Source organism: Schistocerca americana, chromosome 7 (genome assembly GCF_021461395.2).
Source record: "Schistocerca americana isolate TAMUIC-IGC-003095 chromosome 7, iqSchAmer2.1, whole genome shotgun sequence".
In the NCBI taxonomy this organism is placed as follows: Eukaryota; Metazoa; Arthropoda; class Insecta; order Orthoptera; family Acrididae; genus Schistocerca; species Schistocerca americana.
The window spans coordinates 636,541,211-636,829,568 of NC_060125.1; positions in this window are offsets into that span (position 1 = coordinate 636,541,211).

The following is a 288,358-nucleotide window of genomic DNA, read 5'->3' on the forward strand; positions in this document are numbered from 1 at the left end:
CCATAGAAACGTTACTCGATTTAGAAGGAGAAGTCATAGAAACCATAGTATTTCATAGCGACGCAATTTCCGTGTGAATTCGTCAATGAGTGGGAGTGAGGGATGCAGTAAAGAAGGATTAGTGGATCGGAAATGTGATTGTCGTATCCCTAAAGAAAATCCTGTCGTTTCCATAGAAACGTTACTCGATTTAGAAGGAAATGTCATAGAACCCATAGTATTTCATAGCGACGCAATTTCCGTGTGAATTCGTCAATGAGTGGGAGTGAGGGATGCAGTAAAGAAGGATTAGTGGATCGGAAATGAGATTGTCGTATCCCAAAAGAAAATCCTGTCGTTTCCATAGAAACGTTACTCGATTTAGAAGGAAATGTCTTAGAACACATAGTATCTCATATCGACGCAATTTCCGTGTGAATTCGTCAATGTGTGGGAGTGAGGGATGCAGTAAAGAAGGATTAGTGGATCGGAAATGAGATTGTCGTATCCCAGAAGAAAATCCTGTCGTTTCCATAGAAACGTTACTCGATTTACAAGGAGAAGTCATAGAACCCATAGTATTTCATAGCGACGCAATTTCCGTGTGAATTCGTCAATGAGTGGGAGCGAGGGATGCAGTAAAGAAGGATTAGTGGATCGGAAATGTGATTGTCGTATCCCAAAAGAAAATCCTGTCGTTTCCATAGAAACGTTACTCGATTTAGAAGGAGAAGTCATAGAACCCATAGCATTTCATAGCGACGCAATTTCCGTGTGAATTCGTCAATGAGTGGGAGTGAGGGATACAGTAAAAAAGGATTAGTGGATCGGAAATGAGATTGTCGTATCCCAAAAGAAAATCCTGTCGTTTCCATAGAAACGTTACTCGAATTAGAAGGAAATGTCTTAGAACACATAGTATTTCATAGCGACGCAATTTCCGTGTGAATTCGTCAATGTGTGGGAGTGAGGGATGCAGTAAAGAAGGATTAGTGGATCGGAAATGAGATTGTCATATCGAAGAAGAAAATCCTGTCGTTTCCATAGAAACGTTACTCGATTTAGAAGGAGAAGTCATAGAACCCATAGTATTTCATAGCGACGCAATTTCCGTGTGAATTCGTCAATGAGTGGGAGTGAGGGATGCAGTAAATAAGGATTAGTGGATCGGAAATGTGATTGTCGTATCCCAAAAGAAAATCCTGTCGTTTCCATAGAAACGTTACTCGATTTAGAAGGAAATGTCTTAGAACACATAGTATTTCATAGCGACGCAATTTCCGTGTGAAATCGTCAATGAGTGGGAGTGAGGGATGCAGTAGAGAAGGATTAGTGGATCGGAAATGAGATTGTCGTATCCCAAAAGAAAATCCTGTCGTTTCCATAGAAACGTTACTCGATTTAGAAGGAAATGTCTTAGAACACATAGTATTTCATAGCGACGCAATTTCCGTGTGAATTCGTCAATGTGTGGGAGTGAGGGATGCAGTAAATAAGGATTAGTGGATCGGAAATGTGATTGTCGTATCCCAAAAGAAAATCCTGTCGTTTCCATAGAAACGTTACTCGATTTAGAAGGAAATGTCTTAGAACACATAGTATCTCATAGCGACGCAATTTCCGTGTGAATTCGTCAATGAGTGGGAGTGAGAGATGCAGTCACGAAGGATTAGTGGATCGGAAATGAGATTGTCGTATCCCAGAAGAAAATCCTGTCGTTTCCATAGAAACGTTACTCGATTTAGAAGGAGAAGTCATAGAACCCAAAATATTTCATAGCGACGCAATTTCCGTGTGAATTCGTCAATGAGTGGGAGTGAGGGATGCAGTAAAGAAGGATTAGTGGATCGGAAATGAGATTGTCGTATCCCAAAAGAAAATCTTGTCGTTTCCGTAGAAACGTTACTCGATTTAGAAGGAAATGTCTTAGAACACATAGTATTTCATAGCGACGCAATTTCCGTGTGAATTCGTCAATGTGTGGGAGTGAGGGATGAAGTAAAGAAGGATTAGTGGATCGGAAATGAGATTGTCGTATCCCAGAAGAAAATCCTGTCGTTTCCATAGAAACGTTACTCGATTTACAAGGAGAAGTCATAGAACCCATAGTATTTCATAGCGACGCAATTTCCGTGTGAATTCGTCAATGAGTGGGAGTGAGGGATGCAGTAAAGAAGGATTAGTGGATCGGAAATGTGATTGTCGTATCCCAAAAGAAAATCCTGTCGTTTCCATAGAAACGTTACTCGATTTAGAAGGAGAAGTCATAGATCCCATAGCATTTCATAGCGACGCAATTTCCGTGTGAATTCGTCAATGAGTGGGAGTGAGGGATACAGTAAAGAAGGATTAGTGGATCGGAAATGAGATTGTCGTATCCCAATAGAAAATCCTGTCGTTTCCATAGAAAGGGTACTCGAATTAGAAGGAAATGTCTTAGAACACATAGTATTTCATAGCGACGCAATTTCCGTGTGAATTCGTCAATGTGTGGGAGTGAGGGATGCAGTAAAGAAGGATTAGTGGATCGGAAATGAGATTGTCATATCGAAAAAGAAAATCCTGTCGTTTCCATAGAAACGTTACTCGATTTAGAAGGAGAAGTCATAGAACCCATAGTATTTCATAGCGACGCAATTTCCGTGTGAATTCGTCAATGAGTGGGAGTGAGGGATGCAGTAAAGAAGGATTAGTGGATCGGAAATGAGATTGTCGTATCCCAAAAGAAAATCCTGTCGTTTCCATAGAAACGTTACTCGATTTAGAAGGAAATGTCTTAGAACACATAGTATTTCATAGCGACGCAATTTCCGTGTGAATTCGTCAATGTGTGGGAGTGAGGGATGCAGTAAATAAGGATTAGTGGATCGGAAATGTGATTGTCATATCGCAAAAGAAAATCCTGTCGTTTCCATAGAAACGTTACTCGATTTAGAAGGAAATGTCTTAGAACACATAGTATCTCATAGCGACGCAATTTCCGTGTGAATTCGTCAATGAGTGGGAGTGAGAGATGCAGTCACGAAGGATTAGTGGATCGGAAATGAGATTGTCGTATCCCAGAAGAAAATCCTGTCGTTTCCATAGAAACGTTACTCGATTTAGAAGGAGAAGTCATAGAACCCATAGTATTTAATAGCGACGCAATTTCCGTGTGAATTCGTCAATGAGTGGGAGTGAGGGATGCAGTAAAGAAGGATTAGTGGATCGGAAATGAGATTGTCGTATCCCAAAAGAAAATCCTGTCGTTTCCATAGAAACGTTACTCGATTTAGAAGGAAATGTCTTAGAACACATAGTATTTCATAGCGACGCAATTTCCGTGTGAATTCGTCAATGTGTGGGAGTGAGGGATGCAGTAAAGAAGGATTAGTGGATCGGAAATGAGATTGTCGTATCCCAGAAGAAAATCCTGTCGTTTCCATAGAAACGTTACTCGATTTACAAGGAGAAGTCATAGAACCCATAGTATTTCATAGCGACGCAATTTCCGTGTGAATTCGTCAATGCGTGGGAGTGAGGGATGCAGTAAAGAAGGATTAGTGGATCGGAAATGTGATTGTCGTATCCCAAAAGAAAATCCTGTCGTTTCCATAGAAACGTTACTCGATTTAGAAGGAGAAGTCATAGAACCCATAGCATTTCATAGCGACGCAATTTCCGTGTGAATTCGTCAATGAGTGGGAGTGAGGGATACAGTAAAGAAGGATTAGTGGATCGGAAATGAGATTGTCGTATCCCAAAAGAAAATCCTGTCGTTTCCATAGAAACGTTACTCGAATTAGAAGGAAATGTCTTAGAACACATAGTATTTCATAGCGACGCAATTTCCGTGTGAATTCGTCAATGTGTGGGAGTGAGGGATGCAGTAAAGAGGGATTAGTGGATCGGAAATGAGATTGTCATATCGAAAAAGAAAATCCTGTCGTTTCCATAGAAACGTTACTCGATTTAGAACGAGAAGTCATAGAACCCATAGTATTTCATAGCGACGCAATTTCCGTGTGAATTCGTCAATGAGTGGGAGTGAGGGATGCAGTAAATAAGGATTAGTGGATCGGGAATGTGATTGTCGTATCCCAAAAGAAAATCCTGTCGTTTCCATAGTAACGTTACTCGATTTAGAAGGAAATGTCTTAGAAAACATAGTATTTCATAGCTACGCAATTTCCGTGTGAATTCGACAATGTGTGGGAGTGAGGGCTGCAGTAAAGAAGGATTAGTGGATCGGAAATGTGATTGTCGTATCCCAAAAGAAAATCCTGTCGTTTCCATAGAAACGTTACTCGATTTAGAAGGAAATGTCGTAGAACACATAGTATTTCATAGCGACGCAATTTCCGTGTGAATTCGTCAATGAGTGGGAGTGAGGGATGAGGTAAAGAAAGATTAGTGGATCGGAAATGTGATTGTCGTATCCCAAAAAAAAATCCTGTCGTTTCCGTAGAAACGTTACTCGATTTAGAAGGAAATGTCTTAGAACACAAAGTATTTCATTGCGACGCAATTTCCGTGTGAATTCGTCATAGAGTGGGAGTGAGGGATGAGGTAAAGAAAGATTAGTGGATCGGAAATGTGATTGTCGTATCCCAAAAAAAAATCCTGTCGTTTCCGTAGAAACGTTACTCGATTTAGAAGGAAATGTCTTAGAACACAAAGTATTTCATTGCGACGCAATTTCCGTGTGAATTCGTCAATGCGTGGGAGTGAGGGATGCTGTAAAGAAGGATTAGTGGATCGGAAATGTGATTGTCGTATCCCAAAAGAAAATCCTGTCGTTTCCATAGAAACGTTACTCGATTTAGAACGAGAAGTCATAGAACCCAAAGTATTTCATAGCGACGCAATTTCCGTGTGAATTCGTCAATGAGTGGGAGTGAGTGATGCAGTAAAGAAGGATTAGAGGATCGGAAATGTGATTGTCGTATCCCAAAAAAAATCCTGTCGTTTCCATAGAAACGTTACTCGATTTAGAATGGAAATGTCTTAGAACACATAGTATTTCATAGCGACGCAATTTCCGTGTGAATTCGTCAATGTGTGGGAGTGAGGGATGCAGTAAAGAAGGATTAGTGGATCGGAAATGTGATTGTCGTATCCCAAAGAAAATCCTGTCGTTTCCATAGAAACGTTGCTCGATTTAGAACGAAATGTCTCAGAACAAATAGTATTTCATAGCGACGCAATTTCCGTCTGAATTCGTCAATGAGTGGGAGTGAGGGATGCAGTAAAGAAGGATTAGTGGATCGGAAATGTGATTGTCGTATCCCAAAGAAAATCCTGTCGTTTCCATAGAAACATTACTCGATTTAGAACGAAATGTCTCAGAACACATAGTATTTCATAGCGACGCAATTTCCGTGTGAATTCGTCAATGAGTGGGAGTGAGGGATGAGGTAAAGAAAGATTAGCGGATCGGAAATGTGATTGTCGTATCCCAAAAGAAAATCCTGTCGTTTCCATAGAAACGTTTCTTGATTTAGAAGGAGAAGTCATAGAACCCATAGTATTTCATAGCGACGCAATTTCCGTGTGAATTCGTCAATGAGTGGGAGTGAGGGATGCAGTAAAGAAGGATTAGTGGATCGGAAATGTGATTGTCGTATCCCAAAAAAAATCCTGTCGTTTCCATAGAAACGTTTCTCGATTTAGAAGGAAATGTCTTAGAACACATAGTATTTCATAGCGACGCAATTTCCGTGTGAATTCGTCAATGTGTGGGAGTGAGGGATGCAGTAAAGAAGGATTAGTGCATCAGAAATGTAATTGTCGTATCCCAAAGAAAATCCTGTCGTTTTTTATAGAAACGTTACTCGATTTAGAACGAAATGCCACAGAACACATAGTATTTCATAGCGACGCAATTTCCGTCTGAATTCGTCAATGAGTGGGAGTGAGAGATGCAGTAAAGAAGGTTTAGTGGATCGGAAATGAGATTGTCGTATCCCAAAAGAAAATCCAGTCGTCTCCATAGAAACGTTACTCGATTTAGAAGGAGAAGTCATAGAACCCATAGTATTTCATAGCGACGCAATTTCCGTTTGAATTCGTCAATGAGTGGGAGTGAGGGATGCAGTAAAGAAGGATTAGTGGATCGGAAATGAGATTGTCGTATCCCAAAAGAAAATCCTGTCGTTTCCATAGAAACGTTACTCGATTTAGAAGAAAATGTCTTAGAACACATAGTAGTTCTTTGCGACACAATTACCGTGTGAATTCGTCAATGTGTGGGAGTCAGGGATGCAGTAATGAAGGATTAGTGGATCGGAAATGTGATTGTCGTATCCCAAAAGAAAATCCTGTCGTTTCCATAGAAACATTACTTGATTTAGAAGGAAATGTCTTAGAACACATAGTATTTCATAGCGACGCAATTTCCGTGTGAATTCGTCAATGTGTGGGAGTGAGGGATGCAGTAAAGAAGGATTAGTGGATCGGAAATGAGATTGTCGTATCCCAGAAGAAAATCCTGTCGTTTCCATAGAAACGTTACTCGATTTAGAAGGAGAAGTGATAGAACGCATAGTATTTCATAGCGACGCAATTTCCGTGTGAATTCGTCAATGAGTGGGAGTGAGGGATGCAGTAAAGAGGGATTAGTGGATCGGAAATGTGATCGTCGTATCGCAAAAGAAAATTCCTGTCGCTTCCATAGAAACAGTACTCGATTTAGAAGGAAATGTCATAGAACCCATAGTATTTCATAGCGACGCAATTTCCGTGTGAATTCGTCAATGAGTGGGAGTGAGGGATGCAGTAAAGAAGGATTAGTGGATCGGAAATGAGATTGTCGTATCCCAAAAGAAAATCCTGTCGTTTCCATAGAACCGTTACTCGATTTAGAAGGAAATGTCTTAGAACACATAGTATTTCATAGCGACGCAATTTCCGTGTGAATTCGTCAATGAGTTGGAGTGAGGGATGCAGTAAAGAAGGATTAGTGGATCGGAAATGAGATTGTCGTATCCCAAAAGAAAATCCTGCCGTTTCCATAGAAACGTTACTCGATTTAGAAGGAAATGTCTTAGAACACATAGTATTTCATAGCGACGCAATTTCCGTGTGAATTCGTCAATGTGTGGGAGTGAGGGATGCAGTAAAGAAGGATTAGTGGATCGGAAATGAGATTGTCGTATCCCAGAAGAAAATCCTGTCGTTTCCATAGAAACGTTACTCGATTTACAAGGAGAAGTCATAGAACCCATAGTATTTCATAGCGACGCAATTTCCGTGTGAATTCGTCAATGAGTGGGAGTGAGGGATGCAGTAAAGAAGGATTAGTGGATCGGAAATGTGATTGTCGTATCCCAAAAGAAAATCCTGTCGTTTCCATAGAAACGTTTCTCGATTTAGAAGGAGAAGTCATAGAACCCATAGCATTTCATAGCGACGCAATTTCCGTGTGAATTCGTCAATGAGTGGGAGTGAGGGATACAGTAAAGAAGGATTAGTGGATCGGAAATGAGATTGTCGTATCCCAAAAGAGAATCCTGTCGTTTCCATAGAAGCGTTACTCGAATTAGAAAGATATGTCTTAGAACACATAGTATTTCATAGCGACGCAATTTCCGTGTGAATTCGTCAATGTGTGGGAGTGAGGGATGCAGTAAAGAGGGATTAGTGGATCGGAAATGAGATTGTCATATCGAAAAAGAAAATCCTGTCGTTTCCATAGAAACGTTACTCGATTTAGAAGGAAATGTCGTAGAACACAAAGTATTTCATAGCGACGCAATTTCCGTGTGAATTCGTCAATGAGTGGGAGTGAGGGATGAGGTAAAGAAAGATTAGTGGATCGGAAATGTGATTGTCGTATCCCAAAAAAAAATCCTGTCATTTCCGTAGAAACGTTACTCGATTTAGAAGGAAATGTCTTAGAACACAAAGTATTTCATTGCGACGCAATTTCCGTGTGAATTCGTCAATGTGTGGGAGTGAGGGATGCAGTAAAGAAGGATTAGTGGATCGGAAATGTGATTGTCGTATCCCAAAGAAAATCCTGTCGTTTCCATAGAAACGTTACTCGATTTAGAACGAAATGTCTCAGAACACATAGTATTTCATAGCGACGCAATTTCCGTCTGAATTCGTCAATGAGTGGGAGTGAGGGATGCAGTAAAGAAGGATTAGTGGATCGGAAATGTGATTGTCGTATCCCAAAGAAAATCCTGTCGTTTCCATAGAAACATTACTCGATTTAGAACGAAATGTCTCAGAACACATAGTATTTCATAGCGACGCAATTTCCGTGTGAATTCGTCAATGAGTGGGAGTGAGGGATGAGGTAAAGAAAGATTAGCGGATCGGAAATGTGATTGTCGTATCCCAAAAGAAAATCCTGTCGTTTCCATAGAAACGTTTCTTGATTTAGAAGGAGAAGTCATAGAACCCATAGTATTTCATAGCGACGCAATTTCCGTGTGAATTCGTCAATGAGTGGGAGTGAGGGATGCAGTAAAGAAGGATTAGTGGATCGGAAATGTGATTGTCGTATCCCAAAAAAAATCCTGTCGTTTCCATAGAAACGTTTCTTGATTTAGAAGGAAATGTCTTAGAACACATAGTATTTCATAGCGACGCAATTTCCGTGTGAATTCGTCAATGTGTGGGAGTGAGGGATGCAGTAAAGAAGGATTAGTGGATCAGAAATGTAATTGTCGTATCCCAAAGAAAATCCTGTCGTTTTTTATAGAAACGTTACTCGATTTAGAACGAAATGTCTCAGAACACATAGTATTTCATAGCGACGCAATTTCCGTCTGAATTCGTCAATGAGTGGGAGTGGAGGGATGCAGTAAAGAAGGATTAGTGGATCGGAAATGAGATTGTCGTATCCCAAAAGAAAATCCTGTCGTTACCATTGAAACGTTACTCGATTTAGAAGGAGAAGTCATAGAACACATAGTATTTCATAGCGACGCATTTGCTGTGTTAATTCGTCAATGTGTGGGAGTGAGGGATGCAGTAAATAAGGATTAGTGGATCGGAAATGTGATTGTCGTATCCCAAAAGAAAATCCTGTCGTTTCCATAGAAACGTTACTCGATTTAGAAGGAAATGTCTTAGAACACATAGTATCTCATAGTGACGCAATTTCCGTGTGAATTCCTCAATGAGTGGGAGTGAGAGATGCAGTAAAGAAGGTTTAGTGGATCGGAAATGAGATTGTCGTATCCAAAAAGAAAATCCTGTCGTTTCCATGGAAACGTTACTTGATTTAGAAGGAGAAGTCATAGAACACATAGTATTTCATAGCGACGCAATTTTCGTGTGAACTCGTCAATGTGTGGGAGTGAGGGATTCAGTAAAGAAGGATTAGTGGATCGGAAATGTGAACGTCGTATCCCAAAAGAAAATCCTGTCGCTTCCATAGAAACAGTACTCGATTTAGAAGGAAATGTCATAGAACCCATAGTATTTCATAGCGACGCAATTTCCGTGTGAATTCGTCAATGTGTGGGAGTGAGGGATGCAGTAAAGAGGGATTAGTGGATCGGAAATGAGATTGTCATATCGAAAAAGAAAATCCTGTCGTTTCCATAGAAACGTTACTCGATTTAGAAGGAGAAGTCATAGAACCCATAGTATTTCACAGCGACGCAATTTCCGTGTGAATTCGTCAATGAGTGGGAGTGAGGGATGCAGTAAATAAGGATTAGTGGATCGGAAATGTGATTGTCGTATCCCAAAAGAAAATCCTGTCGTTTCCATAGTAACGTTACTCGATTTAGAAGGAAATGTCTTAGAAAACATAGTATTTCATAGCTACGCAATTTCCGTGTGAATTCGACAATGTGTGGGAGTGAGGGATGCAGTAAATAAGGATTAGTGGATCGGAAATGTGATTGTCGTATCCAAAAAGAAAATCCTGTCGTTTCCATAGAAACGTTACTCGATTTAGGAGGAAATGTCGTAGAACACATAGTATTTCATAGCGACGCAATTTGCGTGTGAATTCGTCAATGAGTGGGAGTGAGGGATGAGGTAAAGAAAGATTAGTGGATCGGAAATGTGATTGTCGTATCCCAAAAAAAAATCCTGTCATTTCCGTAGAAACGTTACTCGATTTAGAAGGAGAAGTCATAGAACCCATAGTATTTCATTGCAACGCAATTTCCGTGTGAATTCGTCAATGAGTGGGAGTGAGTGATGCAGCAAAGAAGGATTAGTGGATCGGAAATGTGATTGTCGTATCCCAAAAAAAATCCTGTCGTTTCCATAGAAACGTTACTCGATTTAGAATGGAAATGTCTTAGAACACATAGTATTTCATAGCGACGCAATTTCCGTGTGAATTCGTCAATGTGTGGGAGTGAGGGATGCAGTAAAGAAGGATTAGTGGATCGGAAATGTGATTGTCGTATCCCAAAGAAAATCCTGTCGTTTCCATAGAAACGTTACTCGATTTAGAACGAAATGTCTCAGAACACATAGTATTTCATAGCGACGCAATTTCCGTCTGAATTCGTCAATGAGTGGGAGTGAGGGATGCAGTAAAGAAGGATTAGTGGATCGGAAATGTGATTGTCGTATCCCAAAGAAAATCCTGTCGTTTCCATAGAAACATTACTCGATTTAGAACGAAATGTCTCAGAACACATAGTATTTCATAGCGACGCAATTTCCGTGTGAATTCGTCAATGAGTGGGAGTGAGGGATGAGGTAAAGAAAGATTAGCGGATCGGAAATGTGATTGTCGTATCCCAAAAGAAAATCCTGTCGTTTCCATAGAAACGTTTCTTGATTTAGAAGGAGAAGTCATAGAACCCATAGTATTTCATAGCGACGCAATTTCCGTGTGAATTCGTCAATGAGTGGGAGTGAGGGATGCAGTAAAGAAGGATTAGTGGATCGGAAATGTGATTGTCGTATCCCAAAAAAAATCCTGTCGTTTCCATAGAAACGTTTCTCGATTTAGAAGGAAATGTCTTAGAACACATAGTATTTCATAGCGACGCAATTTCCGTGTGAATTCGTCAATGTGTGGGAGTGAGGGATGCAGTAAAGAAGGATTAGTGGATCAGAAATGTAATTGTCGTATCCCAAAGAAAATCCTGTCGTTTTTTATAGAAACGTTACTCGATTTAGAACGAAATGTCTCAGAACACATAGTATTTCATAGCGACGCAATTTCCGTCTGAATTCGTCAATAAGTGGGAGTGGAGGGATGCAGTAAAGAAGGATTAGTGGATCGGAAATGAAATTGTCGTATCCCAAAAGAAAATCCTGTCGTTACCATTGAAACGTTACTCGATTTAGAAGGAGAAGTCATAGAACACATAGTATTTCATAGCGACGCATTTGCTGTGTTAATTCGTCAATGTGTGGGAGTGAGGGATGCAGTAAATAAGGATTAGTGGATCGGAAATGTGATTGTCGTATCCCAAAAGAAAATCCTGTCGTTTCCATAGAAACGTTACTCGATTTAGAAGGAAATGTCGTAGAACACATAGTATTTCATAGCGACGCAATTTCCGTGTGAATTCGTCAATGAGTGGGAGTGAGGGATGAGGTAAAGAAAGATTAGTGGATCGGAAATGTGATTGTCGTATCCCAAAAAAAAATCCTGTCATTTCCGTAGAAACGTTACTCGATTTAGAAGGAAATGTCTTAGAACACAAAGTATTTCATTGCGACGCAATTTCCGTGTGAATTCGTCAATGTGTGGGAGTGAGGGATGCAGTAAAGAAGGATTAGTGGATCGGAAATGTAATTGTCGTATCCAAAAAAAAATCCTGTCGTTTCCATAGAAACGTTGCTCGATTTAGAACGAAATGTCTAAGAACACATAGTATTTCATAGCGACGCAATTTCCGTTTGAATTCGTCAATGAGTGGGAGTGAGGGATGCGGTAAAGAAGGCTTAGTAAATGGGAAATGAGATTGTCGTATCCCAAAAGAAAATCCTGTCGTTACCGTAGAAACGTTACTCGATTTACAAGGAGAAATCATAGAACACATAGTATTTCATAGCGTCGCAATTTCCGTGTGAACTCGTCAATGTGTGGGAGTGAGGGATGCTGTAAAGAAGGATTAGTGGATCGGAAATGTGATTGTCGTATCCCAAAAGAAAATCCTGTCGCTTCCATAGAAACGTTACTCGATTTAGAAGGAGAAGTCATAGAACCCATAGTATTTCATAGCGACGCAATTTCCGTGTGAATTCGTCAATGAGTGGGAGTTAGTGATGCAGTAAAGAAGGATTAGTGGATCGGAAATGTGATTGTCGTATCCCAAAAAAAATCCTGTCGTTTCCATAGAAACGTTACTCGATTTAGAATGGAAATGTCTTAGAACACATAGAATTTCATAGCGACGCAATTTCTGTGTGAATTCGTCAATGTGTGGGAGTGAGGGATGCAGTAAAGAAGGATTAGTGGATCGGAAATGTGATTGTCGTATCCCAAAGAAAATCCTGTCGTTTCCATAGAAACGTTACTCGATTTAGAACGAAATGTCTCAGAACACATAGTATTTCATAGCGACGCAATTTCCGTCTGAATTCGTTAATGAGTGGGAGTGAGGGATGCAGTAAAGAAGGATTAGTGGATCGGAAATGTGATTGTCGTATCCCAAAGAAAATCCTGTCGTTTCCATAGAAACATTACTCGATTTAGAACGAAATGTCTCAGAACACATAGTATTTCATAGCGACGCAACTTCCGTGTGAATACGTCAATGAGTGGGAGTGAGGGATGAGGTAAAGAAAGATTAGCGGATCGGAAATGTGATTGTCGTATCCCAAAAGAAAATCCTGTTGTTTCCATAGAAACGTTTCTTGATTTAGAAGGAGAAGTCATAGAACCCATAGTATTTCATAGCGACGCAATTTCCGTGTGAATTCGTCAATGAGTGGGAGTGAGGGATGCAGTAAAGAAGGATTAGTGGATCGGAAATGTGATTGTCGTATCCCAAAAAAAATCCTGTCGTTTCCATAGAAACGTTTCTCGATTTAGAAGGAAATGTCTTAGAACACATAGTATTTCATAGCGACGCAATTTCCGTGTGAATTCGTCAATGTGTGGGAGTGAGGGATGCAGTAAAGAAGGATTAGTGGATCAGAAATGTAATTGTCGTATCCCAAAGAAAATCCTGTCGTTTTTTATAGAAACGTTACTCGATTTAGAACGAAATGTCTCAGAACACATAGTATTTCATAGCGACGCAATTTCCGTCTGAATTCGTCAATGAGTGGGAGTGGAGGGATGCAGTAAAGAAGGATTAGTGGATCGGAAATGAGATTGTCGTATCCCAAAAGAAAATCCTGTCGTTACCATTGAAACGTTACTCGATTTAGAAGGAGAAGTCATAGAACACATAGTATTTCATAGCGACGCATTTGCTGTGTTAATTCGTCAATGTGTGGGAGTGAGGGATGCAGTAAAGAAGGATTAGTGGATCGGAAATGTGATTGTCGTATCCCAAAAGAAAATCCTGTCGTTTCCATAGAAACGTTACTCGATTTAGAAGGAAATGTCTTAGAACACATAGTATCTCATAGTGACGCAATTTCCGTGTGAATTCCTCAATGAGTGGGAGTGAGAGATGCAGTAAAGAAGGTTTAGTGGATCGGAAATGAGATTGTCGTATCCAAAAAGAAAATCCTGTCGTTTCCATGGAAACGTTACTTGATTTAGAAGGAGAAGTCATAGAACACATAGTATTTCATAGCGACGCAATTTCCGTGTGAATTCGTCAATGAGTGTGAGTGAGTGATGCAGTAAAGAAGGATTAGTGGATCGGAAATGTGATTGTCGTATCCCAAAAAAAATCCTGTCGTTTCCATAGAAACGTTACTCGATTTAGAATGGAAATGTCTTAGAACACATAGAATTTCATAGCGACGCAATTTCCGTGTGAATTCGTCAATGTGTGGGAGTGAGGGATGCAGTAAAGAAGGATTAGTGGATCGGAAATGTGATTGTCGTATCCCAAAGAAAATCCTGTCGTTTCCATAGAAACGTTACTCGATTTAGAACGAAATGTCTCAGAACACATAGTATTTCATAGCGACGCAATTTCCGTCTGAATTCGTTAATGAGTGGGAGTGAGGGATGCAGTAAAGAAGGATTAGTGGATCGGAAATGTGATTGGCGTATCCCAAAGAAAATCCTGTCTTTTCCATAGAAACATTACTCGATTTAGAACGAAATGTCTCAGAACACATAGTATTTCATAGCGACGCAATTTCCGTGTGAATTCGTCAATGAGTGGGAGTGAGGGATGAGGTAAAGAAAGATTAGCGGATCGGAAATGTGATTGTCGTATCCCAAAAGAAAATCCTGTCGTTTCCATAGAAACGTTTCTTGATTTAGAAGGAGAAGTCATAGAACCCATAGTATTTCATAGCGACGCAATTTCCGTGTGAATTCGTCAATGAGTGGGAGTGAGGGATGCAGTAAAGAAGGATTAGTGGATCGGAAATGTGATTGTCGTATCCCAAAAAAAATCCTGTCGTTTCCATAGAAACGTTTCTCGATTTAGAAGGAAATGTCTTAGAACACATAGTATTTCATAGCGACGCAATTTCCGTGTGAATTCGTCAATGTGTGGGAGTGAGGGATGCAGTAAAGAAGGATTAGTGGATCAGAAATGTAATTGTCGTATCCCAAAGAAAATCCTGTCGTTTTTTATAGAAACGTTACTCGATTTAGAACGAAATGTCTCAGAACACATAGTATTTCATAGCGACGCAATTTCCGTCTGAATTCGTCAATGAGTGGGAGTGGAGGGATGCAGTAAAGAAGGATTAGTGGATCGGAAATGAGATTGTCGTATCCCAAAAGAAAATCCTGTCGTTACCATTGAAACGTTACTCGATTTAGAGGGAGAAGTCATAGAACACATAGTATTTCATAGCGACGCATTTGCTGTGTTAATTCGTCAATGTGTGGGAGTGAGGGATGCAGTAAAGAAGGATTAGTGGATCGGAAATGTGATTGTCGTATCCCAAAAGAAAATCCTGTCGTTTCCATAGAAACGTTACTCGATTTAGAAGGAAATGTCTTAGAACACATAGTATCTCATAGTGACGCAATTTCCGTGTGAATTCCTCAATGAGTGGGAGTGAGAGATGCAGTAAAGAAGGTTTAGTGGATCGGAAATGAGATTGTCGTATCCAAAAAGAAAATCCTGTCGTTTCCATGGAAACGTTACTTGATTTAGAAGGAGAAGTCATAGAACACATAGTATTTCATAGCGACGCAATTTTCGTGTGAACTCGTCAATGTGTGGGAGTGAGGGATGCAGTAAAGAAGGATTAGTGGATCGGAAATGTGATCGTCGTATCCCAAAAGAGAATCCTGTCGCTTCCATAGAAACAGTACTCGATTTAGAAGGAAATGTCATAGAACCCATAGTATTTCATAGCGACGCAATTTCCGTGTGAATTCGTCAATGAGTGGGAGTGAGGGATGCAGTAAAGAAGGATTAGTGGATCGGAAATGAGATTGTCGTATCCCAAAAGAAAATCCTGTCGTTTCCATAGAAACGTTACTCGATTTAGAAGGAAATGTCTTAGAACCCATAGTATTTCATTGCGACGCAATTGCTGTGTTAATTCGTCAATGTGTGGGAGTGAGGGATGCAGTAAAGAAGGATTAGTGGATCGGAAATGTGATTGTCGTATCCAAAAAGAAAATCCTGTCGTTTCCATGGAAACGTTACTTGATTTAGAAGGAGAAGTCATAGAACACATAGTATTTCATAGCGACGCAATTTTCGTGTGAACTCGTCAATGTGTGGGAGTGAGGGATGCTGTAAAGAAGGATTAGTGGATCGGAAATGTGATTGTCGTATCCCAAAAGAAAAACCTGTCGTTTCCATAGAAACGTTACTCGATTTACAAGGAGAAGTCATAAAACCCATAGTATTTCATAGCGACGCAATTTCCGTGTGAATTCGTCAATGAGTGGGAGTGAGTGATGCAGTAAAGAAGGATTAGTGGATCGGAAATGTGATTGTCGTATCCCAAAAAAAATCCTGTCGTTTCCATAGAAACGTTACTCGATTTAGAATGGAAATGTCTTAGAACACATAGTATTTCATAGCGACGCAATTTCCGTGTGAATTCGTCAATGTGTGGGAGTGAGGGATGCAGTAAAGAAGGATTAGTGGATCGGAAATGTAATTGTCGTATCCAAAAAAAAATCCTGTCGTTTCCATAGAAACGTTGCTCGATTTAGAACGAAATGTCTAAGAACACATAGTATTTCATAGCGACGCAATTTCCGTTTGAATTCGTCAATGAGTGGGAGTGAGGGATGCGGTAAAGAAGGCTTAGTAAATGGGAAATGAGATTGTCGTATCCCAAAAGAAAATCCTGTCGTTACCATAGAAACGTTACTCGATTTACAAGGAGAAATCATAGAACACATAGTATTTCATAGCGTCGCAATTTCCGTGTGAACTCGTCAATGTGTGGGAGTGAGGGATGCTGTAAAGAAGGATTAGTGGATCGGAAATGTGATTGTCGTATCCCAAAAGAAAATCCTGTCGTTTCCATAGAAACGTTACTCGATTTAGAAGGAGAAGTCATAGAACCCATAGTATTTCATAGCGACGCAATTTCCGTGTGAATTCGTCAATGAGTGGGAGTGAGTGATGCAGTAAAGAAGGATTAGTGGATCGGAAATGTGATTGTCGTATCCCAAAAAAAATCCTGTCGTTTCCATAGAAACGTTACACGATTTAGAATGGAAATGTCTTAGAACACATAGAATTTCATAGCGACGCAATTTCTGTGTGAATTCGTCAATGTGTGGGAGTGAGGGATGCAGTAAAGAAGGATTAGTGGATCGGAAATGTGATTGTCGTATCCCAAAGAAAATCCTGTCGTTTCCATAGAAACGTTACTCGATTTAGAACGAAATGTCTCAGAACACATAGTATTTCATAGCGACGCAATTTCCGTCTGAATTCGTTAATGAGTGGGAGTGAGGGATGCAGTAAAGAAGGATTAGTGGATCGGAAATGTGATTGTCGTATCCCAAAGAAAATCCTGTCGTTTCCATAGAAACATTACTCGATTTAGAACGAAATGTCTCAGAACACATAGTATTTCATAGCGACGCAATTTCCGTGTGAATTCGTCAATGAGTGGGAGTGAGGGATGAGGTAAAGAAAGATTAGCGGATCGGAAATGTGATTGTCGTATCCCAAAAGAAAATCCTGTTGTTTCCATAGAAACGTTTCTTGATTTAGAAGGAGAAGTCATAGAACCCATAGTATTTCATAGCGACGCAATTTCCGTGTGAATTCGTCAATGAGTGGGAGTGAGGGATGCAGTAAAGAAGGATTAGTGGATCGGAAATGTGATTGTCGTATCCCAAAAAAATCCTGTCGTTTCCATAGAAACGTTTCTCGATTTAGAAGGAAATGTCTTAGAACACATAGTATTTCATAGCGACGCAATTTCCGTGTGAATTCGTCAATGTGTGGGAGTGAGGGATGCAGTAAAGAAGGATTAGTGGATCAGAAATGTAATTGTCGTATCCCAAAGAAAATCCTGTCGTTTTTTATAGAAACGTTACTCGATTTAGAACGAAATGTCTCAGAACACATAGTATTTCATAGCGACGCAATTTCCGTCTGAATTCGTCAATGAGTGGGAGTGGAGGGATGCAGTAAAGAAGGATTAGTGGATCGGAAATGAGATTGTCGTATCCCAAAAGAAAATCCTGTCGTTACCATTGAAACGTTACTCGATTTAGAAGGAGAAGTCATAGAACACATAGTATTTCATAGCGACGCATTTGCTGTGTTAATTCGTCAATGTGTGGGAGTGAGGGATGCAGTAAAGAAGGATTAGTGGATCGGAAATGTGATTGTCGTATCCCAAAAGAAAATCCTGTCGTTTCCATAGAAACGTTACTCGATTTAGAAGGAAATGTCTTAGAACACATAGTATCTCATAGTGACGCAATTTCCGTGTGAATTCCTCAATGAGTGGGAGTGAGAGATGCAGTAAAGAAGGTTTAGTGGATCGGAAATGAGATTGTCGTATCCAAAAAGAAAATCCTGTCGTTTCCATGGAAACGTTACTTGATTTAGAAGGAGAAGTCATAGAACACATAGTATTTCATAGCGACGCAATTTCCGTGTGAATTCGTCAATGAGTGGGAGTGAGTGATGCAGTAAAGAAGGATTAGTGGATCGGAAATGTGATTGTCGTATCCCAAAAAAAATCCTGTCGTTTCCATAGAAACGTTACTCGATTTAGAATGGAAATGTCTTAGAACACATAGAATTTCATAGCGACGCAATTTCCGTGTGAATTCGTCAATGTGTGGGAGTGAGGGATGCAGTAAAGAAGGATTAGTGGATCGGAAATGTGATTGTCGTATCCCAAAGAAAATCCTGTCGTTTCCATAGAAACGTTACTCGATTTAGAACGAAATGTCTCAGAACACATAGTATTTCATAGCGACGCAATTTCCGTCTGAATTCGTTAATGAGTGGGAGTGAGGGATGCAGTAAAGAAGGATTAGTGGATCGGAAATGTGATTGTCGTATCCCAAAGAAAATCCTGTCGTTTCCATAGAAACATTACTCGATTTAGAACGAAATGTCTCAGAACACATAGTATTTCATAGCGACGCAATTTCCGTGTGAATTCGTCAATGAGTGGGAGTGAGGGATGAGGTAAAGAAAGATTAGCGGATCGGAAATGTGATTGTCGTATCCCAAAAGAAAATCCTGTCGTTTCCATAGAAACGTTTCTTGATTTAGAAGGAGAAGTCATAGAACCCATAGTATTTCATAGCGACGCAATTTCCGTGTGAATTCGTCAATGAGTGGGAGTGAGGGATGCAGTAAAGAAGGATTAGTGGATCGGAAATGTGATTGTCGTATCCCAAAAAAAATCCTGTCGTTTCCATAGAAACGTTTCTCGATTTAGAAGGAAATGTCTTAGAACACATAGTATTTCATAGCGACGCAATTTCCGTCTGAATTCGTCAATGTGTGGGAGTGAGGGATGCAGTAAAGAAGGATTAGTGGATCAGAAATGTAATTGTCGTATCCCAAAGAAAATCCTGTCGTTTTTTATAGAAACGTTACTCGATTTAGAACGAAATGTCTCAGAACACATAGTATTTCATAGCGACGCAATTTCCGTCTGAATTCGTCAATGAGTGGGAGTGGAGGGATGCAGTAAAGAAGGATTAGTGGATCGGAAATGAGATTGTCGTATCCCAAAAGAAAATCCTGTCGTTACCATTGAAACGTTACTCGATTTAGAAGGAGAAGTCATAGAACACATAGTATTTCATAGCGACGCATTTGCTGTGTTAATTCGTCAATGTGTGGGAGTGAGGGATGCAGTAAAGAAGGATTAGTGGATCGGAAATGTGATTGTCGTATCCCAAAAGAAAATCCTGTCGTTTCCATAGAAACGTTACTCGATTTAGAAGGAAATGTCATAGAACACATAGTATCTCATAGTGACGCAATTTCCGTGTGAATTCCTCAATGAGTGGGAGTGAGAGATGCAGTAAAGAAGGTTTAGTGGATCGGAAATGAGATTGTCGTATCCAAAAAGAAAATCCTGTCGTTTCCATGGAAACGTTACTTGATTTAGAAGGAGAAGTCATAGAACACATAGTATTTCATAGCGACGCAATTTTCGTGTGAACTCGTCAATGTGTGGGAGTGAGGGATGCAGTAAAGAAGGATTAGTGGATCGGAAATGTGATCGTCGTATCCCAAAAGAGAATCCTGTCGCTTCCATAGAAACAGTACTCGATTTAGAAGGAAATGTCATAGAACCCATAGTATTTCATAGCGACGCAATTTCCGTGTGAATTCGTCAATGAGTGGGAGTGAAGGATGCAGTAAAGAAGGATTAGTGGATCGGAAATGAGATTGTCGTATCCCAAAAGAAAATCCTGTCGTTTCCATAGAAACGTTACTCGATTTAGAAGGAAATGTCTTAGAACCCATAGTATTTCATTGCGACGCAATTGCTGTGTTAATTCGTCAATGTGTGGGAGTGAGGGATGCAGTAAAGAAGGATTAGTGGATCGGAAATGTGATTGTCGTATCCAAAAAGAAAATCCTGTCGTTTCCATGGAAACGTTACTTGATTTAGAAGGAGAAGTCATAGAACACATAGTATTTCATAGCGACGCAATTTTCGTGTGAACTCGTCAATGTGTGGGAGTGAGGGATGCTGTAAAGAAGGATTAGTGGATCGGAAATGTGATTGTCGTATCCCAAAAGAAAAACCTGTCGTTTCCATAGAAACGTTACTCGATTTACAAAGAGAAGTCATAAAACCCATAGTATTTCATAGCGACGCAATTTCCGAGTGAATTCGTCAATGAGTGGGAGTGAGTGATGCAGTAAAGAAGGATTAGTGGATCGGAAATGTGATTGTCGTATCCCAAAAAAAATCCTGTCGTTTCCATAGAAACGTTACTCGATTTAGAATGGAAATGTCTTAGAACACATAGTATTTCATAGCGACGCAATTTCCGTGTGAATTCGTCAATGTGTGGGAGTGAGGGATGCAGTAAAGAAGGATTAGTGGATCGGAAATGTGATTGTCGTATCCCAAAGAAAATCCTGTCGTTTCCATAGAAACATCACTCGATTTAGAACGAAATGTCTCAGAACACATAGTATTTCATAGCGACGCAATTTCCGTCTGAATTCGTCAATGAGTGGGAGTGAGGGATGCAGTAAAGAAGGATTAGTGGATCGCAAATGAGATTGTCGTATCCCAAAAGAAAATCCTGTCGTTACCATAGCAATGTTACTCGATTTAGAAGGAGAAGTCATAGAACCCATAGTATTTCATAGCGAAGCAATTTCTGTGTTAATTCGTCAATGTGAGGGAGCGAGGAATGCAGTAACGGTGGAATAGTGCATCGGAAAGGAGATAGTCCTATCCCACAAGAGAATCCTGTCGTTTCCATAGAAATATTACTCGATTTAGAAGGAGAAGTCATAGAAAACATAGTATTTCATAGCGACGCAAATTCCGTGTGAATTCGTCAATGTGTGGGAGTGAGGGATGCAGTAAAGAAGGATTAGTGGATCGGAAATGTGATTCTCGTATCCCAAAAGAAATTCCTGTCGTTTCCATAGAAACGTTACTCGATTTAGAAGGAGAAGTCATATGACCCATAGTATTTCATAGCGACTCAATTTCTGTGTTAATTCGACAATGTGAGGGAGCTAGGGATGCAATAAAGAAGGAATAGTGCATCGAGAAGGAGATACTCGTATCGCAAAAGAAAAGCCAGTCGTTTCCATAGAAACGATACTCGATTTAGAAGGAAATGTCTTAAAACACATAGTATTTCATAGCGACGCAATTTCCGTGTGAATTCGTCAATGAGTGGGAGTGAGGGATGCAGTAAAGAAGGATTAGTGGATCGGAAATGTGATTGTCGTATCCTAAAAGGAAATCCTGTCGTTTCCATAGAAACATTACTCGATTTAGAAGGAAGTGTCTTAGAACACATAGTATTTCATAGCGACGCAATTTCCGTGTGAATTCGTCAATGTGTGGGAGTGAGGGATGCAGTAAAGAAGGTTTAGTGGATCGGAAATGTGATTGTCGTATCCCAAAGAAAATCCTGTCGTTTCCATAGAAACGTTGCTCGATTTAAACGAAATGTCTCAGAACACATAGTATTTCATAGCGACGCAATTTCCGTCTGAATTCGTCAATGAATGGGAGTGAGGGATGCAGTAAAGTCGGATTAGTGGATCGGAAATGAGATTGTCGTATCCCAAAAGAAAATCCTGTCGTTACCATAGAAACTTTACTCGATTTACAAGGACGAGTCATAGAACACATAGTATTTCATAGCGACGCAATTTCCGTGTGAACTCGTCAATGTGTGGGAGTGAGGGATGCAGTAAAGAAGGATTAGTGGATCGGAAATGAGATTGTCGTATCCCAAAAGAAAATCCAGTCGTTTCCATAGAAACGTTACTCGATTTAGAAGGAGAAGTCATAGAACCCATAGTATTTCATAGCGACGCAATTTCCGTGTGAATTCGTCAATGAGTGGGAGTGAGGGATGCAGTAAAGAAGGATTAGTGGATCGGAAATGAGATTGTCGTATCCCAAAAGAAAATCCTGTCGTTTCCATAGAAACGTTACTCGATTTAGAAGGAAATGTCTTAGAACACATAGTACTTCATTGCGACACAATTACCGTGTGAATTCGTCAATGTGTGGGAGTCAGGGATGCAGTAATGAAGGATTAGTGGATCGGAAATGTGATTGTCGTATCCCAAAAGAAAATCCTGTCGTTTCCATAGAAACGTTACTCGATTTAGAATGGAAATGTCTTAGAACACATAGTATTTCATAGCGACGCAATTTCCGTGTGAATTCGTCAATGTGTGGGAGTGAGGGATGCAGTAAAGAAGGATTAGTGGATCGGAAATGTGATTGTCGTATCCCAAAGAAAATCCTGTCGTTTCCATAGAAACGTTGCTCGATTTAGAACGAAATGTCTCAGAACACATAGTATTTCATAGCGACGCAATTTCCGTCTGAACTCGTCAATGAGTGGGAGTGAGGGATGCAGTAAAGAAGGATTAGTGGATCGGAAATGTGATTGTCGTATCCCAAAGAAAATCCTGTCGTTTCCATAGAAACATTACTCGATTTAGAACGAAATGTCTCAGAACACATAGTATTTCATAGCGACGCAATTTCCGTGTGAGTTCGTCAATGAGTGGGAGTGAGGGATGAGGTAAAGAAAGATTAGCGGATCGGAAATGTGATTGTTGTATCCCAAAAGAAAATCCTGTCGTTTCCATAGAAACGTTTCTTGATTTAGAAGGAGAAGTCATAGAACCCATAGTATTTCATAGCGACGCAATTTCCGTGTGAATTCGTCAATGAGTGGGAGTGAGGGATGCAGTAAAGAAGGATTAGTGGATCGGAAATGTGATTGTCGTATCCCAAAAAAAATCCTGTCGTTTCCATAGAAACGTTTCTCGATTTAGAAGGAAATGTCTTAGAACACATAGTATTTCATAGCGACGCAATTTCCGTGTGAATTCGTCAATGTGTGGGAGTGAGGGATGCAGTAAAGAAGGATTAGTGGATCAGAAATGTAATTGTCGTATCCCAAAGAAAATCCTGTCGTTTTTTATAGAAACGTTACTCGATTTAGAACGAAATGTCTCAGAACACATAGTATTTCATAGCGACGCAATTTCCGTCTGAATTCGTCAATGAGTGGGAGTGGAGGGATGCAGTAAAGAAGGATTAGTGGATCGGAAATGAGATTGTCGTATCCCAAAAGAAAATCCTGTCGTTACCATTGAAACGTTACTCGATTTAGAAGGAGAAGTCATAGAACACATAGTATTTCATAGCGACGCATTTGCTGTGTTAATTCGTCAATGTGTGGGAGTGAGGGATGCAGTAAACAAGGATTAGTGGATCGGAAATGTGATTGTCGTATCCCAAAAGAAAATCCTGTCGTTTCCATAGAAACGTTACTCGATTTAGAAGGAAATGTCTTAGAACACATAGTATCTCATAGTGACGCAATTTCCGTGTGAATTCCTCAATGAGTGGGAGTGAGAGATGCAGTAAAGAAGGTTTAGTGGATCGGAAATGAGATTGTCGTATCCAAAAAAAAATCCTGTCGTTTCCATGGAAACGTTACTTGATTTAGAAGGAGAAGTCATAGAACACAAAGTATTTCATAGCGACGCAATTTTCGTGTGAACTCGTCAATGTGTGGGAGTGAGGGATGCTGTAAAGAAGGATTAGTGGATCGGAAATGTGATCGTCGTATCCCAAAAGAAAATCCTGTCGCTTCCACAGAAACAGTACTCGATTTAGAAGGAAATGTCATAGAACCCATAGTATTTCATAGCGACGCAATTTCCGTGTGAATTCGTCAATGAGTGGGAGTGAGGGATGCAGTAAAGAAGGATTAGTGGATCGGAAATGAGATTGTCGTATCCCAAAAGAAAATCCTGTCGTTTCCATAAAAACGTTACTCGATTTAGAAGGAAATGTCTTAGAACCCATAGTATTTCATTGCGACGCAATTGCTGTGTTAATTCGTCAATGTGTGGGAGTGAGGGATGCAGTAAAGAAGGATTAGTGGATCGGAAATGTGATTGTCGTATCCAGAAAGAAAATCCTGTCGTTTCCATGGAAACGTTACTTGATTTAGAAGGAGAAGTCATAGAACACATAGTATTTCATAGCGACGCAATTTTCGTGTGAACTCGTCAATGTGTGGGAGTGAGGGATGGTGTAAAGAAGGATTAGTGGATCGGAAATGTGATTGTCGTATCCCAAAAGAAAATCCTGTCGTTTCCATAGAAACGTTACTCGATTTAGAAGGAGAAGTCATAGAACCCATAGTATTTCATAGCGACGCAATTTCCGTGTGAATTCGTCAATGAGTGGGAGTGAGTGATGCAGTAAAGAAGGATTAGTGGATCGGAAATGTGATTGTCGTATCCCAAAAAAAATCCTGTCGTTTCCATAGAAACGTTACTCGATTTAGAATGGAAATGTCTTAGAACACATAGTATTTCATAGCGACGCAATTTCCGTGTGAATTCGTCAATGTGTGGGAGTGAGGGATGCAGTAAAGAAGGATTAGTGGATCGGAAATGTGATTGTCGTATCCCAAAGAAAATCCTGTCGTTTCCATAGAAACATTACTCGATTTAGAACGAAATGTCTCAGAACACATAGTATTTCATAGCGACGCAATTTCCGTCTGAATTCGTCAATGAGTGGGAGTGAGGGATGCAGTAAAGAAGGATTAGTGGATCGGAAATGAGATTGTCGTATCCCAAAAGAAAATCCTGTCGTTACCATAGAAATGTTACTCGATTTAGAAGGAGAAGTCATAGAACCCATAGTATTTCATAGCGAAGCAATTTCTGTGTTAATTCGTCAATGTGAGGGAGCGAGGAATGCAGTAACGGTGGAAAAGTGCATCGGAAAGGAGATAGTCCTATCCCACAAGAGAATCCTGTCGTTTCCATAGAAATATTACTCGATTTAGAAGGAGAAGTCATAGAAAACATAGTATTTCATAGCGACGCAAATTCCGTGTGAATTCGTCAGTGTGTGGGAGTGAGGGATGCAGTAAAGAAGGATTAGTGGATCGGAAATGTGATTGTCGTATCCCAAAAGAAATTCCTGTCGTTTCCATAGAAACGTTACTCGATTTAGAAGGAGAAGTCATATGACCCATAGTATTTCATAGCCACTCAATTTCTGTGTTAATTCGACAATGTGAGGAAGCTAGGGATGCAATAAAGAAGGAATAGTGCATCGAGAAGGAGATACTCGTATCGCAAAAGAAAAGCCAGTCGTTTCCATAGAAACGATACTCGATTTAGAAGGAAATGTCTTAAAACACATAGTATTTCATAGCGACGCAATTTCCGTGTGAATTCGTCAATGAGTGGGAGTAAGGGATGCAGTAAAGAAGGATTAGTGGATCGGAAATGTGATTGTCGTATCCTAAAAGGAAATCCTGTCGTTTCCATAGAAACGTTACTCGATTTAGAAGGAAGTGTCTTAGAACACATAGTATTTCATAGCGACGCAATTTCCGTGTGAATTCGTCAATGTGTGGGAGTGAGGGATGCAGTAAAGAAGGATTAGTGGATCGGAAATGTGATTGTCGTATCCCAAAGAAAATCCTGTCGTTTCCATAGAAACGTTGCTCGATTTAAACGAAATGTCTCAGAACACATAGTATTTCATAGCGACGCAATTTCCGTCTGAATTCGTCAATGAGTGGGAGTGAGGGATGCAGTAAAGACGGATTAGTGGATCGGAAATGAGATTGTCGTATCCCAAAAGAAAATCCTGTCGTTACCATAAAAACTTTACTCGATTTACAAGGACGAGTCATAGAACACATAGTATTTCATAGCGACGCAATTTCCGTGTGAACTCGTCAATGTGTGGGAGTGAGGGATGCAGTAAAGATGGATTAGTGGATCGGAAATGAGATTGTCGTATCCCAAAAGAAAATCCAGTCGTTTCCATAGAAACGTTACTCGATTTAGAAGGGGAAGTCATAGAACCCATAGTATTTCATAGCGACGCAATTTCCGTGTGAATTCGTCAATGAGTGGGAGTGAGGGATGCAGTAAAGAAGGATTAGTGGATCGGAAATGAGATTGTCGTATCCCAAAAGAAAATCCTGTCGTTTCCATAGAAACGTTACTCGATTTAGAAGGAAATGTCTTAGAACACATAGTATTTCATTGCGACACAATTACCGTGTGAATTCGTCAATGTGTGGGAGTCAGGGATGCAGTAATGAAGGATTAGTGGATCGGAAATGTGATTGTCGTATCCCAAAAGAAAATCCTGTCGTTTCCATAGAAACGTTACTCGATTTAGAAGGAAATGTCTTAGAACACATAGTATTTCATAGCGACGCAATTTCCGTTTGAATTCGTCAATGTGTGGGAGTGAGGGATGCAGTAAAGAAGGATTAGTGGATCGGAAATGAGATTGTCGTATCCCAGAAGAAAATCCTGTCGTTTCCATAGAAACGTTACTCGATTTAGAAGGAGAAGTCATAGAACGCATAGTATTTCATAGCGACGCAATTTCCGTGTGAATTCTTCAATGAGTGGGAGTGAGGGATGCAGTAAAGAAGGATTAGTGGATCGGAAATGTGATCGTCGTATCCCAAAAGAAAATCCTGTCGCTTCCATAGAAACAGTACTCGATTTAGAAGGAAATGTCATAGAACCCATAGTATTTCATAGCGACGCAATTTCCGTGTGAATTCGTCAACGAGTGGGAGTGATGGATGCAGTAAAGAAGGATTAGTGGATCGGAAATGAGATTGTCGTATCCCAAAAGGAAATCCTGTCGTTTCCATAGAAACGTTACTCGATTTAGAAGGAAATGTCTTAGAACCCATAGTATTTCATTGCGACGCAATTGCTGTGTTAATTCGTCAATGTGTGGGAGTGAGGGATGCAGTAAAGAAGGATTAGTGGATCGGAAATGTGATTGTCGTATCCCAAAAGAAAATCCTGTCGTTTCCATAGAAACGTTACATGAGTTAGAAGGAGCAGTCATAGAACACATAGTATTTCATAGCGACGCAATTTCCGTGTGATCTCGTCAATGTGTGGGAGTGAGGGATGCTGTAAAGAAGGATTAGTGGATCGAAAATGTGATTGTCGTATCCCAAAAGAAAATCCTGTCGTTTCCATAGAAACGTTACTCGATTTAGAAGGAGAAGTCATAGAACCCATAGTATTTCATAGCGACGAAATTTCCGTGTGAATTCGTCAATGAGTGGGAGTGAGTGATGCAGTAAAGAAGGATTAGTGGATCGGAAATGTGATTGTCGTATCCCAAAAAAAATCCTGTCGTTTCCATAGAAACGTTACTCGATTTAGAATGGAAATGTCTTAGAACACATAGTATTTCGTAGCGACGCAATTTCCGTGTGAATTCGTCAATGTGTGGGAGTGAGGGATGCAGTAAAGAAGGATTAGTGGATCGGAAATGTGATTGTCGTATCCCAAAGAAAATCCTGTCGTTTCCATAGAAACATTACTCGATTTAGAACGAAATGTCTCAGAACACATAGTATTTCATAGCGACGCAATTTCCGTCTGAATTCGTCAATGAGTGGGAGTGAGGGATGCAGTAAAGAAGGATTAGTGGATCTGAAATGAGATTGTCGTATCCCAAAAGAAAATCCTGTCGTTACCAAAGAAACGTTACTCGATTTAGAAGGAGAAGTCATAGAACCCATAGTATTTCATAGCGAAGCAATTTCTGTGTTAATTCGTCAATGTGAGGGAGCGAGGAATGCAGTAACGATGGAAGAGTGCATCGGAAAGGAGATAGTCCTATCCCACAAGAGAATCCTGTCGTTTCCATAGAAATATTACTCGATTTAGAAGGAGAAGTCATAGAAAACATAGTATTTCATAGCGACGCAAATTCCGTGTGAATTCGTCAATGTGTGGGAGTGAGGGATGCAGTAAAGAAGGATTAGTGGATCGGAAATGTGATTGTCGTACGCAAAAGAAAATCCTGTCGTTTCCATAGAAACGTTTCTTGATTTAGAAGGAGAAGTCATAGAACCCATAGTATATCATAGCGACGCAATTTCCATGTGAATTCGTCAATGAGTGGGAGTGAGGGATGCAGTAAAGACGGATTAGTAGATCGGAAATGAGATTGTCGTATCCCAAAAGAAAATCCTGTCGTTACCATAGAAACGTTACTCGATTTACAAGGAGGAGTCATAGAACACATAGTATTTCATAGCGACGCAATTTCCGTGTGAATTCGTCAATGAGTGGGAGTGAGGGATGCAGTAAAGAAGGATTAGTGGATCGGAAATGTGATTGTCGTATCCCAAAAAAAATCCTGTCGTTTCCATAGAAACGTTTCTCGATTTAGAAGGAAATGTCTTAGAACACATAGTATTTCATAGCGACGAAATTTCCCTGTGAATTCGTCAATGTGTGGGAGTGAGGGATGCAGTAAAGAAGGATTAGTGGATCAGAAATGTAATTGTCGTATCCCAAAGAAAATCCTGTCGTTTCCATAGAAACGTTACTCGATTTAGAACGAAATGTCTCAGAACACATAGTATTTCATAGCGACGCAATTTCCGTCTGAATTCGTCAATGAGTGGGAGTGGAGGGATGCAGTAAAGAAGGATTAGTGGATCGGAAATGATATTGTCGTATCCCAAAAGAAAATCCTGTCGTTACCATAGAAACGTTACTCGATTTAGAAGGAGAAATCATAGAACACATAGTATTTCATAGCGACGCAGTTGCTGTGTTAATTCGTCAATGTGTGGGTGTGAGGGATGCAGTAAATAAGGATTAGTGGATCGGAAATGTGATTGTCGTATCCCAAAAGAAAATCCTGTCGTTTCCATAGAAACGTTACTCGATTTAGAAGGAAATGTCATAGAACCCATAGTATTTCATAGCGGCGCAATTTCCGTGCGAATTCGTCAATGAGTGGGAGTGAGGGTTGCAGTAAAAAAGGATTAGTGGATCGGAAATGAGATTGTCGTATCCCAAAAGAAAATCCTGTCGTTTCCATAGAAACGTTACTCGATTTAGAAGGAAATGTCTTAGAACCCATAGTATTTCATTGCGACGCAATTGCTGTGTTAATTCGTCAATGTGTGGGAGTGAGGGATGCAGTAAAGAAAGATTAGTAGATCGGAAATGTGATTGTCGTATCCCAAAAGAAAATCCTGTCGTTTCCATAGAAACGTTACTCGATTTAGAAGGAAATGTCATAGAAGCCATAGTATATCATAGCGACGCAATTTCCGTGTGAATTCGTCAATGAGTGGGAGTGAGGGATGCAGTAAAGAAGGATTAGTGGATCGCAAATGAGATTGTCGTATCCCAAAAGAAAATCCTGTCGTTTCCATAGAAACGTTACTCGATTTAGAAGGAAATGTCTTAGAACGCATAGTATTTCATAGCGACGCAAATTCCGTGTGAATTCGTCAATGTGTGGGAGTGAGGGATGCAGTAAATAAGGATTAGTGGATCGGAAATGTGATTGTCGTATCCCAAAAGAAAATCCTGTCGTTTCCATAGAAACGTTACTCGATTTAGAAGGAAATGTCTTAGAACACATAGTATCTCATAGCGACGCAATTTCCGTGTGAATTCGTCAATTAGTGGGAGTGAGAGATGCAGTAACGAAGGATTAGTGGATCGGAAATGAGATTGTCATATCCCAGAAGAAAATCCTGTCGTTTCCATAGAAACGTTACTCGATTTAGAAGGAGAAGTCATAGAACCCACAGTATTTCATAGCGACGCAATTTCCGTGTGAATTCGTCAATGAGTGGGAGTGAGGAATGCAGTAAATAAGGATTAGTGGATCGGAAATGTGATTGTCGTATCCCAAAAGAAAATCCTGTCGTTTCCATAGTAACGTTACTCGATTTAGAAGGAAATGTTTTATAAAACATAGTATTTCATATGCGACGCAATTTCCGTGTGAATTCGACAATGTGTGGGAGTGAGGGCTGCAGTAAAGAAGGATTAGTGGATCGGAAATGTGAGTGTCGTATCCCAAAAGAAAATCCTGTCGTTTCCATAGAAACGTTACTCGATTTAGAAGGAAATGTCTTAGAACACATAGTATTTCATAGCGACGCAATTTCCGTGTGAATTCGTCAATGAGTGGGAGTGAGGGATGCAATAAAGAAGGAATAGTGCATCGAGAAGGAGATACTCGTATCGCAAAAGAAAATCCTGTCGTTTCCATAGAAACGGTACTCGATTTAGAAGGAGAAGTCATAGAACCCATAGTATTTCATAGCGACGCAATTTCCGTGTGAATTCGTCAATGAGTGGGAGTGAGGGATGAGGTAAAGAAGAATTAGTGGATCGGAAATGTGATTGTCGTATCCCAAAAAAAATCCTGTCGTTTCCATAGAAACGTTACTCGATTTAGAAGGAAATGTCTTAGAACACAAAGTATTTCATAGCGACGCAATTTCCGTCTGAATTCGTCAATGAGTGGGAGTGAGGGATGCGGTAAAGAAGGATTAGTGGATCGGAAATGAGATTGTCGTATCCCAAAAGAAAATCCTGTCGTTTCTATAGAAACGTTACTCGATTTACAAGGAGAAGTCATAGAACACATAGTATTTCATAGCGACGCAATTTCCGTGTGAACTCGTCAATGTGTGGGAGTGAGGGATGCTGTGAAGAAGGATTAGTGGATCGGAAATGTGATTGTCGTATCCCAAAAGAAAATCCTGTCGTTACCATAGAAACGTTACTCGATTTAGAAGGAGAAGTCATAGAACCCATAGTATTTCATAGCGACGCAATTTCCGTGTGAATTCGTCAATGAGTGGGAGTGAGGGATGCAGTAAAGAAGGATTAGTGGATCGGAAATGTGATTGTCGTATCCCAAAAAAAATCCTGTCGTTTGTATAGAAACGTTACTCGATTTAGAATGGAAATGTCTTAGAACACATAGTATTTCATAGCGACGCAATTTCCGTGTGAATTCGTCAATGTGTGGGAGTGAGGGATGCAGTAAAGAAGTATTAGTGGATCGGGAATGTGATTGTCGTATTCCAAAGAAAATCCTGTCGTTTCCATAGAAACATTACTCGATTTAGAACGAAATGTCTCAGAACACATAGTATTTCATAGCGACGCAATTTCCGTCTGAATTCGTCAATGAGTGGGAGTGAGGGATGCAGTAAAGAAGGATTAGTGGATCGGAAATGAGATTGTCGTATCCCAAAAGAAAATCCTGTCGTTACCATAGAAACGTTACTCGATTTAGAAGGAGAAGTCATAGAACCCATAGTATTTCATAGCGAAGCAATTTCTGTGTTAATTCGTCAATGTGAGGGAGCGAGGAATGCAGTAACGATGGAATAGTGCATCGGAAAGGAGATAGTCCTATCCCACAAGAGAATCCTGTCGTTTCCATAGAAATATTACTCGATTTAGAAGGAGAAGTCATAGAAAACATCGTATTTCATAGCGGCGCAATTTCTCTGTTAATTCGTCAATGTGAGGGAGCGAGGAATGCAGCAAAGAAGGAATAGTGCATCGGTAAGGAGAAAGTCGTATCCCAAATGAAAATCCTGTGGTTCCCATAGAAACGATACTCGATTTAGAAGGTGAAGTCATAGAACCCAAAGTATTTCATACCGACGCAATTTCTGTTTTCATTCATCAATGTGAGGGAGCGAGGGATACAGTAAAGAAGGAATAGTGCATCGGAAAGGAGAAAGTCGTATCCCAAAAGAAAATCCTTGGGTTTCCATAGAAACGTTACTCGATTTAGAAGGAGAAGTCATAGAACCCATAGTATTTCATAGCGACGCAAATTCCGTGTGAATTCGTCAATATGTGGGAGTGAGGGATGCAGTGAAGAAGGATTAGTGGATCGGAAATGTGATTGTCGTATCCCAAAAGAAATTCCTGTCGTTTATATAGAAACGTTACTCGATTTAGAAGGAGAAGTCATAGGACCCATAGTATTTCATAGCGACTCAATTTCTGTGTTAATTCGACAATGTGAGGGAGTGAGTGTTGCAGTAAAAAAGGATTAGTGGATCGGAAATGAGATTGTCGTATCCCAAAAGAAAATCCTGTCGTTTCCATAGAAACGTTACTCGATTTAGAAGGAAATGTCTTAGAACCCATAGTATTTCATTGCGACGCAATTGCTGTGTTAATTCGTCAATGTGTGGGAGTGAGGGATGCAGTAAAGAAAGATTAGTAGATCGGAAATGTGATTGTCGTATCCCAAAAGAAAATCCTGTCGTTTCCATAGAAACGTTACTCGATTTAGAAGGAAATGTCATAGAAGCCATAGTATATCATAGCGACGCAATTTCCGTGTGAATTCGTCAATGAGTGGGAGTGAGGGATGCAGTAAAGAAGGATTAGTGGATCGGAAATGAGATTGGCCTATCTCAAAAGAAAATCCTGTCGTTTCCATAGAAACGTTACTCGATTTAGAAGGAAATGTCTTAGAACGCATAGTATTTCATAGCGACGCAATTTCCGTGTGAATTCGTCAATGTGTGGGAGTGAGGGATGCAGTAAATAAGGATTAGTGGATCGGAAATGTGATTGTCGTATCCCAAAAGAAAATCCTGTCGTTTCCATAGAAACGTTACTCGATTTAGAAGGAAATGTCTTAGAACACATAGTATCTCATAGCGACGCAATTTCCGTGTGAATTCGTCAATTAGTGGGAGTGAGAGATGCAGTAACGAAGGAATAGTGGATCGGAAATGAGATTGTCGTATCCCAAAAGAAAATCCTGTCGTTTCCATAGAAACGTTACTCGATATAGAAGGAGAAGTCATAGAACCCATAGCATTTCATAGCGACGAAATTTCCGTGTGAATTCGTCAATGAGTGGGAGTGAGGGATGCAGTAAAGAAAGATTAGTGGATCGGAAATGAGATTGTCGTATCCCAAAAGAAAATCCTGTCGTTTCCATAGAAACGTTACTCGAATTAGAAGGAAATGTCTTAGAACACATAGTATTTCAAAGCGTTGCAATTTCCGTGTGAATTCGTCAATGTGTGGGAGTGAGGGATGCAGCAAAGAAGGATTAGTGGATCGGAAATGAGATTGTCATATCCCAGAAGAAAATCCTGTCGTTTCCATAGAAACGTTACTCGATTTAGAAGGAGAAGTCATAGAACCCACAGTATTTCATAGCGACGCAATTTCCGTGTGAATTCGTCAATGAGTGGGAGTGAGGAATGCAGTAAATAAGGATTAGTGGATCGGAAATGTGATTGTCGTATCCCAAAAGAAAATCCTGTCGTTTCCATAGTAACGTTACTCCATTTAGAAGGAAATGTTTTATAAAACATAGTATTTCATATGCGACGCAATTTCCGTGTGAATTCGACAATGTGTGGGAGTTAGGGCTGCAGTAAAGAAGGATTAGTGGATCGGAAATGTGACTGTCGTATCCCAAAAGAAAATCCTGTCGTTTCCATAGAAACGTTACTCGATTTAGAAGGAAATGTCTTAGAACACATAGTATTTCATAGCGACGCAATTTCCGTGTGAATTCGTCAATGAGTGGGAGTGAGGGATGCAATAAAGAAGGAATAGTGCATCGAGAAGGAGATACTCGTATCGCAAAAGGAAATCCTGTTGTTTCCATAGAAACGGTACTCGATTTAGAGGGAGAAGTCATAGAACCCATAGTATTTCATAGCGACGCAATTTCCGTGTGAATTCGTCAATGAGTGGGAGTGAGGGATGAGGTAAAGAAGAATTAGTGGATCGGAAATGTGATTGTCGTATCCCAAAAAAAATCCTGTCGTTTCCATAGAAACGTTACTCGATTTAGAAGGAAATGTCTTAGAACACAAAGTATTTCATAGCGACGCAATTTCCGTGTGAATTCGTCAATGTGTGGGAGTGAGGGATGCAGTAAAGAAGGATTAGTGGATCGGAAATGTGATTGTCGTAACCCAAAGAAAATCCTGTCATTTCCATAGAAACGTTGCTCGATTTAGAACGATATGTCTCAGAACACATAGTATTTCATAGCGACGCAATTTCCGTCTGAATTCGTCAATGAGTGGGAGTGAGGGATGCGGTAAAGAGGGATTAGTGGATCGGAAATGAGATTGTCGTATCCCAAAAGAAAATCCTGTCGTTTCCATAGAAACGTTACTCGATTTACAAGGAGAAGTCATAGAACACATAGTATTTCATAGCGACGCAATTTCCGTGTGAACTCGTCAATGTGTGGGAGTGAGGGATGCTGTGAAGAAGGATTAGTGGATCGGAAATGTGATTGTCGTATCCCAAAAGAAAATCCTGTCGTTTCCACAGAAACGTTACTCGATTTAGAAGGAGAAGTCATAGAACCCATAGTATTTCATAGCGACGCAATTTCCGTGTGAATTCGTCAATGAGTGGGAGTGAGGGATGCAGTAAAGAAGGATTAGTGGATCGGAAATGTGATTGTCGTATCCCAAAAAAAATCCTGTCGTTCGTATAGAAACGTTACTCGATTTAGAATGGAAATGTCTTAGAACACATAGTATTTCATAGCGACGCAATTTCCGTGTGAATTCGTCAATGTGTGGGAGTGAGGGATGCAGTAAAGAAGGATTAGTGGATCGGGAATGTGATTGTCGTATTCCAAAGAAAATCCTGTCGTTTCCATAGAAACATTACTCGATTTAGAACGAAATGTCTCAGAACACATAGTATTTCATAGCGACGCAATTTCCGTCTGAATTCGTCAATGAGTGGGAGTGAGGGATGCAGTAAAGAAGGATTAGTGGATCGGAAATGAGATTGTCGTATCCCAAAAGAAAATCCTGTCGTTACCATAGAAACGTTACTCGATTTAGAAGGAGAAGTCATAGAACCCATAGTATTTCATAGCGAAGCAATTTCTGTGTTAATTCGTCAATGTGAGGGAGCGAGGAATGCAGTAACGATGGAATAGTGCATCGGAAAGGAGATAGTCCTATCCCACAAGAGAATCCTGTCGTTTCCATAGAAATATTACTCGATTTAGAAGGAGAAGTCATAGAAAACATCGTATTTCATAGCGGCGCAATTTCTCTGTTAATTCGTCAATGTGAGGGAGCGAGGAATGCAGCAAAGAAGGAATAGTGCATCGGTAAGGAGAAAGTCGTATCCCAAATGAAAATCCTGTGGTTCCCATAGAAACGATACTCGATTTAGAAGGTGAAGTCATAGAACCCAAAGTATTTCATACCGACGCAATTTCTGTTTTCATTCATCAATGTGAGGGAGCGAGGGATACAGTAAAGAAGGAATAGTGCATCGGAAAGGAGAAAGTCGTATCCCAAAAGAAAATCCTTGGGTTTCCATAGAAACGTTACTCGATTTAGAAGGAGAAGTCATAGAACCCATAGTATTTCATAGCGACGCAAATTCCGTGTGAATTCGTCAATATGTGGGAGTGAGGGATGCAGTGAAGAAGGATTAGTGGATCGGAAATGTGATTGTCGTATCCCAAAAGAAATTCCTGTCGTTTCCATAGAAACGTTACTCGATTTAGAAGGAGAAGTCATAGGACCCATAGTATTTCATAGCGACTCAATTTCTGTGTTAATTCGACAATGTGAGGGAGGTAGGGATGCAATAAAGAAGGAATAGTGCATCGAGAAGGAGATACTCGTATCGCAAAAGAAAAGCCAGTCGTTTCCATAGAAACGATACTCGATTTAGAAGGAAATGTCTTAAAACACATAGTATTTCATAGCAACGCAATTTCCGTGTGAATCCGTCAATGAGTGGGAGTGAGGGATGCAGTAAAGAAGGATTAGTGGATCGGAAATGTGATTGTCGTATCCCAAAAGAAAATCTTGTCGTTTCCATAGAAACGTTAATCGACTTAGAAGGAAATGTCTTAGAACACATAGTATTTCATAGCTACGCAATTTCCGTGTGAACTCGTCAATGTGTGGGAGTGAGGGATGCAGTAAAGAAGGATTAGTGGATCGGAAATGTGATTGTCGTATCCCAAAAGAAAATCCTGTCGTTTCCATGGAAACGTTACTCGATTTAGAAGGAGAAGTCATAGAACCCATAGTATTTCATAGCGACGCAATTTCCGTGTGAATTCGTCAATGAGTGGGAGTGAGGGATGAGGTAAAGAAGGATTAGTGGATCGGAAATGTGATTGTCGTATCCCAAGAAAAATCCTGTCGTTTCCACAGAAACGTTACTCGATTTAGAAGGTAATGTCTTAGAACACAAAGTATTTCATAGCGACGCAATTTCCGTGTGAATTCGTCAATGTGTGGGAGTGAGGGATGCAGTAAAGAAGGATTAGTGGATCGGAAATGTGATTGTCGTATCCCAAAGAAAATCCTGTCGTTTCCATAGAAACGTTGCTCGATTTAGAACGAAATGTCTCAGAACACATAGTATTTCATAGCGACGCAATTTCCGTGTGAATTCGTCAATGAGTGGGAGTGAGGGATGCAGTAAAGAAGGATTAGTGGATCGGAAATGAGATTGTCGTATCCCAAAAGAAAATCCTGTCGTTTCCATAGAAACGTTACTCGATTTAGAAAGAAATGTCTTAGAACACATAGTATTTCATAGCGACGCAATTTCCGTGTGAAGTCGTCAGTGTGTGGGAGTGAGGGATGCAGTAAAGAAGGATTAGTGGATCGGAAATGTGATTGTCGTATCCCAAAAGAAAATCCTGTCGTTTCCATAGAAACGTTACTTGATTTTTAAGGAGAAGTCATAGAACCCATAGTATTTCATAGCGACGCAATTTCCGTGTGAATTCGTCAATGAGTGGGAGTGAGGGATGCAGTAAAGAAGATTAGAGGATCGGAAATGTGATTGTCGTATCCCAAAAAAAATCCTGTCGTTTCCATAGAAACGTTACTCGATTTAGAAGGAAATGTCTTAGAACACATAGTATTTCATAGCGACGCAATTTCCGTGTGAATTCGTCAATGTGTGGGAGTGAGGGATGCAGTAAAGAAGGATTAGTGGATCAGAAATGTGATTGTCGTATCCCAAAGATAATCCTGTCGTTTCCATAGAAACGTTACTCGATTTAGAACGAAATGTCTCAGAACACATAGTATTTCATAGCGACGCAATTTCCGTCTGAATTCGTCAATGAGTGGGAGTGAGGGATGCAGTAAAGAAGGATTAGTGGATCGGAAATGTGATTGTCGTATCCCACAAGAAAATCCTGTCGTTTCCATAGAAACGTTACTCGATTTAGAAGGAAATGTCTTAGAACACATAGTATCTCACAGCCACGCAATTTCCGTGTGAATTCGCCAATGAGTGGGAGTGAGAGATGCAGTAAAGAAGGATTAGTGGATCGGAAACGAGATTGTCGTATCCCAAAAGAAAATCCTGTCGTTTCCATAGAAACGTTACTCGATTTAGAAGGAGAAGTCATAGAACCCATAGTATTTCATAGCGACGCAATTTCCGTGTGAATTCGTCAATGAGTGGGAGTGAGGGACGCAGTAAAGAAGGATTAGTGGATCAGAAATGAGATTGTCGTATCCCGAAAGAAAATCCTGTCGTTTCCATAGAAACGTTACTCGATTTAGAAGGAAATGTCTTAGAACACGTAGTATTTCATAGCGACGCGATTTCCGTGTGAATTCGTCAATGTGTGGGAGTTAGGGATGCAGTAATGAAGGATTAGTGGATCGGAAATGTGATTGTCGTATCCCAAAAGAAAATCCTGTCGTTTCCATAGAAACGTTACTCGAGTTAGAAGGAAATGTCTTAGAACACATAGTATTTCATAGCGACGCAATTTCCGTGTGAATTCGTCAGTGTGTGGGAGTGAGGGATGCAGTAAAGAAGGATTAGTGGATCGGAAATGAGATTGTCGTATCCCAGAAGAAAATCCTGTCGTTTCCATAGAAACGTTACTCGATTTAGAAGGAGAAGTCATAGAACACATAGTATTTCATAGCGACGAAATTTCCGTGTGAATTCGACAGTGAGTGGGAGTGAGGGTTGCAGTAAAGAAGGATTAGTGGATCGGAAATGTGAATGTCGTATCCCAAAAGAAAATCCTGTCGTTTCCATAGAAACAGTACTCGATTTCGAAGGAAATGTCATAGAACCCATAGTATTTCATAGCGACGCAATTTCCGTGTGAATTCGTCAATGAGTGGGAGTGAGGGATGCAGTAAGGAAGGATTAGTGGATCGGAAATGAGATTGTCGTATCCCAAAAGAAAATCCTGTCGTTTCCATAGAAACGTTACTCGATTTAGAAGGAAATGTCTTAGAACCCATAGTATTTCATTGCGACGCATTTGCAGTGTTAATTCGTCAATGTGTGGGAGTGAGGGATGCAGTAAAGAAGGATTAGTGGATCGGAAATGTGATTGTCGTATCCCAAAAGAAAATCCTGTCGTTTCCGTAGAAACGTTACTCGATGTAGAAGGAGAAGTCATAGAACCCATAGTATTTCATAGCGACGCAATTTCCGTGTGAATTCGTCAATGAGTGGGAGTGAGGGATGCAGTAAAGAAGGATTAGTGAGCCGGAAATGAGATTGTCGTATCCCAAAAGAAAATTCTGTCGTTTCCATAGAAACGTTACTCGATTTAGAAGGAAATGTCTTAGAACACAAAGTATTTCATAGCGACGCAATTTCCGTGTGAAATCGTCAATGTGTGGGAGTGAGGGATGCAGTAAAGAAGGATTAGTGGATCGGAAATGTGATTGTCGTATCCCAAAAAAAATCCTGTCGTTTCCATAGAAACGTTACTCGATTTAGAAGGAAATGTCTTAGAACACATAGTATTTCATACCGACGCAATTTCCGTGTGAATTCGTCAATGTGTGGGAGTGAGGGATGCAGCAAAGGATTAGTGGATCAGAAATGTGATTGTCGTATCCCAAAGAAAATCCTGTCGTTTCCATAGAAACGTTACTCGATTTAGAACGAAATGTCTCAGAACACATAGTATTTCATAGCGACGAAATTTCCGTCTGAATTCGTCAATGAGTGGGAGTGAGGGATGCAGTAAAAAAGGATTAGTGGATCGGAAATGAGATTGTCGTATCCCAAAAGAAAATCCTGTCGTTACCAAAGAAACGTTACTCGATTTAGAAGGGGAAGTCATAGAACACATAGTATTTCATAGCGACGCAATTGCTGTGTTAATTCGTCAATGTGTGGGAGTGAGGGATGCAGTAAATAAGGATTAGTGGATCGGAAATGTGATTGTCGTATCCCAAAAGAAAATCCTGTCGTTTCCATAGATACGTTACTCGATTTAGAAGGAAATGTCTTAGAACACATTGTATCTCATAGCGACGCAATTTCCGTGTGAATTCGTCAATGAGTGGGAGTGAGAGATGCAGTAAAGAAGGATTAGTGGATCGGAAATGAGATGGTCGTATCCCAAAAGAAAATCCTGTCGTTTCCATAGAAACGTTACTCGATTTACAAGGAGAAGTCATAGAACACATAGTATTTCATAGCAACGCAATTTCCGTGTGAACTCGTCAATGTGTGGGAGTGAGGGATGCAGTAAAGAAGGATTAGTGGATCGGAAATGTGATTGTCGTATCCCAAAAGAAAATCCTGTCGTTTCCATAGAAACGTTACTTGATTTAGAAGGAGAAGTCATAGAACCCATAGTATTTCATAGCGACGCAATTTCCGTGAGAATTCGTCAATGAGTGGGAGTGAGGGATGCAGTAAAGAAGGATTAGTGGATCGGAAATGTGACTGTCGTATCCCAAAAAAAAATCCTGTCGTTTCCATAAAAACGTTACTCGATTTAGAAGGAAATGTCTTAGAACACATAGTATGTCATAGCGACGCAATTTCCGTGTGAATTCGTCAATGTGTGGGAGTGAGGGATGCAGTAAAGAAGGATTAGTGGATCAGAAATGTGATTGTCGTATCCCAAAGAAAATCCTGTCGTTTCCATAGAAACGTTACTCGATTTAGAACGAAATGTCTCAGAACACATAGTATTTCATAGCGACGCAATTTCCGTCTGAATTCGTCAATGAGTGGGAGTGAGGGATGCAGTAAAGAAGGATTAGTGGATCGGAAATGAGATTGTCGTATCCCAAAAGAAAATCCTGTCGTTACCATAGAAACGTTACTCGATTTAGAAGGAGAAGTCATAGAACACATAGTATTTCATAGCGACGCAATTGCTGTGTTAATTCGTCAATGTGTGGGAGTGAGGGATGCAGTAAATAAGGATTAGTGGATCGGAAATGTGATTGTCGTATCCCAAAAGAGAATCCTGTCGTTTCCATAGAAACGTTACTCGATTTAGAAGGAAATGTCTTAGAACACATAGTATGTCATAGCGACGCTATTTCCGTGTGAACTCGTCAGTGAGTGGGAGTGAGAGATGCAGTAAAGAAGGATTAGTGGATCGGAAATGAGATTGTCGTATCCCAAAAGAAAATCCTTTCGTTTCCATAGAAACGTTACTCGATTTAGAAGGAAATGTCTTAGAACACATAGTATTTCATAGCGACGCAATTTCCGTGTGGATTCGTCAATGTGTAGGAGTTAGGGATGCAGTAACGAAGGATTAGTGGATCGGAAATGTGATTGTCGTATCCCAAAAGAAAATCCTGTCGTTTCCATAGAAACGTTACTCGAATTAGAAGGAAATGTCTTAGAACTAATAGTATTTCATAGCGACGCAATTTCCGTGTGAATTCGTCAATGTGTGGGAGTGAGGGATGCAGTAAAGAAGGATTAGTGGATCGGAAATGAGATTGTCGTATCCCAGAAGAAAATCCTGTCGTTTCCATAGAAACCTTACTCGATTTAGAAGGAGAAGTCATAGAACCCATAGTATTTCATAGCGACGCAATTTCCGTGTGAATTCGTCAATGAGTGGGAGTGAGGGATGCAGTAAAGAAGGATTAGTGGATCGGAAATGTGAATGTCGTATCCCAAAAGAAAATCCTGTCGTTTCCATAGAAACAGTACTCGATTTAGAAGGAAATGTCGTAGAACCCATAGTATATCATAGCGACGCAATTTCCGTGTGAATTCGTCAATGAGTGGGAGTGAGGGATGCAGTAAAGAAGGATTAGTGGATCGGAAATGAGATTGTCGTATCCCAAAAGAAAATCCTGTCGTTTCCATAGAAACGTTACTCGATTTAGAAGGAAATGTCTTAGACCACATAGTATTTCATGGCGACGCAATTTCCGTGTGAATTCGTCAATGTGTGGGAGTGAGGGATGCAGTAAAGAAGGATTAGTGGATCGGAAATGTGATTGTCGTATCCCAAAAGAAAATCCTGTCGTTCCCATAGAAACGTTACTCGATTTAGAAGGAAATGTCTTAGAACACATAGTATTTCATAGCGACGCAATTTCCGTGTGAATTCGTCAATGTGTGGAAGTGAGGGATGCAGTAAAGAAGGATTAGTGGATCGGAAATGTGATTGTCGTATCCCAAAGAAAATCCTGTCGTTTCCATAGAAACGTTGCTCGATTTAGAACGAAATGTCTCAGAACACATAGTATTTCATAGCGACGCAATTTCCGTCTGAATTCGTCAATGAGTGGTAGTGAGGGATGCCGTAAAGAAGGATTAGTGGATCGGAAATGAGATTGTCGTATCCCAAAAGAAAATCCTGTCGTTTCCATAGAAATGTTACTCGATTTACAGGGAGAAGTCATAGAACACATAGTATTTCATAGCGACGCAATTTCCGTGTGAACTCGTCAATGTTGGGAGTGAGGGATGCAGTAAAGAAGGATTAGTGGATCGGAAATGTGATTGTCGTTTCCCAAAAGAAAATCCTGTCATTCCCATAGAAACGTTCCTTGATTTAGAAGGAGAAGTCATAGAACCCATAGTATTTCATAGCGACGCAATTTCCGTGTGAATTCGTCAATGTGTGGGAGTGAGGGATGCAGTAAAGGATTAGTGGAACAGAAATGTGATTGTCGTATCCCAAAGAAAATCCTGTCGTTTCCATAAAAACGTTACTCGATTTAGAACGAAATGTCTCAGAACACATAGTATTTCATAGCGACGCAATTTCCGTGTGAACTCGTCAATGAGTGGGAGTGAGGGATGCAGTAAGGAAGGATTAGTGGATCGGAAATGAGATTGTCGTATCCCAAAAGAAAATCCTGTCGTTACCATAGAAACGTTACTCGATTCAGAAGGAAATGTCTTAGAACACATAGTATTTCATAGCGACGCAATTTCCGTGTGAATTCGTCAATGTGTGGGAGTGAGGGATGCAGAAAAGGATTAGTGGATCAGAAATGTGATTGTCGTATCCCAAAGAAAATCCTGTCGTTTCCATAGAAACGTTACTCGATTTAGAACGAAATGTCTCAGAACACATAGTATTTCATAGCGACGCAATTGCTGTGTTAATTCGTCAATGTGTGGGAGTGAGGGATGCAGTAAATAAGGATTAGTGGATCGGAAATGTGATTGTCGTATCCCAAAAGAAAATCCTGACGTTTCCATAGAAACGTTACTCGATTTAGAAGGAAATGTCTTAGAACACATAGTATCTCATAGCGACGCAATTTCCGTGTGAATTCGTCAATGAGTGGGAGTGAGAGATGCAGTAAAGAAGGATTAGTGGATCGGAAATGAGATTGTCGTATCCCAAAAGAAAATCCTGTCGTTTCCCTAGAAACGTTACTCGATTTACAAGGAGAAGTCATAGAACACATAGTATTTCATAGCGACGCAATTTCCGTGTGAACTCGTCAATGTGTGGGAGTGAGGGATGCAGTAAAGAAGGATTAGTGGATCGGAAATGTGATTGTCGTATCCCAAAAGAAAATCCTGTCGTTTCCATAGAAACGTTACTTGATTTAGAAGGAGAAGTCATAGAACCCATAGTATTTCATAGCGACGCAATTTCCGTGTGAATTCGTCAATGAGTGGGAGTGAGGGATGCAGTAAAAAAGGATTAGTGGATCGGAAATGAGATTGTCGTATCCCGAAAGAAAATCCTGTCGTTTCCATAGAAACGTTACTCGATTTAGAAGGGGAAGTCATAGAACACATAGTATTTCATAGCGACGCAATTGCTGTGTTAATTCGTCAATGTGTGGGAGTGAGGGATGCAGTAAATAAGGATTAGTGGATCGGAAATGTGATTGTCGTATCCCAAAAGAAAATCCTGTCGTTTCCATAGATACGTTACTCGATTTAGAAGGAAATGTCTTAGAACACATTGTATCTCATAGCGACGCAATTTCCGTGTGAATTCGTCAATGAGTGGGAGTGAGAGATGCAGTAAAGAAGGATTAGTGGATCGGAAATGAGATGGTCGTATCCCAAAAGAAAATCCTGTCGTTTCCATAGAAACGTTACTCGATTTACAAGGAGAAGTCATAGAACACATAGTATTTCATAGCAACGCAATTTCCGTGTGAACTCGTCAATGTGTGGGAGTGAGGGATGCAGTAAAGAAGGATTAGTGGATCGGAAATGTGATTGTCGTATCCCAAAAGAAAATCCTGTCGTTTCCATAGAAACGTTACTTGATTTAGAAGGAGAAGTCATAGAACCCATAGTATTTCATAGCGACGCAATTTCCGTGAGAATTCGTCAATGAGTGGGAGTGAGGGATGCAGTAAAGAAGGATTAGTGGATCGGAAATGTGACTGTCGTATCCCAAAAAAAAATCCTGTCGTTTCCATAAAAACGTTACTCGATTTAAAAGGAAATGTCTTAGAACACATAGTATGTCATAGCGACGCAATTTCCGTGTGAATTCGTCAATGTGTGGGAGTGAGGGATGCAGTAAAGAAGGATTAGTGGATCAGAAATGTGATTGTCGAATCCCAAAGAAAATCCTGTCGTTTCCATAGAAACGTTACTCGATTTAGAACGAAATGTCTCAGAACACATAGTATTTCATAGCGACGCAATTTCCGTCTGAATTCGTCAATGAGTGGGAGTGAGGGATGCAGTAAAGAAGGATTAGTGGATCGGAAATGAGATTGTCGTATCCCAAAAGAAAATCCTGTCGTTTCCATAGAAACCTTACTCGATTTAGAAGGAGAAGTAATAGAACCCATAGTATTTCATAGCGACGCAATTTCCGTGTGAATTCGTCAATGAGTGGGAGTGAGGGATGCAGTAAAGAAGGATTAGTGGATCGGAAATGTGAATGTCGTATCCCAAAAGAAAATCCTGTCGTTTCCATAGAAACAGTACTCGATTTAGAAGGAAATGTCATAGAACCCATAGTATATCATAGCGACGCAATTTCCGTGTGAATTCGTCAATGAGTGGGAGTGAGGGATGCAGTAAAGAAGGATTAGTGGATCGGAAATGAGATTGTCGTATCCCAAAAGAAAATCCTGTCGTTTCCATAGAAACGTTACTCGATTTAGAAGGAAATGTCTTAGACCACATAGTATTTCATGGCGACGCAATTTCCGTGTGAATTCGTCAATGTGTGGGAGTGAGGGATGCAGTAAAGAAGGATTAGTGGATCGGAAATGTGATTGTCGTATCCCAAAAGAAAATCCTGTCGTTCCCATAGAAACGTTACTCGATTTAGAAGGAAATGTCTTAGAACACATAGTATTTCATAGCGACGCAATTTCCGTGTGAATTCGTCAATGTGTGGAAGTGAGGGATGCAGTAAAGAAGGATTAGTGGATCGGAAATGTGATTGTCGTATCCCAAAGAAAATCCTGTCGTTTCCATAGAAACGTTGCTCGATTTAGAACGAAATTTCTCAGAACACATAGTATTTCATAGCGACGCAATTTCCGTCTGAATTCGTCAATGAGTGGGAGTGAGGGATGCAGTAAAGAAGGATTAGTGGATCGGAAATGAGATTGTCGTATCCCAAAAGAAAATCCTGTCGTTACCATAGAAACGTTACTCGATTTAGAAGGAGAAGTCATAGAACACATAGTATTTCATAGCGACGCAATTGCTGTGTTAATTCGTCAATGTGTGGGAGTGAGGGATGCAGTAAATAAGGATTAGTGGATCGGAAATGTGATTGTCGTATCCCAAAAGAAAATCCTGTCGTTTCCATAGAAACGTTACTCGATTTAGAAGGAAATGTCTTAGAACACATAGTATCTCATAGCGACGCAATTTCCGTGTGAATTCGTCAGTGAGTGGGAGTGAGAGATGCAGTAAAGAAGGATTAGTGGATCGGAAATGAGATTGTCGTATCCCAAAAGAAAATCCTGTCGTTTCCATAGAAACGTTACTCGATTTAGAAGGAGAAGTCATAGAACCCATAGTATTTCATAGCGACGCTATTTCCGTGTGAATTAGTCAATGAGTGGGTGTGAGGGATGCAGTAAAGAAGGATTAGTGGATCGGAAATGAGATTGTCGTATCCCAAAAGAAAATCCTGTCGTTTCCATAGAAACGTTACTCGATTTAGAATTAAATGTCTTAGAACACATAGTATTTCATAGCGACGCAATTGCTGTGTTAATTCGTCAATGTGTAGGAGTTAGGGATGCAGTAACGAAGGATTAGTGGATCGGAAATGTGATTGTCGTATCCCAAAAGAAAATCCTGTCGTTTCCATAGAAACGTTACTCGAATTAGAAGGAAATGTCTTAGAACACATAGTATTTCATAGCGACGCAATTTCCGTGTGAATTCGTCAATGTGTGGGAGTGAGGGATGCAGTAAAGAAGGATTAGTGGATCGGAAATGAGATTGTCGTATCCCAGAAGAAAATCCTGTCGTTTCCATAGAAACCTTACTCGATTTAGAAGGAGAAGTCATAGAACCCATAGTATTTCATAGCGACGCAATTTCCGTGTGAATTCGTCAATGAGTGGGAGTGAGGGATGCAGTAAAGAAGGATTAGTGGATCGGAAATGTGAATGTCGTATCCCAAAAGAAAATCCTGTCGTTTCCATAGAAACAGTACTCGATTTAGAAGGAAATGTCATAGAACCCATAGTATATCATAGCGACGCAATTTCCGTGTGAATTCGTCAATGAGTGGGAGTGAGGGATGCAGTAAAGAAGGATTAGTGGATCGGAAATGAGATTGTCGTATCCCAAAAGAAAATCCTGTCGTTTCCATAGAAACGTTACTCGATTTAGAAGGGAATGTCTTAGACCACATAGTATTTCATGGCGACGCAATTTCCGTGTGAATTCGTCAATGTGTGGGAGTGAGGGATGCAGTAAAGAAGGATTAGTGGATCGGAAATGTGATTGTCGTATCCCAAAAGAAAATCCTGTCGTTCCCATAGAAACGTTACTCGATTTAGAAGGAAATGTCTTAGAACACATAGTATTTCATAGCGACGCAATTTCCGTGTGAATTCGTCAATGTGTGGAAGTGAGGGATGCAGTAAAGAAGGATTAGTGGATCGGAAATGTGAATGTCGTATCCCAAAAGAAAATCCTGTCGATTCCATAGAAACAGTACTCGATTTAGAAGGAAATGTCATAGAACCCATAGTATATCATAGCGACGCAATTTCCGTGTGAATTCGTCAATGAGTGGGAGTGAGGGATGCAGTAAAGAAGGATTAGTGGATCGGAAATGAGATTGTCGTATCCCAAAAGAAAATCCTGTCGTTTCCATAGAAACGTTACTCGATTTAGAAGGAAATGTCTTAGACCACATAGTATTTCATGGCGACGCAATTTCCGTGTGAATTCGTCAATGTGTGGGAGTGAGGGATGCAGTAAAGAAGGATTAGTGGATCGGAAATGTGATTGTCGTATCCCAAAAGAAAATCCTGTCGTTCCTATAGAAACGTTACTCGATTTAGAAGGAAATGTCTTAGAACACATAGTATTTCATAGCGACGCAATTTCCGTGTGAATTCGTCAATGTGTGGAAGTGAGGGATGCAGTAAAGAAGGATTAGTGGATCGGAAATGTGATTGTCGTATCCCAAAGAAAATCCTGTCGTTTCCATAGAAACGTTGCTCGATTTAGAACGAAATTTCTCAGAACACATAGTATTTCATAGCGACGCAATTTCCGTCTGAATTCGTCAATGAGTGGGAGTGAGGGATGCAGTAAAGAAGGATTAGTGGATCGGAAATGAGATTGTCGTATCCCAAAAGAAAATCCTGTCGTTACCATAGAAACGTTACTCGATTTAGAAGGAGAAGTCATAGAACACATAGTATTTCATAGCGACGCAATTGCTGTGTTAATTCGTCAATGTGTGGGAGTGAGGGATGCAGTAAATAAGGATTAGTGGATCGGAAATGTGATTGTCGTATCCCAAAAGAAAATCCTGTCGTTTCCATAGAAACGTTACTCGATTTAGAAGGAAATGTCTTAGAACACATAGTATCTCATAGCGACGCAATTTCCGTGTGAATTCGTCAGTGAGTGGGAGTGAGAGATGCAGTAAAGAAGGATTAGTGGATCGGAAATGAGATTGTCGTATCCCAAAAGAAAATCCTGTCGTTTCCATAGAAACGTTACTCGATTTAGAAGGAGAAGTCATAGAACCCATAGTATTTCATAGCGACGCTATTTCCGTGTGAATTAGTCAATGAGTGGGTGTGAGGGATGCAGTAAAGAAGGATTAGTGGATCGGAAATGAGATTGTCGTATCCCAAAAGAAAATCCTGTCGTTTCCATAGAAACGTTACTCGATTTAGAAGGAAATGTCTTAGAACACATAGTATTTCATAGCGACGCAATTGCTGTGTTAATTCGTCAATGTGTAGGAGTTAGGGATGCAGTAACGAAGGATTAGTGGATCGGAAATGTGATTGTCGTATCCCAAAAGAAAATCCTGTCGTTTCCATAGAAACGTTACTCGAATTAGAAGGAAATGTCTTAGAACACATAGTATTTCATAGCGACGCAATTTCCGTGTGAATTCGTCAATGTGTGGGAGTGAGGGATGCAGTAAAGAAGGATTAGTGGATCGGAAATGAGATTGTCGTATCCCAGAAGAAAATCCTGTCGTTTCCATAGAAACCTTACTCGATTTAGAAGGAGAAGTCATAGAACCCATAGTATTTCATAGCGACGCAATTTCCGTGTGAATTCGTCAATGAGTGGGAGTGAGGGATGCAGTAAAGAAGGATTAGTGGATCGGAAATGTGAATGTCGTATCCCAAAAGAAAATCCTGTCGTTTCCATAGAAACAGTACTCGATTTAGAAGGAAATGTCATAGAACCCATAGTATATCATAGCGACGCAATTTCCGTGTGAATTCGTCAGTGAGTGGGAGTGAGAGATGCAGTAAAGAAGGATTAGTGGATCGGAAATGAGATTGTCGTATCCCAAAAGAAAATCCTGTCGTTTCCATAGAAACGTTACTCGATTTAGAAGGAGAAGTCATAGAACCCATAGTATTTCATAGCGACGCTATTTCCGTGTGAATTAGTCAATGAGTGGGTGTGAGGGATGCAGTAAAGAAGGATTAGTGGATCGGAAATGAGATTGTCGTATCCCAAAAGAAAATCCTGTCGTTTCCATAGAAACGTTACTCGATTTAGAAGGAAATGTCTTAGAACACATAGTATTTCATAGCGACGCAATTGCTGTGTTAATTCGTCAATGTGTAGGAGTTAGGGATGCAGTAACGAAGGATTAGTGGATCGGAAATGTGATTGTCGTATCCCAAAAGAAAATCCTGTCGTTTCCATAGAAACGTTACTCGAATTAGAAGGAAATGTCTTAGAACACATAGTATTTCATAGCGACGCAATTTCCGTGTGAATTCGTCAATGTGTGGGAGTGAGGGATGCAGTAAAGAAGGATTAGTGGATCGGAAATGAGATTGTCGTATCCCAGAAGAAAATCCTGTCGTTTCCATAGAAACCTTACTCGATTTAGAAGGAGAAGTCATAGAACCCATAGTATTTCATAGCGACGCAATTTCCGTGTGAATTCGTCAATGAGTGGGAGTGAGGGATGCAGTAAAGAAGGATTAGTGGATCGGAAATGTGAATGTCGTATCCCAAAAGAAAATCCTGTCGTTTCCATAGAAACAGTACTCGATTTAGAAGGAAATGTCATAGAACCCATAGTATATCATAGCGACGCAATTTCCGTGTGAATTCGTCAATGAGTGGGAGTGAGGGATGCAGTAAAGAAGGATTAGTGGATCGGAAATGAGATTGTCGTATCCCAAAAGAAAATCCTGTCGTTTCCATAGAAACGTTACTCGATTTAGAAGGAAATGTCTTAGACCACATAGTATTTCATGGCGACGCAATTTCCGTGTGAATTCGTCAATGTGTGGGAGTGAGGGATGCAGTAAAGAAGGATTAGTGGATCGGAAATGTGATTGTCGTATCCCAAAAGAAAATCCTGTCGTTCCCATAGAAACGTTACTCGATTTAGAAGGAAATGTCTTAGAACACATAGTATTTCATAGCGACGCAATTTCCGTGTGAATTCGTCAATGTGTGGAAGTGAGGGATGCAGTAAAGAAGGATTAGTGGATCGGAAATGTGAATGTCGTATCCCAAAAGAAAATCCTGTCGTTTCCATAGAAACAGTACTCGATTTAGAAGGAAATGTCATAGAACCCATAGTATATCATAGCGACGCAATTTCCGTGTGAATTCGTCAATGAGTGGGAGTGAGGGATGCAGTAAAGAAGGATTAGTGGATCGGAAATGAGATTGTCGTATCCCAAAAGAAAATCCTGTCGTTTCCATAGAAACGTTACTCGATTTAGAAGGAAATGTCTTAGACCACATAGTATTTCATGGCGACGCAATTTCCGTGTGAATTCGTCAATGTGTGGGAGTGAGGGATGCAGTAAAGAAGGATTAGTGGATCGGAAATGTGATTGTCGTATCCCAAAAGAAAATCCTGTCGTTCCCATAGAAACGTTACTCGATTTAGAAGGAAATGTCTTAGAACACATAGTATTTCATAGCGACGCAATTTCCGTGTGAATTCGTCAATGTGTGGAAGTGAGGGATGCAGTAAAGAAGGATTAGTGGATCGGAAATGTGATTGTCGTATCCCAAAGAAAATCCTGTCGTTTCCATAGAAACGTTGCTCGATTTAGAACGAAATTTCTCAGAACACATAGTATTTCATAGCGACGCAATTTCCGTCTGAATTCGTCAATGAGTGGGAGTGAGGGATGCAGTAAAGAAGGATTAGTGGATCGGAAATGAGATTGTCGTATCCCAAAAGAAAATCCTGTCGTTACCATAGAAACGTTACTCGATTTAGAAGGAGAAGTCATAGAACACATAGTATTTCATAGCGACGCAATTGCTGTGTTAATTCGTCAATGTGTGGGAGTGAGGGATGCAGTAAATAAGGATTAGTGGATCGGAAATGTGATTGTCGTATCCCAAAAGAAAATCCTGTCGTTTCCATAGAAACGTTACTCGATTTAGAAGGAAATGTCTTAGAACACATAGTATCTCATAGCGACGCAATTTCCGTGTGAATTCGTCAGTGAGTGGGAGTGAGAGATGCAGTAAAGAAGGATTAGTGGATCGGAAATGAGATTGTCGTATCCCAAAAGAAAATCCTGTCGTTTCCATAGAAACGTTACTCGATTTAGAAGGAGAAGTCATAGAACCCATAGTATTTCATAGCGACGCTATTTCCGTGTGAATTAGTCAATGAGTGGGTGTGAGGGATGCAGTAAAGAAGGATTAGTGGATCGGAAATGAGATTGTCGTATCCCAAAAGAAAATCCTGTCGTTTCCATAGAAACGTTACTCGATTTAGAAGGAAATGTCTTAGAACACATAGTATTTCATAGCGACGCAATTGCTGTGTTAATTCGTCAATGTGTAGGAGTTAGGGATGCAGTAACGAAGGATTAGTGGATCGGAAATGTGATTGTCGTATCCCAAAAGAAAATCCTGTCGTTTCCATAGAAACGTTACTCGAATTAGAAGGAAATGTCTTAGAACACATAGTATTTCATAGCGACGCAATTTCCGTGTGAATTCGTCAATGTGTGGGAGTGAGGGATGCAGTAAAGAAGGATTAGTGGATCGGAAATGAGATTGTCGTATCCCAGAAGAAAATCCTGTCGTTTCCATAGAAACCTTACTCGATTTAGAAGGAGAAGTCATAGAACCCATAGTATTTCATAGCGACGCAATTTCCGTGTGAATTCGTCAATGAGTGGGAGGTAGGGATGCAGTAAAGAAGGATTAGTGGATCGGAAATGTGAATGTCGTATCCCAAAAGAAAATCCTGTCGTTTCCATAGAAACAGTACTCGATTTAGAAGGAAATGTCATAGAACCCATAGTATATCATAGCGACGCAATTTCCGTGTGAATTCGTCAATGAGTGGGAGTGAGGGATGCAGTAAAGAAGGATTAGTGGATCGGAAATGAGATTGTCGTATCCCAAAAGAAAATCCTGTCGTTTCCATAGAAACGTTACTCGATTTAGAAGGAAATGTCTTAGACCACATAGTATTTCATGGCGACGCAATTTCCGTGTGAATTCGTCAATGTGTGGGAGTGAGGGATGCAGTAAAGAAGGATTAGTGGATCGGAAATGTGATTGTCGTATCCCAAAAGAAAATCCTGTCGTTCCCATAGAAACGTTACTCGATTTAGAAGGAAATGTCTTAGAACACATAGTATTTCATAGCGACGCAATTTCCGTGTGAATTCGTCAATGTGTGGAAGTGAGGGATGCAGTAAAGAAGGATTAGTGGATCGGAAATGTGATTGTCGTATCCCAAAGAAAATCCTGTCGTTTCCACAGAAACGTTGCTCGATTTAGAACGAAATGTCTCAGAACACATAGTATTTCATAGCGACGCAATTTCCGTCTGAATTCGTCAATGAGTGGTAGTGAGGGATGCCGTAAAGAAGGATTAGTGGATCGGAAATGAGATTGTCGTATCCCAAAAGAAAATCCTGTCGTTTCCATAGAAATGTTACTCGATTTACAAGGAAAAGTCATAGAACACATAGTATTTCATAGCGACGCAATTTCCGTGTGAACTCGTCAATGTTGGGAGTGAGGGATGCAGTAAAGAAGGATTAGTGGATCGGAAATGTGATTGTCGTTTCCCAAAAGAAAATCCTGTCATTCCCATAGAAACGTTCCTTGATTTAGAAGGAGAAGTCATAGAACCCATAGTATTTCATAGCGACGCAATTTCCGTGTGAATTCGTCAATGAGTGGGAGTGAGGGATGCAGTAAAGAAGGATTAGTGGATCGGAAATGTGAATGTCGTATCCCAAAAGAAAATCCTGTCGTTTCCATAGAAACAGTACTCGATTTAGAAGGAAATGTCATAGAACCCATAGTATATCATAGCGACGCAATTTCCGTGTGAATTCGTCAATGAGTGGGAGTGAGGGATGCAGTAAAGAAGGATTAGTGGATCGGAAATGAGATTGTCGTATCCCAAAAGAAAATCCTGTCGTTTCCATAGAAACGTTACTCGATTTAGAAGGAAATGTCTTAGACCACATAGTATTTCATGGCGACGCAATTTCCGTGTGAATTCGTCAATGTGTGGGAGTGAGGGATGCAGTAAAGAAGGATTAGTGGATCGGAAATGTGATTGTCGTATCCCAAAAGAAAATCCTGTCGTTCCCATAGAAACGTTACTCGATTTAGAAGGAAATGTCTTAGAACACATAGTATTTCATAGCGACGCAATTTCCGTGTGAATTCGTCAATGTGTGGAAGTGAGGGATGCAGTAAAGAAGGATTAGTGGATCGGAAATGTGATTGTCGTATCCCAAAGAAAATCCTGTCGTTTCCATAGAAACGTTGCTCGATTTAGAACGAAATTTCTCAGAACACATAGTATTTCATAGCGACGCAATTTCCGTCTGAATTCGTCAATGAGTGGGAGTGAGGGATGCAGTAAAGAAGGATTAGTGGATCGGAAATGAGATTGTCGTATCCCAAAAGAAAATCCTGTCGTTACCATAGAAACGTTACTCGATTTAGAAGGAGAAGTCATAGAACACATAGTATTTCATAGCGACGCAATTGCTGTGTTAATTCGTCAATGTGTGGGAGTGAGGGATGCAGTAAATAAGGATTAGTGGATCGGAAATGTGATTGTCGTATCCCAAAAGAAAATCCTGTCGTTTCCATAGAAACGTTACTCGATTTAGAAGGAAATGTCTTAGAACACATAGTATCTCATAGCGACGCAATTTCCGTGTGAATTCGTCAGTGAGTGGGAGTGAGAGATGCAGTAAAGAAGGATTAGTGGATCGGAAATGAGATTGTCGTATCCCAAAAGAAAATCCTGTCGTTTCCATAGAAACGTTACTCGATTTAGAAGGAGAAGTCATAGAACCCATAGTATTTCATAGCGACGCTATTTCCGTGTGAATTAGTCAATGAGTGGGTGTGAGGGATGCAGTAAAGAAGGATTAGTGGATCGGAAATGAGATTGTCGTATCCCAAAAGAAAATCCTGTCGTTTCCATAGAAACGTTACTCGATTTAGAAGGAAATGTCTTAGAACACATAGTATTTCATAGCGACGCAATTGCTGTGTTAATTCGTCAATGTGTAGGAGTTAGGGATGCAGTAACGAAGGATTAGTGGATCGGAAATGTGATTGTCGTATCCCAAAAGAAAATCCTGTCGTTTCCATAGAAACGTTACTCGAATTAGAAGGAAATGTCTTAGAACACATAGTATTTCATAGCGACGCAATTTCCGTGTGAATTCGTCAATGTGTGGGAGTGAGGGATGCAGTAAAGAAGGATTAGTGGATCGGAAATGAGATTGTCGTATCCCAGAAGAAAATCCTGTCGTTTCCATAGAAACCTTACTCGATTTAGAAGGAGAAGTCATAGAACCCATAGTATTTCATAGCGACGCAATTTCCGTGTGAATTCGTCAATGAGTGGGAGTGAGGGATGCAGTAAAGAAGGATTAGTGGATCGGAAATGTGAATGTCGTATCCCAAAAGAAAATCCTGTCGTTTCCATAGAAACAGTACTCGATTTAGAAGGAAATGTCATAGAACCCATAGTATATCATAGCGACGCAATTTCCGTGTGAATTCGTCAATGAGTGGGAGTGAGGGATGCAGTAAAGAAGGATTAGTGGATCGGAAATGAGATTGTCGTATCCCAAAAGAAAATCCTGTCGTTTCCATAGAAACGTTACTCGATTTAGAAGGAAATGTCTTAGACCACATAGTATTTCATGGCGACGCAATTTCCGTGTGAATTCGTCAATGTGTGGGAGTGAGGGATGCAGTAAAGAAGGATTAGTGGATCGGAAATGTGATTGTCGTATCCCAAAAGAAAATCCTGTCGTTCCCATAGAAACGTTACTCGATTTAGTAGGAAATGTCTTAGAACACATAGTATTTCATAGCGACGCAATTTCCGTGTGAATTCGTCAATGTGTGGAAGTGAGGGATGCAGTAAAGAAGGATTAGTGGATCGGAAATGTGATTGTCGTATCCCAAAGAAAATCCTGTCGTTTCCATAGAAACGTTGCTCGATTTAGAACGAAATGTCTCAGAACACATAGTATTTCATAGCGACGCAATTTCCGTCTGAATTCGTCAATGAGTGGTAGTGAGGGATGCCGTAAAGAAGGATTAGTGGATCGGAAATGAGATTGTCGTATCCCAAAAGAAAATCCTGTCGTTTCCATAGAAATGTTACTCGATTTACAAGGAAAAGTCATAGAACACATAGTATTTCATAGCGACGCAATTTCCGTGTGAACTCGTCAATGTTGGGAGTGAGGGATGCAGTAAAGAAGGATTAGTGGATCGGAAATGTGATTGTCGTTTCCCAAAAGAAAATCCTGTCATTCCCATAGAAACGTTCCTTGATTTAGAAGGAGAAGTCATAGAACCCATAGTATTTCATAGCGACGCAATTTCCGTGTGAATTCGTCAATGTGTGGGAGTGAGGGATGCAGTAAAGGATTAGTGGAACAGAAATGTGATTGTCGTATCCCAAAGAAAATCCTGTCGTTTCCATAAAAACGTTACTCGATTTAGAACGAAATGTCTCAGAACACATAGTATTTCATAGCGACGCAATTTCCGTGTGAACTCGACAATGAGTGGGAGTGAGGGATGCAGTAAGGAAGGATTAGTGGATCGGAAATGAGATTGTCGTATCCCAAAAGAAAATCCTGTCGTTACCATAGAAACGTTACTCGATTCAGAAGGAAATGTCTTAGAACACATAGTATTTCATAGCGACGCAATTTCCGTGTGAATTCGTCAATGTGTGGGAGTGAGGGATGCAGTAAAGGATTAGTGGATCAGAAATGTGATTGTCGTATCCCAAAGAAAATCCTGTCGTTTCCATAGAAACGTTACTCGATTTAGAACGAAATGTCTCAGAACACATAGTATTTCATAGCGACGCAATTGCTGTGTTAATTCGTCAATGTGTGGGAGTGAGGGATGCAGTAAATAAGGATTAGTGGATCGGAAATGTGATTGTCGTATCCCAAAAGAAAATCCTGTCGTTTCCATAGAAACGTTACTCGATTTAGAAGGAAATGTCTTAGAACACATAGTATCTCATAGCGACGCAATTTCCGTGTGAATTCGTCAATGAGTGGGAGTGAGAGATGCAGTAAAGAAGGATTAGTGGATCGGAAATGAGATTGTCGTATCCCAAAAGAAAATCCTGTCGTTTCCATAGAAACGTTACTCGATTTACAAGGAGAAGTCATAGAACACATAGTATTTCATAGCGACGCAATTTCCGTGTGAACTCGTCAATGTGTGGGAGTGAGGGATGCAGTAAAGAAGGATTAGTGGATCGGAAATGAGATTGTCGTATCCCAAAAGAAAATCCTGTCGTTTCCATAGAAACGTTACTTGATTTAGAAGGAGAAGTCATAGAACCCATAGTATTTCATAGCGACGCAATTTCCGTGTGAATTCGTCAATGAGTGGGAGTGAGGGATGCAGTAAAAAAGGATTAGTGGATCGGAAATGAGATTGTCGTATCCCGAAAGAAAATCCTGTCGTTTCCATAGAAACGTTACTCGATTTACAAGGAGAAGTCATAGAACACATAGTATATCATAGCGACGCAATTTCCGTGTGAACTCGTCAATGTGTGGGAGTGAGAGATGCAGTAAAGAAGGATTAGTGGATCGGAAATGTGATTGTCGTTTCCCAAAAGAAAATCCTGTCGTTTCCATAGAAACGTTCCTTTATTTAGAAGGAGAGTCATAGAACCCATAGTATTTCATAGCGACGCAATTTCCGTGTGAATTCGTCAATGAGTGGGAGTGAGGGATGCAGTAAAGAAGGATTAGTGGAACGGAAATGTGATTGTCGTATCCCAAAAAAAATCCTGTCGTTTCCATAGAAACGTTACTCGATTTAGAAGGAAATGTCTTAGAACACATAGTATTTCATAGCGACGCAATTTCCGTGTGAATTCGTCAATGTGTGGGAGTGAGGGATGCAGCAAAGGATTAGTGGATCGGAAATGAGATTGTCGTATCCCAAAAGAAAATCCTGTCGTTTCCATAGAAACGTTACTCGATTTAGAAGGAAATGTCTTAGAACACATAGTATTTCATAGCGACGCAATTTCCGTGTGAATTCGTCAATGTGTAGGAGTTAGGGATGCAGTAACGAAGGATTAGTGGATCGGAAATGTGATTGTCGTATCCCAAAAGAAAATCCTGTCGTTTCTATAGAAACGTTACTCGAATTAGAAGGAAATGTCTTAGAACACATAGTATTTCATAGCGACGCAATTTCCGTGTGAATTCGTCAATGTGTGGGAGTGATTGATGCAGTAAAGAAGGATTAGTGGATCGGAAATGAGATTGTCGTATCCCAGAAGAAAATCCTGTCGTTTCTATAGAAACCTTACTCGATTTAGAAGGAGAAGTCATAGAACCCATAGTATTTCATAGCGACGCAAATTCCGTGTGAATTCGTCAATGAGTGGGAGTGAGGGATGCAGTAAAGAAGGATTAGTGGATCGGAAATGTGAATGTCGTATCCCAAAAGAAAATCCTGTCGTTTCCATAGAAACAGTACTCGATTTAGAAGGAAATGTCATAGAACCCATAGTATATCATAGCGACGCAATTTCCGTGTGAATTCGTCAATGTGTGGAAGTGAGGGATGCAGTAAAGAAGGATTAGTGGATCGGAAATGTGATTGTCGTATCCCAAAGAAAATCCTGTCGTTTCCATAGAAACATTGCTCGGTTTAGAACGAAATGTCGCAGAACACATAGTATTTCATAGCGACGCAATTTCCGTCTGAATTCGTCAATGAGTGGTAGTGAGGGATGCCGTAAAGAAGGATTAGTGGATCGGAAATGAGATTGTCGTATCCCAAAAGAAAATCCTGTCGTTTCCATAGAAATGTTACTCGATTTACAAGGAGAAGTCATAGAACACATAGTATTTCATAGCGACGCAATTTCCGTGTGAACTCGTCAATGTTGGGAGTGAGGGATGCAGTAAAGAAGGATTAGTGGATCGGAAATGTGATTGTCGTTTCCCAAAAGAAAATCCTGTCATTCCCATAGAAACGTTCCTTGATTTAGAAGGAGAAGTCATAGAACCCATAGTATTTCATAGCGACGCAATTTCCGTGTGAATTCGTCAATGTGTGGGAGTGAGGGATGCAGTAAAGGATTAGTGGAACAGAAATGTGATTGTCGTATCCCAAAGAAAATCCTGTCGTTTCCATAAAAACGTTACTCGATTTAGAACGAAATGTCTCAGAACACATAGTATTTCATAGCGACGCAATTTCCGTCTGAATTCGTCAATGAGTGGGAGTGAGGGATGCAGTAAGGAAGGATTAGTGGATCGGAAATGAGATTGTCGTATCCCAAAAGAAAATCCTGTCGTTACCATAGAAACGTTACTCGATTCAGAAGGAAATGTCTTAGAACACATAGTATTTCATAGCGACGCAATTTCCGTGTGAATTCGTCAATGTGTGGGAGTGAGGGATGCAGTAAAGGATTAGTGGATCAGAAATGTGATTGTCGTATCCCAAAGAAAATCCTGTCGTTTCCATAGAAACGTTACTCGATTTAGAACGAAATGTCTCAGAACACATAGTATTTCATAGCGACGCAATTGCTGTGTTAATTCGTCAATGTGTGGGAGTGAGGGATGCAGTAAATAAGGATTAGTGGATCGGAAATGTGATTGTCGTATCCCAAAAGAAAATCCTGTCGTTTCCATAGAAACGTTACTCGATTTAGAAGGAAATGTCTTAGAACACATAGTATCTCATAGCGACGCAATTTCCGTGTGAATTCGTCAATGAGTGGGAGTGAGAGATGCAGTAAAGAAGGATTAGTGGATCGGAAATGAGATTGTCGTATCCCAAAAGAAAATCCTGTCGTTTCCATAGAAACGTTACTCGATTTACAAGGAGAAGTCATAGAACACATAGTATTTCATAGCGACGCAATTTCCGTGTGAACTCGTCAATGTGTGGGAGTGAGGGATGCAGTAAAGAAGGATTAGTGGATCGGAAATGTGATTGTCGTATCCCAAAAGAAAATCCTGTCGTTTCCATAGAAACGTTACTCGATTTAGAAGGAAATGTCTTAGAACACATAGTATCTCATAGCGTCGCAATTTCCGTGTGAATTCGTCAATGAGTGGGAGTGAGAGATGCAGTAAAGAAGGATTAGTGGATCGGAAATGAGATTGTCGTATCCCAAAAGAAAATCCTGTCGTTTCCATAGAAACGTTACTCGATTTAGAAGGAGAAGTCATACAACCCATAGTATTTCATAGCGACGCAATTTCCGTGTGAATTCGTCAGTGAGTGGGAGTGAGGGATGCAGTAAAGAAGGATTAGTGGATCGGAAATGAGATTGTCGTATCCCAAAAGAAAATCCTGTCGTTTCCATAGAAACGTTACTCGAATTAGAAGGAAATGTCTTAGAACACGTAGTATTTCATAGCGGCGCAATTTCCGTGTGAATTCGTCAATGTGTGGGAGTTAGGGATGCAGTAACGAAGGATTAGTGGATCGGAAATGTGATTGTCGTATCCCAAAAGAAAATCCTGTCGTTTCCATAGAAACGTTACTCGATTTAGAAGGAAATGTCTCAGAACACATAGTATTTCATAGCGACGCAATTTCCGTGTGAATTCGTCAATGTGTGGGAGTGAGGGATGCAGTAAAGAAGGATTAGTGGATCGGAAATGTGAATGTCGTATCCCAAAAGAAAATCCTGTCGTTTCCATAGAAACAGTACTCGATTTAGAAGGAAATGTCATAGAACCCATAGTATATCATAGCGACGCAATTTCCGTGTGAATTCGTCAATGTGTGGAAGTGAGGGATGCAGTAAAGAAGGATTAGTGGATCGGAAATGTGATTGTCGTATCCCAAAGAAAATCCTGTCGTTTCCATAGAAACATTGCTCGGTTTAGAACGAAATGTCGCAGAACACATAGTATTTCATAGCGACGCAATTTCCGTCTGAATTCGTCAATGAGTGGTAGTGAGGGATGCCGTAAAGAAGGATTAGTGGATCGGAAATGAGATTGTCGTATCCCAAAAGAAAATCCTGTCGTTTCCATAGAAATGTTACTCGATTTACAAGGAGAAGTCATAGAACACATAGTATTTCATAGCGACGCAATTTCCGTGTGAACTCGTCAATGTTGGGAGTGAGGGATGCAGTAAAGAAGGATTAGTGGATCGGAAATGTGATTGTCGTTTCCCAAAAGAAAATCCTGTCATTCCCATAGAAACGTTCCTTGATTTAGAAGGAGAAGTCATAGAACCCATAGTATTTCATAGCGACGCAATTTCCGTGTGAATTCGTCAATGTGTGGGAGTGAGGGATGCAGTAAAGGATTAGTGGAACAGAAATGTGATTGTCGTATCCCAAAGAAAATCCTGTCGTTTCCATAAAAACGTTACTCGATTTAGAACGAAATGTCTCAGAACACATAGTATTTCATAGCGACGCAATTTCCGTCTGAATTCGTCAATGAGTGGGAGTGAGGGATGCAGTAAGGAAGGATTAGTGGATCGGAAATGAGATTGTCGTATCCCAAAAGAAAATCCTGTCGTTACCATAGAAACGTTACTCGATTCAGAAGGAAATGTCTTAGAACACATAGTATTTCATAGCGACGCAATTTCCGTGTGAATTCGTCAATGTGTGGGAGTGAGGGATGCAGTAAAGGATTAGTGGATCAGAAATGTGATTGTCGTATCCCAAAGAAAATCCTGTCGTTTCCATAGAAACGTTACTCGATTTAGAACGAAATGTCTCAGAACACATAGTATTTCATAGCGACGCAATTGCTGTGTTAATTCGTCAATGTGTGGGAGTGAGGGATGCAGTAAATAAGGATTAGTGGATCGGAAATGTGATTGTCGTATCCCAAAAGAAAATCCTGTCGTTTCCATAGAAACGTTACTCGATTTAGAAGGAAATGTCTTAGAACACATAGTATCTCATAGCGACGCAATTTCCGTGTGAATTCGTCAATGAGTGGGAGTGAGAGATGCAGTAAAGAAGGATTAGTGGATCGGAAATGAGATTGTCGTATCCCAAAAGAAAATCCTGTCGTTTCCATAGAAACGTTACTCGATTTACAAGGAGAAGTCATAGAACACATAGTATTTCATAGCGACGCAATTTCCGTGTGAACTCGTCAATGTGTGGGAGTGAGGGATGCAGTAAAGAAGGATTAGTGGATCGGAAATGTGATTGTCGTATCCCAAAAGAAAATCCTGTCGTTTCCATAGAAACGTTACTCGATTTAGAAGGAAATGTCTTAGAACACATAGTATCTCATAGCGTCGCAATTTCCGTGTGAATTCGTCAATGAGTGGGAGTGAGAGATGCAGTAAAGAAGGATTAGTGGATCGGAAATGAGATTGTCGTATCCCAAAAGAAAATCCTGTCGTTTCCATAGAAACGTTACTCGATTTAGAAGGAGAAGTCATACAACCCATAGTATTTCATAGCGACGCAATTTCCGTGTGAATTCGTCAGTGAGTGGGAGTGAGGGATGCAGTAAAGAAGGATTAGTGGATCGGAAATGAGATTGTCGTATCCCAAAAGAAAATCCTGTCGTTTCCATAGAAACGTTACTCGAATTAGAAGGAAATGTCTTAGAACACGTAGTATTTCATAGCGGCGCAATTTCCGTGTGAATTCGTCAATGTGTGGGAGTTAGGGATGCAGTAACGAAGGATTAGTGGATCGGAAATGTGATTGTCGTATCCCAAAAGAAAATCCTGTCGTTTCCATAGAAACGTTACTCGATTTAGAAGGAAATGTCTCAGAACACATAGTATTTCATAGCGACGCAATTTCCGTGTGAATTCGTCAATGTGTGGGAGTGAGGGATGCCGTAAAGAAGGATTAGTGGATCGGAAATGAGATTGTCGTATCCCAGAAGAAAATCCTGTCGTTTCCATAGAAACCTTACTCGATTTAGAAGAAGAAGTCATAGAACCCATAGTATTTCATAGCGACGCAATTTCCGTGTGAATTCGTCAATGAGTGGGAGTGAGGGATGCAGTAAAGAAGGATTAGTGGATCGGAAATGTGAATGTCGTATCCCAAAAGAAAATCCTGTCGTTTCTATAGAAACAGTACTCGATTTAGAAGGAGAAGTCATAGAACCCATAGTATTTCATAGCGACGCAATTTCCGTGTGAATTCGTCAATGAGTGGGAGTGAGGGATGCAGTAAAGAAGGATTAGTGGATCGGAAATGAGATTGTCGTATCCCAAAAGAGAATCCTGTCGTTTCCATAGAAACGTTACTCGATTTAGAAGGAAATGTCTTAGAACACATAGTATTTCATAGCGACGCAATTTCCATGTGAATTCGTCAATGTGTGGGAGTGAGGGATGCAGTAAATAAGGATTAGTGGATCGGAAATGTGATTGTCGTATCCCAGTAGAAAATCCTGTCGTTTCCTTAGAAACGTTACTCGATTTAAAAGGAAATGTCTTAGAACGCATAGTATCTCATAGCGACGCAATTTCCGTGTGAATTCGTCAATGAGTGGGAGTGAGGGATGCAGTAAAGAAGGATTAGTGGATGGGAAATGTGATTGTCGTATCCCAAAAGAAAATACTGTCGTTTCCATAGAAACGTTACTCGATTTAGAAGGAAATGTCATAGAACCCATAGTATTTCATAGCGACGCAATTTCCGTGTGAATTCGTCACTGAGTGGGAGTGAGGGATGCAGTAAAGAAGGATTAGTGGATCGGAAATGTGATTGTCGTATCCCAAAAGAAAATCCTGTCGTTTCCATAGAAACAGTACTCGAGTTAGAAGGAGAAGTCATAGAACCCATAGTATTTCATAGCGACGCAATTTCCGTGTGAATTCGTCAATGAGTGGGAGTGAGGGATGCAGTAAAGAAGGATTAGTGGATCGGAAATGAGATTGTCGTATCCCAAAAGAAAATCCTGTCGTTTCCATAGAAACGTTACTCGATTTAGAAGGAAATGTCATAGAACCCATAGTATTTCATAGCGACGCAATTTCCGTGTGAATTCGTCAATGAGTGGGAGTGAGGGATGCAGTAAAGAAGGATTAGTGGATCGGAAATGAAGTTGTCGTATCCCAAAAGAAAAACCTGTCGTTTCCATAGAACCGTTACTCGATTTAGAAGGAAATGTCTTAGAACCCATAGTATTTCATTGCGACGCAATTGCTGTGTTAATTCGTCAATGTGTGGGAGTGAGGGATGCAGTAAAGAAGGATTAGTGGATCGGAAATGTGATTGTCGTATCCCAAAAGAAAATCCTGTCGTTTCCATAGAAACGTTTCTCGATTTAGAAGGAAATGTCTTAGAACACATAGTATTTCATAGCGACGCAATTTTTGTGTGAATTCCTCAATGTGTGGGAGTGAGGGATCCAGTAAAGAAGGATTAGTGGTTCGGAAATGTGATTGTCGTATCCCAAAAGAAAATCCTGTCGTTTCCATAGAAACGTTACTCGATTTAGAAGGAAATGTCTTAGAACACATAGTATCTCATAGCGACGCAATTTCCGTGTGAATTCGTCAATGAGTGTTAGTGAGGGATGCAGTAAAGAAGGATTAGTGGATCGGAAATGAGATTGTCGTATCCCAAAAGAAAATCCTGTCATTTCCATAGAAACGTTACTCGATTTAGAAGGAAATGTCTTAGAACACATAGTATTTCATAGCGACGCAATTTCCGTGTGAATTCGTCAATGTGTGGGAGTGAGGGATGCAGTAAAGAAGGATTAGTGGATCGGAAATGTGATTGTCGTATCCCAAAAGAAAATCCTGTCGTTTCCATAGAAACGTTACTCGATTTAGAAGGAAATGTCTTAGAACACATAGTAATTCATAGCGACGCAATTTCCGTGTGAATTCGTCAATGAGTGGGAGTGAGGGATGCAGTAAAGAAGGATTAGTGGATCGGAAATGAGATTGTCGTATCCCAAAAGAAAATCCTGTCGTTTCCATAGAGACGTTACTCAATTTAGAAGGAAATGTCTTAGAACACCTAGTATTTCATAGCGACGCAATTTCCGTGTGAATTCGTCAATGAGTGGGAGTGAGGGATGCAGTAAAGAAGGATTAGTGGATCGGAAATGAGATTGTCGTATCCCAAAAGAAAGTCCTGTCGTTTCCATAGAAACGTTACTCGATTTAGATGGAGAAGTCATAGAACCCATAGTATTTGATAGCGACGCAATTTCCGTGCGAATTCGTCAATGAGTGGGAGTGAGGGATGCAGTAAAGAAGGATTAGTGGATCGGAAATGAGATTGTCGTATCCCAAAAGAAAATCCTGTCGTTTTCATGGGAACGTTACTCGATCTAGAAGGAGAAGTCATAGAACCCATAGTACTTCATAGCGACGCAATTACCGTGTGAATTCGTCAATGACTGGGAGTGAGGGATGCAGTAAAGAAGGATTAGTGGATCGGAAATGAGATTGTCGTATCCCAAAAGAAAGTCCTGTCGTTTCCATAGAAACGTTACTCGATTTAGATGGAGAAGTCATAGAACCCATAGTATTTCATAGCGACGCAATTTCCGTGCGAATTCGTCAATGAGTGGGAGTGAGGGATGCAGTAAAGAAGGATTAGTGGATCGGAAATGAGATTGTCGTATCCCAAAAAAAAATCCTGTCGTTTTCATGGGAACGTTACTCGATCTAGAAGGAGAAGTCATAGAACCCATAGTACTTCATAGCGACGCAATTACCGTGTGAATTCGTCAATGACTGGGAGTGAGGGATGCAGTAAAGAAGGATTAGTGGATCGGAAATGAGATTGTCGTATCCCAAAAGAAAATCCTGTCGTTTCCATAGAAACGTTACTCGATTCAGAAGGAAATGTCTTAAAACACATAGTATTTCATAGCGACGCAATTTCCGTCTGAATTCGTCAATGAGTGGGAGTGAGGGATGCAGTAAAGAAGGATTAGTGGATCTGAAATGAGATCGTCGTATCCCATAAGAAAATCCTGTCGTTTCCATAGAAACGTTACTCGATTTAGAAGGAGAAGTCATAGAACCCATAGTATTTCATAGCGACGCAATTTCCGTGTGAATTCGTCAATGTGTGGGAGTGAGGGATGCAGTAAAGAAGGATTAGTGGATCGGAAATGAGGTTGACGTATCCCAGAAGGGATCCTGTTGTTTCCATAGAAACGTTACTCGATTTAGAAGGAAATGTCTTAGAACACATAGTATTTCATAGCGACTCAATTTCTGTGTGAATTCGTCTATGTGTGCTAGTGAAGGATGCAGTAAAGAAGGATTAGTGGACCGGAAATGTGATTGTCGTATCCCAAAAGAAAATCCTGTCGTTTCCATAGAAACGATACTCGATTTAGAACGAAATGTCTTAGAACACATAGTATTTTATAGCGACGCAATTTCCGTGTTAATTCGTCAATGAGTGGGAGTGAGGGATGCAGTAAAGAAGGATTAGTGGATCGGAAATGAGATTGTCGTATCCCAAAAGAAAATCCTGCCGTTTCCATAGAAACGTTACTCGATTTAGAAGGAGAAGTCATAGAACCCATAGTATTTCATAGCGACGCAATTTCCGTGTGAATTCGTCAATGAGTGGGAGTGAGGGATGCAGTAAAGAAGGATTAGTGGATCGGAAATGTGATTGTCGTATCCGAAAAGAAAATCCTGTCGTTTCCATAGAAACGTTACTCGATTTTGAAGGAAATGTCTTAGAACACATAGTATATCATAGCGACGCAATTTCCGTGTGAATTCGTCAATGTGTGGGAGTGAGGGATGCAGTAAAGAAGGATTAGTGGATCGGAAATGAGATTGTCGTATCCCAAAAGAAAATCCTGTCGTTTCCATAGAAACGTTACTCGATTTAGAAGGAGAAGTCATAGTATCCATAGTATTTCATAGCGACGCAATTTCCGTGTGAATTCGTCAATGTGTGGGATTGAGGGATGCAGTACAGAAGGATTAGTGGGTCGGAAATGAGACTGTCGTATCCCAAAAGAAAATCCTGTCGTTTCCATAGAAACATTACTCGATTTAGAAGGAGAAGTCATAGAACACATAGTATTTCATAGCGACGCAATTGCTGTGTTAATTCGACAATGTGAGGGAGCCAGGGATGCAATAAAGAAGGAATAGTGCATCGAGAAGGAGTTACTCGAATCGCAAAAGAAAAGCCAGTCGTTTCCATAGGAACGATACTCGATTTAGAAGGAGAAGTCATAGAACCCATAGTATTTCAATGTGACGCAATTGCTGTGTTAATTCGTCAATGTGTGGGAATGAGGGATGCAGTAAAGAAGGATTAGTGGATCGTAAATGAGATTGTCGTATCCCAAAAGAAAATCCTGTCGTTTCCATAGAAACGTTACTCGATTTAGAAGGAAATGTCTTAGAACACATAGTATATCATAGCGACGCAATTTCCGTGTGAATTCGTCAATGTGTGTGAGTGAGGGATGCAGTAAAGAAGGATTAGTGGATCGGAAATGTGATTGTCGTATCCCAAAAAAAAATCCTGTCGTTTCCATAGAAACGTTACTCGATTTAGAAGGAAATGTCTTAGAACACATAGTATTTCATAGCGACGCAATTTCCGTGTGAATTCGTCAATGAGTGGGAGTGAGGGATGCAGTAAAGAAGGATTAGTGGATCGGAAATGAGATAGTCGTATCCCAAAAGAAAATCCTGTCGTTTCTATAGAAACGTTACTCGATTTAGAAGGAAATGTCTTAGAACACATAGTATTTCATAGCGACGCAATTTCCGTGTGAATTCGTCAATGAGTGGGAGTGAGATATGCAGTAAAGAAGGATTAGTGGATTGGAAATGAGATTGTCGTATCCCAAAAGACAATCCTGTCGCTTCCATAGAAACGTTACTCGATTTAGAAGGAGAGGTCATAGAACCCATAGTATTTCATAGCGACGCAATTTCCGTGTGAATTCGTCAATGTGTGGGAGTGAGGGATACAGTAAAGAAGGATTAGTGGATCGGAAATGAGATTGTCGTATCCCAAAAGAAAATCCTGTCGTTTCCATAGAAACGTTACTCGATTTAGAAGGAAATGTCCTAGAACACATAGTATTTCATAGCGACGCATTTTCCGTGTGAATTCGTCAATGTGTGGGAATGAGGGATGCAGTAAAGAAGGATTAGTGGATCGAAAATAAGATTGTCGTATCCCGGAAGAAAATCCTGTCGTTTCCATAAAAACGTTACTCGATTTAGATGGAGAAGTCATAGAACCGATAGTATTTCATAGCGACGCAATTTCCGTGTGAATTCGTCAATGAGTGGGAGTGAGGGATGCAGTAAAGAAGGATTAGTGGATCGGAAATGAAATTGTTGTATCCCAAAAGAAAATCCTGTCGTTTCCATAGAAACGTTACTCGATTTAGAAGGAAATGTCTTAGAACCCATAGTATTTCATTGCGACGCAATTGCTGTGTTAATTCGTCAATGTGTGGGAGGTAGGGATGCAGTAAAGAAGGATTAGTGGATCGGAAATGAGATTGTCGTATCCCAAAAGAAAATCCCGTCGTTTCCATAGAAACGTTACTCGATTTAGAAGGAAATGTCTTAGAACACATAGTATTTCATAGCGACGCAATTTCCGTGTGAATTCGTCAATGTGTGGGAGTGAGGGATGCAGTAAAGAAGGATTAGTGGATCGGAAATGTGATTGTCGTATCCCAAAAGAAAATCCTGTCGTTTCCATAGAAACGTTACTCGATTTAGAAGGAAATGTCTTAGAACACATAGCAATTCATAGCGACGCAATTTCCGTGTGAATTCGTCAATGAGTGGGAGTGAGGGATGCAGTAAATAAGGATTAGTGGATCGGAAATGAGATTGTCGTATCCGAAAAGAAAATCCTGTCGTTTCCATAGAGACGTTACTCAATTTAGAAGGAATTGTCTTAGAACACCTAGTATTTCATAGGGACGCAATTTCCGTGTGAATTCGTCAGTGAGTGGGAGTGAGGGATGCAGTAAAGAAGGATTAGTGGATCGGAAAAGAGATTGTCGTATCCCAAAAGAAAGTCCTGTCGTTTCCATAGAAACGTTACTCGATTTAGATGGAGAAGTCATAGAACCCATAGTATTTCATACCGACGCATTTTCCGTGTGAATTCGTCAATGTGTGGGAGTGAGGGATGCAGTAAAGAAGAATTAGTGGATCGGAAATGAGATTGTCGTATCCCAAAAGAAAATCCTGTCGTTTCCATAGAAACGTTACTCGATTTAGTAGGAGAAGTCATAGAACCCATAGTATCTCATAGCGACGCAATTTCCGTGTGAATTCGTCAATGTGTGGGAGTGAGGGATGCAGTAAAGAAGGATTAGTGGATCGGAAATATGATTGTCGTATCCCAAATAAAAATCCTGTCGTTTCCATAGCAACGTTACTCGATGTAGAAGGAAATGTCTTAGAACACATAGTATTTCATAGCGACGCAATTTCCGTGTGAATTCGTCAATATGTGGGAGTGAGGGCTGCAGTAAAGAAGGATTAGTGGATCGGAAATGTGATTGTCGTATCCCAAGAGAAAATCCTGTCGTTTCCATAGAAACGTTACTCGATTTAGAAGGAGAAGTCATAGAACCCATAGTATTTCATAGCGTCGCAAATACCGTTTGAATTCGGCAATGAGTGGGAGTGAGGGATGCAGTAAAGAAGGATTAGTGGATCGGAAATGAAATTGTCGTATCCCAAAAGAAAATCCTGTCGTTTCCATAGAAACGTTACTCGATTTAGAAGGAGAAGTCATAGAACCCCTAGTATTTCATTGCGACGCAATTTCCGTGTGAATTCGTCAATGAGTGGGAGTGAGGGATGCAGTAAAGAAGGATTAGTGGATCGGAAATGAGATTGTCGTATCCCAAAAGAAAATCCTGTCGTTCCCATAGAAACGTTACTCGATTTAGAAGGAAATGTCTTAGAACACATAGTATTTCATAGCGACGCAATTTCCGTGTGAATTCGTCAATGTGTGGGAGTGAGGAATGCAGTAAAGAAGGATTAGTGGATCGGAAATGAGATTGTCGTATCCCAGAAGAAAATCCTGTCGTTTCCATAGAAACGTTACTCGATTTAGAAGGAGAAGTCATAGAACCCATAGTATTTCATAGCGACGCAATTTCCGTGTGAATTCGTCAATGAGTGGGAGTGAGGGATGCAGTAAAGAAGGATTAGTGGATCGGAAATGTGATTGTCGTATCCCAAAAGAAAATACTGTCGTTTCCATAGAAACGTTACTCGATTTAGAAGGAAATGTCATAGAACCCATAGTATTTCATAGCGACGCAATTTCCGTGTGAATTCGTCACTGAGTGGGAGTGAGGGGTGCAGTAAACAAGGATTAGTGGATCGGAAACGTGATTGTCGTATCCCAAAGGAGAATCCTGTCGTTTCCATAGAAACGTTACTCGATTTAGAAGGAAATGTCTTAGAACACATAGTACTTCATAGCGACGCAATTTCCATGTGAATTCGTCAATGTGTGGGAGTGAGGGATGCAGTAAATAAGGATTAGTGGATCGGAAATGTGATTGTCGTATCCCAATAGAAAATCCTGTCGTTTCCTTAGAAACGTTACTCGATTTAAAAGGAAATGTCTTAGAACACATAGTATTTCATAGCGACGCAATTTCCGTGTGAATTCGTCAATGTGTGGGAGTGAGGGATGCAGTAAAGAAGGATTAGTGGATCGGAAATGTGATTGTCGTATCCCAAAAGAAAATCCTGTCGTTTCCATAGAAACGTTACTCGATTTAGAAGGAAATGTCTTAGAACACATAGTAATTCATAGCGACGCAATTTCCGTGTGAATTCGTCAATGAGTGGGAGTGAGGGATGCAGTAAAGAAGGATTAGTGGATCGGAAATGAGATTGTCGTATCCCAAAAGAAAATCCTGTCGTTTCCATAGAGACGTTATTCAATTTAGAAGGAAATGTCTTAGAACACCTAGTATTTCATAGCGACGCAATTTCCGTGTGAATTCGTCAATGAGTGGGAGTGAGGGATGCAGTAAAGAAGGATTAGTGGATCGGAAATGAGATTGTCGTATCCCAAAAGAAAGTCCTGTCGTTTCCATAGAAGCGTTACTCGATTTAGATGGAGAAGTCATAGAACCCATAGTATTTCATAGCGACGCAATTTCCGTGTGAATTCGTCAATGAGTGGGAGTGAGGGATGCAGTAAAGAAGGATTAGTGGATCGGAAATGAGATTGTCGTATCCCAAAAAAAAATCCTGTCGTTTTCATGGGAACGTTACTCGATCTAGAAGGAGAAGTCATAGAACCCATAGTACTTCATAGCGACGCAATTACCGTGTGAATTCGTCAATGAGTGGGAGTGAGGGATGCAGTAAAGAAGGATTAGTGGATCGGAAATGAGATTGTCGTATCCCAAAAGAAAATCCTGTCGTTTCCATTGAAACGTTACTCGATTCAGAAGGAAATGTCTTAGAACACATAGTATTTCATAGCGACGCAATTTCCGTCTGAATTCGTCAATGAGTGAGAGTGAGGGATGCAGTAAAGAAGGATTAGTGGATCTGAAATGAGATCGTCGTATCCCAAAAGAAAATCCTGTCGTTTCCATAGAAACGTTACTCGATTTAGAAGGAGAAGTCATAGAACCCATAGTATTTCATAGCGACGCAATTTCCGTGTGAATTCGTCAATGTGTGGGAGTGAGGGATACAGTAAAGAAGGATTAGTGGATCGGAAATGAGGTTGACGTATCCCAGAAGGGATCCTGTTGTTTCCATAGAAACGTTACTCGATTTAGAAGGAAATGTCTTAGAACACATAGTATTTTATAGCGACGCAATTTCCGTGTTAATTCGTCAATGAGTGGGAGTGAGGGATGCAGTAAAGAATAATTAGTGGATCGGAAATGAGATTGTCGTATCCGAAAAGAAAATCCTGTCGTTTCCATAGAAACGTTACTCGATTTAGAAGGAAATGTCTTAGAACACATAGTATTTCATAGCGACGCAATTTCCGTGTGAATTCGTCAATGAGTGGGAGTGAGGGATGCAGTAAAGAAGGATTAGTGGATTGGAAATGAGATTGTCGTATCCCGAAAGAAAATCCTGTCGTTTCCATAGAAACGTTACTCGATTTAGAAGGAGAGGTCATAGAACCCATAGTATTTCATAGCGACGCAATTTCCGTGTGAATTCGTCAATGTGTGGGAGTGAGGGATACAGCAAAGAAGGATTAGTGGATCGGAAATGAGATTGTCGTATCCCAAAAGAAAATCCTGTCGTTTCCATAGAAACGTTACTCGATTTAGAAGGAGAGGTCATAGAACCCATAGTATTTCATAGCGACGCAATTTCCGTGTGAATTCGTCAATGTGTGGGAGTGAGGGATACAGCAAAGAAGGATTAGTGGATCGGAAATGAGATTGTCGTATCCCAAAAGAAAATCCTGTCGTTTCAATAGAAACGTTACTCGATTTAGAAGGAAATGTCTTAGAACACATAGTATTTCATAGCGACGCATTTTCCGTGTGAATTCGTCAATGTGTGGGAATGAGAGATGCAGTAAAGAAGGATTAGTGGATCGAAAATAAGATTGTCGTATCCCGGAAGAAAATCCTGTCGTTTCCATAAAAACGTTACTCGATTTAGATGGAGAAGTCATAGAACCCATAGTACTTCATAGCGACGCAATTTCCGTGTGAATTCGTCAATGAGTGGGAGTGAGGGATGCAGTAAAGAAGGATTAGTGGATCGGAAATGTGATTGTCGTATCCCAAAAGAAAATCCTGTCGTTTCCATAGAAACAGTACTCGATTTAGAAGGAGAAGTCATAGAACCCATAGTATATCATAGCGACGCAATTTCCGTGTGAATTCGTCAATGAGTGGGAGTGAGGGATGCAGTAAAGAAGGATTAGTGGATCGGAAATGAGATTGTCGTATCCCAAAAGAAAGTCCTGTCGTTTCCATAGAAGCGTTACTCGATTTAGATGGAGAAGTCATAGAACCCATAGTATTTCATAGCGACGCAATTTCCGTGTGAATTCGTCAATGAGTGGGAGTGAGGGATGCAGTAAAGAAGGATTAGTGGATCGGAAATGAGATTGTCGTATCCCAAAAAAAAATCCTGTCGTTTTCATGGGAACGTTACTCGATCTAGAAGGAGAAGTCATAGAACCCATAGTACATCATAGCGACGCAATTACCGTGTGAATTCGTCAATGAGTGGGAGTGAGGGATGCAGTAAAGAAGGATTAGTGGATCGGAAATGAGATTGTCGTATCCCAAAAGAAAATCCTGTCGTTTCCATAGAAACGTTACTCGATTCAGAAGGAAATGTCTTAGAACACATAGTATTTCATAGCGACGCAATTTCCGCCTGAATTCGTCAATGTGTGGGAGTGAGGGATGCAGTAAAGAAGGATAAGTGGATCTGAAATGAGATCGTCGTATCCCAAAAGAAAATCCTGTCGTTTCCATAGAAACGTTACTCGATTTAGAAGGAGAAGTCATAGAACCCATAGTATTTCATAGCGACGCAATTTCCGTGTGAATTCGTCAATGTGTGGGAGTGAGGGATACAGTAAAGAAGGATTAGTGGATCGGAAATGAGGTTGACGTATCCCAGAAGGGATCCTGTTGTTTCCATAGAAACGTTACTCGATTTAGAAGGAAATGTCTTAGAACACATAGTATTTCATAGCGACTCAATTTCTGTGTGAATTCGTCTATGTGTGCTAGTGAAGGATGCAGTAAAGAAGGATTGGTGGACCGGAAATGTGATTGTCGTATCCCAAAAGAAAATCCTGTCGTTTCCATAGAAACGTTACTCGATTTAGAACGAAATGTCTTAGAACACATAGTATTTTATAGCGACGCAATTTCCGTGTTAATTCGTCAATGAGTGGGAGTGAGGGATTCAGTAAAGAATAATTAGTGGATCGGAAATGAGATTGTCGTATCCCAAAAGAAAATCCTGTCGTTTCCATAGAAACGTTACTCGATTTAGAAAAAAATGTCTTAGAACACATAGTATTTCATAGCGACGCAATTTCCGTGTGAATTCGTCAATGAGTGGGAGTGAGGGATGCAGTAAAGAAGGATTAGTGGATTGGAAATGAGATTGTCGTATCCCAAAAGAAAATCCTGTCGTTTCCATAGAAACGTTACTCGATTTAGAAGGAGAGGTCATAGAACCCATAGTATTTCATAGCGACGCAATTTCCGTGTGAATTCGTCAATGTGTGGGAGTGAGGGATACAGCAAAGAAGGATTAGTGGATCGGAAATGAGATTGTCGTATCCCAAAAGAAAATCCTGTCGTTTCCATAGAAACGTTACTCGATTTAGAAGGAAATGTCTTAGAACACATAGTATTTCATAGCGACGCATTTTCCGTGTGAATTCGTCAATGTGTGGGAATGAGGGATGCAGTAAAGAAGGATTAGTGGATCGAAAATAAGATTGTCGTATCCCGGAAGAAAATCCTGTCGTTTCCATAAAAACGTTACTCGATTTAGATGGAGAAGTCATAGAACCCATAGTATTTCATAGCGACGCAATTTCCGTGTGAATTCGTCAATGAGTGGGAGTGAGGGATGCAGTAAAGAAGGATTAGTGGATCGGAAATGTGATTGTCGTATCCCAAAAGAAAATCCTGTCGTTTCCATAGAAACAGTACTCGATTTAGAAGGAGAAGTCATAGAACCCATAGTATATCATAGCGACGGAATTTCTGTGTGAATTCGTCAATGAGTGGGAGTGAGGGATGCAGTAAAGAAGGATTAGTGGATCGGAAATGAGATTGTCGTATCCCAAAAGAAAATCCTGTCGTTTCCATAGAAACGTTACTCGATTCAGAAGGAAATGTCTTAGAACACATAGTATTTCATAGCGACGCAATTTCCGTCTGAATACGTCAATGTGTGGGAGTGAGGGATGCAGTAAAGAAGGATTAGTGGATCTGAAATGAGATCGTCGTATCCCAAAAGAAAATCCTGTCGTTTCCATAGAAACGTTACTCGATTTAGAAGGAGAAGTCATAGAACCCATAGTATTTCATAGCGACGCAATTTCCGTGTGAATTCGTCAATGTGTGGGAGTGAGGGATACAGTAAAGAAGGATTAGTGGATCGGAAATGAGGTTGACGTATCCCAGAAGGGATCGTGTTGTTTCCATAGAAACGTTACTCGATTTAGAAGGAAATGTCTTAGAACACATAGTATTTCATAGCGACTCAATTTCTGTGTGAATTCGTCTATGTGTGCTAGTGAAGGATGCAGTAAAGAAGGATTAGTGGACCGGAAATGTGATTGTCGTATCCCAAAAGAAAATCCTGTCGTTTCCATAGAAACGTTACTCGATTTAGAACGAAATGTCTTAGAACACATAGTATTTTATAGCGACGCAATTTCCGTGTTAATTCGTCAATGAGTGGGAGTGAGGGATGCAGTAAAGAATAATTAGTGGATCGGAAATGAGATTGTCGTATCCCAAAAGAAAATCCTGTCGTTTCCATAGAAACGTTACTCGATTTAGAAGGAAATGTCTTAGAACACATAGTATTTCATAGCGACGCAATTTCCGTGTGAATTCGTCAATGAGTGGGAGTGAGGGATGCAGTAAAGAAGGATTAGTGGATTGGAAATGAGATTGTCGTATCCCAAAAGAAAATCCTGTCGTTTCCATAGAAACGTTACTCGATTTAGAAGGAGAGGTCATAAAACCCATAGTATTTCATAGCGACGCAATTTCCGTGTGAATTCGTCAATGTGTGGGAATGAGGGATGCAGTAAAGAAGGATTAGTGGATCGAAAATAAGATTGTCGTATCCCGGAAGAAAATCCTGTCGTTTCCATAAAAACGTTACTCGATTTAGATGGAGAAGTCATAGAACCCATAGTATTTCATAGCGACGCAATTTCCGTGTGAATTCGTCAATGAGTGGGAGTGAGGGATGCAGTAAAGAAGGATTAGTGGATCGGAAATGTGATTGTCGTATCCCAAAAGAAAATCCTGTCGTTTCCATAGAAACAGTACTCGATTTAGAAGGAGAAGTCATAGAACCCATAGTATATCATAGCGACGCAATTTCTGTGTGAATTCGTCAATGAGTGGGAGTGAGGGATGCAGTAAAGAAGGATTAGTGGATCGGAAATGAGATTGTCGTATCCCAAAAGAAAATCCTGTCGTTTCCATAGAAACGTTACTCGATTTAGAAGGAAATGTCATAGAACCCATAGTATTTCATAGCGACGCAATTTCCGTGTGAATTCGTCAATGAGTGGGAGTGAGGGATGCAGTAAAGAAGGATTAGTGGATCGGAAATGAAATTGTCGTATCCCAAAAAAAAATCCTGTCGTTTCCATAGAAACGTTACTCGATTTAGAAGGAAATGTCTTAGAACCCATAGTATTTCATTGCGACGCAATTGCTGTGTTAATTCGTCAATGTGTGGGAGGTAGGGATGCAGTAAAGAAGGATTAGTGGATCGGAAATGAGATTGTCGCATCCCAAAAGAAAATCCCGTCGTTTCCATAGAAACGTTACTCGATTTAGAAGGAAATGTCTTAGAACACATAGTATTTCATAGCGACGCAATTTCCGTGTGAATTCGTCAATGTGTGGGAGTGAGGGATGCAGTAAAGAAGGATTAGTGGATCGGAAATGTGATTGTCGTATCCCAAAAGAAAATCCTGTCGTTTCCATAGAAACGTTACTCGATTTAGAGGGAAATGTCTTAGAACACATAGCAATTCATAGCGACGCAATTTCCGTGTGAATTCGTCAATGAGTGGGAGTGAGGGATGCAGTAAAGAAGGATTAGTGGATCGGAAATGAGATTGTCGTATCCGAAAAGTAAATCCTGTCGTTTCCATAGAGACGTTACTCAATTTAGAAGGAAATGTCTTAGAACACCTAGTATTTCATAGGGACGCAATTTCCGTGTGAATTCGTCAGTGAGTGGGAGTGAGGGATGCAGTAAAGGAGGATTAGTGGATCGGAAAAGAGATTGTCGTATCCCAAAAGAAAGTCCTGTCGTTTCCATAGAAACGTTACTCGATTTAGATGGAGAAGTCATAGAACCCATAGTATTTCATAGCGACGCATTTTCCGTGTGAATTCGTCAATGTGTGGGAGTGAGGGATGCAGTAAAGAAGAATTAGTGGATCGGAAATGAGATTGTCGTATCCCAAAAGAAAATCCTGTCGTTTCCATAGAAACGTTACTCGATTTAGTAGGAGAAGTCATAGAACCCATAGTATCTCATAGCGACGCAATTTCCGTGTGAATTCGTCAATGTGTGGGAGTGAGGGATGCAGTAAAGAAGGATTAGTGGATCGGAAATATGATTGTCGTATCCCAAAAGAAAATCCTGTCGTTTCCATAGCAACGTTACTCGATGTAGAAGGAAATGTCTTAGAACACATAGTATTTCATAGCGACGCAATTTCCGTGTGAATTCGTCAATATGTGGGAGTGAGGGATGCAGTAAAGAAGGATTAGTGGATCGGAAATGAGATTGTCGTATCCCAAAAGAAAATCCTGTCGTTTCCATAGAAACGTTACTCGATTTAGTAGGAGAAGTCATAGAACCCATAGTATCTCATAGCGACGCAATTTCCGTCTGAATTCGTCAATGAGTGGGAGTGAGGGCTGCAGTAAAGAAGGATTAGTGGATCTGAAATGAGATTGTCGTATCCCAAAAGAAAATCCTGTCGTTTCCATAGAAACGTTACTCGATTTAGAAGGAGAAGTTATAGAAGCAATAGTATTTCATAGCGACGCAATTTCCGTGTGAATTCGTCAATGTGTGGGAGTGAGGGATGCAGTAAAGAAGGATTAGTGGATCGGAAATGAGGTTGTCGTATCCCAGAAGGGATCCTGTCGTTTCCATAGAAACGTTACTCGATTTAGAAGGAAATGTCTTAGAACACATAGTATTTCATAGCGACTCAATTTCTGTGTGAATTCGTCTATGTGTGCTAGTGAAGGATGCAGTAAGGAAGGATTAGTGGACCGGAAATGTGATTGTCGTATCCCAAAAGAAAATCCTGTCGTTTCCATAGAAACGTTACTCGATTTAGAAGGAAATGTCTTAGAACACATAGTATTTCATAGGGACGCAATTTCCGTATGAATTCGTCAATGAGTGGGAGTGAGGGATGCAGTAAAGAAGGATTAGTGGATCGGAAATGTGATTGTCGTATCCCAAAAGAGAATCCTGTCGTTTCCATAGAAACGTTACTCGATTTAGAAGGGAATGTCTTAGAACACATAGTTTTTCTTAGCGACGCAATTTCCGTGTGAATTCGTGAATGAGTGGGAGTGAGGGATGCAGTAAAGAAGGATTAGTGGACCGGAAATGAGATTGTCGTATCCCAAAAGAAAATCCTGTCGTTTCCATAGAAACGTTACTCGATTTAGAAGGAGAAGTCATAGAATCCATAGTATTTCATAGCGACGCAATTTCCGTGTGAATTCGTCAATGTGTGGGATTGAGGGATGCAGTAAAGAAGGATTAGTGGATCGGAAATGAGACTGTCGTATCCCAAAAGAAAATCCTGTCGTTTCCATAGAAACATTACTCGATTTAGAAGGAGAAGTCATAGAACACATAGTACTTCATAGCGACGCAATTGCTGTGTTAATTCGACAATGTGAGGGAGCCAGGGATGCAATAGAGAAGGAATAGTGCACCGAGAAGGAGTTACACGAATCGCAAAAGAAAAGCCAGTCGTTTCCATTGGAACGATACTCGATTTAGAAGGAGAAGTCATAGAACCCATAGTATTTCAATGCGACGCAATTGCTGTGTTAATTCGTCAATGTGTGGGAATGAGGGATGCAGTAAAGAAGGATTAGTGGATCGGAAATGAGATTGTCGTATCCCAAAAGAAAATCCTGTCGTTTCCATAGAAACGTTACTCGATTTAGAAGGAAATGTCTTCGAACACATAGTATATCATAGCGACGCAATTTCCGTGTGAATTCGTCAATGTGTGTGAGTGAGGGATGCAGTAAAGAAGGATTAGTGGATCGGAAATGTGATTGTCGTATCCCAAAAAAAAATCCTGTCGTTTCCATAGAAACGTTACTCGATTTAGGAGGAAATGTCTTAGAACACATAGTATTTCATAGCGACGCAATCTCCGTGTGAATTGGTCAATGAGTGGGAGTGAGGGATGCAGTAAAGAAGGATTAGTGGATCGGAAATGAGATTGTCGTATGCCAAAAGAAAATCCTGTCGTTTCCATAGAAACGTTACTCGATGTAGAAGGAAATGTCTTAGAACATATAGTATTTCATAGCGACGCAATTTCCGTGTGAATTCGTCAATGAGTGGGAGTGAGGGATGCAGTAAAGAAGGATTAGTGGATTGGAAATGAGATTGTCGTATCCCAAAAGAAAATCCTGTCGTTTCCATAGAAACGTTACTCGATTTAGAAGGAGAGGTCATAGAACCCATAGTATTTCATAGCGACGCAATTTCCGTGTGAGTTCGTCAATGTGTGGGAGTGAGGGATGCAGTAAAGAGGGATTAGAGGATCGGAAATGAGACTGTCGTATCCCAAAAGAAAATCCTGTCGTTTCCATAGAAACATTACTCGATTTAGAAGGAGAAGTCATAGAACACATAGTATTTCATAGCGACGCAATTGCTGTGTTAATTCGTCAATGTGAGGGAGCCAGGGATGCAATAAAGAAGGAATAGTGCATCGAGAAGGAGATACTCGAATCGCAAAAGAAAAGCCAGACGTTTCCATAGAAACGATACTCGATTTGGAAGGAGAAGTCATAGAACCCATAGTATTTCATTGCGACGCAATTGCTGTGTTAATTCGTCAATGTGTGGGAGTGAGGGATGCAGTAAAGAAGGATTAGTGGACCGGAAATGTGATTGTCGTATCCCAAAAGAAAATCCTGTCGTTTCCATAGAAACGTTTCTCGATTTAGAAGGAAATGTCTTAGAACACATAGTATTTCATAGCGACGCAATTTCCGTGTGAATTCGTCAATGTGTGGGAGTGAGGGATGCAGTAAAGAAGGATTAGTGGATCGGAAATGTGATTGTCGTATCCCAAAAGAAAATCCTGTCGTTTCCATAGAAACGTTACTCGATTTAGAAGGAAATGTCTTAGAACACATAGTATTTCATAGCGACGCAATTTCCGTGTGAATTCGTCAATGAGTGGGAGTGAGGGATGCAGTTAATAAGGATTAGTGGATCGCAAATGAGATTGTCGTATCCCAAAAGAAAATCCTGTCGTTTCCATAGAAATGTTACTCGATTTAGAAGGAAATGTCTTAGAACCCATAGTATTTCATTGCGACGCAATTGCTGTGTTAATTCGTCAATGTGCGGGATTGAGGGATGCAGTAAAGAAGGATTAGTGGATCGGAAAAGTGATTGTCGTAATCCAAAAGAAAATCCTATCGTTTCCATAGAAACGTTACTCGATATAGAAGGAAATGTCTTAGAACACATAGTATTTCATAGCGACGCAATTTCCGTGTGAATTCGTCAATGAGTGGGTGTGAGGGATGCAGTAAAGAAGGATTAGTGGATCGGAAGTGTGATTGTCGTATCCCAAAAGAAAATCCTGTCGTTTCCATAGAAACGTTACTCGATTTAGAAGGAAATGTCTTAGAACACATAGTAATTCATAGCGACGCAATTTCCGTGTGAATTCGTCAATGAGTGGGAGTGAGGGATGCAGTAAAGAAGGATTAGTGGATCGGAAATGAGATTGTCGTATCCCAAAAGAAAATCCTGTCGTTTCCATAGAAACGTTACTCGATTTAGAAGGAAATGTCTTAGAACACATAGTATTTCATAGCGACGCAATTTCCGTGTGAATTCGTCAATGAGTGGGAGTGAGGGATGCAGTAAAGAAGGATTAGTGGATTGGAAATGAGATTGTCGTATCCCAAAAGAAAATCCTGTCGTTTCCAAGAAACGTTACTCGATTTAGGAGGAAATGTCTTAGAACACATAGTATTTCATAGCGACGCAATCTCCGTGTGAATTGGTCAATGAGTGGGAGTGAGGGATGCAGTAAAGAAGGATTAGTGGATCGGAACTGAGATTGTCGTATCCCAAAAGAAAATCCTGTCGTTTCCATAGAAACGTTACTCGATGTAGAAGGAAATGTCTTAGAACATATAGTATTTCATAGCGACGCAATTTCCGTGTGAATTCGTCAATGAGTGGGAGTGAGGGATGCAGTAAAGAAGGATTAGTGGATTGGAAATGAGATTGTCGTATCTCTAAAGAAAATCCTGTCGTTTCCATAGAAACGTTACTCGATTTAGAAGGAGAGGTCATAGAACCCATAGTATTTCATAGCGACGCAATTTCCGTGTGAGTTCGTCAATGTGTGGGAGTGAGGGATGCAGTAAAGAGGGATTAGAGGATCGGAAATGAGACTGTCGTATCCCAAAAGAAAATCCTGTCGTTTCCATAGAAACATTACTCGATTTAGAAGGAGAAGTCATAGAACACATAGTATTTCATAGCGACGCAATTGCTGTGTTAATTCGTCAATGTGAGGGAGCCAGGGATGCAATAAAGAAGGAATAGTGCATCGAGAAGGAGATACTCGAATCGCAAAAGAAAAGCCAGACGTTTCCATAGAAACGATACTCGATTTGGAAGGAGAAGTCATAGAACCCATAGTATTTCATTGCGACGCAATTGCTGTGTTAATTCGTCAATGTGTGGGAGTGAGGAATGCAGTAAAGAAGGATTAGTGGACCGGAAATGTGATTGTCGTATCCCAAAAGAAAATCCTGTCGTTTCCATAGAAACGTTACTCGATTTAGAAGGAAATGTCTTAGAACACATAGTATTTCATAGCGACGCAATTTCCGTGTGAATTCGTCAATGTGTGGGAGTGAGGGATGCAGTAAAGAGGGATTAGTGGATCGGAAATGTGATTGTCGTATCCCAAAAGAAAATCCTGTCGTTTCCATAGAAACGTTACTCGATTTAGAAGGAAATGTCTTAGAACACATAGTATTTCATTGCGACGCAATTTCCGTGTGAATTCGTCAATGAGTGGGAGTGAGGGATGCAGTTAAGAACGATTAGTGGATCGGAAATGAGATTGTCGTATCCCAAAAGTAAATCCTGTCGTTTCCATAGAAATGTTACTCGATTTAGAAGGAAATGTCTTAGAACCCATAGTATTTCATTGCGACGCAATTGCTGTGTTAATTCGTCAATGTGCGGGATTGAGGGATGCAGTAAAGAAGGATTAGTGGATCGGAAATGTGATTGTCGTAATCCAAAAGAAAATCCTATCGTTTCCATAGAAACGTTACTCGATATAGAAGGAAATGTCTTAGAACACATAGTATTTCATAGCGACGCAATTTCCGTGTGAATTCGTCAATGAGTGGGTGTGAGGGATGCAGTAAAGAAGGATTAGTGGATCGGAAGTGTGATTGTCGTATCCCAAAAGAAAATCCTGTCGTTTCCATAGAAACGTTACTCGATTTAGAAGGAAATGTCTTAGAACACATAGTAATTCATAGCGACGCAATTTCCGTGTGAATTCGTCAATGAGTGGGAGTGAGGGATGCAGTAAAGAAGGATTAGTGGATCGGAAATGAGATTGTCGTATCCCAAAAGAAAATCCTATCGTTTCCATAGAAGCGTTACTCGATTTAGAAGAAAATGTCTTAGAACACATAGCGACGCAATTTCCGTGTGAATTCGTCAAGGAGTGGGAGTGAGGGATGCAGTAAAGAAGGATTAGTGGATTGGAAATGAGATTGTCGTATCCCAAAAGAAAATCCTGTCGTTTCCATAGAAACGTTACTCGATTTAGAAGGAGAGGTCATAGAACCCATAGTATTTCATAGCGACGCAATTTCCGTGTGAATTCGTCAATGTGTGGGAGTGAGGGATGCAGTAAAGAAGGATTAGTGGATCGGAAATGAGACTGTCGTATCCCAAAAGGAAATCCTGTCGTTTCCATAGAAACATTACTCGATTTAGAAGGAGAAGTCATAGAACACATAGTATTTCATAGCGACGCAATTGCTGTGTTAATTCGTCAATGTGAGGGAGCCAGGGATGCAATAAAGAAGGACTAGTGCATCGAGAAGGAGATACTCGAATCGCAAAAGAAAAGCCAGACGTTTCCATAGAAACGATACTCGATTTGGAAGGAGAAGTCATAGAACCCATAGTATTTCATTGCGACGCAATTGCTGTGTTAATTCGTCAATGTGTGGGAGTGAGGGATGCAGTAAAGAAGGATTTGTGGATCGGAAATGTGATTGTCGTATCCCAAAAGAAAATCCTGTCGTTTCCATAGAAACGTTACTCGATTTAGAAGGAAATGTCTTAGATCTCATAGTATTTCATTGCGACGCAATTGCTGTGTTAATTCGTCAATGTGCGGGATTGAGGGATGCAGTAAAGAAGGATTAGTGGATCGGAAATGTGATTGTCGTAATCCAAAAGAAAATCCTATCGTTTCCATAGAAACGTTACTCGATATAGAAGGAAATGTCTTAGAACACATAGTATTTCATAGCGACGCAATTTCCGTGTGAATTCGTCAATGAGTGGGTGTGAGGGATGCAGTAAAGAAGGATTAGTGGATCGGAAGTGTGATTGTCGTATCCCAAAAGAAAATCCTGTCGTTTCCATAGAAACGTTACTCGATTTAGAAGGAAATGTCTTAGAACACATAGTAATTCATAGCGACGCAATTTCCGTGTGAATTCGTCAATGAGTGGGAGTGAGGGATGCAGTAAAGAAGGATTAGTGGATCGGAAATGTGATTGTCGTATCCCAAAAGAAAATCCTATCGTTTCCATAGAAACGTTACTCGATTTAGAACGAAATGTTTTAGAACACATAGTATTTAATAGCGACGCAATTTCCGTGTGAATTCGTCAATGAGTGGGAGTGAGGGATGCAGTAAAGAAGGATTAGTGGATCGGAAATGTGATTGTCGTATCCCAAAAGAAAATCCTGTCGTTTCCATAGAAACGTTACTCGATTTAGAAGGAAATGTCTTAGAACACATAGTATTACATAGCGACGCAATTTCCGTGTGAATTCGTCAATGAGTGGGAGTGAGGGATGCAGTAAAGAAGGATTAGTGGATCGGAAATGAGATTGTCGTATCCCAAAAGAAAATCCTGTCGTTTTCAAAGAAGCGTTACTCGATCTAGAAGGAGAAGTCATAGAACCCATAGTATTTCATAGCGACGCAATTACCGTGTGAATTCGTCAATGAGTGGGAGTGAGGGATGCAGTAAAGAAGGATTAGTGGATCGGAAATGAGATTGTCGTATCCCAAAAGAAAATCCTGTCGTTTCCATAGAAACGTTACTCGATTCAGAAGGAAATGTCTTAGAACACATAGTATTTCATAGCGACGCAATTTCCGTCTGAATTCGTCAATGAGTGGGAGTGAGGGATGCAGTAAAGAAGGATTAGTGGATCTGAAATGAGATTGTCGTATCCCAAAAGAAAATCCTGTCGTTTCCATAGAAACGTTACTCGATTTAGAAGGAGAAGTTATAGAACCCATAGTATTTCATAGCGACGCAATTTCCGTGTGAATTCGTCAATGTGTGGGAGTGAGGGATGCAGTAAAGAAGGATTAGTGGATCGGAAATGAGGTTGTCGTATCCCAGAAGGGATCCTGTCGTTTCCATAGAAACGTTACTCGATTTAGAAGGAAATGTCTTAGAACACATAGTATTTCATAGCGACTCAATTTCTGTGTGAATTCGTCTATGTGTGCTAGTGAAGGATGCAGTAAAGAAGGATTAGTGGACCGGAAATGTGATTGTCGTATCCCAAAAGAAAATCCTGTCGTTTCCATAGAAACGTTACTCGATTTAGAACGAAAAGTCTTAGAACACATAGTATTTAATAGCGACGCAATTTCCGTGTGAATTCGTCAATGAGTGGGAGTGAGGGATGCAGTAAAGAAGGATTAGTGGATCGGAAATGAGATTGTCGTATCTCAAAAGAAAATCCTGCCGCTTCCATAGAAACGTTACTCGATTTAGAGGGAGAAGTCATAGAACCCATAGTATTTCATAGCGACGCAATTTCCGTGTGAATTCGTCAATGAGTGGGAGTGAGGGATGCAGTAAAGAAGGATTAGTGGATCGGAAATGTGATTGTCGTATCCGAAAAGAAAATCCTGTCGTTTCCATAGAAACGTTACTCGATTTTGAAGGAAATGTCTTAGGACACATAGTATATCATAGCGACGCAATTTCCGTGTGAATTCGTCAATGTGTGGGAGTGAGGGATGCAGTAAAGAAGGATTAGTGGATCGGAAATGAGATTGTCGTATCCCAAAAGAAAATCCTGTCGTTTCCATAGAAACGTTACTCGATTTAGAAGGAAATGTCTTAGAACACATAGTAATTCATAGCGACGCAATTTCCGTGTGAATTCGTCAATGAGTGGGAGTGAGGGATGCAGTAAAGAAGGATTAGTGGATCGGAAATGAGATTGTCGTATCCCAAAAGAAAATCCTGTCGTTTCCATAGAAACGTTACTCGATTTAGAAGGAAATGTCTTAGAACACATAGTATATCATAGGGACGCAATTTCCGTGTGAATTCGTCAATGAGTGGGAGTGAGGGATGCAGTAAAGAAGGATTAGTGGATCGGAAATGTGATTGTCGTATCCCAAAAGAGAATCCTGTCGATCCATAGAAACGTTACTCGATTTAGAAATGAATGTCTTAGAACACATAGTATTTCATAGCGACGCAATTTCCGTGTGATTTCGTCAATGAGTGGGAGTGAGGGATGCAGTAAAGAAGGATTAGTGGACCGGAAATGAGATTGTCGTACCCAAAAGAAAATCCTGTCGTTTCCATAGAAACGTTACTCGATTTAGAAGGAGAAGTCATAGAATGCATAGTATTTCATAGCGACGCAATTTCCGTGTGAATTCGTCAATGTGTGGGATTGAGGGATGCAGTAAAGAAGGATTAGTGGATCGGAAATGAGACTGTCGTATCCCAAAAGAAAATCCTGTCGTTTCCATAGAAACATTACTCGATTTAGAAGGAGAAGTCATAGAACACACAGTATTTCATAGCGACGCAATTGCTGTGTTAATTCGACAATGTGAGGGAGCCAGGGATGCAATAAATAAGGAATAGTGCATCGGGAAGGAGTTACTCGAATCGCAAAAGAAAAGCCAGTCGTTTCCATAGGAACGATACTCGATTTAGAGGGAGAAGTCATAGAACCCATAGTATTTCAATGCGACGCAATTGCTGTGTTAATTCGTCAATGTGTGGGAATGAGGGATGCAGTAAAGAAGGATTAGTGGATCGGAAATGTGATTGTCGCATCCCAAAAGAAAATCCTCTCGTTTCCATAGAAACGTTACTCGATTTAGAAGGAAATGTCTTAGAACACATAGTATTTCATAGCGACGCAATTTCCGTGTGAATTCGTCAATGAGTGGGAGTGAGGGATGCAGTTAAGAAGGATTAGTGGATCGGAAATGAGATTGTCGTATCCCAAAAGAAAATCCTTTCGTTTCCATAGAAATGTTACTCGATTTAGAAGGAAATGTCTTAGAACCCATAGTATTTCATAGCGACGCAATTTCCGTGTGAATTCGTCAATGTGTGGGAGTGAGGGATGCAGTAACGAAGGATTAGTGGATCGGAATGTGATTGTCGTTCCCAAAAGAAAATCCTGTCGTTTCCATAGAAACGTTACTCGATTTAGAAGGAAATGTCTTAGAACACATAGTATTTCATAGCGACGCAATTTCCGTGTGAATTCGTCAATGAGTGGGAGTGAGGGATGCAGTAAAGAAGGATTAGTGGATCGGAAATGAGATTGTCGTATCCCAAAAGAAAATCCTGTCGTTTTCATAGAAACGTTACTCGATCTAGAAGGAGAAGTCATAGAACCCATAGTATTTCATAGCGACGCAATTACCGTGTGAATTCGTCAATGAGTGGGAGTGAGGGATGCAGTAAAGAAGGATTAGTGGATCGGAAATGAGATTGTCGTATCCCAAAAGAAAATCCTGTCGTTTCCACAGAAACGTTACTCGATTTAGAAGGAAATGTCTTAGAACACATAGCATTTCATAGCGACGTAATTTCCGTGTGAATTCGTCAATGAGTGGGAGTGAGGGATGCAGTAAAGAAGGATTTGTGGATCGGAAATGAGATTGTCGTATCCCAAAAGAAAATCCTGTCGTTTTCATAGAAACGTTACTCGATCTAGAAGGAGAAGTCATAGAACCCATAATATTTCATAGCGACGCAAATACCGTGTGAATTCGTCAATGAGTGGGAGTGAGGGATGCAGTATAGAAGGATTAGTGGATCGGAAATGAGATTGTCGTATCCCAAAAGAAAATCCTGTCGTTTCCATAGAAACGTTACTCGATTCAGAAGGAAATGTCTTAGAACACATAGTATTTCATAGCGACGCAATTTCCGTCTGAATTCGTCAATGAGTGGGAGAGAGGGATGCAGTAAAGAAGGATTAGTGGATCTGAAACGAGATTGTCGTATCCCAAAAGAAAATCCTGTCGTTTCCATAGAAACGTTACTCGATTTAGAAGGAGAAGTTATAGAACCCATAGTATTTCATAGCGACGCAATTTCCGTGTGAATTCGTCAATGTGTAGGAGTGAGGGATGCAGTAAAGAAGGATTAGTGGATCGGAAATGAGGTTGTCGTATCCCAGAAGGGATCCTGTCGTTTCCATAGAAACGTTACTCGATTTAGAAGGAAATGTCATAGAACACATAGTATTTCATAGCGACTCAATTTCTGTGTGAATTCGTCTATGTGTGCTAGTGAAGGATGCAGTAAAGAAGAATTAGTGGACCGGAAATGTGATTGTCGTATCCCAAAAGAAAATCCTATCGTTTCCATAGAAACGTTACTCGATTTAGAACGAAATGTCTTAGAACACATAGTATTTAATAGCGACGCAATTTCCGTGTGAATTCGTCAATGAGTGGGAGTGAGGGATGCAGTAAAGAAGGATTAGTGGATCGGAAATGAGATTGTCGTATCCCAAAAGAAAATCCTGCCATTTCCATAGAAACGTTACTCGATTTAGAGGGAGAAGTCATAGAACCCATAGTATTTCATAGCGACGCAATTTCCGTGTGAATTCGTCAATGAGTGGGAGTGAGGGATGCAGTAAAGAAGGATTAGTGGATCGGAAATGTGATTGTCGTATCCGAAAAGAAAATCCTGCCGTTTCCATAGAAACGTACCTCGATTTTGAAGGAAATGTCTTAGAACACATAGTATATCATAGCGACGCAATTTCCGTGTGAATTCGTCAATGTGTGGGAGTGAGGGATGCAGTAAAGAAGGATTAGTGGATCGGAAATGAGATTGTCGTATCCCAAAAGAAAATCCTGTCGTTTCCATAGAAACGTTACTCGATTTAGAAGGAAATGTCTTAGAACACATAGAATTTCATAGCGACGCAATTTCCGTGTGAAATCGTCAATGAGTGGGAGTGAGGGATGCAGTAAAGAAGGATTAGTGGATCGGAAATGAGATTGTCGTATCCCAAAAGAAAATCCTGTCGTTTCCATAGAAACGTTACTCGATTTAGAAGTAAATGTCTTAGAACACATAGTATTTCATAGCGACGCAATTTCCGTGTGAATTCGGCAATGTGTGGGAGTGACGGATGCAGTAAAGAAGGAATAGTGGATCGGAAATGTGATTGTCGTATCCCAAAAGAAAATCCTGTCGTTTCCATAGAAACGTTACTCGATTTAGAAGGAAATGTCTTAGAACACATAGTATATCATAGGGACGCAATTTCCGTGTGAATTCGTCAATGAGTGGGAGTGAGGGATGCAGTAAAGAAGGATTAGTGGATCGGAAATGTGATTGTCGTATCCCAAAAGAGAATCCTGTCGATCCATAGAAACGTTACTCGATTTAGAAATGAATGTCTTAGAACACATAGTATTTCATAGCGACGCAATTTCCGTGTGAATTCGTGAATGAGTGGGAGTGAGGGATGCAGTAAAGAAGGATTAGTGGACCGGAAATGAGATTGTCGTATCCCAAAAGAAAATCCTGTCGTTTCCATAGAAACGTTACTCGATTTAGAAGGAGAAGTCATAGAATCCATAGTATTTCATAGCGACGCAATTTCCGTGTGAATTCGTCAATGTGTGGGATTGAGGGATGCAGTAAAGAAGGATTAGTGGATCGGAAATGAGACTGTCGTATCCCAAAAGAAAATCCTGTCGTTTCCATAGAAACATTACTCGATTTAGAAGGAGAAGTCATAGAACACATAGTATTTCATAGCGACGCAATTGCTGTGTTAATTCGACAATGTGAGGGAGCCAGGGATGCAATAAATAAAGAATAGTGCATCGGGAAGGAGTTACTCGAATCGCAAAAGAAAAGCCAGTCGTTTCCATAGGAACGATACTCGATTTAGAAGGAAATGTCTTAGAACACATAGTATTTCATAGCGACGCAATTTCCGTGTGAATTCGTCAATGAGTGGGAGTGAGGGATGCAGTTAAGAAGGATTAGTGGATCGGAATGTGATTGTCTTTCCCAAAAGAAAATCCTGTCGTTTCCATAGAAACGTTACTCGATTTAGAAGGAAATGTCTTAGAACACATAGTATTTCATAGCGACGCAATTTCCGTGTGAATTCGTCAATGAGTGGGAGTGAGGGATGCAGTAAAGAAGGATTAGTGGATCGGAAATGAGATTGTCGTATCCCAAAAGAAAATCCTGTCGTTTTCATAGAAACGTTACTCGATCTAGAAGGAGAAGTCATAGAACCCATAGTATTTCATAGCGACGCAATTACCGTGTGAATTCGTCAATGAGTGGGAGTGAGGGATGCAGTAAAGAAGGATTAGTGGATCGGAAATGAGATTGTCGTATCCCAAAAGAAAATCCTGTCGTTTCCATAGAAACTTTACTCGATTCAGAAGGAAATGTCTTAGAACACATAGAATTTCATAGCGACGCAATTTCCGTCTGAATTCGTCAATGTGTGGGAGTGAGGGATGCAGTAAAGAAGGATTAGTGGATCGGAAATGAGGTTGTCGTATCCCAGAAGGGATCCTGTCGTTTCCATAGAAACGTTACTCGATTTAGAAGGAAATGTCTTAGAACACATAGTATTTCATAGCGACTCAATTTCTGTGTGAATTCGTCTATGTGTGCTAGTGAAGGATGCAGTAAAGGAGGATTAGTGGACCGGAAATGTGGTTGTCGTATCCCAAAAGAAAATCCTATCGTTTCCATAGAAACGTTACTCGATTTAGAACGAAATGTCTTAGAACACATAGTATTTAATAGCGACGCAATTTCCGTGTGAATTCGTCAATGAGTGGGAGTGAGGGATGCAGTAAAGAAGGATTAGTGGATCGGAAATGAGATTGTCGTATCCCAAAAGAAAATCCTGCCGTTTCCATAGAAACGTTACTCTATTTAGAGGGAGAAGTCATAGAACCCATAGTATTTCATAGCGACGCAATTTCCGTGTGAATTCGTCAATGAGTGGGAGTGAGGGATGCAGTAAAGAAGGATTAGTGGATCGGAAATGTGATTGTCGTATCCGAAAAGAAAATCCTGTCGTTTCCATAGAAACGTTACTCGATTTTGAAGGAAATGTCTTAGAACACATAGTATATCATAGCGACGCAATTTCCGTGTGAATTCGTCAATGTGTGGGAGTGAGGGATGCAGTAAAGAAGGATTAGTGGATCGGAAATGAGATTGTCGTATCCCAAAAGAAAATCCTGTCGTTTCCATAGAAACGTTACTCGATTTAGAAGGAAATGTCTTAGAACACATAGAATTTCATAGCGACGCAATTTCCGTGTGAAATCGTCAATGAGTGGGAGTGAGGGATGCAGTAAAGAAGGATTAGTGGATCGGAAATGAGATTGTCGTATCCCAAAAGAAAATCCTGTCGTTTCCATAGAAACGTTACTCGATTTAGAAGTAAATGTCTTAGAACACATAGTATTTCATAGGGACGCAATTTCCGTGTGAATTCGTCAATGAGTGGGAGTGAGGGATGCAGTAAAGAAGGATTAGTGGATCGGAAATGTGATTGTCGTATCCCAAAAGAGAATCCTGTCGTTTCCATAGAAACGTTACTCGATTTAGAAGGGAATGTCTTACAACACATAGTATTTCATAGCGACGCAATTTCCGTGTGAATTCGTGAATGAGTGGGAGTGAGGGATGCAGTAAAGAAGGATTAGTGGACCGGAAATGAGATTGTCGTATCCCAAAAGAAAATCCTGTCGTTTCCATAGAAACGTTACTCGATGTAGAAGGAGAAGTCATAGAATCCATAGTATTTCATAGCGACGCAATTTCCGTGTGAATTCGTCAATGTGTGGGATTGAGGGATGCAGTAAAGAAGGATTAGTGGATCGGAAATGAGACTGTCGTATCCCAAAAGAAAATCCTGTCGCTTCCATAGAAACATTACTCGATTTAGAAGGAGAAGTCATAGAACACATAGTATTTCATAGCAACGCAATTGCTGTGTTAATTCGACAATGTGAGGGAGCCAGGGATGCAATAAATAAGGAATAGTGCATCGAGAAGGAGTTACTCGAATCGCAAAAGAAAAGCCAGTCGTTTCCATAGGAACGATACTCGATTTAGAAGGAGAAGTCATAGAACCCATAGTATTTCAATGCGACGCAATTGCTGTGTTAATTCGTCAATGTGTGGGAATGAGGGATGCAGCAAAGAAGGATTAGTGGATCGGAAATGTGATTGTCGTATCCCAAAAGAAAATCCTGTCGTTTCCATAGAAATGTTACTCGATTTAGAAGGAAATGTCTTAGAACCCATAGTATTTCATAGCGACGCAATTTCCGTGTGAATTCGTCAATGTGTGGGAGTGAGGGATGCAGTAACGAAGGATTAGTGGATCGGAATGTGATTGTCTTTCCCAAAAGAAAATCCTGTCGTTTCCATAGAAACGTTACTCGATTTAGAAGGAAATGTCTTAGAACACATAGTATTTCATAGCGACGCAATTTCCGTGTGAATTCGTCAATGAGTGGGAGTGAGGGATGCAGTAAAGAAGGATTAGTGGATCGGAAATGAGATTGTCGTATCCCAAAAGAAAATCCTGTCGTTTTCATAGAAACGTTACTCGATCTAGAAGGAGAAGTCATAGAACCCATAGTATTTCATAGCGACGCAATTACCGTGTGAATTCGTCAATGAGTGGGAGTGAGGGATGCAGTAAAGAAGGATTAGTGGATCGGAAATTAGATTGTCGTATCCCAAAAGAAAATCCTGTCGTTTCCATAGAAACGTTACTCGATTCAGAAGGAAATGTCTTAGAACACATAGTATTTCATAGCGACGCAATTTCCGTCTGAATTCGTCAATGAGTGGGTGTGAGGGATGCAGTAAAGAAGGATTAGTGAATCTGAAATGAGATTGTCGTATCCCAAAAGAAAATCCTGTCGTTTCCATAGAAACGTTACTCGATTTAGAAGGAGAAGTTATAGAACCCATAGTATTTCATAGCGACTCAATTTCTGTGTGAATTCGTCTATGTGTGCTAGTGAAGGATGCAGTAAAGAAGGATTAGTGGACCGGAAATGTGATTGTCGTATCCCAAAAGAAAATCCTATCGTTTCCATAGAAACGTTACTCGATTTGGAACGAAATGTCTTAGAACACATAGTATTTAATAGCGACGCAATTTCCGTGTGAATTCGTCAATGAGTGGGAGTGAGGGATGCAGTAAAGAAGGATTAGTGGATCGGAAATGAGATTGTCGTATCCCAAAAGAAAATCCTGCCGTTTCCATAGAAACGTTACTCGATTTAGAGGGAGAAGTCATAGAACCCATAGTATTTCTTAGCGACGCAATTTCCGTGTGAATTCGTCAATGAGTGGGAGTGAGGGATGCAGTAAAGAAGGATTAGTGGATCGGAAATGTGATTGTCGTATCCGAAAAGAAAATCCTGTCGTTTCCATAGAAACGTTACTCGATTTTGAAGGAAATGTCTTAGAACACATAGTATATCATAGCGACGCAATTTCCGTGTGAATTCGTCAATGTGTGGGAGTGAGGGATGCAGTAAAGAAGGATTAGTGGATCGGAAATGAGATTGTCGTATCCCAAAAGAAAATCCTGTCGTTTCCATAGAAACGTTACTCGATTTAGAAGGAAATGTCTTAGAACACATAGTATATCATAGCGACGCAATTTCCGTGTGAATTCGTCAATGTGTGGGAGTGAGGGATGCAGTAAAGAAGGATTAGTGGATCGGAATGTGATTGTCGTTCCCAAAAGAAAATCCTGTCGTTTCCATAGAAATGTTACTCGATTTAGAAGGAAATGTCTTAGAACCCATAGTATTTCATAGCGACGCAATTTCCGTGTGAATTCGTCAATGTGTGGGAGTGAGGGATGCAGTAACGAAGGATTAGTGGATCGGAAATGAGATTGTCGTATCCCAAAAGAAAATCCTGTCGTTTCGATAGAAACGTTACTCGATTTAGAAGGAGAAGTCATAGAACCCATAGTATTTCAATGCGACGCAATTGCTGTGTTAATTCGTCAATGTGTGGGAATGAGGGATGCAGTAAAGAAGGATTAGTGGATCGGAAATGTGATTGTCGTATCCCAAAAGAAAATCCTGTCGTTTCCATAGAAATGTTACTCGATTTAGAAGGAAATGTCTTAGAACCCATTGTATTTCATAGCGACGCAATTTCCGTGTGAATTCGTCAATGTGTGGGAGTGAGGGATGCAGTAACGAAGGATTAGTGGATCGGAATGTGATTGTCGTTCCCAAAAGAAAATCCTGTCGTTTCCATAGAAACGTTACTCGATTTAGAAGGAAATGTCTTAGAACACATAGTATTTCATAGCGACGCAATTTCCGTGTGAATTCGTCAATGAGTGGGAGTGAGGGATGCAGTAAAGAAGGATTAGTGGATCGGAAATGAGATTGTCGTATCCCAAAAGAAAATCCTGTCGTTTTCATAGAAACGTTACTCGATCTAGAAGGAGAAGTCATAGAACCCATAGTATTTCATAGCGACGCAATTACCGTGTGAATTCGTCAATGAGTGGGAGTGAGGGATGCAGTAAAGAAGGATTAGTGGATCGGAAATGAGATTGTCGTATCCCAAAAGAAAATCCTGTCGTTTCCATAGAAACGTTACTCGATTTTGAAGGAAATGTCTTAGAACACATAGTATATCATAGCGACGCAATTTCCGTGTGAATTCGTCAATGTGTGGGAGTGAGGGATGCAGTAAAGAAGGATTAGTGGATCGGAAATGAGATTGTCGTATCCCAAAAGAAAATCCTGTCGTTTCGATAGAAACGTTACTCGATTTAGAAGGAGAAGTCATAGAACCCATAGTATTTCAATGCGACGCAATTGCTGTGTTAATTCGTCAATGTGTGGGAATGAGGGATGCAGTAAAGAAGGATTAGTGGATCGGAAATGTGATTGTCGTATCCCAAAAGAAAATCCTGTCGTTTCCATAGAAATGTTACTCGATTTAGAAGGAAATGTCTTAGAACCCATTGTATTTCATAGCGACGCAATTTCCGTGTGAATTCGTCAATGTGTGGGAGTGAGGGATGCAGTAACGAAGGATTAGTGGATCGGAATGTGATTGTCGTTCCCAAAAGAAAATCCTGTCGTTTCCATAGAAACGTTACTCGATTTAGAAGGAAATGTCTTAGAACACATAGTATTTCATAGCGACGCAATTACCGTGTGAATTCGTCAATGAGTGGGAGTGAGGGATGCAGTAAAGAAGGATTAGTGGATCGGAAATTAGATTGTCGTATCCCAAAAGAAAATCCTGTCGTTTCCATAGAAACGTTACTCGATTCAGAAGGAAATGTCTTAGAACACATAGTATTTCATAGCGACGCAATTTCCGTCTGAATTCGTCAATGAGTGGGTGTGAGGGATCCAGTAAAGAAGGATTAGTGAATCTGAAATGAGATTGTCGTATCCCAAAAGAAAATCCTGTCGTTTCCATAGAAACATTACTCGATTTAGAAGGAGAAGTTATAGAACCCATAGTATTTCATAGCGACGCAATTTCCGTGTGAATTCGTCAATGTGTGGGAGTGAGGGATGCAGTAAAGAAGGATTAGTGGATCGGAAATGAGGTTGTCGTGTCCCAGAAGGGATCCTGTCGTTTCCATAGAAACGTTACTCGATTTAGAAGGAAATGTCTTAGAACACATAGTATTTCATAGCGACTCAATAACTGTGTGAATTCGTCTATGTGTGCTAGTGAAGGATGCAGTAAAGAAGGATTAGTGGACCGGAAATGTGATTGTCGTATCCCAAAAGAAAATCCTATCGTTTCCATAGAAACGTTACTCGATTTAGAACGAAATGTCTTAGAACACATAGTATTTAATAGCGACGCAATTTCCGTGTGAATTCGTCAATGAGTGGGAGTGAGGGATGCAGTAAAGAAGGATTAGTGGATCGGAAATGAGATTGTCGTATCCCAAAAGAAAATCCTGCCGTTTCCATACAAACGTTACTCGATTTAGAGGGAGAAGTCATAGAACCCATAGTATTTCTTAGCGACGCAATTTCCGTGTGAATTCGTCAATGAGTGGGAGTGAGGGATGCAGTAAAGAAGGATTAGTGGATCGGAAATGTGATTGTCGTATCCGAAAAGAAAATCCTGTCGTTTCCATAGAAACGTTACTCGATTTTGAAGGAAATGTCTTAGAACACATAGTATATCATAGCGACGCAATTTCCGTGTGAATTCGTCAATGTGTGGGAGTGAGGGATGCAGTAAAGAAGGATTAGTGGATCGGAAATGAGATTGTCGTATCCCAAAAGAAAATCCTGTCGTTTCCATAGAAACGTTACTCGATTTAGAAGGAAATGTCTTAGAACACATAGTATTTCATAGCGACGCAATTTCCGTGTGAAATCGTCAATGAGTGGGAGTGAGGGATGCAGTAAAGAAGGATTAGTGGATCGGAAATGAGATTGTCGTATCCCAAAAGAAAATCCTGTCGTTTCCATAGAAACGTTACTCGATTTAGAAGGAAATGTCTTAGAACACATAGTATTTCATAGCGACGCAATTTCCGTGTGAAATCGTCAATGAGTGGGAGTGAGGGATGCAGTAAAGAAGGATTAGTGGATCGGAAATGTGATTGTCGTATCCCAAAAGAAAATCCTCTCGTTTCCATAGAAACGTTACTCGATTTAGAAGGAAATGTCTTAGAACACATAGCATTTCATAGCGACGCAATTTCCGTGTGAATTCGTCAATGAGTGGGAGTGAGGGATGCAGTTAAGAAGGATTAGTGGATCGGAAATGAGATTGTCGTATCCCAAAAGAAAATCCTGTCGTTTCCATAGAAATGTTACTCGATTTAGAAGGAAATGTCTTAGAACCCATAGTATTTCATTGCGACGCAATTGCTGTGTTAATTCGTCAATGTGCGGGATTGAGGGATGCAGTAAAGAAGGATTAGTGGATCGGAAATGTGATTGTCGTAATCCAAAAGAAAATCCTATCGTTTCCATAGAAACGTTACTCGATATAGAAGGAAATGTCTTAGAACACATAGTATTTCATAGCGACGCAATTTCCGTGTGAATTCGTCAATGAGTGGGTGTGAGGGATGCAGTAAAGAAGTATTAGTGGATCGGAAGTGCGATTGTCGTATCCCAAAAGAAAATACTGTCGTTTCCATAGAAACGTTACTCGATTTAGAAGGAAATGTCTTAGAACACATAGTATTTCATAGCGACGCAATTTCAGTGTGAATTCGTCAATGTGTGGTAGTGAGGGATGCAGTAAAGAAGGATTAGTGGATCGGAAATGTGATTGCCGTATCCCAAAAGAAAATCCTGTCGTTTCCATAGAAACGTTACTCGATTTAGAAGGAAATGTCTTAGAACACATAGTATTTCATAGCGACACAATTTCCGTGTGAATTCGTCAATGAGAGGGAGTTAGGGATGCAGTAAAGAAGGATTAGTGGATCGGAAATGAGATTGTCGTATCCCAAAAGAAAATCCTGTCGTTTCCATAGCAACGTTACTCGATTTAGAAGGAAATGTCTTAGAACACATAGTATTTCATAGCGACGCAATTTCCGTGTGAATTCGTCAATGAGTGGGAGTGAGGGATGCAGTAAAGAAGGATTAGTGGATCGGAAATGAGATTGTCGTATCCCAAAAGAAAATCCTGACGTTTCCATAGAAACGTTATTCAATTTAGATGGAAATGTCTTAGAACACATAGTATTTCATAGCGACGCAATTTCCGTGTGAATTCGTCAATGAGTGGGAGTGACGGATGCAGTTAAGAAGGATTAGTGGATCGGAAATGTGTTTGTCGTTTCCCAAAAGAAAATCCTGTCGTTTCCATAGAAACGTTACTCGATTTAGAAGGAAATGTCTTAGAACACACAGTGTTTCATAGCGATGCAATTTCCGTGTGAATTCGTCAATGAGTGGGAGTGAGGGATGCAGTAAAGAAGGATTAGTGGATCGGAAATGAGATTGTCGTATCCCAAAAGAAAATCCTGTCGTTTTTCATAGAAACGTTACTCGATTTAGAAGGAAATGTCTTAGAACACATAGTATTTCATAGCGACGCAATTTCCGTGTGAATTCGTCAATGAGTGGGAGTGAGGGATGGAGTAAAGAAGGATTAGTGGATCGGAAATGAGATTATCGTATCCCAAAATAAAATCCAGTCGTTTCCATAGAAACGTTACTCGATTTAGAAGGAAATGTCTTAGAACACATAGTATTTCATAGCGACGCAATTTCAGTGTGAATTCGTCAATGTGTGGGAGTGAGGGATGCAGTAAAGAACGATTAGTGGATCGGAAATGAGATTGTCGTATCCCAAAAGAAAATCCTGTCGTTTCCATAGAATCGTTACTCGATTTAGAAGGAAATGTCTTAGAACACATAGTATTTCATAGCGACGCGATTTCCGTGTGAATGCGTCAATGTGTGGGGGTGAGGGATGCAGTAAAGAAGGATTAGTGGATCGGAAATGTAATTGTCGTATCCCAAAAGAAAATCCTGTCATTTCCATAGAAACGTTACTCGTTTTAGAAGGAAATGTCTTAGAACACATAGTATTTCATAGCGACGCAATTTCCATGTGAATTCGTCAATGTGTGGGAGTGAGGGATGCAGTAAAGAAGGATTAGTGGATCGGAAATGAGATTGTCGTATCCCAAAAGAAAATCCTGTCGTTTCCATAGAAACGTTACTCGATATAGAAGGAGAAGTCATAGAACACATAGTATTTCATAGCGACGCAATTTCCGTGTGAATTCGCCAATGTGTGGGAGTGAGGGATGCAGTAAAGAAGGATTAGTGGATCGGAAATGAGATTGTCGTACCCCAAAAGAAAATCCTGTCGTTTCCATAGAAACGTTACTCGATTTAGAAGGAGGGATGCAGTAAAGAAGGATTAGCGGATCGGAAATGGTATTGTCGTATCCCAAAAGAAAATCCTGTCGTTTCCATAGAAATGTTACTCGATTTAGAAGGAAATGTCTTAGAACACATAGTATTTCCTAGCGACGCAATTTCCGTGTGAATTCGTCAATGAGTGGGAGTGAAGGATGCAGTAAAGAAGGATTAGTGGATCAGAAATGAGATTGTCGTATCCCAAAAGAAAATCCTGTCGTTTCCATATAAACGTTACTCGATTTAGAAGGAAATGTCTTAGAACACATAGTATTTCATAGCGACGCAATTTCCGTGTGAATTCGTCAGTGTGTGGGAGTGGGGGATGCAGTAAAGAAGGATTAGTGGATCGGAAATGAGACTGTCGTACCCCAAAAGAAAATCCTGTCGTTTCCATAGAAACGTTACACGATTTAGAATGAGAAGTCTTAGAACCCATAGTAATTCATAGCGACCCAATTTCCGTGTGAATCCGTCAATGTGTGGGAGTGAGGGATGCAGTAAAGAAGCATTAGTGGATCGGAAATGTGGATGTCGTATCCCAAAAGAAAATCATGTCGTTTCCATAGAAACGTTACTCGATTTAGGAGAAGAAGTCACAGAACCCATAGTATTTCATAGCGACGCAATTTCCGTGTGAATTCGTCAATGAGTGGGAGTGAGGGATGCAGTAAAGAAGGATTAATGGATCGGAAATGAGATTGTCGTATCCCAAAAGAAAATTCTGTCGTTTCCATAGAAACGTTACTCGATTTAGAAGGAAATGTCATAGAACACATAGTATTTTATAGCCACGCAATTTCCGTGTGAATTCGTCAATGAGTGGGAGTAAGGGATGCAGTAAAGAAGGATTAGTGGATCGGAAATGAGATTGTCGTATCCCAAAAGAAAATCCTGTCGTTTCCATAGAAACGTTACTCGATTTAGAAGGAAATGTCTTAGAACACATAGTATTTCATAGCGACGCAATTTCCGTGTGAAATCGTCAATGTGTGGGAGTGAGGGATGCAGTAAAAAAGGATTAGTGGATCGGAAATGAGATTGTCGTCTCCCAAAAGAAAATCCGTTCGTTTCCATAGTAACGTTACTCGATTTAGAAGGAGGGATGCAGTAAAGAAGGATTAGTGGATCGGAAATGAGATTGTCGTATCCCAAAAGAAAATCCTGTCGTTTCCATAGAAACGTTACTCGATTTAGAAGGAAATGTCTTAGAACACATAGTACTCGTATTTCATAGCGACGCAATTTCCGTGTGAATTCGTCAATGTGTGGGATTGAGGGATGCAGTAAAGAAGGATTAGTGGATCGGAAATAAGATTGTAGTATCCCAAAAAAAAGTCCTGTCGTTTCCATAGAAACATTACTTGATTTAGAAGGAGAAGTCATAGAACCCATAGTAATTCATAGCGACGCAATTTCCGTGTGAATTCGTCAATGTGTGGGAGTGAGGGATGCAGTAAAGAAGGATTAGTGTATCGGAAATGTGATTGTCGTATCCCAAAAGAAAATCCTGTCGTATCCATAGAAACGTTACTCGATTTAGAAGGAAATGTCTTAGAACACATAGTACTCGTATTTCATAGCGACGCAATTTCCGTGTGAATTCGTCAATGTGTGGGAGTGAGGGATGCAGTAAAGAAGGATTAGTGGATCGGAAATGTGATTGTCGTATCCCAAAAGAAAATCCTGTCGTTTCCATAGAAACGTTACTCGATTTAGAAGGAGAAGTCATAGAATCCATAGTATATCATAGCGACGCAATTTCCGTGTGAACTCGTCAATGTGTGGGAGTGAGGGATGCAGTAAAGAAGGATTAGTGGATCGGAAATGAGATTGTCGTATCCCAAAAGAAAATCCTGTCTTTTCCATAGAATCGTTACTCCATTTACAAGGAAATGTCTTAGAACACATAGTATTTCATAGCGACGCAATTTCCGTGGAATTCGACAATTTGTGGGAGTGAGGGATGCAGTAAAGAAGGATTAGTGGATCGGAAATGTGATTGTCGTATCCCAAAAGAAAATCCTGTCTTTTTCATAGAAACGTTACTCGAATTAGAAGGAAATGTCTTAGAACACATAGTATTTTATAGCGACGCAAATTCTGTTTGAATTCGTCAATGTGTGGGAGTGAGGGATGCAGTAAAGAAGGATTAGTGGATCAGAAATGTGAGTGTCGTATCCCAAAAGAAAATCCTGTCGTTTCCATAGAAAAGTTACTCAATTCAGATGGAAATGTCTTAGAATACATAGTATTCAATAGCGACGCAATTTCCGTGTGAATTCGTCAATGAGTGGTAGTGGCGGATGCAGTAAAGAAGGATTAGTGAATCGGAAATGAGATTGTCGTATCCCAAGAGAAAATCCTGTCGTTTCCATAGAAACGTCACTCGACTTAGAAGGAGAAGTCATGGAACCCATAGTATTTCATAGCGACGCAATTTCCGTGTGAATTCGTCAATGTGTGGGAGTGAGGGATGCAGTAAAGAAGGATTAGTGGATCGGAAATGTGATTGTCGTTTCCCAAAAGAAAATCCTGTCGTCTCCATAGAAGCGTTACTCGATTTAGAAGGAAATGTCTTAGAACACATAGTATTTCATTGCGACGCAATTTTAGTGTGAATTCGTCAATGAGTGGGAGTAAGGGTAGCAGTAAAGAAGGATTAGTGGATCGGAAATGAGATTATCGTATCCCAAAATAAAATCCTGTCGTTTCCATAGAAACGTTACTCGATTTAGAAGGAAATGTCTTAGAACACATAGTATTTCATAGCGACGCAATTTCCGTGTGAATTCGTCAATGTGTGGGAGTGAGGGATGCAGTAAAGAAGGATTAGCGGATCGCAATTGAGATTGTCGTATCCCAAAAGAAAATCCTGTCGTTTTCATAGAAACGTTACTCGATTTAGAAGGAAATGTCTTAGAACACATAGTATTTCATAGCGACGCAATTTCCGTGTGAATTCGTCAATGTGTGGAAGTGAGGAATGCAGTAAAGAGGGATTAGTGGATCAGAAATGTGAGTGTCGTATCCCAAAAGAAAATTCTGTCGTTTCCATAGAAACGTTACTCGATTTAGAAGGAAATGTCTTAGAACACATAGTATTTCATAGCGACGCAATTTCCGTGTGAATTCGTCAATGAGTGGGAGTGAGGGATGCAGTAAAGAAGGATTAGTGGATCGGAAATGAGATTGTCGTATCCCAAAAGAAAATCCTGTCGTTTCCATAGAAACGTTACTCAATTCAGATGGAAATGTCTTAGAACACATAGTATTTCATAGCGACGCAATTTCCGTGTGAATTCGTCAATTAGTGCGAGTGACAGATGCTGTAAAGAAGGATTAGTGGATCGGAAATGAGATTGTCGTATCCCAAGAGAAAATCCTGTCGTTTCCATAGAAACGTTACTCGATTTAGAAGGAGAAGTCACAGAACAAATAGTATTTCATAGCGACGCAATTTCCGTGTGAATTCGTCAATGTGTGGGAGTGAGGGATGCAGTAAAGAAGGATTAGTGGATCGGAAATGTGATTGTCGTTTCCCAAAAGAAAATCCTGTCGTTTCCATAGAAACGATACTCGATTTAGAAGGAAATGTCTTAGAACACATAGTATTTCATAGCGATGCAATTTCCGTGTGAATTCGTCAATGAGTGGGAGTGAGGGATGCAGTAAAGAAGGATTAGTGGATCGGAAATGAGATTATCGTAACCCAAAATAAAATCCTGTCGTTTCCATAGAAACGTTACTCGATCTAGAAGGAAATGTCTTAGAACACATAGTATTTCGTAGCGACGCGATTTCCGTGTGAATTCGTCAATGTGTGGGAGTGAGGGATGCAGCAAAGAAGGATTAGTGGATCGGAAATGTGATTGTCGTATCCCAAAATTAAATCCTGTCATTTCCATAGAAACGTTACTCGTTTTGGAAGGAAATGTCATAGAACACATAGTATTTCATAGCGACGCAATTTCCGTGTGAATTCGCCAATGTGTGGGATAGAGGGATGCAGCAAAGAAGGATGAGTGGGTAGGAAATGTGATTGTCGTATCCCAAAATTAAATCTTGTCATTTCCATAGAAACGTTACTCGTTTTAGAAGGAAATGTCTTAGAACACATAGTATTTCATAGCGACGCAATTTCCATGTGAATTCGTCAATGTGTGGGAGTGAGGGATGCAGTAAAGAAGGATTAGTGGATCGGAAATGGGATTGTCGTATCCCAAAATAAAATCCTGTCGTTTCCATAGAAACGTTACTCGATTTAGAAGGAGGGATGCAGTAAAGAAGGATTAGCGGATCGGAAATGGGATTGTCGTATCCCAAGAGAAAATCCTATTTAGAAGGAGATGTCATAGAACACATAGTATTTCATAGCGACGCAATTTCCGTGTGAATTCGCCAATGTGTGGGATAGAGGGATGCAGCAAAGAAGGATGAGTGGGTAGGAAATGTGATTGTCGTAACCCAAAATTAAATCTTGTCATTTCCATAGAAACGTTACTCGTTTTAGAAGGAAATGTCTTAGAACACATAGTATTTCATAGCGACGCAATTTCCGTGTGAATTCGTCAATGAGTGGGAGTGAGGGATGCAGTAAAGAAGGATTAGTGGATCGGAAATGAGATTGTCGTATCCCAAGAGAAAATCCTGTCGTTTCCATAGAAACGTTATTCGAATTAGAAGGAGAAGTCGTAGAACATATAGTATTTCATAGCGACACAATTTCCGTGTGAATTTGTCAATGTGTGGGAGTGAGGGATGCAGTAAAGAAGGATTAGTGGATCGGAAATGTGGATGTCGTATCCCAAAAGAAAATCCTGTCGTTTCCATAGAATTGTTACTCGATTTAGAAGGACATGTCTTAGAACACATAATATTTCATAGCGACGCAATTTCCGTGTGAATTCGTCAGTGTGTGGGAGTGAGGGATGCAGTAAAGAAGGATTAGTGGATCGGAAATGAGACTGTCGTATCGCAAAAGAAAATCCTGTCGTTTCCATAGAAACGTTACTCGATTTAGAAGGAGAAGTCATAGAACCCATAGTATTTCATAGCGACCCAATTTCCGTGTGAATCCGTCAATGTGTGGGAGTGAGGGATGCAGTAAGGAAGGATTACTGGATCGGAAATGTAATTGTCGTATCCCAAAAGAAAATCCTGACGTTTCCATAGAAACGTTACTCGATTTAGAAGGAGAAGTCATAGAACCCATAGTATTACACAGCGACGCAATTTCCGTGTGAATTCGTCAATGAGTGGGAGTGAGGGATGCAGTAAAGAAGGATTAGTGGATCGGAAATGAGATTGTCGTATCCCAAAAGAAAATCCTGTCGTTTCCATAGAAACGTTACTCGATTTAGAAGGAAATGTCATAGAACCCATAGTGTTTCTTTGCGACGCAATTTCCGTGTGAATTCGTCAATGAGTGGGAGTAAGGGATGCAGTAAAGAAGGATTAGTGGATCGGAAATAAGATTGTCGTATCCCAAAAGAAAATCCGGTCGTTTCCATAGAAACGTTTCTCGATTTAGAAGGAAATGCCTTAGAACACATAGTATTTCATAGCGACGCAATTTCCGTGTGAAATCGTCAATGTGTGGGAGTGAGGGATGCAGTACAGAATGATTAGTGGATCGGAAATGAGATTGTCGTATCCCAAAAGAAAATCCTGTCGTTTCCAAGGAAACGTTACTCGATTTAGAAGGAGAAGTCATCGAACCCATTGTATTTCATAGCGACGCAATTTCCGTGTGAACTCGTCAATGTGTGATAGTGAGCGATGCAGTAACGAAGGATTAGTGGATCGGAATTGTGATTGTCGTATCACAAAAGAAAATCCTGTCGTTTCCATAGAATCGTTACACCATTTACAAGGAGATGTCTTAGAACACATAGTATTTCATAGCGACGCAATTTCCGTGTGAATTCGACAATGTGTGGGAGTGAGGGATGCAGTAAAGAAGGATTAGTTGATCGGAAATGTGATTGTCGTATCCCAAGAGAAAATCCTGTGGTTTCCATAGAAACGTTACTCGATTTAGAAGGAAATGTCTTAGAACACATAGTATTTCATAGCGACGCAATTTCCGTGTGTATTCGTCAGTGAGTGGGAGTGAGGGATGCAGTAAAGAAGGATTAGTGGATCGGAAATGAGATTGTCGTATCCTGAAAGAAAATCCTGTCGTTTCCATAGAAACGTTACTCGATTTAGAAGGAAATGTCATAGAACCCATAGTATTTCATAGCCACGTAATTTCCGCGTGAATTCGTCAATGAGTGGGAGTAAGGGATGCAGTAAAGAAGGATTAGTGGATCGGAAATGAGATTGTCGTATCCCAAAAGAAAATCCTGTCATTTCCATAGAAACGTTACTCGATTTAGAAGGAAATGTCTTAGAACACATAGCATTTCATAGCGGCGCAATTTCCATGTAAATTCGTCAATGAGTGGGAGTGAGGGATGCAGTAAAGAAGGATTAGTGGATCAGAAATGTGATTGTCGTATCCCAAGAGAAAATCCTGTCGTTTCCATAGAAACGTTACTCGATTTAGAAGGAAATGTCTTAGAACACATAGTATTTCATAGCGACGCAATTTCCGTGTGAATTCGTCAATGAGTGGGAGTGTGGGATGCAGTAAAGAAGGATTAGTGGATCGGAAATGAGATTGTCGTATCCCAAAAGAAAATCCTGTCGTTTCCATAGAAACGTTACTCGATTTAGAAGGAAATGTCTTAGAACACATAGTACTCGTATTTCATAGCGACGAAATTTCTGTGTGAATTCGTCAATGTGTGGGAGTGAGAGATGCAGTAAAGAAGGATTAGTGGATCGGAAATGAGATTGTCGTATCCCAAATGAAAATCCTGTCATTTCCATAGAAACGTTACTCGATTTAGAAGGAAATGTCTTAGAACACATAGTACTCGTATTTCATAGCGACGGAATTTCCGTGTGAATTCGTCAATGTGTGGGAGTGAGGGATGCAGTAAAGAAGGATTAGTGGATCGGAAATGAGATTGTCGTATCCCAAAAGAAAATCCTGTCGTTTCCATAGAAACGTTACTCGATTTAGAAGGAAATGTCTCAGAACACATAGTATCTCATAGCGACGCAATTTCCGTGTGAATTCATCAATGTGTGGGAGTGAGGGATGCAGTAAAGAAGGATTAGTGGATCGGAAATGAGATTGTCGTATCCCATAAGAAAATCCTGTCGTTTCCATAGAAACGTTACTCGATTTAGAAGGAGGGATGCAGTAAAGAAGGATTAGTGGATCGGAAATGAGATTGTCGTATCCCTAAAGAAAATCCTGTCGTTTCTATAGAAACGTTACTCAATTTAGATGGAAATGTCTTACAACACATAGTATTTCATAGCGACGCAATTTCCGTGTGAATTCGTCAGTGAGTGGGAGTGAGGGATGCAGTAAAGAAGGATTAGTGGATCGGAAATGAGATTGTCGTATCCCAAGAGAAAATCCTGTCGTTTCCATAGAAACGTTACTCGATTTAGAAGGAGAAGTCATAGAACCCATAGTATTTCATAGCGACGCAATTTCCGTGTGAATTCGTCAATGTGTGGGAGTGAGGGATGCAGTAAAGGAGGATTAGTGGATCGGAAATGTGATTGTCGTATCCCAAGAGAAAATCCTGTCGTTTCCACAGAAAGGTTACTCGATTTAGAAGGAAATGTCTTAGAACACATAGTATTTCATAGCGGCGCAATTTCCGTGTAAATTCGTCAATGAGTGGGAGTGAGGGATGCAGTAAAGAAGGATTAGTGGATCGGAAATGAGATTGTCGTATCCTAAAAGAAAATCCTGTCGTTTCCATAGAAACGTTACTCGATTTAGAAGGAAATGTCATAGAACCCATAGTATTTCGTAGCCACGTAATTTCCGCGTGAATTCGTCAATGAGTGGGAGTAAGGGATGCAGTAAAGAAGGATTAGTGGATCGGAAATGAGATTGTCGTATCCCAAAAGAAAATCCTGTCATTTCCATAGAAACGTTACTCGATTTAGAAGGAAATGTCTTAGAACACATAGCATTTCATAGCGGCGCAATTTCCGTGTAAATTCGTCAATGAGTGGGAGTGAGGGATGCAGTAAAGAAGGATTAGTGGATCAGAAATGTGATTGTCGTATCCCAAGAGAAAATCCTGTCGTTTCCATAGAAACGTTACTCGATTTAGAAGGAAATGTCTTAGAACACATAGTATTTCATAGCGACGCAATTTCCGTGTGAATTCGTCAATGAGTGGGAGTGTGGGATGCAGTAAAGAAGGATTAGTGGATCGGAAATGAGATTGTCGTATCCCAAAAGAAAATCCTGTCGTTTCCATAGAAACGTTACTCGATTTAGAAGGAAATGTCTTAGAACACATAGTACTCGTATTTCATAGCGACGAAATTTCTGTGTGAATTCGTCAATGTGTGGGAGTGAGAGATGCAGTAAAGAAGGATTAGTGGATCGGAAATGAGATTGTCGTATCCCAAAAGAAAATCCTGTCATTTCCATAGAAATGTTACTCGATTTAGAAGGAAATGTCTTAGAACACATAGTACTCGTATTTCATAGCGACGGAATTTCCGTGTGAATTCGTCAATGTGTGGGAGTGAGGGATGCAGTAAAGAAGGATTAGTGGATCGGAAATAAGATTGTCGTATCCCAAAAGAAAATCCTGTCGTTTCCATAGAAACGTTACTCGATTTAGAAGGAAATGTCTCAGAACACATAGTATCTCATAGCGACGCAATTTCCGTGTGAATTCGTCAATGTGTGGGAGTGAGGGATGCAGTAAAGAAGGATTAGTGGATCGGAAATGAGATTGTCGTATCCCAAAAGAAAATCCTGTCGTTTCCATAGCAACGTTACTCGATTTAGAAGGAGGGATGCAGTAAAGAAGGATTAGTGGATCGGAAATGAGATTGTCGTATCCCTAAAGAAAATCCTGTCGTTTCTATAGAAACGTTACTCAATTTAGATGGAAATGTCTTACAACACATAGTATTTCATAGCGACGCAATTTCCGTGTGAATTCGTCAATGAGTGGGAGTGAGGGATGCAGTAAAGAAGGATTAGTGGATCGGAAATGAGATTGTCGTATCCCAAGAGAAAATCCTGTCGTTTCCATAGAAACGTTACTCGATTTAGAAGGAGAAGTCATAGAACCCATAGTATTTCATAGCGACGCAATTTCCGTGTGAATTCGTCAATGTGTGGGAGTGAGGGATGCAGTAAAGGAGGATTAGTGGATCGGAAATGTGATTGTCGTATCCCAAGAGAAAATCCTGTCGTTTCCACAGAAAGGTTACTCGATTTAGAAGGAAATGTCTTAGAACACATAGTATTTCATAGCGGCGCAATTTCCGTGTAAATTCGTCAATGAGTGGGAGTGAGGGATGCAGTAAAGAAGGATTAGTGGATCAGAAATGTGATTGTCGTATCCCAAGAGAAAATCCTGTCGTTTCCATAGAAACGTTACTCGATTTAGAAGGAAATGTCTTAGAACACATAGTATTTCATAGCGACGCAATTTCCGTGTGAATTCGTCAATGAGTGGGAGTGTGGGATGCAGTAAAGAAGGATTAGTGGATCGGAAATGAGATTGTCGTATCCCAAAAGAAAATCCTGTCGTTTCCATAGAAACGTTACTCGATTTAGAAGGAAATGTCTTAGAACACATAGTACTCGCATTTCATAGCGACGAAATTTCTGTGTGAATTCGTCAATGTGTGGGAGTGAGAGATGCAGTAAAGAAGGATTAGTGGATCGGAAATGAGATTGTCGTATCCCAAAAGAAAATCCTGTCATTTCCATAGAAACGTTGCTCGATTTAGAAGGAAATGTCTTAGAACACATAGTACTCGTATTTCATAGCGACGGAATTTCCGTGTGAATTCGTCAATGTGTGGGAGTGAGGGATGCAGTAAAGAAGGATTAGTGGATCGGAAATGAGATTGTCGTATCCCAAAAGAAAATCCTGTCGTTTCCATAGAAACGTTACTCGATTTAGAAGGAAATGTCTCAGAACACATAGTATTTCATAGCGACGCAATTTCCGTGTGAATTCGTCAATGTTTGGGAGTGAGGGATGCAGTAAAGAAGGATTAGTGGATCGGAAATGAGATTGTCGTATCCCAAAAGAAAATCCTGTCGTTTCCATAGAAACGTTACTCGATTTAGAAGGAAATGTCTTAGAACACATAGTACTCGTATTTCATAGCGACGCAATTTCCGTGTGAATTCGTCAATGTGTGGGATTGAGGGATGCAGTGAAGAAGGATTGGTGGATCGGAAATAAGATTGTCGTATCCCAAAAAAAAGTCCTGTCGTTTCCATAGAAACATTACTTGATTTAGAAGGAGAAGTCATAGAACCCATAGTAATTCATAGCGACGGAATTTCCGTGTGAATTCGTCAATGTGTGGGAGTGAGGGATGCAGTAAAGAAGGATTAGTGTATCGGAAATGTGATTGTCATATCCCAAAAGAAAATCCTGTCGTTTCCATAGAAACGTTACTCGATTTAGAAGGAAATGTCTTAGAACACATAGTACTCGTGTTTCATAGCGACGCAATTTCCGTGTGAATTCGTCAATGTGTGGGAGTGAGGGATGCAGTAAAGAAGGATTAGTGGATCGGAAATGAGATTGTCGTATCCCAAAAGAAAATCCCGTCGTTTCCATAGAAACGTTACTCGATTTAGAAATAAATGTCTTAGAACACATAGTATTTCATAGCGACGCAGTTTCCGTTTGAATTCGTCAATGTTTGGGAGTGAGGGATGCAGTAAAGAAGGAGTAGTAGATCGGAAATGTGATTGTCGTATCCCAAAAGAAAATCCTGTCGTTTCCATAGAAACGTTACTCGATTTAGAAGGAAATGTCTTAGAACACATAGTACTCGTATTTCTTTGCGACGCAATTTCCGTGTGAATTCGTCAATGTGTGGGAGTGAGGGATGCAGTAAAGAAGGATTAGTGGATCGGAAATGTGATTGTCGTATCCCAAAAAAAAATCCTGTCGTTTCCATAGAAACGTTACTCGATTTAGAGGGGAATGTCTTAGAACACATAGTACTCGTATTTCATAGCGACGCAATTTCCGTGTGAATTCGTCAATGTGTGGGAGTGAGGGATGCAGTAAAGAAGGATTAGTGGATCGGTAATGAGATTGTCGTATCCCAAAAGAAAATCCTGTCATTTCCATAGAAATGTTACTCGATTTAGAAGGAAATGTCTTAGAACACATAGTACTCGTATTTCATAGCGACGGAATTTCCGTGTGAATTCGTCAATGTGTGGGAGTGAGGGATGCAGTAAAGAAGGATTAGTGGATCGGAAATAAGATTGTCGTATCCCAAAAGAAAATCCTGTCGTTTCCATAGAAACGTTACTCGATTTAGAAGGAAATGTCTCAGAACACATAGTATCTCATAGCGACGCAATTTCCGTGTGAATTCGTCAATGTGTGGGAGTGAGGGATGCAGTAAAGAAGGATTAGTGGATGGGAAATGAGATTGTCGTATCCCAAAAGAAAATCCTGTCGTTTCCATAGCAACGTTACTCGATTTAGAAGGAGGGATGCAGTAAAGAAGGATTAGTGGATCGGAAATGAGATTGTCGTATCCCTAAAGAAAATCCTGTCGTTTCTATAGAAACGTTACTCAATTTAGATGGAAATGTCTTACAACACATAGTATTTCATAGCGACGCAATTTCCGTGTGAATTCGTCAATGAGTGGGAGTGAGGGATGCAGTAAAGAAGGATTAGTGGATCGGAAATGAGATTGTCGTATCCCAAGAGAAAATCCTGTCGTTTCCATAGAAACGTTACTCGATTTAGAAGGAGAAGTCATAGAACCCATAGTATTTCATAGCGACGCAATTTCCGTGTGAATTCGTCAATGTGTGGGAGTGAGGGATGCAGTAAAGGAGGATTAGTGGATCGGAAATGTGATTGTCGTATCCCAAGAGAAAATCCTGTCGTTTCCACAGAAAGGTTACTCGATTTAGAAGGAAATGTCTTGGAACACATAGTATTTCATAGCGGCGCAATTTCCGTGTAAATTCGTCAATGAGTGGGAGTGAGGGATGCAGTAAAGAAGGATTAGTGGATCAGAAATGTGATTGTCGTATCCCAAGAGAAAATCCTGTCGTTTCCATAGAAACGTTACTCGATTTAGAAGGAAATGTCTTAGAACACATAGTATTTCATAGCGACGCAATTTCCGTGTGAATTCGTCAATGAGTGGGAGTGTGGGATGCAGTAAAGAAGGATTAGTGGATCGGAAATGAGATTGTCGTATCCCAAAAGAAAATCCTGTCGTTTCCATAGAAACGTTACTCGATTTAGAAGGAAATGTCTTAGAACACATAGTACTCGCATTTCATAGCGACGAAATTTCTGTGTGAATTCGTCAATGTGTGGGAGTGAGAGATGCAGTAAAGAAGGATTAGTGGATCGGAAATGAGATTGTCGTATCCCAAAAGAAAATCCTGTCATTTCCATAGAAACGTTGCTCGATTTAGAAGGAAATGTCTTAGAACACATAGTACTCGTATTTCATAGCGACGGAATTTCCGTGTGAATTCGTCAATGTGTGGGAGTGAGGGATGCAGTAAAGAAGGATTAGTGGATCGGAAATGAGATTGTCGTATCCCAAAAGAAAATCCTGTCGTTTCCATAGAAACGTTACTCGATTTAGAAGGAAATGTCTCAGAACACATAGTATTTCATAGCGACGCAATTTCCGTGTGAATTCGTCAATGTTTGGGAGTGAGGGATGCAGTAAAGAAGGATTAGTGGATCGGAAATGAGATTGTCGTATCCCAAAAGAAAATCCTGTCGTTTCCATAGAAACGTTACTCGATTTAGAAGGAAATGTCTTAGAACACATAGTACTCGTATTTCATAGCGACGCAATTTCCGTGTGAATTCGTCAATGTGTGGGATTGAGGGATGCAGTGAAGAAGGATTGGTGGATCGGAAATAAGATTGTCGTATCCCAAAAAAAAGTCCTGTCGTTTCCATAGAAACATTACTTGATTTAGAAGGAGAAGTCATAGAACCCATAGTAATTCATAGCGACGGAATTTCCGTGTGAATTCGTCAATGTGTGGGAGTGAGGGATGCAGTAAAGAAGGATTAGTGTATCGGAAATGTGATTGTCATATCCCAAAAGAAAATCCTGTCGTTTCCATAGAAACGTTACTCGATTTAGAAGGAAATGTCTTAGAACACATAGTACTCGTGTTTCATAGCGACGCAATTTCCGTGTGAATTCGTCAATGTGTGGGAGTGAGGGATGCAGTAAAGAAGGATTAGTGGATCGGAAATGAGATTGTCGTATCCCAAAAGAAAATCCCGTCGTTTCCATAGAAACGTTACTCGATTTAGAAATAAATGTCTTAGAACACATAGTATTTCATAGCGACGCAGTTTCCGTTTGAATTCGTCAATGTTTGGGAGTGAGGGATGCAGTAAAGAAGGAGTAGTAGATCGGAAATGTGATTGTCGTATCCCAAAAGAAAATCCTGTCGTTTCCATAGAAACGTTACTCGATTTAGAAGGAAATGTCTTAGAACACATAGTACTCGTATTTCTTTGCGACGCAATTTCCGTGTGAATTCGTCAATGTGTGGGAGTGAGGGATGCAGTAAAGAAGGATTAGTGGATCGGAAATGTGATTGTCGTATCCCAAAAAAAAATCCTGTCGTTTCCATAGAAACGTTACTCGATTTAGAGGGGAATGTCTTAGAACACATAGTACTCGTATTTCATAGCGACGCAATTTCCGTGTGAATTCGTCAATGTGTGGGAGTGAGGGATGCAGTAAAGAAGGATTAGTGGATCGGAAATGTGATTGTCGTATCCCAAAAGAAAATCCTGTCGTTTAAATAGAAACGTTACTCGATTTAGAAGGAAATGTCTTAGAACACATAGTATTCCATAGCGACGCAATTTCCGTGTGAATTCGTCAATGTGTGGGAGTGAGGGATGCAGTAAAGAAGGATTAGTGGATCGGAAATGAGATTGTCGAATCCCAAAAGAAAATCCTGTCGTTTCCATAGAAACGTTACTCGATTTAGAAGGAAATGTCTTAGAACACATAGTACTCGTATTTCATAGCGACGCAATTTCCGTGTGAATTCGTCAATGTGTGGGAGTGAGGGATGCAGTAAAGAAGGATTAGTGGATCGGAAATGAGATTGTCGTATCCCAAAAGAAAATCCTGTCGTTTCCATAGATACGTTACTCGATTTAGAAGGAAATGTCTTAGAACACATAGTACTCGTATTTCATAGCAACGCAATTTCCGTGTGAATTCGTCAATGTGTGGGAGTGAGGGATGCAGTAAAGAAGGATTAGTGGATTGGAAATGAGATTGTCGTATCCCAAAAGAAAATCCTGTCATTTCCAAAGAAACGTTACTCGATTTAGAAGGAAATGTCTTAGAACACATAGTATTTCATAGCGACGCAATTTCCGTGTGAATTCGTCAATGTTTGGGAGCGAGGGATGCAGTAAAAAAGGATTAGTGGATCAAAAATGAGATTGTCGTATCCCAAAAAGAAATCCTGTAGTTTCCATAGTAACGTTACTTGATTTAGAAGGTGAAGTCATAGAACCCATAGTAATTCATAGCGACGCAATTTCCGTGTGAATTCGTCAATGTTTGGGAGTGATGAATGCAGTTAAGAAGGATTAGTGGATCGGAAATGTGATTGTCGTATCCCAAAAGAAAATCCTGTCGTTTCCATAGAAACGTTACTCGATTTAGAAGGAAATGTCTTAGAACACATAGTACTCGTGTTTCATAGCGACGCAATTTCCGTGTGAATTCGTCAATGAGTGGGAGTGAGGGATGCAGTAAAGAAGGATTAGTGGATCGGAAATGAGTTTGTCGTATCCCGAAAGAAAATCCCGTCGTTTCCATAGAAACGTTACTCGATTTAGAAATAAATGTCTTAGAACACATAGTATTTCATAGCGACGCAGTTTCCGTTTGAATTCGTCAATGTTTGGGAGTGAGGGATGCAGTAAAGAAGGATTAGTAGATCGGAAATGTGATTGTCGTATCCCAAAAGAAAATCCTGTCGTTTCCATAGAAACGTTACTCGATTTAGAAGGAAATGTCTTAGAACACATAGTACTCGTATTTCTTTGCGACGCAATTTCCGTGTGAATTCGTCAATGTGTGGGAGTGAGGGATGCAGTAAAGAAGGATTAGTGGATCGGAAATGTGATTGTCGTATCCCAAAAAAAAATCCTGTCGTTTCCATAGAAACGTTACTCGATTTAGAGGGAAATGTCTTAGAACACATAGTACTCGTATTTCATAGCGACGCAATTTCCGTGTGAATTCGACAATGTGTGGGAGTGAGGGATGCAGTAAAGAAGGATTAGTGGATCAGAAATGTGATTGTCGTATCCCAAAAGAAAATCCTGTCGTTTCCATAGAAACGTTACTCGATTTAGAAGGAAATTTCTTAGAACACATAGTACTCGTATTTCGTTGCGACGCAATTTCCGTGTGAATTCGTCAATGTGTGGGAGTGAGGGATGCAGTAAAGAAGGATTAGTGGATCGGAAATGAGATTGTCGTATCCCAAAAGAAAATCCTGTCGTTTATATAGAAACGTTACTCGATTTAGAAGGAAATGTCTTAGAACACATAGTATTCCATAGCGACGCAATTTCCGTGTGAATTCGTCAATGTGTGGGAGTGAAAGATGCAGTAAAGAAGGATTAGTGGATCGGAAATGAGATTGTCGTATCCCAAGAGAAAATCCTGTCGTTTCCACAGAAACGTTACTCGATGTAGAAGGGAATGTCTTAGAACACATAGTACGCGTATCTCATAGCGACGGAATTTCCGTGTGAATTCGTCAATGTGTGGGAGTGAGGGATGCAGTAAAGAAGGATTAGTGGATCGGAAATGTGATTGTCGTATCCCAAAAGAAAATCCTGTCGTTTAAATAGAAACGTTACTCGATTTAGAAGAAAATGTCTTAGAACACATAGTATTCCATAGCGACGCAATTTCCGTGTGAATTCGTCAATGTGTGGGAGTGAGGGATGCAGTAAAGAAGGATTAGTGGATCGGAAATGAGATTGTCGTATCCCAAAAGAAAATCCTGTCGTTTCCATAGAAACGTTACTCGATTTAGAAGGAAATGTCTTAGAACACATAGTACTCGTATTTCATAGCGACGCAATTTCCGTGTGAATTCGTCAATGTGTGGGAGTGAGGGATGCAGTAAAGAAGGATTAGTGGATCGGAAATGAGATTGTCGTATCCCAAAAGAAAATCCTGTCGTTTCGATAGAAACGTTACTCGATTTAGAAGGAAATGTCTTAGAACACATAGTACTCGTATTTCATAGCGATGCAATTTCCGTGTGAATTCGTCAATGTGTGGGAGTGAGGGATGCAGTAAAGAAGGATTAGTGGATTGGAAATGAGATTGTCGTATCCCAAAAGAAAATCCTGTCATTTCCATAGAAACGTTACTCGATTTAGAAGGTAATGTCTTAGAACACATAGTATTTCATAGCGACGCAATTTCCGTGTGAATTCGTCAATGTTTGGGAGCGAGGGATGCAGTAAAGAAGGATTAGTGGATCAAAAATGAGATTGTCGTATCCCAAAAAGAAATCCTGTAGTTTCCATAGTAACGATACTTGATTTAGAAGGTGAAGTCATAGAACCCATAGTAATTCATAGCGACGCAATTTCCGTGTGAATTCGTCAATGTTTGGGAGTGAGGGATGCAGTAATGAAGGATTAGTAGATCGGAAATGTGATTGTGGTATCCCAAAAGAAAATCCTGTCGTTTCCATAGAAACGTTACTCGATTTAGAAGGAAATGTCTTAGAATACATAGTATTCCATAGCGACGCAATTTCCGTGTGAATTCGTCAATGTGTGGGAGTGAGGGATGCAGTAAAGAAGGATTAGTGGATCGGAAATGTGATTGTCGTATCCCAAAAGAAAATCCTGTCGTTTAAATAGAAACGTTACTCGATTTAGAAGAAAATGTCTTAGAACACATAGTATTCCATAGCGACGCAATTTCCGTGTGAATTCGTCAATGTGTGGGAGTGAGGGATGCAGTAAAGAAGGATTAGTGGATCGGAAATGAGATTGTCGTATCCCAAAAGAAAATCCTGTCGTTTCGATAGAAACGTTACTCGATTTAGAAGGAAATGTCTTAGAATACATAGTACTCGTACTTCATAGCGACGCAATTTCCGTGTGAATTCGTCAATGTGTGGGAGTGAGGGATGCAGTAAAGAAGGATTAGTGGATCGGAAATGTGATTGTCGTATCCCAAAAGAAAATCCTGTCGTTTAAATAGAAACGTTACTCGATTTAGAAGAAAATGTCTTAGAACACATAGTATTCCATAGCGACGCAATTTCCGTGTGAATTCGTCAATGTGTGGGAGTGAGGGATGCAGTAAAGAAGGATTAGTGGATCGGAAATGTGATTGTCGTATCCCAAAAGAAAATCCTGTCGTTTCGATAGAAACGTTACTCGATTTAGAAGGAAATGTCTTAGAATACATAGTACTCGTACTTCATAGCGACGCAATTTCCGTGTGAATTCGTCAATGTGTGGGAGTGAGGGATGCAGTAAAGAAGGATTAGTGGATCGGAAATGTGATTGTCGTATCCCAAAAGAAAATCCTGTCGTTTAAATAGAAACGTTACTCGATTTAGAAGAAAATGTCTTAGAACACATAGTATTCCATAGCGACGCAATTTCCGTGTGAATTCGTCAATGTGTGGGAGTGAGGGATGCAGTAAAGAAGGATTAGTGGATCGGAAATGTGATTGTCGTATCCCAAAAGAAAATCCTGTCGTTTCGATAGAAACGTTACTCGATTTAGAAGGAAATGTCTTAGAATACATAGTACTCGTACTTCATAGCGACGCAATTTCCGTGTGAATTCGTCAATGTGTGGGAGTGAGGGATGCAGTAAAGAAGGATTAGTGGATCGGAAATGTGATTGTCGTATCCCAAAAGAAAATCCTGTCGTTTAAATAGAAACGTTACTCGATTTAGAAGAAAATGTCTTAGAACACATAGTATTCCATAGCGACGCAATTTCCGTGTGAATTCGTCAATGTGTGGGAGTGAGGGATGCAGTAAAGAAGGATTAGTGGATCGGAAATGTGATTGTCGTATCCCAAAAGAAAATCCTGTCGTTTCGATAGAAACGTTACTCGATTTAGAAGGAAATGTCTTAGAATACATAGTACTCGTACTTCATAGCGACGCAATTTCCGTGTGAATTCGTCAATGTGTGGGAGTGAGGGATGCAGTAAAGAAGGATTAGTGGATCGGAAATGTGATTGTCGTATCCCAAAAGAAAATCCTGTCGTTTAAATAGAAACGTTACTCGATTTAGAAGAAAATGTCTTAGAACACATAGTATTCCATAGCGACGCAATTTCCGTGTGAATTCGTCAATGTGTGGGAGTGAGGGATGCAGTAAAGAAGGATTAGTGGATCGGAAATGAGATTGTCGTATCCCAAAAGAAAATCCTGTCGTTTCGATAGAAACGTTACTCGATTTAGAAGGAAATGTCTTAGAATACATAGTACTCGTACTTCATAGCGACGCAATTTCCGTGTGAATTCGTCAATGTGTGGGAGTGAGGGATGCAGTAAAGAAGGATTAGTGGATCGGAAATGTGATTGTCGTATCCCAAAAGAAAATCCTGTCGTTTAAATAGAAACGTTACTCGATTTAGAAGAAAATGTCTTAGAACACATAGTATTCCATAGCGACGCAATTTCCGTGTGAATTCGTCAATGTGTGGGAGTGAGGGATGCAGTAAAGAAGGATTAGTGGATCGGAAATGAGATTGTCGTATCCCAAAAGAAAATCCTGTCGTTTCGATAGAAACGTTACTCGATTTAGAAGGAAATGTCTTAGAACACATAGTACTCGTACTTCATAGCGACGCAATTTCCGTGTGAATTCGTCAATGTGTGGGAGTGAGGGATGCAGTAAAGAAGGATTAGTGGATCGGAAATGTGATTGTCGTATCCCAAAAGAAAATCCTGTCGTTTCGATAGAAACGTTACTCGATTTAGAAGGAAATGTCTTAGAATACATAGTACTCGTACTTCATAGCGACGCAATTTCCGTGTGAATTCGTCAATGTGTGGGAGTGAGGGATGCAGTAAAGAAGGATTAGTGGATCGGAAATGTGATTGTCGTATCCCAAAAGAAAATCCTGTCGTTTAAATAGAAACGTTACTCGATTTAGAAGAAAATGTCTTAGAACACATAGTATTCCATAGCGACGCAATTTCCGTGTGAATTCGTCAATGTGTGGGAGTGAGGGATGCAGTAAAGAAGGATTAGTGGATCGGAAATGAGATTGTCGTATCCCAAAAGAAAATCCTGTCGTTTCGATAGAAACGTTACTCGATTTAGAAGGAAATGTCTTAGAATACATAGTACTCGTACTTCATAGCGACGCAATTTCCGTGTGAATTCGTCAATGTGTGGGAGTGAGGGATGCAGTAAAGAAGGATTAGTGGATCGGAAATGTGATTGTCGTATCCCAAAAGAAAATCCTGTCGTTTAAATAGAAACGTTACTCGATTTAGAAGAAAATGTCTTAGAACACATAGTATTCCATAGCGACGCAATTTCCGTGTGAATTCGTCAATGTGTGGGAGTGAGGGATGCAGTAAAGAAGGATTAGTGGATCGGAAATGTGATTGTCGTATCCCAAAAGAAAATCCTGTCGTTTAAATAGAAACGTTACTCGATTTAGAAGAAAATGTCTTAGAACACATAGTATTCCATAGCGACGCAATTTCCGTGTGAATTCGTCAATGTGTGGGAGTGAGGGATGCAGTAAAGAAGGATTAGTGGATCGGAAATGAGATTGTCGTATCCCAAAAGAAAATCCTGTCGTTTCGATAGAAACGTTACTCGATTTAGAAGGAAATGTCTTAGAACACATAGTACTCGTACTTCATAGCGACGCAATTTCCGTGTGAATTCGTCAATGTGTGGGAGTGAGGGATGCAGTAAAGAAGGATTAGTGGATCAGAAATGAGATTGTCGTATCCCAAAAGAAAATCCTGTCGTTTCGATAGAAACGTTACTCGATTTAGAAGGAAATGTCTTAGAATACATAGTACTCGTACTTCATAGCGACGCAATTTCCGTGTGAATTCGTCAATGTGTGGGAGTGAGGGATGCAGTAAAGAAGGATTAGTGGATCGGAAATGTGATTGTGGTATCCCAAAAGAAAATCCTGTCGTTTCCATAGAAACGTTACTCGATTTAGAAGGAAATGTCTTAGAACACATAGTATTCCATAGCGACGCAATTTCCGTGTGAATTCGTCAATGTGTGGGAGTGAGGGATGCAGTAAAGAAGGATTAGTGGATCGGAAATGAGATTGTCGTATCCCAAAAGAAAATCCTGTCGTTTCGATAGAAACGTTACTCGATTTAGAAGGAAATGTCTTAGAACACATAGTACTCGTACTTCATAGCGACGCAATTTCCGTGTGAATTCGTCAATGTGTGGGAGTGAGGGATGCAGTAAAGAAGGATTAGTGGATCGGAAATGAGATTGTCGTATCCCAAAAGAAAATCCTGTCGTTTCGATAGAAACGTTACTCGATTTAGAAGGAAATGTCTTAGAATACATAGTACTCGTACTTCATAGCGACGCAATTTCCGTGTGAATTCGTCAATGTGTGGGAGTGAGGGATGCAGTAAAGAAGGATTAGTGGATCGGAAATGTGATTGTCGTATCCCAAAAGAAAATCCTGTCGTTTAAATAGAAACGTTACTCGATTTAGAAGAAAATGTCTTAGAACACATAGTATTCCATAGCGACGCAATTTCCGTGTGAATTCGTCAATGTGTGGGAGTGAGGGATGCAGTAAAGAAGGATTAGTGGATCGGAAATGTGATTGTCGTATCCCAAAAGAAAATCCTGTCGTTTAAATAGAAACGTTACTCGATTTAGAAGAAAATGTCTTAGAACACATAGTATTCCATAGCGACGCAATTTCCGTGTGAATTCGTCAATGTGTGGGAGTGAGGGATGCAGTAAAGAAGGATTAGTGGATCGGAAATGAGATTGTCGTATCCCAAAAGAAAATCCTGTCGTTTCCATAGAAACGTTACTCGATTTAGAAGGAAATGTCTTAGAACACATAGTACTCGTACTTCATAGCGACGCAATTTCCGTGTGAATTCGTCAATGTGTGGGAGTGAGGGATGCAGTAAAGAAGGATTAGTGGATCGGAAATGTGATTGTCGTATCCCAAAAGAAAATCCTGTCGTTTAAATAGAAACGTTACTCGATTTAGAAGAAAATGTCTTAGAACACATAGTATTCCATAGCGACGCAATTTCCGTGTGAATTCGTCAATGTGTGGGAGTGAGGGATGCAGTAAAGAAGGATTAGTGGATCGGAAATGTGATTGTCGTATCCCAAAAGAAAATCCTGTCGTTTAAATAGAAACGTTACTCGATTTAGAAGAAAATGTCTTAGAACACATAGTATTCCATAGCGACGCAATTTCCGTGTGAATTCGTCAATGTGTGGGAGTGAGGGATGCAGTAAAGAAGGATTAGTGGATCGGAAATGTGATTGTCGTATCCCAAAAGAAAATCCTGTCGTTTAAATAGAAACGTTACTCGATTTAGAAGAAAATGTCTTAGAACACATAGTATTCCATAGCGACGCAATTTCCGTGTGAATTCGTCAATGTGTGGGAGTGAGGGATGCAGTAAAGAAGGATTAGTGGATCGGAAATGAGATTGTCGTATCCCAAAAGAAAATCCTGTCGTTTCCATAGAAACGTTACTCGATTTAGAAGGAAATGTCTTAGAACACATAGTACTCGTACTTCATAGCGACGCAATTTCCGTGTGAATTCGTCAATGTGTGGGAGTGAGGGATGCAGTAAAGAAGGATTAGTGGATCGGAAATGTGATTGTCGTATCCCAAAAGAAAATCCTGTCGTTTAAATAGAAACGTTACTCGATTTAGAAGAAAATGTCTTAGAACACATAGTATTCCATAGCGACGCAATTTCCGTGTGAATTCGTCAATGTGTGGGAGTGAGGGATGCAGTAAAGAAGGATTAGTGGATCGGAAATGAGATTGTCGTATCCCAAAAGAAAATCCTGTCGTTTCGATAGAAACGTTACTCGATTTAGAAGGAAATGTCTTAGAACACATAGTACTCGTACTTCATAGCGACGCAATTTCCGTGTGAATTCGTCAATGTGTGGGAGTGAGGGATGCAGTAAAGAAGGATTAGTGGATCGGAAATGTGATTGTCGTATCCCAAAAGAAAATCCTGTCGTTTAAATAGAAACGTTACTCGATTTAGAAGAAAATGTCTTAGAACACATAGTATTTCATAGCGACGCAATTTCCGTGTGAATTCGTCAATGTTTGGGAGCGAGGGATGCAGTAAAGAAGGATTAGTGGATCAAAAATGAGATTGTCGTATCCCAAAAAGAAATCCTGTAGTTTCCATAGTAACGTTACTTGATTTAGAAGGTGAAGTCATAGAACCCATAGTAATTCATAGCGACGCAATTTCCGTGTGAATTCGTCAATGTGTGGGAGTGAGGGATGCAGTAATGAAGGATTAGTGGATCGGAAATGTGATTGTCGTATCCCAAAAGAAAATCCTGTCGTTTCCATAGAAACGTTACTCGATTTAGAAGGAAATGTCTTAGAATACATAGTACTCGTACTTCATAGCGACGCAATTTCCGTGTGAATTCGTCAATGTGTGGGAGTGAGGGATGCAGTAAAGAAGGATTAGTGGATCGGAAATGCGATTGTCGTATCCCAAAAGAAAATCCTGTCGTTTAAATAGAAACGTTACTCGATTTAGAAGAAAATGTCTTAGAACACATAGTATTCCATAGCGACGCAATTTCCGTGTGAATTCGTCAATGTGTGGGAGTGAGGGATGCAGTAAAGAAGGATTAGTGGATCGGAAATGAGATTGTCGTATCCCAAAAGAAAATCCTGTCGTTTCCATAGAAACGTTACTCGATTTAGAAGGAAATGTCTTAGAATACATAGTACTCGTACTTCATAGCGACGCAATTTCCGTGTGAATTCGTCAATGTGTGGGAGTGAGGGATGCAGTAAAGAAGGATTAGTGGATCGGAAATGAGATTGTCGTATCCCAAAAGAAAATCCTGTCGTTTCCATAGAAACGTTACTCGATTTAGAAGGAAATGTCTTAGAATACATAGTACTCGTACTTCATAGCGACGCAATTTCCGTGTGAATTCGTCAATGTGTGGGAGTGAGGGATGCAGTAAAGAAGGATTAGTGGATCGGAAATGTGATTGTCGTATCCCAAAAGAAAATCCTGTCGTTTAAATAGAAACGTTACTCGATTTAGAAGAAAATGTCTTAGAAGACATAGTATTCCATAGCGACGCAATTTCCGTGTGAATTCGTCAATGTGTGGGAGTGAGGGATGCAGTAAAGAAGGATTAGTGGATCGGAAATGAGATTGTCGTATCCCAAAAGAAAATCCTGTCGTTTCCATAGAAACGTTACTCGATTTAGAGCGAAATGTCTTAGAACACATAGTACTCGTATTTCATAGCGACGCAATTTCCGTGTGAATTCGTCAATGTGTGGGAGTGAGGGATGCAGTAAAGAAGGATTAGTGGATCGGAAATGAGATTGTCGTATCCCAAAAGAAAATCCTGTCGTTTCGATAGAAACGTTACTCGATTTAGAAGGAAATGTCTTAGAATACATAGTACTCGTACTTCATAGCGACGCAATTTCCGTGTGAATTCGTCAATGTGTGGGAGTGAGGGATGCAGTAAAGAAGGATTAGTGGATCGGAAATGTGATTGTCGTATCCCAAAAGAAAATCCTGTCGTTTAAATAGAAACGTTACTCGATTTAGAAGAAAATGTCTTAGAACACATAGTATTCCATAGCGACGCAATTTCCGTGTGAATTCGTCAATGTGTGGGAGTGAGGGATGCAGTAAAGAAGGATTAGTGGATCGGAAATGAGATTGTCGTATCCCAAAAGAAAATCCTGTCGTTTCGATAGAAACGTTACTCGATTTAGAAGGAAATGTCTTAGAATACATAGTACTCGTACTTCATAGCGACGCAATTTCCGTGTGAATTCGTCAATGTGTGGGAGTGAGGGATGCAGTAAAGAAGGATTAGTGGATCGGAAATGTGATTGTCGTATCCCAAAAGAAAATCCTGTCGTTTAAATAGAAACGTTACTCGATTTAGAAGAAAATGTCTTAGAACACATAGTATTCCATAGCGACGCAATTTCCGTGTGAATTCGTCAAGGTGTGGGAGTGAGGGATGCAGTAAAGAAGGATTAGTGGATCGGAAATGAGATTGTCGTATCCCAAAAGAAAATCCTGTCGTTTCGATAGAAACGTTACTCGATTTAGAAGGAAATGTCTTAGAATACATAGTACTCGTACTTCATAGCGACGCAATTTCCGTGTGAATTCGTCAATGTGTGGGAGTGAGGGATGCAGTAAAGAAGGATTAGTGGATCGGAAATGAGATTGTCGTATCCCAAAAGAAAATCCTGTCGTTTCGATAGAAACGTTACTCGATTTAGAAGGAAATGTCTTAGAATACATAGTACTCGTACTTCATAGCGACGCAATTTCCGTGTGAATTCGTCAATGTGTGGGAGTGAGGGATGCAGTAAAGAAGGATTAGTGGATCGGAAATGAGATTGTCGTATCCCAAAAGAAAATCCTGTCGTTTCGATAGAAACGTTACTCGATTTAGAGCGAAATGTCTTAGAACACATAGTACTCGTATTTCATAGCGACGCAATTTCCGTGTGAATTCGTCAATGTGTGGGAGTGAGGGATGCAGTAAAGAAGGATTAGTGGATCGGAAATGAGATTGTCGTATCCCAAAAGAAAATCCTGTCGTTTCGATAGAAACGTTACTCGATTTAGAAGAAAATGTCTTAGAACACATAGTATTCCATAGCGACGCAATTTCCGTGTGAATTCGTCAATGTGTGGGAGTGAGGGATGCAGTAAAGAAGGATTAGTGGATCGGAAATGAGATTGTCGTATCCCAAAAGAAAATCCTGTCGTTTCCATAGAAACGTTACTCGATTTAGAAGGAAATGTCTTAGAATACATAGTACTCGTACTTCATAGCGACGCAATTTCCGTGTGAATTCGTCAATGTGTGGGAGTGAGGGATGCAGTAAAGAAGGATTAGTGGATCGGAAATGAGATTGTCGTATCCCAAAAGAAAATCCTGTCGTTTCGATAGAAACGTTACTCGATTTAGAAGGAAATGTCTTAGAATACATAGTACTCGTACTTCATAGCGACGCAATTTCCGTGTGAATTCGTCAATGTGTGGGAGTGAGGGATGCAGTAAAGAAGGATTAGTGGATCGGAAATGAGATTGTCGTATCCCAAAAGAAAATCCTGTCGTTTCGATAGAAACGTTACTCGATTTAGAAGAAAATGTCTTAGAACACATAGTATTCCATAGCGACGCAATTTCCGTGTGAATTCGTCAATGTGTGGGAGTGAGGGATGCAGTAAAGAAGGATTAGTGGATCGGAAATGAGATTGTCGTATCCCAAAAGAAAATCCTGTCGTTTCCATAGAAACGTTACTCGATTTAGAAGGAAATGTCTTAGAATACATAGTACTCGTACTTCATAGCGACGCAATTTCCGTGTGAATTCGTCAATGTGTGGGAGTGAGGGATGCAGTAAAGAAGGATTAGTGGATCGGAAATGTGATTGTCGTATCCCAAAAGAAAATCCTGTCGTTTAAATAGAAACGTTACTCGATTTAGAAGGAAATGTCTTAGAATACATAGTACTCGTACTTCATAGCGACGCAATTTCCGTGTGAATTCGTCAATGTGTGGGAGTGAGGGATGCAGTAAAGAAGGATTAGTGGATCGGAAATGTGATTGTCGTATCCCAAAAGAAAATCCTGTCGTTTAAATAGAAACGTTACTCGATTTAGAAGAAAATGTCTTAGAACACATAGTATTCCATAGCGACGCAATTTCCGTGTGAATTCGTCAATGTGTGGGAGTGAGGGATGCAGTAAAGAAGGATTAGTGGATCGGAAATGAGATTGTCGTATCCCAAAAGAAAATCCTGTCGTTTCGATAGAAACGTTACTCGATTTAGAAGGAAATGTCTTAGAATACATAGTACTCGTACTTCATAGCGACGCAATTTCCGTGTGAATTCGTCAATGTGTGGGAGTGAGGGATGCAGTAAAGAAGGATTAGTGGATCGGAAATGTGATTGTCGTATCCCAAAAGAAAATCCTGTCGTTTAAATAGAAACGTTACTCGATTTAGAAGAAAATGTCTTAGAACACATAGTATTCCATAGCGACGCAATTTCCGTGTGAATTCGTCAATGTGTGGGAGTGAGGGATGCAGTAAAGAAGGATTAGTGGATCGGAAATGAGATTGTCGTATCCCAAAAGAAAATCCTGTCGTTTCGATAGAAACGTTACTCGATTTAGAAGGAAATGTCTTAGAATACATAGTACTCGTACTTCATAGCGACGCAATTTCCGTGTGAATTCGTCAATGTGTGGGAGTGAGGGATGCAGTAAAGAAGGATTAGTGGATCGGAAATGAGATTGTCGTATCCCAAAAGAAAATCCTGTCGTTTCGATAGAAACGTTACTCGATTTAGAAGGAAATGTCTTAGAATACATAGTACTCGTACTTCATAGCGACGCAATTTCCGTGTGAATTCGTCAATGTGTGGGAGTGAGGGATGCAGTAAAGAAGGATTAGTGGATCGGAAATGAGATTGTCGTATCCCAAAAGAAAATCCTGTCGTTTCGATAGAAACGTTACTCGATTTAGAGCGAAATGTCTTAGAACACATAGTACTCGTATTTCATAGCGACGCAATTTCCGTGTGAATTCGTCAATGTGTGGGAGTGAGGGATGCAGTAAAGAAGGATTAGTGGATCGGAAATGAGATTGTCGTATCCCAAAAGAAAATCCTGTCGTTTCGATAGAAACGTTACTCGATTTAGAAGAAAATGTCTTAGAACACATAGTATTCCATAGCGACGCAATTTCCGTGTGAATTCGTCAATGTGTGGGAGTGAGGGATGCAGTAAAGAAGGATTAGTGGATCGGAAATGAGATTGTCGTATCCCAAAAGAAAATCCTGTCGTTTCCATAGAAACGTTACTCGATTTAGAAGGAAATGTCTTAGAATACATAGTACTCGTACTTCATAGCGACGCAATTTCCGTGTGAATTCGTCAATGTGTGGGAGTGAGGGATGCAGTAAAGAAGGATTAGTGGATCGGAAATGAGATTGTCGTATCCCAAAAGAAAATCCTGTCGTTTCGATAGAAACGTTACTCGATTTAGAAGAAAATGTCTTAGAACACATAGTATTCCATAGCGACGCAATTTCCGTGTGAATTCGTCAATGTGTGGGAGTGAGGGATGCAGTAAAGAAGGATTAGTGGATCGGAAATGAGATTGTCGTATCCCAAAAGAAAATCCTGTCGTTTCCATAGAAACGTTACTCGATTTAGAAGGAAATGTCTTAGAATACATAGTACTCGTACTTCATAGCGACGCAATTTCCGTGTGAATTCGTCAATGTGTGGGAGTGAGGGATGCAGTAAAGAAGGATTAGTGGATCGGAAATGAGATTGTCGTATCCCAAAAGAAAATCCTGTCGTTTCGATAGAAACGTTACTCGATTTAGAAGGAAATGTCTTAGAATACATAGTACTCGTACTTCATAGCGACGCAATTTCCGTGTGAATTCGTCAATGTGTGGGAGTGAGGGATGCAGTAAAGAAGGATTAGTGGATCGGAAATGAGATTGTCGTATCCCAAAAGAAAATCCTGTCGTTTCGATAGAAACGTTACTCGATTTAGAAGAAAATGTCTTAGAACACATAGTATTCCATAGCGACGCAATTTCCGTGTGAATTCGTCAATGTGTGGGAGTGAGGGATGCAGTAAAGAAGGATTAGTGGATCGGAAATGAGATTGTCGTATCCCAAAAGAAAATCCTGTCGTTTCGATAGAAACGTTACTCGATTTAGAAGGAAATGTCTTAGAATACATAGTACTCGTACTTCATAGCGACGCAATTTCCGTGTGAATTCGTCAATGTGTGGGAGTGAGGGATGCAGTAAAGAAGGATTAGTGGATCGGAAATGTGATTGTCGTATCCCAAAAGAAAATCCTGTCGTTTCCATAGAAACGTTACTCGATTTAGAAGGAAATGTCTTAGAATACATAGTACTCGTACTTCATAGCGACGCAATTTCCGTGTGAATTCGTCAATGTGTGGGAGTGAGGGATGCAGTAAAGAAGGATTAGTGGATCGGAAATGTGATTGTCGTATCCCAAAAGAAAATCCTGTCGTTTAAATAGAAACGTTACTCGATTTAGAAGGAAATGTCTTAGAATACATAGTACTCGTACTTCATAGCGACGCAATTTCCGTGTGAATTCGTCAATGTGTGGGAGTGAGGGATGCAGTAAAGAAGGATTAGTGGATCGGAAATGAGATTGTCGTATCCCAAAAGAAAATCCTGTCGTTTCGATAGAAACGTTACTCGATTTAGAAGAAAATGTCTTAGAACACATAGTATTCCATAGCGACGCAATTTCCGTGTGAATTCGTCAATGTGTGGGAGTGAGGGATGCAGTAAAGAAGGATTAGTGGATCGGAAATGAGATTGTCGTATCCCAAAAGAAAATCCTGTCGTTTCCATAGAAACGTTACTCGATTTAGAAGGAAATGTCTTAGAATACATAGTACTCGTACTTCATAGCGACGCAATTTCCGTGTGAATTCGTCAATGTGTGGGAGTGAGGGATGCAGTAAAGAAGGATTAGTGGATCGGAAATGAGATTGTCGTATCCCAAAAGAAAATCCTGTCGTTTCGATAGAAACGTTACTCGATTTAGAAGAAAATGTCTTAGAACACATAGTATTCCATAGCGACGCAATTTCCGTGTGAATTCGTCAATGTGTGGGAGTGAGGGATGCAGTAAAGAAGGATTAGTGGATCGGAAATGAGATTGTCGTATCCCAAAAGAAAATCCTGTCGTTTCCATAGAAACGTTACTCGATTTAGAAGGAAATGTCTTAGAATACATAGTACTCGTACTTCATAGCGACGCAATTTCCGTGTGAATTCGTCAATGTGTGGGAGTGAGGGATGCAGTAAAGAAGGATTAGTGGATCGGAAATGAGATTGTCGTATCCCAAAAGAAAATCCTGTCGTTTCGATAGAAACGTTACTCGATTTAGAAGAAAATGTCTTAGAACACATAGTATTCCATAGCGACGCAATTTCCGTGTGAATTCGTCAATGTGTGGGAGTGAGGGATGCAGTAAAGAAGGATTAGTGGATCGGAAATGAGATTGTCGTATCCCAAAAGAAAATCCTGTCGTTTCCATAGAAACGTTACTCGATTTAGAAGGAAATGTCTTAGAATACATAGTACTCGTACTTCATAGCGACGCAATTTCCGTGTGAATTCGTCAATGTGTGGGAGTGAGGGATGCAGTAAAGAAGGATTAGTGGATCGGAAATGTGATTGTCGTATCCCAAAAGAAAATCCTGTCGTTTCCATAGAAACGTTACTCGATTTAGAAGGAAATGTCTTAGAATACATAGTACTCGTACTTCATAGCGACGCAATTTCCGTGTGAATTCGTCAATGTGTGGGAGTGAGGGATGCAGTAAAGAAGGATTAGTGGATCGGAAATGTGATTGTCGTATCCCAAAAGAAAATCCTGTCGTTTAAATAGAAACGTTACTCGATTTAGAAGGAAATGTCTTAGAATACATAGTACTCGTACTTCATAGCGACGCAATTTCCGTGTGAATTCGTCAATGTGTGGGAGTGAGGGATGCAGTAAAGAAGGATTAGTGGATCGGAAATGAGATTGTCGTATCCCAAAAGAAAATCCTGTCGTTTCGATAGAAACGTTACTCGATTTAGAAGAAAATGTCTTAGAACACATAGTATTCCATAGCGACGCAATTTCCGTGTGAATTCGTCAATGTGTGGGAGTGAGGGATGCAGTAAAGAAGGATTAGTGGATCGGAAATGAGATTGTCGTATCCCAAAAGAAAATCCTGTCGTTTCCATAGAAACGTTACTCGATTTAGAAGGAAATGTCTTAGAATACATAGTACTCGTACTTCATAGCGACGCAATTTCCGTGTGAATTCGTCAATGTGTGGGAGTGAGGGATGCAGTAAAGAAGGATTAGTGGATCGGAAATGAGATTGTCGTATCCCAAAAGAAAATCCTGTCGTTTCGATAGAAACGTTACTCGATTTAGAAGAAAATGTCTTAGAACACATAGTATTCCATAGCGACGCAATTTCCGTGTGAATTCGTCAATGTGTGGGAGTGAGGGATGCAGTAAAGAAGGATTAGTGGATCGGAAATGAGATTGTCGTATCCCAAAAGAAAATCCTGTCGTTTCCATAGAAACGTTACTCGATTTAGAAGGAAATGTCTTAGAATACATAGTACTCGTACTTCATAGCGACGCAATTTCCGTGTGAATTCGTCAATGTGTGGGAGTGAGGGATGCAGTAAAGAAGGATTAGTGGATCGGAAATGAGATTGTCGTATCCCAAAAGAAAATCCTGTCGTTTCGATAGAAACGTTACTCGATTTAGAAGAAAATGTCTTAGAACACATAGTATTCCATAGCGACGCAATTTCCGTGTGAATTCGTCAATGTGTGGGAGTGAGGGATGCAGTAAAGAAGGATTAGTGGATCGGAAATGTGATTGTCGTATCCCAAAAGAAAATCCTGTCGTTTCGATAGAAACGTTACTCGATTTAGAAGGAAATGTCTTAGAATACATAGTACTCGTACTTCATAGCGACGCAATTTCCGTGTGAATTCGTCAATGTGTGGGAGTGAGGGATGCAGTAAAGAAGGATTAGTGGATCGGAAATGAGATTGTCGTATCCCAAAAGAAAATCCTGTCGTTTCGATAGAAACGTTACTCGATTTAGAGCGAAATGTCTTAGAACACATAGTACTCGTATTTCATAGCGACGCAATTTCCGTGTGAATTCGTCAATGTGTGGGAGTGAGGGATGCAGTAAAGAAGGATTAGTGGATCGGAAATGAGATTGTCGTATCCCAAAAGAAAATCCTGTCGTTTCGATAGAAACGTTACTCGATTTAGAAGAAAATGTCTTAGAACACATAGTATTCCATAGCGACGCAATTTCCGTGTGAATTCGTCAATGTGTGGGAGTGAGGGATGCAGTAAAGAAGGATTAGTGGATCGGAAATGAGATTGTCGTATCCCAAAAGAAAATCCTGTCGTTTCCATAGAAACGTTACTCGATTTAGAAGGAAATGTCTTAGAATACATAGTACTCGTACTTCATAGCGACGCAATTTCCGTGTGAATTCGTCAATGTGTGGGAGTGAGGGATGCAGTAAAGAAGGATTAGTGGATCGGAAATGAGATTGTCGTATCCCAAAAGAAAATCCTGTCGTTTCGATAGAAACGTTACTCGATTTAGAAGAAAATGTCTTAGAACACATAGTATTCCATAGCGACGCAATTTCCGTGTGAATTCGTCAATGTGTGGGAGTGAGGGATGCAGTAAAGAAGGATTAGTGGATCGGAAATGAGATTGTCGTATCCCAAAAGAAAATCCTGTCGTTTCCATAGAAACGTTACTCGATTTAGAAGGAAATGTCTTAGAATACATAGTACTCGTACTTCATAGCGACGCAATTTCCGTGTGAATTCGTCAATGTGTGGGAGTGAGGGATGCAGTAAAGAAGGATTAGTGGATCGGAAATGAGATTGTCGTATCCCAAAAGAAAATCCTGTCGTTTCGATAGAAACGTTACTCGATTTAGAAGGAAATGTCTTAGAATACATAGTACTCGTACTTCATAGCGACGCAATTTCCGTGTGAATTCGTCAATGTGTGGGAGTGAGGGATGCAGTAAAGAAGGATTAGTGGATCGGAAATGAGATTGTCGTATCCCAAAAGAAAATCCTGTCGTTTCGATAGAAACGTTACTCGATTTAGAAGAAAATGTCTTAGAACACATAGTATTCCATAGCGACGCAATTTCCGTGTGAATTCGTCAATGTGTGGGAGTGAGGGATGCAGTAAAGAAGGATTAGTGGATCGGAAATGAGATTGTCGTATCCCAAAAGAAAATCCTGTCGTTTCCATAGAAACGTTACTCGATTTAGAAGGAAATGTCTTAGAATACATAGTACTCGTACTTCATAGCGACGCAATTTCCGTGTGAATTCGTCAATGTGTGGGAGTGAGGGATGCAGTAAAGAAGGATTAGTGGATCGGAAATGTGATTGTCGTATCCCAAAAGAAAATCCTGTCGTTTAAATAGAAACGTTACTCGATTTAGAAGGAAATGTCTTAGAATACATAGTACTCGTACTTCATAGCGACGCAATTTCCGTGTGAATTCGTCAATGTGTGGGAGTGAGGGATGCAGTAAAGAAGGATTAGTGGATCGGAAATGTGATTGTCGTATCCCAAAAGAAAATCCTGTCGTTTAAATAGAAACGTTACTCGATTTAGAAGAAAATGTCTTAGAACACATAGTATTCCATAGCGACGCAATTTCCGTGTGAATTCGTCAATGTGTGGGAGTGAGGGATGCAGTAAAGAAGGATTAGTGGATCGGAAATGAGATTGTCGTATCCCAAAAGAAAATCCTGTCGTTTAAATAGAAACGTTACTCGATTTAGAAGAAAATGTCTTAGAACACATAGTATTCCATAGCGACGCAATTTCCGTGTGAATTCGTCAATGTGTGGGAGTGAGGGATGCAGTAAAGAAGGATTAGTGGATCGGAAATGAGATTGTCGTATCCCAAAAGAAAATCCTGTCGTTTCGATAGAAACGTTACTCGATTTAGAAGGAAATGTCTTAGAATACATAGTACTCGTACTTCATAGCGACGCAATTTCCGTGTGAATTCGTCAATGTGTGGGAGTGAGGGATGCAGTAAAGAAGGATTAGTGGATCGGAAATGTGATTGTCGTATCCCAAAAGAAAATCCTGTCGTTTAAATAGAAACGTTACTCGATTTAGAAGAAAATGTCTTAGAACACATAGTATTCCATAGCGACGCAATTTCCGTGTGAATTCGTCAATGTGTGGGAGTGAGGGATGCAGTAAAGAAGGATTAGTGGATCGGAAATGAGATTGTCGTATCCCAAAAGAAAATCCTGTCGTTTAAATAGAAACGTTACTCGATTTAGAAGAAAATGTCTTAGAACACATAGTATTCCATAGCGACGCAATTTCCGTGTGAATTCGTCAATGTGTGGGAGTGAGGGATGCAGTAAAGAAGGATTAGTGGATCGGAAATGAGATTGTCGTATCCCAAAAGAAAATCCTGTCGTTTCGATAGAAACGTTACTCGATTTAGAAGGAAATGTCTTAGAATACATAGTACTCGTACTTCATAGCGACGCAATTTCCGTGTGAATTCGTCAATGTGTGGGAGTGAGGGATGCAGTAAAGAAGGATTAGTGGATCGGAAATGTGATTGTCGTATCCCAAAAGAAAATCCTGTCGTTTAAATAGAAACGTTACTCGATTTAGAAGGAAATGTCTTAGAATACATAGTACTCGTACTTCATAGCGACGCAATTTCCGTGTGAATTCGTCAATGTGTGGGAGTGAGGGATGCAGTAAAGAAGGATTAGTGGATCGGAAATGTGATTGTCGTATCCCAAAAGAAAATCCTGTCGTTTAAATAGAAACGTTACTCGATTTAGAAGAAAATGTCTTAGAACACATAGTATTCCATAGCGACGCAATTTCCGTGTGAATTCGTCAATGTGTGGGAGTGAGGGATGCAGTAAAGAAGGATTAGTGGATCGGAAATGAGATTGTCGTATCCCAAAAGAAAATCCTGTCGTTTAAATAGAAACGTTACTCGATTTAGAAGAAAATGTCTTAGAACACATAGTATTCCATAGCGACGCAATTTCCGTGTGAATTCGTCAATGTGTGGGAGTGAGGGATGCAGTAAAGAAGGATTAGTGGATCGGAAATGAGATTGTCGTATCCCAAAAGAAAATCCTGTCGTTTAAATAGAAACGTTACTCGATTTAGAAGAAAATGTCTTAGAACACATAGTATTCCATAGCGACGCAATTTCCGTGTGAATTCGTCAATGTGTGGGAGTGAGGGATGCAGTAAAGAAGGATTAGTGGATCGGAAATGAGATTGTCGTATCCCAAAAGAAAATCCTGTCGTTTAAATAGAAACGTTACTCGATTTAGAAGAAAATGTCTTAGAACACATAGTATTCCATAGCGACGCAATTTCCGTGTGAATTCGTCAATGTGTGGGAGTGAGGGATGCAGTAAAGAAGGATTAGTGGATCGGAAATGTGATTGTCGTATCCCAAAAGAAAATCCTGTCGTTTAAATAGAAACGTTACTCGATTTAGAAGAAAATGTCTTAGAACACATAGTACTCGTACTTCATAGCGACGCAATTTCCGTGTGAATTCGTCAATGTGTGGGAGTGAGGGATGCAGTAAAGAAGGATTAGTGGATCGGAAATGTGATTGTCGTATCCCAAAAGAAAATCCTGTCGTTTAAATAGAAACGTTACTCGATTTAGAAGAAAATGTCTTAGAACACATAGTATTCCATAGCGACGCAATTTCCGTGTGAATTCGTCAATGTGTGGGAGTGAGGGATGCAGTAAAGAAGGATTAGTGGATCGGAAATGAGATTGTCGTATCCCAAAAGAAAATCCTGTCGTTTAAATAGAAACGTTACTCGATTTAGAAGAAAATGTCTTAGAACACATAGTATTCCATAGCGACGCAATTTCCGTGTGAATTCGTCAATGTGTGGGAGTGAGGGATGCAGTAAAGAAGGATTAGTGGATCGGAAATGAGATTGTCGTATCCCAAAAGAAAATCCTGTCGTTTCGATAGAAACGTTACTCGATTTAGAAGGAAATGTCTTAGAATACATAGTACTCGTACTTCATAGCGACGCAATTTCCGTGTGAATTCGTCAATGTGTGGGAGTGAGGGATGCAGTAAAGAAGGATTAGTGGATCGGAAATGAGATTGTCGTATCCCAAAAGAAAATCCTGTCGTTTCGATAGAAACGTTACTCGATTTAGAAGGAAATGTCTTAGAACACATAGTACTCGTACTTCATAGCGACGCAATTTCCGTGTGAATTCGTCAATGTGTGGGAGTGAGGGATGCAGTAAAGAAGGATTAGTGGATCGGAAATGTGATTGTCGTATCCCAAAAGAAAATCCTGTCGTTTAAATAGAAACGTTACTCGATTTAGAAGAAAATGTCTTAGAACACATAGTACTCGTACTTCATAGCGACGCAATTTCCGTGTGAATTCGTCAATGTGTGGGAGTGAGGGATGCAGTAAAGAAGGATTAGTGGATCGGAAATGTGATTGTCGTATCCCAAAAGAAAATCCTGTCGTTTAAATAGAAACGTTACTCGATTTAGAAGAAAATGTCTTAGAACACATAGTACTCGTACTTCATAGCGACGCAATTTCCGTGTGAATTCGTCAATGTGTGGGAGTGAGGGATGCAGTAAAGAAGGATTAGTGGATCGGAAATGTGATTGTCGTATCCCAAAAGAAAATCCTGTCGTTTAAATAGAAACGTTACTCGATTTAGAAGAAAATGTCTTAGAACACATAGTATTCCATAGCGACGCAATTTCCGTGTGAATTCGTCAATGTGTGGGAGTGAGGGATGCAGTAAAGAAGGATTAGTGGATCGGAAATGAGATTGTCGTATCCCAAAAGAAAATCCTGTCGTTTCGATAGAAACGTTACTCGATTTAGAAGGAAATGTCTTAGAACACATAGTACTCGTACTTCATAGCGACGCAATTTCCGTGTGAATTCGTCAATGTGTGGGAGTGAGGGATGCAGTAAAGAAGGATTAGTGGATCGGAAATGTGATTGTCGTATCCCAAAAGAAAATCCTGTCGTTTAAATAGAAACGTTACTCGATTTAGAAGAAAATGTCTTAGAACACATAGTATTCCATAGCGACGCAATTTCCGTGTGAATTCGTCAATGTGTGGGAGTGAGGGATGCAGTAAAGAAGGATTAGTGGATCGGAAATGAGATTGTCGTATCCCAAAAGAAAATCCTGTCGTTTAAATAGAAACGTTACTCGATTTAGAAGAAAATGTCTTAGAACACATAGTATTCCATAGCGACGCAATTTCCGTGTGAATTCGTCAATGTGTGGGAGTGAGGGATGCAGTAAAGAAGGATTAGTGGATCGGAAATGAGATTGTCGTATCCCAAAAGAAAATCCTGTCGTTTCGATAGAAACGTTACTCGATTTAGAAGGAAATGTCTTAGAATACATAGTACTCGTACTTCATAGCGACGCAATTTCCGTGTGAATTCGTCAATGTGTGGGAGTGAGGGATGCAGTAAAGAAGGATTAGTGGATCGGAAATGTGATTGTCGTATCCCAAAAGAAAATCCTGTCGTTTAAATAGAAACGTTACTCGATTTAGAAGAAAATGTCTTAGAACACATAGTACTCGTACTTCATAGCGACGCAATTTCCGTGTGAATTCGTCAATGTGTGGGAGTGAGGGATGCAGTAAAGAAGGATTAGTGGATCGGAAATGTGATTGTCGTATCCCAAAAGAAAATCCTGTCGTTTAAATAGAAACGTTACTCGATTTAGAAGAAAATGTCTTAGAACACATAGTATTCCATAGCGACGCAATTTCCGTGTGAATTCGTCAATGTGTGGGAGTGAGGGATGCAGTAAAGAAGGATTAGTGGATCGGAAATGAGATTGTCGTATCCCAAAAGAAAATCCTGTCGTTTAAATAGAAACGTTACTCGATTTAGAAGAAAATGTCTTAGAACACATAGTATTCCATAGCGACGCAATTTCCGTGTGAATTCGTCAATGTGTGGGAGTGAGGGATGCAGTAAAGAAGGATTAGTGGATCGGAAATGAGATTGTCGTATCCCAAAAGAAAATCCTGTCGTTTCGATAGAAACGTTACTCGATTTAGAAGGAAATGTCTTAGAATACATAGTACTCGTACTTCATAGCGACGCAATTTCCGTGTGAATTCGTCAATGTGTGGGAGTGAGGGATGCAGTAAAGAAGGATTAGTGGATCGGAAATGTGATTGTCGTATCCCAAAAGAAAATCCTGTCGTTTAAATAGAAACGTTACTCGATTTAGAAGGAAATGTCTTAGAATACATAGTACTCGTACTTCATAGCGACGCAATTTCCGTGTGAATTCGTCAATGTGTGGGAGTGAGGGATGCAGTAAAGAAGGATTAGTGGATCGGAAATGTGATTGTCGTATCCCAAAAGAAAATCCTGTCGTTTAAATAGAAACGTTACTCGATTTAGAAGAAAATGTCTTAGAACACATAGTATTTCATAGCGACGCAATTTCCGTGTGAATTCGTCAATGTGTGGGAGTGAGGGATGCAGTAAAGAAGGATTAGTGGATCGGAAATGAGATTGTCGTATCCCAAAAGAAAATCCTGTCGTTTAAATAGAAACGTTACTCGATTTAGAAGAAAATGTCTTAGAACACATAGTATTCCATAGCGACGCAATTTCCGTGTGAATTCGTCAATGTGTGGGAGTGAGGGATGCAGTAAAGAAGGATTAGTGGATCGGAAATGAGATTGTCGTATCCCAAAAGAAAATCCTGTCGTTTCGATAGAAACGTTACTCGATTTAGAAGGAAATGTCTTAGAATACATAGTACTCGTACTTCATAGCGACGCAATTTCCGTGTGAATTCGTCAATGTGTGGGAGTGAGGGATGCAGTAAAGAAGGATTAGTGGATCGGAAATGTGATTGTCGTATCCCAAAAGAAAATCCTGTCGTTTAAATAGAAACGTTACTCGATTTAGAAGAAAATGTCTTAGAACACATAGTATTCCATAGCGACGGAATTTCTGTGTGAATTCGTCAATGTGTGGGAGTGAGGGATGCAGTAAAGAAGGATTAGTGGATCGGAAATGTGATTGTCGTATCCCAAAAGAAAATCCTGTCGTTTAAATAGAAACGTTACTCGATTTAGAAGAAAATGTCTTAGAACACATAGTATTCCATAGCGACGCAATTTCCGTGTGAATTCGTCAATGTGTGGGAGTGAGGGATGCAGTAAAGAAGGATTAGTGGATCGGAAATGAGATTGTCGTATCCCAAAAGAAAATCCTGTCGTTTCGATAGAAACGTTACTCGATTTAGAAGGAAATGTCTTAGAATACATAGTACTCGTACTTCATAGCGACGCAATTTCCGTGTGAATTCGTCAATGTGTGGGAGTGAGGGATGCAGTAAAGAAGGATTAGTGGATCGGAAATGTGATTGTCGTATCCCAAAAGAAAATCCTGTCGTTTAAATAGAAACGTTACTCGATTTAGAAGAAAATGTCTTAGAACACATAGTATTCCATAGCGACGCAATTTCCGTGTGAATTCGTCAATGTGTGGGAGTGAGGGATGCAGTAAAGAAGGATTAGTGGATCGGAAATGAGATTGTCGTATCCCAAAAGAAAATCCTGTCGTTTCCATAGAAACGTTACTCGATTTAGAAGGAAATGTCTTAGAATACATAGTACTCGTACTTCATAGCGACGCAATTTCCGTGTGAATTCGTCAATGTGTGGGAGTGAGGGATGCAGTAAAGAAGGATTAGTGGATCGGAAATGAGATTGTCGTATCCCAAAAGAAAATCCTGTCGTTTCCATAGAAACGTTACTCGATTTAGAAGGAAATGTCTTAGAATACATAGTACTCGTACTTCATAGCGACGCAATTTCCGTGTGAATTCGTCAATGTGTGGGAGTGAGGGATGCAGTAAAGAAGGATTAGTGGATCGGAAATGTGATTGTCGTATCCCAAAAGAAAATCCTGTCGTTTAAATAGAAACGTTACTCGATTTAGAAGAAAATGTCTTAGAACACATAGTATTCCATAGCGACGCAATTTCCGTGTGAATTCGTCAATGTGTGGGAGTGAGGGATGCAGTAAAGAAGGATTAGTGGATCGGAAATGAGATTGTCGTATCCCAAAAGAAAATCCTGTCGTTTCCATAGAAACGTTACTCGATTTAGAGCGAAATGTCTTAGAACACATAGTACTCGTATTTCATAGCGACGCAATTTCCGTGTGAATTCGTCAATGTGTGGGAGTGAGGGATGCAGTAAAGAAGGATTAGTGGATCGGAAATGAGATTGTCGTATCCCAAAAGAAAATCCTGTCATTTCCATAGAAACGTTACTCGATTTAGAAGGAAATGTCTTAGGTCACATAGTATTTCATAGCGACGCAATTTATGTGTGAATTCGTCAATGTTTGGGAGCGAGGGATGCAGTAAAGAAGGATTAGTGGATCAAAAATGAGATTGTCGTATCCCAAAAAGAAATCCTGTAGTTTCCATAGTAACGTTACTTGATTTAGATGGTGAAGTCATAGAACCCATAGTAATTCATAGCGACGCAATTTCCGTGTGAATTCGTCAATGTATGAGAGTGAGGGATGCAGTAAAGAAGGATTAGTGGATCGGAAATGAGATTGTCGTATCCCAAAAGAAAATCCTGTCGTTTCCATAGAAACGTTACTCGATTTAGAAGGAGAAGTCATAGAACCCATAGTAGTTCATAGCGACGGAATTTCCGTGTGAATTCTTCAATGTGTGGGAGTGAGGGATGCAGTAAAGAAGGATTAGTGGATCGGAAATGTGATTGTCGTATCCCAAAAGAAAATCCTGTCGTTTCCATAGAAACGTTACTCGATTTAGAAGGAAATTTCTTAGAACACATAGTACTCGTTTTCATAGCGACGCGATTTCCGTGTGAATTCGTCAATGTGTGGGAGTGAGGGATGCAGTAAAGAAGGATTAGTGGATCGGAAATGAGATTGTTGTATCCCAAAAGAAAATCCTGTCGCTTCCATAGAAACGTTACTCGATTTGGAAGGAAATGTCTTAGAACACATAGTACTCGTATTTCATAGCGACGAAATTTCCGTGTGAATTCGTCAATGTGTGGGAGTGAGGGATGCAGTAAAGAAGGATTAGTGGATCGGAAATGTGATTGTCGTATCCCAAAAAAAAAATCCTGTCGTTTCCATAGAAACGTTACTCGATTTAGAAGGAAATGTCTTAGAACACATAGTACTCGTATTTCATAGCGACGCAATTTCCGTGTGAATTCGTCAATGTGTGGGAGTGAGGGATGCAGTAACGAAGGATTAGTGGATCAGAAATGAGATTGTCGTATCCCAAAAGAAAATCCTGTCGTTTCCATAGAAACGTTACTCGATTTAGAAGGAGAAGTCATAGAACCCATAGTAATTCATAGCGACGCAATTCCCCGTGTGAATTCGTCAATGTTTGGGAGTGAGGGATGCAGTAAAGAAAGATTAGTGGATCGGAAGTGTGATTGTCGTATCCCAAAAGAAAATCCTGTCGTTTCCATAGAAGCGTTACTCGATTTAGAAGGAAATGTCTTAGAACACATAGTACTCGTATTTTATAGCGACGCAATATCCGTGTGAATTCGTCAATGTGTGGGAGTGAGGGATGCAGTAAAGAAGGATTAGTGGATCGGAAATGAGATTGTCGTATCCCAAAAGAAATTCCTGTCGTTTCCATAGAAACGTTACTCGATTTAGAAATAAATGTCTTAGAACACACAGTATTTCATAGCGACGCAATTTCCGTGTGAATTCGTCAATGTGTGGGAGTGAGGGATGCAGTAAAGAAGGATTAGTGGATCGGAAACGAAATTGTTGTATCCCAAAAGAAAATGCTGTCGCTTCCATAGAAACGTTACTCGATTTGGAAGGAAATGTCTTAGAACACATAGTACTCGTATTTCATAGCGACGAAATTTCCGTGTGAATTCGTCAATGTGTGGGAGTGAGGGATGCAGTAAAGAAGGATTAGTGGATCGGAAATGAGATTGTCGTATCCCAAAAGAAAATCCTGTCGTTTCCATAGAAACGTTACACGATTTAGAGGGAAATGTCTTAGAACACATAGTACTCGTATTTCATAGCGACGGAATTTCCGTGTGAATTCGACAATGTGTGGGAGTGAGGGATGCAGTAAAGAAGGATTAGTGGATCGGAAATGAGATTGTCGTATCCCAAAAGAAAATCCTGTCATTTCCATAGAAACGTTACTCGATTTAGAAGGAAATGTCTTAGAACACATAGTATTTCATAGCGACGCAATTTCCGTGTGAATTCGTCAATGTTTGGGAGCGAGGGATGCAGTAAAGAAGGATTAGTGGATCAAAAATGAGATTGTCGTAATCCAAAAAGAAATCCTGTAGTTTCCGTAGAAATGTTAGTTGATTTAGAAGGTGAAGTCATAGAACCCATAGTAATTCATAGCGACGCAATTTCCGTGTGAATTCGTCAATGTGTGGGAGTGATGGATGCAGTAAAGAAGGATTAGTGGGTCGGAAATGAGATTGTCGTATCCCAAAAGAAAATCCTATCGTTTCCATAGAAACGTTACTCGATTTAGAAAGAAATGTCATAGAACACATAGTATTTCATAGCGACGCAATTTCCGTGTGAATTCGTCGATGTTTGGGAGTGAGGGATGCAGTAAAGAAGGATTAGTGGATCGGAAATGTGATTGTCGTATCCCAAAAGAAAATCCTGTCGTTTCCATAGAAACGTTACTCGATTTAGAAGAAAATGTCTTAGAACACATAGTATTCCATAGCGACGCAATTTCCGTGTGAATTCGTCAATGTGTGGGAGTGAGGGATGCAGTAAAGAAGGATTAGTGGATCGGAAATGTGATTGTCGTATCCCAAAAGAAAATCCTGTCGTTTAAATAGAAACGTTACTCGATTTAGAAGGAAATGTCTTAGAACACATAGTACTCGTATTTCATAGCGACGCAATTTCCGTGTGAATTCGTCAATGTGTGGGAGTGAGGGATGCAGTAAAGAAGGATTAGTGGATCGGAAATGAGATTGTCGTATCCCAAAAGAAAATCCTGTCGTTTCCATAGAAACGTTACTCGATTTAGAAGGAAATGTCTTAGAACACATAGTACTCGTATTTCATAGCGACGCAATTTCCCTGTGAATTCGTCAATGTGTGGGAGTGAGGGATGCAGTAAAGAAGGATTAGTGGATTGGAAATGTGATTGTCGTATCCCAAAAGAAAATCCTGTCATTTCCATAGAAACGTTACTCGATTTAGAAGGAAATGTCTTAGAACACATAGTATTTCATAGCGACGCAATTTCCGTGTGAATTCGTCAATGTTTGGGAGCGAGGGATGCAGTAAAGAAGGATTAGTGGATCAAAAATGAGATTGTCGTATCCCAAAAAGAAATCCTGTAGTTTCCATAGTAACGTTACTTGATTTAGAAGGTGAAGTCATAGAACCCATAGTAATTCATAGCGACGCAATTTCCGTGTGAATTCGTCAATGTTTGGGAGTGAGGGATGCAGTAAAGAAGGATTAGTGGATCGAAAATGTGATTGTGGTATCCCAAAAGAAAATCCTGTCGTTTCCATAGAAACGTTACTCGATTTAGAAGGAAATGTCTTAGAATACATAGTACTCGTATTTCATAGCGACGCAATTTCCGTGTGAATTCGTCAATGTGTGGGAGTGAGGGATGCAGTAAAGAAGGATTAGTGGATCGGAAATGAGATTGTCGTATCCCAAAAGAAAATCCTGTCGTTTCCATAGAAACGTTACTCGATTTAGAAGGAGAAGTCATAGAACCCATAGTAGTTCATAGCGACGGAATTTCCGTGTGAATTCTTCAATGTGTGGGAGTGAGGGATGCAGTAAAGAAGAATTAGTGGATCGGAAATGTGATTGTCGTATCCCAAAAGAAAATCCTGTCGTTTCCATAGAAACGTTACTCGATTTAGAAGGAAATGTCTTAGAACACATAGTACTCGTTTTCATAGCGACGCGATTTCCGTGTGAATTCGTCAATGTGTGGGAGTGAGGGATGCAGTAAAGAAGGATTAGTGGATCGGAAATGAGATTGTTGTATCCCAAAAGAAAATCCTGTCGCTTCCATAGAAACGTTACTCGATTTGGAAGGAAATGTCTTAGAACACATAGTACTCGTATTTCATAGCGACGAAATTTCCGTGTGAAATCGTCAATGTGTGGGAGTGAGGGATGCAGTAAAGAAGGATTAGTGGATCGGAAATGTGATTGTCGTATCCCAAAAAAAAAAATCCTGTCGTTTCCATAGAAACGTTACTCGATTTAGAAGGAAATGTCTTAGAACACATAGTACTCGTATTTCATAGCGACGCAATTTCCGTGTGAATTCGTCAATGTGTGGGAGTGAGGGATGCAGTAACGAAGGATTAGTGGATCAGAAATGAGATTGTCGTATCCCAAAAGAAAATCCTGTCGTTTCCATAGAAACGTTACTCGATTTAGAAGGAGAAGTCATAGAACCCATAGTAATTCATAGCGACGCAATTCCCCGTGTGAATTCGTCAATGTTTGGGAGTGAGGGATGCAGTAAAGAAGGATTAGTGGATCGGAAATGTGATTGTCGTATCCCAAAAGAAAATCCTGTCGTTTCCATAGAAGCGTTACTCGATTTAGAAGGAAATGTCTTAGAACACATAGTACTCGTATTTCATAGCGACGCAATATCCGTGTGAATTCGTCAATGTGTGGGAGTGAGGGATGCAGTAAAGAAGGATTAGTGGATCGGAAATGAGATTGTCGTATCCCAAAAGAAATTCCTGTGGTTTCCATAGAAACGTTACTCGATTTGGAAATAAATGTCTTAGAACACACAGTATTTCATAGCGACGCAATTTCCGTGTGAATTCGTCAATGTTTGGGAGTGAGGGATGCAGTAAAGAATGATTAGTGGATCGGAAATGTGATTGTCGTATCCCAAAAGAAAGTCCTGTCGTTTCCATAGAAACGTTACTCGATTTAGAAGGAAATGTCTTAGAACACATAGTACTCATATTTAATTGCGACGCAATTTCCGTGTGAATTCGTCAATGTGTGGGAGTCAGGGATGCAGTAAAGAAGGATTAGTGGATCGGAAATGTGATTGTCGTATCCCAAAAGAAAATCCTGTCGTTTCCATAGAAACGTTACTCGATTTAGAAGGAAATGTCTTAGAACACATAGTACTCGTATTTCATAGCGATGCAATTTCCGTGTGAATTCGTCAATGTGCGGGAGTGAGGGATGCAGTAAAGAAGGATTAGTGGATCGGAAATGAGATTGTCGTATCCCAAAAGAAAATCCTGTCTTTTAAATAGAAACGTTACTCGATTTAGAAGGAAATGTCTTAGAACACATAGCATTCCATAGCGACGCAATTTCCGTGTGAATTCGTCAATGTGTGGGAGTGAGGGATACAGTAAAGAAGGATTAGTGGATCGGAAATGAGATTGTCGTATCCCAAAAGAAAAACCTGTCGTTTCCATAGAAACGTTACTCGATTTAGAAGGAAATGTCTTAGAACACATAGTACTCGTATTTCATAGCGACGCAATTTCCGTGTGAATTCGTCAATGTGTGGGAGTGAGGGATGCAGTAAAGAAGGATTAGTGGATCGGAAACGAAATTGTTGTATCCCAAAAGAAAATGCTGTCGCTTCCATAGAAACGTTACTCGATTTAGAAGGAAATGTCTTAGAACACATAGTACTCGTATTTCATAGCGACGAAATTTCCGTGTGAATTCGTCAATGTGTGGGAGTGAGGGATGCAGTAAAGAAGGATTAGTGGATCGGAAATGAGATTGTCGTATCCCAAAAGAAAATCCTGTCGTTTCCATAGAAACGTTACTCGATTTAGAAGGAAATGTCTTAGAACACATAGTACCCGTATTTCATAGCGACGCAATTTCCGTGTGAATTTGTCAATGTGTGGGAGTGAGGGATGCAGTAAAGAAGGATTAGTGAATCGGAAATGAGATTGTCGTATCCCAAAAGAAAATCCTGTCGTTTCCATAGAAACGTTACTCGTTTTAGAAGGAAATGTCTTAGAACACATAGTACTCGCATTTCATAGCGACGCAATTTCCGTGTGAATTCGTCAATGTTTGTAAGTGAGGGATGCAGTAAAGAAGGATTAGTGCATCGGAAATGTGATTGTCGTATCCCAAAAGAAAATCCTGTCGTTTCCATAGAAACGTTACTCGATGTAGAAGGAAATGTCTTAGAACACATAGTAGTCGTATTTCATGGCGACGCAATTTCCGTGTGAATTCGTCAATGTGTGGGAGTGAGGGATGCAGTAAAGAAGGATTAGTGGATCGGAAATGTGATTGTCGTATCCCAAAAGAAAATCCTGTCGTTTCCATAGAAACGTTACTCGATTTAGAAGGAAATGTCTTAGAACACATAGTATTTCATAGCGACGCAATTTCCGTGTGAATTCGTCAATGTGTGGGAGTGAGGGATGCAGTAAAGAAGGATTAGTGGATCGGAAATGAGATTGTCGTATCCCAAATGAAAAACCTGTCGTTTCCATAGAAACGTTACTCGATTTAGAAGGAAATGTCTTAGAACACATAGTATTTCTAAGCGACGCAATTTCCGTGTGAATTCGTCAATGTGTAGGAGTGAGGGATGCAGTAAAGAAGGATTAGTGCATCGGAAATGTGATTGTCGTATCCCAAAAGAAAAGCTAGTCGTTTCCATAGAAACGTTACTCGATTTAGAAGGAAATGTCTCAGAACACATAGTACTCGTATTTCATAGCGACGCAATTTCCGTGTGAATTCGTCAATGTGTGGGAGTGAGCGATGCAGCAAAGAAGGATTAGTGGATCGCAAATTAGATTGTCGTATCCCGAAAGAAAATCCTGTCGTTTCCATAGAAACGTTACTCGATTTAGAAGGAGAAGTCATAGAACCCATAGTATTTCATAGCGACGCAATTTCCGTGTGAATTCGTCAGTGTGTGGGAGTGAGGGATGCAGTAAAGAAGGATTCGTGGATCGGAAATGAGACTGTCGTATCCCAAAAGAAATTCCTGTCGTTTCCATAGAAACGTTAGTCGATTTAGAAGGACAAGTCACAGAACCCATAGTATTTCACAGCGACCCAATTTCCGTGTGAATCCGTCAATGTGTGGGAGTGAGGGATGCAGTAAAGAAGGATTAGTGGATCGGAAATGTGGATGTCGTATCCCAAAAGAAAATCCTGTCGTTTCCATATAAACGTTACTCGATTTAGAAGGAGAAGTCATAGAACCCGTAGTATTTCATAGCGACGCAATTTCCGTGTGAATTCGTCAATGAGTGGGAGTGTGGGATGCAGTAAAGAAGGATTAGTGGATCGGAAATGAGATTGTCGTATCCCAAAAGAAAATCCTGTCGTTTCCATTGAAACGTTACTCGATTTAGAAGGAAATGTCATAGAACCCATAGTATTTCATAGCCACGCAATTTCCGTGTGAATTCGTCAATGAGTGGGAGTAAGGTATGCAGTAAAGAAGGATTACTGGATCGGAAATGAGATTGTCGTATCCCAAAAGAAAATCCTGTCGTTTCCAAAGAAACGTTACTCGATTTAGAAGGAAATGTCTTAGAACACATAGTATTTCATAGCGACGCAATTTCCGTGTGAAATCGTCAATGTGTGGGAGGAATGATGCAGTAAAGAAGGATTAGTGGATCGGAAATGAGATTGTCGTATCCCAAAAGAAAATCCTGTCGTTTGCATAGAAACGTTAGTCGATTTAGAAGGAGGGATGCAGTAAAGAAGGATTAGTGGATCGGAAAGGAGATTGTCGTATCCCAAAAGAAAATCCTGTCGTTTCTATAGAAACGTTACTCAATTTAGATGGAAATGTCTTAGAACACATAGTATTTCATAGCGACGCAATTTCCGTGTGAATTCGTCAATGAGTGGGAGTGAGGGATGCAGTAAAGAAGGATTAGTGGATCGGAAATGAGAATGTCGTATCCCAAGAGAACATCCTGTCGTTTCCATAGAAACGTTACTCGATTTTGAAGGAGAAGTCATAGAACCCATAGTATTTCATAGCGACGCAATTTCCGTGTGAATTAGTCAATGTGTGGGAGTGAGGGATGCAGTAAAGAAGGATTAGTGGATCGGAAATGAGACTGTCGTATCCCAAAAGAAAATCCTGTCGTTTCCATAGACACGTTACTCGATTTAGAAGGAGAAGTCATAGAACCCATAGTATTTCATAGCGAACCAATTTCCGTGTGAATCCGTCAATGTGAGGGAGTGAGGGATGCATTAAAGAAGGATTAGTGGATCCTAAATGTGATTGTCGTATCCCAAAAGAAAATCCTGTCGTTTCCATAGAAACGTTACTCGATTTAGAACGAGAAGTCAGAGAACCCATAGTGTTTCATAGCGACGCAATTTCCGTGTGAATTCGTCAATGTGTGGGAGTGAGGGATGCAGTAAAGAAGGATTAGTGGATCGGAAATTAGATTGTCGTATCCCAAAAGAAAATCCTGTCGTTTCCATAGAAACGTTACTCGATTTAGAAGGAAATGTCTTAGAACGCGAAGTATTTCATAGCGACGCAATTTCCGTGTGAATTGGTCAATGTGTGGGAGTGATAGATGCAGTAAAGAAGGATTAGTGGATCGGATATGTGATTGTCGTATCCCAAAAGAAAATCCTGTCGTTTCCATAGAAACGTTACTCGATTTAGAAGGAAATGTCTTAGAACACATAGTACTCGTATTTCATAGCGACGCAATTTCCATGAGAATTCGTCAATGTGTGTGAGTGAGGGATGCAGTAAAGAGGGATTAGTGGATCGGAAATGAGACTGTCGTATCCCAAAAGAAATTCCTGTCGTTTCCATAGAAACGTTACTCGATTTAGAAGGAAATGTCTTAGAACACATAGTACTCGTATTTCATAGCGACGCAATTTCCGTGTGAATAAGCCAATGTGTGGGAGTGAGGGATCCAGTAAAGAAGGATTAGTGGATCGGAAATGAGATTGTCGTATCCCAAAAGAAAATCCTGTCGTTTCCATAGAATCGTTACTCCATTTACAAGGAAATGTCTTAGAACACATAGTATTTCATAGCGACGCAATTTCCGTGTGAATTCGACAATGTGTGGGAGTGAGGGATGCAGTAAAGAAGGATTAGTGGATCGGAAATGCGATTGTCGTATCCCAAAAGAAAATCCTGTCGTTTCCATAGAAACGTTACTCGATTTAGAAGGAAATGTCTTAGAACACATAGTATTTCATAGCGACGCAATTTCCGTGTGAATTCGTCAATGTGTGGGAGTGAGGGATGCAGTAAAGAAGGATTAGTGGATCGGGAATGAGATTGTCGTATCCCAAAAGAAAATCCTGTCGTTTCCATAGAAACGTTACTCGATTTAGAAGGAAATGTCTTAGAACACATAGTATTTCATAGCGACGCAATTTCCGTGTGAATTGGTCAATGTGTGGGAGTGAGGGATGCAGTAAAGAAGGATTAGTGGATCGGAAATGTGATTGTCGTATCCCAAAAGAAAATCCTGTCGTTTCCATAGAAACGTTACTCGATTTAGAAGGAAATGTCTTAGAACACATAGTATTTCATAGCGACGCAATTTCCGTGTGAATTCGTCAATGTGTGGGATTGAGGGATGCAGTAAAGAAGGATTAGTGGATCGGAAATGTGATTGTCGTATCCCAAAAGAAAATCCTGTCGTTTCCATAGAAACGTTACTCGATTTAGAAGGAAATGTCTTAGAACACATGGTACTTGTATTTCATAGCGACGCAATTTCCGTGTGAATTCGTCAATGTGTGGGAGTGAGGGATGCAGTAAAGAAGGATTAGTGGATCGGAAATGAGATTGTCGTATCCCAAAAGAAAATCCTGTCGTTTCCATAGAAACGTTACTCGATTTAGAAGGAAATGTCTTAGAACACATAGTATTTCATAGCGACGCAATTTCCGTGTGAATTCGTCAATGTGTGGGAGTGAGGGATGCAGTAAAGAAGGATTAGTGGATCGGAAATGAGAATGTCGTATCCCAAGAGAACATCCTGTCGTTTCCATAGAAACGTTACTCGATTTAGAAGGAGAAGTCATAGAACCCATAGTATTTCATAGCGACGCAATTTCCGTGTGTATTCGTCAATGTGTGGGAGTGAGGGATGCAGTAAAGAAGGATTAGTGGATCGGAAATGAGACTGTCGTATCCCAAAAGAAAATCCTGTCGTTTCCATAGAAACGTTACTCGATTTAGAAGGAGAAGCCATAGAACCCATAGTATTTCATAGCGAACCAATTTCCGTGTGAATCCGTCAATGTGAGGGAGTGAGGGAAGCAGTAAAGAAGGATTAGTGGATCGGAAATGTGATTGTCGTATCCCCAAAGAAAATCCTGTCGTTTCCATAGAAACGTTACTCGATTTAGAACGAGAAGTCAGAGAACCCATAGTGTTTCATAGCGACGCAATTTCCGTGTGAATTCGTCAATGTGTGGGAGAGAGGGATGCAGTAAAGAAGGATTAGTGGATCGGAAATGAGATTGTCGTATCCCAAAAGAAAATCCTGTCGTTTCCATAGAAACGTTACTCGATTTAGAAGGAAATGTCTTAGAACGCGAAGTTTTTCATAGCGACGCAATTTCCGTGTGAATTGGTCAATGTGTGGGAGTGATAGATGCAGTAAAGAAGGATTAGTGGATCGGAAATGTGATTGTCGTATCCCAAAAGAAAATCCTGTCGTTTCCATAGAAACGTTACTCGATTTAGAAGGAAATGTCTTAGAACACATAGTACTCGTATTTCATAGCGACGCAATTTCCGTGTGAATTCGTCAATGTGTGGGAGTGAGGGATGCAGTAAAGAGGGATTAGTGGATCGGAAATGAGTTTGTCGTATCCCAAAAGAAATTCCTGTCGTTTCCATAGAAACGTTACTCGATTTAGAAGGAAATGTCTTAGAACACATAGTATTTCATAGCGACGCAATTTCCGTGTGAATTCGTCAATGTGTGGGAGTGAGGGATGCAGTAAAGAAGGATTAGTGGATCGGAAATGAGATTGTCGTATCCCAAAAGAAAATCCTGTCGTTTCCATAGAAACGTTACTCGATTTAGAAGGAAATGTCTTAGAACACATAGTATTTCATAGCGACGCCATTTCCGTGTGAATTGGTCAATGTGCGGGAGTGAGGGATGCAGTAAAGAAGGATTAGTGGATCGGAAATGTGATTGTCGTATCCCAAAAGAAATTCCTGTCGTTTCCATAGAAACGTTACTCGATTTAGAAGGAAATGTCTTAGAACACATAGTATTTCATAGCGACGCAATTTCCGTGTGAATTCGTCAATGTGTGGGAGTGAGGGATGCAGTAAAGAAGGATTAGTGGATCGGAATTGTGATTGTCGTATCCCAAAAGAAAATCCTGTCGTTTCCATAGAAACGTTACTCGATTTAGAAGGAAATGTCTTAGAACACATGGTACTTGTATTTCATAGCGACGCAATTTCCGTGTGAATTCGTCAATGTGTGGGAGTGAGGGATGCAGTAAAGAAGGATTCGTGGATCGGAAATGAGATTGTCGTATCCCAAAAGAAAATCCTGTCGTTTCCATAGAAACGTTACTCGATTTAGAAGGAAATGTCTTAGAACACATAGTATTTCATAGCGACGCAATTTCCGTGTGAATTCGTCAATGTGTGGGAGTGAGGGATGCAGTAAAGAAGGATTAGTGGATCGGAAATGAGATTGTCGTATCCCAAAAGAAAATCCTGTCGTTTCCATAGAAACGTTACCCGATTTAGAAGGAAATGTCTTAGAACGCATAGTATTTCATAGCGACGCAATTTCCGTGTGAATTGGTCAATGTGTGGGAGTGATAGATGCAGTAAAGAAGGATTAGTGGATCGGAAATGTGATTGTCGCATCCCAAAAGAAAATCCTGTCGTTTCCATAGAAACGTTACTCGATTTAGAAGGAAATGTCTTAGAACACACAGTATTTCATAGCGACGCAATTTCCGTGTGAATTGGTCAATGTGTGGAAGTGATAGATGCAGTAAAGAAGGATTAGTGGATCGAAAATGTGATTGTCGTATCCCAAAAGAAAATCCTGTCGTTTCCATAGAAACGTTACTCGATTTAGAAGGAAATGTCTTAGAACACATAGTACTCGTATTTCATAGCGACGCAATTTCCGTGTGAATTCGTCAATGTGTGGGAGTGAGGGATGCAGTAAAGAGGGATTAGTGGATCGGAAATGAGTTTGTCGTATCCCAAAAGAAATTCCTGTCGTTTCCATAGAAACGTTACTCGATTTAGAAGGAAATGTCTTAGAACACATAGTATTTCATAGCGACGCAATTTCCGTGTGAATTCGTCAATGTGTGGGAGTGAGGGATGCAGTAAAGAAGGATTAGTGGATCGGAAATGAGATTGTCGTATCCCAAAAGAAAATCCTGTCGTTTCCATAGAAACGTTACTCGATTTAGAAGGAAATGTCTTAGAACACATAGTAATTCATAGCGACGCTATTTCCGTGTGAATTGGTCAATGTGCGGGAGTGAGGGATGCAGTAAAGAAGGCTTAGTGGATCGGAAATGTGATTGTCGTATCCCAAAAGAAAATCCTGTCGTTTCCATAGAAACGTTACTCGATTTAGAAGGAAATGTCTTAGAACACATAGTATTTCATAGCGACGCAATTTCCGTGTGAATTCGTCAATGTGTGGGAGTGAGGGATGCAGTAAAGAAGGATTAGTGGATCGGAAATGTGATTGTCGTATCCCAAAAGAAAATCCTGTCGTTTCCATAGAAACGTTACTCGATTTAGAAGGAAATGTCTTAGAACACATGGTACTTGTATTTCATAGCGACGCAATTTCCGTGTGAATTCGTCAATGTGTGGGAGTGAGGGATGCAGTAAAGAAGGATTCGTGGATCGGAAATGAGATTGTCGTATCCCAAAAGAAAATCCTGTCGTTTCCATAGAAACGTTACTCGATTTAGAAGGAAATGTCTTAGAACACATAGTATTTCATAGCGACGCAATTTCCGTGTGAATTCGTCAATGTGTGGGAGTGAGGGATGCAGTAAAGAAGGATTAGTGGATCGGAAATGAGATTGTCGTATCCCAAAAGAAAATCCTGTCGTTTCCATAGAAACGTTACCCGATTTAGAAGGAAATGTCTTAGAACGCATAGTATTTCATAGCGACGCAATTTCCGTGTGAATTGGTCAATGTGTGGGAGTGATAGATGCAGTAAAGAAGGATTAGTGGATCGGAAATGTGATTGTCGCATCCCAAAAGAAAATCCTGTCGTTTCCATAGAAACGTTACTCGATTTAGAAGGAAATGTCTTAGAACACATAGTATTTCATAGCGACGCAATTTCCGTGTGAATTGGTCAATGTGTGGAAGTGATAGATGCAGTAAAGAAGGATTAGTGGATCGGAAATGTGATTGTCGTATCCCAAAAGAAAATCCTGTCGTTTCCATAGAATCGTTACTCCATTTACGAGGAAATGTCTTAGAACACATAGTATTTCCTAGCGACGCAATTTCCGTGTGAATTCGACAATGTGTGGGAGTGAGGGATGCATTAAAGAAGGATTAGTGGTTCGGAAATGTGATTGTCGTATCCCAAAAGAAAATCCTGTCGTTTCCATAGAAACGTTACTCGATTTAGAAGGAAATGTCTTAGAACACATAGTATTACATAGCGACGCAATTTCCGTGTGAATTCGTCAATGAGTGGGAGTGTGGGATGCAGTAAAGAAGGATTAGTGGATCGGAAATGAGATTGTCGTATCCGAAAAGAAAATCCTGTCGTTTCCATAGAAACATTACTCGATTTAGAAGGAGCAGTCATAGAACCCATAGTAGTACATAGCGACGGAATTTCCGTGTGAATTCTTCAATGTGTGGGAGTGAGGGATGCAGTAAAGAAGGATTAGTGGATCGGAAATGTGATTGTCGTATCCCAAAAGAAATTTCTGTCGTTTCCATAGAAACGTTACTCGATTTAGAAGGAAATGTCTTAGAACACATAGTATTTCATAGCGACGCAATTTCCGTGTGAATTGGTCAATGTGTGGGAGTGATAGATGCAGTAAAGAAGGATTAGTGGATCGGAAATGTGATTGTCGTATCCCAAAAGAAAATCCTGTCGTTTCCATAGAAACGTTACTTGATTTAGAAGGAAATGTCTTAGAACACATAGTACTCGTATTTCATAGCGACGCAATTTCCGTGTGAATTCGTCAATGTGTGGGAGTGAGGGATGCAGTAAAGAAGGATTAGTGGATCGGAAATGAGATTGTCGTATCCCAAAAGAAAATCCTGTCGTTTCCATAGAAACGTTACTCATTTAGAAAGAAATGTCTTAGAACACATAGTATTTTATAGCGACGCAATTTCCGTGTGAATTGGTCAATGTGTGGGAGTGAGGGATGCAGTAAAGAAGGATTAGTGGATCGGAAATGAGATTGTCGTATCCCAAAAGAAACTCCTGTCGTTTCCATAGAAACGTTACCCGATTTAGAAGGAAATGTCTTAGAACACATAGTATTTCATAGCGACGCAATTTCCGTGTGAATTGGTCAATGTGTGGGAGTGATAGATGCAGTAAAGAAGGATTAGTGGATCGGAAATGTGATTGTCGCATCCCAAAAGAAAATCCTGTCGTTTCCATAGAAACTTTACTCGATTTAGAAGGAAATGTCTTAGAACACATAGTACTCGTATTTCATAGCGACGCAATTTCCGTGTGAATTCGTCAATGTGTGGGAGTGAGGAATGCAGTAAAGAAGGATTAGTGGATCGGAAATGAGATTGTCGTATCCCAATAGAAAATCCTGTCGTTTCCATAGAAACGTTACTCATTTAGAAGGAAATGTCTTAGAACACATAGTATTTTATAGCGACGCAATTTCCGTGTGAATTGGTCAATGTGTGGGATTGAGGGATGCAGTAAAGAAGGATTAGTGGATCGGAAATGAGATTGTCGTATCCCAAAAGAAAATCCTGTCGTTTCCATAGAAACGTTACTCGATTTAGAAGGAAATGTCTTAGAACACATAGTACACGTATTTCATAGCGACGGAATTTCCGTGTGAATTCGTCAATGTGTGGGAGTGAGGGATGCAATAAAGAAGGATTAGTGGATCGGAAATGAGATTGTCGTATCCCAAAAGAAAATCCTGTCGTTTCCATAGAAACGTTACTCGATTTAGAAGGAAATGTCTTAGAACACATAGTATTTCATAGCGACGCAATTTCCGTGTGAATTGGTCAATGTGTGGGAGTGATAGATGCAGTAAAGAAGGATTAGTGGATCGGAAATGTGATTGTCGTATCCCAAAAGAAAATCCTGTCGTTTCCATAGAATCGTTACTCCATTTACGAGGAAATGTCTTAGAACACATAGTATTTCCTAGCGACGCAATTTCCGTGTGAATTCGACAATGTGTGGGAGTGAGGGATGCAGTAAAGAAGGATTAGTGGTTCGGAAATGTGATTGTCGTATCCCAAAAGAAAATCCTGTCGTTTCCATAGAAACGTTACTCGATTTAGAAGGAAATGTCTTAGAACACATAGTATTACATAGCGACGCAATTTCCGTGTGAATTCGTCAATGAGTGGGAGTGTGGGATGCAGTAAAGAAGGACTAGTGGATCGGAAATGAGATTGTCGTATCCGAAAAGAAAATCCTGTCGTTTCCATAGAAACGATACTCGATTTAGAAGGAGCAGTCATAGAACCCATAGTAGTTCATAGCGACGGAATTTCCGTGTGAATTCTTCAATGTGTGGGAGTGAGGGATGCAGTAAAGAAGGATTAGTGGACCGGAAATGTGATTGTCGTATCCCAAAAGAAATTCCTGTCGTTTCCATAGAAACGTTACTCGATTTAGAAGGAAATGTCTTAGAACACATAGTATTTCATAGCGACGCAATTTCCGTGTGAATTGGTCAATGTGTGGGTGTGATAGATGCAGTAAAGAAGGATTAGTGGATCGGAAATAAGATTGTCGTATCCCAAAAGAAAATCCTCTCGTTTCCATAGAAACGTTACTTGATTTAGAAGGAAATGTCTTAGAACACATAGTACTCGTATTTCATAGCGACGCAATTTCCGTGTGAATTCGTCAATGTGTGGGAGTGAGGGATGCAGTAAAGAAGGATTAGTGGATCGGAAATGAGATTGTCGTATCCCAAAAGAAAATCCTGTCGTTTCCATAGAAACGTTACTCGATTTAGAAGGAAATGTCTTAGAACACATAGTACTCGTATTTCATAGCGACGCAATTTCCGTATGGATTCGTCAATGTGTGGGAGTGAGGGATCCAGTAAAGAAGGATAAGTGGATCGGAAATGAGATTGTCGTATCCCACAAGAAAATCCTGTCGTTTCCATAGAAACGTTACTCGATTTAGAAGGAAATGTCTTAGAACACATAGTATTTCATAGCGACGCAATTTCCGTGTGAATTCGTCAATGTGTGGGAGTGAGGGATGCAGTAAAGAAGGATTAGTGGATCGGAAATGAGATTGTCGTATCCCAAAAGAAAATCCTGTCGTTTCCATAGAAACGTTACTCGATTTAGAAGGAAATGTCTTAGAACACATAGTATTTCATAGCGACGCCATTTCCGTGTGAATTGGTCAATGTGCGGGAGTGAGGGATGCAGTAAAGAAGGATTAGTGGATCGGAAATGTGATTGTCGTATCCCAAAAGAAAATCCTGTCGTTTCCATAGAAACGTTACTCGATTTAGAAGGAAATGTCTTAGAACACATAGTATTTCATAGCGACGCAATTTCCGTGTGAATTCGTCAATGTGTGGGAGTGAGGGATGCAGTAAAGAAGGATTAGTGGATCGGAATTGTGATTGTCGTATCCCAAAAGAAAATCCTGTCGTTTCCATAGAAACGTTACTCGATTTAGAAGGAAATGTCTTAGAACACATGGTACTTGTATTTCATAGCGACGCAATTTCCGTGTGAATTCGTCAATGTGTGGGAGTGAGGGATGCAGTAAAGAAGGATTCGTGGATCGGAAATGAGATTGTCGTATCCCAAAAGAAAATCCTGTCGTTTCCATAGAAACGTTACTCGATTTAGAAGGAAATGTCTTAGAACACATAGTACACGTATTTCATAGCGACGGAATTTCCGTGTGAATTCGTCAATGTGTGGGAGTGAGGGATGCAATAAAGAAGGATTAGTGGATCGGAAATGAGATTGTCGTATCCCAAAAGAAAATCCTGTCGTTTCCATAGAAACGTTACTCGATTTAGAAGGAAATGTCTTAGAACACATAGTATTTCATAGCGACGCAATTTCCGTGTGAATTGGTCAATGTGTGGGAGTGATAGATGCAGTAAAGAAGGATTAGTGGATCGGAAATGTGATTGTCGTATCCCAAAAGAAAATCCTGTCGTTTCCATAGAATCGTTACTCCATTTACGAGGAAATGTCTTAGAACACATAGTATTTCCTAGCGACGCAATTTCCGTGTGAATTCGACAATGTGTGGGAGTGAGGGATGCAGTAAAGAAGGATTAGTGGTTCGGAAATGTGATTGTCGTATCCCAAAAGAAAATCCTGTCGTTTCCATAGAAACGTTACTCGATTTAGAAGGAAATGTCTTAGAACACATAGTATTACATAGCGACGCAATTTCCGTGTGAATTCGTCAATGAGTGGGAGTGTGGGATGCAGTAAAGAAGGACTAGTGGATCGGAAATGAGATTGTCGTATCCGAAAAGAAAATCCTGTCGTTTCCATAGAAACGTTACTCGATTTAGAAGGAGCAGTCATAGAACCCATAGTAGTTCATAGCGACGGAATTTCCGTGTGAATTCTTCAATGTGTGGGAGTGAGGGATGCAGTAAAGAAGGATTAGTGGATCGGAAATGTGATTGTCGTATCCCAAAAGAAATTCCTGTCGTTTCCATAGAAACGTTACTCGATTTAGAAGGAAATGTCTTAGAACACATAGTATTTCATAGCGACGCAATTTCCGTGTGAATTGGTCAATGTGTGGGTGTGATAGTTGCAGTAAAGAAGGATTAGTGGATCGGAAATGTGATTGTCGTATCCCAAAAGAAAATCCTCTCGTTTCCATAGAAACGTTACTTGATTTAGAAGGAAATGTCTTAGAACACATAGTACTCGTATTTCATAGCGACGCAATTTCCGTGTGAATTCGTCAATGTGTGGGAGTGAGGGATGCAGTAAAGAAGGATTAGTGGATCGGAAATGAGATTGTCGTATCCCAAAAGAAAATCCTGTCGTTTCCATAGAAACGTTACTCGATTTAGAAGGAAATGTCTTAGAACACATAGTACTCGTATTTCATATCGACGCAATTTCCGTATGGATTCGTCAATGTGTGGGAGTGAGGGATCCAGTAAAGAAGGATAAGTGGATCGGAAATGAGATTGTCGTATCCCACAAGAAAATCCTGTCGTTTCCATAGAAACGTTACTCGATTTAGAAGGAAATGTCTTAGAACACATAGTATTTCATAGCGACGCAATTTCCGTGTGAATTCGTCAATGTGTGGGAGTGAGGGATGCAGTAAAGAAGGATTAGTGGATCGGAAATGAGATTGTCGTATCCCAAAAGAAAATCCTGTCGTTTCCATAGAAACGTTACTCGATTTAGAAGGAAATGTCTTAGAACACATAGTATTTCATAGCGACGCCATTTCCGTGTGAATTGGTCAATGTGCGGGAGTGAGGGATGCAGTAAAGAAGGATTAGTGGATCGGAAATGTGATTGTCGTATCCCAAAAGAAAATCCTGTCGTTTCCATAGAAACGTTACTCGATTTAGAAGGAAATGTCTTAGAACACATAGTATTTCATAGCGACGCAATTTCCGTGTGAATTCGTCAATGTGTGGGAGTGAGGGATGCAGTAAAGAAGGATTAGTGGATCGGAATTGTGATTGTCGTATCCCAAAAGAAAATCCTGTCGTTTCCATAGAAACGTTACTCGATTTAGAAGGAAATGTCTTAGAACACATGGTACTTGTATTTCATAGCGACGCAATTTCCGTGTGAATTCGTCAATGTGTGGGAGTGAGGGATGCAGTAAAGAAGGATTCGTGGATCGGAAATGAGATTGTCGTATCCCAAAAGAAAATCCTGTCGTTTCCATAGAAACGTTACTCGATTTAGAAGGAAATGTCTTAGAACACATAGTATTTCATAGCGACGCAATTTCCGTGTGAATTCGTCAATGTGTGGGAGTGAGGGATGCAGTAAAGAAGGATTAGTGGATCGGAAATGAGATTGTCGTATCCCAAAAGAAAATCCTGTCGTTTCCATAGAAACGTTACCCGATTTAGAAGGAAATGTCTTAGAACGCATAGTATTTCATAGCGACGCAATTTCCGTGTGAATTGGTCAATGTGTGGGAGTGATAGATGCAGTAAAGAAGGATTAGTGGATCGGAAATGTGATTGTCGCATCCCAAAAGAAAATCCTGTCGTTTCCATAGAAACGTTACTCGATTTAGAAGGAAATGTCTTAGAACACACAGTATTTCATAGCGACGCAATTTCCGTGTGAATTGGTCAATGTGTGGAAGTGATAGATGCAGTAAAGAAGGATTAGTGGATCGAAAATGTGATTGTCGTATCCCAAAAGAAAATCCTGTCGTTTCCATAGAAACGTTACTCGATTTAGAAGGAAATGTCTTAGAACACATAGTACTCGTATTTCATAGCGACGCAATTTCCGTGTGAATTCGTCAATGTGTGGGAGTGAGGGATGCAGTAAAGAGGGATTAGTGGATCGGAAATGAGTTTGTCGTATCCCAAAAGAAATTCCTGTCGTTTCCATAGAAACGTTACTCGATTTAGAAGGAAATGTCTTAGAACACATAGTATTTCATAGCGACGCAATTTCCGTGTGAATTCGTCAATGTGTGGGAGTGAGGGATGCAGGAAAGAAGGATTAGTGGATCGGAAATGAGATTGTCGTATCCCAAAAGAAAATCCTGTCGTTTCCATAGAAACGTTACTCGATTTAGAAGGAAATGTCTTAGAACACATAGTAATTCATAGCGACGCTATTTCCGTGTGAATTGGTCAATGTGCGGGAGTGAAGGATGCAGTAAAGAAGGCTTAGTGGATCGGAAATGTGATTGTCGTATCCCAAAAGAAAATCCAGTCGTTTCCATAGAAACGTTACTCGATTTAGAAGGAAATGTCTTAGAACACATAGTATTTCATAGCGACGCAATTTCCGTGTGAATTCGTCAATGTGTGGGAGTGAGGGATGCAGTAAAGAAGGATTAGTGGATCGGAAATGTGATTGTCGTATCCCAAAAGAAAATCCTGTCGTTTCCATAGAAACGTTACTCGATTTAGAAGGAAATGTCTTAGAACACATGGTACTTGTATTTCATAGCGACGCAATTTCCGTGTGAATTCGTCAATGTGTGGGAGTGAGGGATGCAGTAAAGAAGGATTCGTGGATCGGAAATGAGATTGTCGTATCCCAAAAGAAAATCCTGTCGTTTCCATAGAAACGTTACTCGATTTAGAAGGAAATGTCTTAGAACACATAGTATTTCATAGCGACGCAATTTCCGTGTGAATTCGTCAATGTGTGGGAGTGAGGGATGCAGTAAAGAAGGATTAGTGGATCGGAAATGAGATTGTCGTATCCCAAAAGAAAATCCTGTCGTTTCCATAGAAACGTTACCCGATTTAGAAGGAAATGTCTTAGAACGCATAGTATTTCATAGCGACGCAATTTCCGTGTGAATTGGTCAATGTGTGGGAGTGATAGATGCAGTAAAGAAGGATTAGTGGATCGGAAATGTGATTGTCGCATCCCAAAAGAAAATCCTGTCGTTTCCATAGAAACGTTACTCGATTTAGAAGGAAATGTCTTAGAACACATAGTATTTCATAGCGACGCAATTTCCGTGTGAATTGGTCAATGTGTGGAAGTGATAGATGCAGTAAAGAAGGATTAGTGGATCGGAAATGTGATTGTCGTATCCCAAAAGAAAATCCTGTCGTTTCCATAGAATCGTTACTCCATTTACGAGGAAATGTCTTAGAACACATAGTATTTCCTAGCGACGCAATTTCCGTGTGAATTCGACAATGTGTGGGAGTGAGGGATGCAGTAAAGAAGGATTAGTGGTTCGGAAATGTGATTGTCGTATCCCCAAAGAAAATCCTGTCGTTTCCATAGAAACGTTACTCGATTTAGAAGGAAATGTCTTAGAACACATAGTACTCGTATTTCATAGCGACGGAATTTCCGTGTGAATTCGTCAATGTGTGGGAGTGAGGGATGCAGTAAAGAAGGATTAGTGGATCGGAAATGAGATTGTCGTATCCCAAAAGAAAATCCTGTCGTTTCCATAGAAACGTTACTCGATTTAGAAGGAAATGTCTTAGAACACATAGTATTTCATAGCGACGCAATTTCCGTGTGAATTGGTCAATGTGTGGGAGTGATTGATGCAGTAAAGAAGGATTAGTGGATCGGAAATGTGATTGTCGTATCCCAAAAGAAAATCCTGTCGTTTCCATAGAATCGTTACTCCATTTACGAGGAAATGTCTTAGAACACATAGTATTTCCTAGCGACGCAATTTCCGTGTGAATTCGACAATGTGTGGGAGTGAGGGATGCAGTAAAGAAGGATTAGTGGTTCGGAAATGAGATTGTCGTATCCCAAAAGAAAATCCTGTCGTTTCCATAGAAACGTTACTCGATTTAGAAGGAAATGTCTTAGAACACATAGTATTACATAGCGACGCAATTTCCGTGTGAATTCGTCAATGAGTGGGAGTGTGGGATGAAATAAAGAAGGATTAGTGGATCGGAAATGTGATTGTCGTATCCCAAAAGAAAATCCTGTCGTTTCCATAGAAACGTTACTCGATTCAGAATAAAATGTCTTAGAACACATAGTATTTCATAGCGACGCAATTTCCGTGTGAATTCGTCAATGAGTGGGAGTGTGGGATGAAATAAAGAAGGATTAGTGGATCGGAAATGAGATTGTCGTATCCCAAAAGAAAATCCTGTCGTTTCCATAGAAACGTTACTCGATTTAGAAGGAGAAGTCATAGAACCCATAGTAGTTCATAGCGACGGAATGTCTGTGTTAATTTTTCAATGTGTGGGAGTGAGGGATGCAGTAAAGAAGGATTAGTGGATCGGAAATGTGATTGTCGTATCCCAAAAGAAAATCCTGTCGTTTCCATAGAAACGTTACTCGATTTAGAAGGAAATGTCTTAGAACACATAGTATTTCATAGCGACGCAATTTCCGTGTGAATTGGTCAATGTGTGGGAGTGATAGATGCAGTAAAGAAAGAATAGTGGATCGGAAATGTGATTGTCGTATCCCAAAAGAAAATCCTGTCGTTTCCCTAGAAACGTTACTCGATTTAGAAGGAAATGTCTTAGAACACATAGTACTCGTATTTCATTGCGACGCAATTTCCGTGTGAATTCGTCAATGTGTGGGAGTGAGGGATGCAGTAAAGAAGGATTAGTGGATCGGAAATGAGATTGTCGTATCCCAAAAGAAAATCCTGTCGTTTCCATAAAAACGTTACTCGATTTAGAAGGAAATGTCTTAGAACACATAGTACTCGTATTTCATAGCGACGCAATTTCCGTGCGAATAAGTCAATGTGTGGGAGTGAGGGATCCAGTAAAGAAGGATTAGTGGATCGGAAATGAGATTGTCGTATCCCAAAAGAAAATCCTGTCGTTTCCATAGAAACGTTACTCGATTTAGAAGGAAATGTCTTAGAACACATAGTACTCGTATTTCATTGCAACGCAATTTCCGTGTGAATTCGTCAATGTGTGGGAGTGAGGGATGCAGTAAAGAAGGATTAGTGGATCGGAAATGAGATTGTCGTATCCCAAAAGAAAATGCTGTCGATTCCATAGAAACGTTACTCGATTTAGAAGGAAATGTCTTAGAACACATAGTACTCGTATTTCATAGCGACGCAATTTCCGTGCGAATAAGTCAATGTGTGGGAGTGAGGGATCCAGTAAAGAATTATTAGTGGATCGGAAATGAGATTGTCGTATCCCAGAAGAAAATCCTGTCGTATCCATAGAAACGTTACTCGATTTAGAAGGAAATGTCTTAGAACACATAGTACTCGTATTTCATAGCGACGCAATTTCCGTGCGAGTAAGTCAATGTGTGGGAGTGAGGGATCCAGTAAAGAAGGATTAGTGGATCGGAAATGAGATTGTCGTATCCCAAAAGAAAATCCTGTCGTTTCCATAGAAACGTTACTCGATTTAGAAGGAAATGTCTTAGAACACATAGTACTCGTATTTCATTGCGACGCAATTTCCGTGTGAATTCGTCAATGTGTGGGAGTGAGGGATGCAGTAAAGAAGGATTAGTGGATCGGAAATGAGATTGTCGTATCCCAAAAGAAAATCCTGTCGTTTCCATAGAAACGTTACTCGATTTAGAAGGAAATGTCTTAGAACACATAGTACTCGTATTTCATAGCGACGCAATTTCCGTATGGATTCGTCAATGTGTGGGAGTGAGGGATCCAGTAAAGAAGGATAAGTGGATCGGAAATGAGATTGTCGTATCCCACAAGAAAATCCTGTCGTTTCCATAGAAACGTTACTCGATTTAGAAGGAAATGTCTTAGAACACATAGTATTTCATAGCGACGCAATTTCCGTGTGAATTTGTCAATGTTTGAGAGTGAGGGATGCAGTAAAGAAGGATTAGTGGATCGGAAATGAGATTGTCGTATCCCAAAAAAAAGTCCTGTCGATTCCATAGAAACGTTACTTGATTTAGAAGGAGAAGTCATAGAACCCATAGTAATTCATAGCGACGCAATTTCCGTGTGAATTCGTCAATGTGTGGGACTGAGGGATGCAGTAAGGAAGGATTAGTGGATCGGAAATGAGATTGTCGTATCCCAAAAGAAAATCCTGTCGTTTCCATAGAAACGTTACTCGATTTAGAAGGAGAAGTCATAGAACCCATAGTAGTTCATAGCGACGGAATTTCCGTGTGAATTCTTCAATGTGTGGGAGTGAGGGATGCAGTAAAGAAGGATTAGTGGATCGGAAATGTGATTGTCGTATCGCAAAAGAAAATCCTGTCGTTTCCATAGAAACGTTACTCGATTTAGTAGGAAATGTCTTAGAACACATAGTATTTCATACCGACGCAATTTCCGTGTGAATTTGTCAATGTTTGGGAGAGAGGGATGCAGTAAACAAGGATTAGTGGATCGGAAATGAGATTGTCGTATCCCAAAAAAAAGTCCTGTCGTTTCCATAGAAACGTTACTTGATTTAGAAGGAGAAGTCATAGAACCCATAGTAATTCATAGCGACGCAATTTCCGTGTGAATTCGTCAATGTGTGGGAGTGAGGGATGCAGTAAGGAAGGATTAGTGGATCGGAAATGTGATTGTCGTATCCCAAAAGAAAATCCTGTCGTTTCCATAGAAACGTTACTCGATTTAGAAGGAAATGTCTTAGAACACATAGTATTTCATAGCGACGCAATTTCCGTGTGAATTCGACAATGTGTGGGAGTGAGGGATGCAGTAACGAAGGAATAGTGGATCGGAAATGTGATTGTCGTATCCCAAAAGAAAATCCTGTCGTTTCCATAGAAACGTTACTTGATTTAGAAGGAGAAGTCATAGAACCCATAGTAATTCATAGCGACGCAATTTCCGTGTGAATTCGTCAATGTGTGGGAGTGAGGGATGCAGTAAAGAAGGATTAGTGGATAGGAAATGAGATTGTCGTATCCCAAAAGAAAATCATGTCGTTTCCATAGAAACGTTACTCGATTTAGAAGGAGAAGTCATAGCACCCATAGTATCTCATAGCGACGCAATTTCCGTGTGAACTCGTCAATGTGTGGGAGTGAGGGATGCAGTAAAGAAGGATTAGTGGATCGGAAATGTGATTGTCGTATCCCAAAAGAAAATCCTGTCGTTTCCATAGAAACGTTACTCGATTTAGAAGGAAATGTCTTAGAACACATAGTATTTCATAGCGACGCAATTTCCGTGTGAATTGGTCAATGTGTGGGAGTGATAGATGCAGTAAAGAAAGAATAGTGGATCGGAAATGTGATTGTCGTATCTCAAAAGAAAATCCTGTCGTTTCCATAGAAACGTTACTCGATTTAGAAGGAAATGTCTTAGAACACATAGTACGCGTATTTCATTGCGACGCAATTTCCGTGTGAATTCGTCATTGTGTGGGAGTGAGGGATGCAGTAAAGAAGGATTAGTGGATCGGAAATGAGATTGTCGTATCCCAAAAGAAAATCCTGTCGTTTCCATAAAATCGTTACTCGATTTAGAAGGAAATGTCTTAGAACACATAGTATTTCATAGCGACGCAATTTCCGTGTGAATTGGTCAATGTGTGGGAGTGATAGATGCAGTAAAGAAGGATTAGTGGATCGGAAATGAGATTGTCGTATCCCAAAAGAAAATCCTGTCGTTTCCATAGAAACGTTACTCGATTTAGAAGGAAATGTCTTAGAACACATAGTACTCGTATTTCATAGCGTCGCAATTTCCGTGTGAATTCGTCAATGTGTGGGAGTGAGGGATCCAGTAAAGAAGGATTAGTGGATCGGAAATGAGATTGTCGTATCCCAAAAGAAAATCCTGTCGTTTCCATAGAAACGTTACTCGATTTAGAAGGAAATGTCTTAGAACACATAGTACTCGTATTTCATAGCGACGGAATTTCCGTGTGAATTCGTCAATGTGTGGGAGTGAGGGATGCAGTAAAGAAGGATTAGTGGATCGGAAATGAGATTGTCGTATCCCAAAAGAAAATCCTGTCGTTTCCATAGAAACGTTACTTGATTTAGAAGGAGAAGTCATAGAACCCATAGCCGGCCGAAGTGGCCGTGCGGTTAAAGGCGCTGCAGTCTGGAACCGCAGGACCGCTACGGTCGCAGGTTCGAATCCTGCCTCGGGCATGGATGTTTGTGATGTCCTTAGGTTAGATAGGTTTAACTAGTTCTAAGTTCTAGGGGACTAATGACCTCAGCAGTTGAGTCCCATAGTGCTCAGAGCCATAGAACCCATAGTAATTCATAGCGACGCAATTTCCGTGTGAATTCGTCAATGTGTGGGAGTGAGGGATGCAGTAAAGAAGGATTAGTGGATCGGAAATGAGATTGTCGTATCCCAAAAGAAAATCGGGTCGTTTCCATAGAAACGTTACTCGATTTAGAAGGAGAAGTCATAGAACCCATAGTATCTCATAGCGACGCAATTTCCGTGTGAACTCGTCAATGTATGGGAGTGAGGGATGCAGTAAAGAAGGATTAGTTGATCGGAAATGTGATTGTCGTATCCCAAAAGGAAACCTGTCGTTTCCATAGAATCGTTACTCCATTTACAAGGAAATGTCTTAGAACACATAGTATTTCATAGCGACGCAATTTCCGTGTGAATTCGACAATGTGTGCGAGTGAGGGATGCAGTAAAGAAGGATTAGTGGATCGAAAATGTGATTGTCGTATCCCAAAAGAAAATCCTGTCGTTTCCATAGAAACGTTACTCGATTTAGAAGGAAATGTCTTAGAACACATAGTACTCGTATTTCATTGCGACGCACTTTCCGTGTGAATTCGTCAATGTGTGGGAGTGAGGGATGCAGTAAAGAAGGATTAGTGGATCGTAAATGAGATTGTCGTATCCCAAAAGAAAATCCTGTCGTTTCCATAGAAACGTTACTCGATTTAGAAGGAAATGTCTTAGAACACATAGTACCCGTATTTCATAGCGACGCAATTTCCTTGCGAATAAATCAATGTGTGGGAGTGAGGGATCCAGTAAAGATGGATTAGTGGATCGGAAATGAGATTGTCGTATACCAAAAGAAAATCCTGTCGTTTTCATAGAAACGTTACTCGATTTAGAAGGAAATGTCTTAGAACACATAGTACTCGTATTTCATAGCGACGGAATTTCCGTGTGAATTCGTCAATGTGTGGGAGTGTGGCATGCAGTAAAGAAGGATTAGTGGATCGGAAATGAGATTGTCGTATCCCAAAAGAAAATCCTGTCGTTTCCATAGAAACGTTACTCGATTTAGAAGGAAATGTCTTAGAACACATAGTATTTCATAGCGACGCAATTTCCGTGTGAATAAGTCAATGTGTGGGAGTGAGGGATCCAGTAAAGAAGGATTAGTGGATCGGAAATGAGATTGTCGTATCCCAAAAGAAAATCCTGTCGTTTCCATAGAAACGTTACTCGATTTAGAAGGAAATGTCTTAGAACACATAGTACACGTATTTCATAGCGACGCAATTTCCGTGTGAATAAGTCAATGTGTGGGAGTGAGGGATCCAGTAAAGAAGGATTAGTGGATCGGAAATGAGATTGTCGTATCCCAAAAGAAAATCCTGTCGTTTCCATAGAAACGTTACTCGATTTAGAAGGAAATGTCTTAGAACACATAGTACTCGTATTTCATAGCGACGCAATTTCCGTGTGAATAAGTCAATGTGTGGGAGTGAGGGATCCAGGAAAGAAGGATTAGTGGATCGGAAATGAGATTGTCGTATCCCAAAAGAAAATCCTGTCGTTTCCATAGAAACGTTACTCGATTTAGAAGGAAATGTCTTAGAACACATAGTACCCGTATTTCATAGCGACGCAATTTCCGTGCGAATAAATCAATGTGTGGGAGTGAGGGATCCAGTAAAGATGGATTAGTGGATCGGAAATGAGATTGTCGTATCCCAAAAGAAAATCCTGTCGTTTTCATAGAAACGTTACTCGATTTAGAAGGAAATGTCTTAGAACACATAGTACTCGTATTTCATAGCGACGGAATTTCCGTGTGAATTCGTCAATGTGTGGGAGTGTGGCATGCAGTAAAGAAGGATTAGTGGATTGGAAATGAGATTGTCGTATCCCAAAAGAAAATCCTGTCGTTTCCATAGAAACGTTACTCGATTTAGAAGGAAATGTCTTAGAACACATAGTATTTCATAGCGACGCAATTTCCGTGTGAATAAGTCAATGTGTGGGAGTGAGGGATCCAGTAAAGAAGGATTAGTGGATCGGAAATGAGATTGTCGTATCCCAAAAGAAAATCCTGTCGTTTCCATAGAAACGTTACTCGATTTAGAAGGAAATGTCTTAGAACACACAGTACTCGTATTTCATAGCGACGCAATTTCCGTGTGAATAAGTCAATGTGTGGGAGTGAGGGATCCAGTAAAGAAGGATTAGTTGATCGGAAATGTGATTGTCGTATCCCAAAAGGAAACCTGTCGTTTCCATAGAATCGTTACTCCATTTACAAGGAAATGTCTTAGAACACATAGTATTTCATAGCGACGCAATTTCCGTGTGAATTCGACAATGTGTGGGAGTGAGGGATGCAGTAACGAAGGAATAGTGGATCGGAAATGTGATTGTCGTATCCCAAAAGAAAATCCTGTCGTTTCCATAGAAACGTTACTTGATTTAGAAGGAGAAGTCATAGAACCCATAGTAATTCATAGCGACGCAATTTCCGTGTGAATTCGTCAATGTGTGGGAGTGAGGGATGCAGTAAAGAAGGATTAGTGGATCGGAAATGAGATTGTCGTATCCCAAAAGAAAATCATGTCGTTCCCATAGAAACGTTACTCGATTTAGAAGGAGAAGTCATAGCACCCATAGTATCTCATAGCGACGCAATTTCCGTGTGAACTCGTCAATGTGTGGGAGTGAGGGATGCAGTAAAGAAGGATTAGTGGATCGGAAATGTGATTGTCGTAACCCAAAAGGAAATCCTGTCGTTTCCATAGAATCGTTACTCCATTTACAAGGAAATGTCTTAGAACACATAGTATTTCATAGCGACGCAATTTCCGTGTGAATTCGTCAATGTGTGGGAGTGAGGGATGCAGTAAAGAAGGATTAGTGGATCGGAAATGTGATTGTCGTATCCCAAAAGAAAATCCTGTCGTTTCCATAGAAACGTTACTCGATTCAGAAGGAAATGTCTTAGAACACATAGTATTTCATAGCGACGCAATTTCCGTGTGAATTCGTCAATGTGTGGGAGTGTGGGATGCAATAAAGAAGGATTAGTGGATCGGAAATGAGATTGTCGTATCCCAAAAGAAAATCCTGTCGTTTCCATAGAAACGTTACTCGATTTAGAAGGAGAAGTCATAGAACCCACAGTAGTTCATAGCGACGGAATTTCTGTGTGAATTTTTCAATGTGTGGGAGTGAGGGATGCAGTAAAGAAGGATTAGTGGATCGGAAATGTGATTGTCGTATCCCAAAAGAAAATCCTGTCGTTTCCATAGAAACGTTACTCGATTTAGAAGGAAATGTCTTAGAACACATAGTATTTCATAGCGACGCAATTTCCGTGTGAATTGGTCAATGTGTGGGAGTGATAGATGCAGTAAAGAAAGAATAGTGGATCGGAAATGTGATTGTCGTATCTCAAAAGAAAATCCTGTCGTTTCCTTAGAAACGTTACTCGATTTAGAAGGAAATGTCTTAGAACACATAGTACTCGTATTTCATTGCGACGCAATCTCCGTGTGAATTCGTCAATGTGTGGGAGTGAGGGATGCAGTAAAGAAGGATTAGTGGATCGGAAATGAGATTGTCGTATCCCAAAAGAAAATCCTGTCGTTTCCATAAAATCGTTACTCGATTTAGAAGGAAATGTCTTAGAACACATAGTATTTCATAGCGACGCAATTTCCGTGTGAATTGGTCAATGTGTGGGAGTGATAGATGCAGTAAATAAGGATTAGTGGATCGGAAATGAGATTGTCGTATCCCAAAAGAAAATCCTGTCGTTTCCATAGAAACGTTACTCGATTTAGAAGGAAATGTCTTAGAACACATAGTACTCGTATTTCATAGCGTCGCAATTTCCGTGTGAATTCGTCAATGTGTGGGAGTGAGGGATCCAGTAAAGAAGGATTAGTGGATCGGAAATGAGATTGTCGTATCCCAAAAGAAAATCCTGTCGTTTCCATAGAAACGTTACTTGATTTAGAAGGAGAAGTCATAGAACCCATAGTAATTCATAGCGACGCAATTTCCGTGTGAATTCGTCAATGTGTGGGAGTGAGGGATGCAGTAAAGAAGGATTAGTGGATCGGAAATGAGATTGTCGTATCCCAAAAGAAAATCATGTCGTTCCCATAGAAACGTTACTCGATTTAGAAGGAGAAGTCATAGCACCCATAGTATCTCATAGCGACGCAATTTCCGTGTGAACTCGTCAATGTGTGGGAGTGAGGGATGCAGTAAAGAAGGATTAGTGGATCGGAAATGTGATTGTCGTAACCCAAAAGGAAATCCTGTCGTTTCCATAGAATCGTTACTCCATTTACAAGGAAATGTCTTAGAACACATAGTATTTCATAGCGACGCAATTTCCGTGTGAATTCGTCAATGTGTGGGAGTGAGGGATGCAGTAAAGAAGGATTAGTGGATCGGAAATGTGATTGTCGTATCCCAAAAGAAAATCCTGTCGTTTCCATAGAAACGTTACTCGATTCAGAAGGAAATGTCTTAGAACACATAGTATTTCATAGCGACGCAATTTCCGTGTGAATTCGTCAATGAGTGGGAGTGTGGGATGCAATAAAGAAGGATTAGTGGATCGGAAATGAGATTGTCGTATCCCAAAAGAAAATCCTGTCGTTTCCATAGAAACGTTACTCGATTTAGAAGGAGAAGTCATAGAACCCATAGTAGTTCATAGCGACGGAATTTCTGTGTGAATTTTTCAATGTGTGGGAGTGAGGGATGCAGTAAAGAAGGATTAGTGGATCGGAAATGTGATTGTCGTATCCCAAAAGAAAATCCTGTCGTTTCCATAGAAACGTTACTCGATTTAGAAGGAAATGTCTTAGAACACATAGTATTTCATAGCGACGCAATTTCCGTGTGAATTGGTCAATGTGTGGGAGTGATAGATGCAGTAAAGAAAGAATAGTGGATCGGAAATGTGATTGTCGTATCTCAAAAGAAAATCCTGTCGTTTCCTTAGAAACGTTACTCGATTTAGAAGGAAATGTCTTAGAACACATAGTACTCGTATTTCATTGCGACGCAATCTCCGTGTGAATTCGTCAATGTGTGGGAGTGAGGGATGCAGTAAAGAAGGATTAGTGGATCGGAAATGAGATTGTCGTATCCCAAAAGAAAATCCTGTCGTTTCCATAAAATCGTTACTCGATTTAGAAGGAAATGTCTTAGAACACATAGTATTTCATAGCGACGCAATTTCCGTGTGAATTGGTCAATGTGTGGGAGTGATAGATGCAGTAAAGAAGGATTAGTGGATCGGAAATGAGATTGTCGTATCCCAAAAGAAAATCCTGTCGTTTCCATAGAAACGTTACTCGATTCAGAAGGAAATGTCTTAGAACACATAGTACTCGTATTTCATAGCGTCGCAATTTCCGTGTGAATTCGTCAATGTGTGGGAGTGAGGGATCCAGTAAAGAAGGATTAGTGGATCGGAAATGAGATTGTCGTATCCCAAAAGAAAATCCTGTCGTTTCCATAGAAACGTTACTCGATTTAGAAGGAAATGTCTTAGTACACATAGTACTCGTATTTCATAGCGACGGAATTTCCGTGTGAATTCGTCAATGTGTGGGAGTGAGGGATGCAGTAAAGAACGATTAGTGGATCGGAAATGAGATTGTCGTATCCCAAAAGAAAATCCTGTCGTTTCCATAGAAACGTTACTTGATTTAGAAGGAGAAGTCATAGAACCCATAGTAATTCATAGCGACGCAATTTCCGTGTGAATTCGTCAATGTGTGGGAGTGAGGGATGCAGTAAAGAAGGATTAGTGGATCGGAAATGAGATTGTCGTATCCCAAAAGAAAATCATGTCGTTCCCATAGAAACGTTACTCGATTTAGAAGGAGAAGTCATAGCACCCATAGTATCTCATAGCGACGCAATTTCCGTGTGAACTCGTCAATGTGTGGGAGTGAGGGATGCAGTAAAGAAGGATTAGTGGATCGGAAATGTGATTGTCGTAACCCAAAAGGAAATCCTGTCGTTTCCATAGAATCGTTACTCCATTTACAAGGAAATGTCTTAGAACACATAGTATTTCATAGCGACGCAATTTCCGTGTGAATTCGTCAATGTGTGGGAGTGAGGGATGCAGTATAGAAGGATTAGTGGATCGGAAATGTGATTGTCGTATCCCAAAAGAAAATCCTGTCGTTTCCATAGAAACGTTACTCGATTCAGAAGGAAATGTCTTAGAACACATAGTATTTCATAGCGACGCAATTTCCGTGTGAATTCGTCAATGAGTGGGAGTGTGGGATGCAATAAAGAAGGATTAGTGGATCGGAAATGAGATTGTCGTATCCCAAAAGAAAATCCTGTCGTTTCCATAGAAACGTTACTCGATTTAGAAGGAGAAGTCATAGAACCCATAGTAGTTCATAGCGACGGAATTTCTGTGTGAATTTTTCAATGTGTGGGAGTGAGGGATGCAGTAAAGAAGGATTAGTGGATCGGAAATGTGATTGTCGTATCCCAAAAGAAAATCCTGTCGTTTCCATAGAAACGTTACTCGATTTAGAAGGAAATGTCTTAGAACACATAGTATTTCATAGCGACGCAATTTCCGTGTGAATTGGTCAATGTGTGGGAGTGATAGATGCAGTAAAGAAATAATAGTGGATCGGAAATGTGATTGTCGTATCTCAAAAGAAAATCCTGTCGTTTCCTTAGAAACGTTACTCGATTTAGAAGGAAATGTCTTAGAACACATAGTACTCGTATTTCATTGCGACGCAATCTCCGTGTGAATTCGTCAATGTGTGGGAGTGAGGGATGCAGTAAAGAAGGATTAGTGGATCGGAAATGAGATTGTCGTATCCCAAAAGAAAATCCTGTCGTTTCCATAAAATCGTTACTCGATTTAGAAGGAAATGTCTTAGAACACATAGTATTTCATAGCGACGCAATTTCCGTGTGAATTGGTCAATGTGTGGGAGTGATAGATGCAGTAAAGAAGGATTAGTGGATCGGAAATGAGATTGTCGTATCCCAAAAGAAAATCCTGTCGTTTCCATAGAAACGTTACTCGATTTAGAAGGAAATGTCTTAGAACACATAGTACTCGTATTTCATAGCGTCGCAATTTCCGTGTGAATTCGTCAATGTGTGGGAGTGAGGGATCCAGTAAAGAAGGATTAGTGGATCGGAAATGAGATTGTCGTATCCCAAAAGAAAATCCTGTCGTTTCCATAGAAACGTTACTCGATTTAGAAGGAAATGTCTTAGTACACATAGTACTCGTATTTCATAGCGACGGAATTTCCGTGTGAATTCGTCAATGTGTGGGAGTGAGGGATGCAGTAAAGAACGATTAGTGGATCGGAAATGAGATTGTCGTATCCCAAAAGAAAATCCTGTCGTTTCCATAGAAACGTTACTTGATTTAGAAGGAGAAGTCATAGAACCCATAGTAATTCATAGCGACGCAATTTCCGTGTGAATTCGTCAATGTGTGGGAGTGAGGGATGCAGTAAAGAAGGATTAGTGGATCGGAAATGAGATTGTCGTATCCCAAAAGAAAATCCTGTCGTTTCCATAGAAACGTTACTCGATTTAGAAGGAGAAGTCATAGAACCCATAGTATCTCTTAGCGACGCAATTTCCGTGTGAACTCGTCAATGTATGGGAGTGAGGGATGCAGTAAAGAAGGATTAGTTGATCGGAAATGTGATTGTCGTATCCCAAAAGGAAACCTGTCGTTTCCATAGAATCGTTACTCCATTTACAAGGAAATGTCTTAGAACACATAGTATTTCATAGCGACGCAATTTCCGTGTGAATTCGACAATGTGTGGGAGTGAGGGATGCAGTAAAGAAGGATTAGTGGATCGAAAATGTGATTGTCGTATCCCAAAAGAAAATCCTGTCGTTTCCATAGAAACGTTACTCGATTTAGAAGGAAATGTCTTAGAACACATAGTACTCGTATTTCATTGCGACGCACTTTCCGTGTGAATTCGTCAATGTGTGGGAGTGAGGGATGCAGTAAAGAAGGATTAGTGGATCGGAAATGAGATTGTCGTATCCCAAAAGAAAATCCTGTCGTTTCCATAGATACGTTACTCGATTTAGAAGGAAATGTCTTAGAACACATAGTACCCGTATTTCATAGCGACGCAATTTCCGTGCGAATAAATCAATGTGTGGGAGTGAGGGATCCAGTAAAGATGGATTAGTGGATCGGAAATGAGATTGTCGTATCCCAAAAGAAAATCCTGTCGTTTTCATAGAAACGTTACTCGATTTAGAAGGAAATGTCTTAGAACACATAGTACTCGTATTTCATAGCGACGGAATTTCCGTGTGAATTCGTCAATGTGTGGGAGTGAGGGATGCAGTAAAGAAGGATTAGTGGATCGGAAATGAGATTGTCGTATCCCAAAAGAAAATCCTGTCGTTTCCATAGAAACGTTACTTGATTTAGAAGGAGAAGTCATAGAACCCATAGTAATTCATAGCGACGCAATTTCCGTGTGAATTCGTCAATGTGTGGGAGTGAGGGATGCAGTAAAGAAGGATTAGTGGATCGGAAATGAGATTGTCGTATCCCAAAAGAAAATCCTGTCGTTTCCATAGAAACGTTACTCGATTTAGAAGGAGAAGTCATAGAACCCATAGTATCTCATAGCGACGCAATTTCCGTGTGAACTCGTCAATGTATGGGAGTGAGGGATGCAGTAAAGAAGGATTAGTTGATCGGAAATGTGATTGTCGTATCCCAAAAGGAAACCTGTCGTTTCCATAGAATCGTTACTCCATTTACAAGGAAATGTCTTAGAACACATAGTATTTCATAGCGACGCAATTTCCGTGTGAATTCGACAATGTGTGGGAGTGAGGGATGCAGTAAAGAAGGATTAGTGGATCGAAAATGTGATTGTCGTATCCCAAAAGAAGATCCTGTCGTTTCCATAGAAACGTTACTCGATTTAGAAGGAAATGTCTTAGAACACATAGTACCCGTATTTCATAGCGACGCAATTTCCGTGCGAATAAATCAATGTGTGGGAGTGAGGGATCCAGTAAAGATGGATTAGTGGATCGGAAATGAGATTGTCGTATCCCAAAAGAAAATCCTGTCGTTTTCATAGAAACGTTACTCGATTTAGAAGGAAATGTCTTAGAACACATAGTACTCGTATTTCATAGCGACGGAATTTCCGTGTGAATTCGTCAATGTGTGGGAGTGTGGCATGCAGTAAAGAAGGATTAGTGGATCGGAAATGAGATTGTCGTATCCCAAAAGAAAATCCTGTCGTTTCCATAGAAACGTTACTCGATTTAGAAGGAAATGTCTTAGAACACATAGTATTTCATAGCGACGCAATTTCCGTGTGAATAAGTCAATGTGTGGGAGTGAGGGATCCAGTAAAGAAGGATTAGTGGATCGGAAATGAGATTGTCGTATCCCAAAAGAAAATCCTGTCGTTTCCATAGAAACGTTACTCGATTTAGAAGGAAATGTCTTAGAACACATAGTACTCGTATTTCATAGCAACGCAATTTCCGTGTGAATAAGTCAATGTGTGGGAGTGAGGGATCCAGTAAAGAAGGATTAGTGGATCGGAAATGAGATTGTCGTATCCCAAAAGAAAATCCTGTCGTTTCCATAGAAACGTTACTCGATTTAGAAGGAAATGTCTTAGAACACATAGTACTCGTATTTCATAGCGACGCAATTTCCGTGTGAATAAGTCAATGTGTGGGAGTGAGGGATCCAGGAAAGAAGGATTAGTGGATCGGAAATGAGATTGTCGTATCCCAAAAGAAAATCCTGTCGTTTCCATAGAAACGTTACTCGATTTAGAAGGAAATGTCTTAGAACACATAGTACTCGTATTTCATAGCAACGCAATTTCCGTGTGAATAAGTCAATGTGTGGGAGTGAGGGATCCAGTAAAGAAGGATTAGTGGATCGGAAATGAGATTGTCGTATCCCAAAAGAAAATCCTGTCGTTTCCATAGAAACGTTACTCGATTTAGAAGGAGAAGTCATAGAACCCATAGTATCTCATAGCGACGCAATTTCCGTGTGAACTCGTCAATGTGTGGGAGTGAGGGATGCAGTAAAGAAGGATTAGTGGATCGGAAATGTGATTGTCGTATCCCAAAAGGAAACCTGTCGTTTCCATAGAAACGTTACTCCATTTACAAGGAAATGTCTTAGAACACATAGTATTTCATAGCGACGCAATTTCCGTGTGAATTCGACAATGTGTGGGAGTGAGGGATGCAGTAAAGAAGGATTAGTGGATCGGAAATGTGATTGTCGTATCCCAAAAGAAAATCCTGTCGTTTCCATAGAAACGTTACTCGATTTAGAAGGAAATGTCTTAGAACACTTAGTATTTCATAGCGACGCAATTTCCGTGTGAATTGGTCAATGTGTGGGAGTGATAGATGCAGAAAAGAAAGAATAGTGGATCGGAAATGTGATTGTCGTATCTCAAAAGAAAATCCTGTCGTTTCCATAGAAACGTTACTCGATTTAGAAGGAAATGTCTTAGAACACATAGTACTCGTATTTCATAGCGACGCAATTTCCGTGCGAATAAGTCAATGTGTGGGAGTGAGGGATGCAGTAAAGAAGGATTAGTGGATCGGAAATGTGATTGTCGTATCCCAAAAGGAAACCTGTCGTTTCCATAGAAACGTTACTCCATTTACAAGGAAATGTCTTAGAACACATAGTATTTCATAGCGACGCAATTTCCGTGTGAATTCGACAATGTGTGGGAGTGAGGGATGCAGTAAAGAAGGATTAGTGGATCGGAAATGTGATTGTCGTATCCCAAAAGAAAATCCTGTCGTTTCCATAGAAACGTTACTCGATTTAGAAGGAAATGTCTTAGAACACATAGTATTTCATAGCGACGCAATTTCCGTGTGAATTGGTCAATGTGTGGGAGTGATAGATGCAGAAAAGAAAGAATAGTGGATCGGAAATGTGATTGTCGTATCTCAAAAGAAAATCCTGTCGTTTCCATAGAAACGTTACTCGATTTAGAAGGAAATGTCTTAGAACACATAGTACTCGTATTTCATAGCGACGCAATTTCCGTGCGAATAAGTCAATGTGTGGGAGTGAGGGATCCAGTAAAGAAGGATTAGTGGATCGGAAATGAGATTGTCGTATCCCAAAAGAAAATCCTGTCGTATCCATAGAAACGTTACTCGATTTAGAAGGAAATGTCTTAGAACACATAGTACTCGTATTTCATAGCGACGCAATTTCCGTGCGAGTAAGTCAATGTGTGGGAGTGAGGGATCCAGTAAAGAAGGATTAGTGGACCGGAAATGAGATTGTCGTATCCCAAAAGAAAATCCTGTCGTTTCCATAGAAACGTTACTCGATTTAGAAGGAAATGTCTTAGAACACATAGTACTCGCATTTCATTGCGACGCAATTTCCGTGTGAATTCGTCAATGTGTGGGAGTGAGGGATGCAGTAAAGAAGGATTAGTGGATCGGAAAAGAGATTGTCGTATCCCAAAAGAAAATCCTGTCGTTTCCATAGAAACGTTACTCGATTTAGAAGGAAATGTCTTAGAACACATAGTACTCGTATTTCATAGCGACGCAATTTCCGTGCGAATAAATCAATGTGTGGGAGTGAGGGATCCAGTAAAGATGGATTAGTGGATCGGAAATGAGATTGTCGTATCCCAAAAGAAAATCCTGTCGTTTCCATAGAAACGTTACTCGATTTAGAAGGAAATGTCTTAGAATACATAGTACTCGTATTTCATAGCGACGGAATTTCCGTGTGAATTCGTCAATGTGTGGGAGTGTGGCATGCAGTAAAGAAGGATTAGTGGATCGGAAATGAGATTGTCGTATCCCAAAAGAAAATCCTGTCGTTTCCATAGAAACGTTACTCGATTTAGAAGGAAATGTCTTAGAACACATAGTATTTCATAGCGACGCAATTTCCGTGTGAATAAGTCAATGTGTGGGAGTGAGGGATCCAGTAAAGAAGGATTAGTGGATCGGAAATGAGATTGTCGTATCCCATAAGAAAATCCTGTCGTTTCCATAGAAACGTTACTCGATTTAGAAGGAAATGTCTTAGAACACATAGTACTCGTATTTCATAGCGACGCAATTTCCGTGTGAATAAGTCAATGCGTGGGAGTGAGGGATCCAGTAAAGAAGGATTAGTGGATCGGAAATGAGATTGTCGTATCCCAAAAGAAAATCCTGTCGTTTCCATAGAAACGTTACTCGATTTAGAAGGAAATGTCTTAGAACACATAGTACTCGTATTTCACAGCGACGCAATTTCCGTGTGAATAAGTCAATGTGTGGGAGTGAGGGATCCAGTAAAGAAGGATTAGTGGATCGGAAATGAGATTGTCGTATCCCAAAAGAAAATCCTGTCGTTTCCATAGAAACGTTACTCGATTTAGAAGGAAATGTCTTAGAACACGTAGTACTCGTATTTCATTGCGACGCAATTTCCGTGTGAATTCGTCAATGTGTGGGAGTGAGGGATGCAGTAAAGAAGGATTAGTGGATCGGAAATGAGATTGTCGTATCCCAAAAGAAAATCCTGTCGTTTCCATAGAAACGATACTCGATTTAGAAGGAAATGTCTTAGAACACATAGTACTCGTATCTCATAGCGACGCAATTTCCGTGTGAATTCGTCAATGTGTGGGAGTGAGGGATGCAGTACAGAAGGATTAGTGGATCGGAAATGAGATTGTCGTATCCCAAAAGAAAATCCTGTCGCGTCCATAGAAACGTTACTCGATTTAGAAGGAAATGTCTTAGAACACATAGTATTTCATACCGACGCAATTTACGTGTGAATTTGTCAATGTTTGGGAGTGAGGGATGCAGTAAAGAAGGATTAGTGGATCGGAAATGAGATTGTCGTATCCCAAAAAAAAGTCCTGTCGTTTCCAGAGAAACGTTACTTGATTTAGAAGGAGAAGTTATAGAACCAATAGTAATTCATAGCGACGCAATTTCCATGTGAATTCGTCAATGTGTGGGAGTGAGGGATGCAGTAAGGAAGGATTAGTGGATCGGAAATGTGATTGTCGTATCCCAAAAGAAAATCCTGTCGTTTCCATAGAAACGTTACTCGATTTAGAAGGAAATGTCTTAGAACACATAGTATTTCATAGCGACGCAATTTCCGTGTGAATTCGACAATGTGTGGGAGTGAGGGATGCAGTAACGAAGGATTAGTGGATCGGAAATGTGATTGTCGTATCCCAAAAGAAAATCCTGTCGTTTCCATAGAAACGTTACTCGATTTAGAAGGAGAAGTCATAGAACCCATAGTAGTTCATAGCGACGGAATTTCCGTGTGAATTCTTCAATGTGTGGGAGTGAGGGATGCAGTAAAGAAGGATTAGTGGATCGGAAATGTGATTGTCGTATCCCAAAAGAAAATCCTGTCGTTTCCATAGAAACGTTACTCGATTTAGAAGGAATTGTCTTAGAACACATAGTATTTCATAGCGACGCAATTTCCGTGTGAATTGGTCAATGTGTGGGAGTGATAGATGCAGTAAAGAAGGATTAGTGGATCGGAAATGAGATTGTCGTATCCCAAAAGAAAATCCTGTCGTTTCCATAGAAACGTTACTCGATTTAGAAGGAAATGTCTTAGAACACATTGTACTCGTATTTCATAGCGACGCAATTTCCATGTGAATTCGTCAATGTGTGGGAGTGAGGGATCCAGTAAAGAAGGATTAGTGGATAGGAAATGAGATTGTCGTATCCCAAAAGAAAATCCTGTCGTTTCCATAGAAACGTTACTCGATTAAGAAGGAAATGTCTTAGAACACATAGTACTCGTATTTCATAACGACGGAATTTCCGTGTGAATTCGTCAATGTGTGGGAGTGAGGGATGCAGTAAAGAAGGATTAGTGGATCGGAAATGAGATTGTCGTATCCCAAAAGAAAATCCTGTCGTTCCCATAGAAACGTTACTTGATTTAGAAGGAGAAGTCATAGAACCCATAGTAATTCATAGCGACGCAATTTCCGTGTGAATTCGTCAATGTGTGGGAGTGAGGGATGCAGTAAAGAAGGATTAGTGGATCGGAAATGAGATTGTCGTATCCCAAAAGAAAATCCTGTCGTTTCCATAGAAACGTTACTCGATTTAGAAGGAGAAGTCATAGAACCCATAGTATCTCATAGCGACGCAATTTCCGTGTGAACTCGTCAATGTGTGGGAGTGAGGGATGCAGTAAAGAAGGATTAGTGGATCGGAAATGTGATTGTCGTATCCCAAAAGGAAACCTGTCGTTTCCATAGAATCGTTACTCCATTTACAAGGAAATGTCTTAGAACACATCGTATTTCATAGCGACGCAATTTCCGTGTGAATTCGACAATGTGTGAGAGTGAGGGATGCAGTAAAGAAGGATTAGTGGATCGGAAATGTGATTGTCGTATCCCAAAAGAAAATCCTGTCGTTTCCATAGAAACGTTACTCGATTCAGAAGGAAATGTCTTAGAACACATAGTATTTCATAGCGACGCAATTTCCGTGTGAATTCGTCAATGAGTGGGAGTGTGGGATGCAGTAAAGAAGGATTAGTGGATCGGAAATGAGATTGTCGTATCCCAAAAGAAAATCCTGTCGTTTCGATAGAAACGTTACTCGATTTAGAAGGAAATGTCTTAGAACACATAGTACTCGTATTTCATAGCGACGGAATTTCCGTGTGAATTCGTCAATGTGTGGGAGTGAGGGATGCAGTAAAGAAGGATTAGTGGATCGGAAATGAGATTGTCGTATCCCAAAAGAAAATCCTGTCGTTTCCATAGAAACGTTACTTGATTTAGAAGAAGAAGTCATAGAACACATAGTAATTCATAGCGACGCAATTTCGGTGTGAATTCGTCAATGTGTGGGAGTGAGGGATGCAGTAAAGAAGGATTAGTGGATCGGAAATGAGATTGTCGTATCCCAAAAGAAAATCCTGTCGTTTCCATAGAAACGTTACTCGATTTAGAAGGAGAAGTCATAGAACCCATAGTATCTCATAGCGACGCAATTTCCGTGTGAACTCGTCAATGTGTGGGAGTGAGGGATGCAGTAAAGAAGGATTAGTGGATCGGAAATGTGATTGTCGTATCCCAAAAGGAAACCTGTCGTTTCCATAGAATCGGTACTCCATTTACAAGGAAATGTCTTAGAACACATTGTATTTCATAGCGACGCAATTTCCGTGTGAATTCGACAATGTGTGGGAGTGAGGGATGCAGTAAAGAAGGATTAGTGGATCGGAAATGTGATTGTCGTATCCCAAAAGAAAATCCTGTCGTTTCCATAGAAACGTTACTCGATTCAGAAGGAAATGTCTTAGAACACATAGTATTTCATAGCGACGGAATTTCCATGTGAATTTTTCAATGTGTGGGAGTGAGGGATGCAGTAAAGAAGGATTAGTGGATCGGAAATGAGATTGTCGTATCCCAAAAGAAAATCCTGTCGTTTCCATAGAAACGTTACTCTATTTGGAAGGAAATGTCTTAGAACACATAGTATTTCATAGCGACGCAATTTCCGTGCGAGTAAGTCAATGTGTGGGAGTGAGGGATCCAGTGAAGAAGGATTAGTGGATCGGAAATGAGATTGTCGTATCCCAAAAGAAAATCCTGTCGTTTCCATAGAAACGTTACTCGATTTAGAAGGAAATGTTTTAGAACACATAGTACTCGTATTTCATTGCGACGCAATTTCCGTGTGAATTCGTCAATGTGTGGGAGTGAGGGATGCAGTAAAGAAGGATTAGTGGATCGGAAATGAGATGGTCGTATCCCAAAAGAAAATCCTGTCGTTTCCATAGAAACGTTACTCGATTTAGAAGGAAATGTCTTAGAACACATAGTACTCGTATTTCATAGCGACGGAATTTCCGTGTGAATTCGTCAATGTGTGGGAGTGAGGCATGCAGTAAAGAAGGATTAGTGGATCGGAAATGAGATTGTCGTATCCCAAAAGAAAATCCTGTCGTTTCCATAGAAACGTTACTCGATTTAGAAGTAAATGTCTTAGAACACATAGTATTTAATAGCGACGCAATTTCCGTGTGAATAAGTCAATGTGTGGGAGTGAGGGATCCAGTAAAGAAGGATTAGTGGATCGGTAATGAGATTGTCGTATTCCAAAAGAAAATCCTGTCGTTTCCATAGAAACGTTACTCGATTTAGAAGGAAATGTCTTAGAACACATAGTACTCGTATTTCATAGCGACGCAATTTCCGTGTGAATTCGTCAATGTGTGGGAGTGAGGGATCCAGTGAAGAAGGATTAGTGGATCGGAAATGAGATTGTCGTATCCCAAAAGAAAATCCTGTCGTTTCCATAGAAACGTTACTCGATTTAGAAGGAAATGTCTTAGAACACATAGTACTCGTATTTCATAGCGGCGGAATTTCCGTGTGAATTCGTCAATGTGTGGGAGTGAGGGATGCAGTAAAGAAGGATTAGTGGATCGGAAATGAGATTGTCGTATCCCAAAAGAAAATCCTGTCGTTTCCATAGAAACGTTACTCGATTTAGAAGGAATTGTCTTAGAACACATAGTATTTCATAGCGACGCAATTTCCGTGTGAATTGGTCAATGTGTGGGAGTGATAGATGCAGTAAAGAAGGATTAGTGGATCGGAAATGAGATTGTCGTATCCCAAAAGAAAATCCTGTCGTTTCCATAGAAACGTTACTCGATTTAGAAGGAAATGTCTTAGAACACATAGTACTCGTATTTCATAGCGACGCAATTTCCGTGTGAATTCGTCAATGTGTGGGAGTGAGGGATCCAGTAAAGAAGGATTAGTGGATCGGAAATGAGATTGTCGTATCCCAAAAGAAAATCCTGTCGTTTCCATAGAAACGTTACTCGATTTAGAAGGAAATGTCTTAGAACACATAGTACTCGTATTTCATAACGACGGAATTTCCGTGTGAATTCGTCAATGTGTGGGAGTGAGGGATGCAGTAAAGAAGGATTAGTGGATCGGAAATGAGATTGTCGTATCCCAAAAGAAAATCCTGTCGTTTCCATAGAAACGTTACTCGATTTAGAAGGAGAAGTCATAGAACCCATAGTAGTTCATAGCGACGGAATTTCCGTGTGAATTCATCAATGTGTGGGAGTGAGGGATGCAGTAAAGAAGGATTAGTGGATCGGAAATGTGATTGTCGTATCCCAAAAGAAAATCCTTTCGTTTCCATAGAAACGTTACTCGATTTAGAAGGAATTGTCTTAGAACACATAGTATTTCATAGCGACGCAATTTCCGTGTGAATTGGTCAATGTGTGGGAGTGATTGATGCAGTAAAGAAGGATTAGTGGATCGGAAATGCGATTGTCGTATCCCAAAAGAAAATCCTGTCGTTTCCATAGAAACGTTACTCGATTTAGAAGGAAATGTCTTAGAACACATAGTATTTCATAGCGACGCAATTTCCGTGTGAATTCGACAATGTGTGGGAGTGAGGGATGCAGTAACGAAGGATTAGTGGATCGGAAATGTGATTGTCGTATCCCAAAAGAAAATCCTGTCGTTTCCATAGAAACGTTACTCGATTTAGAAGGAGAAGTCATAGAACCCATAGTAGTTCATAGCGACGGAATTTCCGTGTGAATTCTTCAATGTGTGGGAGTGAGGGATGCAGTAAAGAAGGATTAGTGGATCGGAAATGTGATTGTCGTATCCCAAAAGAAAATCCTGTCGTTTCCATAGAAACGTTACTCGATTTAGAAGGAATTGTCTTAGAACACATAGTATTTCATAGCGACGCAATTTCCGTGTGAATTGGTCAATGTGTGGGAGTGATAGATGCAGTAAAGAAGGATTAGTGGATCGGAAATGAGATTGTCGTATCCCAAAAGAAAATCCTGTCGTTTCCATAGAAACGTTACTCGATTTAGAAGGAAATGTCTTAGAACACATAGTACTCGTATTTCATAGCGACGCAATTTCCGTGTGAATTCGTCAATGTGTGGGAGTGAGGGATCCAGTAAAGAAGGATTAGTGGATCGGAAATGAGATTGTCGTATCCCAAAAGAAAATCCTGTCGTTTCCATAGAAACGTTACTCGATTTAGAAGGAAATGTCTTAGAACACATAGTACTCGTATTTCATAACGACGGAATTTCCGTGTGAATTCGTCAATGTGTGGGAGTGAGGGATGCAGTAAAGAAGGATTAGTGGATCGGAAATGAGATTGTCGTATCCCAAAAGAAAATCCTGTCGTTTCCATAGAAACGTTACTTGATTTAGAAGGAGAAGTCATAGAACCCATAGTAATTCATAGCGACGCAATTTCCGTGTGAATTCGTCAATGTGTGGGAGTGAGGGATGCAGTAAAGAAGGATTAGTGGATCGGAAATGAGATTGTCGTATCCCAAAAGAAAATCCTGTCGTTTCCATAGAAACGTTACTCGATTTAGAAGGAGAAGTCATAGAACCCATAGTATCTCATAGCGACGCAATTTCCGTGTGAACTCGTCAATGTGTGGGAGTGAGGGATGCAGTAAAGAAGGATTAGTGGATCGGAAATGTGATTGTCGTATCCCAAAAGGAAACCTGTCGTTTCCATAGAATCGTTACTCCATTTACAAGGAAATGTCTTAGAACACATCGTATTTCATAGCGACGCAATTTCCGTGTGAATTCGACAATGTGTGGGAGTGAGGGATGCAGTAAAGAAGGATTAGTGGATCGGAAATGTGATTGTCGTATCCCAAAAGAAAATCCTGTCGTTTCCATAGAAACGTTACTCGATTCAGAAGGAAATGTCTTAGAACACATAGTATTTCATAGCGACGCAATTTCCGTGTGAATTCGTCAATGAGTGGGAGTGTGGGATGCAGTAAAGAAGGATTAGTGGATCGGAAATGAGATTGTCGTATCCCAAAAGAAAATCCTGTCGTTTCCATAGAAACGTTACTTGATTTAGAAGAAGAAGTCATAGAACACATAGTAATTCATAGCGACGCAATTTCCGTGTGAATTCGTCAATGTGTGGGAGTGAGGGATGCAGTAAAGAAGGATTAGTGGATCGGAAATGAGATTGTCGTATCCCAAAAGAATATCCTGTCGTTTCCATAGAAACGTTACTCGATTTAGAAGGAGAAGTCATAGAACCCATAGTATCTCATAGCGACGCAATTTCCGTGTGAACTCGTCAATGTGTGGGAGGGAGGGATGCAGTAAAGAAGGATTAGTGGATCGGAAATGTGATTGTCGTATCCCAAAAGGAAACCTGTCGTTTCCATAGAATCGTTACTCCATTTACAAGGAAATGTTTTTGAGAACACATTGTATTTCATAGCGACGCAATTTCCGTGTGAATTCGACAATGTGTGGGAGTGAGGGATGCAGTAAAGAAGGATTAGTGGATCGGAAATGAGATTGTCGTATCCCAAAAGAAAATCCTGTCGTTTCCATAGAAACGTTACTCGATTTAGAAGGAAATGTCTTAGAACACATAGTACTCGTATTTCATTGCGACGCAATTTCCGTGTGAATTCGTCAATGTGTGGGAGTGAGGGATGCAGTAAAGAAGGATTAGTGGATCGGAAATGAGATGGTCGTATCCCAAAAGAAAATCCTGTCGTTTCCATAGAAACGTTACTCGATTTAGAAGGAAATGTCTTAGAACACATAGTACTCGTATTTCATAGCGACGGAATTTCCGTGTGAATTCGTCAATGTGTGGGAGTGAGGCATGCAGTAAAGAAGGATTAGTGGATCGGAAATGAGATTGTCGTATCCCAAAAGAAAATCCTGTCGTTTCCATAGAAACGTTACTCGATTTAGAAGTAAATGTCTTAGAACACATAGTATTTCATAGCGACGCAATTTCCGTGTGAATAAGTCAATGTGTGGGAGTGAGGGATCCAGTAAAGAAGGATTAGTGGATCGGTAATGAGATTGTCGTATTCCAAAAGAAAATCCTGTCGTTTCCATAGAAACGTTACTCGATTTAGAAGGAAATGTCTTAGAACACATAGTACTCGTATTTCATAGCGACGCAATTTCCGTGTGAATTCGTCAATGTGTGGGAGTGAGGGATCCAGTGAAGAAGGATTAGTGGATCGGAAATGAGATTGTCGTATCCCAAAAGAAAATCCTGTCGTTTCCATAGAAACGTTACTCGATTTAGAAGGAAATGTCTTAGAACACATAGTACTCGTATTTCATAGCGGCGGAATTTCCGTGTGAATTCGTCAATGTGTGGGAGTGAGGGATGCAGTAAAGAAGGATTAGTGGATCGGAAATGAGATTGTCGTATCCCAAAAGAAAATCCTGTCGTTTCCATAGAAACGTTACTTGATTTAGAAGGAGAAGTCATAGAACCCATAGTAATTCATAGCGACGCAATTTCCGTGTGAATTCGTCAATGTGTGGGAGTGAGGGATGCAGTAAAGAAGGATTAGTGGATCGGAAATGAGATTGTCGTATCCCAAAAGAAAATCCTGTCGTTTCCATAGAAACGTTACTCGATTTCGAAGGAGAAGTCATAGAACCCATAGTATCTCATAGCGACGCAATTTCCGTGTGAACTCGTCAATGTGTGGGAGTGAGGGATGCAGTAAAGAAGGATTAGTGGATCGGAAATGTGATTGTCGTATCCCAAAAGGAAACCTGTCGTTTCCATAGAATCGTTACTCCATTTACAAGGAAATGTCTTACAACACATTGTATTTCATAGCGACGCAATTTCCGTGTGAATTCGACAATGTGTGGGAGTGAGGGATGCAGTAGAGAAGGATTAGTGGATCGGAAATGTGATTGTCGTATCCCAAAAGAAAATCCTGTCGTTTCCATAGAATCGTTACTCGATTCAGAAGGAAATGTCTTAGAACACATAGTATTTCATAGCGACGCAATTTCCGTGTGAATTCGTCAATGAGTGGGAGTGTTGGATGCAGTAAAGAAGGATTAGTGGATCGGAAATGAGATTGTCGTATCCCAAAAGAAAATCCTGTCGTTTGCATAGAAACGTTACTCGATTTAGAAGGAAATGTCTTAGAACACATAGTACTCGTATTTCATAGCGACGGAATTTCCGTGTGAATTCGTCAATGTGTGGGAGTGAGGGATGCAGTAAAGAAGGATTAGTGGATCGGAAATGAGATTGTCGTATCCCAAAAGAAAATCCTGTCGTTTCCATAGAAACGTTACTCGATTTAGAAGGAGAAGTCATAGAACCCATAGTATCTCATAGCGACGCAATTTCCGTGTGAACTCGTCAATGTGTGGGAGTGAGGGATGCAGTAAAGAAGGATTAGTGGATCGGAAATGTGATTGTCGTATCCCAAAAGGAAACCTGTCGTTTCCATAGAATCGTTACTCCATTTACAAGGAAATGTCTTAGAACACATTGTATTTCATAGCGACGCAATTTCCGTGTGAATTCGACAATGTGTGGGAGTGAGGGATGCAGTAAAGAAGGATTAGTGGATCGGAAATGAGATTGTCGTATCCCAAAAGAAAATCCTGTCGTTTCCATAGAATCGTTACTCCATTTACAAGGAAATGTCTTAGAACACATAGTATTTCATAGCGACGCAATTTCCGTGTGAATTCGACAATGTGTGGGAGTGAGGGATGCAGTAAAGAAGGATTAGTGGATCGGAAATGCGATTGTCGTATCCCAAAAGAAAATCCTGTCGTTTCCATAGAAACGTTACTCGATTTAGAAGGAAATGTCTTAGAACACATAGTACTCGTATTTCATAGCGACGGAATTTCCGGGTGAATTCGTCAATGTGTGGGAGTGAGGGATGCAGTAAAGAAGGATTAGTGGATCGGAAATGAGATTGTCGTATCCCAAAAGAAAATCCTGTCGTTTCCATAGAAACGTTACTCGTTTTAGAAGGAAATGTCTTAGAACACATAGTATTTCATAGCGACGCAATTTCCGTGTGAATTCGTCAATGAGTGGGAGTGTGGGATGCAGTAAAGAAGGATTAGTGGATCGGAAATGAGATTGTCGTATCCCAAAAGAAAATCCTGTCGTTTCCATAGAAACGTTACTCGATTTAGAAGGAGAAGTCATAGAACCCATAGTAGTTCATAGCGACGGAATTTCCATGTGAATTTTTCAATGTGTGGGAGTGAGGGATGCAGTAAAGAAGGATTAGTGGATCGGAAATGAGATTGTCGTATCCCAAAAGAAAATCCTGTCGTTTCCATAGAAACGTTACTCGATTTAGAAGGAAATGTCTTAGAACACATAGTACTCGTATTTCATAGCGACGGAATTTCCGTGTGAATTCGTCAAAGTGTGGGAGTGAGGGATGCAGTAAAGAAGGATTAGTGGATCGGAAATGAGATTGTCGTATCCCAAAAGAAAATCCTGTCGTTTCCATAGAAACGTTACTTGATTTAGAAGGAGAAGTCATAGAACCCATAGTAATTCATAGCGACGCAATTTCCGTGTGAATTCGTCAATGTGTGGGAGTGAGGGATGCAGTAAAGAAGGATTAGTGGATCGGAAATGAGATTGTCGTATCCCAAAAGAAAATCCTGCCGTTTCCATAGAAACGTTACTCGATTTAGAAGGAGAAGTCATAGAACCCATAGTATCTCATAGCGACGCAATTTCCGTGTGAACTCGTCAATGTGTGGGAATGAGGGATGCAGTAAAGAAGGATTAGTGGATCGGAAATGTGATTGTCGTATCCCAAAAGGAAACCTGTCGTTTCCATAGAATCGTTACTCCATTTACAAGGAAATGTCTTAGAACACATTGTATTTCATAGCGACTCAATTTCCGTGTGAATTCGACAATGTGTGGGAGTGAGGGATGCAGTAAAGAAGGATTAGTGGATCGGAAATGAGATGGTCGTATCCCAAAAGAAAATCCTGTCGTTTCCATAGAAACGTTACTCGATTTAGAAGGAGAAGTCATAGAACCCATAGTATCTCATAGCGACGCAATTTCCGTGTGAACTCGTCAATGTGTGGGAGGGAGGGATGCAGTAAAGAAGGATTAGTGGATCGGAAATGTGATTGTCGTATCCCAAAAGGAAACCTGTCGTTTCCATAGAATCGTTACTCCATTTACAAGGAAATGTTTTTGAGAACACATTGTATTTCATAGCGACGCAATTTCCGTGTGAATTCGACAATGTGTGGGAGTGAGGGATGCAGTAAAGAAGGATTAGTGGATCGGAAATGAGATTGTCGTATCCCAAAAGAAAATCCTGTCGTTTCCATAGAAACGTTACTCGATTTAGAAGGAAATGTCTTAGAACACATAGTACTCGTATTTCATTGCGACGCAATTTCCGTGTGAATTCGTCAATGTGTGGGAGTGAGGGATGCAGTAAAGAAGGATTAGTGGATCGGAAATGAGATGGTCGTATCCCAAAAGAAAATCCTGTCGTTTCCATAGAAACGTTACTCGATTTAGAAGGAAATGTCTTAGAACACATAGTACTCGTATTTCATAGCGACGGAATTTCCGTGTGAATTCGTCAATGTGTGGGAGTGAGGCATGCAGTAAAGAAGGATTAGTGGATCGGAAATGAGATTGTCGTATCCCAAAAGAAAATCCTGTCGTTTCCATAGAAACGTTACTCGATTTAGAAGTAAATGTCTTAGAACACATAGTATTTCATAGCGACGCAATTTCCGTGTGAATAAGTCAATGTGTGGGAGTGAGGGATCCAGTAAAGAAGGATTAGTGGATCGGTAATGAGATTGTCGTATTCCAAAAGAAAATCCTGTCGTTTCCATAGAAACGTTACTCGATTTAGAAGGAAATGTCTTAGAACACATAGTACTCGTATTTCATAGCGACGCAATTTCCGTGTGAATTCGTCAATGTGTGGGAGTGAGGGATCCAGTGAAGAAGGATTAGTGGATCGGAAATGAGATTGTCGTATCCCAAAAGAAAATCCTGTCGTTTCCATAGAAACGTTACTCGATTTAGAAGGAAATGTCTTAGAACACATAGTACTCGTATTTCATAGCGGCGGAATTTCCGTGTGAATTCGTCAATGTGTGGGAGTGAGGGATGCAGTAAAGAAGGATTAGTGGATCGGAAATGAGATTGTCGTATCCCAAAAGAAAATCCTGTCGTTTCCATAGAAACGTTACTTGATTTAGAAGGAGAAGTCATAGAACCCATAGTAATTCATAGCGACGCAATTTCCGTGTGAATTCGTCAATGTGTGGGAGTGAGGGATGCAGTAAAGAAGGATTAGTGGATCGGAAATGAGATTGTCGTATCCCAAAAGAAAATCCTGTCGTTTCCATAGAAACGTTACTCGATTTCGAAGGAGAAGTCATAGAACCCATAGTATCTCATAGCGACGCAATTTCCGTGTGAACTCGTCAATGTGTGGGAGTGAGGGATGCAGTAAAGAAGGATTAGTGGATCGGAAATGTGATTGTCGTATCCCAAAAGGAAACCTGTCGTTTCCATAGAATCGTTACTCCATTTACAAGGAAATGTCTTACAACACATTGTATTTCATAGCGACGCAATTTCCGTGTGAATTCGACAATGTGTGGGAGTGAGGGATGCAGTAGAGAAGGATTAGTGGATCGGAAATGTGATTGTCGTATCCCAAAAGAAAATCCTGTCGTTTCCATAGAATCGTTACTCGATTCAGAAGGAAATGTCTTAGAACACATAGTATTTCATAGCGACGCAATTTCCGTGTGAATTCGTCAATGAGTGGGAGTGTTGGATGCAGTAAAGAAGGATTAGTGGATCGGAAATGAGATTGTCGTATCCCAAAAGAAAATCCTGTCGTTTGCATAGAAACGTTACTCGATTTAGAAGGAAATGTCTTAGAACACATAGTACTCGTATTTCATAGCGACGGAATTTCCGTGTGAATTCGTCAATGTGTGGGAGTGAGGGATGCAGTAAAGAAGGATTAGTGGATCGGAAATGAGATTGTCGTATCCCAAAAGAAAATCCTGTCGTTTCCATAGAAACGTTACTCGATTTAGAAGGAGAAGTCATAGAACCCATAGTATCTCATAGCGACGCAATTTCCGTGTGAACTCGTCAATGTGTGGGAGTGAGGGATGCAGTAAAGAAGGATTAGTGGATCGGAAATGTGATTGTCGTATCCCAAAAGGAAACCTGTCGTTTCCATAGAATCGTTACTCCATTTACAAGGAAATGTCTTAGAACACATTGTATTTCATAGCGACGCAATTTCCGTGTGAATTCGACAATGTGTGGGAGTGAGGGATGCAGTAAAGAAGGATTAGTGGATCGGAAATGAGATTGTCGTATCCCAAAAGAAAATCCTGTCGTTTCCATAGAATCGTTACTCCATTTACAAGGAAATGTCTTAGAACACATAGTATTTCATAGCGACGCAATTTCCGTGTGAATTCGACAATGTGTGGGAGTGAGGGATGCAGTAAAGAAGGATTAGTGGATCGGAAATGCGATTGTCGTATCCCAAAAGAAAATCCTGTCGTTTCCATAGAAACGTTACTCGATTTAGAAGGAAATGTCTTAGAACACATAGTACTCGTATTTCATAGCGACGGAATTTCCGGGTGAATTCGTCAATGTGTGGGAGTGAGGGATGCAGTAAAGAAGGATTAGTGGATCGGAAATGAGATTGTCGTATCCCAAAAGAAAATCCTGTCGTTTCCATAGAAACGTTACTCGATTTAGAAGGAGAAGTCATAGAACCCATAGTAGTTCATAGCGACGGAATTTCCATGTGAATTTTTCAATGTGTGGGAGTGAGGGATGCAGTAAAGAAGGATTAGTGGATCGGAAATGAGATTGTCGTATCCCAAAAGAAAATCCTGTCGTTTCCATAGAAACGTTACTCGATTTAGAAGGAAATGTCTTAGAACACATAGTACTCGTATTTCATAGCGACGGAATTTCCGTGTGAATTCGTCAAAGTGTGGGAGTGAGGGATGCAGTAAAGAAGGATTAGTGGATCGGAAATGAGATTGTCGTATCCCAAAAGAAAATCCTGTCGTTTCCATAGAAACGTTACTTGATTTAGAAGGAGAAGTCATAGAACCCATAGTAATTCATAGCGACGCAATTTCCGTGTGAATTCGTCAATGTGTGGGAGTGAGGGATGCAGTAAAGAAGGATTAGTGGATCGGAAATGAGATTGTCGTATCCCAAAAGAAAATCCTGCCGTTTCCATAGAAACGTTACTCGATTTAGAAGGAGAAGTCATAGAACCCATAGTATCTCATAGCGACGCAATTTCCGTGTGAACTCGTCAATGTGTGGGAATGAGGGATGCAGTAAAGAAGGATTAGTGGATCGGAAATGTGATTGTCGTATCCCAAAAGGAAACCTGTCGTTTCCATAGAATCGTTACTCCATTTACAAGGAAATGTCTTAGAACACATTGTATTTCATAGCGACTCAATTTCCGTGTGAATTCGACAATGTGTGGGAGTGAGGGATGCAGTAAAGAAGGATTAGTGGATCGGAAATGAGATTGTCGTATCCCAAAAGAAAATCCTGTCGTTTCCATAGAAACGTTACTCGATTTAGAAGGAAATGTCTTAGAACACATAGTATTTCATAGCGACGCAATTTCCGTGCGAGTAAGTCAATGAGTGGGAGTGTGGGATGCAGTAAAGAAGGATTAGTGGATCGGAAATGAGATTGTCGTATCCCAAAAGAAAATCCTGTCGTTTCCATAGAAACGTTACTCGATTTAGAAGGAAATGTCTTAGAACACATAGTACTCGTATTTCATAGCGACGGAATTTCCGTGTGAATTCGTCAATGTGTGGGAGTGAGGGATGCAGTAAAGAAGGATTAGTGGATCGGAAATGAGATTGTCGTATCCCAAAAGAAAATCCTGTCGTTTCCATAGAAACGTTACTTGATTTAGAAGGAGAAGTCATAGAACCCATAGTAATTCATAGCGACGCAATTTCCGTGTGAATTCGTCAATGTGTGGGAGTGAGGGATGCAGTAAAGAAGAATTAGTGGATCGGAAATGAGATTGTCGTATCCCAAAAGAAAATCCTGTCGTTTCCATAGAAACGTTACTCGATTTAGAAGGAGAAGTCATAGAACCCATAGTATCTCATAGCGACGCAATTTCCGTGTGAACTCGTCAATGTGTGGGAGTGAGGGATGCAGTAAAGAAGGATTAGTGGATCGGAAATGTGATTGTCGTATCCCAAAAGGAAACCTGTCGTTTCCATAGAATCGTTACTCCATTTACAAGGAAATGTCTTAGAACACATTGTATTTCATAGCGACGCAATTTCCGTGTGAATTCGACAATGTGTGGGAGTGAGGGATGCAGTAAAGAAGGATTAGTGGATCGGAAATGTGATTGTCGTATCCCAAAAGAAAATCCTGTCGTTTCCATAGAAACGTTACTCGATTCAGAAGGAAATGTCTTAGAACACATAGTATTTCATAGCGACGCAATTTCCGTGTGAATTCGTCAATGAGTAGGAGTGTGGGATGCAGTAAAGAAGGATTAGTGGATCGGAAATGAGATTGTCGTATCCCAAAAGAAAATCCTGTCGTTTCCATAGAAACGTTACTCGATTTAGAAGGAGAAGTCATAGAACCCATAGTAGTTCATAGCGACGGAATTTCCATGTGAATTTTTCAATGTGTGGGAGTGAGGGATGCAGTAAAGAAGGATTAGTGGATCGGAAATGAGATTGTCGTATCCCAAAAGAAAATCCTGTCGTTTCCATAGAAACGTTACTCGATTTAGAAGGAAATGTCTTAGAACACATAGTATTTCATAGCGACGCAATTTCCGTGCGAGTAAGTCAATGTGTGGGAGTGAGGGATCCAGTGAAGAAGGATTAGTGGATCGGAAATGAGATTGTCGTATCCCAAAAGAAAATCCTGTCGTTTCCATAGAAACGTTACTCGATTTAGAAGGAAATGTCTTAGAACACATAGTACTCGTATTTCATTGCGACGTAATTTCCGTGTGAATTCGTCAATGTGTGGGAGTGAGGGATGCAGTAAAGAAGGATTAGTGGATCGGAAATGAGATTGTCGTATCCCAAAAGAAAATCCTGTCGTTTCCATAGAAACGTTACTCGATTTAGAAGGAAATGTCTTAGAACACATAGTACTCGAATTTCATAGCGACGCAATTTCCGTGTGAATAATTCAATGTGTGGGAGTGAGGGATCCAGTAAAGAAGGATTAGTGGATCGGAAATGAGATTGTCGTATCCCAAAAGAAAATCCTGTCGTTTCCATAGAAACGTTACTCGATTTAGAAGGAAATGTCTTAGAACACATAGTACTCGTATTTCATAGCGACGCAATTTCCGTGTGAATAAGTCAATGTGTGGGAGTGAGGGATGCAGTAAAGAAGGATTAGTGGATCGGAAATGTGATTGTCGTATCCCAAAAGGAAACCTGTCGTTTCCATAGAATCGTTACTCCATTTACAAGGAAATGTCTTAGAACACATTGTATTTCATAGCGACGCAATTTCCGTGTGAATTCGACAATGTGTGGGAGTGAGGGATGCAGTAAAGAAGGATTAGTGGATCGGAAATGAGATTGTCGTATCCCAAAAGAAAATCCTGTCGTTTCCATAGAATCGTTACTCCATTTACAAGGAAATGTCTTAGAACACATAGTATTTCATAGCGACGCAATTTCCGTGTGAATTCGACAATGTGTGGGAGTGAGGGATGCAGTAAAGAAGGATTAGTGGATCGGAAATGCGATTGTCGTATCCCAAAAGAAAATCCTGTCGTTTCCATAGAAACGTTACTCGATTTAGAAGGAAATGTCTTAGAACACATAGTACTCGTATTTCATAGCGACGGAATTTCCGGGTGAATTCGTCAATGTGTGGGAGTGAGGGATGCAGTAAAGAAGGATTAGTGGATCGGAAATGAGATTGTCGTATCCCAAAAGAAAATCCTGTCGTTTCCATAGAAACGTTACTCGTTTTAGAAGGAAATGTCTTAGAACACATAGTATTTCATAGCGACGCAATTTCCGTGTGAATTCGTCAATGAGTGGGAGTGTGGGATGCAGTAAAGAAGGATTAGTGGATCGGAAATGAGATTGTCGTATCCCAAAAGAAAATCCTGTCGTTTCCATAGAAACGTTACTCGATTTAGAAGGAGAAGTCATAGAACCCATAGTAGTTCATAGCGACGGAATTTCCATGTGAATTTTTCAATGTGTGGGAGTGAGGGATGCAGTAAAGAAGGATTAGTGGATCGGAAATGAGATTGTCGTATCCCAAAAGAAAATCCTGTCGTTTCCATAGAAACGTTACTCGATTTAGAAGGAAATGTCTTAGAACACATAGTACTCGTATTTCATAGCGACGGAATTTCCGTGTGAATTCGTCAAAGTGTGGGAGTGAGGGATGCAGTAAAGAAGGATTAGTGGATCGGAAATGAGATTGTCGTATCCCAAAAGAAAATCCTGTCGTTTCCATAGAAACGTTACTTGATTTAGAAGGAGAAGTCATAGAACCCATAGTAATTCATAGCGACGCAATTTCCGTGTGAATTCGTCAATGTGTGGGAGTGAGGGATGCAGTAAAGAAGGATTAGTGGATCGGAAATGAGATTGTCGTATCCCAAAAGAAAATCCTGCCGTTTCCATAGAAACGTTACTCGATTTAGAAGGAGAAGTCATAGAACCCATAGTATCTCATAGCGACGCAATTTCCGTGTGAACTCGTCAATGTGTGGGAATGAGGGATGCAGTAAAGAAGGATTAGTGGATCGGAAATGTGATTGTCGTATCCCAAAAGGAAACCTGTCGTTTCCATAGAATCGTTACTCCATTTACAAGGAAATGTCTTAGAACACATTGTATTTCATAGCGACTCAATTTCCGTGTGAATTCGACAATGTGTGGGAGTGAGGGATGCAGTAAAGAAGGATTAGTGGATCGGAAATGAGATTGTCGTATCCCAAAAGAAAATCCTGTCGTTTCCATAGAAACGTTACTCGATTTAGAAGGAAATGTCTTAGAACACATAGTATTTCATAGCGACGCAATTTCCGTGCGAGTAAGTCAATGAGTGGGAGTGTGGGATGCAGTAAAGAAGGATTAGTGGATCGGAAATGAGATTGTCGTATCCCAAAAGAAAATCCTGTCGTTTCCATAGAAACGTTACTCGATTTAGAAGGAAATGTCTTAGAACACATAGTACTCGTATTTCATAGCGACGGAATTTCCGTGTGAATTCGTCAATGTGTGGGAGTGAGGGATGCAGTAAAGAAGGATTAGTGGATCGGAAATGAGATTGTCGTATCCCAAAAGAAAATCCTGTCGTTTCCATAGAAACGTTACTTGATTTAGAAGGAGAAGTCATAGAACCCATAGTAATTCATAGCGACGCAATTTCCGTGTGAATTCGTCAATGTGTGGGAGTGAGGGATGCAGTAAAGAAGAATTAGTGGATCGGAAATGAGATTGTCGTATCCCAAAAGAAAATCCTGTCGTTTCCATAGAAACGTTACTCGATTTAGAAGGAGAAGTCATAGAACCCATAGTATCTCATAGCGACGCAATTTCCGTGTGAACTCGTCAATGTGTGGGAGTGAGGGATGCAGTAAAGAAGGATTAGTGGATCGGAAATGTGATTGTCGTATCCCAAAAGGAAACCTGTCGTTTCCATAGAATCGTTACTCCATTTACAAGGAAATGTCTTAGAACACATTGTATTTCATAGCGACGCAATTTCCGTGTGAATTCGACAATGTGTGGGAGTGAGGGATGCAGTAAAGAAGGATTAGTGGATCGGAAATGTGATTGTCGTATCCCAAAAGAAAATCCTGTCGTTTCCATAGAAACGTTACTCGATTCAGAAGGAAATGTCTTAGAACACATAGTATTTCATAGCGACGCAATTTCCGTGTGAATTCGTCAATGAGTAGGAGTGTGGGATGCAGTAAAGAAGGATTAGTGGATCGGAAATGAGATTGTCGTATCCCAAAAGAAAATCCTGTCGTTTCCATAGAAACGTTACTCGATTTAGAAGGAGAAGTCATAGAACCCATAGTAGTTCATAGCGACGGAATTTCCATGTGAATTTTTCAATGTGTGGGAGTGAGGGATGCAGTAAAGAAGGATTAGTGGATCGGAAATGAGATTGTCGTATCCCAAAAGAAAATCCTGTCGTTTCCATAGAAACGTTACTCGATTTAGAAGGAAATGTCTTAGAACACATAGTATTTCATAGCGACGCAATTTCCGTGCGAGTAAGTCAATGTGTGGGAGTGAGGGATCCAGTGAAGAAGGATTAGTGGATCGGAAATGAGATTGTCGTATCCCAAAAGAAAATCCTGTCGTTTCCATAGAAACGTTACTCGATTTAGAAGGAAATGTCTTAGAACACATAGTACTCGTATTTCATTGCGACGTAATTTCCGTGTGAATTCGTCAATGTGTGGGAGTGAGGGATGCAGTAAAGAAGGATTAGTGGATCGGAAATGAGATTGTCGTATCCCAAAAGAAAATCCTGTCGTTTCCATAGAAACGTTACTCGATTTAGAAGGAAATGTCTTAGAACACATAGTACTCGAATTTCATAGCGACGCAATTTCCGTGTGAATAATTCAATGTGTGGGAGTGAGGGATCCAGTAAAGAAGGATTAGTGGATCGGAAATGAGATTGTCGTATCCCAAAAGAAAATCCTGTCGTTTCCATAGAAACGTTACTCGATTTAGAAGGAAATGTCTTAGAACACATAGTACTCGTATTTCATAGCGACGCAATTTCCGTGTGAATAAGTCAATGTGTGGGAGTGAGGGATCCAGTAAAGAAGGATTAGTGGATCGGAAATGAGATTGTCGTATCCCAAAAGAAAATCCTGTCGTTTCCATAGAAACGTTACTCGATTTACAAGGAAATGTCTTAGAACACATAGTACTCGTATTTCATAGCGACGGAATTTCCGTGTGAATAAGACAATGTGTGGGAGTGAGGGATGCAGTAAAGAAGGATTAGTGGATCGGAAATAAGATTGTCGTATCCCAAAAGAAAATCCTGTCGTTTCCATACAAACGTTACTCGATTTGGAATCAAATGTCTTAGAACACATGGTACTCGTATTTCATAGCGACGCAATTTCCGTGTGAATAAGTCAATGTGTGGGAGTGAGGGATCCAGTAAAGAAGGATTAGTGGATCGGAAATGAGATTGTCATATCCCAAAAGAAAATCCTGTCGTTTCCATAGAAACGTTACTCGATTTACAAGGAAATGTCTTAGAACACATAGTACTCGTATTTCATTGCGACGCAATTTCCGTGTGAATAAGTCAATGTGTGGGAGTGAGGGATCCAGTAAAGAAGGATTAGTGGATCGGAAATGTGATTGTCGTATCCCAAAAGAAAATCCTGTCGTTTCCATAGAAACGTTACTCGATTTAGAAGGAAATGTCTTAGAACACATAGTACTCATATTTCATTGCGACGCAATTTCCGTGTGAATTCGTCAATGTGTGGGAGTGAGGGATGCAGTAAAGAAGGATTAGTGGATCGGAAATGAGATTGTCGTATCCCAAAAGAAAATCCTGTCGTTTCCATAGAAACGTTACTCGATTTAGAAGGAAATGTCTTAGAACACATAGTACTCGTATTTCATAGCGACGGAATTTCCGTGTGAATTCGTCAATGTGTGGGAGTGTGGCATGTAGTAAAGAAGGATTAGTGGATCGGAAATGAGATTGTCGTATCCCAAAAGAAAATCCTGTCGTTTCCATAGAAAAGTTACTCGATTTAGAAGGAAATGTCTTAGAACACATAGTATTTCATAGCGACGCAATTTCCGTGTGAATAAGTCAATGTGTGGGAGTGAGGGATCCAGTAAAGAAGGATTAGTGGATCGGAAATGAGATTGTCGTATCCCAAAAGAAAATCCTGTCGTTTCCATAGGAACGTTACTCGATTTAGAAGGAAATGTCTTAGAACACATAGTACTCGTATTTCATAGCGACGCAATTTCCGTGTGAATAAGTCAATGTGTGGGAGTGAGGGATCCAGTAAAGAAGGATTAGTGGATCGGAAATGAGATTGTCGTATCCCAAAAGAAAATCCTGTCGTTTCCATAGAAACGTTACTCGATTTAGAAGGAAATGTCTTGGAACACATAGTACTCGTATTTCATAGCGACGCAATTTCCGTGTGAATAAGTCAATGTGTGATAGTGAGGGATCCAGTAAAGAAGGATTAGTGGATCGGAAATGAGATTGTCGTATCCCAAAAGAAAATCCTGTCGTTTCCATAGAAACGATACTCGATTTAGAAGGAAATGCCTTAGAACACATAGTACTCGTATCTCATAGCGACGCAATTTCCGTGTGAATAAGTCAATGTTTTGGAGTGAGGGATCCAGTAAAGAAGGATTAGTGGATCGGAAATGAGATTGTCGTATCCCAAAAGAAAATCCTGTCGTTTCCATAGAAACGTTACTCGATTTAGAAGGAAATGTCTTAGAACACATAGTACTCGTATTTCATAGCGACGCATTTTCCGTGTGAATAAGTCAATGTGTGGGAGTGAGGGATGCAGTAAAGAAGGATTAGTGGATAGGAAATGAGATTGTCGTATCCCAAAAGAAAATCCTGTCGTTTCCATAGAAACGTTACTCGATTTAGAAGGAAATGTCTTAGAACACATAGTACTCGTATTTCACAGCGACGCAATTTCCGTGTGAATTCGTCAATGTGTGGGAGTGAGGGATCCAGTAAAGAAGGATTAGTGGATCGGAAATGAGATTGTCGTATCCCAAAAGAAAATCCTGTCGTTTCCATAGAAACGATACTCGATTTAGAAGGAAATGTCTTAGAACACATAGTACTCGTATTTCATAGCGACGGAATTTCCGTGTGAATTCGTCAATGTGTGGGAGTGAGGGATGCAGTAAAGAAGGATTAGTGGATCGGAAATGAGATTGTCGTATCCCAAAAGAAAATCCTGTCGTTTCCATTGAAACGTTACTCGATTTAGAAGGAAATGTCTTAGAACACATAGTATTTCATACCGACGCAATTTCCGTGTGAATTTGTCAATGTTTGGGAGTGAGGGATGCAGTAAAATAGGATTAGTGGATCGGAAATGAGATTGTCGTATCCCAAAAAAAAGTCCTGTCGTTTCCATAGAAACGTTACTTGATTTAGAAGGAGAAGTCATAGAACCCATAGTAATTCATAGCGACGCAATTTCCATGTGAATTCGTCAATGTGTGGGAGTTAGGGATGCAGTAAGGAAGGATTAGTGGATCGGAAATGTGATTGTCGTATCCCAAAAGAAAATCCTGTCGTTTCCATAGAAACGTTACTCGATTTAGAAGGAAATGTCTTAGAACACATAGTATTTCATAGCGACGCAATTTCCGTGTGAATTCGACAATGTGTGGGAGTGTGGGATGCAGTAACGAAGGATTAGTGGATCGGAAATGAGATTGTCGTATCCCAAAAGAAAATCCTGTCGTTTCCATAGAAACGTTACTCGATTTAGAAGGAGAAGTCATAGAACCCATAGTAGTTCATAGCGACGGAATATCCGTGTGAATTCTTCAATGTGTGGGAGTGAGGGATGCAGTAAAGAAGGATTAGTGGATCGGAAATGTGATTGTCCTATCCCAAAAGAAAATCCTGTCGTTTCCATAGAAACGTTACTCGATTTAGAAGGAAATGTCTTAGAACACATAGTATTTCATAGCGACGCAATTTCCGTGTGAATTGGTCAATGTGTGGGAGTGATAGATGCTGTAAAGAAGGATTAGTGGATCGGAAATGAGATTGTCGTATCCCAAAAGAAAATCCTGTCGTTTCCATAGAAACGTTACTCGATTTAGAAGGAAATGTCTTAGAACACATAGTATTTCATAGCGACGGAATTTCCGTGTGAATTTTTCAATGTGTGGGAGTGAGGGATGCAGTAAAGAAGGATTAGTGGATCGGAAATGTGATTGTCGTATCCCAAAAGAAAATCCTGTCGTTTCCATAGAAACGTTACTCGATTTACAAGGAAATGTCTTAGAACACATAGTACTCGTATTTGATTGCGACGCAATTTCCGTGTGAATAAGTCAATGTGTGGGAGTGAGGGATCCAGTAAAGAAGGATTAGTGGATCGGAAATGTGATTGTCGTATCCCAAAAGAAAATCCTGTCGTTTCCATAGAAACGTTACTCGATTTAGAAGGAAATGTCTTAGAGCACATAGTACTCATATTTCATTGCGACGCAATTTCCGTGTGAATTCGTCAATGTGTGGGAGTGAGGAATGCAGTAAAGAAGGATTAGTGGATCGGAAATGAGATTGTCGTATCCCAAAAGAAAATCCTGTCGTTTCCATAGAAACGTTACTCGATTTAGAAGGAAATGTCTTAGAACACATAGTACTTCATAGCGACGCAATTTCCGTGTGAATTCGTCAATGAGTGGGAGTGAGGGATGCAGTAAAGAAGGATTAGTGGATCGGAAATGAGATTGTCGTATCCCAAAAAAAAGTCCTGTCGTTTCCATAGAAAGGTTACTTGATTTAGAAGGAGAAGTCATAGAACCCATGGTAATTCATAGCGACGCAATTTCCGTGTGAATTCGTCAATGTGTGGGAGTGAGGGATGGAGTAAAGAAGGATTAGTGGATCGGAAATGTGATTGTCGTATCCCAAAAGAAAATCCTGTCGTTTCCATAGAAACGTTACTCGATTTAGAAGGAAATGCCTTAGAACACATAGTACTCGTATTTCATAGCGACGCAGTTTCCGTGTGAATTCGTCAATGTGTGGGAGTGAGGCATGCAGTAAAGAAGGATTAGTGGATCGGAAATGAGATTGTCGTATCCCAAAAGAAAATCCTGTCGTTTCCATAGAAACGTTACTCGATTTAGACGGAGAAGTCATAGAACCCATAGTAATTCATAGCGACGCAATTTCCGTGTGAATTCGTCAATGTTTGGGAGTGGGGGATGCAGTAAAGAAGGATTAGTGGATCGGAAATGTGATTGTCGTATCACATAGGAAAATCCTGTCGTTTCCATAGAAACGTCACTCGATTTAGAAGGAAATGCCTTAGAAGACATAGTACTCGTATTTCATAGCGACGCAATTTCCGTGTGAATTCGTCAATGTGTGGGAGTGAGGCATGCAGTAAAGAAGGATTAGTGGATCGGAAATGAGATTGTCGTATCCCAAAAGAAAATCCTGTCGTTTCCATAGAAACGTTACTCGATTTAGAAGGAAATGTCTTAGAACACATAGGACTCGCATTTCATAGCGACGCAATTTCCGTGTGAATTCGTCAATGTGTGGGAGTGAGGGATGCAGTAAAGAAGGATTAGTGGATCGGAAATGAGATAGTCGTATCCCAAAAGAAAATCCTGTCGTTTCCATAGAAACGTTACTCGATTTAGAAGGAAATGTTTTAGAACACATAGTACTCGTATTTCATAGCGACGCAATTTCCGTGTGAATTCGTCAATCTGTGGGAGTGAGGGATGCAGTAAAGAAGGATTAGTGGATCGGAAATGAGATTGTCGTATCCCAAAAGAAAATCCTATCGTTTCCATAGAAACGTTACTCGATTTAGAAGGAAAAGTCTTAGAACACATAGTACTCGTATTTCATAGCGACGGAATTTCCGTGTGAATTCGTCAATGAGTGGGAGTGAGGGATGCAGTAAAGAAGGATTAGTGGATCGGAAATGAGATTGTCGTATCCCAAAAGAAAATCCTGTCGTTTCCATAGAAACGTTACTCGATTTAGAAGGAAAAGTCGTAGAACCCATAGTAGTTCATAGCGACGGAATTTCCGTGTGAATTCTTCAATGTGTGGGAGTGAGGGATGCAGTAAAAGGATTAGTGGATCGGAAATGTGTTTGTCGTATCCCAAAAGAAAATCCTGTCGTTTCCATAGAAACGTTACTCGATTTAGAAGGAAACGTCTTAGAACACATAGTATTTCATAGCGACGCAATTTCCGTGTGTATTGGTCAATGTGTGGGAGTGATAGATGCAGTAAAGAAGGATTAGTGGATCGGAAATGTGATTGTCGTATCCCAAAAGAAAATCCTGTCGTTTCCATAGAAACGTTACTCGATTTAGAAGGAAATGTCTTAGAACACATAGGACTCGCATTTCATAGCGACGCAATTTCCGTGTGAATTCGTCAATGTGTGGGAGTGAGGGATGCAGTAAAGAAGGATTAGTGGATCGGAAATGAGATTGTCGTATCCCAAAAGAAAATCCTGTCGTTTCCATACAAACGTTACTCGATTTAGAAGGAAATGTCTTAGAAGACATGGTACTCGTATTTCATAGCGACGCAATTTCCGTGTGAATAAGTCAATGTGTGGGAGTGAGGGAACCAGTAAAGAAGGATTAGTGGATCGGAAATGAGATTGTCATATCCCAAAAGAAAATCCTGCCGTTTCCATAGAAACGTTACTCGATTTACAAGGAATGTCTTAGAACACATAGTACTCGTATTTCATTGCGACGCAATTTCCGTGTGAATAAGTCAATGTGTGGAAGTGAGGGATGCAGTAAAGAAGGAATAGTGGATCGGAAATGTGATTGTCGTATCCCAAAAGAAAATCCTGTCGTTTCCATAGAAACGTTACTCGATTTAGAAGGAAATGTCTTAGAACACATAGTACTCATATTTCATTGCGACGCAATTTCCGTGTTAATTCGTCAATGTGTGGGAGTGAGGGATGCAGTAAAGAAGGATTAGTGGATCGGAAATGAGATTGTCGTATCCCAAAAGAAAATCCTGTCGTTTCCATAGAAACGTTACTCGATTTAGAAGGAAATGTCCTAGAACACTTAGTATTTCATAGCGACGCAATTTCCGTGTGAATTCGTCAATGAGTGGGAGTGAGGGATGCAGTAAAGAAGGATTAGTGGATCGGAAATGGGATTGCCGTATCCCAAAAAAAAGTCCTGTCGTTTCCATAGAAACGTTACTTGATTTAGAAGGAGTAGTCATAGAACCCATAGTAATTCATAGCGACGCAATTTCCGTGTGAATTCGTCAATTTGTGGGAGTGAGGGATGCAGTAAAGAAGGATTAGTGGATCGGAAATGTGATTGTCGTATCCCAAAAGAAAATCCTGTCGTTTCTATAGAAACGTTACTCGATTTAGAAGGAGAATTCATAGAACCCATAGTAGTTCATAGCGACGGAATTTCCGTGTGAATTCTTCAATGTGTGGGAGTGAGGGATGCAGTAAAGAAGGATTAGTGGATCGGAAATGTGATTGTCGTATCCCAAAAGAAAATCCTGTCGTTTCCATAGAAACGTTACTCGATTTAGAAGGAAATGTCTTAGAACACATAGTACTCATATTTCATTGCGACGCAATTTCCGTGTGAATTCGTCAATGTGTGGGAGTGAGGGATGCAGTAAAGAAGGATTAGTGGATCGGAAATGAGATTGTCGTATCCCAAAAGAAAATCCTGTCGTTTCCATAGAAACGTTACTCGATTTAGAACGAAATGTCCTAGAACACATAGTATTTCATAGCGACGCAATTTCCGTGTGAATTCGTCAATGAGTGGGAGTGAGGGATGCAGTAAAGAAGGATTAGTGGATCGGAAATGAGATTGCCGTATCTTAAAAAAAAGTCCTGTCGTTTCCATAGAAACGTTACTTGATTTAGAAGGAGTAGTCATAGAACCCATAGTAATTCATAGCGACGCAATTTCCGTGTGAATTCGTCAATTTGTGGGAGTGAGGGATGCAGTAAAAAAGGATTAGTGGATCGGAAATGTGATTGTCGTATCCCAAGAGAAAATCCTGTCGTTTCTATAGAAACGTTACTCGATTTAGAAGGAAATGCCTTAGAACACATAGTACTCGTATTTCATAGCGACGCAATTTCCGTGTGAATTCGTCAATGTGAGGGAGTGAGGCATGCAGTAAAGAAGGATTAGTGGATCGGAAATGAGATTGTCGTATCCCAAAAGAAAATCCTGTCGTTTCCATAGAAACGTTACTCTATTTAGAAGGAAATGTCTTAGAACACATAGTATTACATAGCGACGCAATTTCCGTGTGAATTCGTAAATGAGTGGGAGTGTGGGATGCAGTAAAGAAGGATTAGTTGATCGGAAATGAGATTGTCGTATCCCAAAAGAAAATCCTGTCGTTTCCATAGAAACGTTACTCGATTTAGAAGGAGAAGTCATAGAACCCATAGTAGTTCATAGCGACGGAATTTCCGTGTGAATTCTTCAATGTGTGGGAGTGAGGGATGCAGTAAAAGGATTAGTGGTTCGGAAATGTGATTGTCGTATCCCAAAAGAAAATCCTGTCGTTTCCATAGAAACGTTACTCGATTTAGAAGGAAACGTCTTAGAACACATAGTATTTCATAGCGACGCAATTTCCGTGTGTATTGGTCAATGTGTGGGAGTGATAGATGCAGTAAAGAGGGATTAGTGGATCGGAAATGTGATTGTCGTATCCCAAAAGAAAATCCTGTCGTTTCCATAGAAACGTTACTCGATTTAGAAGGAAATGTCTTAGAACACATAGGACTCGCATTTCATAGCGACGCAATTTCCGTGTGAATTCGTCAATGTGTGGGAGTGAGGGATGCAGTAAAGAAGGATTAGTGGATCTAAAATGAGATAGTCGTATCCCAAAAGAAAATCCTGTCGTTTCCATAGAAACGTTACTCGATTTAGAAGGAAATGTTTTAGAACACATAGTACTCGTATTTCATAGCGACGCAATTTCCGTGTGAATTCGTCAATCTGTGGGAGTGAGGGATGCAGTAAAGAAGGATTAGTGGATCGGAAATGAGATTGTCGTATCCCAAAAGAAAATCCTATCGTTTCCATAGAAACGTTACTCGATTTAGAAGGAAAAGTCTTAGAACACATAGTACTCGTATTTCATAGCGACGGAATTTCCGTGTGAATTCGTCAATGAGTGGGAGTTAGGGATGCAGTAAAGAAGGATTAGTGGATCGGAAATGAGATTGTCGTATCCCAAAAGAAAATCCTGTCGTTTCCATAGAAACGTTACTCGATTTAGAAGGAAAAGTCATAGAACCCATAGTAGTTCATAGCGACGGAATTTCCGTGTGAATTCTTCAATGTGTGGGAGTGAGGGATGCAGTAAAAGGATTAGTGGATCGGAAATGTGTTTGTCGTATCCCAAAAGAAAATCCTGTCGTTTCCATAGAAACGTTACTCGATTTAGAAGGAAACGTCTTAGAACACATAGTATTTCATAGCGACGCAATTTCCGTGTGTATTGGTCAATGTGTGGGAGTGATAGATGCAGTAAAGAAGGATTAGTGGATCGGAAATGTGATTGTCGTATCCCAAAAGAAAATCCTGTCGTTTCCATAGAAACGTTACTCGATTTAGAAGGAAATGTCTTAGAACACATAGGACTCGCATTTCATAGCGACGCAATTTCCGTGTGAATTCGTCAATGTGTGGGAGTGAGGTATGCAGTAAAGAAGGATTAGTGGATCGGAAATGAGATTGTCGTATCCCAAAAGAAAGTCCTGTCGTTTCCATACAAACGTTACTCGATTTAGAAGGAAATGTCTTAGAAGACATGGTACTCGTATTTCATAGCGACGCAATTTCCGTGTGAATAAGTCAATGTGTGGGAGTGAGGGATCCAGTAAAGAAGGATTAGTGGATCGGAAATGAGATTGTCATATCCCAAACGAAAATCCTGCCGTTTCCATAGAAACGTTACTCGATTTACAAGGAATGTCTTAGAACACATAGTACTCGTATTTCATTGCGACGCAATTTCCGTGTGAATAAGTCAATGTGTGGGAGTGAGGGATGCAGTAAAGAAGGATTAGTGGATCGGAAATGTGATTGTCGTATCCCAAAAGAAAATCCTGTCGTTTCCATAGAAACGTTACTCGATTTAGAAGGAAATGTCTTAGAACACATAGTACTCATATTTCATTGCGACGCAATTTCCGTGTGAATTCGTCAATGTGTGGGAGTGAGGGATGCAGTAAAGAAGGATTAGTGGATCGGAAATGAGATTGTCGTATCCCAAAAGAAAATCCTGTCGTTTCCATAGAAACGTTACTCGATTTAGAAGGAAATGTCCTAGAACACTTAGTATTTCATAGCGACGCAATTTCCGTGTGAATTCGTCAATGAGTGGGAGTGAGGGATGCAGTAAAGAAGGATTAGTGGATCGGAAATGAGATTGCCGTATCCCAAAAAAAAGTCCTGTCGTTTCCATAGAAACGTTACTTGATTTAGAAGGAGTAGTCATAGAACCCATAGTAATTCATAGCGACGCAATTTCCGTGTGAATTCGTCAATTTGTGGGAGTGAGGGATGCAGTAAAGAAGGATTAGTGGATCGGAAATGTGATTGTCGTATCCCAAAAGAAAATCCTGTCGTTTCTATAGAAACGTTACTCGATTTAGAAGGAGAAGTCATAGAACCCATAGTAGTTCATAGCGACGGAATTTCCGTGTGAATTCTTCAATGTGTGGGAGTGAGGGATGCAGTAAAGAAGGATTAGTGGATCGGAAATGTGATTGTCGTATCCCAAAAGAAAATCCTGTCGTTTCCATAGAAACGTTACTCGATTTAGAAGGAAATGTCTTAGAACACATAGTACTCATATTTCATTGCGACGCAATTTCCGTGTGAATTCGTCAATGTGTGGGAGTGAGGGATGCAGTAAAGAAGGATTAGTGGATCGGAAATGAGATTGTCGTATCCCAAAAGAAAATCCTGTCGTTTCCATAGAAACGTTACTCGATTTAGAAGGAAATGTCCTAGAACACATAGTATTTCATAGCGACGCAATTTCCGTGTGAATTCGTCAATGAGTGGGAGTGAGGGATGCAGTAAAGAAGGATTAGTGGATCGGAAATGAGATTGCCGTATCCCAAAAAAAAGTCCTGTCGTTTCCATAGAAACGTTACTTGATTTAGAAGGAGTAGTCATAGAACCCATAGTAATTCATAGCGACGCAATTTCCGTGTGAATTCGTCAATTTGTGGGAGTGAGGGATGCAGTAAAGAAGGATTAGTGGATCGGAAATGTGATTGTCGTATCCCAAGAGAAAATCCTGTCGTTTCTATAGAAACGTTACTCGATTTAGAAGGAAATGCCTTAGAACACATAGTACTCGTATTTCATAGCGACGCAATTTCCGTGTGAATTCGTCAATGTGAGGGAGTGAGGCATGCAGTAAAGAAGGATTAGTGGATCGGAAATGAGATTGTCGTATCCCAAAAGAAAATCCTGTCGTTTCCATAGAAAAGTTACTCGATTTAGAAGGAAATGTCTTAGAACACATAGTATTTCATAGCGACGCAATTTCCGTGTGAATAAGTCAATGTGTGGGAGTGAGGGATCCAGTAAAGAAGGATTAGTGGATCGGAAATGAGATTGTCGTATCCCAAAAGAAAATCCTGTCGTTTCCATAGGAACGTTACTCGATTTAGAAGGAAATGTCTTAGAACACATAGTACTCGTATTTCATAGCGACGCAATTTCCGTGTGAATAAGTCAATGTGTGGGAGTGAGGGATCCAGTAAAGAAGGATTAGTGGATCGGAAATGAGATTGTCGTATCCCAAAAGAAAATCCTGTCGTTTCCATAGAAACGTTACTCGATTTAGAAGGAAATGTCTTGGAACACATAGTACTCGTATTTCATAGCGACGCAATTTCCGTGTGAATAAGTCAATGTGTGATAGTGAGGGATCCAGTAAAGAAGGATTAGTGGATCGGAAATGAGATTGTCGTATCCCAAAAGAAAATCCTGTCGTTTCCATAGAAACGATACTCGATTTAGAAGGAAATGCCTTAGAACACATAGTACTCGTATCTCATAGCGACGCAATTTCCGTGTGAATAAGTCAATGTTTTGGAGTGAGGGATCCAGTAAAGAAGGATTAGTGGATCGGAAATGAGATTGTCGTATCCCAAAAGAAAATCCTGTCGTTTCCATAGAAACGTTACTCGATTTAGAAGGAAATGTCTTAGAACACATAGTACTCGTATTTCATAGCGACGCATTTTCCGTGTGAATAAGTCAATGTGTGGGAGTGAGGGATGCAGTAAAGAAGGATTAGTGGATAGGAAATGAGATTGTCGTATCCCAAAAGAAAATCCTGTCGTTTCCATAGAAACGTTACTCGATTTAGAAGGAAATGTCTTAGAACACATAGTACTCGTATTTCACAGCGACGCAATTTCCGTGTGAATTCGTCAATGTGTGGGAGTGAGGGATCCAGTAAAGAAGGATTAGTGGATCGGAAATGAGATTGTCGTATCCCAAAAGAAAATCCTGTCGTTTCCATAGAAACGATACTCGATTTAGAAGGAAATGTCTTAGAACACATAGTACTCGTATTTCATAGCGACGGAATTTCCGTGTGAATTCGTCAATGTGTGGGAGTGAGGGATGCAGTAAAGAAGGATTAGTGGATCGGAAATGAGATTGTCGTATCCCAAAAGAAAATCCTGTCGTTTCCATTGAAACGTTACTCGATTTAGAAGGAAATGTCTTAGAACACATAGTATTTCATACCGACGCAATTTCCGTGTGAATTTGTCAATGTTTGGGAGTGAGGGATGCAGTAAAATAGGATTAGTGGATCGGAAATGAGATTGTCGTATCCCAAAAAAAAGTCCTGTCGTTTCCATAGAAACGTTACTTGATTTAGAAGGAGAAGTCATAGAACCCATAGTAATTCATAGCGACGCAATTTCCATGTGAATTCGTCAATGTGTGGGAGTTAGGGATGCAGTAAGGAAGGATTAGTGGATCGGAAATGTGATTGTCGTATCCCAAAAGAAAATCCTGTCGTTTCCATAGAAACGTTACTCGATTTAGAAGGAAATGTCTTAGAACACATAGTATTTCATAGCGACGCAATTTCCGTGTGAATTCGACAATGTGTGGGAGTGTGGGATGCAGTAACGAAGGATTAGTGGATCGGAAATGAGATTGTCGTATCCCAAAAGAAAATCCTGTCGTTTCCATAGAAACGTTACTCGATTTAGAAGGAGAAGTCATAGAACCCATAGTAGTTCATAGCGACGGAATATCCGTGTGAATTCTTCAATGTGTGGGAGTGAGGGATGCAGTAAAGAAGGATTAGTGGATCGGAAATGTGATTGTCCTATCCCAAAAGAAAATCCTGTCGTTTCCAAAGAAACGTTACTCGATTTAGAAGGAAATGTCTTAGAACACATAGTATTTCATAGCGACGCAATTTCCGTGTGAATTGGTCAATGTGTGGGAGTGATAGATGCTGTAAAGAAGGATTAGTGGATCGGAAATGAGATTGTCGTATCCCAAAAGAAAATCCTGTCGTTTCCATAGAAACGTTACTCGATTTAGAAGGAAATGTCTTAGAACACATAGTATTTCATAGCGACGGAATTTCCGTGTGAATTTTTCAATGTGTGGGAGTGAGGGATGCAGTAAAGAAGGATTAGTGGATCGGAAATGTGATTGTCGTATCCCAAAAGAAAATCCTGTCGTTTCCATAGAAACGTTACTCGATTTACAAGGAAATGTCTTAGAACACATAGTACTCGTATTTGATTGCGACGCAATTTCCGTGTGAATAAGTCAATGTGTGGGAGTGAGGGATCCAGTAAAGAAGGATTAGTGGATCGGAAATGTGATTGTCGTATCCCAAAAGAAAATCCTGTCGTTTCCATAGAAACGTTACTCGATTTAGAAGGAAATGTCTTAGAGCACATAGTACTCATATTTCATTGCGACGCAATTTCCGTGTGAATTCGTCAATGTGTGGGAGTGAGGAATGCAGTAAAGAAGGATTAGTGGATCGGAAATGAGATTGTCGTATCCCAAAAGAAAATCCTGTCGTTTCCATAGAAACGTTACTCGATTTAGAAGGAAATGTCTTAGAACACATAGTACTTCATAGCGACGCAATTTCCGTGTGAATTCGTCAATGAGTGGGAGTGAGGGATGCAGTAAAGAAGGATTAGTGGATCGGAAATGAGATTGTCGTATCCCAAAAAAAAGTCCTGTCGTTTCCATAGAAAGGTTACTTGATTTAGAAGGAGAAGTCATAGAACCCATGGTAATTCATAGCGACGCAATTTCCGTGTGAATTCGTCAATGTGTGGGAGTGAGGGATGGAGTAAAGAAGGATTAGTGGATCGGAAATGTGATTGTCGTATCCCAAAAGAAAATCCTGTCGTTTCCATAGAAACGTTACTCGATTTAGAAGGAAATGCCTTAGAACACATAGTACTCGTATTTCATAGCGACGCAGTTTCCGTGTGAATTCGTCAATGTGTGGGAGTGAGGCATGCAGTAAAGAAGGATTAGTGGATCGGAAATGAGATTGTCGTATCCCAAAAGAAAATCCTGTCGTTTCCATAGAAACGTTACTCGATTTAGACGGAGAAGTCATAGAACCCATAGTAATTCATAGCGACGCAATTTCCGTGTGAATTCGTCAATGTTTGGGAGTGGGGGATGCAGTAAAGAAGGATTAGTGGATCGGAAATGTGATTGTCGTATCACATAGGAAAATCCTGTCGTTTCCATAGAAACGTCACTCGATTTAGAAGGAAATGCCTTAGAAGACATAGTACTCGTATTTCATAGCGACGCAATTTCCGTGTGAATTCGTCAATGTGTGGGAGTGAGGCATGCAGTAAAGAAGGATTAGTGGATCGGAAATGAGATTGTCGTATCCCAAAAGAAAATCCTGTCGTTTCCATAGAAACGTTACTCGATTTAGAAGGAAATGTCTTAGAACACATAGGACTCGCATTTCATAGCGACGCAATTTCCGTGTGAATTCGTCAATGTGTGGGAGTGAGGGATGCAGTAAAGAAGGATTAGTGGATCGGAAATGAGATAGTCGTATCCCAAAAGAAAATCCTGTCGTTTCCATAGAAACGTTACTCGATTTAGAAGGAAATGTTTTAGAACACATAGTACTCGTATTTCATAGCGACGCAATTTCCGTGTGAATTCGTCAATCTGTGGGAGTGAGGGATGCAGTAAAGAAGGATTAGTGGATCGGAAATGAGATTGTCGTATCCCAAAAGAAAATCCTATCGTTTCCATAGAAACGTTACTCGATTTAGAAGGAAAAGTCTTAGAACACATAGTACTCGTATTTCATAGCGACGGAATTTCCGTGTGAATTCGTCAATGAGTGGGAGTGAGGGATGCAGTAAAGAAGGATTAGTGGATCGGAAATGAGATTGTCGTATCCCAAAAGAAAATCCTGTCGTTTCCATAGAAACGTTACTCGATTTAGAAGGAAAAGTCGTAGAACCCATAGTAGTTCATAGCGACGGAATTTCCGTGTGAATTCTTCAATGTGTGGGAGTGAGGGATGCAGTAAAAGGATTAGTGGATCGGAAATGTGTTTGTCGTATCCCAAAAGAAAATCCTGTCGTTTCCATAGAAACGTTACTCGATTTAGAAGGAAACGTCTTAGAACACATAGTATTTCATAGCGACGCAATTTCCGTGTGTATTGGTCAATGTGTGGGAGTGATAGATGCAGTAAAGAAGGATTAGTGGATCGGAAATGTGATTGTCGTATCCCAAAAGAAAATCCTGTCGTTTCCATAGAAACGTTACTCGATTTAGAAGGAAATGTCTTAGAACACATAGGACTCGCATTTCATAGCGACGCAATTTCCGTGTGAATTCGTCAATGTGTGGGAGTGAGGGATGCAGTAAAGAAGGATTAGTGGATCGGAAATGAGATTGTCGTATCCCAAAAGAAAATCCTGTCGTTTCCATACAAACGTTACTCGATTTAGAAGGAAATGTCTTAGAAGACATGGTACTCGTATTTCATAGCGACGCAATTTCCGTGTGAATAAGTCAATGTGTGGGAGTGAGGGAACCAGTAAAGAAGGATTAGTGGATCGGAAATGAGATTGTCATATCCCAAAAGAAAATCCTGCCGTTTCCATAGAAACGTTACTCGATTTACAAGGAATGTCTTAGAACACATAGTACTCGTATTTCATTGCGACGCAATTTCCGTGTGAATAAGTCAATGTGTGGAAGTGAGGGATGCAGTAAAGAAGGAATAGTGGATCGGAAATGTGATTGTCGTATCCCAAAAGAAAATCCTGTCGTTTCCATAGAAACGTTACTCGATTTAGAAGGAAATGTCTTAGAACACATAGTACTCATATTTCATTGCGACGCAATTTCCGTGTTAATTCGTCAATGTGTGGGAGTGAGGGATGCAGTAAAGAAGGATTAGTGGATCGGAAATGAGATTGTCGTATCCCAAAAGAAAATCCTGTCGTTTCCATAGAAACGTTACTCGATTTAGAAGGAAATGTCCTAGAACACTTAGTATTTCATAGCGACGCAATTTCCGTGTGAATTCGTCAATGAGTGGGAGTGAGGGATGCAGTAAAGAAGGATTAGTGGATCGGAAATGGGATTGCCGTATCCCAAAAAAAAGTCCTGTCGTTTCCATAGAAACGTTACTTGATTTAGAAGGAGTAGTCATAGAACCCATAGTAATTCATAGCGACGCAATTTCCGTGTGAATTCGTCAATTTGTGGGAGTGAGGGATGCAGTAAAGAAGGATTAGTGGATCGGAAATGTGATTGTCGTATCCCAAAAGAAAATCCTGTCGTTTCTATAGAAACGTTACTCGATTTAGAAGGAGAATTCATAGAACCCATAGTAGTTCATAGCGACGGAATTTCCGTGTGAATTCTTCAATGTGTGGGAGTGAGGGATGCAGTAAAGAAGGATTAGTGGATCGGAAATGTGATTGTCGTATCCCAAAAGAAAATCCTGTCGTTTCCATAGAAACGTTACTCGATTTAGAAGGAAATGTCTTAGAACACATAGTACTCATATTTCATTGCGACGCAATTTCCGTGTGAATTCGTCAATGTGTGGGAGTGAGGGATGCAGTAAAGAAGGATTAGTGGATCGGAAATGAGATTGTCGTATCCCAAAAGAAAATCCTGTCGTTTCCATAGAAACGTTACTCGATTTAGAACGAAATGTCCTAGAACACATAGTATTTCATAGCGACGCAATTTCCGTGTGAATTCGTCAATGAGTGGGAGTGAGGGATGCAGTAAAGAAGGATTAGTGGATCGGAAATGAGATTGCCGTATCTTAAAAAAAAGTCCTGTCGTTTCCATAGAAACGTTACTTGATTTAGAAGGAGTAGTCATAGAACCCATAGTAATTCATAGCGACGCAATTTCCGTGTGAATTCGTCAATTTGTGGGAGTGAGGGATGCAGTAAAAAAGGATTAGTGGATCGGAAATGTGATTGTCGTATCCCAAGAGAAAATCCTGTCGTTTCTATAGAAACGTTACTCGATTTAGAAGGAAATGCCTTAGAACACATAGTACTCGTATTTCATAGCGACGCAATTTCCGTGTGAATTCGTCAATGTGAGGGAGTGAGGCATGCAGTAAAGAAGGATTAGTGGATCGGAAATGAGATTGTCGTATCCCAAAAGAAAATCCTGTCGTTTCCATAGAAACGTTACTCTATTTAGAAGGAAATGTCTTAGAACACATAGTATTACATAGCGACGCAATTTCCGTGTGAATTCGTAAATGAGTGGGAGTGTGGGATGCAGTAAAGAAGGATTAGTTGATCGGAAATGAGATTGTCGTATCCCAAAAGAAAATCCTGTCGTTTCCATAGAAACGTTACTCGATTTAGAAGGAGAAGTCATAGAACCCATAGTAGTTCATAGCGACGGAATTTCCGTGTGAATTCTTCAATGTGTGGGAGTGAGGGATGCAGTAAAAGGATTAGTGGTTCGGAAATGTGATTGTCGTATCCCAAAAGAAAATCCTGTCGTTTCCATAGAAACGTTACTCGATTTAGAAGGAAACGTCTTAGAACACATAGTATTTCATAGCGACGCAATTTCCGTGTGTATTGGTCAATGTGTGGGAGTGATAGATGCAGTAAAGAGGGATTAGTGGATCGGAAATGTGATTGTCGTATCCCAAAAGAAAATCCTGTCGTTTCCATAGAAACGTTACTCGATTTAGAAGGAAATGTCTTAGAACACATAGGACTCGCATTTCATAGCGACGCAATTTCCGTGTGAATTCGTCAATGTGTGGGAGTGAGGGATGCAGTAAAGAAGGATTAGTGGATCTAAAATGAGATAGTCGTATCCCAAAAGAAAATCCTGTCGTTTCCATAGAAACGTTACTCGATTTAGAAGGAAATGTTTTAGAACACATAGTACTCGTATTTCATAGCGACGCAATTTCCGTGTGAATTCGTCAATCTGTGGGAGTGAGGGATGCAGTAAAGAAGGATTAGTGGATCGGAAATGAGATTGTCGTATCCCAAAAGAAAATCCTATCGTTTCCATAGAAACGTTACTCGATTTAGAAGGAAAAGTCTTAGAACACATAGTACTCGTATTTCATAGCGACGGAATTTCCGTGTGAATTCGTCAATGAGTGGGAGTTAGGGATGCAGTAAAGAAGGATTAGTGGATCGGAAATGAGATTGTCGTATCCCAAAAGAAAATCCTGTCGTTTCCATAGAAACGTTACTCGATTTAGAAGGAAAAGTCATAGAACCCATAGTAGTTCATAGCGACGGAATTTCCGTGTGAATTCTTCAATGTGTGGGAGTGAGGGATGCAGTAAAAGGATTAGTGGATCGGAAATGTGTTTGTCGTATCCCAAAAGAAAATCCTGTCGTTTCCATAGAAACGTTACTCGATTTAGAAGGAAACGTCTTAGAACACATAGTATTTCATAGCGACGCAATTTCCGTGTGTATTGGTCAATGTGTGGGAGTGATAGATGCAGTAAAGAAGGATTAGTGGATCGGAAATGTGATTGTCGTATCCCAAAAGAAAATCCTGTCGTTTCCATAGAAACGTTACTCGATTTAGAAGGAAATGTCTTAGAACACATAGGACTCGCATTTCATAGCGACGCAATTTCCGTGTGAATTCGTCAATGTGTGGGAGTGAGGTATGCAGTAAAGAAGGATTAGTGGATCGGAAATGAGATTGTCGTATCCCAAAAGAAAGTCCTGTCGTTTCCATACAAACGTTACTCGATTTAGAAGGAAATGTCTTAGAAGACATGGTACTCGTATTTCATAGCGACGCAATTTCCGTGTGAATAAGTCAATGTGTGGGAGTGAGGGATCCAGTAAAGAAGGATTAGTGGATCGGAAATGAGATTGTCATATCCCAAACGAAAATCCTGCCGTTTCCATAGAAACGTTACTCGATTTACAAGGAATGTCTTAGAACACATAGTACTCGTATTTCATTGCGACGCAATTTCCGTGTGAATAAGTCAATGTGTGGGAGTGAGGGATGCAGTAAAGAAGGATTAGTGGATCGGAAATGTGATTGTCGTATCCCAAAAGAAAATCCTGTCGTTTCCATAGAAACGTTACTCGATTTAGAAGGAAATGTCTTAGAACACATAGTACTCATATTTCATTGCGACGCAATTTCCGTGTGAATTCGTCAATGTGTGGGAGTGAGGGATGCAGTAAAGAAGGATTAGTGGATCGGAAATGAGATTGTCGTATCCCAAAAGAAAATCCTGTCGTTTCCATAGAAACGTTACTCGATTTAGAAGGAAATGTCCTAGAACACTTAGTATTTCATAGCGACGCAATTTCCGTGTGAATTCGTCAATGAGTGGGAGTGAGGGATGCAGTAAAGAAGGATTAGTGGATCGGAAATGAGATTGCCGTATCCCAAAAAAAAGTCCTGTCGTTTCCATAGAAACGTTACTTGATTTAGAAGGAGTAGTCATAGAACCCATAGTAATTCATAGCGACGCAATTTCCGTGTGAATTCGTCAATTTGTGGGAGTGAGGGATGCAGTAAAGAAGGATTAGTGGATCGGAAATGTGATTGTCGTATCCCAAAAGAAAATCCTGTCGTTTCTATAGAAACGTTACTCGATTTAGAAGGAGAAGTCATAGAACCCATAGTAGTTCATAGCGACGGAATTTCCGTGTGAATTCTTCAATGTGTGGGAGTGAGGGATGCAGTAAAGAAGGATTAGTGGATCGGAAATGTGATTGTCGTATCCCAAAAGAAAATCCTGTCGTTTCCATAGAAACGTTACTCGATTTAGAAGGAAATGTCTTAGAACACATAGTACTCATATTTCATTGCGACGCAATTTCCGTGTGAATTCGTCAATGTGTGGGAGTGAGGGATGCAGTAAAGAAGGATTAGTGGATCGGAAATGAGATTGTCGTATCCCAAAAGAAAATCCTGTCGTTTCCATAGAAACGTTACTCGATTTAGAAGGAAATGTCCTAGAACACATAGTATTTCATAGCGACGCAATTTCCGTGTGAATTCGTCAATGAGTGGGAGTGAGGGATGCAGTAAAGAAGGATTAGTGGATCGGAAATGAGATTGCCGTATCCCAAAAAAAAGTCCTGTCGTTTCCATAGAAACGTTACTTGATTTAGAAGGAGTAGTCATAGAACCCATAGTAATTCATAGCGACGCAATTTCCGTGTGAATTCGTCAATTTGTGGGAGTGAGGGATGCAGTAAAGAAGGATTAGTGGATCGGAAATGTGATTGTCGTATCCCAAGAGAAAATCCTGTCGTTTCTATAGAAACGTTACTCGATTTAGAAGGAAATGCCTTAGAACACATAGTACTCGTATTTCATAGCGACGCAATTTCCGTGTGAATTCGTCAATGTGAGGGAGTGAGGCATGCAGTAAAGAAGGATTAGTGGATCGGAAATGAGATTGTCGTATCCCAAAAGAAAATCCTGTCGTTTCCATAGAAACGTTACTCGATTTAGAAGGAGAAGTCATAGAACCCATAGTAATTCATAGCGACGCAATTTCCGTGTGAATTCGTCAATGTTTGGTAGTGGGGGATGCAGTAAAGAAGGATTAGTGGATCGGAAATGTGATTGTCGTATCACATAGGAAAATCCTGTCGTTTCCATAGAAACGTTACTCGATTTAGAAGGAAATGCCTTAGAAGACATAGTACTCGTATTTCATAGCGACCAAATTTCCGTGTGAATTCGTCAATGTGTGGGAGTGAGGCATGCAGTAAAGAAGGATTAGTGGATCGGAAATGAGATTGTCGTATCCCAAAAGAAAATCCTGCCGTTTCCATAGAAACGTTACTCGATTTAGAAGGAGAAGTCATACAACCCATAGTAATTCATAGCGACGCAATTTCCGTGTGAATTCGTCAATGAGTGGGAGTAAGGTATGCAGTAAAGAAGGGTTAGTGGATCGGAAATGAGATTGTCGTATCCCAAAAGAAAATCCTGTCGTTTCCATAGAAACGTTTTTCGATGTAGTAGGAAATGTCTTAGAACACACAGTATTTCATAGCGACGCAATTTCCGTGTTAAATCGTCAATGTGTGGGAGTGAGGGCTGCAGTAAAGAAGGATTAGTGGATCGGAAATGAGATTATCGTATCCCAAAAGAAAATCCTCTCGTCTCCATAGAAACGTTACTCGATTTAAAAGGAGAAGTCATAGAACCCATAGTGTTTCATAGCGACGCAATTTCCATGTGAACTCGTCAATGTGTGGGAGTGAGGGATGCAGTAAAGAAGGATTAGTGGATCGGAAATGTGATTGTCGTATCCCAAAAGAAAATCCTGTCGTTTCCATAGAAACGTTACTCGATTTAGAAGGAAATGTCTTAGAACACATAGTATTACATAGCGACGCAATTTCCGTGTGAATTCGTCAATGAGTGGGAGTAAGGGATGCAGTAACGAAGGATTAGTGGATCGGAAATGAGATTGTCGTATCCCAAAAGAAAATCCTGTCGTTTCCATAGAAACGTTACTCGATTTAGAAGGAGAAGTCATAGAACCCATAGTAGTTCATAGCGACGGAATTTCCGTGTGAATTCTTCAATGTGTGGGAGTGAGGGATGCAGTAAAGAAGGATTAGTGGATCGGAAATGTGATTGTCGTATCCCAAAAGAAACTCCTGTCGTTTCCATAGAAACGTTACTCGATTTAGAAGGAAATGTCTTAGAACACATAGTATTTCATAGCGACGCAATTTCCGTGTGAATTGGTCAATGTGTGGGAGTGATAGATGCAGTAAAGAAGGATTAGTGGATCGGAAATGAGATTGTCGTATCCCAAAAGAAAATCCTGTCGTTTCCATAGATACGTTACTCGATTTAGAAGGAAATGTCCTAGAACACATAGTATTTGATAGCGACGCAATTTCCGTGTGAATTCGTCAATGAGTGGGAGTGAGGGATGCAGTAAAGAAGGAATAGTGGATCGGAAATGAGATTGCCGTATCCCAAAAAAAAGTCCTGTCGTTTCCATAGAAACGTTACTTGATTTAGAAGGAGTAGTCATAGAACCCATAGTAATTCATAGCGACGCAATTTCCGTGTGAATTCGTCAATTTGTGGGAGTGAGGGATGCAGTAAAGAAGGATTAGTGGATCGGAAATGTGATTGTCGTATCCCAAAAGAAAATCCTGTCGTTTCTATAGAAACGTTACTCGATTTAGAAGGAAATGCCTTAGAACACATAGTACTCGTATTTCATTGCGACGCAATTTCCGTGTGAATTCGTCAATGTGTGGGAGTGAGGCATGCAGTAAAGAAGGATTAGTGGATCGGAAATGAGATTGTCGTATCCCAAAAGAAAATCCTGTCGTTTCCATAGAAACGTTACTCGATTTAGAAGGAGAAGTCATAGAGCCCATAGTAATTCATAGCGACGCAATTCCCGTGTGAATTCGTCAATGTTTGGGAGTGGGGGATGCAGTAAAGAAGGATTAGTGGATCGGAAATGTGATTGTCGTACCCCATAGGAAAATCCTGTCGTTTCCATAGAAACGTTACTCGATTTAGAAGGAAATGTCATAGAACACATAGTACTCGTATTTCATAGCGACGCAATTTCAGTGTGAATTCGTCAATGTGTGGGAGTGAGGCATGCAGTAAAGAAGGATTAGTGGATCGGAAATGAGATTGTCGTATCCCAAAAGAAAATCCTGTCGTTTCCATAGAAACGTTACTCGATTTAGAAGGAGAAGTCATAGAACCCATAGTAATTCATAGCGACGCAATTTCCGTGTGAATTCGTCAATGTTTGGTAGTGGGGGATGCAGTAAAGAAGGATTAGTGGATCGGAAATGTGATTGTCGTATCACATAGGATAATCCTGTCGTTTCCATAGAAACGTTACTCGATTTAGAAGGAAATGCCTTAGAAGACATAGTACTCGTATTTCATAGCGACGCAATTTCCGTGTGAATTCGTCAATGTGTGGGAGTGAGGCATGCAGTAAAGAAGGATTATTGGATCGGAAATGAGATTGTCGTATCCCAAAAGAAAATCCTGTCGTTTCCATAGAAACGTTACTCGATTTAGAAGGAGAAGTCATAGAACCCATAGTAATTCATAGCGATGCAATTTCCGTGTGAATTCGTCAATGAGTGGGAGTAAGGGATGCAGTAAAGAAGGGTTAGTGGATCGGAAATGAGATTGTCGTATCCCAAAAGAAAATCCTGTCGTTTCCATAGAAACGTTTTTCGATGTAGTAGGAAATGTCTTAGAACACACAGTATTTCATAGCGACGCAATTTCCGTGTTAAATCGTCAATGTGTGGGAGTGAGGGATGCAGTAAAGAAGGATTAGTGGATCGGAAATGAGATTATCGTATCCCAAAAGAAAATCCTCTCGTTTCCATAGAAACGTTACTCGATTTAAAAGGAGAAGTCATAGAACCCATAGTGTTTGATAGCGACGCAATTTCCATGTGAACTCGTCAATGTGTGGGAGTGAGGGATGCAGTAAAGAAGGATTAGTGGATCGGAAATGTGATTGTCGTATCCCAAAAGAAAATCCTGTCGTTTCCATAGAAACGTTACTCGATTTAGAAGGAAATGTCTTAGAACACATAGTATTACATAGCGACGCAATTTCCGTGTGAATTCGTCAATGAGTGGGAGTGTGGGATGCGGTAAAGAAGGATTAGTGGATCGGAAATGAGATTGTCGTATCCGAAAAGAAAATCCTGTCGTTTCCATAGAAACGTTACTCGATTTAGAAGGAGAAGTCATAGAACCCATAGTAGTTCATAGCGACGGAATTTCCGTGTGAATTCTTCAATGTGTGGGAGTGAGGGATGCAGTAAAAGGATTAGTGGATCGGAAATATGATTGTCGTATCCCAAAAGAAAATCCTGTCGTTTCCATAGAAACGTTACTCGATTTAGAAGGAAACGTCTTAGAACACATAGTATATCATAGCGACGCAATTTCCGTGTGTATTGGTCAATGTGTGGGAGTGATAGATGCAGTAAAGAAGGATTAGTGGATCGGAAATGTGATTGTCGTATCCCAAAAGAAAATCCTGTCGTTTCCATAGAAATGTTACTCGATTTAGAAGGAAATGTCTTAGAACACATAGGACTCGCATTCCATAGCGACGCAATTTCCGTGTGAATTCGTCAATGTGTGGGAGTGAGGGATGCAGTAAAGAAGGATTAGTGCATCGGAAATGAGATTGTCGTATTCCAAAAGAAAATCCTGTCGTTTCCATAGAAACGTTACTCGATTTAGAAGGAAATGTTTTAGAACACATAGTACTCGTATTTCATAGCGACGCAATTTCCGTGTGAATTCGTCAATATGTGGGAGTGAGGGATGCAGTAAAGAAGGATTATTGGGACGGAAATGAGATTGTCGTATCCCAAAAGAAAATCCTGTCGTTTCCATAGAAACGTTACTCGATTTAGAAGGAAAAGTCTTAGAACACATAGTACTCGTATTTCATAGCGACGGAATTTCCGTGTGAATTCGTCAATGAGTGGGAGTGAGGGATGCAGTAAAGAAGGATTAGTGGATCGGAAATGAGATTGTCGTATCCCAAAAGAAAATCCTGTCGTTTCCATAGAAACGTTACTCGATTTAGAAGGAAAAGTCATAGAACCCATAGTAGTTCATAGCGACGGAATTTCCGTGTGAATTCTTCAATGTGTGGGAGTGAGGGATGCAGTAAAAGGATTAGTGGATCGGAAATGTGTTTGTCGTATCCCAAAAGAAAATCCTGTCGTTTCCATAGAAACGTTACTCGATTTAGAAGGAAACGTCTTAGAACACATAGTATTTCATAGCGACGCAATTTCCGTGTGTATTGGTCAATGTGTGGGAGTGATAGATGCAGTAAAGAAGGATTAGTGGATCGGAAATGTGATTGTCGTATCCCAAAAGAAATTCCTGTCGTTTCCATAGAAACGTTCCTCGATTTAGAAGGAAACGTCTTAGAACACATAGTATTTCATAGCGACGCAATTTCCGTGTGTATTGGTCAATGTGTGGGAGTGATAGATGCAGTAAAGAAGGTTTAGTGGATCGGAAATGTGATTGTCGTATCCCAAAAGAAAATCCTGTCGTTTCCGTAGAAACGTTACTCGATTTAGAAGGAAATGTCTTAGAACACATAGGACTCGCATTTCATAGCGACGCAATTTCCGTGTGAATTCGTCAATGTGTGGGAGTGAGGGATGCAGTAAAGAAGGATTAGTGGATCGGAAATGAGATTGTCGTATCCCAAAAGAAAATCCTGTCGTTTCCATAGAAACGTTACTCGATTTAGAAGGAAATGTCCTAGAACACATAGTATTTGATAGCGACGCAATTTCCGTGTGAATTCGTCAATGAGTGGGAGTGAGGGATGCAGTAAAGAAGGATTAGTGGATCGGAAATGAGATTGCCGTATCCCAAAAAAAAGTCCTGTCGTTTCCATAGAAACGTTACTTGATTTAGAAGGAGTAGTCATAGAACCCATAGTAATTCATAGCGACGCAATTTCCGTGTGAATTCGTCAATTTGTGGGAGTGAGGGATGCAGTAAAGAAGGATTAGTGGATCGGAAATGTGATTGTCGTATCCCAAAAGAAAATCCTGTCGTTTCTATAGAAACGTTACTCGATTTAGAAGGAAATGCCTTAGAACACATAGTACTCGTATTTCATAGCGACGCAATTTCCGTGTGAATTCGTCAATGTGTGGGAGTGAGGCATGCAGTAAAGAAGGATTAGTGGATCGGAAATGAGATTGTCGTATCCCAAAAGAAAATCCTGTCGTTTCCATAGAAACGTTACTCGATTTAGAAGGAGAAGTCATAGAGCCCATAGTAATTCATAGCGACGCAATTTCCGTGTGAATTCGTCAATGTTTGGGAGTGGGGGATGCAGTAAAGAAGGATTAGTGGATCGGAAATGTGATTGTCGTATCCCATAGGAAAATCCTGTCGTTTCCATAGAAACGTTACTCGATTTAGAAGGAAATGTCATAGAACACATAGTACTCGTATTTCATAGCGACGCAATTTCAGTGTGAATTCGTCAATGTGTGGGAGTGAGGCATGCAGTAAAGAAGGATTAGTGGATCGGAAATGAGATTGTCGTATCCCAAAAGAAAATCCTGTCGTTTCCATAGAAACGTTACTCGATTTAGAAGGAGAAGTCATAGAACCCATAGTAATTCATAGCGACGCAATTTCCGTGTGAATTCGTCAATGTTTGGTAGTGGGGGATGCAGTAAAGAAGGATTAGTGGATCGGAAATGTGATTGTCGTATCACATAGGATAATCCTGTCGTTTCCATAGAAACGTTACTCGATTTAGAAGGAAATGCCTTAGAAGACATAGTACTCGTATTTCATAGCGACGCAATTTCCGTGTGAATTCGTCAATGTGTGGGAGTGAGGCATGCAGTAAAGAAGGATTAGTGGATCGGAAATGAGATTGTCGTATCCCAAAAGAAAATCCTGTCGTTTCCATAGAAACGTTACTCGATTTAGAAGGAGAAGTCATAGAACCCATAGTAATTCATAGCGACGCAATTTCCGTGTGAATTCGTCAATGAGTGGGAGTAAGGGATGCAGTAAAGAAGGGTTAGTGGATCGGAAATGAGATTGTCGTATCCCAAAAGAAAATCCTGTCGTTTCCATAGAAACGTTTTTCGATGTAGTAGGAAATGTCTTAGAACACACAGTATTTCATAGCGACGCAATTTCCGTGTTAAATCGTCAATGTGTGGGAGTGAGGGATGCAGTAAAGAAGGATTAGTGGATCGGAAAAGAGATTATCGTATCCCAAAAGAAAATCCTCTCGTTTCCATAGAAACCTTACTCGATTTAAAAGGAGAAGTCATAGAACCCATAGTGTTTGATAGCGACGCAATTTCCATGTGAACTCGTCAATGTGTGGGAGTGAGGGATGCAGTAAAGAAGGATTAGTGGATCGGAAATGTGATTGTCGTATCCCAAAAGAAAATCCTGTCGTTTCCATAGAAACGTTACTCGATTTAGAAGGAAATGTCTTAGAACACATAGTATTACATAGCGACGCAATTTCCGTGTGAATTCGTCAATGAGTGGGAGTGTGGGATGCAGTAAAGAAGGATTAGTGGACCGGAAATGAGATTGTCGTATCCGAAAAGAAAATCCTGTCGTTTCCATAGAAACGTTACTCGATTTAGAAGGAGAAGTCATAGAACCCATAGTAGTTCATAGCGACGGAATTTCCGTGTGAATTCTTCAATGTGTGGGAGTGAGGGATGCAGTAAAAGGATTAGTGGATCGGAAATATGATTGTCGTATCCCAAAAGAAAATCCTGTCGTTTCCATAGAAACGTTACTCGATTTAGAAGGAAACGTCTTAGAACACATAGTATATCATAGCGACGCAATTTCCGTGTGTATTGGTCAATGTGTGGGAGTGATAGATGCAGTAAAGAAGGATTAGTGGATCGGAAATGTGATTGTCGTATCCCAAAAGAAAATCCTGTCGTTTCCATAGAAATGTTACTCGATTTAGAAGGAAATGTCTTAGAACACATAGGACTCGCATTCCATAGCGACGCAATTTCCGTGTGAATTCGTCAATGTGTGGGAGTGAGGGATGCAGTAAAGAAGGATTAGTGCATCGGAAGTGAGATTGTCGTATTCCAAAAGAAAATCCTGTCGTTTCCATAGAAACGTTACTCGATTTAGAAGGAAATGTTTTAGAACACATAGTACTCGTATTTCATAGCGACGCAATTTCCGTGTGAATTCGTCAATATGTGGGAGTGAGGGATGCAGTAAAGAAGGATTATTGGATCGGAAATGAGATTGTCGTATCCCAAAAGAAAATCCTGTCGTTTCCATAGAAGCGTTACTCGATTTAGAAGGAAAAGTCTTAGAACACATAGTACTCGTATTTCATAGCGACGGAATTTCCGTGTGAATTCGTCAATGAGTGGGAGTGAGGGATGCAGTAAAGAAGGATTAGTGGATCGGAAATGAGATTGTCGTATCCCAAAAGAAAATCCTGTCGTTTCCATAGAAACGTTACTCGATTTAGAAGGAAAAGTCATAGAACCCATAGTAGTTCATAGCGACGGAATTTCCGTGTGAATTCTTCAATGTGTGGGAGTGAGGGATGCAGTAAAAGGATTAGTGGATCGGAAATGTGTTTGTCGTATCCCAAAAGAAAATCCTGTCGTTTCCATAGAAACGTTACTCGATTTAGAAGGAAACGTCTTAGAACACATAGTATTTCATAGCGACGCAATTTCCGTGTGTATTGGTCAATGTGTGGGAGTGATAGATGCAGTAAAGAAGGATTAGTGGATCGGAAATGTGATTGTCGTATCCCAAAAGAAAATCCTGTCGTTTCCGTAGAAACGTTACTCGATTTAGAAGGAAATGTCTTAGAACACATAGGACTCGCATTTCATAGCGACGCAATTTCCGTGTGAATTCGTCAATGTGTGGGAGTGAGGGATGCAGTAAAGAAGGATTAGTGGATCGGAAATGAGATTGTCGTATCCCAAAAGAAAATCCTGTCGTTTCCATAGAAACGTTACACGATTTAGAAGGAAACGTCTTAGAACACATAGTATTTCATAGCGACGCAATTTCCGTGTGAATTCGTCAATGTTTGGTAGTGGGGGATGCAGTAAAGAAGGATTAGTGGATCGGAAATGTGATTGTCGTATCACATAGGATAATCCTGTCGTTTCCATAGAAACGTTACTCGATTTAGAAGGAAATGCCTTAGAAGACATAGTACTCGTATTTCATAGCGACGCAATTTCCGTGTGAATTCGTCAATGTGTGGGAGTGAGGCATGCAGTAAAGAAGGATTAGTGGATCGGAAATGAGATTGTCGTATCCCAAAAGAAAATCCTGTCGTTTCCATAGAAACGTTACTCGATTTAGAAGGAGAAGTCATAGAACCCATAGTAATTCATAGCGACGCAATTTCCGTGTGAATTCGTCAATGAGTGGGAGTAAGGGATGCAGTAAAGAAGGGTTAGTGGATCGGAAATGAGATTGTCGTATCCCAAAAGAAAATCCTGTCGTTTCCATAGAAACGTTTTTCGATGTAGTAGGAAATGTCTTAGAACACACAGTATTTCATAGCGACGCAATTTCCGTGTTAAATCGTCAATGTGTGGGAGTGAGGGATGCAGTAAAGAAGGATTAGTGGATCGGAAATGAGATTATCGTATCCCAAAAGAAAATCCTCTCGTTTCCATAGAAACGTTACTCGATTTAAAAGGAGAAGTCATAGAACCCATAGTGTTTGATAGCGACGCAATTTCCATGTGAACTCGTCAATGTGTGGGAGTGAGGGATGCAGTAAAGAAGGATTAGTGGATCGGAAATGTGATTGTCGTATCCCAAAAGAAAATCCTGTCGTTTCCATAGAAACGTTACTCGATTTAGAAGGAAATGTCTTAGAACACATAGTATTACATAGCGACGCAATTTCCGTGTGAATACGTCAATGAGTGGGAGTGTGGGATGCAGTAAAGAAGGATTAGTGGATCGGAAATGAGATTGTCGTATCCGAAAAGAAAATCCTGTCGTTTCCATAGAAACGTTACTCGATTTAGAAGGAGAAGTCATAGAACCCATAGTAGTTCATAGCGACGGAATTTCCGTGTGAATTCTTCAATGTGTGGGAGTGAGGGATGCAGTAAAAGGATTAGTGGATCGGAAATATGATTGTCGTATCCCAAAAGAAAATCCTGTCGTTTCCATAGTAACGTTACTCGATTTAGAAGGAAACGTCTTAGAACACATAGTATATCATAGCGACGCAATTTCCGTGTGTATTGGTCAATGTGTGGGAGTGATAGATGCAGTAAAGAAGGATTAGTGGATCGGAAATGTGATTGTCGTATCCGAAAAGAAAATCCTGTCGTTTCCATAGAAATGTTACTCGATTTAGAAGGAAATGTCTTAGAACACATAGGACTCGCATTCCATAGCGACGCAATTTCCGTGTGAATTCGTCAATGTGTGGGAGTGAGGGATGCAGTAAAGAAGGATTAGTGCATCGGAAATGAGATTGTCGTATTCCAAAAGAAAACCCTGTCGTTTCCATAGAAACGTTACTCGATTTAGAAGGAAATGTTTTAGAACACATAGTACTCGTATTTCATAGCGACGCAATTTCCGTGTGAATTCGTCAATATGTGGGAGTGAGGGATGCAGTAAAGAAGGATTATTGGATCGGAAATGAGATTGTCGTATCCCAAAAGAAAATCCTGTCGTTTCCATAGAAGCGTTACTCGATTTAGAAGGAAAAGTCTTAGAACACATAGTACTCGTATTTCATAGCGACGGAATTTCCGTGTGAATTCGTCAATGAGTGGGAGTGAGGGATGCAGTAAAGAAGGATTAGTGGATCGGAAATGAGATTGTCGTATCCCAAAAGAAAATCCTGTCGTTTCCATAGAAACGTTACTCGATTTAGAAGGAAAAGTCATAGAACCCATAGTAGTTCATAGCGACGGAATTTCCGTGTGAATTCTTCAATGTGTGGGAGTGAGGGATGCAGTAAAAGGATTAGTGGATCGGAAATGTGTTTGTCGTATCCCAAAAGAAAATCCTGTCGTTTCCATAGAAACGTTACTCGATTTAGAAGGAAACGTCTTAGAACACATAGTATTTCATAGCGACGCAATTTCCGTGTGTATTGGTCAATGTGTGGGAGTGATAGATGCAGTAAAGAAGGATTAGTGGATCGGAAATGTGATTGTCGTATCCCAAAAGAAAATCCTGTCGTTTCCATAGAAACGTTACTCGATTTAGAAGGAAACGTCTTAGAACACATAGTATTTCATAGCGACGCAATTTCCGTGTGTATTGGTCAATGTGTGGGAGTGATAGATGCAGTAAAGAAGGTTTAGTGGATCGGAAATGTGATTGTCGTATCCCAAAAGAAAATCCTGTCGTTTCCGTAGAAACGTTACTCGATTTAGAAGGAAATGTCTTAGAACACATAGGACTCGCATTTCATAGCGACGCAATTTCCGTGTGAATTCGTCAATGTGTGGGAGTGAGGGATGCAGTAAAGAAGGATTAGTGGATCGGAAATGAGATTGTCGTATCCCAAAAGAAAATCCTGTCGTTTCCATAGAAACGTTACACGATTTAGAAGGAAACGTCTTAGAACACATAGTATTTCATAGCGACGCAATTTCCGTGTGTATTGGTCAACGTGTGGGAGTGATTGATGCAGTAAAGAAGGATTAGTGGATCGGAAATGTGATTGTCGTATCCCAAAAGAAAATCCTGTCGTTTCCATAGAAACGTTACTCGATTTAGAAGGAAATGTCTTAGAACACATAGGACTCGCATTTCATAGCGACGCAATTTCCGTGTGAATTCGTCAATGTGTGGGAGTGAGGGATGCAGTAAAGAAGGATTAGTGGATCGGTAATGTGAGTGTCGTATCCCAAAAGAAAATCCTGTCGTTTCCATAGAAACGTTACTCGATTTAGAAGGAAACGTCTTAGAACACATAGTATTTCATAGCGACGCAATTTCCGTGTGTATTGGTCAATGTGTGGGAGTGATAGATGCAGTAAAGAAGGATTAGTGGATCGGAAATGTGATTGTCGTATCCCAAAAGAAAATCCTGTCGTTTCCATAGAAACGTTACTCGATTTAGAAGGAAACGTCTTAGAACACATAGTACTTCATAGCGACGCAATTTCCGTGTGTATTGGTCAATGTGTGGGAGTGATAGATGCAGTAAAGAAGGATTAGTGGATCGGAAATGTGATTGTCGTATCCCAAAAGAAAATCCTGTCGTTTCCATAGAAACGTTACTCGATTTAGAAGGAAATGTTTTAGAACACATAGTACTCGTATTTCATAGCGACGCAATTTCCGTGTGAATTCGTCAATGTGTGGGAGTGAGGGATGCAGTAAAGAAGGATTAGTGGATCGGAAATGAGATTGTCGTATCCCAAAAGAAAATCCTGTCGTTTCCATAGAAACGTTACTCGATTTAGAAGGAAAAGTCTTAGAACACATAGTACTCGTATTTCATAGCGACGGAATTTCCGTGTGAATTCGTCAATGTGTGGGAGTGAGGGATGCAGTAAAGAAGGATTAGTGGACCGGAAATGAGATTGTCGTATCCCAAAAGAAAATCCTGTCGTTTCCATAGAAACGTTACTCGATTTAGAAGGAAAAGTCATAGAACCCATAGTAGTTCATAGCGACGGAATTTCCGTGTGAATTCTTCAATGTGTGGGAGTGAGGGATGCAGTAAAAGGATTAGTGGATCGGAAATGTGTTTGTCGTATCCCAAAAGAAAATCCTGTCGTTTCCATAGAAACGTTACTCGATTTAGAAGGAAACGTCTTTGAACACATAGTATTTCATAGCGACGCAATTTCCGTGTGTATTGGTCAATGTGTGGGAGTGATAGATGCAGTGAAGAAGGATTAGTGGATCGGAAATGTGATTGTCGTATCCCAAAAGAAAATCCTGTCGTTTCCATAGAAACGTTACTCGATTTAGAAGGAAATGTCTTAGAACACATAGTACTCGCATTTCATAGCGACGCAATTTCCGTGTGAATTCGTCAATGTGTGGGAGTGAGGGATGCAGTAAAGAAGGATTAGTGGATCGGAAATGAGATTGTCGTATCCCAAAAGAAAATCCTGTCGTTTCCATAGAAACGTAACTCGACTTAGAAGGAAAAGTCATAGAACCCATAGTAGTTCATAGGGACGGAATTTCCGTGTGAATTCTTCAATGTGTGGGAGTGAGGGATGCAGTAAAAGGATTAGTGGATCGGAAATGTGTTTGTCGTATCCCAAAAGAAAATCCTGTCGTTTCCATAGAAACGTTACTCGATTTAGAAGGAAATGTCTTAGAACACATAGTAGTTCATAGCGACGGAATTTCCGTGTGAATTCTTCAATGTGTGGGAGTGAGGGATGCAGTAAAGAAGGATTAGTGGATCGGAAATGAGATTGTCGTATCCCAAAAGAAAATCCTGTCGTTTCCATAGAAACGTTACTCGATTTAGAAGGAAAAGTCATAGAACCCATAGTAGTTCATAGCGACGGAATTTCCGTGTGAATTCTTCAATGTGTGGGAGTGAGGGATGCAGTAAAAGGATTAGTGGATCGGAAATGTGTTTGTCGTATCCCAAAAGAAAATCCTGTCGTTACCATAGAAACGTTACTCGATTTAGAAGGAAACGTCTTTGAACACATAGTATTTCATAGCGACGCAATTTCCGTGTGTATTGGTCAATGTGTGGGAGTGATAGATGCAGTGAAGAAGGATTAGTGGATCGGAAATGTGATTGTCGTATCCCAAAAGAAAATCCTGTCGTTTCCATAGAAACGTTACTCGATTTAGAAGGAAATGTCTTAGAACACATAGTACTCGCATTTCATAGCGACGCAATTTCCGTGTGAATTCGTCAATGTGTGGGAGTGAGGGATGCAGTAAAGAAGGATTAGTGGATCGGAAATGAGATTGTCGTATCCCAAAAGAAAATCCTGTCGTTTCCATAGAAACGTAACTCGATTTAGAAGGAAAAGTCATAGAACCCATAGTAGTTCATAGGGACGGAATTTCCGTGTGAATTCTTCAATGTGTGGGAGTGAGGGATGCAGTAAAGAAGGATTAGTGGATCGGAAATGAGATTGTCGTATCCCAAAAGAAAATCCTGTCGTTTCCATAGAAACGTTACTCGATTTAGAAGGAAGAGTCATAGAACCCATAGTAGTTCATAGCGACGGAATTTCCGTGTGAATTCTTCAATGTGTGGGAGTGAGGGATGCAGTAAAAGGATTAGTGGATCGGTAATGTGTTTGTCGTATCCCAAAAGAAAATCCTGTCGTTTCCATAGAAACGTTACTCGATTTAGAAGGAAATGTCTTAGAACACATAGTAGTTCATAGCGACGGAATTTCCGTGTGAATTCTTCAATGTGTGGGAGTGAGGGATGCAGTAAAGAAGGATTAGTGGATCGGAAATGAGATTGTCGTATCCCAAAAGAAAATCCTGTCGTTTCCATAGAAACGTTACTCGATTTAGAAGGAAAAGTCATAGAACCCATAGTAGCTCATAGCGACGGAATTTCCGTGTGAATTCTTCAATGTGTGGGAGTGAGGGATGCAGTAAAAGGATTAGTGGATCGGAAATGTGTTTGTCGTATCCCAAAAGAAAATCCTGTCGTTTCCATAGAAACGTTACTCGATTTAGAAGGAAAAGTTATAGAACCCATAGTAGTTCATAGCGACGGAATTTCCGTGTGAATTCTTCAATGTGTGGGAGTGACGGATGCAGTAAAAGTATTAGTGGATCGGAAATGTGATTGTCGTATCCCAAAAGAAAATCCTGTCGTTTCCATAGAAACGTTACTCGATTTAGAAGGAAATGTCTTAGAACACATAGGACTCGCATTTCATAGCGACGCAATTTCCGTGTGAATTCGTCAATGTGTGGGAGTGAGGGATGCAGTAAAGAAGGATTAGTGGATCGGAAATGAGATTGTCGTATCCCAAAAGAAAATCCTGTCGTTTCCATAGAAACGTTACTCGATTTAGAAGGAAATGTTTTAGAACACATAGTACTCGTATTTCATAGCGACGCAATTTCCGTGTGAATTCGTCAATCTGTGGGAGTGAGGGATGCAGTAAAGAAGGATTAGTGGATCGGAAATGAGATTGTCGTATCCCAAAAGAAAATCCTGTCGTTTCCATAGAAACGTTATTCGATTTAGAAGGAAAAGTCTTAGAACACATAGTACTCGTATTTCATAGCGACGGAATTTCCGTGTGAATTCGTCAATGAGTGGGAGTGAGGGATGCAGTAAAGAAGGATTAGTGGATCGGAAATGAGATTGTCGTATCCCAAAAGAAAATCCTGTCGTTTCCATAGAAACGTTACTCGATTTAGAAGGAAAAGTCATAGAACCCATAGTAGTTCATAGCGACGGAATTTCCGTGTGAATTCTTCAATGTGTGGGAGTGAGGGATGCAGTAAAAGGATTAGTGGATCGGAAATGTGATTGTCGTATCCCAAAAGAAAATCCTGTCGTTTCCATAGAAACGTTACTCGATTTAGAAGGAAATGTCTTAGAACACATAGGACTTGCATTTCATAGCGTCGCAATTTCCGTGTGAATTCGTCAATGTGTGGGAGTGAGGGATGCAGTAAAGAAGGATTAGTGGATCGGAAATGAGATTGTCGTATCCCAAAAGAAAATCCTGTCGTTTCCATAGAAACGTTACTCGATTTAGAAGGAAATGTTTTAGAACACATAGTAGTTCATAGCGACGGAATTTCCGTGTGAATTCTTCAATGTGTGGGAGTGAGGGATGCAGTAAAAGGATTAGTGGATCGGAAATGTGATTGCCGTATCCCAAAAGAAAATCCTGTCGTTTCCATAGAAACGTTACTCGATTTAGAAGGAAATGTCTTAGAACACATAGGTCTCGCATTTCATAGCGACGCAATTTCCGTGTGAATTCGTCAATGTGTGGGAGTGAGGGATGCAGTAAAGAAGGATTAGTGGATCGGAAATGAGATTGTCGTATCCCAAAAGGAAATCCTGTCGTTTCCATAGAAACGTTACTCGATTTAGAAGGAAATGTTTTAGAACACATAGTACTCGTATTTCATAGCGACGGAATTTCCGTGTGAATTCGTCAATGAGTGGGAGTGAGGGATGCAGTAAAGAAGGATTAGTGGATCGGAAATGTGATTGTCGTATCCCAAAAGAAAATCCTGTCGTTTCCATAGAAACGTTACTCCATTTAGAAGGAAATGTCTTAGAACACATAGGACTCGCATTTCATAGCGACGCAATTTCCGTGTGAATTCGTCAATGTGTGGGAGTGAGGGATGCAGTAAAGAAGGATTAGTGGATCGGAAATGTGAGTGTCGTATCCCAAAAGAAAATCCTGTCGTTTCCATAGAAACGTTACTCGATTTAGAAGGAAACGTCTTAGAACACATAGTATTTCATAGCGACGCAATTTCCGTGTGTATTGGTCAATGTGTGGGAGTGATAGATGCAGTAAAGAAGGATTAGTGGATCGGAAATGTGATTGTCGTATCCCAAAAGAAAATCCTGTCGTTTCCATAGAAACGTTACTCGATTTAGAAGGAAACGTCTTAGAACACATAGTACTTCATAGCGACGCAATTTCCGTGTGTATTGGTCAATGTGTGGGAGTGATAGATGCAGTAAAGAAGGATTAGTGGATCGGAAATGTGATTGTCGTATCCCAAAAGAAAATCCTGTCGTTTCCATAGAGACGTTACTCGATTTAGAAGGAAATGTTTTAGAACACATAGTACTCGTATTTCATAGCGACGCAATTTCCGTGTGAATTCGTCAATGTGTGGGAGTGAGGGATGCAGTAAAGAAGGATTAGTGGATCGGAAATGAGATTGTCGTATCCCAAAAGAAAATCCTGTAGTTTCCATAGAAACGTTACTCGATTTAGAAGGAAAAGTCTTAGAACACATAGTACTCGTATTTCATAGCGACGGAATTTCCGTGTGAATTCGTCAATGTGTGGGAGTGAGGGATGCAGTAAAGAAGGATTAGTGGATCGGAAATGAGATTGTCGTATCCCAAAAGAAAATCCTGTCGTTTCCATAGAAACGTTACTCGATTTAGAAGGAAAAGTCATAGAACCCATAGTAGTTCATAGCGACGTAATTTCCGTGTGAATTCTTCAATGTGTGGGAGTGAGGGATGCAGTAAAAGGATTAGTGGATCGGAAATGTGTTTGTCGTATCCCAAAAGAAAATCCTGTCGTTTCCATAGAAACGTTACTCGATTTAGAAGGAAACGTCTTAGAACACATAGTATTTCATAGCGACGCAATCTCCGTGTGTGGTCAATGTGTGGGAGTGATAGATGCAGTGAAGAAGGATTAGTGGATCGGAAATGTGATTGTCGTATCCCAAAAGAAAATCCTGTCGTTTCCATAGAAACGTTACTCGATTTAGAAGGAAATGTCTTAGAACACATAGGACTCGCATTTCATAGCGACGCAATTTCCGTGTGAATTCGTCAATGTGTGGGAGTGAGGGATGCAGTAAAGAAGGATTAGTGGATCGGAAATGAGATTGTCGTATCCCAAAAGAAAATCCTGTCGTTTCCATAGAAACGTTACTCGATTTAGAAGGAAATGTTTTAGAACACATAGTACTCGTATTTCATAGCGACGCTATTTCCGTGTGAATTCGTCAATCTGTGGGAGTGAGGGATGCAGTAAAGAAGGATTAGTGGATCGGAAATGAGATTGTCGTATCCCAAAAGAAAATCCTGTCGTTTCCATAGAAACGTTACTCGATTTAGAAGGAAAAGTCATAGAACCCATAGTAGTTCATAGCGACGGAATTTCCGTGTGAATTCTTCAATGTGTGGGAGTGAGGGATGCAGTAAAAGGATTAGTGGATCGGAAATGTGTTTGTCGTATCCCAAAAGAAAATCCTGTCGTTTCCATAGAAACGTTACTCGATTTAGAAGGAAATGTCTTAGAACACATAGTAGTTCATAGCGACGGAATTTCAGTGTGAATTTTTCAATGTGTGGGAGTGAGGGTTGCAGTAAAAGGATTAGTGGATCGGAAATGTGATTGTCGTATCCCAAAAGAAAATCCTGTCGTTTCCATAGAAACGTTACTCGATTTAGAAGGAAAAGTCATAGAACCCATAGTAGTTCATAGCGACGGAATTTCCGTGTGAATTCTTCAATGTGTGGGAGTGAGGGATGCAGTAAAGAAGGATTAGTGGATCGGAAATGAGATTGTCGTATCCCAAAAGAAAATCCTGTCGTTTCCATAGAAACGTAACTCGATTTAGAAGGAAAAGTCATAGAACCCATAGTAGTTCATAGCGACGGAATTTCCGTGTGAATTCTTCAATGTGTGGGAGTGAGGGATGCAGTAAAAGGATTAGTGGATCGGAAATGTGTTTGTCGTATCCCAAAAGAAAATCCTGTCGTTTCCATAGAAACGTTACTCGATTTAGAAGGAAATGTCTTAGAACACATAGTAGTTCATAGCGACGGAATTTCCGTGTGAATTCTTCAATGTGTGGGAGTGAGGGATGCAGTAAAGAAGGATTAGTGGATCGGAAATGAGATTGTCGTATCCCAAAAGAAAATCCTGTCGTTTCCATAGAAACGTTACTCGATTTAGAAGGAAAAGTCATAGAACCCATAGTAGTTTATAGCGACGGAATTTCCGTGTGAATTCTTCAATGTGTGGGAGTGAGGGATGCAGTAAAAGGATTAGTGGATCGGAAATGTGTTTGTCGTATCCCAAAAGAAAATCCTGTCGTTTCCATAGAAACGTTACTCGATTTAGAAGGAAATGTCTTAGAACACATAGTAGTTCATAGCGACGGAATTTCCGTGTGAATTCTTCAATGTGTGGGAGTGAGGGATGCAGTAAAGAAGGATTAGTGGATCGGAAATGAGATTGTCGTATCCCAAAAGAAAATCCTGTCGTTTCCATAGAAACGTTACTCGATTTAGAAGGAAAAGTCATAGAACCCATAGTAGCTCATAGCGACGGAATTTCCGTGTGAATTCTTCAATGTGTGGGAGTGAGGGATGCAGTAAAAGGATTAGTGGATCGGAAATGTGTTTGTCGTATCCCAAAAGAAAATCCTGTCGTTTCCATAGAAACGTTACTCGATTTAGAAGGAAAAGTCATAGAACCCATAGTAGTTCATAGCGACGGAATTTCCGTGTGAATTCTTCAATGTGTGGGAGAGAGTGATGCAGTAAAAGGATTAGTGGATCGGAAATGTGATTGTCGTGTCCCAAAAGAAAATCCTGTCGTTTCCATAGAAACGTTACTCGATTTAGAAGGAAATGTCTTAGAACACGTAGTACTCGTATTTCATTGCGACGCAATTTCCGTGTGAATTCGTCAATGTGTGGGAGTGAGGGATGCAGTAAAGAAGGATTAGTGGATCGGAAATGAGATTGTCGTATCCCAAAAGAAAATCCTGTCGTTTCCATAGAAACGTTACTCGATTTAGAAGGAAAAGTCATAGAACCCATAGTAGTTCATAGCGACGGAATTTCCGTGTGAATTCTTCAATGTGTGGGAGTGAGGGATGCAGTAAAAGTATTAGTGGATCGGAAATGTGATTGTCGTATCCCAAAAGAAAATCCTGTCGTTTCCATAGAAACGTTACTCGATTTAGAAGGAAATGTCTTAGAACACATAGGACTCGCATTTCATAGCGACGCAATTTCCGTGTGAATTCGTCAATGTGTGGGAGTGAGGGATGCAGTAAAGAAGGATTAGTGGATCGGAAATGAGATTGTCGTATCCCAAAAGAAAATCCTGTCGTTTCCATAGAAACGTTACTCGATTTAGAAGGAAATGTTTTAGAACACATAGTACTCGTATTTCATAGCGACGCTATTTCCGTGTGAATTCGTCAATCTGTGGGAGTGAGGGATGCAGTAAAGAAGGATTAGTGGATCGGAAATGAGATTGTCGTATCCCAAAAGAAAATCCTGTCGTTTCCATAGAAACGTTACTCGATTTAGAAGGAAAAGTCATAGAACCCATAGTAGTTCATAGCGACGGAATTTCCGTGTGAATTCTTCAATGTGTGGGAGTGAGGGATGCAGTAAAAGGATTAGTGGATCGGAAATGTGTTTGTCGTATCCCAAAAGAAAATCCTGTCGTTTCCATAGAAACGTTACTCGATTTAGAAGGAAATGTCTTAGAACACATAGTAGTTCATAGCGACGGAATTTCCGTGTGAATTTTTCAATGTGTGGGAGTGAGGGATGCAGTAAAAGGATTAGTGGATCGGAAATGTGATTGTCGTATCCCAAAAGAAAATCCTGTCGTTTCCATAGAAACGTTACTCGATTTAGAAGGAAATGTCTTAGAACACATAGGACTCGCATTTCATAGCGACGCAATTTCCGTGTGTATTGGTCAATGTGTGGGAGTGATAGATGCAGTAAAGAAGGATTAGTGGATCGGAAATGTGATTGTCGTATCCCAAAAGAAAATCCTGTCGTTTACATTGAAACGTTACTCGATTTAGAAGGAAAAGTCATAGAACCCATAGTAGTTCATAGCGACGGAATTTCCGTGTGAATTTTTCAATGTGTGGGAGTGAGGGATGCAGTAAAAGGATTAGTGGATCGGAAATGTGATTGTCGTATCCCAAAAGAAAATCCTGTCGTTTCCATAGAAACGTTACTCGATTTAGAAGGAAATGTTTTAGAACACATAGTAGTTCATAGCGACGGAATTTCCGTGTGAATTCTTCAATGTGTGGGAGTGAGGGATGCAGTAAAAGGATTAGTGGATCGGAAATGTGATTGCCGTATCCCAAAAGAAAATCCTGTCGTTTCCATAGAAACGTTACTCGATTTAGAAGGAAATGTCTTAGAACACATAGGTCTCGCATTTCATAGCGACGCAATTTCCGTGTGAATTCGTCAATGTGTGGGAGTGAGGGATGCAGTAAAGAAGGATTAGTGGATCGGAAATGAGATTGTCGTATCCCAAAAGGAAATCCTGTCGTTTCCATAGAAACGTTACTCGATTTAGAAGGAAATGTTTTAGAACACATAGTACTCGTATTTCATAGCGACGGAATTTCCGTGTGAATTCGTCAATGAGTGGGAGTGAGGGATGCAGTAAAGAAGGATTAGTGGATCGGAAATGAGATTGTCGTATCCCAAAAGAAAATCCTGTCGTTTCCATAGAAACGTTATTCGATTTAGAAGGAAATGTCGTAGAACACATAGGACTCGCATTTCATAGCGACGCAATTTCCGTGTGAATTCGTCAATGTGTGGGAGTGAGGGATGCAGTAAAGAAGGATTAGTGGATCGGAAATGAGATTGTCGTATCCCAAAAGAAAATCCTGTCGTTTCCATAGAAACGTTACTCGATTTAGAAGGAAATGTTTTAGAACACATAGTACTCGTATTTCATAGCGACGCAATTTCCGTGTGAATTCGTCAATCTGTGGGAGTGAGGGATGCAGTAAAGAAGGATTAGTGGATCGGAAATGAGATTGTCGTATCCCAAAAGAAAATCCTGTCGTTTCCGTAGAAACGTTACTCGATTTAGAAGGAAATGTCTTAGAACACATAGGACTCGCATTTCATAGCGACGCAATTTCCGTGTGAATTCGTCAATGTGTGGGAGTGAGGGATGCAGTAAAGAAGGATTAGTGGATCGGAAAAGAGATTGTCGTATCCCAAAAGAAAATCCTGTCGTTTCCATAGAAACGTTACTCGATTTAGAAGGAAACGTCTTAGAACACATAGTATTTCATAGCGACGCAATTTCCGTGTGTATTGGTCAATGTGTGGGAGTGATAGATGCAGTAAAGAAAGATTAGTGGATCGGAAATGTGATTGTCGTATCCCAAAAGAAAATCCTGTCGTTTCCATAGAAACGTTACTCCATTTAGAAGGAAATGTCTTAGAACACATAGGACTCGCATTTCATAGCGACGCAATTTCCGTGTGAATTCGTCAATGTGTGGGAGTGAGGGATGCAGTAAAGAAGGATTAGTGGATCGGAAATGTGAGTGTCGTATCCCAAAAGAAAATCCTGTCGTTTCCATAGAAACGTTACTCGATTTAGAAGGAAACGTCTTAGAACACATAGTATTTCATAGCGACGCAATTTCCGTGTGTATTGGTCAATGTGTGGGAGTGATAGATGCAGTAAAGAAGGATTAGTGGATCGGAAATGTGATTGTCGTATCCCAAAAGAAAATCCTGTCGTTTCCATAGAAACGTTACTCGATTTAGAAGGAAACGTCTTAGAACACATAGTACTTCATAGCGACGCAATTTCCGTGTGTATTGGTCAATGTGTGGGAGTGATAGATGCAGTAAAGAAGGATTAGTGGATCGGAAATGTGATTGTCGTATCCCAAAAGAAAATCCTGTCGTTTCCATAGAGACGTTACTCGATTTAGAAGGAAATGTTTTAGAACACATAGTACTCGTATTTCATAGCGACGCAATTTCCGTGTGAATTCGTCAATGTGTGGGAGTGAGGGATGCAGTAAAGAAGGATTAGTGGATCGGAAATGAGATTGTCGTATCCCAAAAGAAAATCCTGTAGTTTCCATAGAAACGTTACTCGATTTAGAAGGAAAAGTCTTAGAACACATAGTACTCGTATTTCATAGCGACGGAATTTCCGTGTGAATTCGTCAATGTGTGGGAGTGAGGGATGCAGTAAAGAAGGATTAGTGGATCGGAAATGAGATTGTCGTATCCCAAAAGAAAATCCTGTCGTTTCCATAGAAACGTTACTCGATTTAGAAGGAAAAGTCATAGAACCCATAGTAGTTCATAGCGACGTAATTTCCGTGTGAATTCTTCAATGTGTGGGAGTGAGGGATGCAGTAAAAGGATTAGTGGATCGGAAATGTGTTTGTCGTATCCCAAAAGAAAATCCTGTCGTTTCCATAGAAACGTTACTCGATTTAGAAGGAAACGTCTTAGAACACATAGTATTTCATAGCGACGCAATCTCCGTGTGTGGTCAATGTGTGGGAGTGATAGATGCAGTGAAGAAGGATTAGTGGATCGGAAATGTGATTGTCGTATCCCAAAAGAAAATCCTGTCGTTTCCATAGAAACGTTACTCGATTTAGAAGGAAATGTCTTAGAACACATAGGACTCGCATTTCATAGCGACGCAATTTCCGTGTGAATTCGTCAATGTGTGGGAGTGAGGGATGCAGTAAAGAAGGATTAGTGGATCGGAAATGAGATTGTCGTATCCCAAAAGAAAATCCTGTCGTTTCCATAGAAACGTTACTCGATTTAGAAGGAAATGTTTTAGAACACATAGTACTCGTATTTCATAGCGACGCTATTTCCGTGTGAATTCGTCAATCTGTGGGAGTGAGGGATGCAGTAAAGAAGGATTAGTGGATCGGAAATGAGATTGTCGTATCCCAAAAGAAAATCCTGTCGTTTCCATAGAAACGTTACTCGATTTAGAAGGAAAAGTCATAGAACCCATAGTAGTTCATAGCGACGGAATTTCCGTGTGAATTCTTCAATGTGTGGGAGTGAGGGATGCAGTAAAAGGATTAGTGGATCGGAAATGTGTTTGTCGTATCCCAAAAGAAAATCCTGTCGTTTCCATAGAAACGTTACTCGATTTAGAAGGAAATGTCTTAGAACACATAGTAGTTCATAGCGACGGAATTTCAGTGTGAATTTTTCAATGTGTGGGAGTGAGGGTTGCAGTAAAAGGATTAGTGGATCGGAAATGTGATTGTCGTATCCCAAAAGAAAATCCTGTCGTTTCCATAGAAACGTTACTCGATTTAGAAGGAAAAGTCATAGAACCCATAGTAGTTCATAGCGACGGAATTTCCGTGTGAATTCTTCAATGTGTGGGAGTGAGGGATGCAGTAAAGAAGGATTAGTGGATCGGAAATGAGATTGTCGTATCCCAAAAGAAAATCCTGTCGTTTCCATAGAAACGTAACTCGATTTAGAAGGAAAAGTCATAGAACCCATAGTAGTTCATAGCGACGGAATTTCCGTGTGAATTCTTCAATGTGTGGGAGTGAGGGATGCAGTAAAAGGATTAGTGGATCGGAAATGTGTTTGTCGTATCCCAAAAGAAAATCCTGTCGTTTCCATAGAAACGTTACTCGATTTAGAAGGAAATGTCTTAGAACACATAGTAGTTCATAGCGACGGAATTTCCGTGTGAATTCTTCAATGTGTGGGAGTGAGGGATGCAGTAAAGAAGGATTAGTGGATCGGAAATGAGATTGTCGTATCCCAAAAGAAAATCCTGTCGTTTCCATAGAAACGTTACTCGATTTAGAAGGAAAAGTCATAGAACCCATAGTAGTTTATAGCGACGGAATTTCCGTGTGAATTCTTCAATGTGTGGGAGTGAGGGATGCAGTAAAAGGATTAGTGGATCGGAAATGTGTTTGTCGTATCCCAAAAGAAAATCCTGTCGTTTCCATAGAAACGTTACTCGATTTAGAAGGAAATGTCTTAGAACACATAGTAGTTCATAGCGACGGAATTTCCGTGTGAATTCTTCAATGTGTGGGAGTGAGGGATGCAGTAAAGAAGGATTAGTGGATCGGAAATGAGATTGTCGTATCCCAAAAGAAAATCCTGTCGTTTCCATAGAAACGTTACTCGATTTAGAAGGAAAAGTCATAGAACCCATAGTAGCTCATAGCGACGGAATTTCCGTGTGAATTCTTCAATGTGTGGGAGTGAGGGATGCAGTAAAAGGATTAGTGGATCGGAAATGTGTTTGTCGTATCCCAAAAGAAAATCCTGTCGTTTCCATAGAAACGTTACTCGATTTAGAAGGAAAAGTCATAGAACCCATAGTAGTTCATAGCGACGGAATTTCCGTGTGAATTCTTCAATGTGTGGGAGAGAGTGATGCAGTAAAAGGATTAGTGGATCGGAAATGTGATTGTCGTGTCCCAAAAGAAAATCCTGTCGTTTCCATAGAAACGTTACTCGATTTAGAAGGAAATGTCTTAGAACACGTAGTACTCGTATTTCATTGCGACGCAATTTCCGTGTGAATTCGTCAATGTGTGGGAGTGAGGGATGCAGTAAAGAAGGATTAGTGGATCGGAAATGAGATTGTCGTATCCCAAAAGAAAATCCTGTCGTTTCCATAGAAACGTTACTCGATTTAGAAGGAAAAGTCATAGAACCCATAGTAGTTCATAGCGACGGAATTTCCGTGTGAATTCTTCAATGTGTGGGAGTGAGGGATGCAGTAAAAGTATTAGTGGATCGGAAATGTGATTGTCGTATCCCAAAAGAAAATCCTGTCGTTTCCATAGAAACGTTACTCGATTTAGAAGGAAATGTCTTAGAACACATAGGACTCGCATTTCATAGCGACGCAATTTCCGTGTGAATTCGTCAATGTGTGGGAGTGAGGGATGCAGTAAAGAAGGATTAGTGGATCGGAAATGAGATTGTCGTATCCCAAAAGAAAATCCTGTCGTTTCCATAGAAACGTTACTCGATTTAGAAGGAAATGTTTTAGAACACATAGTACTCGTATTTCATAGCGACGCTATTTCCGTGTGAATTCGTCAATCTGTGGGAGTGAGGGATGCAGTAAAGAAGGATTAGTGGATCGGAAATGAGATTGTCGTATCCCAAAAGAAAATCCTGTCGTTTCCATAGAAACGTTACTCGATTTAGAAGGAAAAGTCATAGAACCCATAGTAGTTCATAGCGACGGAATTTCCGTGTGAATTCTTCAATGTGTGGGAGTGAGGGATGCAGTAAAAGGATTAGTGGATCGGAAATGTGTTTGTCGTATCCCAAAAGAAAATCCTGTCGTTTCCATAGAAACGTTACTCGATTTAGAAGGAAATGTCTTAGAACACATAGTAGTTCATAGCGACGGAATTTCCGTGTGAATTTTTCAATGTGTGGGAGTGAGGGATGCAGTAAAAGGATTAGTGGATCGGAAATGTGATTGTCGTATCCCAAAAGAAAATCCTGTCGTTTCCATAGAAACGTTACTCGATTTAGAAGGAAATGTCTTAGAACACATAGGACTCGCATTTCATAGCGACGCAATTTCCGTGTGTATTGGTCAATGTGTGGGAGTGATAGATGCAGTAAAGAAGGATTAGTGGATCGGAAATGTGATTGTCGTATCCCAAAAGAAAATCCTGTCGTTTACATTGAAACGTTACTCGATTTAGAAGGAAAAGTCATAGAACCCATAGTAGTTCATAGCGACGTAATTTCCGTGTGAATTCTTCAATGTGTGGGAGTGAGGGATGCAGTAAAAGGATTAGTGGATCGGAAATGTGTTTGTCGTATCCCAAAAGAAAATCCTGTCGTTTCCATAGAAACGTTACTCGATTTAGAAGGAAACGTCTTAGAACACATAGTATTTCATAGCGACGCAATTTCCGTGTGTATTGGTCAATGTGTGGGAGTGATAGATGCAGTGAAGAAGGATTAGTGGATCGGAAATGTGATTGTCGTATCCCAAAAGAAAATCCTGTCGTTTCCATAGAAACGTTACTCGATTTAGAAGGAAATGTCTTAGAACACATAGGACTCGCATTTCATAGCGACGCAATTTCCGTGTGTATTGGTCAATGTGTGGGAGTGATAGATGCAGTAAAGAAGGATTAGTGGATCGGAAATGTGATTGTCGTATCCCAAAAGAAAATCCTGTCGTTTACATTGAAACGTTACTCGATTTAGAAGGAAAAGTCATAGAACCCATAGTAGTTCATAGCGACGTAATTTCCGTGTGAATTCTTCAATGTGTGGGAGTGAGGGATGCAGTAAAAGGATTAGTGGATCGGAAATGTGTTTGTCGTATCCCAAAAGAAAATCCTGTCGTTTCCATAGAAACGTTACTCGATTTAGAAGGAAACGTCTTAGAACACATAGTATTTCATAGCGACGCAATTTCCGTGTGTATTGGTCAATGTGTGGGAGTGATAGATGCAGTGAAGAAGGATTAGTGGATCGGAAATGTGATTGTCGTATCCCAAAAGAAAATCCTGTCGTTTCCATAGAAACGTTACTCGATTTAGAAGGAAATGTCTTAGAACACATAGGACTCGCATTTCATAGCGACGCAATTTCCGTGTGAATTCGTCAATGTGTGGGAGTGAGGGATGCAGTAAAGAAGGATTAGTGGATTGGAAATGAGATTGTCGTATCCCAAAAGAAAATCCTGTCGTTTCCATAGAAACGTTACTCGATTTAGAAGGAAATGTTTTAGAACACATAGTACTCGTATTTCATAGCGACGCTATTTCCGTGTGAATTCGTCAATCTGTGGGAGTGAGGGATGCAGTAAAGAAGGATTAGTGGATCGGAAATGAGATTGTCGTATCCCAAAAGAAAATCCTGTCGTTTCCATAGAAACGTTACTCGATTTAGAAGGAAAAGTCATAGAACCCATAGTAGTTCATAGCGACGGAATTTCCGTGTGAATTCTTCAATGTGTGGGAGTGAGGGATGCAGTAAAAGGATTAGTGGATCGGAAATGTGTTTGTCGTATCCCAAAAGAAAATCCTGTCGTTTCCATAGAAACGTTACTCGATTTAGAAGGAAATGTCTTAGAACACATAGTAGTTCATAGCGACGGAATTTCCGTGTGAATTTTTCAATGTGTGGGAGTGAGGGATGCAGTAAAAGGATTAGTGGATCGGAAATGTGATTGTCGTATCCCAAAAGAAAATCCTGTCGTTTCCATAGAAACGTAACTCGATTTAGAAGGAAAAGTCATAGAACCCATAGTAGTTCATAGCGACGGAATTTCCGTGTGAATTCTTCAATGTGTGGGAGTGAGGGATGCAGTAAAAGGATTAGTGGATCGGAAATGTGTTTGTCGTATCCCAAAAGAAAATCCTGTCGTTTCCATAGAAACGTTACTCGATTTAGAAGGAAATGTCTTAGAACACATAGTAGTTCATAGCGACGGAATTTCCGTGTGAATTCTTCAATGTGTGGGATTGAGGGATGCAGTAAAGAAGGATTAGTGGATCGGAAATGAGATTGTCGTATCCCAAAAGAAAATCCTGTCGTTTCCATAGAAACGTTACTCGATTTAGAAGGAAAAGTCATAGAACCCATAGTAGTTCATAGCGACGGAATTTCCGTGTGAATTCTTCAATGTGTGGGAGTGAGGGATGCAGCAAAAGGATTAGTGGATCGGAAATGTGTTTGTCGTATCCCAAAAGAAAATCCTGTCGTTTCCATAGAAACGTTACTCGATTTAGAAGGAAATGTCTTAGAACACATAGTAGTTCATAGCGACGGAATTTCCGTGTGAATTCTTCAATGTGTGGGAGTGAGGGATGCAGTAAAGAAGGATTAGTGGATCGGAAATGAGATTGTCGTATCCCAAAAGAAAATCCTGTCGTTTCCATAGAAACGTTACTCGATTTAGAAGGAAAAGTCATAGAACCCATAGTAGCTCATAGCGACGGAATTTCCGTGTGAATTCTTCAATGTGTGGGAGTGAGGGATGCAGTAAAAGGATTAGTGGATCGGAAATGTGTTTGTCGTATCCCAAAAGAAAATCCTGTCGTTTCCATAGAAACGTTACTCGATTTAGAAGGAAAAGTCATAGAACCCATAGTAGTTCATAGCGACGGAATTTCCGTGTGAATTCTTCAATGTGTGGGAGAGAGGGATGCAGTAAAAGGATTAGTGGATCAGAAATGTGATTGTCGTATCCCAAAAGAAAATCCTGTCGTTTCCATAGAAACGTTACTCGACTTAGAAGGAAATGTCTTAGAACACGTAGTACTCGTATTTCATTGCGACGCAATTTCCGTGTGAATTCGTCAATGTGTGGGAGTGAGGGATGCAGTAAAGAAGGATTAGTGGATCGGAAATGAGATTGTCGTATCCCAAAAGAAAATCCTGTCGTTTCCATAGAAACGTTACTCGATTTAGAAGGAAATGTCATAGAACCCATAGTAGTTCATAGCGACGGAATTTCCGTGTGAATTCTTCAATGTGTGGGAGTGAGGGATGCAGTAAAAGTATTAGTGGATCGGAAATGTGATTGTCGTATCCCAAAAGAAAATCCTGTCGTTTCCATAGAAACGTTACTCGATTCAGAAGGAAATGTCTTAGAACACATAGGAGTCGCATTTCATAGCGACGCAATTTCCGTGTGAATTCGTCAATGTGTGGGAGTGAGGGATGCAGTAAAGAAGGATTAGTGGATCGGAAATGAGATTGTCGTATCCCAAAAGAAAATCCTGTCGTTTCCATAGAAACGTTACTCGATTTAGAAGGAAATGTTTTAGAACACACAGTACTCGTATTTCATAGCGACGCAATTTCCGTGTGAATTCGTCAATCTGTGGGAGTGAGGGATGCAGTAAAGAAGGATTAGTGGATCGGAAATGAGATTGTCGTATCCCAAAAGAAAATCCTGTCGTTTCCATAGAAACGTTATTCGATTTAGAAGGAAAAGTCTTAGAACACATAGTACTCGTATTTCATAGCGACGGAATTTCCGTGTGAATTCGTCAATGAGTGGGAGTGAGGGATGCAGTAAAGAAGGATTAGTGGATCGGAAATGAGATTGTCGTATCCCAAAAGAAAATCCTGTCGTTTCCATAGAAACGTTACTCGATTTAGAAGGAAATGTTTTAGAACACATAGTAGTTCATAGCGACGGAATTTCCGTGTGACTTCTTCAATGTGTGGGAGTGAGGGATGCAGTAAAAGGATTAGTGGATCGGAAATGTGATTGCCGTATCCCAAAAGAAAATCCTGTCGTTTCCATAGAAACGTTACTCGATTTAGATGGAAATGTCTTAGAACACATAGGTCTCGCATTTCATAGCGACGCAATTTCCGTGTGAATTCGTCAATGTGTGGGAGTGAGGGATGCAGTAAAGAAGGATTAGTGGATCGGAAATGAGATTGTCGTATCCCAAAAGAAAATCCTGTCGTTTCCATAGAAACGTTACTCGATTTAGAAGGAAAAGTCATAGAACCCATAGTAGTTCATAGCGACGGAATTTCCGTGTGAATTCTTCAATGTGTGGGAGTGAGGGATGCAGTAAAAGTATTAGTGGATCGGAAATGTGATTGTCGTATCCCAAAAGAAAATCCTGTCGTTTCCATAGAAACGTTACTCGATTTAGAAGGAAATGTCTTAGAACACATAGGACTCGCATTTCATAGCGACGCAATTTCCGTGTGAATTCGTCAATGTGTGGGAGTGAGGGATGCAGTAAAGAAGGATTAGTGGATCGGAAATGAGATTGTCGTATCCCAAAAGAAAATCCTGTCGTTCCATAGAAACGTTACTCGATTTAGAAGGAAATGTTTTACAACACATAGTACTCGTATTTCATAGCGACGCAATTTCCGTGTGAATTCGTCAATCTGTGGGAGTGAGGGATGCAGTAAAGAAGGATTAGTGGATCGGAAATGAGATTGTCGTATCCCAAAAGAAAATCCTGCCGCTTCCATAGAAACGTTACTCGATTTAGAAGGAAAAGTCATAGAACCCATAGTAGTTCATAGCGACGGAATTTCCGTGTGAATTCTTCAATGTGTGGGAGTGAGGGATGCAGTAAAAGGATTAGTGGATCGGAAATGTGATTGTCGTATCCCAAAAGAAAATCCTGTCGTTTCCATAGAAACGTTACTCGATTTAGAAGGAAATGTCTTAGAACACATAGGACTCGCATTTCATAGCGACGCAATTTCCGTGTGAATTCGTCAATGTGTGGGAGTGAGGGATGCAGTAAAGAAGGATTAGTGGATCGGAAATGAGATTGTCGTATCCCAAAAGAAAATCCTGTCGTTTCCATAGAAACGTTACTCGATTTAGAAGGAAATGTTTTAGAACACATAGTAGTTCATAGCGACGGAATTTCTGTGTGAATTCTTCAATGTGTGGGAGTGAGGGATGCAGTAAAAGGATTAGTGGGTCGGAAATGTGATTTTCGTATCCCAAAAGAAAATCCTGTCGTTTCCATAGAAACGTTACTCGATTTAGAAGGAAATGTCTTAGAACACATACTACTCGCATTTCATAGCGACGCAATTTCCGTGTGAATTCGTCAATGTGTGGGAGTGAGGGATGCAGTAAAGTAGGATTAGTGGATCGGAAATGAGATTGTCGTATCCCAAAAGAAAATCCTGTCGTTTCCATAGAAACGTTACTCGATTTAGAAGGAAACGTCTTAGAACACATAGTATTTCATAGCGACGCAATTTCCGTGTGTATTGGTCAATGTGTGGGAGTGATAGATGCAGTAAAGAAGGATTAGTGGATCGGAAATGTGATTGTCGTATCCCAAAAGAAAATCCTGTCGTTTCCATAGAAACGTTACTCGATTTAGAAGGAAATGTCTTAGAACACATAGGACTCGCATTTCATAGCGACGCAATTTCCGTGTGAATTCGTCAATGTGTGGGAGTGAGGGATGCAGTAAAGAAGGATTAGTGGATCGGAAATGTGAATGTCGTATCCCAAAAGAAAATCCTGTCGTTTCCATAGAAACGTTACTCGAATTAGACGGAAACGTCTTAGAACACATAGTATTTCATAGCGACGCAATTTCCGTGTGTATTGGTCAATGTGTGGGAGTGATAGATGCAGTAAAGAAGGATTAGAGGATCGGAAATGTGATTGTCGTATCCCAAAAGAAAATCCTGTCGTTTCCATAGAAACGTTACTCGATTTAGAAGGAAACGTCTTAGAACACATAGTATTTCATAGCGACGCAATTTCCGTGTGAATTCGTCAATATGTGGGAGTGAGGGATGCAGTAAAGAAGGATTATTGGATCGGAAATGAGATTGTCGTATCCCAAAAGAAAATCCTGACTTTTCCATAGAAACGTTACTCGATTTAGAAGGAAACGTCTTAGAACACATAGTATTTCGTAGCGACGCAATTTCCGTGTGTATTGGTCAATGTGTGGGAGTGATAGATGCAGTAAAGAAGGATTAGTGGATCGGAAATGTGATTGTCGTATCCCAAAAGAAAATCCTGTCGTTTCCATAGAAACGTTACTCGATTTAGAAGGAAACGTCTTAGAACACATAGTATTTCATAGCGACGCAATTTCCGTGTGTATTGGTCAATGTGTGGGAGTGATAGATGCAGTAAAGAAGGATTAGTGGATCGGAAATGTGATTGTCGTATCCCAAAAGAAAATCCTGTCGTTTCCGTAGAAACGTTACTCGATTTAGAAGGAAATGTCTTAGAACACATAGGACTCGCATTTCATAGCGACGTAATTTCCGTGTGAATTCGTCAATGTGTGGGAGTGAGGGATGCAGTAAAGAAGGAGTAGTGGATCGGAAATGAGATTGACGTATCCCAAAAGAAAATCCTGTCGTTTCCATAGAAACGTTACTCGATTTAGAAGGAAACGTCTTAGAACACATAGTATTTCATAGCGACGCAATTTCCGTGTGTATTGGTCAATGTGTGGGAGTGATAGATGCAGTAAAGAAGGATTAGTGGATCGGAAATGTGATTGTCGTATCCCAAAAGAAAATCCTGTCGTTTCCATAGAAACGTTACTCGATTTAGAAGGAAATGTCTTAGAACACATAGGACTCGCATTTCATAGCGACGCAATTTCCGTGTGAATTCGTCAACGTGTGGGAGTGAGGGATGCAGTAAAGAAGGATTAGTGGATCGGAAATGTGAGTGTCGTATCCCAAAAGAAAATCCTGTCGTTTCCATAGAAACGTTACTCGATTTAGAAGGAAACGTCTTAGAACACATAGTATTTCATAGCGACGCAATTTCCGTGTGTATTGGTCAATGTGTGGGAGTGATAGATGCAGTAAAGAAGGATTAGTGGATCGGAAATGTGATTGTCGTATCCCAAAAGAAAATCCTGTCGTTTCCATAGAAACGTTACTCGATTTAGAAGGAAACGTCTTAGAACACATAGTACTTCATAGCGACGCAATTTCCGTGTGTATTGGTCAATGTGTGGGAGTGATAGATGCAGTAAAGAAGGATTAGTGGATCGGAAATGTGATTGTCGTATCCCAAAAGAAAATCCTGTCGTTTCCATAGAAACGTTACTCGATTTAGAAGGAAATGTTTTAGAACACATAGTACTCGTATTTCATAGCGACGCAATTTCCGTGTGAATTCGTCAATGTGTGGGAGTGAGGTATGCAGTAAAGAAGGATTAGTGGATCGGAAATGAGATTGTCGTATCCCAAAAGAAAATCCTGTCGTTTCCATAGAAACGTTACTCGATTTAGAAGGAAAAGTCTTAGAACACATAGTACTCGTATTTCATAGCGACGGAATTTCCGTGTGAATTCGTCAATGTGTGGGAGTGAGGGATGCAGTAAAGAAGGATTAGTGGATCGGAAATGAGATTGTCGTATCCCAAAAGAAAATCCTGTCGTTTCCATAGAAACGTTACTCGATTTAGAAGGAAAAGTCATAGAACCCATAGTAGTTCATAGCGACGGAATTTCCGTGTGAATTCTTCAATGTGTGGGAGTGAGGGATGCAGTAAAAGGATTAGTGGATCGGAAATGTGTTTGTCGTAACCCAAAAGAAAATCCTGTCGTTTCCATAGAAACGTTACTCGATTTAGAAGGAAACGTCTTAGAACACATAGTATTTCATAGCGACGCAATTTCCGTGTGTATTGGTCAATGTGTGGGAGTGATAGATGCAGTGAATAAGGATTAGTGGATCGGAAATGTGATTGTCGTATCCCAAAAGAAAATCCTGTCGTTTCCATAGAAACGTTACTCGATTTAGAAGGAAATGTCTTAGAACACATAGGACTCGCATTTCATAGCGACGCAATTTCCGTGTGAATTCGTCAATGTGTGGGAGTGAGGGATGCAGTAAAGAAGGATTAGTGGATCGGAAATGAGATTGTCGTATCCCAAAAGAAAATCCTGTCGTTTCCATAGAAACGTTACTCGATTTAGAAGGAAATATTTTAGAACACATAGTACTCGTATTTCATAGCGACGCTATTTCCGTGTGAATTCGTCAATCTGTGGGAGTGAGGGATGCAGTAAAGAAGGATTAGTGGATCGGAAATGAGATTGTCGTATCCCAAAAGAAAATCCTGTCGTTTCCATAGAAACGTTACTCGATTTAGAAGGAAAAGTCATAGAACCCATAGTAGTTCATAGCGACGGAATTTCCGTGTGAATTCTTCAATGTGTGGGAGTGAGGGATGCAGTAAAAGGATTAGTGGATCGGAAATGTGTTTGTCGTATCCCAAAAGAAAATCCTGTCGTTTCCATAGAAACGTTACTCGATTTAGAAGGAAATGTCTTAGAACACATAGTAGTTCATAGCGACGGAATTTCCGTGTGAATTCTTCAATGTGTGGGAGTGAGGGATGCAGTAAAAGGATTAGTGGATCGGAAATGTGTTTGTCGTATCCCAAAAGAAAATCCTGTCGTTTCCATAGAAACGTTACTCGATTTAGAAGGAAATGTCTTAGAACACATAGTAGTTCATAGCGACGGAATTTCCGTGTGAATTCTTCAATGTGTGGGAGTGAGGGATGCAGTAAAGAAGGATTAGTGGATCGGAAATGAGATTGTCGTATCCCAAAAGAAAATCCTGTCGTTTCCATAGAAACGTTACTCGATTTAGAAGGAAAAGTCATAGAACCCATTGTAGTTCATAGCGACGGAATTTCCGTGTGAATTCTTCAATGTGTGGGAGTGAGGGATGCAGTAAAAGGATTAGTGGATCGGAAATGTGTTTGTCGTATCCCAAAAGAAAATCCTGTCGTTTCCATAGAAACGTTACTCGGTTTAGAAGGAAATGTCTTAGAACACATAGTAGTTCATAGCGACGGAATTTCCGTGTGAATTCTTCAATGTGTGGGAGTGAGGGATGCAGTAAAGAAGGATTAGTGGATCGGAAATGAGATTGTCGTATCCCAAAAGAAAATCCTGTCGTTTCCATAGAAACGTTACTCGATTTAGAAGGAAAAGTCATAGAACACATAGTAGCTCATAGCGAGGGAATTTCCGTGTGAATTCTTCAATGTGTGGGAGTGAGGGATGCAGTAAAAGGATTAGTGGATCGGAAGTGTGTTTGTCGTATCCCAAAAGAAAATCCTGTCGTTTCCATAGAAACGTTACTCGATTTAGAAGGAAAAGTCATAGAACCCATAGTAGTTCATAGCGACGGAATTTCCGTGTGAATTCTTCAATGTGTGGGAGAGAGGGATGCAGTAAAAGGATTAGTGGATCGGAAATGTGATTGTCGTAACCCAAAAGAAAATCCTGTCGTTTCCATAGAAACGTTACTCGATTTAGAAGGAAATGTCTTAGAACACGTAGTACTCGTATTTCATTGCGACGCAATTTCCGTGTGAATTCGTCAATGTGTGGGAGTGAGGGATGCAGTAAAGAAGGATTAGTGGATCGGAAATGAGATTGTCGTATCCCAAAAGAAAATCCTGTCGTTTCCATAGAAACGTTACTCGATTTAGAAGGAAAAGTCATAGAACCCATAGTAGTTCATAGCGACGGAATTTCCGTGTGAAATCTTCAATGTGTGGGAGTGAGGGATGCAGTAAAAGTATTAGTGGATCGGAAATGTGATTGTCGTATCCCAAAAGAAAATCCTGTCGTTTCCATAGAAACGTTACTCGATTTAGAAGGAAATGTCTTAGAACACATAGGACTCGCATTTCATAGCGACGCAATTTCCGTGTGAATTCGTCAATGTGTGGGAGTGAGGGATGCAGTAAAGAAGGATTAGTGGATCGGAAATGAGATTGTCGTATCCCAAAAGAAAATCCTGTCGTTTCCATAGAAACGTTACTCGATTTAGAAGGAAATGTTTTAGAACACATAGTACTCGTATTTCATAGCGACGCAATTTCCGTGTGAATTCGTCAATCTGTGGGAGTGAGGGATGCAGTAAAGAAGGATTAGTGGATCGGAAATGAGATTGTCGTATCCCAAAAGAAAATCCTGTCGTTTCCATAGAAACGTTACTCGATTTAGAAGGAAAAGTCATAGAACACATAGTAGCTCATAGCGAGGGAATTTCCGTGTGAATTCTTCAATGTGTGGGAGTGAGGGATGCAGTAAAAGGATTAGTGGATCGGAAGTGTGTTTGTCGTATCCCAAAAGAAAATCCTGTCGTTTCCATAGAAACGTTACTCGATTTAGAAGGAAAAGTCATAGAACCCATAGTAGTTCATAGCGACGGAATATCCGTGTGAATTCTTCAATGTGTGGGAGAACGGGATGCAGTAAAAGGATTAGTGGATCGGAAATGTGATTGTCGTATCCCAAAAGAAAATCCTGTCGTTTCCATAGAAACGTTACTCGATTTAGAAGGAAATGTCTTAGAACACGTAGTACTCGTATTTCATTGCGACGCAATTTCCGTGTGAATTCGTCAATGTGTGGGAGTGAGGGATGCAGTAAAGAAGGATTAGTGGATCGGAAATGAGATTGTCGTATCCCAAAAGAAAATCCTGTCGTTTCCATAGAAACGTTACTCGATTTAGAAGGAAAAGTCATAGAACCCATAGTAGTTCATAGCGACGGAATTTCCGTGTGAAATCTTCAATGTGTGGGAGTGAGGGATGCAGTAAAAGTATTAGTGGATCGGAAATGTGATTGTCGTATCCCAAAAGAAAATCCTGTCGTTTCCATAGAAACGTTACTCGATTTAGAAGGAAATGTCTTAGAACACATAGGACTCGCATTTCATAGCGACGCAATTTCCGTGTGAATTCGTCAATGTGTGGGAGTGAGGGATGCAGTAAAGAAGGATTAGTGGATCGGAAATGAGATTGTCGTATCCCAAAAGAAAATCCTGTCGTTTCCATAGAAACGTTACTCGATTTAGAAGGAAATGTTTTAGAACACATAGTACTCGTATTTCATAGCGACGCAATTTCCGTGTGAATTCGTCAATCTGTGGGAGTGAGGGATGCAGTAAAGAAGGATTAGTGGATCGGAAATGAGATTGTCGTATCCCAAAAGAAAATCCTGTCGTTTCCATAGAAACGTTACTCGATTTAGAAGGAAAAGTCATAGAACACATAGTAGCTCATAGCGAGGGAATTTCCGTGTGAATTCTTCAATGTGTGGGAGTGAGGGATGCAGTAAAAGGATTAGTGGATCGGAAGTGTGTTTGTCGTATCCCAAAAGAAAATCCTGTCGTTTCCATAGAAACGTTACTCGATTTAGAAGGAAAAGTCATAGAACCCATAGTAGTTCATAGCGACGGAATATCCGTGTGAATTCTTCAATGTGTGGGAGAACGGGATGCAGTAAAAGGATTAGTGGATCGGAAATGTGATTGTCGTATCCCAAAAGAAAATCCTGTCGTTTCCATAGAAACGTTACTCGATTTAGAAGGAAATGTCTTAGAACACGTAGTACTCGTATTTCATTGCGACGCAATTTCCGTGTGAATTCGTCAATGTGTGGGAGTGAGGGATGCAGTAAAGAAGGATTAGTGGATCGGAAATGAGATTGTCGTATCCCAAAAGAAAATCCTGTCGTTTCCATAGAAACGTTACTCGATTTAGAAGGAAAAGTCATAGAACCCATAGTAGTTCATAGCGACGGAATTTCCGTGTGAATTCTTCAATGTGTGGGAGTGAGGGATGCAGTAAAAGTATTAGTGGATCGGAAATGTGATTGTCGTATCCCAAAAGAAAATCCTGTCGTTTCCATAGAAACGTTACTCGATTTAGAAGGAAATGTCTTAGAACACATAGGACTCGCATTTCATAGCGACGCAATTTCCGTGTGAATTCGTCAATGTGTGGGAGTGAGGGATGCAGTAAAGAAGGATTAGTGGATCGGAAATGAGATTGTCGTATCCCAAAAGAAAATCCTGTCGTTTCCATAGAAACGTTACTCGATTTAGAAGGAAATGTCTTAGAACACATAGTAGTTCATAGCGACGGAATTTCCGTGTGAATTCTTCAATGTGTGGGAGTGAGGGATGCAGTAAAGAAGGATTAGTGGATCGGAAATGAGATTGTCGTATCCCAAAAGAAAATCCTGTCGTTTCCATAGAAACGTTACTCGATTTAGAAGGAAAAGTCATAGAACCCATTGTAGTTCATAGCGACGGAATTTCCGTGTGAATTCTTCAATGTGTGGGAGTGAGGGATGCAGTAAAAGGATTAGTGGATCGGAAATGTGTTTGTCGTATCCCAAAAGAAAATCCTGTCGTTTCCATAGAAACGTTACTCGGTTTAGAAGGAAATGTCTTAGAACACATAGTAGTTCATAGCGACGGAATTTCCGTGTGAATTCTTCAATGTGTGGGAGTGAGGGATGCAGTAAAGAAGGATTAGTGGATCGGAAATGAGATTGTCGTATCCCAAAAGAAAATCCTGTCGTTTCCATAGAAACGTTACTCGATTTAGAAGGAAAAGTCATAGAACACATAGTAGCTCATAGCGAGGGAATTTCCGTGTGAATTCTTCAATGTGTGGGAGTGAGGGATGCAGTAAAAGGATTAGTGGATCGGAAGTGTGTTTGTCGTATCCCAAAAGAAAATCCTGTCGTTTCCATAGAAACGTTACTCGATTTAGAAGGAAAAGTCATAGAACCCATAGTAGTTCATAGCGACGGAATTTCCGTGTGAATTCTTCAATGTGTGGGAGAGAGGGATGCAGTAAAAGGATTAGTGGATCGGAAATGTGATTGTCGTAACCCAAAAGAAAATCCTGTCGTTTCCATAGAAACGTTACTCGATTTAGAAGGAAATGTCTTAGAACACGTAGTACTCGTATTTCATTGCGACGCAATTTCCGTGTGAATTCGTCAATGTGTGGGAGTGAGGGATGCAGTAAAGAAGGATTAGTGGATCGGAAATGAGATTGTCGTATCCCAAAAGAAAATCCTGTCGTTTCCATAGAAACGTTACTCGATTTAGAAGGAAAAGTCATAGAACCCATAGTAGTTCATAGCGACGGAATTTCCGTGTGAAATCTTCAATGTGTGGGAGTGAGGGATGCAGTAAAAGTATTAGTGGATCGGAAATGTGATTGTCGTATCCCAAAAGAAAATCCTGTCGTTTCCATAGAAACGTTACTCGATTTAGAAGGAAATGTCTTAGAACACATAGGACTCGCATTTCATAGCGACGCAATTTCCGTGTGAATTCGTCAATGTGTGGGAGTGAGGGATGCAGTAAAGAAGGATTAGTGGATCGGAAATGAGATTGTCGTATCCCAAAAGAAAATCCTGTCGTTTCCATAGAAACGTTACTCGATTTAGAAGGAAATGTTTTAGAACACATAGTACTCGTATTTCATAGCGACGCAATTTCCGTGTGAATTCGTCAATCTGTGGGAGTGAGGGATGCAGTAAAGAAGGATTAGTGGATCGGAAATGAGATTGTCGTATCCCAAAAGAAAATCCTGTCGTTTCCATAGAAACGTTACTCGATTTAGAAGGAAAAGTCATAGAACACATAGTAGCTCATAGCGAGGGAATTTCCGTGTGAATTCTTCAATGTGTGGGAGTGAGGGATGCAGTAAAAGGATTAGTGGATCGGAAGTGTGTTTGTCGTATCCCAAAAGAAAATCCTGTCGTTTCCATAGAAACGTTACTCGATTTAGAAGGAAAAGTCATAGAACCCATAGTAGTTCATAGCGACGGAATATCCGTGTGAATTCTTCAATGTGTGGGAGAACGGGATGCAGTAAAAGGATTAGTGGATCGGAAATGTGATTGTCGTATCCCAAAAGAAAATCCTGTCGTTTCCATAGAAACGTTACTCGATTTAGAAGGAAATGTCTTAGAACACGTAGTACTCGTATTTCATTGCGACGCAATTTCCGTGTGAATTCGTCAATGTGTGGGAGTGAGGGATGCAGTAAAGAAGGATTAGTGGATCGGAAATGAGATTGTCGTATCCCAAAAGAAAATCCTGTCGTTTCCATAGAAACGTTACTCGATTTAGAAGGAAAAGTCATAGAACCCATAGTAGTTCATAGCGACGGAATTTCCGTGTGAATTCTTCAATGTGTGGGAGTGAGGGATGCAGTAAAAGTATTAGTGGATCGGAAATGTGATTGTCGTATCCCAAAAGAAAATCCTGTCGTTTCCATAGAAACGTTACTCGATTTAGAAGGAAATGTCTTAGAACACATAGGACTCGCATTTCATAGCGACGCAATTTCCGTGTGAATTCGTCAATGTGTGGGAGTGAGGGATGCAGTAAAGAAGGATTAGTGGATCGGAAATGAGATTGTCGTATCCCAAAAGAAAATCCTGTCGTTTCCATAGAAACGTTACTCGATTTAGAAGGAAATGTTTTAGAACACATAGTACTCGTATTTCATAGCGCCGCAATTTCCGTGTGAATTCGTCAATCTGTGGGAGTGAGGGATGCAGTAAAGAAGGATTAGTGGATCGGAAATGAGATTGTCGTATCCCAAAAGAAAATCCTGTCGTTTCCATAGAAACGTTATTCGATTTAGAAGGAAAAGTCTTAGAACACATAGTACTCGTATTTCATAGCGACGGAATTTCCGTGTGAATTCGTCAATGAGTGGGAGTGAGGGATGCAGTAAAGAAGGATTAGTGGATCGGAAATGATATTGTCGTATCCCAAAAGAAAATCCTGTCGTTTCCATAGAAACGTTACTCGATTTAGAAGGAAAAGTCATAGAACCCATAATAGTTCATAGCGACGGAATTTCCGTGTGAATTCTTCAATGTGTGGGAGTGAGGGATGCAGTAAAAGGATTAGTGGATCGGAAATGTGATTGTCGTATCCCAAAAGAAAATCCTGTCGTTTCCATAGAAACGTTACTCGATTTAGAAGGAAATGTCTTAGAACACATAGGACTCGCATTTCATAGCGACGCAATTTCCGTGTGAATTCGTCAATGTGTGGGAGTGAGGGATGCAGTAAAGAAGGATTAGTGGATCGGAAATGAGATTTTCGTATCCCAAAAGAAAATCCTGTCGTTTCCATAGAAACGTTACTCGATTTAGAAGGAAATGTTTTAGAACACATAGTAGTTCATAGCGACGGAATTTCCGTGTGAATTCGTCAATGTGTGGGAGTGAGGGATGCAGTAAAAGGATTAGTGGATCGGAAATGTGATTGCCGTATCCCAAAAGAAAATCCTGTCGTTTCCATAGAAACGTTACTCGATTTAGAAGGAAATGTCTTAGAACACATAGGTCTCGCATTTCATAGCGACGCAATTTCCGTGTGAATTCGTCAATGTGTGGGAGTGAGGGATGCAGTAAAGAAGGATTAGTGGATCGGAAATGAGATTGTCGTATCCCAAAAGGAAATCCTGTCGTTTCCATAGAAACGTTACTCGATTTAGAAGGAAATGTTTTAGAACACATAGTACTCGTATTTCATAGCGACGGAATTTCCGTGTGAATTCGTCAATGAGTGGGAGTGAGGGATGCAGTAAAGAAGGATTAGTGGATCGGAAATGAGATTGTTGTATCCCAAAAGAAAATCCTGTCGTTTCCATAGAAACGTTACTCGATTTAGAAGGAAATGTCTTAGAACACATAGGACTCGCATTTCATAGCGACGCAATTTCCGTGTGAATTCGTCAATGTGTGGGAGTGAGGGATGCAGTAAAGAAGGATTAGTGGATCGGAAATGAGATTGTCGTATCCCAAAAGAAAATCCTGTCGTTTCCATAGAAACGTTACTCGATTTAGAAGGAAATGTTTTAGAACACATAGTACTCGTATTTCATAGCGACGCAATTTCCGTGTGAATTCGTCAATCTGTGGGAGTGAGGGATGCAGTAAAGAAGGATTAGTGGATCGGAAATGAGATTGTCGTATCCCAAAAGAAAATCCTGTCGTTTCCATAGAAACGTTACTCGATTTAGAAGGAAAAGTCATAGAACCCATAGTAGTTCATAGCGACGGAATTTCCGTGTGAATTCTTCAATGTGTGGGAGTGAGGGATGCAGTAAAAGGATTAGTGGATCGGAAATGTGTTTGTCGTATCCCAAAAGAAAATCCTGTCGTTTCCATAGAAATGTTACTCGATTTAGAAGGAAATGTCTTAGAACACATAGGACTCGCATTTCATAGCGACGCAATTTCCGTGTGAATTCGTCAATGTGTGGGAGTGAGGGATGCAGTAAAGAAGGATTAGTGGATCGGAAATGAGATTGTCGTATCCCAAAAGAAAATCCTGTCGTTTCCATAGAAACGTTACTCGATTTAGAAGGAAATGTTTTAGAACACATAGTAGTTCATAGCGACGGAATTTCCGTGTGAATTCTTCAATGTGTGGGAGTGAGGGATGCAGTAAAAGAATTAGTGGATCGGAAATGTGATTGTCGTATCCCAAAAGAAAATCCTGTCGTTTCCATAGAAACGTTACTCGATTTAGAAGGAAATGTCTTAGAACACATAGGACTCGCATTTCATAGCGACGCAATTTCCGTGTGAATTCGTCAATGTGTGGGAGTGAGGGATGCAGTAAAGAAGGATTAGTGGATCGGAAATGAGATTTTCGTATCCCAAAAGAAAATCCTGTCGTTTCCATAGAAACGTTACTCGATTTAGAAGGAAATGTTTTAGAACACATAGTAGTTCATAGCGACGGAATTTCCGTGTGAATTCGTCAATGTGTGGGAGTGAGGGATGCAGTAAAAGGATTAGTGGATCGGAAATGTGATTGCCGTATCCCAAAAGAAAATCCTGTCGTTTCCATAGAAACGTTACTCGATTTAGAAGGAAATGTCTTAGAACACATAGGTCTCGCATTTCATAGCGACGCAATTTCCGTGTGAATTCGTCAATGTGTGGGAGTGAGGGATGCAGTAAAGAAGGATTAGTGGATCGGAAATGAGATTGTCGTATCCCAAAAGGAAATCCTGTCGTTTCCATAGAAACGTTACTCGATTTAGAAGGAAATGTTTTAGAACACATAGTACTCGTATTTCATAGCGACGGAATTTCCGTGTGAATTCGTCAATGAGTGGGAGTGAGGGATGCAGTAAAGAAGGATTAGTGGATCGGAAATGAGATTGTTGTATCCCAAAAGAAAATCCTGTCGTTTCCATAGAAACGTTACTCGATTTAGAAGGAAATGTCTTAGAACACATAGGACTCGCATTTCATAGCGACGCAATTTCCGTGTGAATTCGTCAATGTGTGGGAGTGAGGGATGCAGTAAAGAAGGATTAGTGGATCGGAAATGAGATTGTCGTATCCCAAAAGAAAATCCTGTCGTTTCCATAGAAACGTTACTCGATTTAGAAGGAAATGTTTTAGAACACATAGTAGTTCATAGCGACGGAATTTCCGTGTGAATTCTTCAATGTGTGGGAGTGAGGGATGCAGTAAAAGGATTAGTGGATCGGAAATGTGATTGTCGTATCCCAAAAGAAAATCCTGTCGTTTCCATAGAAACGTTACTCGATTTAGAAGGAAATGTCTTAGGACACATAGGACTCGCATTTCATAGCGACGCAATTTCCGTGTGAATTCGTCAATGTGTGGGAGTGAGGGATGCAGTAAAGAAGGATTAGTGGATCGGAAATGAGATTTTCGTATCCCAAAAGAAAATCCTGTCGTTTCCATAGAAACGTTACTCGATTTAGAAGGAAATGTTTTAGAACACATAGTAGTTCATAGCGACGGAATTTCCGTGTGAATTCGTCAATGTGTGGGAGTGAGGGATGCAGTAAAAGGATTAGTGGATCGGAAGTGTGATTGCCGTATCCCAAAAGAAAATCCTGTCGTTTCCATAGAAACGTTACTCGATTTAGAAGGAAATGTCTTAGAACACATAGGTCTCGCATTTCATAGCGACGCAATTTCCGTGTGAATTCGTCAATGTGTGGGAGTGAGGGATGCAGTAAAGAAGGATTAGTGGATCGGAAATGAGATTGTCGTATCCCAAAAGGAAATCCTGTCGTTTCCATAGAAACGTTACTCGATTTAGAAGGAAATGTTTTAGAACACATAGTACTCGTATTTCATAGCGACGGAATTTCCGTGTGAATTCGTCAATGAGTGGGAGTGAGGGATGCAGTAAAGAAGGATTAGTGGATCGGAAATGAGATTGTTGTATCCCAAAAGAAAATCCTGTCGTTTCCATAGAAACGTTACTCGATTTAGAAGGAAATGTCTTAGAACACATAGGACTCGCATTTCATAGCGACGCAATTTCCGTGTGAATTCGTCAATGTGTGGGAGTGAGGGATGCAGTAAAGAAGGATTAGTGGATCGGAAATGAGATTGTCGTATCCCAAAAGAAAATCCTGTCGTTTCCATAGAAACGTTACTCGATTTAGAAGGAAATGTTTTAGAACACATAGTACTCGTATTTCATAGCGACGCAATTTCCGTGTGAATTCGTCAATCTGTGGGAGTGAGGGATGCAGTAAAGAAGGATTAGTGGATCGGAAATGAGATTGTCGTATCCCAAAAGAAAATCCTGTCGTTTCCATAGAAACGTTACTCGATTTAGAAGGAAAAGTCAAAGAACCCGTAGTAGTTCATAGCGACGGAATTTCCGTGTGAATTCTTCAATGTGTGGGAGTGAGGGATGCAGTAAAAGGATTAGTGGATCGGAAATGTGATTGTCGTATCCCAAAAGAAAATCCTGTCGTTTCCATAGAAATGTTACTCGATTTAGAAGGAAATGTCTTAGAACACATAGGACTCGCATTTCATAGCGACGCAATTTCCGTGTGAATTCGTCAATGTGTGGGAGTGAGGGATGCAGTAAAGAAGGATTAGTGGATCGGAAATGAGATTGTCGTATCCCAAAAGAAAATCCTGTCGTTTCCATAGAAACGTTACTCGATTTAGAAGGAAATGTTTTAGAACACATAGTAGTTCATAGCGACGGAATTTCCGTGTGAATTCTTCAATGTGTGGGAGTGAGGGATGCAGTAAAAGAATTAGTGGATCGGAAATGTGATTGTCGTATCCCAAAAGAAAATCCTGTCGTTTCCATAGAAACGTTACTCGATTTAGAAGGAAATGTCTTAGAACACATAGGACTCGCATTTCATAGCGACGCAATTTCCGTGTGAATTCGTCAATGTGTGTGAGTGAGGGATGCAGTAAAGAAGGATTAGTGGATCGGAAATGAGATTGTCGTATCCCAAAAGAAAATCCTGTCGTTTCCATAGAAACGTTACTCGATTTAGAAGGAAATGTTTTAGAACACATAGTACTCGTATTTCATAGCGACGCTATTTCCGTGTGAATTCGTCAATCTGTGGGAGTGAGGGATGCAGTAAAGAAGGATTAGTGGATCGGAAATGAGATTGTCGTATCCCAAAAGAAAATCCTGTCGTTTCCATAGAAACGTTACTCGATTTAGAAGGAAAAGTCATAGAACCCATAGTAGTTCATAGCGACGGAATTTCCGTGTGAATTCTTCAATGTGTGGGAGTGAGGGATGCAGTAAAAGGATTAGTGGATCGGAAATGTGTTTGTCGTATCCCAAAAGAAAATCCTGTCGTTTCCATAGAAACGTTACTCGATTTAGAAGGAAATGTCTTAGAACACATAGTAGTTCATAGCGACGGAATTTCCGTGTGAATTCTTCAATGTGTGGGAGTGAGGGATGCAGTAAAAGGATTAGTGGATCGGAAATGTGTTTGTCGTATCCCAAAAGAAAATCCTGTCGTTTCCATAGAAACGTTACTCGATTTAGAAGGAAATGTCTTAGAACACATAGTAGTTCATAGCGACGGAATTTCCGTGTGAATTCTTCAATGTGTGGGAGGGAGGGATGCAGTAAAGAAGGATTAGTGGATCGGAAATGAGATTGTCGTATCCCAAAAGAAAATCCTGTCGTTTCCATAGAAACGTTACTCGATTTAGAAGGAAAAGTCATAGAACCCATAGTAGTTCATAGCGACGGAATTTCCGTGTGAATTCTTCAATGTGTGGGAGTGAGGGATGCAGTAAAAGGATTAGTGGATCGGAAATGTGTTTGTCGTATCCCAAAAGAAAATCCTGTCGTTTCCATAGAAACGTTACTCGATTTAGAAGGAAATGTCTTAGAACACATAGTAGTTCATAGCGACGGAATTTCCGTGTGAATTCTTCAATGTGTGGGAGTGAGGGATGCAGTAAAGAAGGATTAGTGGATCGGAAATGAGATTGTCGTATCCCAAAAGAAAATCCTGTCGTTTCCATAGAAACGTTACTCGATTTAGAAGGAAAAGTCATAGAACACATAGTAGCTCATAGCGAGGGAATTTCCGTGTGAATTCTTCAATGTGTGGGAGTGAGGGATGCAGTAAAAGGATTAGTGGATCGGAAGTGTGTTTGTCGTATCCCAAAAGAAAATCCTGTCGTTTCCATAGAAACGTTACTCGATTTAGAAGGAAAAGTCATAGAACCCATAGTAGTTCATAGCGACGGAATTTCCGTGTGAATTCTTCAATGTGTGGGAGAGAGGGATGCAGTAAAAGGATTAGTGGATCGGAAATGTGATTGTCGTATCCCAAAAGAAAATCCTGTCGTTTCCATAGAAACGTTACTCGATTTAGAAGGAAATGTCTTAGAACGCGTAGTACTCGTATTTCATTGCGACGCAATTTCCGTGTGAATTCGTCAATGTGTGGGAGTGAGGGATGCAGTAAAGAAGGATTAGTGGATCGGAAATGAGATTGTCGTATCCCAAGAGAAAATCCTGTCGTTTCCATAGAAACGTTACTCGATTTAGAAGGAAAAGTCATAGAACCCATAGTAGTTCATAGCGACGGAATTTCCGTGTGAATTCTTCAATGTGTGGGAGTGAGGGATGCAGTAAAAGTATTAGTGGACCGGAAATGTGATTGTCGTATCCCAAAAGAAAATCCTGTCGTTTCCATAGAAACGTTACTCGATTTAGAAGGAAATGTCTTAGAACACATAGGACTCGCATTTCATAGCGACGCAATTTCCGTGTGAATTCGTCAATGTGTGGGAGTGAGGGATGCAGTAAAGAAGGATTAGTGGATCGGAAATGAGATTGTCGTATCCCAAAAGAAAATCCTGTCGTTTCCATAGAAACGTTACTCGATTTAGAAGGAAATGTTTTAGAACACATAGTACTCGTATTTCATAGCGACGCAATTTCCGTGTGAATTCGTCAATCTGTGGGAGTGAGGGATGCAGTAAAGAAGGATTAGTGGATCGGAAATGAGATTGTCGTATCCCAAAAGAAAATCCTGTCGTTTCCATAGAAACGTTATTCGATTTACAAGGAAAAGTCTTAGAACACATAGTACTCGTATTTCATAGCGACGGAATTTCCGTGTGAATTCGTCAATGAGTGGGAGTGAGGGATGCAGTAAAGAAGGATTAGTGGATCGGAAATGAGATTTTCGTATCCCAAAAGAAAATCCTGTCGTTTCCATAGAAACGTTACTCGATTTAGAAGGAAATGTTTTAGAACACATAGTAGTTCATAGCGACGGAATTTCCGTGTGAATTCTTCAATGTGTGGGAGTGAGGGATGCAGTAAAAGGATTAGTGGATCGGAAATGTGATTGCCGTATCCCAAAAGAAAATCCTGTCGTTTCCATAGAAACGTTACTCGATTTAGAAGGAAATGTCTTAGAACACATAGGTCTCGCATTTCATAGCGACGCAATTTCCGTGTGAATTCGTCAATGTGTGGGAGTGAGGGATGCAGTAAAGAAGGATTAGTGGATCGGAAATGAGATTGTCGTATCCCAAAAGGAAATCCTGTCGTTTCCATAGAAACGTTACTCGATTTAGAAGGAAATGTTTTAGGACACATAGTACTCGTATTTCATAGCGACGGAATTTCCGTGTGAATTCGTCAATGAGTGGGAGTGAGGGATGCAGTAAAGAAGGATTAGTGGATCGGAAATGAGATTGTATTATCCCAAAAGAAAATCCTGTCGTTTCCATAGAAACGTTACTCGATTTAGAAGGAAATGTCTTAGAACACATAGGACTCGCATTTCATAGCGACGCAATTTCCGTGTGAATTCGTCAATGTGTGGGAGTGAGGGATGCAGTAAAGAAGGATTAGTGGATCGGAAATGAGATTGTCGTATCCCAAAAGAAAATCCTGTCGTTTCCATAGAAACGTTACTCGATTTAGAAGGAAATGTTTTAGAACACATAGTACTCGTATTTCATAGCGACGCAATTTCCGTGTGAATTCGTCAATCTGTGGGAGTGAGGGATGCAGTAAAGAAGGATTAGTGGATCGGAAATGAGATTGTCGTATCCCAAAAGAAAATCCTGTCGTTTCCATAGAAACGTTACTCGATTTAGAAGGAAAAGTCATAGAACCCATAGTAGTTCATAGCGACGGAATTTCCGTGTGAATTCTTCAATGTGTGGGAGTGAGGGATGCAGTAAAAGGATTAGTGGATCGGAAATGTGATTGTCGTATCCCAAAAGAAAATCCTGTCGTTTCCATAGAAACGTTACTCGATTTAGAAGGAAATGTCTTAGAACACATAGGACTCGCATTTCATAGCGACGCAATTTCCGTGTGAATTCGTCAATGTGTGGGAGTGAGGGATGCAGTAAAGAAGGATTAGTGGATCGGAAATGAGATTGTCGTATCCCAAAAGAAAATCCTGTCGTTTCCATAGAAACGTTACTCGATTTAGAAGGAAATGTTTTAGAACACATAGTAGTTCATAGCGACGGAATTTCCGTGTGAATTCTTCAATGTGTGGGAGTGAGGGATGCAGTAAAAGAATTATTGGATCGGAAATGTGATTGTCGTATCCCAAAAGAAAATCCTGTCGTTTCCATAGAAACGTTACTCGATTTAGAAGGAAATGTCTTAGAACACATAGGACTCGCATTTCATAGCGACGCAATTTCCGTGTGAATTCGTCAATGTGTGGGAGTGAGGGATGCAGTAAAGAAGGATTAGTGGATCGGAAATGAGATTGTCGTATCCCAAAAGAAAATCCTGTCGTTTCCATAGAAACGTTACTCGATTTAGAAGGAAAAGTCATAGAACCCATAGTAGTTCATAGCGACGGAATTTCCGTGTGAATTCTTCAATGTGTGGGAGTGAGGGATGCAGTAAAAGTATTAGTGGATCGGAAATGTGATTGTCGTATCCCAAAAGAAAATCCTGTCGTTTCCATAGAAACGTTACTCGATTTAGAAGGAAATGTCTTAGAACACATAGGACTCGCATTTCATAGCGACGCAATTTCCGTGTGAATTCGTCAATGTGTGGGAGTGAGGGATGCAGTAAAGAAGGATTAGTGGATCGGAAATGAGATTGTCGTATCCCAAAAGAAAATCCTGTCGTTTCCATAGAAACGTTACTCGATTTAGAAGGAAATGTTTTAGAACACATAGTACTCGTATTTCATAGCGACGCAATTTCCGTGTGAATTCGTCAATCTGTGGGAGTGAGGGATGCAGTAAAGAAGGATTAGTGGATCGGAAATGAGATTGTCGTATCCCAAAAGAAAATCCTGTCGTTTCCATAGAAACGTTATTCGATTTACAAGGAAAAGTCTTAGAACACATAGTACTCGTATTTCATAGCGACGGAATTTCCGTGTGAATTCGTCAATGAGTGGGAGTGAGGGATGCAGTAAAGAAGGATTAGTGGATCGGAAATGATATTGTCGTATCCCAAAAGAAAATCCTGTCGTTTCCATAGAAACCTTACTCGATTTAGAAGGAAAAGTCATAGAACCCATAGTAGTTCATAGCGACGGAATTTCCGTGTGAATTCTTCAATGTGTGGGAGTGAGGGATGCAGTAAAAGGATTAGTGGATCGGAAATGTGATTGTCGTATCCCAAAAGAAAATCCTGTCGTTTCCATAGAAACGTTACTCGATTTAGAAGGAAATGTCTTAGAACACATAGGACTCGCATTTCATAGCGACGCAATTTCCGTGTGAATTCGTCAATGTGTGGGAGTGAGGGATGCAGTAAAGAAGGATTAGTGGATCGGAAATGAGATTGTCGTATCCCAAAAGAAAATCCTGTCGTTTCCATAGAAACGTTACTCGATTTAGAAGGAAATGTTTTAGAACACATAGTAGTTCATAGCGACGGAATTTCCGTGTGAATTCTTCAATGTGTGGGAGTGAGGGATGCAGTAAAAGGATTAGTGGATCGGAAATGTGATTGCCGTATCCCAAAAGAAAATCCTGTCGTTTCCATAGAAACGTTACTCGATTTAGAAGGAAATGTCTTAGAACACATAGGTCTCGCATTTCATAGCGACGCAATTTCCGTGTGAATTCGTCAATGTGTGGGAGTGAGGGATGCAGTAAAGAAGGATTAGTGGATCGGAAATGAGATTGTCGTATCCCAAAAGGAAATCCTGTCGTTTCCATAGAAACGTTACTCGATTTAGAAGGAAATGTTTTAGAACACATAGTACTCGTATTTCATAGCGACGGAATTTCCGTGTGAATTCGTCAATGAGTGGGAGTGAGGGATGCAGTAAAGAAGGATTAGTGGATCGGAAATGAGATTGTTGTATCCCAAAAGAAAATCCTGTCGTTTCCATAGAAACGTTACTCGATTTAGAAGGAAATGTCTTAGAACACATAGGACTCGCATTTCATAGCGACGCAATTTCCGTGTGAATTCGTCAATGTGTGGGAGTGAGGGATGCAGTAAAGAAGGATTAGTGGATCGGAAATGAGATTGTCGTATCCCAAAAGAAAATCCTGTCGTTTCCATAGAAACGTTACTCGATTTAGAAGGAAATGTTTTAGAACACATAGTACTCGTATTTCATAGCGACGCAATTTCCGTGTGAATTCGTCAATCTGTGGGAGTGAGGGATGCAGTAAAGAAGGATTAGTGGATCGGAAATGAGATTGTCGTATCCCAAAAGAAAATCCTGTCGTTTCCATAGAAACGTTACTCGATTTAGAAGGAAAAGTCATAGAACCCATAGTAGTTCATAGCGACGGAATTTCCGTGTGAATTCTTCAATGTGTGGGAGTGAGGGATGCAGTAAAAGGATTAGTGGATCGGAAATGTGATTGTCGTATCCCAAAAGAAAATCCTGTCGTTTCCATAGAAACGTTACTCGATTTAGAAGGAAATGTCTTAGAACACATAGGACTCGCATTTCATAGCGACGCAATTTCCGTGTGAATTCGTCAATGTGTGGGAGTGAGGGATGCAGTAAAGAAGGATTAGTGGATCGGAAATGAGATTGTCGTATCCCAAAAGAAAATCCTGTCGTTTCCATAGAAACGTTACTCGATTTAGAAGGAAATGTTTTAGAACACATAGTAGTTCATAGCGACGGAATTTCCGTGTGAATTCTTCAATGTGTGGGAGTGAGGGATGCAGTAAAAGAATTAGTGGATCGGAAATGTGATTGTCGTATCCCAAAAGAAAATCCTGTCATTTCCATAGAAACGTTACTCGATTTAGAAGGAAACGTCTTAGAACACATAGTATTTCATAGCGACGCAATTTCCGTGTGTATTGGTCAATGTGTGGGAGTGATAGATGCAGTAAAGAAGGATTAGAGGATCGGAAATGTGATTGTCGTATCCCAAAAGAAAATCCTGTCGTTTCCATAGAAACGTTACTCGATTTAGAAGGAAACGTCTTAGAACACATAGTATTTCATAGCGACGCAATTTCCGTGTGAATTCGTCAATATGTGGGAGTGAGGGATGCAGTAAAGAAGGATTATTGGATCGGAAATGAGATTGTCGTATCCCAAAAGAAAATCCTGTCGTTTCCATAGAAACGTTACTCGATTTAGAAGGAGAAGTCTTAGAACACATAGTACTCGTATTTCATAGCGACGGAATTTCCGTGTGAATTCGTCAATGAGTGGGAGTGAGGGATGCAGTAAAGAAGGATTAGTGGATCGGAAATGAGATTGTCGTATCCCAAAAGAAAATCCTGTCGTTTCCATAGAAACGTTACTCGATTTAGAAGGAAAAGTCATAGAACCCATAGTAGTTCATAGCGACGGAATTTCCGTGTGAATTCTTCAATGTGTGGGAGTGAGGGATGCAGTAAAAGGATTAGTGGATCGGAAATGTGTTTGTCGTATCCCAAAAGAAAATCCTGTCGTTTCCATAGAAACGTTACTCGATTTAGAAGGAAACGTCTTAGAACACATAGTATTTCATAGCGACGCAATTTCCGTGTGTATTGGTCAATGTGTGGGAGTGATAGATGCAGTAAAGAAGGATTAGTGGATCGGAAATGTGATTGTCGTATCCCAAAAGAAAATCCTGTCGTTTCCATAGAAACGTTACTCGATTTAGAAGGAAACGTCTTAGAACACATAGTATTTCATAGCGACGCAGTTTCCGTGTGTATTGGTCAATGTGTGGGAGTGATAGATGCAGTAAAGAAGGATTAGTGGATCGGAAATGTGATTGTCGTATCCCAAAAGAAAATCCTGTCGTTTCCGTAGAAACGTTACTCGATTTAGAAGGAAATGTCTTAGAACACATAGGACTCGCATTTCATAGCGACGCAATTTCCGTGTGAATTCGTCAATGTGTGGGAGTGAGGGATGCAGTAAAGAAGGATTAGTGGATCGGAAATGTGATTGTCGTATCCCAAAAGAAAATCCTGTCGTTTCCATAGAAACGTTACTCGATTTAGAAGGAAACGTCTTAGAACACATAGTATTTCATAGCGACGCAATTTCCGTGTGTATTGGTCAATGTGTGGGAGTGATAGATGCAGTAAAGAAGGATTAGAGGATCGGAAATGTGATTGTCGTATCCCAAAAGAAAATCCTGTCGTTCCCATAGAAACGTTACTCGATTTAGAAGGGAATGTCTTAGAACACATAGGACTCGCATTTCATAGCGACGCAATTTCCGTGTGAATTCGTCAACGTGTGGGAGTGATAGATGCAGTAAAGAAGAATTAGTGGATCGGAAATGTGATTGTCGTATCCCAAAAGAAAATCCTGTCGTTTCCATAGAAACGTTACTCGATTTAGAAGGAAATGTTTTAGAACACATAGTACTCGTATTTCATAGCGACGCAATTTCCGTGTGAATTCGTCAATGTGTGGGAGTGAGGGATGCAGTAAAGAAGGATTAGTGGATCGGAAATGAGATTGTCGTATCCCAAAAGAAAATCCTGTCGTTTCCATAGACACGTTACTCGATTTAGAAGGAAAAGTCTTAGAACACATAGTACTCGTATTTCATAGCGACGGAATTTCCGTGTGAATTCGTCAATGTGTGGGAGTGAGGGATGCAGTAAAGAAGGATTAGTGGATCGGAAATGAGATTGTCGTATCCCAAAAGAAAATCCTGTCGTTTCCATAGAAACGTTACTCGATTTAGAAGGAAAAGTCATAGAACCCATAGTAGTTCATAGCGACGGAATTTCCGTGTGAATTCTTCAATGTGTGGGAGTGAGGGATGCAGTAAAAGGATTAGTGGATCGGAAATGTGTTTGTCGTATCCCAAAAGAAAATCCTGTCGTTTCCATAGAAACGTTACTCGATTTAGAAGGAAACGTCTTAGAACACATAGTATTTCATAGCGACGCAATTTCCGTGTGTATTGGTCAATGTGTGGGAGTGATAGATGCAGTGAAGAAGGATTAGTGGATCGGAAAAGTGATTGTCGTATCCCAAAAGAAAATCCTGTCGTTTCCATAGAAACGTTACTCGATTTAGAAGGAAATGTCTTAGAACACATAGGACTCGCATTTCATAGCGACGCAATTTCCGTGTGAATTCGTCAATGTGTGGGAGTGAGGGATGCAGTAAAGAAGGATTAGTGGATCGGAAATGAGATTGTCGTATCCCAAAAGAAAATCCTGTCGTTTCCATAGAAACGTTACTCGATTTAGAAGGAAATGTTTTAGAACACATAGCACTCGTATTTCATAGCGACGCTATTTCCGTGTGAATTCGTCAATCTGTGGGAGTGAGGGATGCAGTAAAGAAGGATTAGTGGATCGGAAATGTGATTGTCGTAACCCAAAAGAAAATCCTGTCGTTTCCATAGAAACGTTACTCGATTTAGAAGGAAAAGTCATAGAACACATAGTAGTTCATAGCGACGGAATTTCCGTGTGAATTCTTCAATGTGTGGGAGTGAGGGATGCAGTAAAAGTATTAGTGGATCGGAAATGTGTTTGTCGTATCCCAAAAGAAAATCCTGTCGTTTCCATAGAAACGTTACTCGATTTAGAAGGAAATGTCTTAGAACACATAGTAGTTCACAGCGACGGAAAATACGTGTGAATTCTTCAATGTGTGGGAGTGAGGGATGCAGTAAAAGGATTAGTGGATCGGAAATGTGATTGTCGTATCCCAAAAGAAAATCCTGTCGTTTCCATAGAAATGTTACTCGATTTAGAAGGAAAAGTCATAGAACCCATAGTAGTTCATAGCGACGGAATTTCCGTGTGAATTCTTCAATGTGTGGGAGTGAGGGATGCAGTAAAGAAGGATTAGTGGATCGGAAATGAGATTGTCGTATCCCAAAAGAAAATCCTGTCGTTTCCATACAAACGTAACTCGATTTAGAAGGAAAAGTCATAGAACCCATAGTAGTTCATAGCGACGGAATTTCCGTGTGAATTCTTCAATGTGTGGGAGTGAGGGATGCAGTAAAAGGATTAGTGGATCGGAAATGTGTTTGTCGTATCCCAAAAGAAAATCCTGTCGTTTCCATAGAAACGTTACTCGATTTAGAAGGAAATGTCTTAGAACACATAGTAGTTCATACCGACGGAATTTCCGTGTGAATTCTTCAATGTGTGGGAGTGAGGGATGCAGTAAAGAAGGATTAGTGGAGCGGAAATGAGATTGTCGTATCCCAAAAGAAAATCCTGTCCTTTCCATAGAAACGTTACTCGATTTAGAAGGAAAAGTCATAGAACCCATAGTAGCTCATAGCGACGGAATTTCCGTGTGAATTCTTCAATGTGTGGGAGTGAGAGATGCAGTAAAAGGATTAGTGGATCGGAAATGTGTTTGTCGTATCCCAAAAGAAAATCCTGTCGTTTCCATAGAAACGTTACTCGATTTAGAAGGAAAAGTCATAGAACCCATAGTAATTCATAGCGACGGAATTTCCGTGTGAATTCTTCAATGTGTGGGAGAGAGGGATGCAGTAAAAGGATTAGTGGATCGGAAATGTGATTGTCGTATCCCAAAAGAAAATCCTGTCGTTTCCATAGAAACGTTACTAGATTTAGAAGGAAATGTCTTAGAACACATAGTACTCGTATTTCATTGCGACGCAATTTCCGTGTGAATTCGTCAATGTGTGGGAGTGAGGGATGCAGTAAAGAAGGATTAGTGGATCGGAAATGAGATTGTCGTATCCCAAAAGAAAATCCTGTCGTTTCCATAGAAACGTTACTCGATTTAGAAGGAAAAGTCATAGAACCCATAGTAGTTCATAGCGACGGAATTTCCGTGTGAATTCTTCAATGTGTGGGAGTGAGGGATGCAGTAAAAGTATTAGTGGATCGGAAATGTGATTGTCGTATCCCAAAAGAAAATCCGGTCGTTTCCATAGAAACGTTACTCGATTTAGAAGGAAATGTCTTAGAACACATAGGACTCGCATTTCATAGCGACGCAATTTCCGTGTGAAATTCAATGTGTGGGAGTGAGGGATGCAGTAAAGAAGGATTAGTGGATCGGAAATGAGATTGTCGTATCCCAAAAGAAAATCCTGTCGTTTCCATAGAAACGTTACTCGATTTAGAAGGAAATGTTTTAGAACACATAGTACTCGTATTTCATAGCGACGCAATTTCCGTGTGAATTCGTCAATCTGTGGGAGTGAGGGATGCAGTAAAGAAGGATTAGTGGATCGGAAATGAGATTGTCGTATCCCAAAAGAAAATCCTGTCGTTTCCATAGAAACGTTATTCGATTTAGAAGGAAAAGTCTGAGAACACATAGTACTCGTATTTCATAGCGACGGAATTTCCGTGTGAATTCGTCAATGAGTGGGAGTGAGGGATGCAGTAAAAAAGGATTAGTGGATCGGAAATGAAATTGTCGTATCCCAAAAGAAAATCCTGTCGTTTCCATAGAAACGTTACTCGATTTAGAAGGAAAAGTCATAGAACCCATAGTAGTTCATAGCGACGGAATTTCCGTGTGAATTCTTCAATGTGTGGGAGTGAGGGATGCAGTAAAAGGATTAGTGGATCGGAAATGTGATTGTCGTATCCCAAAAGAAAATCCTGTCGTTTCCATAGAAACGTTACTCGATTTAGAAGGAAATGTCTTAGAACACATAGGACTCGCATTTCATAGCGACGCAATTTCCGTGTGAATTCGTCAATGTGTGGGAGTGAGGGATGCAGTAAAGAAGGATTAGTGGATCGGAAATGAGATTGTCGTATCCCAAAAGAAAATCCTGTCGTTTCCATAGAAACGTTACTCGATTTAGAAGGAATTGTTTTAGAACACATAGTAGTTCATAGCGACGGAATTTCCGTGTGAATTCTTCAATGTGTGGGAGTGAGGGATGCAGTAAAAGGATTAGTGGATCGGAAATGTGATTGCCGTATCCCAAAAGAAAATCCTGTCGTTTCCATAGAAACGTTACTCGATTTAGAAGGAAATGTCTTAGAACACATAGGTCTCGTATTTCATAGCGACGCAATTTCCGTGTGAATTCGTCAATGTGTGGGAGTGAGGGATGCAGTAAAGAAGGATGAGTGGATCGGAAATGAGATTGTCGTATCCCAAAAGGAAATCCTGTCGTTTCCATAGAAACGTTACTCGATTTAGAAGGAAATGTTTTAGAACACATAGTACTCGTATTTCATAGCGACGGAATTTCCGTGTGAATTCGTCAATGAGTGGGAGTGAGGGATGCAGTAAAGAAGGATTAGTGGATCGGAAATGAGATTGTCGTATCCCAAAAGAAAATCCTGTCGTTTCCATAGAAACGTTACTCGATTTAGAAGGAAATGTCTTAGAACACATAGGACTCGCATTTCATAGCGACGCAATTTCCGTGTGAATTCGTCAATGTGTGGGAGTGAGGGATGCAGTAAAGAAGGATTAGTGGATCGGAAATGAGATTGTCGTATCCCAAAAGAAAATCCTGTCGTTTCCATAGAAACGTTACTCGATTTAGAAGGAAATGTTTTAGAACACATAGTACTCGTATTTCATAGCGACGCAATTTCCGTGTGAATTCGTCAATCTGTGGGAGTGAGGGATGCAGTAAAGAAGGATTAGTGGATCGGAAATGAGATTGTCGTATCCCAAAAGAAAATCCTGTCGTTTCCATAGAAACGTTACTCGATTTAGAAGGAAAAGTCATAGAACCCATAGTAGTTCATAGCGACGGAATTTCCGTGTGAATTCTTCAATGTGTGGGAGTGAGGGATGCAGTAAAAGGATTAGTGGATCGGAAATGTGATTGTCGTATCCCAAAAGAAAATCCTGTCGTTTCCATAGAAACGTTACTCGATTTAGAAGGAAATGTCTTAGAACACATAGGACTCGCATTTCATAGCGACGCAATTTCCGTGTGAATTCGTCAATGTGTGGGAGTGAGGGATGCAGTAAAGAAGGATTAGTGGATCGGAAATGAGATTGTCGTATCCCAAAAGAAAATCCTGTCGTTTCCATAGAAACGTTACTCGATTTAGAAGGAAATGTTTTAGAACACATAGTAGTTCATAGCGACGGAATTTCCGTGTGAATTCGTCAATGAGTGGGAGTGAGGGATGCAGTAAAGAAGGATTAGTGGATCGGAAATGAGATTGTCGTATCCCAAAAGAAAATCCTGTCGTTTCCATAGAAACGTTACTCGATTTAGAAGGAAATGTCTTAGAACACATAGGACTCGCATTTCATAGCGACGCAATTTCCGTGTGAATTCGTCAATGTGTGGGAGTGAGGGATGCAGTAAAGAAGGATTAGTGGATCGGAAATGAGATTGTCGTATCCCAAAAGAAAATCCTGTCGTTTCCATAGAAACGTTACTCGATTTAGAAGGAAATGTCTTAGAACACATAGGACTCGCATTTCATAGCGACGCAATTTCCGTGTGAATTCGTCAATGTGTGGGAGTGAGGGATGCAGTAAAAGGATTAGTGGATCGGAAATGTGATTGTCGTATCCCAAAAGAAAATCCTGTCGTTTCCATAGAAACGTTACTCGATTTAGAAGGAAATGTCTTAGAACACATAGGACTCGCATTTCATAGCGACGCAATTTCCGTGTGAATTCGTCAATGTGTGGGAGTGAGGGATGCAGTAAAGAAGGATTAGTGGATCGGAAATGAGATTGTCGTATCCCAAAAGAAAATCCTGTCGTTTCCATAGAAACGTTACTCGATTTAGAAGGAAATGTTTTAGAACACATAGTAGTTCATAGCGACGGAATTTCCGTGTGAATTCTTCAATATGTGGGAGTGAGGGATGCAGTAAAAGGATTAGTGGATCGGAAATGTGATTGTCGTATCCCAAAAGAAAATCCTGTCGTTTCCATAGAAACGTTACTCGATTTAGAAGGAAATGTCTTAGAACACATAGGACTCGCATTTCATAGCGACGCAATTTCCGTGTGAATTCGTCAATGTGTGGGAGTGAGGGATGCAGTAAAGTAGGATTAGTGGATCGGAAATGAGATTGTCGTATCCCAAAAGAAAATCCTGTCGTTTCCATAGAAACGTTACTCGATTTAGAAGGAAACGTCTTAGAACACATAGTATTTCATAGCGACGGAATTTCCGTGTGAATTCGTCAATGAGTGGGAGTGAGGGATGCAGTAAAGAAGGATTAGTGGATCGGAAATGAGATTGTCGTATCCCAAAAGAAAATCCTGTCGTTTCCATAGAAACGTAACTCGATTTAGAAGGAAATGTCTTAGAAGACATAGGACTCGCATTTCATAGCGACGCAATTTCCGTGTGAATTCGTCAATGTGTGGGAGTGAGGGATGCAGTAAAGAAGGATTAGTGGATCGGAAATGAGATTGTCGTATCCCAAAAGAAAATCCTGTCGTTTCCATAGAAACGTTACTCGATTTAGAAGGAAATGTTTTAGAACACATAGTACTCGTATTTCATAGCGACGCAATTTCCGTGTGAATTCGTCAATCTGTGGGAGTGAGGGATGCAGTAAAGAAGGATTAGTGGATCGGAAATGAGATTGTCGTATCCCAAAAGAAAATCCTGTCGTTTCCATAGAAACGTTACTCGATTTAGAAGGAAAAGTCATAGAACCCATAGTAGTTCATAGCGACGGAATTTCCGTGTGAATTCTTCAATGTGTGGGAGTGAGGGATGCAGTAAAAGGATTAGTGGATCGGAAATGTGATTGTCGTATCCCAAAAGAAAATCCTGTCGTTTCCATAGAAACGTTACTCGATTTAGAAGGAAATGTCTTAGAACACATAGGACTCGCATTTCATAGCGACGCAATTTCCGTGTGAATTCGTCAATGTGTGGGAGTGAGGGATGCAGTAAAGAAGGATTAGTGGATCGGAAATGAGATTGTCGTATCCCAAAAGAAAATCCTGTCGTTTCCATAGAAACGTTACTCGATTTAGAAGGAAATGTTTTAGAACACATAGTAGTTCATAGCGACGGAATTTCCGTGTGAATTCGTCAATGAGTGGGAGTGAGGGATGCAGTAAAGAAGGATTAATGGATCGGAAATGAGATTGTCGTATCCCAAAAGAAAATCCTGTCGTTTCCATAGAAACGTTACTCGATTTAGAAGGAAATGTCTTAGAACACATAGGACTCGCATTTCATAGCGACGCAATTTCCGTGTGAATTCGTCAATGTGTGGGAGTGAGGGATGCAGTAAAGAAGGATTAGTGGATCGGAAATGAGATTGTCGTATCCCAAAAGAAAATCCTGTCGTTTCCATAGAAACGTTACTCGATTTAGAAGGAAATGTCTTAGAACACATAGGACTCGCATTTCATAGCGACGCAATTTCCGTGTGAATTCGTCAATGTGTGGGAGTGAGGGATGCAGTAAAAGGATTAGTGGATCGGAAATGTGATTGTCGTATCCCAAAAGAAAATCCTGTCGTTTCCATAGAAACGTTACTCGATTTAGAAGGAAATGTCTTAGAACACATAGGACTCGCATTTCATAGCGACGCAATTTCCGTGTGAATTCGTCAATGTGTGGGAGTGAGGGATGCAGTAAAGTAGGATTAGTGGATCGGAAATGAGATTGTCGTATCCCAAAAGAAAATCCTGTCGTTTCCATAGAAACGTTACTCGATTTAGAAGGAAAAGTCATAGAACCCATAGTAGTTCATAGCGACGGAATTTCCGTGTGAATTCTTCAATGTGTGGGAGTGAGGGATGCAGTAAAAGGATTAGTGGATCGGAAATGTGATTGTCGTATCCCAAAAGAAAATCCTGTCGTTTCCATAGAAACGTTACTCGATTTAGAAGGAAATGTCTTAGAACACATAGGACTCGCATTTCATAGCGACGCAATTTCCGTGTGAATTCGTCAATGTGTGGGAGTGAGGGATGCAGTAAAGAAGGATTAGTGGATCGGAAATGAGATTGTCGTATCCCAAAAGAAAATCCTGTCGTTTCCATAGAAACGTTACTCGATTTAGAAGGAAATGTTTTAGAACACATAGTAGTTCATAGCGACGGAATTTCCGTGTGAATTCTTCAATATGTGGGAGTGAGGGATGCAGTAAAAGGATTAGTGGATCGGAAATGTGATTGTCGTATCCCAAAAGAAAATCCTGTCGTTTCCATAGAAACGTTACTCGATTTAGAAGGAAATGTCTTAGAACACATAGGACTCGCATTTCATAGCGACGCAATTTCCGTGTGAATTCGTCAATGTGTGGGAGTGAGGGATGCAGTAAAGTAGGATTAGTGGATCGGAAATGAGATTGTCGTATCCCAAAAGAAAATCCTGTCGTTTCCATAGAAACGTTACTCGATTTAGAAGGAAACGTCTTAGAACACATAGTATTTCATAGCGACGCAATTTCCGTGTGTATTGGTCAATGTGTGGGAGTGATAGATGCAGTAAAGAAGGATTAGTGGATCGGAAATGTGATTGTCGTATCCCAAAAGAAAATCCTGTCGTTTCCATAGAAACGTTACTCGATTTAGAAGGAAATGTCTTAGAACACATAGGACTCGCATTTCATAGCGACGCAATTTCCGTGTGAATTCGTCAATGTGTGGGAGTGAGGGATGCAGTAAAGAAGGATTAGTGGATCGGAAATGTGATTGTCGTATCCCAAAAGAAAATCCTGTCGTTTCCATGGAAACGTTACTCGATTTAGAAGGAAACGTCTTAGAACACATAGTATTTCATAGCGACGTAATTTCCGTGTGTATTGGTCAATGTGTGGGAGTGATAGATGCAGTAAAGAAGGATTAGAGGATCGGAAATGTGATTGTCGTATCCCAAAAGAAAATCCTGTCGTTTCCATAGAAACGTTACTCGATTTAGAAGGAAACGTCTTAGAACACATAGTATTTCATAGCGACGCAATTTCCGTGCGTATTGGTCAATGTGTGGGAGTGATAGATGCAGTAAAGAAGGATTAGTGGATCGGAAATGTGATTGTCGTATCCCAAAAGAAAATCCTGTCGTTTCCATAGAAACGTTACTCGATTTAGAAGGAAATGTTTTAGAACACATAGTACTCGTATTTCATAGTTACGCAATTTCCGTGTGAATTCGTCAATGTGTGGGAGTGAGGGATGCAGTAAAGAAGGATTAGTGGATCGGAAATGAGATTGTCGTATCCCAAAAGAAAATCCTGTCGTTTCCATAGAAACGTTTTTCGATTTAGAAGGAAAAGTCTTAGAACACATAGTACTCGTATTTCATAGCGACGGAATTTCCGTGTGAATTCGTCAATGTGTGGGAGTGAGGGATGCAGTAAAGAAGGATTAGTGGATCGGAAATGAGATTGTCGTATCCCAAAAGAAAATCCTGTCGTTTCCATAGAAACGTTACTCGATTTAGATGGAAAAGTCATAGAACCCATAGTAGTTCATAGCGACGGAATTTCCGTGTGAATTCTTCAATGTGTGGGAGTGAGGGATGTAGTAAAAGGATTAGTGGATCGGAAATGTGTTTGTCGTATCCCAAAAGAAAATCCTGTCGTTTCCATAGAAACGTTACTCGATTTAGAAGGAAACGTCTTAGAACACATAGTATTTCATAGCGACGTAATTTCCGTGTGTATTGGTCAATGTGTGGGAGTGATAGATGCAGTAAAGAAGGATTAGAGGATCGGAAATGTGATTGTCGTATCCCAAAAGAAAATCCTGTCGTTTCCATAGAAACGTTACTCGATTTAGAAGGAAACGTCTTAGAACACATAGTATTTCATAGCGACGCAATTTCCGTGCGTATTGGTCAATGTGTGGGAGTGAAAGATGCAGTAAAGAAGGATTAGTGGATCGGAAATGTGATTGTCGTATCCCAAAAGATAATCCTGTCGTTTCCATAGAAACGTTACTCGATTTAGAAGGAAATGTTTTAGAACACATAGTACTCGTATTACATAGTTACGCAATTTCCGTGTGAATTCGTCAATGTGTGGGAGTGAGGGATGCAGTAAAGAAGGATTAGTGGATCGGAAATGAGATTGTCGTATCCCAAAAGAAAATCCTGTCGTTTCCATAGAAACGTTTTTCGATTTAGAAGGAAAAGTCTTAGAACACATAGTACTCGTATTTCATAGCGACGGAATTTCCGTGTGAATTCTTCAATGTGTGGGAGTGAGGGATGTAGTAAAAGGATTAGTGGATGGGAAATGTGTTTGTCGTATCCCAAAAGAAAATCCTGTCGTTTCCATAGAAACGTTACTCGATTTAGAAGGAAACGTCTTAGAACACATAGTATTTCATAGCGACGCAATTTCCGTGTGTATTGGTCAATGTGTGGGAGTGATAGATGCAGTAAAGAAGGATTTATGGATCGGAAATGTGATTGTCGTATCCCAAAAGAAAATCCTGTCGTTTCCATAGAAACGTTACTCGATTTAGAAGGAAATGTCTTAGAACACATAGGACTCGCATTTCATAGCGACGCAATTTCCGTGTGAATTCGTCAATGTGTGGGAGTGAGGGATGCAGTAAAGAAGGATTAGTGGATCGGAAATGAGATTGTCGTATCCCAAAAGAAAATCCTGTCGTTTCCATAGAAACGTTACTCGATTTAGAAGGAAATGTTTTAGAACACATAGTAGTTCATAGCGACGGAATTTCCGTGTGAATTCTTCAATGTGTGGGAGTGAGGGATGCAGTAAAGGGATTAGTGGATCGGAAATGTGATTGTCGTATCCCAAAAGAAAATCCTGTCGTTTCCATAGAAACGTTACTCGATTTAGAAGGAAATGTCTTAGAACACATAGGACTCGCATTTCATAGCGACGCAATTTCCGTGTGAATTCGTCAATGTGTGGGAGTGAGGGATGCAGTAAAGTAGGATTAGTGGATCGGAAATGAGATTGTCGTATCCCAAAAGAAAATCCTGTCGTTTCCATAGAAACGTTACTCGATTTAGAAGGAAACGTCTTAGAACACATAGTATTTCATAGCGACGCAATTTCCGTGTGTATTGGTCAATGTGTGGGAGTGATAGATGCAGTAAAGAAGGATTAGTGGATCGGAAATGTGATTGTCGTATCCCAAAAGAAAATCCTGTCGTTTCCATAGAAACGTTACTCGATTTAGAAGGAAATGTCTTAGAACACATAGGACTCGCATTTCATAGCGACGCAATTTCCGTGTGAATTCGTCAATGTGTGGGAGTGAGGGATGCAGTAAAGAAGGATTAGTGGATCGGAAATGTGATTGTCGTATCCCAAAAGAAAATCCTGTCGTTTCCATGGAAACGTTACTCGATTTAGAAGGAAACGTCTTAGAACACATAGTATTTCATAGCGACGTAATTTCCGTGTGTATTGGTCAATGTGTGGGAGTGATAGATGCAGTAAAGAAGGATTAGAGGATCGGAAATGTGATTGTCGTATCCCAAAAGAAAATCCTGTCGTTTCCATAGAAACGTTACTCGATTTAGAAGGAAACGTCTTAGAACACATAGTATTTCATAGCGACGCAATTTCCGTGCGTATTGGTCAATGTGTGGGAGTGATAGATGCAGTAAAGAAGGATTAGTGGATCGGAAATGTGATTGTCGTATCCCAAAAGAAAATCCTGTCGTTTCCATAGAAACGTTACTCGATTTAGAAGGAAATGTTTTAGAACACATAGTACTCGTATTTCATAGTTACGCAATTTCCGTGTGAATTCGTCAATGTGTGGGAGTGAGGGATGCAGTAAAGAAGGATTAGTGGATCGGAAATGAGATTGTCGTATCCCAAAAGAAAATCCTGTCGTTTCCATAGAAACGTTTTTCGATTTAGAAGGAAAAGTCTTAGAACACATAGTACTCGTATTTCATAGCGACGCAATTTCCGTGTGAATTCGTCAATGTGTGGGAGTGAGGGATGCAGTAAAGAAGGATTAGTGGATCGGAAATGAGATTGTCGTATCCCAAAAGAAAATCCTGTCGTTTCCATAGAAACGTTACTCGATTTAGAAGGAAAAGTCATAGAACCCATAGTAGTTCATAGCGACGGAATTTCCGTGCGAATTCTTCAATGTGTGGGAGTGAGGGATGTAGTAAAAGGATTAGTGGATCGGAAATGTGTTTGTCGTATCCCAAAAGAAAATCCTGTCGTTTCCATAGAAACGTTACTCGATTTAGAAGGAAACGTCTTAGAACACATAGTATTTCATAGCGACGTAATTTCCGTGTGTATTGGTCAATGTGTGGGAGTGATAGATGCAGTAAAGAAGGATTAGAGGATCGGAAATGTGATTGTCGTATCCCAAAAGAAAATCCTGTCGTTTCCATAGAAACGTTACTCGATTTAGAAGGAAATGTTTTAGAACACATAGTACTCGTATTTCATAGCGACGCAATTTCCGTGTGAATTCGTCAATCTGTGGGAGTGAGGGATGCAGTAAAGAAGGATTAGTGGATCGGAAATGAGATTGTCGTATCCCAAAAGAAAATCCTGTCGTTTCCATAGAAACGTTACTCGATTTAGAAGGAAAAGTCATAGAACCCATAGTAGTTCATAGCGACGGAATTTCCGTGTGAATTCTTCAATGTGTGGGAGTGAGGGATGCAGTATAAGGATTAGTGGATCGGAAATGTGATTGTCGTATCCCAAAAGAAAATCCTGTCGTTTCCATAGAAACGTTACTCGATTTAGAAGGAAATGTCTTAGAACACATAGGACTCGCATTTCATAGCGACGCAATTTCCGTGTGAATTCGTCAATGTGTGGGAGTGAGGGATGCAGTAAAGAAGGATTAGTGGATCGGAAATGAGATTGTCGTATCCCAAAAGAAAATCCTGTCGTTTCCATAGAAACGTTACTCGATTTAGAAGGAAATGTTTTAGAACACATAGTAGTTCATAGCGACGGAATTTCCGTGTGAATTCTTCAATATGTGGGAGTGAGGGATGCAGTAAAAGGATTAGTGGATCGGAAATGTGATTGTCGTATCCCAAAAGAAAATCCTGTCGTTTCCATAGAAACGTTACTCGATTTAGAAGGAAATGTCTTAGAACACATAGGACTCGCATTTCATAGCGACGCAATTTCCGTGTGAATTCGTCAATGTGTGGGAGTGAGGGATGCAGTAAAGTAGGATTAGTGGATCGGAAATGAGATTGTCGTATCCCAAAAGAAAATCCTGTCGTTTCCATAGAAACGTTACTCGATTTAGAAGGAAACGTCTTAGAACACATAGTATTTCATAGCGACGCAATTTCCGTGTGTATTGGTCAATGTGTGGGAGTGATAGATGCAGTAAAGAAGGATTAGTGGATCGGAAATGTGATTGTCGTATCCCAAAAGAAAATCCTGTCGTTTCCATAGAAACGTTACTCGATTTAGAAGGAAATGTCTTAGAACACATAGGACTCGCATTTCATAGCGACGCAATTTCCGTGTGAATTCGTCAATGTGTGGGAGTGAGGGATGCAGTAAAGAAGGATTAGTGGATCGGAAATGTGATTGTCGTATCCCAAAAGAAAATCCTGTCGTTTCCATGGAAACGTTACTCGATTTAGAAGGAAACGTCTTAGAACACATAGTATTTCATAGCGACGTAATTTCCGTGTGTATTGGTCAATGTGTGGGAGTGATAGATGCAGTAAAGAAGGATTAGAGGATCGGAAATGTGATTGTCGTATCCCAAAAGAAAATCCTGTCGTTTCCATAGAAACGTTACTCGATTTAGAAGGAAACGTCTTAGAACACATAGTATTTCATAGCGACGCAATTTCCGTGCGTATTGGTCAATGTGTGGGAGTGATAGATGCAGTAAAGAAGGATTAGTGGATCGGAAATGTGATTGTCGTATCCCAAAAGAAAATCCTGTCGTTTCCATAGAAACGTTACTCGATTTAGAAGGAAATGTTTTAGAACACATAGTACTCGTATTTCATAGTTACGCAATTTCCGTGTGAATTCGTCAATGTGTGGGAGTGAGGGATGCAGTAAAGAAGGATTAGTGGATCGGAAATGAGATTGTCGTATCCCAAAAGAAAATCCTGTCGTTTCCATAGAAACGTTTTTCGATTTAGAAGGAAAAGTCTTAGAACACATAGTACTCGTATTTCATAGCGACGGAATTTCCGTGTGAATTCGTCAATGTGTGGGAGTGAGGGATGCAGTAAAGAAGGATTTGTGGATCGGAAATGAGATTGTCGTATCCCAAAAGAAAATCCTGTCGTTTCCATAGAAACGTTACTCGATTTAGATGGAAAAGTCATAGAACCCATAGTAGTTCATAGCGACGGAATTTCCGTGTGAATTCTTCAATGTGTGGGAGTGAGGGATGTAGTAAAAGGATTAGTGGATCGGAAATGTGTTTGTCGTATCCCAAAAGAAAATCCTGTCGTTTCCATAGAAACGTTACTCGATTTAGAAGGAAACGTCTTAGAACACATAGTATTTCATAGCGACGTAATTTCCGTGTGTATTGGTCAATGTGTGGGAGTGATAGATGCAGTAAAGAAGGATTAGAGGATCGGAAATGTGATTGTCGTATCCCAAAAGAAAATCCTGTCGTTTCCATAGAAACGTTACTCGATTTAGAAGGAAACGTCTTAGAACACATAGTATTTCATAGCGACGCAATTTCCGTGCGTATTGGTCAATGTGTGGGAGTGAAAGATGCAGTAAAGAAGGATTAGTGGATCGGAAATGTGATTGTCGTATCCCAAAAGATAATCCTGTCGTTTCCATAGAAACGTTACTCGATTTAGAAGGAAATGTTTTAGAACACATAGTACTCGTATTACATAGTTACGCAATTTCCGTGTGAATTCGTCAATGTGTGGGAGTGAGGGATGCAGTAAAGAAGGATTAGTGGATCGGAAATGAGATTGTCGTATCCCAAAAGAAAATCCTGTCGTTTCCATAGAAACGTTTTTCGATTTAGAAGGAAAAGTCTTAGAACACATAGTACTCGTATTTCATAGCGACGGAATTTCCGTGTGAATTCTTCAATGTGTGGGAGTGAGGGATGTAGTAAAAGGATTAGTGGATGGGAAATGTGTTTGTCGTATCCCAAAAGAAAATCCTGTCGTTTCCATAGAAACGTTACTCGATTTAGAAGGAAACGTCTTAGAACACATAGTATTTCATAGCGACGCAATTTCCGTGTGTATTGGTCAATGTGTGGGAGTGATAGATGCAGTAAAGAAGGATTAGTGGATCGGAAATGTGATTGTCGTATCCCAAAAGAAAATCCTGTCGTTTCCATAGAAACGTTACTCGATTTAGAAGGAAATGTCTTAGAACACATAGGACTCGCATTTCATAGCGACGCAATTTCCGTGTGAATTCGTCAATGTGTGGGAGTGAGGGATGCAGTAAAGAAGGATTAGTGGATCGGAAATGAGATTGTCGTATCCCAAAAGAAAATCCTGTCGTTTCCATAGAAACGTTACTCGATTTAGAAGGAAATGTTTTAGAACACATAGTAGTTCATAGCGACGGAATTTCCGTGTGAATTCTTCAATGTGTGGGAGTGAGGGATGCAGTAAAAGGATTAGTGGATCGGAAATGTGATTGTCGTATCCCAAAAGAAAATCCTGTCGTTTCCATAGAAACGTTACTCGATTTAGAAGGAAATGTCTTAGAACACATAGGACTCGCATTTCATAGCGACGCAATTTCCGTGTGAATTCGTCAATGTGTGGGAGTGAGGGATGCAGTAAAGTAGGATTAGTGGATCGGAAATGAGATTGTCGTATCCCAAAAGAAAATCCTGTCGTTTCCATAGAAACGTTACTCGATTTAGAAGGAAACGTCTTAGAACACATAGTATTTCATAGCGACGCAATTTCCGTGTGTATTGGTCAATGTGTGGGAGTGATAGATGCAGTAAAGAAGGATTAGTGGATCGGAAATGTGATTGTCGTATCCCAAAAGAAAATCCTGTCGTTTCCATAGAAACGTTACTCGATTTAGAAGGAAATGTCTTAGAACACATAGGACTCGCATTTCATAGCGACGCAATTTCCGTGTGAATTCGTCAATGTGTGGGAGTGAGGGATGCAGTAAAGAAGGATTAGTGGATCGGAAATGTGATTGTCGTATCCCAAAAGAAAATCCTGTCGTTTCCATGGAAACGTTACTCGATTTAGAAGGAAACGTCTTAGAACACATAGTATTTCATAGCGACGTAATTTCCGTGTGTATTGGTCAATGTGTGGGAGTGATAGATGCAGTAAAGAAGGATTAGAGGATCGGAAATGTGATTGTCGTATCCCAAAAGAAAATCCTGTCGTTTCCATAGAAACGTTACTCGATTTAGAAGGAAACGTCTTAGAACACATAGTATTTCATAGCGACGCAATTTCCGTGCGTATTGGTCAATGTGTGGGAGTGATAGATGCAGTAAAGAAGGATTAGTGGATCGGAAATGTGATTGTCGTATCCCAAAAGAAAATCCTGTCGTTTCCATAGAAACGTTACTCGATTTAGAAGGAAATGTTTTAGAACACATAGTACTCGTATTTCATAGTTACGCAATTTCCGTGTGAATTCGTCAATGTGTGGGAGTGAGGGATGCAGTAAAGAAGGATTAGTGGATCGGAAATGAGATTGTCGTATCCCAAAAGAAAATCCTGTCGTTTCCATAGAAACGTTTTTCGATTTAGAAGGAAAAGTCTTAGAACACATAGTACTCGTATTTCATAGCGACGCAATTTCCGTGTGAATTCGTCAATGTGTGGGAGTGAGGGATGCAGTAAAGAAGGATTAGTGGATCGGAAATGAGATTGTCGTATCCCAAAAGAAAATCCTGTCGTTTCCATAGAAACGTTACTCGATTTAGAAGGAAAAGTCATAGAACCCATAGTAGTTCATAGCGACGGAATTTCCGTGCGAATTCTTCAATGTGTGGGAGTGAGGGATGTAGTAAAAGGATTAGTGGATCGGAAATGTGTTTGTCGTATCCCAAAAGAAAATCCTGTCGTTTCCATAGAAACGTTACTCGATTTAGAAGGAAACGTCTTAGAACACATAGTATTTCATAGCGACGTAATTTCCGTGTGTATTGGTCAATGTGTGGGAGTGATAGATGCAGTAAAGAAGGATTAGAGGATCGGAAATGTGATTGTCGTATCCCAAAAGAAAATCCTGTCGTTTCCATAGAAACGTTACTCGATTTAGAAGGAAATGTTTTAGAACACATAGTACTCGTATTTCATAGCGACGCAATTTCCGTGTGAATTCGTCAATCTGTGGGAGTGAGGGATGCAGTAAAGAAGGATTAGTGGATCGGAAATGAGATTGTCGTATCCCAAAAGAAAATCCTGTCGTTTCCATAGAAACGTTACTCGATTTAGAAGGAAAAGTCATAGAACCCATAGTAGTTCATAGCGACGGAATTTCCGTGTGAATTCTTCAATGTGTGGGAGTGAGGGATGCAGTATAAGGATTAGTGGATCGGAAATGTGATTGTCGTATCCCAAAAGAAAATCCTGTCGTTTCCATAGAAACGTTACTCGATTTAGAAGGAAATGTCTTAGAACACATAGGACTCGCATTTCATAGCGACGCAATTTCCGTGTGAATTCGTCAATGTGTGGGAGTGAGGGATGCAGTAAAGAAGGATTAGTGGATCGGAAATGAGATTGTCGTATCCCAAAAGAAAATCCTGTCGTTTCCATAGAAACGTTACTCGATTTAGAAGGAAATGTTTTAGAACACATAGTAGTTCATAGCGACGGAATTTCCGTGTGAATTCTTCAATGTGTGGGAGTGAGGGATGCAGTAAAAGGATTAGTGGATCGGAAATGTGATTGTCGTATCCCAAAAGAAAATCCTGTCGTTTCCATAGAAACGTTACTCGATTTAGAAGGAAATGTCTTAGAACACATAGGACTCGCATTTCATAGCGACGCAATTTCCGTGTGAATTCGTCAATGTGTGGGAGTGAGGGATGCAGTAAAGTAGGATTAGTGGATCGGAAATGAGATTGTCGTATCCCAAAAGAAAATCCTGTCGTTTCCATAGAAACGTTACTCGATTTAGAAGGAAACGTCTTAGAACACATAGTATTTCATAGCGACGCAATTTCCGTGTGTATTGGTCAATGTGTGGGAGTGATAGATGCAGTAAAGAAGGATTAGTGGATCGGAAATGTGATTGTCGTATCCCAAAAGAAAATCCTGTCGTTTCCATAGAAACGTTACTCGATTTAGAAGGAAATGTCTTAGAACACATAGGACTCGCATTTCATAGCGACGCAATTTCCGTGTGAATTCGTCAATGTGTGGGAGTGAGGGATGCAGTAAAGAAGGATTAGTGGATCGGAAATGTGATTGTCGTATCCCAAAAGAAAATCCTGTCGTTTCCATGGAAACGTTACTCGATTTAGAAGGAAACGTCTTAGAACACATAGTATTTCATAGCGACGTAATTTCCGTGTGTATTGGTCAATGTGTGGAAGTGATAGATGCAGTAAAGAAGGATTAGAGGATCGGAAATGTGATTGTCGTATCCCAAAAGAAAATCCTGTCGTTTCCATAGAAACGTTACTCGATTTAGAAGGAAACGTCTTAGAACACATAGTATTTCATAGCGACGCAATTTCCGTGCGTATTGGTCAATGTGTGGGAGTGATAGATGCAGTAAAGAAGGATTAGTGGATCGGAAATGTGATTGTCGTAACCCAAAAGATAATCCTGTCGTTTCCATAGAAACGTTACTCGATTTAGAAGGAAATGTTTTAGAACACATAGTACTCGTATTTCATAGTTACGCAATTTCCGTGTGAATTCGTCAATGTGTGGGAGTGAGGGATGCAGTAAAGAAGGATTAGTGGATCGGAAATGAGATTGTCGTATCCCAAAAGAAAATCCTGTCGTTTCCATAGAAACGTTTTTCGATTTAGAAGGAAAAGTCTTAGAACACATAGTACTCGTATTTCATAGCGACGGAATTTCCGTGTGAATTCGTCAATGTGTGGGAGTGAGGGATGCAGTAAAGAAGGATTAGTGGATCGGAAATGAGATTGTCGTATCCCAAAAGAAAATCCTGTCGTTTCCATAGAAACGTTACTCGATTTAGAAGGAAAAGTCATAGAACCCGTAGTAGTTCATAGCGACGGAATTTCCGTGTGAATTCTTCAATGTGTGGGAGTGAGGGATGTAGTAAAAGGATTAGTGGATCGGAAATGTGTTTGTCGTATCCCAAAAGAAAATCCTGTCGTTTCCATAGAAACGTTACTCGATTTAGAAGGAAACGTCTTAGAACACATAGTATTTCATAGCGACGCAATTTCCGTGTGTATTGGTCAATGTGTGGGAGTGATAGATGCAGTAAAGAAGGATTAGTGGATCGGAAATGTGATTGTCGTATCCCAAAAGAAAATCCTGTCGTTTCCATAGAAACGTTACTCGATTTAGAAGGAAATGTCTTAGAACACATAGGACTCGCATTTCATAGCGACGCAATTTCCGTGTGAATTCGTCAATGTGTGGGAGTGAGGGATGCAGTAAAGAAGGATTAGTGGATCGGAAATGAGATTGTCGTATCCCAAAAGAAAATCCTGTCGTTTCCATAGAAACGTTACTCGATTTAGAAGGAAATGTTTTAGAACACATAGTACTCGTATTTCATAGCGACGCTATTTCCGTGTGAATTCGTCAATCTGTGGGAGTGAGGGATGCAGTAAAGAAGGATTAGTGGATCGGAAATGAGATTGTCGTATCCCAAAAGAAAATCCTGTCGTTTCCATAGAAACGTTACTCGATTTAGAAGGAAAAGTCATAGAACCCATAGTAGTTCATAGCGACGGAATTTCCGTGTGAATTCTTCAATGTGTGGGAGTGAGGGATGCAGTAAAGGGATTAGTGGATCGGAAATGTGTTTGTCGTATCCCCAAAGAAAATCCTGTCGTTTCCATAGAAACGTTACTCGATTTAGAAGGAAATGTCTTAGAACACATAGTAGTTCATAGCGACGGAATTTCCGTGTGAATTCTTCAATGTGTGGGAGTGAGGGATGCAGTAAAAGGATTAGTGGATCGGAAATGTGATTGTCGTATCCCAAAAGAAAATCCTGTCGTTTCCATAGAAACGTTACTCGATTTAGAAGGAAAAGTCATAGAACCCATAGTAGTTCATAGCGACGGAATTTCCGTGTGAATTCTTCAATGTGTGGGAATGAGGGATGCAGTAAAAGGATTAGTGGATCGGAAATGTGTTTGTCGTATCCCAAAAGAATATCCTGTCGTTTCCATAGAAACGTTACTCGATTTAGAAGGAAATGTCTTAGAACACATAGTAGTTCATAGCGACGGAATTTCCGTGTGAATTCTTCAATGTGTGGGAGTGAGGGATGCAGTAAAGAAGGATTAGTGGATCGGAAATGAGATTGTCGTATCAAAAAAGAAAATCCTGTCGTTTCCATAGAAACGTTACTCGATTTAGAAGGAAAAGTCATAGAACCCATAGTAGTTCATAGCGACGGAATTTCCGTGTGAATTCTTCAATGTGTGGGAGTGAGGGATGCAGTAAAAGGATTAGTGGATAGGAAATGTGTTTGTCGTATCCCAAAAGAAAATCCGGTCGTTTCCATAGAAACGTTACTCGATTTAGAAGGAAATGTCTTAGAACACATAGTAGTTCATAGCGACGGAATTTCCGTGTGAATTCTTCAATGTGTGGGTGTGAGGGATGCAGTAAAGAAGGATTAGTGGATCGGAAATGAGATTGTCGTATCCCAAAAGAAAATCCTGTCGTTTCCATAGAAACGTTACTCGATTTAGAAGGAAAAGTCATTGAACCCATAGTAGTTCATAGCGACGGAATTTCCGTGTGAATTCTTCAATGTGTGGGAGTGAGGGATGCAAGAAAAGGATTAGTGGATCGGAAATGTGTTTGTCGTATCCCAAAAGAAAATCCTGTCGTTTCCATAGAAACGTTACTCGATTTAGAAGGAAATGTCTTAGAACACATAGTAGTTCATAGCGACGGAATTTCCGTGTGAATTCTTCAATGTGTGGGAGTGAGGGATGCAGTAAAGAAGGATTAGTGGATCGGAAATGAGATTGTCGTATCCCAAAAGAAAATCCTGTCGTTTCCATAGAAACGTTACTCGATTTAGAAGGAAAAGTCTTAGAACACATAGTACTCGTATTTCATAGCGACGGAATTTCCGTGTGAATTCGTCAATGAGTGGGAGTGAGGGATGCAGTAAAGAAGGATTAGTGGATCGGAAATGAGATTGTCGTATCCCAAAAGAAAATCCTGTCGTTTCCATAGAAACGTTACTCGATTTACAAGGAAATGTCTTAGAACACATAGGACTCGCATTTCATAGCGACGCAATTTCCGTGTGAATTCGTCAATGTGTGGGAGTGAGGGATGCAGTAAAGAAGGATTAGTGGATCGGAAATGAGATTGTCGTATCCCAAAAGAAAATCCTGTCGTTTCCATAGAAACGTTACTCGATTTAGAAGGAAATGTTTTAGAACACATAGTACTCGTATTTCATAGCGACGCAATTTCCGTGTGAATTCGTCAATCTGTGGGAGTGAGGGATGCAGTAAAGAAGGATTAGTGGATCGGAAATGAGATTGTCGTATCCCAAAAGAAAATCCTGTCGTTTCCATAGAAACGTTACTCGATTTAGAAGGAAAAGTCATAGAACCCATAGTAGTTCATAGCGACGGAATTTCCGTGTGAATTCTTCAATGTGTGGGAGTGAGGGATGCAGTAAAAGGATTAGTGGATCGGAAATGTGATTGTCGTATCCCAAAAGAAAATCCTGTCGTTTCCATAGAAACGTTACTCGATTTAGAAGGAAATGTCTTAGAACACATAGGACTCGCATTTCATAGCGACGCAATTTCCGTGTGAATTCGTCAATGTGTGGGAGTGAGGGATGCAGTAAAGAAGGATTAGTGGATCGGAAATGAGATTGTCGTATCCCAAAAGAAAATCCTGTCGTTTCCATAGAAACGTTACTCGAATTAGAAGGAAACGTTTTAGAACACATAGTAGTTCATAGCGACGGAATTTCCGTGTGAATTCTTCAATGTGTGGGAGTGAGGGATGCAGTAAAAGGATTAGTGGATCGGAAATGTGATTGTCGTATCCAAAAAGAAAATCCTGTCGTTTCCATAGAAACGTTACTCGATTTAGAAGGAAATGTCTTAGAACACATAGGACTCGCATTTCATAGCGACGCAATTTCCGTGTGAATTCGTCAATCTGTGGGAGTGAGGGATGCAGTAAAGAAGGATTAGTGGATCGGAAATGAGATTGTCGTATCCCAAAAGAAAATCCTGTCGTTTCCATAGAAACGTTACTCGATTTAGAAGGAAAAGTCTTAGAACACATAGTACTCGTATTTCATAGCGACGGAATTTCCGTGTGAATTCGTCAATGAGTGGGAGTGAGGGATGCAGTAAAGAAGGATTAGTGGACCGGAAATGAGATTGTCGTATCCCAAAAGAAAATCCTGTCGTTTCCATAGAAACGTTACTCGATTTAGAAGGAAATGTTTTAGAACACATAGTACTCGTATTTCATAGCGACGCAATTTCCGTGTGAATTCGTCAATCTGTGGGAGTGAGGGATGCAGTAAAGAAGGATTAGTGGATCGGAAATGAGATTGTCGTATCCCAAAAGAAAATCCTGTCGTTTCCATAGAAACGTTACTCGATTTAGAAGGAAAAGTCATAGAACCCATAGTAGTTCATATCGACGGAATTTCCGTGTGAATTCTTCAATGTGTGGGAGTGAGGGATGCAGTAAAAGGATTAGTGGATCGGAAATGTGATTGTCGTATCCCAAAAGAAAATCCTGTCGTTTCCATAGAAACGTTACTCGATTTAGAAGGAAATGTTTTAGAACACATAGTACTCGTATTTCATAGCGACGCAATTTCCGTGTGAATTCGTCAATCTGTGGGAGTGAGGGATGCAGTAAAGAAGGATTAGTGGATCGGAAATGAGATTGTCGTATCCCAAAAGAAAATCCTGTCGTTTCCATAGAAACGTTACTCGATTTAGAAGGAAAAGTCTTAGAACACATAGTACTCGTATTTCATAGCGACGGAATTTCCGTGTGAATTCGTCAATGAGTGGGAGTGAGGGATGCAGTAAAGAAGGATTAGTGGATCGGAAATGAGATTGTCGTATCCCAAAAGAAA